The sequence below is a fragment of the Salmo salar genome, chromosome 12 (assembly GCF_965601325.2).
Source record: "Salmo salar chromosome 12, fSalSal1, whole genome shotgun sequence".
Taxonomy (NCBI): Eukaryota; Metazoa; Chordata; class Actinopteri; order Salmoniformes; family Salmonidae; genus Salmo; species Salmo salar.
The window spans coordinates 80,149,687-80,438,044 of record NC_138302.1 but is presented as its reverse complement, the minus strand read 5'-3'; the positions used below and the strand labels follow the sequence as shown (position 1 = coordinate 80,438,044).

Below are 288,358 nucleotides of genomic sequence, written 5' to 3'. Positions count from 1 at the left end.
GTGGTAGTGTGGGACACATCTACACCACATCCCCTCTGAGTGGTAGTGTGGGACACATCTACACCACATCCCCCCTCTGAGTGGTAGTGTGGGACACATCTACACCACATCCCCCCTCTGAGTGGTAGTGTGGGAGACATCTACACCACATCCCCTCTGAGTGGTAGTGTGGGACACATCTACATCACATCCCCCCTCTGAGTGGTAGTGTGGGACACATCTACACCACATCCCCTCTGAGTGGTAGTGTGGGACACATCTACACCACATCCCCCCTCTGAGTGGTAGTGTGGGACACATCTACAAAACATCCCCTCTGAGTGGTAGTGTGGGACACATCTACACCACATCCCCCCTCTGAGTGGTAGTGTGGGACACATCTACACCACATCCCCTCTGAGTGGTAGTGTAGGAGACATCTACACCACATCCCCCCCTCTGAGTGGTAGTGTGGGAGACATCTACACCACATCCCCCCTCTGAGTGGTAGTGTAGGACACATCTACACCACATCCCCCCTCTGAGTGGTAGTGTGGGACACATCTACACCACATCCCCCCTATCAGTGGTAGTGTTGGAGACATCTACACCACATCCCCTCTGAGTGGTAGTGTAGCAGACATCTACACCACATCCCCCCTCTGAGTGGTAGTGTAGGAGACATCTGCACCACATCCCCCTCTGTGTGGTAGTGTGGGACACATCTAAACCACATCCCCCCTCTGAGTGGTAGTGTGGGACACATCTACACCACATCCCCCCTCTGAGTGGTAGTGTGGGAGACATCTACACCACATCCCCTCTGAGTGGTAGTGTGGGACACATCTACACCACATCCCCCCTCTCAGTGGTAGTGTGGGAGACATCTACACCACATCCCCTCTGAGTGGTAGTGTGGGACACATCTACACCACATCCCCCCTCTGAGTGGTAGTGTAGAAGACATCTACACCACATCCCCCCTCTGAGTGGTAGAGTGGGAGACATCTACACCACATCCCCTCTGAGTGGTAGTGTGGGAGACATCTACACCACATCCCCCCTCTGAGTGGTAGTGTACGAGACATCTACACCACATCCCCCCTCTGAGTGGTAGTGAAGGAGACATCTTCACCACATCCCCTCTGAGTGGTAGTGTAGGAGACATCTACACCACATCCCCTCTGAGTGTGTAGTGTAGGAGACATCTACACCACATCCCCCCTCTGAGTGGTAGTGTGGGAGACATCTACACCACATCCCCTCTGAGTTGTAGTGTGGGAGACATCTACACCACATCCCCTCTGAGTGGCAGTGTGGGAGACATCTACACCACATCCCCCCTCTGAGTGGTAGTGTGGGACACATCTACACCACATCCACCCTCTGAGTGGAAATGTGGGAGACATCTACACCACATCCCACTCTGAGTGGTAGTGTGGGACACATCTACACCACATCCCCTCTGAGTGGTAGTGTGGGACACATCTACACCACATCCCCCCTCTGAGTGGTAGTGTGGGACACATTTACACCACATCCCCCCTCTGAGTGGTAGTGTGGGACACATCTACACCACATCCCCTCTGAGTGGTAGTGTGGGACACATCTACACCACATCCCCCCTCTGAGTGGTAGTGTGGGACACATCTACACCACATCCCCTCTGAGTGGTAGTGTGGGACACATCTACACCACATCCCCTCTGAGTGGTAGTGTGGGACACATCTACACCACATCCCCCCTCTGAGTGGTAGTGTGGGACACATTTACACCACATCCCCCCTCTGAGTGGTAGTGTGGGACACATCTACACCACATCCCCTCTGAGTGGTAGTGTGGGACACATCTACACCACATCCCCCCTCTGATTGGTAGTGTGGGACACATCTACACCACATCCCCCCTCTGAGTGGTAGTGTGGGAGACATCTACACCACATCCCCTCTGAGTGGTAGTGTGGGACACATCTACACCACATCCCCCCTCTGAGTGGTAGTGTGGGACACATCTACACCACATCCCCTCTGAGTGGTAGTGTGGGACACATATACACCACATCCCCCCTCTGAGTGGTAGTGTGGGACACATCTACACCACATCCCCTCTGAGTGGTAGTGTAGGAGACATCTACACCACATCCCCTCTGAGTGGCAGTGTGGGAGACATCTACACCACATCCCCCCTCTGAGTGGTAGTGTGGGACACATCTACACCACATCCACCCTCTGAGTGGAAATGTGGGAGACATCTACACCACATCCCCCTCTGAGTGGTAGTGTGGGACACATCTACACCACATCCCCTCTGAGTGGTAGTGTGGGACACATCTACACCACATCCCCCCTCTGAGTGGTAGTGTGGGACACATTTACACCACATCCCCCCTCTGAGTGGTAGTGTGGGACACATCTACACCACATCCCCTCTGAGTGGTAGTGTGGGACACATCTACACCACATCCCCCCTCTGAGTGGTAGTGTGGGACACATCTACACCACATCCCCCCTCTGAGTGGTAGTGTGGGAGACATCTACACCACAACCCATCTGAGTGGTAGTGTGGGACACATCTACACCACATCCCCCCTCTGAGTGGTAGTGTGGGACACATCTACACCACATCCCCTCTGAGTGGTAGTGTGGGACACATATACACCACATCCCCCCTCTGAGTGGTAGTGTGGGACACATCTACACCACATCCCCTCTGAGTGGTAGTGTGGGACACATCTACACCACATCCCCCCTCTGAGTGGTAGTGTGGGAGACATCTACACCACATCCCCTCTGAGTGGCAGTGTGGGAGACATCTACACCACATCCCCTCTGAGTGGTAGTGTGGGAGACATCTACACCACATCCACCATCTGAGTGGTAGTTCGGGAGACATCTACACCACATCCCCCTCTGAGTGGTAGTGTGGGACACATCTACACCACATCCCCTCTGAGTGGTAGTGTGGGACACATCTACACCACATCCCCCCTCTGAGTGGTAGTGTGGGACACATCTACACCACATCCCCCCTCTGAGTGGTAGTGTGGGACACATCTACACCACATCCCCTCTGAGTGGTAGTGTGGGACACATCTACACCACATCCCCCCTCTGAGTGGTAGTGTGGGACACATCTACACCACATCCCCCCTCTGAGTGGTAGTGTGGGAGACATCTACACCACATCCCCTCTGAGTGGTAGTGTGGGACACATCTACACCACATCCCCCCTCTGAGTGGTAGTGTGGGACACATCTACACCACATCCCCCACTGAGTGGTAGTGTGGGAGACATCAACACCACATCCCCCTCTGAGTGGTAGTGTGGGACACATCTACACCACATCCCCTCTGAGTGGTAGTGTGGGACACATCTACACCACATCCCCCCTCTGAGTGGTAGTGTGGGACACATCTACACCACATCCCCCCTCTGAGTGGTAGTGTGGGAGACATCTACACCACATCCCCTCTGAGTGGTAGTGTGGGACACATCTACACCACATCCCCTCTGAGTGGTAGTGTGGGACACATCTACACCACATCCCCCCTCTGAGTGGTAGTGTGGGACACATCTACACCACATCCCCTCTGAGTGGTAGTGTGGGAGACATCAACACCACATCCCCCTCTGAGTGGTAGTGTGGGACACATCTACACCACATCCCCTCTGAGTGGTAGTGTGGGACACATCTACACCACATCCCCCCTCTGAGTGGTAGTGTGGGACACATCTACACCACATCCCCCCTCTGAGTGGTAGTGTGGGAGACATCTACACCACATCCCCTCTGAGTGGTAGTGTGGGACACATCTACACCACATCCCCTCTGAGTGGTAGTGTGGGACACATCTACACCACATCCCCCCTCTGAGTGGTAGTGTGGGACACATCTACAACACATCCCCTCTGAGTGGTAGTGTGGGACACATCTACACCACATCCCCCCTCTGAGTGGTAGTGTGGGACACATCTACACCACATCCCCTCTGAGTGGTAGTGTAGGAGACATCTACACCACATCCCCCCCTCTGAGTGGTAGTGTGGGAGACATCTACACCACATCCCCCCTCTGAGTGGTAGTGTAGGACACATCTACACCACATCCCCCCTCTGAGTGGTAGTGTGGGACACATCTACACCACATCCCCCCTCTGAGTGGTAGTGTGGGACACATCTACACCACATCCCCCCTCTGAGTGGTAGTGTGGGACACATCTACAACACATCCCCTCTGAGTGGTAGTGTGGGACACATCTACACCACATCCCCCCTCTGAGTGGTAGTGTGGGACACATCTACACCACATCCCCCCTCTGAGTGGTAGTGTGGGACACATCTACACCACATCCCCCCTCTGAGTGGTAGTGTGGGACACATCTACACCACATCCCCCCTCTGAGTGGTAGTGTGGGAGACATCTACACCACAACCCATCTGAGTGGTAGTGTGGGACACATCTACACCACATCCCCCCTCTGAGTGGTAGTGTGGGACACATCTACACCACATCCCCTCTGAGTGGTAGTGTGGGACACATATACACCACATCCCCCCTCTGAGTGGTAGTGTGGGACATATCTACACCACATCCCCTCTGAGTGGTAGTGTGGGACACATCTACACCACATCCCCCCTCTGAGTGGTAGTGTGGGAGACATCTACACCACATCCCCTCTGAGTGGCAGTGTGGGAGACATCTACACCACATCCCCTCTGAGTGGTAGTGTGGGAGACATCTACACCACATCCACCATCTGAGTGGTAGTTCGGGAGACATCTACACCACATCCCCCTCTGAGTGGTAGTGTGGGACACATCTACACCACATCCCCTCTGAGTGGTAGTGTGGGACACATCTACACCACATCCCCCCTCTGAGTGGTAGTGTGGGACACATCTACACCACATCCCCCCTCTGAGTGGTAGTGTGGGACACATCTACACCACATCCCCTCTGAGTGGTAGTGTGGGACACATCTACACCACATCCCCCCTCTGAGTGGTAGTGTGGGACACATCTACACCACATCCCCCCTCTGAGTGGTAGTGTGGGAGACATCTACACCACATCCCCTCTGAGTGGTAGTGTGGGACACATCTACACCACATCCCCCCTCTGAGTGGTAGTGTGGGACACATCTACACCACATCCCCCACTGAGTGGTAGTGTGGGAGACATCAACACCACATCCCCCTCTGAGTGGTAGTGTGGGACACATCTACACCACATCCCCTCTGAGTGGTAGTGTGGGACACATCTACACCACATCCCCCCTCTGAGTGGTAGTGTGGGACACATCTACACCACATCCCCCCTCTGAGTGGTAGTGTGGGAGACATCTACACCACATCCCCTCTGAGTGGTAGTGTGGGACACATCTACATCACATCCCCCCTCTGAGTGGTAGTGTGGGACACATCTACACCACATCCCCTCTGAGTGGTAGTGTGGGACACATCTACACCACATCCCCCCTCTGAGTGGTAGTGTGGGACACATCTACAAAACATCCCCTCTGAGTGGTAGTGTGGGACACATCTACACCACATCCCCCCTCTGAGTGGTAGTGTGGGACACATCTACACCACATCCCCTCTGAGTGGTAGTGTAGGAGACATCTACACCACATCCCCCCCTCTGAGTGGTAGTGTGGGAGACATCTACACCACATCCCCCCTCTGAGTGGTAGTGTAGGACACATCTACACCACATCCCCCCTCTGAGTGGTAGTGTGGGACACATCTACACCACATCCCCCCTATCAGTGGTAGTGTTGGAGACATCTACACCACATCCCCTCTGAGTGGTAGTGTAGCAGACATCTACACCACATCCCCCCTCTGAGTGGTAGTGTAGGAGACATCTGCACCACATCCCCCTCTGTGTGGTAGTGTGGGACACATCTAAACCACATCCCCCCTCTGAGTGGTAGTGTGGGACACATCTACACCACATCCCCCCTCTGAGTGGTAGTGTGGGAGACATCTACACCACATCCCCTCTGAGTGGTAGTGTGGGACACATCTACACCACATCCCCCCTCTCAGTGGTAGTGTGGGAGACATCTACACCACATCCCCTCTGAGTGGTAGTGTGGGACACATCTACACCACATCCCCCCTCTGAGTGGTAGTGTAGGAGACATCTACACCACATCCCCCCTCTGAGTGGTAGAGTGGGAGACATCTACACCACATCCCCTCTGAGTGGTAGTGTGGGAGACATCTACACCACATCCCCCCTCTGAGTGGTAGTGTACGAGACATCTACACCACATCCCCCCTCTGAGTGGTAGTGAAGGAGACATCTTCACCACATCCCCTCTGAGTGGTAGTGTAGGAGACATCTACACCACATCCCCTCTGAGTGTGTAGTGTAGGAGACATCTACACCACATCCCCCCTCTGAGTGGTAGTGTGGGAGACATCTACACCACATCCCCTCTGAGTTGTAGTGTGGGAGACATCTACACCACATCCCCTCTGAGTGGCAGTGTGGGAGACATCTACACCACATCCCCCCTCTGAGTGGTAGTGTGGGACACATCTACACCACATCCACCCTCTGAGTGGAAATGTGGGAGACATCTACACCACATCCCACTCTGAGTGGTAGTGTGGGACACATCTACACCACATCCCCTCTGAGTGGTAGTGTGGGACACATCTACACCACATCCCCCCTCTGAGTGGTAGTGTGGGACACATTTACACCACATCCCCCCTCTGAGTGGTAGTGTGGGACACATCTACACCACATCCCCTCTGAGTGGTAGTGTGGGACACATCTACACCACATCCCCCCTCTGAGTGGTAGTGTGGGACACATCTACACCACATCCCCTCTGAGTGGTAGTGTGGGACACATCTACACCACATCCCCTCTGAGTGGTAGTGTGGGACACATCTACACCACATCCCCCCTCTGAGTGGTAGTGTGGGACACATTTACACCACATCCCCCCTCTGAGTGGTAGTGTGGGACACATCTACACCACATCCCCTCTGAGTGGTAGTGTGGGACACATCTACACCACATCCCCCCTCTGATTGGTAGTGTGGGACACATCTACACCACATCCCCCCTCTGAGTGGTAGTGTGGGAGACATCTACACCACATCCCCTCTGAGTGGTAGTGTGGGACACATCTACACCACATCCCCCCTCTGAGTGGTAGTGTGGGACACATCTACACCACATCCCCTCTGAGTGGTAGTGTGGGACACATATACACCACATCCCCCCTCTGAGTGGTAGTGTGGGACACATCTACACCACATCCCCTCTGAGTGGTAGTGTAGGAGACATCTACACCACATCCCCTCTGAGTGGCAGTGTGGGAGACATCTACACCACATCCCCCCTCTGAGTGGTAGTGTGGGACACATCTACACCACATCCACCCTCTGAGTGGAAATGTGGGAGACATCTACACCACATCCCCCTCTGAGTGGTAGTGTGGGACACATCTACACCACATCCCCTCTGAGTGGTAGTGTGGGACACATCTACACCACATCCCCCCTCTGAGTGGTAGTGTGGGACACATTTACACCACATCCCCCCTCTGAGTGGTAGTGTGGGACACATCTACACCACATCCCCTCTGAGTGGTAGTGTGGGACACATCTACACCACATCCCCCCTCTGAGTGGTAGTGTGGGACACATCTACACCACATCCCCCCTCTGAGTGGTAGTGTGGGAGACATCTACACCACAACCCATCTGAGTGGTAGTGTGGGACACATCTACACCACATCCCCCCTCTGAGTGGTAGTGTGGGACACATCTACACCACATCCCCTCTGAGTGGTAGTGTGGGACACATATACACCACATCCCCCCTCTGAGTGGTAGTGTGGGACACATCTACACCACATCCCCTCTGAGTGGTAGTGTGGGACACATCTACACCACATCCCCCCTCTGAGTGGTAGTGTGGGAGACATCTACACCACATCCCCTCTGAGTGGCAGTGTGGGAGACATCTACACCACATCCCCTCTGAGTGGTAGTGTGGGAGACATCTACACCACATCCACCATCTGAGTGGTAGTTCGGGAGACATCTACACCACATCCCCCTCTGAGTGGTAGTGTGGGACACATCTACACCACATCCCCTCTGAGTGGTAGTGTGGGACACATCTACACCACATCCCCCCTCTGAGTGGTAGTGTGGGACACATCTACACCACATCCCCCCTCTGAGTGGTAGTGTGGGACACATCTACACCACATCCCCTCTGAGTGGTAGTGTGGGACACATCTACACCACATCCCCCCTCTGAGTGGTAGTGTGGGACACATCTACACCACATCCCCCCTCTGAGTGGTAGTGTGGGAGACATCTACACCACATCCCCTCTGAGTGGTAGTGTGGGACACATCTACACCACATCCCCCCTCTGAGTGGTAGTGTGGGACACATCTACACCACATCCCCCACTGAGTGGTAGTGTGGGAGACATCAACACCACATCCCCCTCTGAGTGGTAGTGTGGGACACATCTACACCACATCCCCTCTGAGTGGTAGTGTGGGACACATCTACACCACATCCCCCCTCTGAGTGGTAGTGTGGGACACATCTACACCACATCCCCCCTCTGAGTGGTAGTGTGGGAGACATCTACACCACATCCCCTCTGAGTGGTTTTGTGGGACACATCTACACCACATCCCCTCTGAGTGGTAGTGTGGGACACATCTACACCACATCCCCCCTCTGAGTGGTAGTGTGGGACACATCTACAACACATCCCCTCTGAGTGGTAGTGTGGGACACATCTACACCACATCCCCCCTCTGAGTGGTAGTGTGGGACACATCTACACCACATCCCCTCTGAGTGGTAGTGTAGGAGACATCTACACCACATCCCCCCCTCTGAGTGGTAGTGTGGGAGACATCTACACCACATCCCCCCTCTGAGTGGTAGTGTAGGACACATCTACACCACATCCCCCCTCTGAGTGGTAGTGTGGGACACATCTACACCACATCCCCCCTATCAGTGGTAGTGTTGGAGACATCTACACCACATCCCCTCTGAGTGGTAGTGTAGCAGACATCTACACCACATCCCCCCTCTGAGTGGTAGTGTAGGAGACATCTGCACCACATCCCCCTCTGTGTGGTAGTGTGGGACACATCTAAACCACATCCCCCCTCTGAGTGGTAGTGTGGGACACATCTACACCACATCCCCCCTCTGAGTGGTAGTGTGGGAGACATCTACACCACATCCCCTCTGAGTGGTAGTGTGGGACACATCTACACCACATCCCCCCTCTCAGTGGTAGTGTGGGAGACATCTACACCACATCCCCTCTGAGTGGTAGTGTGGGACACATCTACACCACATCCCCCCTCTGAGTGGTAGTGTAGGAGACATCTACACCACATCCCCCCTCTGAGTGGTAGAGTGGGAGACATCTACACCACATCCCCTCTGAGTTGTAGTGTGGGACACATCTACACCACATCCCCTCTGAGTGGCAGTGTGGGAGACATCTACACCACATCCCCTCTGAGTGGTAGTGTGGGAGACATCTACACCACATCCCCCCTCTGAGTGGTAGTGTACGAGACATCTACACCACATCCCCCCTCTGAGTGGTAGTGAAGGAGACATCTTCACCACATCCCCTCTGAGTGGTAGTGTAGGAGACATCTACACCACATCCCCTCTGAGTGTGTAGTGTAGGAGACATCTACACCACATCCCCCCTCTGAGTGGTAGTGTGGGAGACATCTACACCACATCCCCTCTGAGTTGTAGTGTGGGAGACATCTACACCACATCCCCTCTGAGTGGCAGTGTGGGAGACATCTACACCACATCCCCCCTCTGAGTGGTAGTGTGGGACACATCTACACCACATCCACCCTCTGAGTGGAAATGTGGGAGACATCTACACCACATCCCACTCTGAGTGGTAGTGTGGGACACATCTACACCACATCCCCTCTGAGTGGTAGTGTGGGACACATCTACACCACATCCCCCCTCTGAGTGGTAGTGTGGGACACATTTACACCACATCCCCCCTCTGAGTGGTAGTGTGGGACACATCTACACCACATCCCCTCTGAGTGGTAGTGTGGGACACATCTACACCACATCCTCCCTCTGAGTGGTAGTGTGGGACACATCTACACCACATCCCCTCTGAGTGGTAGTGTGGGACACATCTACACCACATCCCCTCTGAGTGGTAGTGTGGGACACATCTACACCACATCCCCCCTCTGAGTGGTAGTGTGGGACACATTTACACCACATCCCCCCTCTGAGTGGTAGTGTGGGACACATCTACACCACATCCCCTCTGAGTGGTAGTGTGGGACACATCTACACCACATCCCCCCTCTGAGTGGTAGTGTGGGACACATCTACACCACATCCCCCCTCTGAGTGGTAGTGTGGGAGACATCTACACCACATCCCCTCTGAGTGGTAGTGTGGGACACATCTACACCACATCCCCCCTCTGAGTGGTAGTGTGGGACACATCTACACCACATCCCCTCTGAGTGGTAGTGTGGGACACATATACACCACATCCCCCCTCTGAGTGGTAGTGTGGGACACATCTACACCACATCCCCTCTGAGTGGTAGTGTAGGAGACATCTACACCACATCCCCTCTGAGTGGCAGTGTGGGAGACATCTACACCACATCCCCCCTCTGAGTGGTAGTGTGGGACACATCTACACCACATCCACCCTCTGAGTGGAAATGTGGGAGACATCTACACCACATCCCCCTCTGAGTGGTAGTGTGGGACACATCTACACCACATCCCCTCTGAGTGGTAGTGTGGGACACATCTACACCACATCCCCCCTCTGAGTGGTAGTGTGGGACACATTTACACCACATCCCCCCTCTGAGTGGTAGTGTGGGACACATCTACACCACATCCCCTCTGAGTGGTAGTGTGGGACACATCTACACCACATCCCCCCTCTGAGTGGTAGTGTGGGACACATCTACACCACATCCCCCCTCTGAGTGGTAGTGTGGGAGACATCTACACCACAACCCATCTGAGTGGTAGTGTGGGACACATCTACACCACATCCCCCCTCTGAGTGGTAGTGTGGGACACATCTACACCACATCCCCTCTGAGTGGTAGTGTGGGACACATATACACCACATCCCCCCTCTGAGTGGTAGTGTGGGACACATCTACACCACATCCCCTCTGAGTGGTAGTGTGGGACACATCTACACCACATCCCCCCTCTGAGTGGTAGTGTGGGAGACATCTACACCACATCCCCTCTGAGTGGCAGTGTGGGAGACATCTACACCACATCCCCTCTGAGTGGTAGTGTGGGAGACAGCTACACCACATCCACCATCTGAGTGGTAGTTCGGGAGACATCTACACCACATCCCCCTCTGAGTGGTAGTGTGGGACACATCTACACCACATCCCCTCTGAGTGGTAGTGTGGGACACATCTACACCACATCCCCCCTCTGAGTGGTAGTGTGGGACACATCTACACCACATCCCCTCTGAGTGGTAGTGTGGGACACATATACACCACATCCCCCCTCTGAGTGGTAGTGTGGGACACATCTACACCACATCCCCTCTGAGTGGTAGTGTGGGACACATCTACACCACATCCCCCCTCTGAGTGGTAGTGTGGGACACATCTACACCACATCCCCTCTGAGTGGTAGTGTGGGACACATATACACCACATCCCCCCTCTGAGTGGTAGTGTGGGACACATCTACACCACATCCCCTCTGAGTGGTAGTGTGGGACACATCTACACCACATCCCCCCTCTGAGTGGTAGTGTGGGAGACATCTACACCACATCCCCTCTGAGTGGCAGTGTGGGAGACATCTACACCACATCCCCTCTGAGTGGTAGTGTGGGAGACATCTACACCACATCCACCATCTGAGTGGTAGTTCGGGAGACATCTACACCACATCCCCCTCTGAGTGGTAGTGTGGGACACATCTACACCACATCCCCTCTGAGTGGTAGTGTGGGACACATCTACACCACATCCCCCCTCTGAGTGGTAGTGTGGGACACATCTACACCACATCCCCCCTCTGAGTGGTAGTGTGGGACACATCTACACCACATCCCCTCTGAGTGGTAGTGTGGGACACATCTACACCACATCCCCCCTCTGAGTGGTAGTGTGGGACACATCTACACCACATCCCCCCTCTGAGTGGTAGTGTGGGAGACATCTACACCACATCCCCTCTGAGTGGTAGTGTGGGACACATCTACACCACATCCCCCCTCTGAGTGGTAGTGTGGGACACATCTACACCACATCCCCCACTGAGTGGTAGTGTGGGAGACATCAACACCACATCCCCCTCTGAGTGGTAGTGTGGGACACATCTACACCACATCCCCTCTGAGTGGTAGTGTGGGACACATCTACACCACATCCCCCCTCTGAGTGGTAGTGTGGGACACATCTACACCACATCCCCCCTCTGAGTGGTAGTGTGGGAGACATCTACACCACATCCCCTCTGAGTGGTAGTGTGGGACACATCTACATCACATCCCCCCTCTGAGTGGTAGTGTGGGACACATCTACACCACATCCCCTCTGAGTGGTAGTGTGGGACACATCTACACCACATCCCCCCTCTGAGTGGTAGTGTGGGACACATCTACAACACATCCCCTCTGAGTGGTAGTGTGGGACACATCTACACCACATCCCCCCTCTGAGTGGTAGTGTGGGACACATCTACACCACATCCCCCCTCTGAGTGGTAGTGTGGGACACATCTACACCACATCCCCCCTCTGAGTGGTAGTGTGGGACACATCTACACCACATCCCCCCTCTGAGTGGTAGTGTGGGAGACATCTACACCACAACCCATCTGAGTGGTAGTGTGGGACACATCTACACCACATCCCCCCTCTGAGTGGTAGTGTGGGACACATCTACACCACATCCCCTCTGAGTGGTAGTGTGGGACACATATACACCACATCCCCCCTCTGAGTGGTAGTGTGGGACACATCTACACCACATCCCCTCTGAGTGGTAGTGTGGGACACATCTACACCACATCCCCCCTCTGAGTGGTAGTGTGGGAGACATCTACACCACATCCCCTCTGAGTGGCAGTGTGGGAGACATCTACACCACATCCCCTCTGAGTGGTAGTGTGGGAGACATCTACACCACATCCACCATCTGAGTGGTAGTTCGGGAGACATCTACACCACATCCCCCTCTGAGTGGTAGTGTGGGACACATCTACACCACATCCCCTCTGAGTGGTAGTGTGGGACACATCTACACCACATCCCCCCTCTGAGTGGTAGTGTGGGACACATCTACACCACATCCCCCCTCTGAGTGGTAGTGTGGGACACATCTACACCACATCCCCTCTGAGTGGTAGTGTGGGACACATCTACACCACATCCCCCCTCTGAGTGGTAGTGTGGGACACATCTACACCACATCCCCCCTCTGAGTGGTAGTGTGGGAGACATCTACACCACATCCCCTCTGAGTGGTAGTGTGGGACACATCTACACCACATCCCCCCTCTGAGTGGTAGTGTGGGACACATCTACACCACATCCCCCACTGAGTGGTAGTGTGGGAGACATCAACACCACATCCCCCTCTGAGTGGTAGTGTGGGACACATCTACACCACATCCCCTCTGAGTGGTAGTGTGGGACACATCTACACCACATCCCCCCTCTGAGTGGTAGTGTGGGACACATCTACACCACATCCCCCCTCTGAGTGGTAGTGTGGGAGACATCTACACCACATCCCCTCTGAGTGGTAGTGTGGGACACATCTACATCACATCCCCCCTCTGAGTGGTAGTGTGGGACACATCTACACCACATCCCCTCTGAGTGGTAGTGTGGGACACATCTACACCACATCCCCCCTCTGAGTGGTAGTGTGGGACACATCTACAACACATCCCCTCTGAGTGGTAGTGTGGGACACATCTACACCACATCCCCCCTCTGAGTGGTAGTGTGGGACACATCTACACCACATCCCCTCTGAGTGGTAGTGTAGGAGACATCTACACCACATCCCCCCCTCTGAGTGGTAGTGTGGGAGACATCTACACCACATCCCCCCTCTGAGTGGTAGTGTAGGACACATCTACACCACATCCCCCCTCTGAGTGGTAGTGTGGGACACATCTACACCACATCCCCCCTATCAGTGGTAGTGTTGGAGACATCTACACCACATCCCCTCTGAGTTTTAGTGTAGCAGACATCTACACCACATCCCCCCTCTGAGTGGTAGTGTAGGAGACATCTGCACCACATCCCCCTCTGTGTGGTAGTGTGGGACACATCTAAACCACATCCCCCCTCTGAGTGGTAGTGTGGGACACATCTACACCACATCCCCCCTCTGAGTGGTAGTGTGGGAGACATCTACACCACATCCCCTCTGAGTGGTAGTGTGGGACACATCTACACCACATCCCCCCTCTCAGTGGTAGTGTGGGAGACATCTACACCACATCCCCTCTGAGTGGTAGTGTGGGACACATCTAGACCACATCCCCCCTCTGAGTGGTAGTGTAGGAGACATCTACACCACATCCCCCCTCTGAGTGGTAGAGTGGGAGACATCTACACCACATCCCCTCTGAGTTGTAGTGTGGGACACATCTACACCACATCCCCTCTGAGTGGCAGTGTGGGAGACATCTACACCACATCCCCTCTGAGTGGTAGTGTGGGAGACATCTACACCACATCCCCCCTCTGAGTGGTAGTGTACGAGACATCTACACCACATCCCCCCTCTGAGTGGTAGTGAAGGAGACATCTTCACCACATCCCCTCTGAGTGGTAGTGTAGGAGACATCTACACCACATCCCCTCTGAGTGTGTAGTGTAGGAGACATCTACACCACATCCCCCCTCTGAGTGGTAGTGTGGGAGACATCTACACCACATCCCCTCTGAGTTGTAGTGTGGGAGACATCTACACCACATCCCCTCTGAGTGGCAGTGTGGGAGACATCTACACCACATCCCCCCTCTGAGTGGTAGTGTGGGACACATCTACACCACATCCACCCTCTGAGTGGAAATGTGGGAGACATCTACACCACATCCCACTCTGAGTGGTAGTGTGGGACACATCTACACCACATCCCCTCTGAGTGGTAGTGTGGGACACATCTACACCACATCCCCCCTCTGAGTGGTAGTGTGGGACACATTTACACCACATCCCCCCTCTGAGTGGTAGTGTGGGACACATCTACACCACATCCCCTCTGAGTGGTAGTGTGGGACACATCTACACCACATCCCCCCTCTGAGTGGTAGTGTGGGACACATCTACACCACATCCCCTCTGAGTGGTAGTGTGGGACACATCTACACCACATCCCCTCTGAGTGGTAGTGTGGGACACATCTACACCACATCCCCCCTCTGAGTGGTAGTGTGGGACACATTTACACCACATCCCCCCTCTGAGTGGTAGTGTGGGACACATCTACACCACATCCCCTCTGAGTGGTAGTGTGGGACACATCTACACCACATCCCCCCTCTGAGTGGTAGTGTGGGACACATCTACACCACATCCCCCCTCTGAGTGGTAGTGTGGGAGACATCTACACCACATCCCCTCTGAGTGGTAGTGTGGGACACATCTACACCACATCCCCCCTCTGAGTGGTAGTGTGGGACACATCTACACCACATCCCCTCTGAGTGGTAGTGTGGGACACATATACACCACATCCCCCCTGTGAGTGGTAGTGTGGGACACATCTACACCACATCCCCTCTGAGTGGTAGTGTAGGAGACATCTACACCACATCCCCTCTGAGTGGCAGTGTGGGAGACATCTACACCACATCCCCCCTCTGAGTGGTAGTGTGGGACACATCTACACCACATCCACCCTCTGAGTGGAAATGTGGGAGACATCTACACCACATCCCCCTCTGAGTGGTAGTGTGGGACACATCTACACCACATCCCCTCTGAGTGGTAGTGTGGGACACATCTACACCACATCCCCCCTCTGAGTGGTAGTGTGGGACACATTTACACCACATCCCCCCTCTGAGTGGTAGTGTGGGACACATCTACACCACATCCCCTCTGAGTGGTAGTGTGGGACACATCTACACCACATCCCCCCTCTGAGTGGTAGTGTGGGACACATCTACACCACATCCCCCCTCTGAGTGGTAGTGTGGGAGACATCTACACCACAACCCATCTGAGTGGTAGTGTGGGACACATCTACACCACATCCCCCCTCTGAGTGGTAGTGTGGGACACATCTACACCACATCCCCTCTGAGTGGTAGTGTGGGACACATATACACCACATCCCCCCTCTGAGTGGTAGTGTGGGAAACATCTACACCACATCCCCTCTGAGTGGTAGTGTGGGACACATCTACACCACATCCCACCTCTGAGTGGTAGTGTGGGAGACATCTACACCACATCCCCTCTGAGTGGCAGTGTGGGAGACATCTACACCACATCCCCTCTGAGTGGTAGTGTGGGAGACATCTACACCACATCCACCATCTGAGTGGTAGTTCGGGAGACATCTACACCACATCCCCCTCTGAGTGGTAGTGTGGGACACATCTACACCACATCCCCTCTGAGTGGTAGTGTGGGACACATCTACACCACATCCCCCCTCTGAGTGGTAGTGTGGGACACATCTACACCACATCCCCCCTCTGAGTGGTAGTGTGGGACACATCTACACCACATCCCCTCTGAGTGGTAGTGTGGGACACATCTACACCACATCCCCCCTCTGAGTGGTAGTGTGGGACACATCTACACCACATCCCCCCTCTGAGTGGTAGTGTGGGAGACATCTACACCACATCCCCTCTGAGTGGTAGTGTGGGACACATCTACACCACATCCCCCCTCTGAGTGGTAGTGTGGGACACATCTACACCACATCCCCCACTGAGTGGTAGTGTGGGAGACATCAACACCACATCCCCCTCTGAGTGGTAGTGTGGGACACATCTACACCACATCCCCTCTGAGTGGTAGTGTGGGACACATCTACACCACATCCCCCCTCTGAGTGGTAGTGTGGGACACATCTACACCACATCCCCCCTCTGAGTGGTAGTGTGGGAGACATCTACACCACATCCCCTCTGAGTGGTAGTGTGGGACACATCTACATCACATCCCCCCTCTGAGTGGTAGTGTGGGACACATCTACACCACATCCCCTCTGAGTGGTAGTGTGGGACACATCTACACCACATCCCCCCTCTGAGTGGTAGTGTGGGACACATCTACAACACATCCCCTCTGAGTGGTAGTGTGGGACACATCTACACCACATCCCCCCTCTGAGTGGTAGTGTGGGAGACATCTACACCACATCCCCTCTGAGTGGTAGTGTAGGAGACATCTACACCACATCCCCCCCTCTGAGTGGTAGTGTGGGAGACATCTACACCACATCCCCCCTCTGAGTGGTAGTGTAGGACACATCTACACCACATCCCCCCTCTGAGTGGTAGTGTGGGACACATCTACACCACATCCCCCCTATCAGTGGTAGTGTTGGAGACATCTACACCACATCCCCTCTGAGTGGTAGTGTAGCAGACATCTACACCACATCCCCCCTCTGAGTGGTAGTGTAGGAGACATCTGCACCACATCCCCCTCTGTGTGGTAGTGTGGGACACATCTAAACCACATCCCCCCTCTGAGTGGTAGTGTGGGACACATCTACACCACATCCCCCCTCTGAGTGGTAGTGTGGGAGACATATACACCACATCCCCTCTGAGTGGTAGTGTGGGACACATCTACACCACATCCCCCCTCTCAGTGGTAGTGTGGGAGACATCTACACCACATCCCCTCTGAGTGGTAGTGTGGGACACATCTACACCACATCCCCCCTCTGAGTGGTAGTGTAGGAGACATCTACACCACATCCCCCCTCTGAGTGGTAGAGTGGGAGACATCTACACCACATCCCCTCTGAGTTGTAGTGTGGGACACATCTACACCACATCCCCTCTGAGTGGCAGTGTGGGAGACATCTACACCACATCCCCTCTGAGTGGTAGTGTGGGAGACATCTACACCACATCCCCTCTGAGTGGCAGTGTGGGAGACATCTACACCACATCCCCTCTGAGTTTCAGTGTGGGAGAAATCTACACCACATCCCCTCTGAGTGGTAGTGTGGGAGACATCTACACCACATCCCCTCTGAGTGGCAGTGTGGGAGACATCTACACCACATCCCCTCTGAGTGGTAGTGTGGGAGACATCTACACCACATCCACCATCTGAGTGGTAGTTTGGGAGACATCTACACCACATCCCCCTCTGAGTGGTAGTGTGGGACACATCTACACCACATCACCCCTATCAGTGGTAGTGTTGGAGACATCTACACCACATCCCCTCTGAGTGGTAGTGTAGGAGACATCTACACCACATCCCCCCTCTGAGTGGTAGTGTAGGAGACATCTGCACCACATCCCCCTCTGTGTGGTAGTGTGGGACACATCTACACCACATCCCCCCTCTGAGTTGTAGTGTAGGAGACATCTACACCACATCCCCTCTGAGTGGTAGTGTAGGAGACATCTACACCACATCCCCCTCTGAGTGGTAGTGTAGGAGACATCTACACCACATCCCCCTCTGAGTGGTAGTGTAGGAGACATCTACACCACATCCCCCCTCTGAGTGGTAGTGTGGGACACATCTACACCACATCCCCTCTGAGTGATAGTGTGGGACACATCTACACCACATCCCCCCTCTGAGTGGTAGTGTGGGAGACATCTACACCACATCCCCCTCTGAGTGGTAGTGTGGGACACATCTACACCCCATCCCCTCTGAGTGGTAGTGTGGGACACATCTACACCACATCCCCTCTGAGTGGTAGTGTAGGAGACATCTACACCACATCCCGTCTGAGTGGTAGTGTAGGAGACATCTACACCACATCCCCTCTGAGTGGTAGTGTGGGACACATCTACACCACATCCCCTCTGAGTGGTAGTGTGGGAGACATCTACACCACATCCCCCCTCTGAGTGGTAGTGTACGAGACATCCACACCACATCCCCCCTCTGAGTGGTAGTGTAGGAGACATCTACACCACATCCCCTCTGAGTGGTAGTGTAGGAGACATCTACACCACATCCCCTCTGAGTGGTAGTGTAGGAGATATCTACACCACATCCCCCCTCTGAGTGGTAGTGTAGGAGACATCTACACCACATCCCCTCTGAGTTGTAGTGTGGGAGACATCTACACCACATCCCCTCTGAGTGGTAGTGTGGGAGACATCTACACCACATCCCCTCTGAGTGGCAGTGTGGGAGACATCTACACCACATCCCCTCTGAGTGGTAGTGTGGGAGACATCTACACCACATCCCCCCTCTGAGTGGTAGTGTGGGAGACATCTACACCACATCCCCCACTGAGTGGTAGTGTGGGAGACATCTAAACCACATCCCCCCTCTGAGTGGTAGTGTGGGACACATCTACACCACATCCCCCCTCTGAGTGGTAGTGTGGGACACATCTACACCACATCCCCCCTCTGAGTGGTAGTGTGGGACACATCTACACCACATCCCCTCTGAGTGGTAGTGTGGGACACATCTACACCACATCCCCCCTGTGAGTGGTAGTGTGGGACACATCTACACCACATCCCCCCTCTGAGTGGTAGTGTGGGAGACATCTACACCACATCCCCTCTGAGTGGTAGTGTGGGACACATCTACACCACATCACCCCTATGAGTGGTAGTGTGGGACACATCTACACCACATCCCCTCTGACTGGTAGTGTGGGACACATCAACACCACATCCCCCCTCTGAGTGGTAGTGTGGGAGACATCTACACCACATCCCCTCTGAGTGGTAGTGTGGGACACATCTACACCACATCCCCTCTCTGAGTGGTAGTGTGGGAGACATCTACACAACATCCCCCCTCTGAGTGGTAGTGTGGGACACATCTACACCACATCCCTCCTCTGAGTGGTAGTGTGGGACACATCTACACCACATCCCCTCTGAGTGGTAGTGTGGGACAAATCTACACCACATCCCCCCTCTGAGTGGTAGTGTGGGACACATCTACACCACATCCCCCCTCTGAGTGGTAGTGTGGGAGACATCTACACCACATCCCCTCTGAGTGGTAGTGTGGGACACATCTACACCACATCTCCTCTGAGTGGTAGTGTGGGAGACATCTACACCACATCCCCCCTCTGTGTGGTAGTGTGGGACACATCTACACCACATCCCCTCTGAGTGGTAGTGTGGGAGACATCTACACCACATCCCCCCTCTGAGTGGTAGTGTGGGAGACATCTACACCACATCCCCCCTCTGAGTGGTAGTGTAGGAGACATCTACACCACATCCCCTCTGAGTGGTTGTGTGGGACACATCTACACCACATCCCCCCTCTGAGTGGTAGTGTGGGACACATCTACACCACATCCCCCCTCTGAGTGGTAGTGTGGGACACATCTACACCACATCCCCCCTCTGAGTGGTAGTGTGGGACACATCTACACCACATCCCTCCTCTGACTGGTAGTGCGGGACACATCTACACCACATCCCCCCTCTGAGTGGTACTGAGGGAGACATCTATACCACATCGCCCCTCTGAGTGGTAGTGTGGGAGACATCTACACCACATCCCCCCTCTGAGTGGTAGTGTGGGACACATCTACACCACATCCCCTCTGAGTGGTAGTGTGGGAGACATCTACACCACATCCCCCCTCTGAGTGGTAGTGTACGAGACATCCACACCACATCCCCCCTCTGAGTGGTAGTGTAGGAGACATCTACACCACATCCCCTCTGAGTGGTAGTGTAGGAGACATCTACACCACATCACCTCTTAGTGGTAGGGTAGGAGATATCTACACCACATCCCCCCTCTGAGTGGTAGTGTGGGAGACATCTACACCACATCCCCTCTGAGTTGTAGTGTGGGAGATATCTACACCACATCCCCTCTGAGTGGTAGTGTGGGACACATCTACACAACATCCCCCCTCTGAGTGGTAGTGTGGGACACATCTATACCACATCCCCTCTGAGTGGTAGTGTAGGAGACATCTACACCACATCCCCCCCTCTGAATGGCAGTGTGGGAGACATCTACACCACATCCCCCCTCTGAGTGATAGTGTGGGACACATCTACACCACATCCCCCCTCTGAGTGGTAGTGTGGGACACATCTACACCACTTCCCCCCTATCAGTGGTAGTGTGGGAGACATCTACACCACATCCCCTCTGAGTGGTAGTGTAGGAGACATCTACACCACATCCCCCCTCTGAGTGGTAGTGTAGGAGACATCTACACCACATCCCCCTCTGTGTGGTAGTGTGGGACACATCTACACCACATCCCCCCTCTGAGTGGTAGTGTAGGAGACATCTACACCACATCCCCTCTGAGTGGTAGTATAGGAGACATCTACACCACATCCCCCTCTGAGTGGTAGTGTAGGAGACATCTACACCACATCCCCCTCTGATTGGTAGTGTGGGAGATATCTACACCACATCCCCTCTGAGTGGTAGTGTGGGACACATCTACACAACATCCCCCCTCTGAGTGGTAGTGTGGGACACATCTACACCACATCCCCTCTGAGTGGTAGTGTAGGAGACATCTACACCACATCCCCCCCTCTGAATGGCAGTGTGGGAGACATCTACACCACATCCCCCCTCTGAGTGATAGTGTGGGACACATCTACACCACATCCCCCCTCTGAGTGGTAGTGTGGGACACATCTACACCACTTCCCCCCTATCAGTGGTAGTGTGGGAGACATCTACACCACATCCCCTCTGAGTGGTAGTGTAGGAGACATCTACACCACATCCCCCCTCTGAGTGGTAGTGTAGGAGACATCTACACCACATCCCCCTCTGTGTGGTAGTGTGGGACACATCTACACCACATCCCCCCTCTGAGTGGTAGTGTAGGAGACATCTACACCACATCCCCTCTGAGTGGTAGTATAGGAGACATCTACACCACATCCCCCTCTGATTGGTAGTGTAGGAGACATCTACACCACATCCCCCTCTGATTGGTAGTGTAGGAGACATCTACACCACATCCCCCCTCTGAGTGGTAGTGTAGGACACATCTACACCACATCCCCTCTGAGTGGTAGTTTGGGACACATCTACACCACATCCCCCCTCTGAGGTGTAGTGTGGGAGACATCTACACCACATCCCCCCACTGAGTGGTAGTGTGGGACACATCTACACCACATCCCCTCTGAATGGTAGTGTGGGACACATCTACACCACATCCCCTCTGAGTGGTAGTGTGGGACAAATCTACACCACATCCCCCCTCTGAGTGGTAGTGTGGGACACATCTACACCACATCCCCCCTCTGAGTGGTAGTGTGGGAGACATCTACACCACATCCCCTCTGAGTGGTAGTGTGGGACACATCTACACCACATCTCCTCTGAGTGGTAGTGTGGGAGACATCTACACCACATCCCCCCTCTGTGTGGTAGTGTGGGACACATCTACACCACATCCCCTCTGAGTGGTAGTGTGGGAGACATCTACACCACATCCCCCCTCTGAGTGGTAGTGTGGGAGACATCTACACCACATCCCCCCTCTGAGTGGTAGTGTAGGAGACATCTACACCACATCCCCTCTGAGTGGTTGTGTGGGACACATCTACACCACATCCCCCCTCTGAGTGGTAGTGTGGGACACATCTACACCACATCCCCCCTCTGAGTGGTAGTGTGGGACACATCTACACCACATCCCCCCTCTGAGTGGTAGTGTGGGACACATCTACACCACATCCCTCCTCTGACTGGTAGTGCGGGACACATCTACACCACATCCCCCCTCTGAGTGGTACTGAGGGAGACATCTATACCACATCGCCCCTCTGAGTGGTAGTGTGGGAGACATCTACACCACATCCCCCCTCTGAGTGGTAGTGTGGGACACATCTACACCACATCCCCTCTGAGTGGTAGTGTGGGAGACATCTACACCACATCCCCCCTCTGAGTGGTAGTGTACGAGACATCCACACCACATCCCCCCTCTGAGTGGTAGTGTAGGAGACATCTACACCACATCCCCTCTGAGTGGTAGTGTAGGAGACATCTACACCACATCAACTCTGAGTGGTAGGGTAGGAGATATCTACACCACATCCCCCCTCTGAGTGGTAGTGTGGGAGACATCTACACCACATCCCCTCTGAGTTGTAGTGTGGGAGATATCTACACCACATCCCCTCTGAGTGGTAGTGTGGGACACATCTACACAACATCCCCCCTCTGAGTGGTAGTGTGGGACACATCTATACCACATCCCCTCTGAGTGGTAGTGTAGGAGACATCTACACCACATCCCCCCCTCTGAATGGCAGTGTGGGAGACATCTACACCACATCCCCCCTCTGAGTGATAGTGTGGGACACATCTACACCACATCCCCCCTCTGAGTGGTAGTGTGGGACACATCTACACCACTTCCCCCCTATCAGTGGTAGTGTGGGAGACATCTACACCACATCCCCTCTGAGTGGTAGTGTAGGAGACATCTACACCACATCCCCCCTCTGAGTGGTAGTGTAGGAGACATCTACACCACATCCCCCTCTGTGTGGTAGTGTGGGACACATCTACACCACATCCCCCCTCTGAGTGGTAGTGTAGGAGACATCTACACCACATCCCCTCTGAGTGGTAGTATAGGAGACATCTACACCACATCCCCCTCTGAGTGGTAGTGTAGGAGACATCTACACCACATCCCCCTCTGATTGGTAGTGTGGGAGATATCTACACCACATCCCCTCTGAGTGGTAGTGTGGGACACATCTACACAACATCCCCCCTCTGAGTGGTAGTGTGGGACACATCTACACCACATCCCCTCTGAGTGGTAGTGTAGGAGACATCTACACCACATCCCCCCCTCTGAATGGCAGTGTGGGAGACATCTACACCACATCCCCCCTCTGAGTGATAGTGTGGGACACATCTACACCACATCCCCCCTCTGAGTGGTAGTGTAGGAGACATCTACACCACATCCCCTCTGAGTGGTAGTATAGGAGACATCTACACCACATCCCCCTCTGAGTGGTAGTGTAGGAGACATCTACACCACATCCCCCTCTGATTGGTAGTGTAGGAGACATCTACACCACATCCCCCCTCTGAGTGGTAGTGTAGGACACATCTACACCACATCCCCTCTGAGTGGTAGTTTGGGACACATCTACACCACATCCCCCCTCTGAGGTGTAGTGTGGGAGACATCTACACCACATCCCCCCACTGAGTGGTAGTGTGGGACACATCTACACCACATCCCCTCTGAATGGTAGTGTGGGACACATCTACACCACATCCCCCCTCTGAGTGGTAGTGTAGGACACATCTACACCACATCCCCTCTGAGTGGTTGTGTAGGAGACATCTACACCACATCAACCCTCTGAGTGGTAGTGTAGGAGACATCTACACCACATCCCCCTCTGAGTGGTAGTGTGGGACATATCTACACCACATCCCCTCTGAGTGGTAGTGTAGAAGACATCTACACCACATCCCCCCTCTGAGTGGTAGTGTAGGAGACATCTACACCACATCCCCCCTCTGAGTGGTAGTGTAGGAGACATCTACACCACATCCCCCCTCTGAGTGGTAGTGTAGGAGACATCTACACCACATCCCCTCTGAGTGGTAGTGTAGGAGACATCTACACCACATCCCGCCTCTGAGTGGTAGTGTGGGAGAAATCTACACCACATCCACTCTGAGTGGTATTGTGGGAGACATCTACACCACATCCCCTCTGAGTGGTAGTGTGGGAGACATCTACACCACATCCCCCCTCTGAGTGGTAGTGTAGTAGCCATCTACACCATATCCCCCCTCTGAGTGGTAGTGTGGGACACATCTACACCACATCCCTCCTCTGAGTGGTAGTGTGGGACGCATCTACACCACATCTCCCCTCTGAGTGGTAGTGTGGGACACATCTACACCACATCCCCTCTGAGTGGTAGTGTGGGAGACATCTACACCACATCCCCTCTGAGTGGAAGTGTGGGAGACATCTACACCACATCCCCTCTGAGTGGTAGTGTGGGACACATCTACACCACATCCCCTCTGAGTGGTAGTGTGGGAGACATATACACCACATCCCCCCTCTGAGTGGTAGTGTGGGACACATCTACACCACATCCCCCCTCTGAGTGGTAGTGTGGGACACATCTACACCACATCCCTTCTGAGTGGTAGTGTGGGAGACATCTACACCACATCCCCTCTGAGTGGATGTGTGGGAGACATCTACACCACATCCCCTCTGAGTGGTAGTGTGGGACACATCTACACCACATCTCCTCTGAGTGGTAGTGTGGGAGACATCTACACCATATCCCCCCTCTGAGTGGTAGTGTGGGACACATCTACACCACATCCCCTCTGAGTGGTAGTGTGGGAGACATCTACACCACATCCCCCCTCTGAGTGGTAGTGTGGGAGACATCTACACCACATCCCCCCTCTGAGTGGTAGTGTAGGAGACATCTACACCACATCCCCTCTGAGTGGTTGTGTTGGACACATCTACACCACATCCCCCCTCTGAGTGGTAGTGTGGGACACATCTACACCACATCCCCCCTCTGAGTGGTAGTGTGGGACACATCTACACCACATTCCCAGTCTGAGTGGTAGTGTGGGACACATCTACACCACATCCCTCCTCTGAGTGGTAGTGCGGGACACATCTACACCACATCCCCCCTCTGAGTGGTAGTGTGAGACACATCTACACCACATCCCCCCTCTGAGTGGTACTGAGGGAGACATCTATACCACATCGCCCCTCTGAGTGGTAGTGTGGGAGACATCTACACCACATCCCCCCTCTGAGTGGTAGTGTGGGACACATCTACACCACATCCCCTCTGAGTGGTAGTGTGGGAGACATCTACACCACATCCCCCCTCTGAGTGGTAGTGTACGAGACATCCACACCACATCCCCCCTCTGAGTGGTAGTGTAGGAGACATCTACACCACATCCCCTCTGAGTGGTAGTGTAGGAGACATCTACACCACATCCCCTCTGAGTGGTAGGGTAGGAGATATCTACACCACATCCCCCCTCTGAGTGGTAGTGTGGGAGACATCTACACCACATCCCCTCTGAGTTGTAGTGTGGGAGACATCTACACCACATCCCCTCTGAGTGGTAGTGTGGGAGACATCTACACCACATCCTCTCTGAGTGGCAGTGTGGGAGACATCTACACCACATCCCCTCTGAGTGGTAGTGTGGGAGACATCTACACCACATCCCCCCTCTGAGTGGTAGTGTGGGAGACATCTACACCACATCCCCCCTCTGAGTGGTAGTGTGGGACACATCTACACCACATCCCTTCTGAGTGGTAGTGTGGGAGACATCTACACCACATCCCCTCTGAGTGGATGTGTGGGAGACATCTACACCACATCCCCTCTGAGTGGTAGTGTGGGACACATCTACACCACATCTCCTCTGAGTGGTAGTGTGGGTGACATCTACACCATATCCCCCCTCTGAGTGGTAGTGTGGGACACATCTACACCACATCCCCTCTGAGTGGTAGTGTGGGAGACATCTACACCACATCCCCCCTCTGAGTGGTAGTGTGGGAGACATCTACACCACATCCCCCCTCTGAGTGGTAGTGTAGGAGACATCTACACCACATCCCCTCTGAGTGGTTGTGTGGGACACATCTACACCACATCCCCCCTCTGAGTGGTAGTGTGGGACACATCTACACCACATCCCCCCTCTGAGTGGTAGTGTGGGACACATCTACACCACATTCCCCCTCTGAGTGGTAGTGTGGGACACATCTACACCACATCCCTCCTCTGAGTGGTAGTGCGGGACACATCTACACCACATCCCCCCTCTGAGTGGTAGTGTGAGACACATCTACACCACATCCCCCCTCTGAGTGGTACTGAGGGAGACATCTATACCACATCGCCCCTCTGAGTGGTAGTGTGGGAGACATCTACACCACATCCCCCCTCTGAGTGGTAGTGTGGGACACATCTACACCACATCCCCTCTGAGTGGTAGTGTGGGAGACATCTACACCACATCCCCCCTCTGAGTGGTAGTGTACGAGACATCCACACCACATCCCCCCTCTGAGTGGTAGTGTAGGAGACATCTACACCACATCCCCTCTGAGTGGTAGTGTAGGAGACATCTACACCACATCCCCTCTGAGTGGTAGGGTAGGAGATATCTACACCACATCCCCCCTCTGAGTGGTAGTGTGGGAGACATCTACACCACATCCCCTCTGAGTTGTAGTGTGGGAGACATCTACACCACATCCCCTCTGAGTGGTAGTGTGGGAGACATCTACACCACATCCTCTCTGAGTGGCAGTGTGGGAGACATCTACACCACATCCCCTCTGAGTGGTAGTGTGGGAGACATCTACACCACATCCCCCCTCTGAGTGGTAGTGTGGGAGACATCTACACCACATCCCCCACTGAGTGGTAGTGTGGGAGACATCTAAACCACATCCCCTCTGAGTGGTAGTGTGGGACACATCTACACCACATCCCCCCTCTGAGTGGTAGTGTGGGACACATCTACACCACATCCCCCCTCTGAGTGGTAGTGTGGGACACATCTACACCACATCCCCTCTGAGTGGTAGTGTGGGAGACATCTACTCCACATCCCCTCTGAGTGGAAGTGTGGGAGACATCTACACCACATCCCCTCTGAGTGGTAGTGTGGGACACATCTACACCACATCCCCTCTGAGTGGTAGTGTGGGAGACATATACACCACATCCCCCCTCTGAGTGGTAGTGTGGGACACATCTACACCACATCCCCCCTCTGAGTGGTAGTGTGGGACACATCTACACCACATCCCTTCTGAGTGGTAGTGTGGGAGACATCTACACCACATCCCCTCTGAGTGGAAGTGTGGGAGACATCTACACCACATCCCCTCTGAGTGGTAGTGTGGGAGACATCTACACCACATCCTCTCTGAGTGGCAGTGTGGGAGACATCTACACCACATCCCCTCTGAGTGGTAGTGTGGGAGACATCTACACCACATCCCCCCTCTGAGTGGTAGTGTGGGAGACATCTACACCACATCCCCCACTGAGTGGTAGTGTGGGAGACATCTAAACCACATCCCCTCTGAGTGGTAGTGTGGGACACATCTACACCACATCCCCCCTCTGAGTGGTAGTGTGGGACACATCTACACCACATCCCCCCTCTGAGTGGTAGTGTGGGACACATCTACACCACATCCCCTCTGAGTGGTAGTGTGGGACACATCTACACCACATCCCCCCTGTGAGTGGTAGTGTGGGACACATCTACACCACATCCCCCCTCTGAGTGGTAGTGTGGGAGACATCTACACCACATCCCCTCTGAGTGGTAGTGTGGGACACATCTACACCACATCGCCCCTCTGAGTGGTAGTGTGGGACACATCTACACCACATCCCCTCTGAGTGGTAGTGTGGGACACATCTACACCACATCCCCCCTCTGAGTGGTAGTGTGGGAGACATCTACACCACATCCCCTCTGACTGGTAGTGTGGGACACATCTACACCACATCCCCCCTCTGAGTGGTAGTGTGGGAGACATCTACACCACATCCCCTCTGAGTGGAAGTGTGGGACACATCTACACCACATCCCCTCTCTGAGTGGTAGTGTGGGAGACATCTACACAACATCACCCCTCTGAGTGGTATTGCAGGACACATCTACACCACATCCCCTCTGAGTGGTAGTGTGGGAGAAATCTACACCACATCCCCTCTGAGTGGAAGTGTGGGAGACATCTACACCACATCTCCTCTGAGTGGTTGTGTGGGACACATCTACACCACATCCCCTCTGAGTGGTAGTGTGGGAGACATCTACACCACATCCCCCCTCTGAGTGGTAGTGTGGGACACATCTACACCACATCCCCTCTGAGTGGTAGTGTGGGAGACATCTACACCACATCCCCCCTCTGAGTGGTAGTGTGGGAGACATCTACACCACATCGCCCCTCTGAGTGGTAGTGTAGGAGACATCTACACCACATCCCCTCTGAGTGGTAGTGTGGGACACATCTACACCACATCCCCCCTCTGAGTGGTAGTGTGGGACACATCTACACCACATCCCCCCTCTGAGTGGTAGTGTGGGACACATCTACACCACATCCCCTCTGAGTGGTAGTGTAGGAGACATCTACACCACATCCCCCCTCTGAGTGGTAGTGTAGGAGACATCTACACCACATCCCCTCTGAGTGGTAGTGTAGGAGACATCTACACCACATCCCCCTTCTGAGTGGAAGTTTAGGAGACATCTACACCACATCCCCTCTGAGTGGTAGTGTGGGACACATCTACACCACATCCCCCCTTAGTGGTAGTGTAGGAGACATCTACACCACATCCCCTCTGAGTGGTAGTCTGGGAGACATCTACACCACATCCCCTCTGAATGGTAGTGTGGGAGACATCTACACCACATCCCCTCTGAGTGGTAGTGTGGGACACATCTACACCACATCCCCTCTGAGTGGTAGTGTGGGACACATCTACACCACATCCCCTCTGAGTGGTAGTGTAGGAGACATCTACACCACATCCCCTCTGAGTGGTACTGTGGGATTCATCTACACCACATCCCCTCTGAGTGGTAGTGTGGGACACATCTACACCACATCCCCCCTCTGAGTGGTAGTGTGGGAGACATCTACACCACATCCCCTCTGAGTGGTAGTGTCGGACACATCTACACCACATCCCCCCTCTGAGTGGTAGTGTGGGAGACATCTACACCACATCCCCTCTGAGTGGTAGTGTGGGAGACATCTACACCACATCCCCCCTCTGAGTGGTAGTGTAGGAGACATCTACACCACATCCCCCCTCTGAGTGGTAGTGTAGGAGACATCTACACCACATCCCCTCTGAGTGGTAGTGTAGCAGACATCTACACCACATCCCGCCTCTGAATGGTAGTGTGGGAGACATCTACACCACATCCACTCTGAGTGGTAGTGTGGGAGACATCTACACCACATCCCCTCTGAGTGGTAGTGTGGGAGACATCTACACCACATCCCCCTCTGAGTGGTAGTGTAGGAGACATCTACACCATATCCCCCCTCTGAGTGGTAGTGTGGGACACATCTACACCACATCCCCTCTGAGTGGTAGTGTGGGACACATCTACACCACATCCCCCTCTGAGTGGTAGTGTGGGACACATTTACACCACATCCCCCTCTGAGTGGTAGTGTGGGACACATCTACACCACATCCCCTCTGAGTGGTAGTGTGGGACACATCTACACCACATCCCCCCTCTGAGTGGTAGTGTGGGACACATCTACACCACATCCCCTCTGAGTGGTAGTGTGGGACACATCTACACCACATCCCCTCTGAGTGGTAGTGTGGGACACATCTACACCACATCCCCCCTCTGAGTGGTAGTGTGGGACCACATTTACACCACATCCCCCCTCTGAGTGGTAGTGTGGGACACATCTACACCACATCCCCCTCTGAGTGGTAGTGTGGGACACATCTACACCCACATCCCCCCTCTGAGTGGTAGTGTGGGACACATCATCTACACCACATCCCCCTCCTCTGAGTGGTAGTGTGGGAGACATCTACACCACATCCCCTCTGAGTGGTAGTGTGGGACACATCTACACCACATCCCCCCTCTGCGTGAGGTAGTGTGGGACACATCTACACCACATCCCCCTCTGAGTGGTAGTGTGGGACACATATACACCACATCCCCCCTGTGAGTGGTAGTGTGGGACACATCTACACCACATCCCCTCGTGAGTGGTAGTGTAGGAGACATCTACACCACATCCCCTCTGAGTGTGCAGTAGTGGGAGACATCTACACCACATCCCCCCTCTGAGGTGGTAGTGTGGGACACATCTACACCACATCCACCCTCTGAGTGGAAATGTGGGAGACATCTACACCACATCCCCCTCTGAGTGGTAGTGTGGGACACATCTACACCACATACCCCTCTGAGTGGTAGTGTGGGACACATCTACACCACATCCCCCCTCTGAGTGGTAGTGTGGGACACATTTACACCACATCCCCCCTCTGAGTGGTAAGTGTGTGGGACACATCTACACCACATCCCCTCTGAGTGGTAGTGTGGGACACATCTACACCACATCCCCCCTCTGAGTGGTAGTGTGGGACACATCTACACCACATCCCCCCTCTGAGTAGGTAGTGTGGGAGACATCTACACCACAACCCATCTGAGTGAGGTAGTGTGGGGACACATCTAACACCACATCCCCCCTCTGAGTGGTAAGTGTGGGACACATCTACACCACATCCCCTCTGAGTGGTAAGTGTGGGGACACATATACACCACATCCCCCCTCTGAGTGGTAGTGTGGGACACATCTACACCACATCCCCTCTGAGTGGTAGTGTGGGACACATCTACCACCACATCCCACCTCTGAGTGGTAGTGTGGGAGACATCTACACCCACATCCCCTCTGAGTGGCAGTGTGGGAGACATCTACACCACATCCCCTCTGAGTGGTAGTGTGGGAGACACTCTACACCACATCCCACCATCTGAGTGGTAGTTCGGGAGACATCTACACCCACATCCCCCTCTGAGTGGTAGTGTGGGACACATCTACACCACATCCCCTCTGAGTGGTAGTGTGGGGACACATCTACACCACATCCCCCCTCTGAGTGGTAGTGTGGGACACATCTACACCACGATCCCCCCTCTGAGTGGTAGTGTGGGACACATCTACACCACATCCCCTCTGAGTGGTAGTGTGGGACACATCTACACCACATCCCCCCTCTGAGTGGTAGTGTGGGACACATCTACACCACATCCCCCCTCTGAGTGGTAGTGTGGGAGACATCTACAACCACATCCCCTCTGAGTGGTAGTGTGGGACACATCTACACCACATCCCCCCTCTGAGTGGTAGTGTGGGACACATCTACACCACAATCCCCCACTGAGTGGTAGTGTGGGAGACATCAACACCACATCCCCCCTCTGAGTGGTAGTGTGGGACACATCTAACACCACATCCCCTCTGAGTGGTAGTGTGGGACACATCTCATACACCACATCCCCCCTCTGAGTGGTAGTGTGGGACACATCTACACCACATCCCCCCTCTGAGTGGTAGTGTGGGAGACATCTACACCACATCCCCCTCTGAGTGGTAGTGTGGGACACATCTACATCACATCCCCCCTCTGAGTGGTAGTGTGGGACACATCTACACCACATCCTCCTCTGAGTGGTAGTGTGGGACACATCTACACCACATCCCCCCTCTGAGTGGTAGTGTGGGACACATCTACAACACATCCCCTCTGAGTGGTAGTGTGGGACACATCTACACCACATCCCCCCTCTGAGTGGTAGTGTGGGAGACATCTACACCACATCCCCTCTGAGTGGTAGTGTAGGAGACAATCTACACCCACATCCCCCCCTCTGAGTGGTAGTGTGGGAGACATCTACACCACATCCCCCCTCTGAGTGGTAGTGTAGGACACATCTACACACACATCCCCCCTCTGAGTGGTAGTGTGGGGACACATCTACACCACATCCCCCCTATCAGTGGTAGTGTTGGAGACATCTACACCACATCCCCTCTGAGTGGTAGTGTAGCAGACATCTACACCACATCCCCCCTCTGAGTGGTAGTGTAGGAGACATCTGCACCACATCCCCCTCTGTGTGGTAGTGTGGGACACATCTAAACCACATCCCCCCTCTGAGTGGTAGTGTGGGACACATCTACACCACATCCCCCCCTCTGAGTGGTAGTGTGGGAGACATATACACCCACATCCCCTCTGAGTGGTAGTGGTGGGACACATCTACACCACATCCCCCCTCTCAGTGGTAGTGTGGGAGACATCTACAACCACATCCCCTCTGAGTGGTAGTGTGGGACACATCTACACCACATCCCCCCTCTGAGTGGTAGTGTAGGAGACATCTACACCACATCCCCCCTCTGAGTGGTAGAGTGGGAGACATCTACAACCACATCCCCTCTGAGTTGTAGTGTGGGACACATCTACACCACATCCCCCTCTGAGTGGCAGTGTGGGAGACAATCTACACCACATCCCCTCTGAGTGGTAGTGTGGGAGACATCTACACCACATCCCCTCTGAGTGGCAGTGTGGGAGACATCTACACCCACATCCCCTCTGAGTTTCAGTGTGGGAGAAATCTACAACCACATCCCCTCTGAGTGGTAGTGTGGTAGAGACATCTACAACCACATCCCCTCTGAGTGGCAGTGTGGGAGACATCTACACCACATCCCCTCTGAGTGGTAGTGTGGGAGACATCTACACCACATCCACCATCTGAGTGGTAGTTTGGGAGACATCTACACCACATCCCCCTCTGAGTGGTAGTGCTGGGACACATCTACACCACATCACCCCTATCAGTGGTAGTGTTGGAGACATCTACACCACATCCCCTCTGAGTGGTAGTGTAGGAGACATCTACACCACATCCCCCCTCTGAGTGGTAGTGTAGGAGACATCTGCACCACATCCCCCTCTGTGTGGTAGTGTGGGACACATCTACACCACATCCCCCCCTCTGAGTTGTAGTGTAGGAGACATCTACACCACATCCCCTCTGAGTGGTAGTGTAGGAGACATCTACAACCACATCCCCCTCTGAGTGGTAGTGTAGGAGACATCTACACCACATCCCCCTCTGAGTGGTAGTGTAGGAGACATCTACACCACATCCCCCCTCTGAGTGGTAGTGTGGGACACATCTACACCACATCCCCTCTGAGTGATAGTGTGGGACACATCTACACCACATCCCCCCTCTGAGTGGTAGTGTGGGAGACATCTACACCACATCCCCCTCTGAGTGGTAGTGTGGGACACATCTACACCCCATCCCCTCTGAGTGGTAGTGTGGGACACATCTACACCACATCCCCTCTGAGTGGTAGTGTAGGAGACCATCTACACCACATCCCGTCTGAGTGGTAGTGTAGGAGACATCTACACCACATCCCCCTCTGAGTGGTAGTGTGGGACACATCTACACCACATCCCCTCTGAGTGGTAGTGTGGGAGACATCTACACCACATCCCCCCTCTGAGTGGTAGTGTACGAGACATCCACACCACATCCCCCCTCTGAGTGGTAGTGTAGGAGACATCTACACCACATCCCCTCTGAGTGGTAGTGTAGGAGACATCTACACCCACATCCCCTCTGAGTGGTAGTGTAGGAGATATCTACACCACATCCCCCCTCTGAGTGGTAGTGTAGGAGACATCTACACCACACATCCCCTCTGAGTTGTAGTGTGGGAGACATCTACACCACATCCCCTCTGAGTGGTAGTGTGGGAGACATCTACACCACATCCCCTCTGAGTGGCAGTGTGGGAGACATCTACACCACATCCCCTCTGAGTGGTAGTGTGGGAGACATCTACACCACATCCCCCCTCTGAGTGGTAGTGTGGGAGACATCTACACCCACATCCCCCACTGAGTGGTAGTCGTGGGAGACATCTAAACCCACATCCCCCCCTCTGAGTGGTAGTGTGGGACACATCTACACCCACATCCCCCCCTCTGAGTGGTAGTGTGGGGACACATCTACACCACATCCCCCCTCTGAGTGGTAGTGTGGGACACATCTACACCACATCCCCTCTGAGTGGTAGTGTGGGACACATCTACACCACATCCCCCCTGTGAGTGGTAGTGTGGGACACATCTACACCACATCCCCCCTCTGAGTGGTAGTGTGGGAGACATCTACACCACATCCCCTCTGAGTGGTAGTGTGGGACACATCTACACCACATCACCCCTATGAGTGGTAGTGTGGGACACATCTACACCACATCCCCTCTGACTGGTAGTGTGGGACACATCAACACCACATCCCCCCCTCTGAGTGGTAGTGTGGGAGACATCTACACCACATCCCCTCTGAGTGGTAGTGTGGGACACATCTACACCACATCCCCTCTCTGAGTGGTAGTGTGGGAGACATCTACACAACATCCCCCCTCTGAGTGGTAGTGTGGGACACATCTACACCACATCCCTCCTCTGAGTGGTAGTGTGGGACACATCTACACCACATCCCCTCTGAGTGGTAGTGTGGGACAAATCTACACCACATCCCCCCTCTGAGTGGTAGTGTGGGACACATCTACACCACATCCCCCCTCTGAGTGGTAGTGTGGGAGACATCTACACCACATCCCCTCTGAGTGGTAGTGTGGGACACATCTACACCACATCTCCTCTGAGTGGTAGTGTGGGAGACATCTACACCACATCCCCCCTCTGTGTGGTAGTGTGGGACACATCTACACCACATCCCCTCTGAGTGGTAGTGTGGGAGACATCTACACCACATCCCCCCTCTGAGTGGTAGTGTGGGAGACATCTACACCACATCCCCCCTCTGAGTGGTAGTGTAGGAGACATCTACACCACATCCCCTCTGAGTGGTTGTGTGGGACACATCTACACCACATCCCCCCTCTGAGTGGTAGTGTGGGACACATCTACACCACATCCCCCCTCTGAGTGGTAGTGTGGGACACATCTACACCACATCCCCCCTCTGAGTGGTAGTGTGGGACACATCTACACCACATCCCTCCTCTGACTGGTAGTGCGGGACACATCTACACCACATCCCCCCTCTGAGTGGTACTGAGGGAGACATCTATACCACATCGCCCCTCTGAGTGGTAGTGTGGGAGACATCTACACCACATCCCCCCTCTGAGTGGTAGTGTGGGACACATCTACACCACATCCCCTCTGAGTGGTAGTGTGGGAGACATCTACACCACATCCCCCCTCTGAGTGGTAGTGTACGAGACATCCACACCACATCCCCCCTCTGAGTGGTAGTGTAGGAGACATCTACACCACATCCCCTCTGAGTGGTAGTGTAGGAGACATCTACACCACATCACCTCTTAGTGGTAGGGTAGGAGATATCTACACCACATCCCCCCTCTGAGTGGTAGTGTGGGAGACATCTACACCACATCCCCTCTGAGTTGTAGTGTGGGAGATATCTACACCACATCCCCTCTGAGTGGTAGTGTGGGACACATCTACACAACATCCCCCCTCTGAGTGGTAGTGTGGGACACATCTATACCACATCCCCTCTGAGTGGTAGTGTAGGAGACATCTACACCACATCCCCCCCTCTGAATGGCAGTGTGGGAGACATCTACACCACATCCCCCCTCTGAGTGATAGTGTGGGACACATCTACACCACATCCCCCCTCTGAGTGGTAGTGTGGGACACATCTACACCACTTCCCCCCTATCAGTGGTAGTGTGGGAGACATCTACACCACATCCCCTCTGAGTGGTAGTGTAGGAGACATCTACACCACATCCCCCCTCTGAGTGGTAGTGTAGGAGACATCTACACCACATCCCCCTCTGTGTGGTAGTGTGGGACACATCTACACCACATCCCCCCTCTGAGTGGTAGTGTAGGAGACATCTACACCACATCCCCTCTGAGTGGTAGTATAGGAGACATCTACACCACATCCCCCTCTGAGTGGTAGTGTAGGAGACATCTACACCACATCCCCCTCTGATTGGTAGTGTGGGAGATATCTACACCACATCCCCTCTGAGTGGTAGTGTGGGACACATCTACACAACATCCCCCCTCTGAGTGGTAGTGTGGGACACATCTACACCACATCCCCTCTGAGTGGTAGTGTAGGAGACATCTACACCACATCCCCCCCTCTGAATGGCAGTGTGGGAGACATCTACACCACATCCCCCCTCTGAGTGATAGTGTGGGACACATCTACACCACATCCCCCCTCTGAGTGGTAGTGTGGGACACATCTACACCACTTCCCCCCTATCAGTGGTAGTGTGGGAGACATCTACACCACATCCCCTCTGAGTGGTAGTGTAGGAGACATCTACACCACATCCCCCCTCTGAGTGGTAGTGTAGGAGACATCTACACCACATCCCCCTCTGTGTGGTAGTGTGGGACACATCTACACCACATCCCCCCTCTGAGTGGTAGTGTAGGAGACATCTACACCACATCCCCTCTGAGTGGTAGTATAGGAGACATCTACACCACATCCCCCTCTGATTGGTAGTGTAGGAGACATCTACACCACATCCCCCTCTGATTGGTAGTGTAGGAGACATCTACACCACATCCCCCCTCTGAGTGGTAGTGTAGGACACATCTACACCACATCCCCTCTGAGTGGTAGTTTGGGACACATCTACACCACATCCCCCCTCTGAGGTGTAGTGTGGGAGACATCTACACCACATCCCCCCACTGAGTGGTAGTGTGGGACACATCTACACCACATCCCCTCTGAATGGTAGTGTGGGACACATCTACACCACATCCCCTCTGAGTGGTAGTGTGGGACAAATCTACACCACATCCCCCCTCTGAGTGGTAGTGTGGGACACATCTACACCACATCCCCCCTCTGAGTGGTAGTGTGGGAGACATCTACACCACATCCCCTCTGAGTGGTAGTGTGGGACACATCTACACCACATCTCCTCTGAGTGGTAGTGTGGGAGACATCTACACCACATCCCCCCTCTGTGTGGTAGTGTGGGACACATCTACACCACATCCCCTCTGAGTGGTAGTGTGGGAGACATCTACACCACATCCCCCCTCTGAGTGGTAGTGTGGGAGACATCTACACCACATCCCCCCTCTGAGTGGTAGTGTAGGAGACATCTACACCACATCCCCTCTGAGTGGTTGTGTGGGACACATCTACACCACATCCCCCCTCTGAGTGGTAGTGTGGGACACATCTACACCACATCCCCCCTCTGAGTGGTAGTGTGGGACACATCTACACCACATCCCCCCTCTGAGTGGTAGTGTGGGACACATCTACACCACATCCCTCCTCTGACTGGTAGTGCGGGACACATCTACACCACATCCCCCCTCTGAGTGGTACTGAGGGAGACATCTATACCACATCGCCCCTCTGAGTGGTAGTGTGGGAGACATCTACACCACATCCCCCCTCTGAGTGGTAGTGTGGGACACATCTACACCACATCCCCTCTGAGTGGTAGTGTGGGAGACATCTACACCACATCCCCCCTCTGAGTGGTAGTGTACGAGACATCCACACCACATCCCCCCTCTGAGTGGTAGTGTAGGAGACATCTACACCACATCCCCTCTGAGTGGTAGTGTAGGAGACATCTACACCACATCAACTCTGAGTGGTAGGGTAGGAGATATCTACACCACATCCCCCCTCTGAGTGGTAGTGTGGGAGACATCTACACCACATCCCCTCTGAGTTGTAGTGTGGGAGATATCTACACCACATCCCCTCTGAGTGGTAGTGTGGGACACATCTACACAACATCCCCCCTCTGAGTGGTAGTGTGGGACACATCTATACCACATCCCCTCTGAGTGGTAGTGTAGGAGACATCTACACCACATCCCCCCCTCTGAATGGCAGTGTGGGAGACATCTACACCACATCCCCCCTCTGAGTGATAGTGTGGGACACATCTACACCACATCCCCCCTCTGAGTGGTAGTGTGGGACACATCTACACCACTTCCCCCCTATCAGTGGTAGTGTGGGAGACATCTACACCACATCCCCTCTGAGTGGTAGTGTAGGAGACATCTACACCACATCCCCCCTCTGAGTGGTAGTGTAGGAGACATCTACACCACATCCCCCTCTGTGTGGTAGTGTGGGACACATCTACACCACATCCCCCCTCTGAGTGGTAGTGTAGGAGACATCTACACCACATCCCCTCTGAGTGGTAGTATAGGAGACATCTACACCACATCCCCCTCTGAGTGGTAGTGTAGGAGACATCTACACCACATCCCCCTCTGATTGGTAGTGTGGGAGATATCTACACCACATCCCCTCTGAGTGGTAGTGTGGGACACATCTACACAACATCCCCCCTCTGAGTGGTAGTGTGGGACACATCTACACCACATCCCCTCTGAGTGGTAGTGTAGGAGACATCTACACCACATCCCCCCCTCTGAATGGCAGTGTGGGAGACATCTACACCACATCCCCCCTCTGAGTGATAGTGTGGGACACATCTACACCACATCCCCCCTCTGAGTGGTAGTGTAGGAGACATCTACACCACATCCCCTCTGAGTGGTAGTATAGGAGACATCTACACCACATCCCCCTCTGAGTGGTAGTGTAGGAGACATCTACACCACATCCCCCTCTGATTGGTAGTGTAGGAGACATCTACACCACATCCCCCCTCTGAGTGGTAGTGTAGGACACATCTACACCACATCCCCTCTGAGTGGTAGTTTGGGACACATCTACACCACATCCCCCCTCTGAGGTGTAGTGTGGGAGACATCTACACCACATCCCCCCACTGAGTGGTAGTGTGGGACACATCTACACCACATCCCCTCTGAATGGTAGTGTGGGACACATCTACACCACATCCCCCCTCTGAGTGGTAGTGTAGGACACATCTACACCACATCCCCTCTGAGTGGTTGTGTAGGAGACATCTACACCACATCAACCCTCTGAGTGGTAGTGTAGGAGACATCTACACCACATCCCCCTCTGAGTGGTAGTGTGGGACATATCTACACCACATCCCCTCTGAGTGGTAGTGTAGAAGACATCTACACCACATCCCCCCTCTGAGTGGTAGTGTAGGAGACATCTACACCACATCCCCCCTCTGAGTGGTAGTGTAGGAGACATCTACACCACATCCCCCCTCTGAGTGGTAGTGTAGGAGACATCTACACCACATCCCCTCTGAGTGGTAGTGTAGGAGACATCTACACCACATCCCGCCTCTGAGTGGTAGTGTGGGAGAAATCTACACCACATCCACTCTGAGTGGTATTGTGGGAGACATCTACACCACATCCCCTCTGAGTGGTAGTGTGGGAGACATCTACACCACATCCCCCCTCTGAGTGGTAGTGTAGTAGCCATCTACACCATATCCCCCCTCTGAGTGGTAGTGTGGGACACATCTACACCACATCCCTCCTCTGAGTGGTAGTGTGGGACGCATCTACACCACATCTCCCCTCTGAGTGGTAGTGTGGGACACATCTACACCACATCCCCTCTGAGTGGTAGTGTGGGAGACATCTACACCACATCCCCTCTGAGTGGAAGTGTGGGAGACATCTACACCACATCCCCTCTGAGTGGTAGTGTGGGACACATCTACACCACATCCCCTCTGAGTGGTAGTGTGGGAGACATATACACCACATCCCCCCTCTGAGTGGTAGTGTGGGACACATCTACACCACATCCCCCCTCTGAGTGGTAGTGTGGGACACATCTACACCACATCCCTTCTGAGTGGTAGTGTGGGAGACATCTACACCACATCCCCTCTGAGTGGATGTGTGGGAGACATCTACACCACATCCCCTCTGAGTGGTAGTGTGGGACACATCTACACCACATCTCCTCTGAGTGGTAGTGTGGGAGACATCTACACCATATCCCCCCTCTGAGTGGTAGTGTGGGACACATCTACACCACATCCCCTCTGAGTGGTAGTGTGGGAGACATCTACACCACATCCCCCCTCTGAGTGGTAGTGTGGGAGACATCTACACCACATCCCCCCTCTGAGTGGTAGTGTAGGAGACATCTACACCACATCCCCTCTGAGTGGTTGTGTTGGACACATCTACACCACATCCCCCCTCTGAGTGGTAGTGTGGGACACATCTACACCACATCCCCCCTCTGAGTGGTAGTGTGGGACACATCTACACCACATTCCCAGTCTGAGTGGTAGTGTGGGACACATCTACACCACATCCCTCCTCTGAGTGGTAGTGCGGGACACATCTACACCACATCCCCCCTCTGAGTGGTAGTGTGAGACACATCTACACCACATCCCCCCTCTGAGTGGTACTGAGGGAGACATCTATACCACATCGCCCCTCTGAGTGGTAGTGTGGGAGACATCTACACCACATCCCCCCTCTGAGTGGTAGTGTGGGACACATCTACACCACATCCCCTCTGAGTGGTAGTGTGGGAGACATCTACACCACATCCCCCCTCTGAGTGGTAGTGTACGAGACATCCACACCACATCCCCCCTCTGAGTGGTAGTGTAGGAGACATCTACACCACATCCCCTCTGAGTGGTAGTGTAGGAGACATCTACACCACATCCCCTCTGAGTGGTAGGGTAGGAGATATCTACACCACATCCCCCCTCTGAGTGGTAGTGTGGGAGACATCTACACCACATCCCCTCTGAGTTGTAGTGTGGGAGACATCTACACCACATCCCCTCTGAGTGGTAGTGTGGGAGACATCTACACCACATCCTCTCTGAGTGGCAGTGTGGGAGACATCTACACCACATCCCCTCTGAGTGGTAGTGTGGGAGACATCTACACCACATCCCCCCTCTGAGTGGTAGTGTGGGAGACATCTACACCACATCCCCCCTCTGAGTGGTAGTGTGGGACACATCTACACCACATCCCTTCTGAGTGGTAGTGTGGGAGACATCTACACCACATCCCCTCTGAGTGGATGTGTGGGAGACATCTACACCACATCCCCTCTGAGTGGTAGTGTGGGACACATCTACACCACATCTCCTCTGAGTGGTAGTGTGGGTGACATCTACACCATATCCCCCCTCTGAGTGGTAGTGTGGGACACATCTACACCACATCCCCTCTGAGTGGTAGTGTGGGAGACATCTACACCACATCCCCCCTCTGAGTGGTAGTGTGGGAGACATCTACACCACATCCCCCCTCTGAGTGGTAGTGTAGGAGACATCTACACCACATCCCCTCTGAGTGGTTGTGTGGGACACATCTACACCACATCCCCCCTCTGAGTGGTAGTGTGGGACACATCTACACCACATCCCCCCTCTGAGTGGTAGTGTGGGACACATCTACACCACATTCCCCCTCTGAGTGGTAGTGTGGGACACATCTACACCACATCCCTCCTCTGAGTGGTAGTGCGGGACACATCTACACCACATCCCCCCTCTGAGTGGTAGTGTGAGACACATCTACACCACATCCCCCCTCTGAGTGGTACTGAGGGAGACATCTATACCACATCGCCCCTCTGAGTGGTAGTGTGGGAGACATCTACACCACATCCCCCCTCTGAGTGGTAGTGTGGGACACATCTACACCACATCCCCTCTGAGTGGTAGTGTGGGAGACATCTACACCACATCCCCCCTCTGAGTGGTAGTGTACGAGACATCCACACCACATCCCCCCTCTGAGTGGTAGTGTAGGAGACATCTACACCACATCCCCTCTGAGTGGTAGTGTAGGAGACATCTACACCACATCCCCTCTGAGTGGTAGGGTAGGAGATATCTACACCACATCCCCCCTCTGAGTGGTAGTGTGGGAGACATCTACACCACATCCCCTCTGAGTTGTAGTGTGGGAGACATCTACACCACATCCCCTCTGAGTGGTAGTGTGGGAGACATCTACACCACATCCTCTCTGAGTGGCAGTGTGGGAGACATCTACACCACATCCCCTCTGAGTGGTAGTGTGGGAGACATCTACACCACATCCCCCCTCTGAGTGGTAGTGTGGGAGACATCTACACCACATCCCCCACTGAGTGGTAGTGTGGGAGACATCTAAACCACATCCCCTCTGAGTGGTAGTGTGGGACACATCTACACCACATCCCCCCTCTGAGTGGTAGTGTGGGACACATCTACACCACATCCCCCCTCTGAGTGGTAGTGTGGGACACATCTACACCACATCCCCTCTGAGTGGTAGTGTGGGAGACATCTACTCCACATCCCCTCTGAGTGGAAGTGTGGGAGACATCTACACCACATCCCCTCTGAGTGGTAGTGTGGGACACATCTACACCACATCCCCTCTGAGTGGTAGTGTGGGAGACATATACACCACATCCCCCCTCTGAGTGGTAGTGTGGGACACATCTACACCACATCCCCCCTCTGAGTGGTAGTGTGGGACACATCTACACCACATCCCTTCTGAGTGGTAGTGTGGGAGACATCTACACCACATCCCCTCTGAGTGGAAGTGTGGGAGACATCTACACCACATCCCCTCTGAGTGGTAGTGTGGGAGACATCTACACCACATCCTCTCTGAGTGGCAGTGTGGGAGACATCTACACCACATCCCCTCTGAGTGGTAGTGTGGGAGACATCTACACCACATCCCCCCTCTGAGTGGTAGTGTGGGAGACATCTACACCACATCCCCCACTGAGTGGTAGTGTGGGAGACATCTAAACCACATCCCCTCTGAGTGGTAGTGTGGGACACATCTACACCACATCCCCCCTCTGAGTGGTAGTGTGGGACACATCTACACCACATCCCCCCTCTGAGTGGTAGTGTGGGACACATCTACACCACATCCCCTCTGAGTGGTAGTGTGGGACACATCTACACCACATCCCCCCTGTGAGTGGTAGTGTGGGACACATCTACACCACATCCCCCCTCTGAGTGGTAGTGTGGGAGACATCTACACCACATCCCCTCTGAGTGGTAGTGTGGGACACATCTACACCACATCGCCCCGCTGAGTGGTAGTGTGGGACACATCTACACCACATCCCCTCTGAGTGGTAGTGTGGGACACATCTACACCACATCCCCCCTCTGAGTGGTAGTGTGGGAGACATCTACACCACATCCCCTCTGACTGGTAGTGTGGGACACATCTACACCACATCCCCCCTCTGAGTGGTAGTGTGGGAGACATCTACACCACATCCCCTCTGAGTGGAAGTGTGGGACACATCTACACCACATCCCCTCTCTGAGTGGTAGTGTGGGAGACATCTACACAACATCACCCCTCTGAGTGGTATTGCAGGACACATCTACACCACATCCCCTCTGAGTGGTAGTGTGGGAGAAATCTACACCACATCCCCTCTGAGTGGAAGTGTGGGAGACATCTACACCACATCTCCTCTGAGTGGTTGTGTGGGACACATCTACACCACATCCCCTCTGAGTGGTAGTGTGGGAGACATCTACACCACATCCCCCCTCTGAGTGGTAGTGTGGGACACATCTACACCACATCCCCTCTGAGTGGTAGTGTGGGAGACATCTACACCACATCCCCCCTCTGAGTGGTAGTGTGGGAGACATCTACACCACATCGCCCCTCTGAGTGGTAGTGTAGGAGACATCTACACCACATCCCCTCTGAGTGGTAGTGTGGGACACATCTACACCACATCCCCCCTCTGAGTGGTAGTGTGGGACACATCTACACCACATCCCCCCTCTGAGTGGTAGTGTGGGACACATCTACACCACATCCCCTCTGAGTGGTAGTGTAGGAGACATCTACACCACATCCCCCCTCTGAGTGGTAGTGTAGGAGACATCTACACCACATCCCCTCTGAGTGGTAGTGTAGGAGACATCTACACCACATCCCCCTTCTGAGTGGAAGTTTAGGAGACATCTACACCACATCCCCTCTGAGTGGTAGTGTGGGACACATCTACACCACATCCCCCCTTAGTGGTAGTGTAGGAGACATCTACACCACATCCCCTCTGAGTGGTAGTCTGGGAGACATCTACACCACATCCCCTCTGAATGGTAGTGTGGGAGACATCTACACCACATCCCCTCTGAGTGGTAGTGTGGGACACATCTACACCACATCCCCTCTGAGTGGTAGTGTGGGACACATCTACACCACATCACCCTCTGAGTGGTAGTGTAGGAGACATCTACACCACATCCCCTCTGAGTGGTACTGTGGGATTCATCTACACCACATCCCCTCTGAGTGGTAGTGTGGGACACATCTACACCACATCCCCCCTCTGAGTGGTAGTGTGGGAGACATCTACACCACATCCCCTCTGAGTGGTAGTGTCGGACACATCTACACCACATCCCCCCTCTGAGTGGTAGTGTGGGAGACATCTACACCACATCCCCTCTGAGTGGTAGTGTGGGAGACATCTACACCACATCCCCCCTCTGAGTGGTAGTGTAGGAGACATCTACACCACATCCCCCCTCTGAGTGGTAGTGTAGGAGACATCTACACCACATCCCCTCTGAGTGGTAGTGTAGCAGACATCTACACCACATCCCGCCTCTGAATGGTAGTGTGGGAGACATCTACACCACATCCACTCTGAGTGGTAGTGTGGGAGACATCTACACCACATCCCCTCTGAGTGGTAGTGTGGGAGACATCTACACCACATCCCCCCTCTGAGTGGTAGTGTAGGAGACATCTACACCATATCCCCCCTCTGAGTGGTAGTGTGGGACACATCTACACCACATCCCTCCTCTGAGTGGTAGTGTGGGACACATCTACACCACATCCCGCCTCTGAATGGTAGTGTGGGAGACATCTACACCACATCCCCTCTGAGTGGTAGTGTGGGAGACATCTACACCACATCCCCTCTGAGTGGCAGTGTGGGAGACATCTACACCACATCCCCTCTGAGTGGTAGTGTGGGAGACAGCTACACCACATCCACCATCTGAGTGGTAGTTCGGGAGACATCTACACCACATCCCCCTCTGAGTGGTAGTGTGGGACACATCTACACCACATCCCCTCTGAGTGGTAGTGTGGGACACATCTACACCACATCCCCCCTCTGAGTGGTAGTGTGGGACACATCTACACCACATCCCCTCTGAGTGGTAGTGTGGGACACATATACACCACATCCCCCCTCTGAGTGGTAGTGTGGGACACATCTACACCACATCCCCTCTGAGTGGTAGTGTGGGACACATCTACACCACATCCCCCCTCTGAGTGGTAGTGTGGGACACATCTACACCACATCCCCTCTGAGTGGTAGTGTGGGACACATATACACCACATCCCCCCTCTGAGTGGTAGTGTGGGACACATCTACACCACATCCCCTCTGAGTGGTAGTGTGGGACACATCTACACCACATCCCCCCTCTGAGTGGTAGTGTGGGAGACATCTACACCACATCCCCTCTGAGTGGCAGTGTGGGAGACATCTACACCACATCCCCTCTGAGTGGTAGTGTGGGAGACATCTACACCACATCCACCATCTGAGTGGTAGTTCGGGAGACATCTACACCACATCCCCCTCTGAGTGGTAGTGTGGGACACATCTACACCACATCCCCTCTGAGTGGTAGTGTGGGACACATCTACACCACATCCCCCCTCTGAGTGGTAGTGTGGGACACATCTACACCACATCCCCCCTCTGAGTGGTAGTGTGGGACACATCTACACCACATCCCCTCTGAGTGGTAGTGTGGGACACATCTACACCACATCCCCCCTCTGAGTGGTAGTGTGGGACACATCTACACCACATCCCCCCTCTGAGTGGTAGTGTGGGAGACATCTACACCACATCCCCTCTGAGTGGTAGTGTGGGACACATCTACACCACATCCCCCCTCTGAGTGGTAGTGTGGGACACATCTACACCACATCCCCCACTGAGTGGTAGTGTGGGAGACATCAACACCACATCCCCCTCTGAGTGGTAGTGTGGGACACATCTACACCACATCCCCTCTGAGTGGTAGTGTGGGACACATCTACACCACATCCCCCCTCTGAGTGGTAGTGTGGGACACATCTACACCACATCCCCCCTCTGAGTGGTAGTGTGGGAGACATCTACACCACATCCCCTCTGAGTGGTAGTGTGGGACACATCTACATCACATCCCCCCTCTGAGTGGTAGTGTGGGACACATCTACACCACATCCCCTCTGAGTGGTAGTGTGGGACACATCTACACCACATCCCCCCTCTGAGTGGTAGTGTGGGACACATCTACAACACATCCCCTCTGAGTGGTAGTGTGGGACACATCTACACCACATCCCCCCTCTGAGTGGTAGTGTGGGACACATCTACACCACATCCCCCCTCTGAGTGGTAGTGTGGGACACATCTACACCACATCCCCCCTCTGAGTGGTAGTGTGGGACACATCTACACCACATCCCCCCTCTGAGTGGTAGTGTGGGAGACATCTACACCACAACCCATCTGAGTGGTAGTGTGGGACACATCTACACCACATCCCCCCTCTGAGTGGTAGTGTGGGACACATCTACACCACATCCCCTCTGAGTGGTAGTGTGGGACACATATACACCACATCCCCCCTCTGAGTGGTAGTGTGGGACACATCTACACCACATCCCCTCTGAGTGGTAGTGTGGGACACATCTACACCACATCCCCCCTCTGAGTGGTAGTGTGGGAGACATCTACACCACATCCCCTCTGAGTGGCAGTGTGGGAGACATCTACACCACATCCCCTCTGAGTGGTAGTGTGGGAGACATCTACACCACATCCACCATCTGAGTGGTAGTTCGGGAGACATCTACACCACATCCCCCTCTGAGTGGTAGTGTGGGACACATCTACACCACATCCCCTCTGAGTGGTAGTGTGGGACACATCTACACCACATCCCCCCTCTGAGTGGTAGTGTGGGACACATCTACACCACATCCCCCCTCTGAGTGGTAGTGTGGGACACATCTACACCACATCCCCTCTGAGTGGTAGTGTGGGACACATCTACACCACATCCCCCCTCTGAGTGGTAGTGTGGGACACATCTACACCACATCCCCCCTCTGAGTGGTAGTGTGGGAGACATCTACACCACATCCCCTCTGAGTGGTAGTGTGGGACACATCTACACCACATCCCCCCTCTGAGTGGTAGTGTGGGACACATCTACACCACATCCCCCACTGAGTGGTAGTGTGGGAGACATCAACACCACATCCCCCTCTGAGTGGTAGTGTGGGACACATCTACACCACATCCCCTCTGAGTGGTAGTGTGGGACACATCTACACCACATCCCCCCTCTGAGTGGTAGTGTGGGACACATCTACACCACATCCCCCCTCTGAGTGGTAGTGTGGGAGACATCTACACCACATCCCCTCTGAGTGGTAGTGTGGGACACATCTACATCACATCCCCCCTCTGAGTGGTAGTGTGGGACACATCTACACCACATCCCCTCTGAGTGGTAGTGTGGGACACATCTACACCACATCCCCCCTCTGAGTGGTAGTGTGGGACACATCTACAACACATCCCCTCTGAGTGGTAGTGTGGGACACATCTACACCACATCCCCCCTCTGAGTGGTAGTGTGGGACACATCTACACCACATCCCCTCTGAGTGGTAGTGTAGGAGACATCTACACCACATCCCCCCCTCTGAGTGGTAGTGTGGGAGACATCTACACCACATCCCCCCTCTGAGTGGTAGTGTAGGACACATCTACACCACATCCCCCCTCTGAGTGGTAGTGTGGGACACATCTACACCACATCCCCCCTATCAGTGGTAGTGTTGGAGACATCTACACCACATCCCCTCTGAGTTTTAGTGTAGCAGACATCTACACCACATCCCCCCTCTGAGTGGTAGTGTAGGAGACATCTGCACCACATCCCCCTCTGTGTGGTAGTGTGGGACACATCTAAACCACATCCCCCCTCTGAGTGGTAGTGTGGGACACATCTACACCACATCCCCCCTCTGAGTGGTAGTGTGGGAGACATCTACACCACATCCCCTCTGAGTGGTAGTGTGGGACACATCTACACCACATCCCCCCTCTCAGTGGTAGTGTGGGAGACATCTACACCACATCCCCTCTGAGTGGTAGTGTGGGACACATCTAGACCACATCCCCCCTCTGAGTGGTAGTGTAGGAGACATCTACACCACATCCCCCCTCTGAGTGGTAGAGTGGGAGACATCTACACCACATCCCCTCTGAGTTGTAGTGTGGGACACATCTACACCACATCCCCTCTGAGTGGCAGTGTGGGAGACATCTACACCACATCCCCTCTGAGTGGTAGTGTGGGAGACATCTACACCACATCCCCCCTCTGAGTGGTAGTGTACGAGACATCTACACCACATCCCCCCTCTGAGTGGTAGTGAAGGAGACATCTTCACCACATCCCCTCTGAGTGGTAGTGTAGGAGACATCTACACCACATCCCCTCTGAGTGTGTAGTGTAGGAGACATCTACACCACATCCCCCCTCTGAGTGGTAGTGTGGGAGACATCTACACCACATCCCCTCTGAGTTGTAGTGTGGGAGACATCTACACCACATCCCCTCTGAGTGGCAGTGTGGGAGACATCTACACCACATCCCCCCTCTGAGTGGTAGTGTGGGACACATCTACACCACATCCACCCTCTGAGTGGAAATGTGGGAGACATCTACACCACATCCCACTCTGAGTGGTAGTGTGGGACACATCTACACCACATCCCCTCTGAGTGGTAGTGTGGGACACATCTACACCACATCCCCCCTCTGAGTGGTAGTGTGGGACACATTTACACCACATCCCCCCTCTGAGTGGTAGTGTGGGACACATCTACACCACATCCCCTCTGAGTGGTAGTGTGGGACACATCTACACCACATCCCCCCTCTGAGTGGTAGTGTGGGACACATCTACACCACATCCCCTCTGAGTGGTAGTGTGGGACACATCTACACCACATCCCCTCTGAGTGGTAGTGTGGGACACATCTACACCACATCCCCCCTCTGAGTGGTAGTGTGGGACACATTTACACCACATCCCCCCTCTGAGTGGTAGTGTGGGACACATCTACACCACATCCCCTCTGAGTGGTAGTGTGGGACACATCTACACCACATCCCCCCTCTGAGTGGTAGTGTGGGACACATCTACACCACATCCCCCCTCTGAGTGGTAGTGTGGGAGACATCTACACCACATCCCCTCTGAGTGGTAGTGTGGGACACATCTACACCACATCCCCCCTCTGAGTGGTAGTGTGGGACACATCTACACCACATCCCCTCTGAGTGGTAGTGTGGGACACATATACACCACATCCCCCCTGTGAGTGGTAGTGTGGGACACATCTACACCACATCCCCTCTGAGTGGTAGTGTAGGAGACATCTACACCACATCCCCTCTGAGTGGCAGTGTGGGAGACATCTACACCACATCCCCCCTCTGAGTGGTAGTGTGGGACACATCTACACCACATCCACCCTCTGAGTGGAAATGTGGGAGACATCTACACCACATCCCCCTCTGAGTGGTAGTGTGGGACACATCTACACCACATCCCCTCTGAGTGGTAGTGTGGGACACATCTACACCACATCCCCCCTCTGAGTGGTAGTGTGGGACACATTTACACCACATCCCCCCTCTGAGTGGTAGTGTGGGACACATCTACACCACATCCCCTCTGAGTGGTAGTGTGGGACACATCTACACCACATCCCCCCTCTGAGTGGTAGTGTGGGACACATCTACACCACATCCCCCCTCTGAGTGGTAGTGTGGGAGACATCTACACCACAACCCATCTGAGTGGTAGTGTGGGACACATCTACACCACATCCCCCCTCTGAGTGGTAGTGTGGGACACATCTACACCACATCCCCTCTGAGTGGTAGTGTGGGACACATATACACCACATCCCCCCTCTGAGTGGTAGTGTGGGACACATCTACACCACATCCCCTCTGAGTGGTAGTGTGGGACACATCTACACCACATCCCACCTCTGAGTGGTAGTGTGGGAGACATCTACACCACATCCCCTCTGAGTGGCAGTGTGGGAGACATCTACACCACATCCCCTCTGAGTGGTAGTGTGGGAGACATCTACACCACATCCACCATCTGAGTGGTAGTTCGGGAGACATCTACACCACATCCCCCTCTGAGTGGTAGTGTGGGACACATCTACACCACATCCCCTCTGAGTGGTAGTGTGGGACACATCTACACCACATCCCCCCTCTGAGTGGTAGTGTGGGACACATCTACACCACATCCCCCCTCTGAGTGGTAGTGTGGGACACATCTACACCACATCCCCTCTGAGTGGTAGTGTGGGACACATCTACACCACATCCCCCCTCTGAGTGGTAGTGTGGGACACATCTACACCACATCCCCCCTCTGAGTGGTAGTGTGGGAGACATCTACACCACATCCCCTCTGAGTGGTAGTGTGGGACACATCTACACCACATCCCCCCTCTGAGTGGTAGTGTGGGACACATCTACACCACATCCCCCACTGAGTGGTAGTGTGGGAGACATCAACACCACATCCCCCTCTGAGTGGTAGTGTGGGACACATCTACACCACATCCCCTCTGAGTGGTAGTGTGGGACACATCTACACCACATCCCCCCTCTGAGTGGTAGTGTGGGACACATCTACACCACATCCCCCCTCTGAGTGGTAGTGTGGGAGACATCTACACCACATCCCCTCTGAGTGGTAGTGTGGGACACATCTACATCACATCCCCCCTCTGAGTGGTAGTGTGGGACACATCTACACCACATCCCCTCTGAGTGGTAGTGTGGGACACATCTACACCACATCCCCCCTCTGAGTGGTAGTGTGGGACACATCTACAACACATCCCCTCTGAGTGGTAGTGTGGGACACATCTACACCACATCCCCCCTCTGAGTGGTAGTGTGGGAGACATCTACACCACATCCCCTCTGAGTGGTAGTGTAGGAGACATCTACACCACATCCCCCCCTCTGAGTGGTAGTGTGGGAGACATCTACACCACATCCCCCCTCTGAGTGGTAGTGTAGGACACATCTACACCACATCCCCCCTCTGAGTGGTAGTGTGGGACACATCTACACCACATCCCCCCTATCAGTGGTAGTGTTGGAGACATCTACACCACATCCCCTCTGAGTGGTAGTGTAGCAGACATCTACACCACATCCCCCCTCTGAGTGGTAGTGTAGGAGACATCTGCACCACATCCCCCTCTGTGTGGTAGTGTGGGACACATCTAAACCACATCCCCCCTCTGAGTGGTAGTGTGGGACACATCTACACCACATCCCCCCTCTGAGTGGTAGTGTGGGAGACATATACACCACATCCCCTCTGAGTGGTAGTGTGGGACACATCTACACCACATCCCCCCTCTCAGTGGTAGTGTGGGAGACATCTACACCACATCCCCTCTGAGTGGTAGTGTGGGACACATCTACACCACATCCCCCCTCTGAGTGGTAGTGTAGGAGACATCTACACCACATCCCCCCTCTGAGTGGTAGAGTGGGAGACATCTACACCACATCCCCTCTGAGTTGTAGTGTGGGACACATCTACACCACATCCCCTCTGAGTGGCAGTGTGGGAGACATCTACACCACATCCCCTCTGAGTGGTAGTGTGGGAGACATCTACACCACATCCCCTCTGAGTGGCAGTGTGGGAGACATCTACACCACATCCCCTCTGAGTTTCAGTGTGGGAGAAATCTACACCACATCCCCTCTGAGTGGTAGTGTGGGAGACATCTACACCACATCCCCTCTGAGTGGCAGTGTGGGAGACATCTACACCACATCCCCTCTGAGTGGTAGTGTGGGAGACATCTACACCACATCCACCATCTGAGTGGTAGTTTGGGAGACATCTACACCACATCCCCCTCTGAGTGGTAGTGTGGGACACATCTACACCACATCACCCCTATCAGTGGTAGTGTTGGAGACATCTACACCACATCCCCTCTGAGTGGTAGTGTAGGAGACATCTACACCACATCCCCCCTCTGAGTGGTAGTGTAGGAGACATCTGCACCACATCCCCCTCTGTGTGGTAGTGTGGGACACATCTACACCACATCCCCCCTCTGAGTTGTAGTGTAGGAGACATCTACACCACATCCCCTCTGAGTGGTAGTGTAGGAGACATCTACACCACATCCCCCTCTGAGTGGTAGTGTAGGAGACATCTACACCACATCCCCCTCTGAGTGGTAGTGTAGGAGACATCTACACCACATCCCCCCTCTGAGTGGTAGTGTGGGACACATCTACACCACATCCCCTCTGAGTGATAGTGTGGGACACATCTACACCACATCCCCCCTCTGAGTGGTAGTGTGGGAGACATCTACACCACATCCCCCTCTGAGTGGTAGTGTGGGACACATCTACACCCCATCCCCTCTGAGTGGTAGTGTGGGACACATCTACACCACATCCCCTCTGAGTGGTAGTGTAGGAGACATCTACACCACATCCCGTCTGAGTGGTAGTGTAGGAGACATCTACACCACATCCCCTCTGAGTGGTAGTGTGGGACACATCTACACCACATCCCCTCTGAGTGGTAGTGTGGGAGACATCTACACCACATCCCCCCTCTGAGTGGTAGTGTACGAGACATCCACACCACATCCCCCCTCTGAGTGGTAGTGTAGGAGACATCTACACCACATCCCCTCTGAGTGGTAGTGTAGGAGACATCTACACCACATCCCCTCTGAGTGGTAGTGTAGGAGATATCTACACCACATCCCCCCTCTGAGTGGTAGTGTAGGAGACATCTACACCACATCCCCTCTGAGTTGTAGTGTGGGAGACATCTACACCACATCCCCTCTGAGTGGTAGTGTGGGAGACATCTACACCACATCCCCTCTGAGTGGCAGTGTGGGAGACATCTACACCACATCCCCTCTGAGTGGTAGTGTGGGAGACATCTACACCCCATCCCCCCTCTGAGTGGTAGTGTGGGAGACATCTACACCACATCCCCCACTGAGTGGTAGTGTGGGAGACATCTAAACCACATCCCCCCTCTGAGTGGTAGTGTGGGACACATCTACACCACATCCCCCCTCTGAGTGGTAGTGTGGGACACATCTACACCACATCCCCCCTCTGAGTGGTAGTGTGGGACACATCTACACCACATCCCCTCTGAGTGGTAGTGTGGGACACATCTACACCACATCCCCCCTGTGAGTGGTAGTGTGGGACACATCTACACCACATCCCCCCTCTGAGTGGTAGTGTGGGAGACATCTACACCACATCCCCTCTGAGTGGTAGTGTGGGACACATCTACACCACATCACCCCTATGAGTGGTAGTGTGGGACACATCTACACCACATCCCCTCTGACTGGTAGTGTGGGACACATCAACACCACATCCCCCCTCTGAGTGGTAGTGTGGGAGACATCTACACCACATCCCCTCTGAGTGGTAGTGTGGGACACATCTACACCACATCCCCTCTCTGAGTGGTAGTGTGGGAGACATCTACACAACATCCCCCCTCTGAGTGGTAGTGTGGGACACATCTACACCACATCCCCTCTGAGTGGTAGTGTGGGACAAATCTACACCACATCCCCCCTCTGAGTGGTAGTGTGGGACACATCTACACCACATCCCCCCTCTGAGTGGTAGTGTGGGAGACATCTACACCACATCCCCTCTGAGTGGTAGTGTGGGACACATCTACACCACATCTCCTCTGAGTGGTAGTGTGGGAGACATCTACACCACATCCCCCCTCTGTGTGGTAGTGTGGGACACATCTACACCACATCCCCTCTGAGTGGTAGTGTGGGAGACATCTACACCACATCCCCCCTCTGAGTGGTAGTGTGGGAGACATCTACACCACATCCCCCCTCTGAGTGGTAGTGTAGGAGACATCTACACCACATCCCCTCTGAGTGGTTGTGTGGGACACATCTACACCACATCCCCCCTCTGAGTGGTAGTGTGGGACACATCTACACCACATCCCCCCTCTGAGTGGTAGTGTGGGACACATCTACACCACATCCCCCCTCTGAGTGGTAGTGTGGGACACATCTACACCACATCCCTCCTCTGACTGGTAGTGCGGGACACATCTACACCACATCCCCCCTCTGAGTGGTACTGAGGGAGACATCTATACCACATCGCCCCTCTGAGTGGTAGTGTGGGAGACATCTACACCACATCCCCCCTCTGAGTGGTAGTGTGGGACACATCTACACCACATCCCCTCTGAGTGGTAGTGTGGGAGACATCTACACCACATCCCCCCTCTGAGTGGTAGTGTACGAGACATCCACACCACATCCCCCCTCTGAGTGGTAGTGTAGGAGACATCTACACCACATCCCCTCTGAGTGGTAGTGTAGGAGACATCTACACCACATCACCTCTTAGTGGTAGGGTAGGAGATATCTACACCACATCCCCCCTCTGAGTGGTAGTGTGGGAGACATCTACACCACATCCCCTCTGAGTTGTAGTGTGGGAGATATCTACACCACATCCCCTCTGAGTGGTAGTGTGGGACACATCTACACAACATCCCCCCTCTGAGTGGTAGTGTGGGACACATCTATACCACATCCCCTCTGAGTGGTAGTGTAGGAGACATCTACACCACATCCCCCCCTCTGAATGGCAGTGTGGGAGACATCTACACCACATCCCCCCTCTGAGTGATAGTGTGGGACACATCTACACCACATCCCCCCTCTGAGTGGTAGTGTGGGACACATCTACACCACTTCCCCCCTATCAGTGGTAGTGTGGGAGACATCTACACCACATCCCCTCTGAGTGGTAGTGTAGGAGACATCTACACCACATCCCCCCTCTGAGTGGTAGTGTAGGAGACATCTACACCACATCCCCCTCTGTGTGGTAGTGTGGGACACATCTACACCACATCCCCCCTCTGAGTGGTAGTGTAGGAGACATCTACACCACATCCCCTCTGAGTGGTAGTATAGGAGACATCTACACCACATCCCCCTCTGAGTGGTAGTGTAGGAGACATCTACACCACATCCCCCTCTGATTGGTAGTGTGGGAGATATCTACACCACATCCCCTCTGAGTGGTAGTGTGGGACACATCTACACAACATCCCCCCTCTGAGTGGTAGTGTGGGACACATCTACACCACATCCCCTCTGAGTGGTAGTGTAGGAGACATCTACACCACATCCCCCCCTCTGAATGGCAGTGTGGGAGACATCTACACCACATCCCCCCTCTGAGTGATAGTGTGGGACACATCTACACCACATCCCCCCTCTGAGTGGTAGTGTGGGACACATCTACACCACTTCCCCCCTATCAGTGGTAGTGTGGGAGACATCTACACCACATCCCCTCTGAGTGGTAGTGTAGGAGACATCTACACCACATCCCCCCTCTGAGTGGTAGTGTAGGAGACATCTACACCACATCCCCCTCTGTGTGGTAGTGTGGGACACATCTACACCACATCCCCCCTCTGAGTGGTAGTGTAGGAGACATCTACACCACATCCCCTCTGAGTGGTAGTATAGGAGACATCTACACCACATCCCCCTCTGATTGGTAGTGTAGGAGACATCTACACCACATCCCCCTCTGATTGGTAGTGTAGGAGACATCTACACCACATCCCCCCTCTGAGTGGTAGTGTAGGACACATCTACACCACATCCCCTCTGAGTGGTAGTTTGGGACACATCTACACCACATCCCCCCTCTGAGGTGTAGTGTGGGAGACATCTACACCACATCCCCCCACTGAGTGGTAGTGTGGGACACATCTACACCACATCCCCTCTGAATGGTAGTGTGGGACACATCTACACCACATCCCCTCTGAGTGGTAGTGTGGGACAAATCTACACCACATCCCCCCTCTGAGTGGTAGTGTGGGACACATCTACACCACATCCCCCCTCTGAGTGGTAGTGTGGGAGACATCTACACCACATCCCCTCTGAGTGGTAGTGTGGGACACATCTACACCACATCTCCTCTGAGTGGTAGTGTGGGAGACATCTACACCACATCCCCCCTCTGTGTGGTAGTGTGGGACACATCTACACCACATCCCCTCTGAGTGGTAGTGTGGGAGACATCTACACCACATCCCCCCTCTGAGTGGTAATGTGGGAGACATCTACACCACATCCCCCCTCTGAGTGGTAGTGTAGGAGACATCTACACCACATCCCCTCTGAGTGGTTGTGTGGGACACATCTACACCACATCCCCCCTCTGAGTGGTAGTGTGGGACACATCTACACCACATCCCCCCTCTGAGTGGTAGTGTGGGACACATCTACACCACATCCCCCCTCTGAGTGGTAGTGTGGGACACATCTACACCACATCCCTCCTCTGACTGGTAGTGCGGGACACATCTACACCACATCCCCCCTCTGAGTGGTACTGAGGGAGACATCTATACCACATCGCCCCTCTGAGTGGTAGTGTGGGAGACATCTACACCACATCCCCCCTCTGAGTGGTAGTGTGGGACACATCTACACCACATCCCCTCTGAGTGGTAGTGTGGGAGACATCTACACCACATCCCCCCTCTGAGTGGTAGTGTACGAGACATCCACACCACATCCCCCCTCTGAGTGGTAGTGTAGGAGACATCTACACCACATCCCCTCTGAGTGGTAGTGTAGGAGACATCTACACCACATCAACTCTGAGTGGTAGGGTAGGAGATATCTACACCACATCCCCCCTCTGAGTGGTAGTGTGGGAGACATCTACACCACATCCCCTCTGAGTTGTAGTGTGGGAGATATCTACACCACATCCCCTCTGAGTGGTAGTGTGGGACACATCTACACAACATCCCCCCTCTGAGTGGTAGTGTGGGACACATCTATACCACATCCCCTCTGAGTGGTAGTGTAGGAGACATCTACACCACATCCCCCCCTCTGAATGGCAGTGTGGGAGACATCTACACCACATCCCCCCTCTGAGTGATAGTGTGGGACACATCTACACCACATCCCCCCTCTGAGTGGTAGTGTGGGACACATCTACACCACTTCCCCCCTATCAGTGGTAGTGTGGGAGACATCTACACCACATCCCCTCTGAGTGGTAGTGTAGGAGACATCTACACCACATCCCCCCTCTGAGTGGTAGTGTAGGAGACATCTACACCACATCCCCCTCTGTGTGGTAGTGTGGGACACATCTACACCACATCCCCCCTCTGAGTGGTAGTGTAGGAGACATCTACACCACATCCCCTCTGAGTGGTAGTATAGGAGACATCTACACCACATCCCCCTCTGAGTGGTAGTGTAGGAGACATCTACACCACATCCCCCTCTGATTGGTAGTGTGGGAGATATCTACACCACATCCCCTCTGAGTGGTAGTGTGGGACACATCTACACAACATCCCCCCTCTGAGTGGTAGTGTGGGACACATCTACACCACATCCCCTCTGAGTGGTAGTGTAGGAGACATCTACACCACATCCCCCCCTCTGAATGGCAGTGTGGGAGACATCTACACCACATCCCCCCTCTGAGTGATAGTGTGGGACACATCTACACCACATCCCCCCTCTGAGTGGTAGTGTAGGAGACATCTACACCACATCCCCTCTGAGTGGTAGTATAGGAGACATCTACACCACATCCCCCTCTGAGTGGTAGTGTAGGAGACATCTACACCACATCCCCCTCTGATTGGTAGTGTAGGAGACATCTACACCACATCCCCCCTCTGAGTGGTAGTGTAGGACACATCTACACCACATCCCCTCTGAGTGGTAGTTTGGGACACATCTACACCACATCCCCCCTCTGAGGTGTAGTGTGGGAGACATCTACACCACATCCCCCCACTGAGTGGTAGTGTGGGACACATCTACACCACATCCCCTCTGAATGGTAGTGTGGGACACATCTACACCACATCCCCCCTCTGAGTGGTAGTGTAGGACACATCTACACCACATCCCCTCTGAGTGGTTGTGTAGGAGACATCTACACCACATCAACCCTCTGAGTGGTAGTGTAGGAGACATCTACACCACATCCCCCTCTGAGTGGTAGTGTGGGACATATCTACACCACATCCCCTCTGAGTGGTAGTGTAGAAGACATCTACACCACATCCCCCCTCTGAGTGGTAGTGTAGGAGACATCTACACCACATCCCCCCTCTGAGTGGTAGTGTAGGAGACATCTACACCACATCCCCCCTCTGAGTGGTAGTGTAGGAGACATCTACACCACATCCCCTCTGAGTGGTAGTGTAGGAGACATCTACACCACATCCCGCCTCTGAGTGGTAGTGTGGGAGAAATCTACACCACATCCACTCTGAGTGGTATTGTGGGAGACATCTACACCACATCCCCTCTGAGTGGTAGTGTGGGAGACATCTACACCACATCCCCCCTCTGAGTGGTAGTGTAGTAGCCATCTACACCATATCCCCCCTCTGAGTGGTAGTGTGGGACACATCTACACCACATCCCTCCTCTGAGTGGTAGTGTGGGACGCATCTACACCACATCTCCCCTCTGAGTGGTAGTGTGGGACACATCTACACCACATCCCCTCTGAGTGGTAGTGTGGGAGACATCTACACCACATCCCCTCTGAGTGGAAGTGTGGGAGACATCTACACCACATCCCCTCTGAGTGGTAGTGTGGGACACATCTACACCACATCCCCTCTGAGTGGTAGTGTGGGAGACATATACACCACATCCCCCCTCTGAGTGGTAGTGTGGGACACATCTACACCACATCCCCCCTCTGAGTGGTAGTGTGGGACACATCTACACCACATCCCTTCTGAGTGGTAGTGTGGGAGACATCTACACCACATCCCCTCTGAGTGGATGTGTGGGAGACATCTACACCACATCCCCTCTGAGTGGTAGTGTGGGACACATCTACACCACATCTCCTCTGAGTGGTAGTGTGGGAGACATCTACACCATATCCCCCCTCTGAGTGGTAGTGTGGGACACATCTACACCACATCCCCTCTGAGTGGTAGTGTGGGAGACATCTACACCACATCCCCCCTCTGAGTGGTAGTGTGGGAGACATCTACACCACATCCCCCCTCTGAGTGGTAGTGTAGGAGACATCTACACCACATCCCCTCTGAGTGGTTGTGTTGGACACATCTACACCACATCCCCCCTCTGAGTGGTAGTGTGGGACACATCTACACCACATCCCCCCTCTGAGTGGTAGTGTGGGACACATCTACACCACATTCCCCCTCTGAGTGGTAGTGTGGGACACATCTACACCACATCCCTCCTCTGAGTGGTAGTGCGGGACACATCTACACCACATCCCCCCTCTGAGTGGTAGTGTGAGACACATCTACACCACATCCCCCCTCTGAGTGGTACTGAGGGAGACATCTATACCACATCGCCCCTCTGAGTGGTAGTGTGGGAGACATCTACACCACATCCCCCCTCTGAGTGGTAGTGTGGGACACATCTACACCACATCCCCTCTGAGTGGTAGTGTGGGAGACATCTACACCACATCCCCCCTCTGAGTGGTAGTGTACGAGACATCCACACCACATCCCCCCTCTGAGTGGTAGTGTAGGAGACATCTACACCACATCCCCTCTGAGTGGTAGTGTAGGAGACATCTACACCACATCCCCTCTGAGTGGTAGGGTAGGAGATATCTACACCACATCCCCCCTCTGAGTGGTAGTGTGGGAGACATCTACACCACATCCCCTCTGAGTTGTAGTGTGGGAGACATCTACACCACATCCCCTCTGAGTGGTAGTGTGGGAGACATCTACACCACATCCTCTCTGAGTGGCAGTGTGGGAGACATCTACACCACATCCCCTCTGAGTGGTAGTGTGGGAGACATCTACACCACATCCCCCCTCTGAGTGGTAGTGTGGGAGACATCTACACCACATCCCCCCTCTGAGTGGTAGTGTGGGACACATCTACACCACATCCCTTCTGAGTGGTAGTGTGGGAGACATCTACACCACATCCCCTCTGAGTGGATGTGTGGGAGACATCTACACCACATCCCCTCTGAGTGGTAGTGTGGGACACATCTACACCACATCTCCTCTGAGTGGTAGTGTGGGTGACATCTACACCATATCCCCCCTCTGAGTGGTAGTGTGGGACACATCTACACCACATCCCCTCTGAGTGGTAGTGTGGGAGACATCTACACCACATCCCCCCTCTGAGTGGTAGTGTGGGAGACATCTACACCACATCCCCCCTCTGAGTGGTAGTGTAGGAGACATCTACACCACATCCCCTCTGAGTGGTTGTGTGGGACACATCTACACCACATCCCCCCTCTGAGTGGTAGTGTGGGACACATCTACACCACATCCCCCCTCTGAGTGGTAGTGTGGGACACATCTACACCACATTCCCCCTCTGAGTGGTAGTGTGGGACACATCTACACCACATCCCTCCTCTGAGTGGTAGTGCGGGACACATCTACACCACATCCCCCCTCTGAGTGGTAGTGTGAGACACATCTACACCACATCCCCCCTCTGAGTGGTACTGAGGGAGACATCTATACCACATCGCCCCTCTGAGTGGTAGTGTGGGAGACATCTACACCACATCCCCCCTCTGAGTGGTAGTGTGGGACACATCTACACCACATCCCCTCTGAGTGGTAGTGTGGGAGACATCTACACCACATCCCCCCTCTGAGTGGTAGTGTACGAGACATCCACACCACATCCCCCCTCTGAGTGGTAGTGTAGGAGACATCTACACCACATCCCCTCTGAGTGGTAGTGTAGGAGACATCTACACCACATCCCCTCTGAGTGGTAGGGTAGGAGATATCTACACCACATCCCCCCTCTGAGTGGTAGTGTGGGAGACATCTACACCACATCCCCTCTGAGTTGTAGTGTGGGAGACATCTACACCACATCCCCTCTGAGTGGTAGTGTGGGAGACATCTACACCACATCCTCTCTGAGTGGCAGTGTGGGAGACATCTACACCACATCCCCTCTGAGTGGTAGTGTGGGAGACATCTACACCACATCCCCCCTCTGAGTGGTAGTGTGGGAGACATCTACACCACATCCCCCACTGAGTGGTAGTGTGGGAGACATCTAAACCACATCCCCTCTGAGTGGTAGTGTGGGACACATCTACACCACATCCCCCCTCTGAGTGGTAGTGTGGGACACATCTACACCACATCCCCCCTCTGAGTGGTAGTGTGGGACACATCTACACCACATCCCCTCTGAGTGGTAGTGTGGGAGACATCTACTCCACATCCCCTCTGAGTGGAAGTGTGGGAGACATCTACACCACATCCCCTCTGAGTGGTAGTGTGGGACACATCTACACCACATCCCCTCTGAGTGGTAGTGTGGGAGACATATACACCACATCCCCCCTCTGAGTGGTAGTGTGGGACACATCTACACCACATCCCCCCTCTGAGTGGTAGTGTGGGACACATCTACACCACATCCCTTCTGAGTGGTAGTGTGGGAGACATCTACACCACATCCCCTCTGAGTGGAAGTGTGGGAGACATCTACACCACATCCCCTCTGAGTGGTAGTGTGGGAGACATCTACACCACATCCTCTCTGAGTGGCAGTGTGGGAGACATCTACACCACATCCCCTCTGAGTGGTAGTGTGGGAGACATCTACACCACATCCCCCCTCTGAGTGGTAGTGTGGGAGACATCTACACCACATCCCCCACTGAGTGGTAGTGTGGGAGACATCTAAACCACATCCCCTCTGAGTGGTAGTGTGGGACACATCTACACCACATCCCCCCTCTGAGTGGTAGTGTGGGACACATCTACACCACATCCCCCCTCTGAGTGGTAGTGTGGGACACATCTACACCACATCCCCTCTGAGTGGTAGTGTGGGACACATCTACACCACATCCCCCCTGTGAGTGGTAGTGTGGGACACATCTACACCACATCCCCCCTCTGAGTGGTAGTGTGGGAGACATCTACACCACATCCCCTCTGAGTGGTAGTGTGGGACACATCTACACCACATCGCCCCTCTGAGTGGTAGTGTGGGACACATCTACACCACATCCCCTCTGAGTGGTAGTGTGGGACACATCTACACCACATCCCCCCTCTGAGTGGTAGTGTGGGAGACATCTACACCACATCCCCTCTGACTGGTAGTGTGGGACACATCTACACCACATCCCCCCTCTGAGTGGTAGTGTGGGAGACATCTACACCACATCCCCTCTGAGTGGAAGTGTGGGACACATCTACACCACATCCCCTCTCTGAGTGGTAGTGTGGGAGACATCTACACAACATCACCCCTCTGAGTGGTATTGCAGGACACATCTACACCACATCCCCTCTGAGTGGTAGTGTGGGAGAAATCTACACCACATCCCCTCTGAGTGGAAGTGTGGGAGACATCTACACCACATCTCCTCTGAGTGGTTGTGTGGGACACATCTACACCACATCCCCTCTGAGTGGTAGTGTGGGAGACATCTACACCACATCCCCCCTCTGAGTGGTAGTGTGGGACACATCTACACCACATCCCCTCTGAGTGGTAGTGTGGGAGACATCTACACCACATCCCCCCTCTGAGTGGTAGTGTGGGAGACATCTACACCACATCGCCCCTCTGAGTGGTAGTGTAGGAGACATCTACACCACATCCCCTCTGAGTGGTAGTGTGGGACACATCTACACCACATCCCCCCTCTGAGTGGTAGTGTGGGACACATCTACACCACATCCCCCCTCTGAGTGGTAGTGTGGGACACATCTACACCACATCCCCTCTGAGTGGTAGTGTAGGAGACATCTACACCACATCCCCCCTCTGAGTGGTAGTGTAGGAGACATCTACACCACATCCCCTCTGAGTGGTAGTGTAGGAGACATCTACACCACATCCCCCTTCTGAGTGGAAGTTTAGGAGACATCTACACCACATCCCCTCTGAGTGGTAGTGTGGGACACATCTACACCACATCCCCCCTTAGTGGTAGTGTAGGAGACATCTACACCACATCCCCTCTGAGTGGTAGTCTGGGAGACATCTACACCACATCCCCTCTGAATGGTAGTGTGGGAGACATCTACACCACATCCCCTCTGAGTGGTAGTGTGGGACACATCTACACCACATCCCCTCTGAGTGGTAGTGTGGGACACATCTACACCACATCCCCTCTGAGTGGTAGTGTAGGAGACATCTACACCACATCCCCTCTGAGTGGTACTGTGGGATTCATCTACACCACATCCCCTCTGAGTGGTAGTGTGGGACACATCTACACCACATCCCCCCTCTGAGTGGTAGTGTGGGAGACATCTACACCACATCCCCTCTGAGTGGTAGTGTCGGACACATCTACACCACATCCCCCCTCTGAGTGGTAGTGTGGGAGACATCTACACCACATCCCCTCTGAGTGGTAGTGTGGGAGACATCTACACCACATCCCCCCTCTGAGTGGTAGTGTAGGAGACATCTACACCACATCCCCCCTCTGAGTGGTAGTGTAGGAGACATCTACACCACATCCCCTCTGAGTGGTAGTGTAGCAGACATCTACACCACATCCCGCCTCTGAATGGTAGTGTGGGAGACATCTACACCACATCCACTCTGAGTGGTAGTGTGGGAGACATCTACACCACATCCCCTCTGAGTGGTAGTGTGGGAGACATCTACACCACATCCCCCCTCTGAGTGGTAGTGTAGGAGACATCTACACCATATCCCCCCTCTGAGTGGTAGTGTGGGACACATCTACACCACATCCCTCCTCTGAGTGGTAGTGTGGGACACATCTACACCACATCCCGCCTCTGAATGGTAGTGTGGGAGACATCTACACCACATCCCCTCTGAGTGGTAGTGTGGGAGACATCTACACCACATCCCCCCTCTGAGTGGTAGTGTGGGACACATCTACACCACATCCCCTCTCTGAGTGGTAGTGTGAGAGACATCTACACCACATCCCCTCTGAATGGTAGTGTGGGACACATCTACACCACATCCCCTCTGAGTGGTAGTGTGGGAGACATCTACACCACATCCCCCCTCTGAGTGGTAGTGTGGGACACATCTACACCACATCCCCTCTGAGTGGTAGTGTGGGAGACATCTACACCACATCCCCGCTCTGAGTGGTAGTGTGGGAGACATCTACACCACATCCCCCATCTGAGTGGTAGTGTAGGAGACATCTACACCACATCCCCTCTGAGTGGTAGTGTGGGACACATCTACACCACATCCCCCCTCTGAGTGGTAGTGTGGGACACATCTACACCACATTCCACCTCTGAGTGGTAGTGTGGGAGACATCTACACCACATCCCCTCTGAGTGGTAGTGTGGGACACATCTACACCACATCCCCCCTCTGAGTGGTAGTGTGGGAGACATCTACACCACATCCCCTCTGAGTGGTAGTGTGGGAGACATCTACACCACATCCCCCCTCTGAGTGGTAGTGTAGGAGACATCTACACCACATCCCCCCTCTGAGTGGTAGTGTGGGACACATCTACACCACATCCCCCCTCTGAGTGGTAGTGTGGGAGACATCTACACCACATCCCCTCTGAGTGGTAGTGTGGGAGACATCTACACCACATCCCACCTCTGAGTGGTAGTGTAGGAGACATCTACACCACATCCCCCCTCTGAGTGGTAGTGTAGGAGACAACTACACCATATCCCCCCTCTGAGTGGTAGTGTGGGACACATCTACACCACATCCCTCCTCTGAGTGGTAGTGTGGGACACATCTACACCACATCCCCCCTCTGAGTGGTAGTGTGGGACACATCTACACCACATCCCCCCTCTGAGTGGTAGTGTGGGAGACATCTACACCACATCCCCCCTCTGAGTGGTAGTGTGGGACACATCTACACCACATCCCCTCTGAGTGGTAGTGTGGGAGACATCTACACCACATCCCTTCTGAGTGGAAGTGTGGGAGACATCTACACCACATCCCCTCTGAGTGGTAGTGTGGGACACATCTACACCACATCCCCTCTGAGTGGTAGTGTGGGAGACATCTACACCACATCCCCCTTCTGAGTGGTAGTGTGGGACACATCTACACCACATCCCCTCTCTAAGTGGTAGTGTGGGAGACATCTACACCACATCCCCCCTCTGAGTGGTAGTGTGGGACACATCTACACCACATCCCCTCTGAGTGGTAGTGTGGGAGACATCTACACCACATCCCCTCTGAGTGGAAGTGTGGGAGACATCTACACCACATCCCCTCTGAGTGGTAGTGTGGGACACATTTACACCACATCCCCTCTGAGTGGTAGTGTGGGAGACATCTACACCACATCCCCCCCTCTGAGTGGTAGTGTGGGACACATCTACACCACATCCCCTCTGAGTGGTAGTGTGGGAGACATCTACACCACATCCCCCCTCTGAGTGGTAGTGTGGGAGACATCTACACCACATCCCCCCTCTGAGTGGTAGTGTAGGAGACATCTACACCACATCCCCTCTGAGTGGTAGTGTGGGACACATCTACACCACATCCCCCCTCTGAGTGGTAGTGTGGGACACATCTACACCACATCCCACCTCTGAGTGGTAGTGTGGGACACATCTACACCACATCCCCTCTGAGTGGTAGTGTAGGAGACATCTACACCACATCCCCCCTCTGAGTGGTAGTGTAGGAGACATCTACACCACATCCCCTCTGAGTTGTAGTGTGGGAGACATCTACACCACATCCCCTCTGAGTGGTAGTGTGGGAGACATCTACACCACATCCTCTCTGAGTGGCAGTGTGGGAGACATCTACACCACATCCCCTCTGAGTGGTAGTGTGGGAGACATCTACACCACATCCCCCCTCTGAGTGGTAGTGTGGGAGACATCTACACCACATCCCCCACTGAGTGGTAGTGTGGGAGACATCTAAACCACATCCCCTCTGAGTGGTAGTGTGGGACACATCTACACCACATCCCCCCTGTGAGTGGTAGTGTGGGACACATCTACACCACATCCCCCCTCTGAGTGGTAGTGTGGGAGACATCTACACCACATCCCCCCTCTGAGTGGTAGTGTGGGAGACATCTACACCACATCCCCTCTGAGTGGTAGTGTGGGACACATCTACACCACATCGCCCCTCTGAGTGGTAGTGTGGGACACATCTACACCACATCCCCTCTGAGTGGTAGTGTGGGACACATCTACACCACATCCCCCCTCTGAGTGGTAGTGTGGGAGACATCTACACCACATCCCCTCTGACTGGTAGTGTGGGACACATCTACACCACATCCCCCCTCTGAGTGGTAGTGTGGGAGACATCTACACCACATCCCCTCTGAGTGGTAGTGTGGGACACATCTACACCACATCCCCTCTCTGAGTGGTAGTGTGGGAGATATCTACACAACATCACCCCTCTGAGTGGTATTGTGGGACACATCTACACCACATCCCCTCTGAGTGGTAGTGTGGGAGAAATCTACACCACATCCCCTCTGAGTGGAAGTGTGGGAGACATCTACACCACATCTCCTCTGAGTGGTTGTGTGGGACACATCTACACCACATCCCCTCTCTAAGTGGTAGTGTGGGAGACATCTACACCACATCCCCCCTCTGAGTGGTAGTGTGGGACACATCTACACCACATCCCCTCTGAGTGGTAGTGTGGGAGACATCTACACCACATCCCCTCTGAGTGGAAGTGTGGGAGACATCTACACCACATCCCCTCTGAGTGGTAGTGTGGGACACATCTACACCACATCCCCTCTGAGTGGTAGTGTGGGAGACATCTACACCACATCCCCCCTCTGAGTGGTAGTGTGGGACACATCTACACCACATCCCCTCTGAGTGGTAGTGTGGGAGACATCTACACCACATCCCCCCTCTGAGTGGTAGTGTGGGAGACATCTACACCACATCCCCCCTCTGAGTGGTAGTGTAGGAGACATCTACACCACATCCCCTCTGAGTGGTAGTGTGGGACACATCTACACCACATCCCCCCTCTGAGTGGTAGTGTGGGACACATCTACACCACATCCCACCTCCGAGTGGTAGTGTGGGACACATCTACACCACATCCCCTCTGAGTGGTAGTGTAGGAGACATCTACACCACATCCCCCCTCTGAGTGGTAGTGTAGGAGACATCTACACCACATCCCCTCTGAGTTGTAGTGTGGGAGACATCTACACCACATCCCCTCTGAGTGGTAGTGTGGGAGACATCTACACCACATCCTCTCTGAGTGGCAGTGTGGGAGACATCTACACCACATCCCCTCTGAGTGGTAGTGTGGGAGACATCTACACCACATCCCCCCTCTGAGTGGTAGTGTGGGAGACATCTACACCACATCCCCCACTGAGTGGTAGTGTGGGAGACATCTAAACCACATCCCCTCTGAGTGGTAGTGTGGGACACATCTACACCACATCCCCCCTGTGAGTGGTAGTGTGGGACACATCTACACCACATCCCCCCTCTGAGTGGTAGTGTGGGAGACATCTACACCACATCCCCCCTCTGAGTGGTAGTGTGGGAGACATCTACACCACATCCCCTCTGAGTGGTAGTGTGGGACACATCTACACCACATCGCCCCTCTGAGTGGTAGTGTGGGACACATCTACACCACATCCCCTCTGAGTGGTAGTGTGGGACACATCTACACCACATCCCCCCTCTGAGTGGTAGTGTGGGAGACATCTACACCACATCCCCTCTGACTGGTAGTGTGGGACACATCTACACCACATCCCCCCTCTGAGTGGTAGTGTGGGAAACATCTACACCACATCCCCTCTGAGTGGTAGTGTGGGACACATCTACACCACATCCCCTCTCTGAGTGGTAGTGTGGGAGACATCTACACAACATCACCCCTCTGAGTGGTATTGTGGGACACATCTACACCACATCCCCTCTGAGTGGTAGTGTGGGAGAAATCTACACCACATCCCCTCTGAGTGGAAGTGTGGGAGACATCTACACCACATCTCCTCTGAGTGGTTGTGTGGGACACATCTACACCACATCCCCTCTGAGTGGTAGTGTGGGAGACATCTACACCACATCCCCCCTCTGAGTGGTAGTGTGGGACACATCTACACCACATCCCCTCTGAGTGGTAGTGTGGGAGACATCTACACCACATCCCCCCTCTGAGTGGTAGTGTGGGAGACATCTACACCACATCGCCCCTCTGAGTGGTAGTGTAGGAGACATCTACACCACATCCCCTCTGAGTGGTAGTGTGGGACACATCTACACCACATCCCCCCTCTGAGTGGTAGTGTGGGACACATCTACACCACATCCCCCCTCTGAGTGGTAGTGTGGGACACATCTACACCACATCCCCTCTGAGTGGTAGTGTAGGAGACATCTACACCACATCCCCCCTCTGAGTGGTAGTGTAGGAGACATCTACACCACATCCCCTCTGAGTGGTAGTGTAGGAGACATCTACACCACATCCCCCTTCTGAGTGGAAGTTTAGGAGACATCTACACCACATCCCCTCTGAGTGGTAGTGTGGGACACATCTACACCACATCCCCCCTTAGTGGTAGTGTAGGAGACATATACACCACATCCCCTCTGAGTGGTAGTGTAGGAGACATCTACACCACATCCCCTCTAAGTGGTAGTGTGGGACACATCTACACCACATCCCCCCTCTGAGTGGTAGTGTAGGAGACATCTACACCACATCCCCCCACTGAGTGGTAGTGTAGGAGACATCTACACCACATCCCCCCTCTGAGTGGTAGTGTAGGAGACATCTACACCACATCCCCTCTGAGTGGTAGTCTGGGAGACATCTACACCACATCCCCTCTGAATGGTAGTGTGGGAGACATCTACACCACATCCCCTCTGAGTGGTAGTGTGGGACACATCTACACCACATCCCCTCTGAGTGGTAGTGTGGGACACATCTACACCACATCCCCTCTGAGTGGTAGTGTAGGAGACATCTACACCACATCCCCTCTGAGTGGTACTGTGGGATTCATCTACACCACATCCCCTCTGAGTGGTAGTGTGGGACACATCTACACCACATCCCCCCTCTGAGTGGTAGTGTGGGAGACATCTACACCACATCCCCTCTGAGTGGTAGTGTCGGACACATCTACACCACATCCCCCCTCTGAGTGGTAGTGTGGGAGACATCTACACCACATCCCCTCTGAGTGGTAGTGTGGGAGACATCTACACCACATCCCCCCTCTGAGTGGTAGTGTAGGAGACATCTACACCACATCCCCCCTCTGAGTGGTAGTGTAGGAGACATCTACACCACATCCCCTCTGAGTGGTAGTGTAGGAGACATCTACACCACATCCCGCCTCTGAATGGTAGTGTGGGAGACATCTACACCACATCCAATCTGAGTGGTAGTGTGGGAGACATCTACACCACATCCCCTCTGAGTGGTAGTGTGGGAGACATCTACACCACATCCCCCCTCTGAGTGGTAGTGTAGGAGACATCTACACCATATCCCCCCTCTGAGTGGTAGTGTGGGACACATCTACACCACATCCCTCCTCTGAGTGGTAGTGTGGGACACATCTACACCACATCCCCCCTCTGAGTGGTAGTGTGGGAGACATCTACACCACATCCCCTCTGAGTGGTAGTGTGGGAGACATCTACACCACATCCCCTCTGAGTGGTAGTGTGGGAGACATCTACACCACATCCCCCCTCTGAGTGGTAATGTGGGACACATCTACACCACATCCCCTCTGAGTGGTAGTGTGGGAGACATCTACACCACATCCCCTCTGAGTGGAAGTGTGGGAGACATCTACACCACATCCCCTCTGAGTGGTAGTGTGGGACACATCTACACCACATCCCCTCTGAGTGGTAGTGTGGGACACATCTACACCACATCCCCTCTGAGTGGTAGTGTAGGAGACATCTACACCACATCCCCTCTGAGTGGTAGTGTAGGAGACATCTACACCACATCCCCTCTAAGTGGTAGTGTGGGACACATCTACACCACATCCCCCCTCTGAGTGGTAGTGTAGGAGACATCTACACCACATCCCCCCACTGAGTGGTAGTGTAGGAGACATCTACACCACATCCCCCCTCTGAGTGGTAGTGTAGGAGACATCTACACCACATCCCCTCTGAGTGGTAGTCTGGGAGACATCTACACCACATCCCCTCTGAATGGTAGTGTGGGAGACATCTACACCACATCCCCTCTGAGTGGTAGTGTGGGAGACATCTACACCACATCCCCTCTGAGTGGTAGTGTGGGACACATCTACACCACATCCCCTCTGAGTGGTAGTGTAGGAGACATCTACACCACATCCCCTCTGAGTGGTAGTGTGGGATTCATCTACACCACATCCCCTCTGAGTGGTAGTGTGGGACACATCTACACCACATCCCCCCTCTGAGTGGTAGTGTGGGAGACATCTACACCACATCCCCCCTCTGAGTGGTAGTGTAGGAGACATCTACACCACATCCCCCCTCTGAGTGGTAGTGTAGGAGACATCTACACCACATCCCCTCTGAGTGGTAGTGTTGGAGACATCTACACCACATCCCGCCTCTGAGTGGTAGTGTGGGAGACATCTACACCACATCCACTCTGAGTGGTAGTGTGGGAGACATCTACACCACATCCCTCCTCTGAGTGGTAGTGTGGGACACATCTACACCACATCCCCCCTCTGAGTGGTAGTGTAGGAGACATCTACACCATATCCCCCCTCTGAGTGGTAGTGTGGGACACATCTACACCACATCCCTCCTCTGAGTGGTAGTGTGGGACACATCTACACCACATCCCCCCTCTGAGTGGTAGTGTGGGACACATCTACACCACATCCCCCCTCTGAGTGGTAGTGTGGGAGACATCTACACCACATCCCCCCTCTGAGTGGTAGTGTGGGACACATCTACACCACATCCCCTCTGAGTGGTAGTGTGGGAGACATCTACACCACATCCCCCCTCTGAGTGGTAGTGTACGAGACATCTACAACACATCCCCCCTCTGAGTGGTAGTGTAGGAGACATCTACACCACATCCCCTCTGAGTGGTAGTGTAGGAGACATCTACACCACATCCCCTCTGAGTGGTAGTGTAGGAGACATCTACACCACATCCCCTCTAAGTGGTAGTGTGGGACACATCTACACCACATCCCCCCTCTGAGTGGTAGTGTAGGAGACATCTACACCACATCCCCCCACTGAGTGGTAGTGTAGGAGACATCTACACCACATCCCCCCTCTGAGTGGTAGTGTAGGAGACATCTACACCACATCCCCTCTGAGTGGTAGTCTGGGAGACATCTACACCACATCCCCTCTGAATGGTAGTGTGGGAGACATCTACACCACATCCCCTCTGAGTGGTAGTGTGGGACACATCTACACCACATCCCCTCTGAGTGGTAGTGTGGGACACATCTACACCACATCCCCTCTGAGTGGTAGTGTAGGAGACATCTACACCACATCCCCTCTGAGTGGTACTGTGGGATTCATCTACACCACATCCCCTCTGAGTGGTAGTGTGGGACACATCTACACCACATCCCCCCTCTGAGTGGTAGTGTGGGAGACATCTACACCACATCCCCTCTGAGTGGTAGTGTCGGACACATCTACACCACATCCCCCCTCTGAGTGGTAGTGTGGGAGACATCTACACCACATCCCCTCTGAGTGGTAGTGTGGGAGACATCTACACCACATCCCCCCTCTGAGTGGTAGTGTAGGAGACATCTACACCACATCCCCCCTCTGAGTGGTAGTGTAGGAGACATCTACACCACATCCCCTCTGAGTGGTAGTGTAGGAGACATCTACACCACATCCCGCCTCTGAATGGTAGTGTGGGAGACATCTACACCACATCCAATCTGAGTGGTAGTGTGGGAGACATCTACACCACATCCCCTCTGAGTGGTAGTGTGGGAGACATCTACACCACATCCCCCCTCTGAGTGGTAGTGTAGGAGACATCTACACCATATCCCCCCTCTGAGTGGTAGTGTGGGACACATCTACACCACATCCCTCCTCTGAGTGGTAGTGTGGGACACATCTACACCACATCCCCCCTCTGAGTGGTAGTGTGGGAGACATCTACACCACATCCCCTCTGAGTGGTAGTGTGGGACACATCTACACCACATCCCCCCTCTGAGTGGTAGTGTGGGAGACATCTACACCACATCCCCTCTGAGTGGTAGTGTGGGAGACATCTACACCACATCCCCCCTCTGAGTGGTAGTGTAGGAGACATCTACACCACATCCCCCCTCTGAGTGGTAGTGTAGGAGACATCTACACCACATCCCCTCTGAGTGGTAGTGTAGGAGACATCTACACCACATCCCGCCTCTGAATGGTAGTGTGGGAGACATCTACACCACATCCCCTCTGAGTGGTAGTGTGGGAGACATCTACACCACATCCCCCCTCTGAGTGGTAGTGTGGGACACATCTACACCACATCCCCTCTCTGAGTGGTAGTGTGAGAGACATCTACACCACATCCCCCCTCTGAGTGGTAATGTGGGACACATCTACACCACATCCCCTCTGAGTGGTAGTGTGGGAGACATCTACACCACATCCCCTCTGAGTGGAAGTGTGGGAGACATCTACACCACATCCCCTCTGAGTGGTAGTGTGGGACACATCTACACCACATCCCCTCTGAGTGGTAGTGTGGGACACATCTACACCACATCCCCTCTGAGTGGTAGTGTAGGAGACATCTACACCACATCCCCTCTGAGTGGTAGTGTAGGAGACATCTACACCACATCCCCTCTAAGTGGTAGTGTGGGACACATCTACACCACATCCCCCCTCTGAGTGGTAGTGTAGGAGACATCTACACCACATCCCCCCACTGAGTGGTAGTGTAGGAGACATCTACACCACATCCCCCCTCTGAGTGGTAGTGTAGGAGACATCTACACCACATCCCCTCTGAGTGGTAGTCTGGGAGACATCTACACCACATCCCCTCTGAATGGTAGTGTGGGAGACATCTACACCACATCCCCTCTGAGTGGTAGTGTGGGAGACATCTACACCACATCCCCTCTGAGTGGTAGTGTGGGACACAACTACACCACATCCCCTCTGAGTGGTAGTGTAGGAGACATCTACACCACATCCCCTCTGAGTGGTAGTGTGGGATTCATCTACACCACATCCCCTCTGAGTGGTAGTGTGGGACACATCTACACCACATCCCCCCTCTGAGTGGTAGTGTGGGAGACATCTACACCACATCCCCCCTCTGAGTGGTAGTGTAGGAGACATCTACACCACATCCCCCCTCTGAGTGGTAGTGTAGGAGACATCTACACCACATCTGCTCTGAGTGGTAGTGTTGGAGACATCTACACCACATCCCGCCTCTGAGTGGTAGTGTGGGAGACATCTACACCACATCCACTCTCTGAGTGGTAGTGTGGGAGACATCTACACCACATCCCTCCTCTGAGTGGTAGTGTGGGACACATCTACACCACATCCCCCCTCTGAGTGGTAGTGTAGGAGACATCTACACCATATCCCCCCTCTGAGTGGTAGTGTGGGACACATCTACACCACATCCCTCCTCTGAGTGGTAGTGTGGGACACATCTACACCACATCCCCCCTCTGAGTGGTAGTGTGGGACACATCTACACCACATCCCCCCTCTGAGTGGTAGTGTGGGAGACATCTACACCACATCCCCCCTCTGAGTGGTAGTGTGGGACACATCTACACCACATCCCCTCTGAGTGGTAGTGTGGGAGACATCTACACCACATCCCCCCTCTGAGTGGTAGTGTACGAGACATCTACAACACATCCCCCCTCTGAGTGGTAGTGTAGGAGACATCTACACCACATCCCCTCTGAGTGGTAGTGTAGGAGACATCTACACCACATCCCCTCTGAGTGGTAGTGTAGGAGACATCTACACCACATCCCCTCTCTGAGTGGTAGTGTGGGAGACATCTACACCACATCCCCTCTGAGTTGTAGTGTGGGAGACATCTACACCACATCCCCTCTGAGTGGCAGTGTGGGAGACATCTACACCACATCCCCTCTGAGTGGTAGTATGGGAGACATCTACATCACATCCCCCCTCTGAGTGGTAGTGTGGGAGACATCTACACCACATCCCCCTCTGAGTGGAAATGTGGGAGACATCTACACCACATAACCTCTGAGTGGTAGTGTGGGACACATCTACACCACATCCCCCCTCTGAGTGGTAGTGTGGGACACATCTACACCACATCCTCCCTCTGAGTGGTAGTGTGGGACACATCTACACCTTATCCCCTCTGAGTGGTAGTGTGGGACACATCTACACCACATCCCCAATCTGAGTGGTAGTGTGGGACACATCTACACCACATCCCCCCTCTGAGTGGTAGTGTGGGAGACATCTACACCACATCCCCTCTGAGTGGTAGTGTGGGACACATCTACACCACATCCCCCCTCTGAGTGGTAGTGTGGGACACATCTACACCACATCCCCCCTCTGAGTGGTAGTGTGGGACACATCTACACCACATCCCCTCTGAGTGGTAGTGTGGGACACATCTACACCACATCCCCCCTCTGAGTGGTAGTGTGGGACACATCTACACTGAATCCCATCTGAGTGGTAGTGTAGGAGACATCTACACCACATCCCCCCTCTGAGTGGTAGTGTGGGAGACATCTACACCACATCCCCCCTCTGAGTGGTAGTGTGGGAGACATCTACACCACATCCCCTCTGAGTGGTAGTGTGGGACACATCTACACCACATCCCCTCTGAGTGGTAGTGTGGGAGACATCTACACTACATCCCCCCTCTGAGTGGTAGTGTACGAGACATCTACACCACATCCCCCCTCTGAGTGGTAGTGTAGGAGACATCTACACCACATCCCCTCTGAGTGGTAGTGTAGGAGACATCTACACCACATCCCCTCTGAGTGGTAGTGTAGGAGACATCTACACCACATCCCCTCTCTGAGTGGTAGTGTGGGAGACATCTACACCACATCCCTTCTGAGTTGTAGTGTGGGAGACATCTACACCACATACCCTCTGAGTGGTAGTGTGGGAGACATCTACACCACATCCCCTCTGAGTGGCAGTGTGGGAGACATCTACACCATATCCCCTCTGAGTGGTAGTATGGGAGACATCTACACCACATCCCCCCTCTGAGTGGTAGTGTGGGAGACATCTACACCACATCCCCCTCTGAGTGGAAATGTGGGAGACATCTACACCACATCCCCTCTGAGTGGTAGTGTGGGACACATCTACACCACATCCCCCCTCTGAGTGGTAGTGTGGGACACATCTACACCACATCCCCCCTCTGAGTGGTAGTGTGGGACACATCTACACCTTATCCCCTCTGAGTGGTAGTGCGGGACACATCTACACCACATCCCCCCTCTGGGTGGTAGTGTGGGACACATCTACACCACATCCCCCCTCTGAGTGGTAGTGTGGGAGACATCTACACCACATCCCCTCTGAGTGGTAGTGTGGGACACATCTACACCACATCCCCCTCTGAGTGGTAGTGTGGGACACATCTACACCACATCCCCTCTGAGTGGTAGTGTGGGACACATCTACACCACATCCCCCCTCTGAGTGGTAGTGTGGGACACATATACACCACATCCCCTCTGAGTGGTAGTGTGGGACACATCTACACCACATCCCCTCTGAGTGGTAGTGTGGGAGACATCTACACCACATCCCCCCTCTGAGTGGTAGTGTGGGACACATCTACACCACATCCCCTCTGAGTGGTAGTGTGGGAGACATCTACACCATATCCCCCCTCTGAGTGGTAGTGTACGAGACATCTACAACACATCCCCCCCCTGAGTGGTAGTGTAGGAGACATCTACACCACATCCCCTCTGAGTGGTAGTGTAGGAGACATCTACACCACATCCCCTCTGAGTGGTAGTGTAGGAGACATCTACACCACATCCCCTCTCTGAGTGGTAGTGTGGGAGACATCTACACCACATCCCCTCTGAGTTGTAGTGTGGGAGACATCTACACCACATCCCCTCTGAGTGGCAGTGTGGGAGACATCTACACCACATCCCCTCTGAGTGGTAGTATGGGAGACATCTACACCACATCCCCCCTCTGAGTGGTAGTGTGGGAGACATCTACACCACATCCCCCTCTGAGTGGAAATGTGGGAGACATCTACACCACATCCCCTCTGAGTGGTAGTGTGGGACACATCTACACCACATCCTCCCTCTGAGTGGTAGTGTGGGACACATCTACACCTTATCCCCTCTGAGTGGTAGTGTGGTACACATCTACACCATATCCCCAATCTGAGTGGTAGTGTGGGACACATCTACACCACATCCCCCCTCTGAGTGGTAGTGTGGGAGACATCTACACCACATCCCCTCTGAGTGGTAGTGTGGGACACATCTACACCACATCCCCCCTCTGAGTGGTAGTGTGGGACACATCTACACCACATCCCCTCTGAGTGGTAGTGTGGGACACATCTACACCACATCCCCTCTGAGTGGTAGTGTGGGACACATCTACACCACATCCCCCCTCTGAGTGGTAGTGTGGGACACATCTACACTGAATCCCATCTGAGTGGTAGTGTAGGAGACATCTACACCACATCCCCCCTCTGAGTGGTAGTGTGGGAGACATCTACACCACATCCCCCCTCTGAGTGGTAGTGTGGGAGACATCTACACCACATCCCCTCTGAGTGGTAGTGTGGGACACATCTACACCACATCCCCTCTGAGTGGTAGTGTGGGAGACATCTACACCACATCCCCCCTCTGAGTGGTAGTGTACGAGACATCTACACCACATCCCCCCTCTGAGTGGTAGTGTAGGAGACATCTACACCACATCCCCTCTGAGTGGTAGTGTAGGAGACATCTACACCACATCCCCTCTGAGTGGTAGTGTAGGAGACATCTACACCACATCCCCTCTCTGAGTGGTAGTGTGGGAGACATCTACACCACATCCCTTTTGAGTTGTAGTGTGGGAGACATCTACACCACATCCCCTCTGAGTGGTAGTGTGGGAGACATCTACACCACATCCCCTCTGAGTGGCAGTGTGGGAGACATCTACACCACATCCCCTCTGAGTGGTAGTATGGGAGACATCTACACCACATCCCCCCTCTGAGTGGTAGTGTGGGAGACATCTACACCACATCCCCCTCTGAGTGGAAATGTGGGAGACATCTACACCACATCCCCTCTGAGTGGTAGTGTGGGACACATCTACACCACATCCCCCCTCTGAGTGGTAGTGTGGGACACATCTACACCACATCCCCCCTCTGAGTGGTAGTGTGGGACACATCTACACCTTATCCCCTCTGAGTGGTAGTGCGGGACACATCTACACCACATCCCCAATCTGAGTGGTAGTGTGGGACACATCTACACCACATCCCCCCTCTGAGTGGTAGTGTGGGAGACATCTACACCACATCCCCTCTGAGTGGTAGTGTGGGACACATCTACACCACATCCCGCTCTGAGTGGTAGTGTGGGACACATCTACACCACATCCCCTCTGAGTGGTAGTGTGGGACACATCTACACCACATCCCCCCTCTGAGTGGTAGTGTGGGACACATATACACCACATCCCCTCTGAGTGGTAGTGTGTGACACATCTACACCACATCCCACCTCTGAGTGGTAGTGTGGGACACATCTACACTGAATCCCCTCTGAGTGGTAGTGTAGGAGACATCTACACCACATCCCCCCTCTGAGTGGTAGTGTGGGAGACATCTACACCACATCCCCCCTCTGAGTGGTAGTGTGGGACACATCTACACCACATCGCCCCTCTGAGTGGTAGTGTGGGACACATCTACACCACATCCCCCCTCTGAGTGGTAGTGTGGGAGACATTTACACCACATCCCCTCTGAGAGGTAGTGTGGGAGACATCTACATCACATCCCCTCTGAGTGGTAGTGTGGGAGACATCTACAACACATGCCCTCTGAGTGGTAGTGTAGGACACATCTACACCACATCCCCTCTGAGTGGTAATGTAGGACACATCTACACCACATCCCCTCTGAGTGGTAGTGTAGGAGACATCTACACCACATCCCCTCTGAGTGGTAGTGTGGGACACATCTACACCACATCCCCCCTCTGAGTGGTAGTGTGGGAGACATCTACACCACATCCCCCCTCTGAGTGGTAGTGTAGGAGACATCTACACCACATCCCCTCTGAGTGGTAGTGTGGGACACATCTACACCACATCCCCCCCTCTGGGTGGTAGTGTAGGAGACATCTACACCACATCCCCTCTGAGTGGTAGTGTAGGACACATCTACACCATATCCCCTCTGAGTGGTAGTGTAGGAGACATCTACACCACATCCCCTCTGAGTGGTAGTGTGGGACACATCTACACCACATCCCCACCTCTGAGTGGTAGTGTGGGAGACATCTACACCACATCCCCTCTGAGTGGTAGTGTAGGAGACATCTACACCACATCCCCTCTGAGTGGTAGTGTGGGACACATCTACACCACATCCCCCCTCTGAGTGGTAGTGTAGGAGACATCTACACCACATCCCCTCTGAGTGGTAGTCTGAGAGACATCTACACCACATCCCCCCTCTGAGTGGTAGTGTGGGAGACATCTACACCACATCCCCTCTGAGTGGTAGTGTGGGAGACATCTACACCACATCCCCTCTCAGTGGTAGTGTAGGAGACATCTACACCACATCCCCTCTGAGTCGTAGTGTGGGACACATCTACACCACATCCCCTCTGAGTGGTAGTGTGGGACACATCTACACCACATCCCCCCTCTGAGTGGTAGTGTGGGAGACATCTACACCACATCCCCTCTGAGTGGTAGTGTGGGAGACATCTACACCACATCCCCCCTCTGAGTGGTAGTGTGGGACACATCTACACCACATCCCCTCTGAGTGGTAGTGTGGGAGACATCTACATCACATCCCTTCTGAGTGGTAGTGTGGGAGACATCTACACCACATCCCCCCTCTGAGTGGTAGTGTGGGAGACATCTACACCACATCCCCCCTCTGAGGTGTAGTGTGGGACACATCTACACCACATCCCCTCTGAGTGGTAGTGTGGGAGACATCTACACCACATCCCCCCTCTGAGTGGTAGTGTGGGATTCATCTACACCACATCCCCTCTGAGTGGTAGTGTGGGACACATCTACACCACATCCCCCCTCTGAGTGGTAGTGTGGGAGACATCTACACCACATCCCCTCTGAGTGGTAGTGTAGGACACATCTACACCACATCCCCCCTCTGAGTGGTAGTGTGGGAGACATCTACACCACATCCCCCCTCTGAGTGGTAGTGTGGGAGACATCTACACCACATCCCCCCTCTGAGTGGTAGTGTAGGAGACATCTACACCACATCCCCCCTCTGAGTGGTAGTGTAGGAGACATCTACACCACATCCCCTCTGAGTGGTAGTGTAGGAGACATCTACACCACATCCCGCCTCTGAGTGGTAGTGTGGGAGACATCTACACCACATCCACTCTGAGTGGTAGTGTGGGAGACATCTACACCACATCCCCTCTGAGTGGTAGTGTGGGAGACATCTACACCACATCCCCCCTCTGAGTGGTAGTGTAGGAGACATCTACACCATATCCCCCCTCTGAGTGGTAGTGTGGGACACATCTACACCACATCCCTCCTCTGAGTGGTAGTGTGGGACACATCTACACCACATCCCCCCCTCTGAGTGGTAGTGTGGGACACATCTACACCACATCCCCCCTCTGAGTGGTAGTGTGGGAGACATCTACACCACATCCCCCCTCTGAGTGGTAGTGTGGGACACATCTACACCACATCCCCTCTGAGTGGTAGTGTGGGAGACATCTACATCACATCCCTTCTGAGTGGTAGTGTGGGAGACATCTACACCACATCCCCCCTCTGAGTGGTAGTGTGGGAGACATCTACACCACATCCCCCCTCTGAGTGGTAGTGTGGGACACATCTACACCACATCCCCTCTCTGAGTGGTAGTGTGGGAGACATCTACACAACATCCCCCCTCTGAGTGGTAGTGTGGGACACATCTACACCACATCCCCTCTGAGTGGTAGTGTGGGAGACATCTACACCACATCCCCTCTGAGTGGAAGTGTGGGAGACATCTACACCACATCCCCTCTGAGTGGTAGTGTGGGACACATCTACACCACATCCCCTCTGAGTGGTAGTGTGGGAGACATCTACACCACATCCCCCCTCTGAGTGGTAGTGTGGGACACATCTACACCACATCCCCTCTGAGTGGTAGTGTAGGAGACATCTACACCACATCCCCTCTGAGTGGTTGTGTGTCACACATCTACACCACATCCCCTCTGAGTGGTAGTGTGGGACACATCTACACCACATCCCCTCTGAGTGGTAGTGTAGGAGACATCTACACCACATCCCTGCAACAATGACCTTAAATACCAGAATACCAGCAGACAGCATTTCTGCTCTCTTAGCCAAATTGAAAATGAAAGGCTTAAAAAATAGCCACACATTTGTGAATCATTGCATTAATCAAGTGTGTGCAACACCATGTGCAATATTGTTTGGAGGAGCTCCTGTATAGTTTGAATTTATATCATTGTTGTATTTGTCTATATACTATAGTATTTACATGAAGCAGGAAAGTGGCTTTGGCCACATCACATCCAAGGCGAGTCTAAACAGAAAAGTTGCATATCTGATGTTGAAGAGAGATAGATCTCACTACACATATTTTACTAATGTATATCCACCTTAACTTTGGGGACAGCTCATTGGACCAGATGACCATGCATCACATGCCCTTCAAGTTGCAAAAGAAAAAAAAGAAAGCTGCATCTCCCCACTGTGAGGTTGAGTCATTTGTTCCAGTTGTCCGGCTGATGGATTCGGTTTTGATAAAATCAGCCTTTTTTTGCCCTTCTCTAATTACTGAAGAAAAGAAATACACATTTCGTCCACTTTGACTTAGCTTCCAGCTCAGTTTTTTTTTCTCCTGTAGGCACGGTTGAGCTCTCTTGGTGTGGGGGGGAGCGGGCCAGGAGACACCCAGCTGGGAGGCCTGGTTCTCTCAGAGGACTCCCCCGATGTGTTGCAGCTCACCCGTGTGTGAAAGCTCTGCCTGTCATCAATATTGAGGCGCTGGCGCAGGGAGATACATCAGCAAATCCGATTGCATACTGAGAATTCTGAGGTCCTGGCTGGAATGGGCTTTTTTCCCCTTTTACATTATTCCAGACCCCGGGAGAGTATTCTCCATCATGTCAATGTAATGTAGCGCACAGAGGCAATCATGCAGCTTCCCAGCCCCAGGCTGGCTGCTCTGAGGAGAAAATGCAACTTAAGCACTTAATCATCTCACCCATGCAGACCACACCAGTCTATCTGATCGTTCTCCCAACAATATGTTACCACATTCCTCATCGGGTGCACTGTTGTATTCCCCAGCTTGTCTTAGGGCTTCTGCCCCTCCATTTGCCCTCTCATTTGAAGCACCAGAAACCAATGCACCAGCTGAAACCTTGCCTTATAAGTGAAGTTATGCCATGCGGAAAAATAGCTCAGTAGGGTGTGATGTTATACAGGACCTGCTGAAGAATTTACACTCACGAACCCAATTGACTGCTGAGCATTTTCAGTTCAAAACTTTTGCATTATGGATACCACAGAAACTGAGCCACTACACCATACCAGTGAAAAATACTATTTGTTTGCCCAAAACATTTGGCTCTGGTAATCTCTAGAGGAGCAGTGCATAACAATGAACTGCTGGTCTGAAAATATTTGATTAGTTGATATATGTGATAAGACCTCACAGAGGGCCGAAGATAATTACAGACGCTAGTGATCATCTGAAGTACCCAAAAAGGCCAATAAAACCTTGAAAGTCACCAATATTTTGGTAGTTTAATGGTAACCTTCAAAAGTTTCCAGTAATATACCGTCATTTTGCAACCCTGGATAAGTAGATGGCATACATGTCATGGATGGATAGATGTATCGTTGCATCCTCAACGGTGTGGCCTGGGAGTGCCATGTTACCAACTAAGTGAACAACACCTTCTGGCCTGCTACATTATGGTAGCAAAGAGAGGGACCGGCCGAGTAGGGGCAGTGGTGTGTGACTGTGTGTGTGTACCTGTGTGTGTATGGTGAGGTCATGAATAGTGAGGTGTGTATTATCATGTGATTGATTCACTGCATGCATGGCCCCAGGCGAAGACATAGTGGGAGGTCAAGCAAGACTGTTCCAAATAGACCTGTCTGAATCAGCCTTAGGGGGGCCTAACCGGTTAGACAAGGGCAATACCTTTTACTGACTGAGAGTGACCTTGGTTTACTGGTTGGGCCGGACAACCGCATGTTTTATTCACTTGCCTTAGAAGTGACAAATGGTGGAACCTACTATTCAAGGCTACCAGTATGCGTGACCCTTTTCTTAGTCTTTCTAATCTCATGACCAGGGACCAGTCAGTAAAATGAATTAGTTAACAAGGTATTCACACTAAGATACTCCTATATAATTGTGTGGCAAGGCCATGATTGTTTAACAAGTTCTTATAAATCAATGTCCGACTTAACTCATTATTAGCCAGTATAAGCAGACAACCTTGTCCTAGTGAACTTACAATTCTACTGAAAGTCCATCCTATTATGCATGTGAAAATAACAATAGATGTTTTGGAAATTGGACCCATGTGGCCTCTTGTATATTACCTTGTGCATAACCCCAACCAATACAACCACATACTGTACGTACTTGGCCTCTTTATTTTAACAATATAGATAAAGTGCGCACATGGAATATGACATGTGGGAGGGAAAAGTACTAAAAGACATGGACAGGTTTAGTCCTCTTCTTATTGTCTCTGATTTAAAGGTTGGACATTTAAATTATGTTGTAATTTTCATAGTGAATTTGTCTAATGACTATTCCACAAAATGTTCCTGAAAATGACATCCTAATACTGCCCTTAAGTGCCTAAATGTATGTAGCTCATGTCCTTGAGCAGTAATTTGTTTTAATTTAGCATTTACTCACTGTATACACATTCTCTGCCACTGTTCCATTTCAGCAACAACAAAAAAGCCAAACCCCACAGAGGTATTTGCATATCTGAAAACATGGTTTATGAGAATGTTCTAAAGTGATTACTTAATGTTCCTTCAATATGGAGATTTTCTTGTGCACCAAAATGTACCATTTAGCCATTTTTGCCTGTTTCCTGTTTTGATAGAGGGAGCATTAATTCAATTAGCTGAATATTATTCAGTTGACATCATGAGAGCTCTGTGACAGTGTGTCAGTAAATGTGTGTGTGTGTGTGTGTGTGTGCAAATGTGTGTGTCATCAATGCCTCCAAATATCATGAAAGTGGCTGATACTCCTGTTTCCGGTAGTTTTACCTAAGACAACATCTGACACTTTTACTAAGGCGTCTGAGAGTATCTCACTTTCTCCTCATCCCTTGATGTTAATCTCTGGAATAATATGGCACATGGAAAGTGAGTCCTACAATGACACAAGCGAATGTTTTTCACCCAGAAACTGGGTGTCTGCTGTGGAGCTTCTAGGAATACTAATGAGGGTGCTTAGTGAATCAAAGTCACTGACCTGAGGTGGCGAGGTAGAGCAGAGACACAGGAGCAGCAGGGGCTGGGGACGGGGCCACCATCTGCCTGCCTGCCATGTAGAGAGAGGAAATGTCACTGAGTATCTCCTCCATCACTCCTCTCCCTCATCAACTTAGCCTAATCACAAAGCACACCCACACCACATTGCATCCTAACGCTATGTGTTATAGTGTGTGTGGAGGCAAAGTGATGGAGAAATATACACTCCAGTGCACTCCAATACACACTGTGATAAGTTGCATCTGAAATGACACTTTAGAAAAGTGACATGAAAACACATTTTGATCTTGAATAAATCTTTATATCAGAATTGAGAGATGGAACACGTGTCTGCTTGACATATCCTAGCCATGCAGTTGGTGTGTGTGTGTGTGTGTGTGTGTGTGCGTGTGTGCGTGCGTGCGTGTGTGCGTGCGTGCGTGCGTGTGCGTGCGTGTGTGTGTGCATGTGTGCGTGAATGTGTGTGTTAATGTGTGTGTTAATTAAGCTTTCAGCTTCAGAAGCAGCCACCACACAGGGGAGCAGCCACCACACAGGGGAGCAGCACTGGAGCCTCCTAGGTGGCACTCGGTGGAAAAAGGAGATTTAAACAGCATCTGGAGCTCTGTACTAGGGATTCATATTTTTCAGAGAATCTACCAAATGTCAATACCGGGAATAATTCCTATTTATCCCGAGGGTCCCGGGAAATACCACAAAAATTGGTGGTGTCCATTTAAAGCGTTTAAAACCAAGATATGATCATTATGGAAGGGTTCTCCCCACATAAGAGGGGCGTTGCACCACCTTATCGGCTTGGCTGCGCCACTATGTAAACATTTCAGAGCAAATTACATTGAGATTTAGTAATGATAGAGTAACTATATTTGATCGGCAATGATGACGTTGTTGTGAAGTTCCAAACAGTCCGTTCATGAATTCCGAGCGTTATCATGTTCCTCAATTAATTCAGCGCATTTAAACAGTAGGCTATCTCGGCACAGAGCGCGCCGATGACACAGTGAGCGCAGCCCGAATACAGCGTTGTCGAATCATACAAACGTTGCAACGGCAGTCAAATGACTAAAGTCAAATGACCAAAGTTGTTAAACTTGTTAGATAACCCCCATTCAGCAAATGACAGAATATCTACAGATAGCAGATCAGATCAATAACTGGGAGATGAAGAGTGCAAATAGTTTAAATAGCAAGGTACCTTAACTGGTACCAACTCTTTAAAAAAATATATGAATATCTACTCTCACACCGTTGGTTGATTACACGTTCTCTACCGAGGCTCTCATATGGGCAGCAAGAAGCCTACGAGACAGCGTAGAGACGCGGGGGAAATGTTATAGTGGTATTTTAGAATGCATACACGAGAGGCGTGCTTTGATAATGCAACCTGTACAGAATACAGTTAGAATTTTCATGTAAAACAGGAGTTAGGATTTGGGGTTTCAGTGGGATTGGGACTGGATAGGAAAATAGCATAGGCTCTAGGACGGGAGAAGATAGCATTTTCCCTCATGCCTCTCTAAATTGTTAAAAGAGACGCATATGTAGTGAATTGTGCGTACACCTATCACATTTGTGACTGTTTGAAGAGTCCCAATGACAGCTCAAAGAGGCACACGTTCTTTTATAGGCTAAACTGTAGGGGTTTGCTGTAGGGTTTATTAACTGCATTCGGGTATGTGTGCAGTGTCAATTATGTTTGTGCTTTGAATGTATTATGCCAACTTTGTGTGAAGTAAATACACTAGGCTAAAGACTTCCATGACTTTGGAAGACTTTGGATAGTGTGCTATGACATTTTTTGCTAATCTGACGCTGCTCATGTTGTGTATTTTGTGGAATTTCATTAGTGCAGATTTTGGGGGTAATGTTGTTATTTCCCGGGTCTTGCCATTTAATTTTTTCAGGGAAATGAGAAGTGTCCCAGGGACAGTCCCGGGTTACCCATGTTAATCCCTACTCTGTACTAAGATCATAGTTTCTCTCTGTCTGACTGTGTTTCTCCCTCCCTCTATCTCCCCTCCTCTCTTTTAGCTCTTTCTTCCTACCCCTCTCAGCCTATCTTCAACTTTCCTGATTTGTATTTAACTTAAGCTCTCTTACTTTATCTCTCTCACTTTCAATTTCTCTGCCCCTCTGTTCATTTTTCTTTCTTGCGCTCTCTTTTCTTACATTCTCACTGTGGGTAAGGTGGAGTACACACAAATAAAAGACCGTGAATCATTGCCTCCCCTCCTCTCTCTCTCTGTGGTCCCCCACCCTCATTCCTCTCTATGGGCCTGGTCAGCGCTGGGCTGTCAGCCGATTAATGCAGCAGTCTATGGGCACCAAGGCTTAGTCATAAACAAAGCCTATTCACTGCCACAGAGACGAGACCAGACCTTCATTTGCAGCAGGGAAAGAATAAATTACCCAGTGGAATGAATCTATCTCTTCCCCATTGATTCATTTTATATTTGAGATGATAAGGCAATCTGTTTAAGAGATGCCCATTTTCTTTTCTTTTTTTCTTCTCACATACAGATTTTCCTTTATGGATTATAGTCAGAATATTTGTGCTCCCGTGTAAAAAAACAGCAAGAAATAGAACCCTTGTAATGAAACGGAAATTTAACCATTTTAAATGATTGGACAGGAATTTAGCCTGTAAAAATGATTGAGAATTTTACAAACATGTAGACATGGTATGCATGTACACTAAAAAGTTACCAATACACAAAACAATTCAAGCGGTATTATCACATATTGCCTGGATTGCCCCTGTGAGCAATGTAAATTCTTCCACTTCCCCCAAATCATCCGTAGTCTGGCCTTTTTATTATCACTGAATCTATAAATCTCTCAGCATTATGAATTGTGCAATAATTCACATCGAACTAGTCAAAGAGAGAATTTAATGTTTCACTGGATAGGATGGAAGGACATGTCTGAGTAGGGTTAAAAATGATGTTGTACATGATCAGAGCTGTGGTGAAGAATATATATATTTATCTTTTATGATTATGTATGCCTACTATTGAGCCATCAAACTCAATGTTGCTCTCAAAATGTATGTATTTTTTATGTTTTGCTATAAAGACATAGTTGAAAAAAGTTACCTGTGGATTTAGTTGTAACATTTAGTGTAGTAACGTCTAATGTCTAACGTTTAATGATGCTGTATTGTACCTAAATGAATTGTCTTCTCACAAGAACAGTAATTTACTGCACAGGGACAGAGAGGGAATACATAGTCACATTTATTAGCTGCCAACTTGACTGGATGGGATTCTTTGGAAGAGCAACATTGCCATCTATCATCTAGAAAGGGAATAACATGCTTCATCTGCCTTAAAAACAGGAAAGTATTTGAGGATTGGCTATACACTTCACTTCACCCCTGATCTAGCTGAATCAGGTTAGTTACAACTGGGGATGGAGCAAAAACCTACAGGAGGGTAACTTTCCAGGAACAGGGTTGGAGATGGCTGCCCCGATAATCAAGCAACTATGAACAGAGAGAGATCTGAACTATGCAGGTTCTGACACCAAAGTCTCTCTGTGCTACCACAGGTAAAATACAAGAGTAGTTCATTTCAGAGTTTGTATAGTCAATCAAAAAATGTCAGGGTTATTCAGACAGACAGGGGACTAAATATTATGACCCTAAACAGGAGATACTGTAGCTAGAATGCTCCCTATTTGTCTCTCTGTGCCATCTGCCCTGACGTGCTGTGACACTTATCAAGCAGATAATAGTACAACCCCCATGGCCTTGGCTACATGTAGCAGTTCAGAGATTTATTCCTATGGCCTGCATTGAGCTGACAAATCTGCTGGTGCTTCCGTAAAGTTAAATAATAATAATCCCTTTTCTACAGGCCATGGTGTCCAACTGGTGCCCGCCATGAATCCTATTTCATTTCTTCAGGCGAATATGGTGCCAGTGTAGCACACAGACAGAGTGGCCAGACTCAGTGAGATATTATGGAGATAATGTATAACACCTCTGGTGCAAGTAAGTAAACATGTGTCTGACATGGCTGTGTGTTTGTTCAGCTACCACATGCCTCAACAGCCCACCTGGCGCTGTCTCTCTCTCTCTCTCTCTCTCTCTCTCTCTCTCTCTCTCTCTCTCTCTCTCTCTCTCTCTCTCTCTCTCTCACACACACATATACACTCACACACATATACACACATACACACACACACACACACACACACACACACACACACACACACACACACACACACACACACACACACACACACACACACACACACACACACACACACACACACACACACACACACACACACACACACACACACTCTGAATGACATAAGACTCTATCACTGATTGGTAGGGATGGTTTCTTTTAAAAACGTAATTTAATGCATAATGTCACAGATCTGGATGCTTCCTGGCCACGCTGTTCTCTGATGAATCCTAATTTCACATTCAGATTGGTTTATTTCAGAAGCGCAGCAGCAAATCATGTCCCTAATTAATCGGAATGATGCATCAATTCAAACTTCCTTCCTCCTTTCCTCTCCAATCTTCTGTGGCTCATGAGAAGTACATGGGGAAATAACAACAATGCCATTTGAGGTGAGGGGCCAGTAAACCCAAATAAGGCATTTTATTAAACATAAAATAGCAGCTCAGTATCATAATAGCTGTTCAGTATCGTTATTGCTATCAAACGTGTGTAGGATAATGTTTGAGTGTCAGTGTATCTGTTTGTGTGTGTATCTGTGTGAGTGTAGGTGCATGTCCAAAACACCATCTAATATTCACATTAAGCTGGGGTAGGATTTTAAGGAGCAATTGGCTAACTATACAGGAATAATCAGGTAATCTGCTCTCACTTTCACAGTGCCAAACTGTATTGCTCAAACCAAGCATAACCATTTGCTAAATGCAAACACATCCCGATCAAAAAAGAAACACTCAACAAATGACAAGCTTTTTAGCTTCTCTTCAATGAATCTCTCTCTCTCTCTCTCTCTCTCTCTCTCCACCCTAACATACTCTGACAGCTGGATATAAAATATACATTTCTATATCAAACACCTACACAAAGGAGAGCTGACCTTTGATCAGATGAGCGTTTGATGTTGTGACATGAAATTTGCATCAGAGGGGCTGGGGACGAACGCCCCCGCGTGGGGCTAAAGCTTCACCCTGTCAGGGAGCCTCAGAGGTCAGGGGCCTTTTAGGAAATAAAAACACTCTAATCCATGCACAGGGAGCAGCACTACCACTTAACGGACAGAGAAAAAACATGTTGGGCTGCATTCAATCAAACATGGGTTCTGAGATAATCTGATTTGCCACCTTATGCTGTTGCGCTTCTGGCCACCTTTTGCAGCCCAATACAAAATACATGGGCTACAGATATTAAGAAAGAGGGATGCTGTTTGCCTAGCTCGGATGCTTTCTCTGGTGAAATCATAGAGAATGATAGAGGCCTCTAGTGGCAAAAAGGCCGTATTAGCATGGGCAGCGCCATTGATGGTTTCCACCATTTTAATGTAGTCAACTGGGTGGGACTTCCAACTTCATTGGCTTATCCCTCCTGGTGACTATGTTGGAGTCATGTTCAACCAGGTCATCAGGAGGGATCAGCCAATCATGAAAAAGAAAATGTATTACTTGAAAATGGAGATTGCCTCAATGGTGCTGCCTATGCTGTCACAGGTGCTATAATGGCACAGATTCAAAGATGAGTCCTCTATCTATCTCTATGGGTGAAATAAATTCAGCCTCTTGCGAAATGAAAGAAAATTATGAAACAGAGATAGACACAAATGAGAAATCATTTTATAGGTTTGGGACATAGGAGGTCCCATTAAAATAATAGAGATCTTCGATGACATGTTTTCTTTTTATTTTTTTTATTTTTACTCCCTATTTCGTGATTACGATCTTCTCTCATCGCTGAAACTCCACAACGGGCTCAGGAGAGGCAAAGGACGAGTCATGCATCCTACAAAACATGACCTGCAAAACCGCACTTCTTAACACCGGAAGCCAGCTGCACCAATGTGTCGGAGGAAACACTGTTCAACTGATGACCAAAGTCAGCCTGCAGGTGCCGGCCTGCCTCAAGGAGTCGCTAGAGCGCGATGAGCCAAGTAAAGCCCCTACTCGGCCAAAACCTCCCCTAACCAGGACGACACTGGGCCAACGCTGGGCCAACACTGGACCAACGCTGGGATCGAACCCCAGGCTGTAGTGACGCCACAACACTGTAGTGCTGCGCCACTCGGGAGGCCCTCTGGATGGCACTTTTAAGTGAATTGACTGTTTTATGCTAATGCCCTTATATAAAATCTTGACTTTGAATGCAAACACTGTAACTTTTGGAATTGATTTAGGATTTATTTAAACAGGGAAATGTACCAAACCTAAACTGAAGCATTTAATGCGTTGAACCATCATAATTATATTTTTTAAAATCCACCTTGCTTCGATTAAGGTTCAAAATGTTATGGCCACCCTAAACTGGGTCTGTGCCCCACCTTGGCCACCCCATTCAAAATATTCTGGACATGCCACTGCCTTTTAGTTATTGGTTGTTTGGACATTAGAAAGGTTAACTAAGATTAATTGAACCAGCATAGTTGTGATGTCGAGTTTTAGAGGACATATGGCACAATCCATCTGAATGGTGTCTATTGATCTGTGGATGGATCAGTAGAGCTGAGAGCTGCTAAATTATTCAGCCTGGCATGTCCTTTTCATGCCTGCTCGTGTATGAGCCCCAAAATAAACCTGTCACCATGACTGACCATCTTTCATCTCACCATCAGCACATAGCCTCATTAACCACAACCAGATGAGGAGAGGAGAGCATGCTGTGTGTCAGCCAATCATTTGATCTCATTTCAGGCAATATCATCATCTTACGCATCTTTTTTTGTGTGAAATCAATATTTCAGTGATGATTTCAAAGTGGTGCCTGATGTGGCATTACCATTAGAAAGTGTGCCGTAATGTGTTGAAACAGGCTGTTGTATTGATGTCCTTATTTCATGATATTGAATTGATATATTGAGTGTGATATGTTAGAAGTATGTAAGGACAGGATAAGTGTTGAGAAGTTCCTCCTTGAGATCATACTAAGGTCTCAGTGAGTATGTTGGAGTATTATTTATTCTATTCTGCTAGTAGTTTTGGTTCATTGATCGTGTCCAGTTTGTGACTTCATTTCATCAGTCAACCAGGAAACACTGGCCGTTTGTTATGCAGAACCAATAGAGTATTATTTATTCTATTCTGCTAGTAGTTTTGGTTCATTGATCGTGTCTTTCTTTCAAAAGTTCACAGTCACTTCACACATGAAACTTTACCAACAGCTTTACTGTAAACTTTGACTCAGCCAGTTCTAAAACAAGAACGACATATAATATGATTGCTGGATGGCTTATGGCACTTTAATTTAACAGTCTAATAAAGTCACTTGCTCAGCACAGCAGTACAGCAATCATTCTCCCCAGTTCAGATACTTTATCATAAATCAAAAGAAGCGAGAGTTCAACTAAGAACCTGTCTCTTCTTTGATTGAGTGTTCTTTATCCATCCCAATAATCCTTCACTGCAATAAAATGGTCAGAGGTGTCGCATGACCTCATGCCATATTTCCTGAAACATGGATGAGGTAACTGCTGAGTGCGCCACTCCATTTTTGTAAAACTCGGGAGTTCATGGCCCTGATCAATATTTCTGTTCCCTATAATTATCTCACCATTACACTCATTAATTACACTTTCAAGGCTCATTTCCGTTGTTTGCAGCTGCACAATCTGAAAGGGACTCAGAGGGGCTGCTGAGGAGGGGTGGATGAGGAGGAGGGATAGCCTGATTAATAAGTTGTCTCTCTATCTGAGGAAGGCTGTCACCAGCTGGGGGAAAAGGCAGCATCCCGTCATCTGAAAAGCCTGTGAGAGGGAGACAAATGAGGCCTCAGCTCAGTGGCTAGATCGATAAGTTCCTCCACCCAGGGCCGGCCCTAGGCATAACCGACATAAGTGGCCGCTTAGGGCCCCCGGTCGATAGCTATCTAAACTTGTAGTAATCATGGCAGAATTACCGGCGGGGCATGAAGGACACGTGCGAAGGGGCCCTGACCTCCAGGGAGCCCCATTAATTGTGTTAGTCACTCTCACTCAGATATCATGTTAACATGGCATAAGTCATGGCAAAATGTGTAGAATTTCAGGAAATTAGCTGTTAAACTTACATTTTTTTCTCTCTGCCCATGGCAAAATTGGTAGAGTTGCAAGAAATTCAGTTGCTCAGAAGCATACAGAGATGGTTCAGAAAGCAAGCTCAGTCCTGCACACTGTAGATATAACCATATTGAAATTCTGATGTTAAACTGTTCAATAGATAATATCACCCAGACGCTACGTAGACGGTAGACCCACATTACATTGTTTTACTTATATAAAAATGTATACAATTATGTAGTAAACTGTAGTATACTGTAGAATACTATGCTACACACTGTAGTATCCCACGATCGTCTAGTGCTTACTATAGAATTTTGTAGCATACTGTAAGAATACTACTGTATTACCCTGAGAATAACTCTGTATTTAAATACTACAGTAATGTCTGCAAAAACACTACTGTGTCTGCAAAAACACTACAGGTTTTTAACAATAGCAATACTACAGTATTTCATTTGCATTTACCCCACCCATTCCCATCCCCAATATCACAGTTTGTGCCACCCAGGAGTGAGAAACCTATATGTCAAGTATAGACCATATATTGTGTTCTCTACAGGTTATTGAAAAAAGTAGAAGTAACTATCCGTTCAGACGCAGTCCTACCTACAGATTAAGAAAACTTTGCTCTTTTAGTATTTGTCCAGTAGGTTTTCTCAAGGAGAAAGCCCCCACTTCTATGTCAAAGATAATAAAATAAAAACATTACCGCAGTAAATACTACAGAAATGTCTGCAAAAACAGTACAGTAATTACTATAGTATATACTATAGTTTTTTAACAATAGTAATACTGCAGTATACTACAGTAAAGTCTGCAAAAACACTACGGTAATTAGTATAGTATATACTATAGTTTTTTAACAATAGTAATACAACAGTATTTATACTTAGTAAATACTACAGTATACTACAGATAAGTCTGCAAAAACACTACAGTGAATACTATAGTATACAAATATAGTGATACTACAGTATTTATACAATAGTATATGGTATTTTTTCATGTGGGGAGCCTCACTAATTATGAAGTTATTTGACAGGATGCTAAATTTCATTACCATGCCAACCTCCCCATCTGGACTAGAGGACGAGTTGCCAGATTGGCTGAACAACTTCGATCTGCCTATACAGCTGTCTCCCTCCTGCCGTCAACGAGGCACATTCCCACGGTGACAACACCTGGCTCGGGCACAAGAGTGAACTTACTACACTGTACAGTACCAGGAGCAGAGATGACATCACACACAAGCCTGGATGAGAAAGCATGTTTGATGGCTGCCATACGAATGAGAGATTAAGTAAAATGGTCTGACTTGTCTAGTTAAATAAAGGTTAAATAAATAAAAACATTAAAAAAAAGTAAAATGGTCATAAATGATGGGGGAAATGCCTGTTGTCTGTCATGGAGTTAGCTGGGATGAATCATTTGAGGTAAATTCTCTAGTGGGCAGAAACATGGCATTACTAGTATTAGTTTTGGTGGAGAGCCAATATATCCATGCCAACTGAATAAAAATATGACAGTTTTCTAAGATGTGTTTTACAGTGATAGCTGGCTCATTTGCAAGATTTGAATATCTTCTCAACATCCGACACCTTTATTGTCCTCTTCACAATACCACACAAACCCCACATTGACTGGTCCAATGCTTCCAAAGAAATACACTGAGCGTACAAAACATTAGGAACACCTGCTCTTTCCAAAACAGACTGACCAGGTGAATCCAGGTGAAAACTATGATCCATTATCGACGTCATTTGTTAAATCCACTTCAAGCAGTGTAGATGAAGGGGAGGAGATGGGTTAAAGAAGGATTTTTAAGCCTTGAGACAGGTGAGACATGGAATACCTCGTTAGGATGAATTATAAACCTTTAAAACAAACTTGAAAGTCAAACACACTTTTCAAATTAACATTCCTAAGCAACTTGAAAAATGTGACATTCTGGGAGAAGTGGTTTGTGAATTTTTGTTGTTTACATACTATCAAATGTGATAATTTAACATCTAGCATTACACAAGATCTGGACAATTCTCCTTTGTTATTTCAGTTAGTAGCATTTGGCACAAGCAAAAAGGCACAAAATTCCTACCAATTAGAAGTTATTTGGTAGATTAAGGAAAGATTATGCCTCAGACATTGGTAGGCTGTACAGTGTGTTACAATTACTAAGAAACAGTAGAAGAAAATGCATTAGATCCAAGTTAATCTAGAAGTGGTCATCTAAGATCTACACTGAGAATAAAAAACATGAAGAATTCTGTTCTTTCCATGACATAGACTGACCAGGTGAATCCAGGTGAAAGCTATGATCCCTTATTGATGTCACTTGTTAAATCCACTTCAATCCGTATAAACGAAGGGGAGGAGACAGCTAAAGAAAGATTTTTAAGCCTTGAGACAATTGAGACATGGGTTTTGTATGTGTGCCATTCGGAGGGTGAATGGCCAAGACAAAAGATTTAAGTGCCTTTGAACAGGGTATGGTAGCAGGTGCCAGGCACACCTGTTTCTGTGTCAAGAACTCCAACGCTGCTGGGCTCAACAGTTTCCAGTGTGTATTACAGTTTTTTTATGATTGCTTACACACTAAAATTGAACTTTTCCCACAATTAGCAAAACCTTACACTCAAGGAGCAAAACACAAGGCTAGATTTGCACAACTGTAAGCACATTGTCAGCTTCACACTATTTGCAAAACATTACACACAGTGATTTGCAAAACACTAAACACACTTGTATACATCAGACACAGAAGTATATCATGATGTCACTTCCTTGCAATTCCAAAGCACTGACTGTCAAATTACCACACCTATGAGCCAATCTGTTAAACACAGCCATCAGGTGCACAAACACATGATTGCTAAATTGTAGACACGCCAATCAGGTTTAAGCACTATAAAAATGCAGCAGATAGGTTCACCTGCCTTCAACCAAAATGGAAGGAGTCAGAAGAAGAGTGAGGGTGAGAGGAGGAGTACACAGAGGAGGAGAAGGAGGAAGAGGCAGAGGCCGAGCCAGAGGTCGAGGAAGACCTGAAGCAGGAAGAGAACGTGCACAAAGAAGAAGAGGACCAAACTTATCAAATGACATTTGTGCAACACTAGTGGACCATGCTGTGAACCACGGATTGACGCTGAGGGAGGCTGGACTGAGAGGACAGCCAAATCTTAGCAGATATACAGTGGCATCTGTCATAAGGACTTTTCGACAGGAAAACAGGTAAAAGAAGATCTGTCTCCAGTTACAGTAATCAGCCGCTTATTGTATGCACCATATCAGCACTTGTGATACCCCTTCCTGTGACATTGTACAGTAAGTTACATGTATTATTCTCTACATAGGATTGAGGGTCGGGAACGACAAGGAGGAAGGGGGCCCATATTCACGCAAGAACAAGAGAGAGATAATAAACATGGTTTTGGCCAATAATGCTATCAGGCTCAGAGAACTACAAGCCAACATTATCGGTGACCATGCCATTTTCAATAATGTCCATCAGGTCTCTCAGTCAACACTGGCACGCATCCTGAAAAGACATCAGGTTCAAATGAAACAACTTTATCGAGTGCCTTTTGAGCAGAATTCAGAGAGGGTCAAACGGCTGCGGCATGAATATGTGGAGGTTTGTATTGTTCACTTTAGCACTGTGATGTTGCATACTGTACACATTACTTTTTTACATTGACTGTATACTAGACCTATCCTGAACTACACAATCTTGTCTTTCACTGTATTTCAGGGAGATTTGCAGATGGATGCTGAGGAAATCCTGCATGAATTTATATATATTGATGAGGCAGGGTTCAACCTCACAAAAGCAAGAAGGAGAGGCAGTAATATCATTGGCCACAGGGCTATAATCAATGTCCCAGGGCAACGTGGGGGTAACATCACCCTTTGCGCTGCCATTTCACAGCATGGGGTTCTCCTCCGTCATGCCAAAATGGGCCCTTACAACACACCTCACATTCTCGCATTTTTGGACCGATTGCACCACATCGTCACAGCAGGTAATGAAATGCACCAGATGCAATACACTGTCATCTGGGACAATGTGTCATTCCACCGCTCTGCTTTGGTCCAGAACTGGTTTCAACACCATCCACAGTTGACAGTACTATACCTTCCACCATACTCGCCGTTTCTAAACCTTATCGAAGAGTTTTTCTCTGCATGGCGGTGGAAGGTTTACGATCTCCAGCCCCAGGCTCAGGTACCCCTCATTCAGGCCATGGAGGACGCCTGTGACCAAGTCGACGCCGCAGCTGTGCAAGGATGGATTCGACATTCAAGACGGTTCTTCCCGCGTTGTCTTGCTAATGAGGATATTGCTTGTGATGTTGATGAAATTCTCTGGCCAGATCCAGCTATACGAAGAGATAATGTATAGTATGTTTACTGTAGTATTTTCTGTACAATATTGTCCGTTTTTTTCAGATTATGTTTTATGTTTGTTGTTATTTACTGTAATTGTAACCAGTACTGGATACAGTATTTTAGGTTTGTCTGTTTGCTGAGCTAACAGTGTTATGCACACTACTGTAGCAGCATGAAAACTGGGACATGTTTTGGTGTGATTCTCCATGTTGACATGTTGACTGATTTGGGTATATGGAGAGAAATAAATCATATCTTCCTCAGTCTGCAGCATTGGTGTAGTGTTTGTATAGTTGCACTTTCTGTGTACTTCATTTACAGTACTCTAATCACTGACAATTAGACTTGCTAAAAGTGTTTTAGGTTAGCAACAGCAGTGTGTAACTGGTTCAAAAAGATTGAAGTCATATGAAATGTGTGTTCGTATGGTAACAAAATATTGTTTTTATGAAGTCGTGTAGAGTTTTGACAAAAGTGTTCCATTTTGCAAATGATCTGAAGTGTTGTGCTACTTTGGTGTAGGGTTGTGCTAATTGTGTGTAGTGTTTTGACAAACCGGGCCCTGTTTTCAAAATTGTGCTTAAACAATTGCAAAAAACTGTAAGAATGGTCCACCACCCAAAGTACATCCAGCCAACTTGACGAAACTGTGGTAAGCATTGGATTCCATCCCCGTGGAATGCTTTCAACACCTTGTAGAGTCCATGCCCCTACAAATTGAGGCAAAAAGGGTTGCAACTCAATATTAGGAAGGTGTTCCTTCATTACAGTGAAGTTATGGCACACTGATGCCACCTACTGGTTTTGGTTTTGTATGATTCTGTCATTATTGTCAACCTCCACTGTGCTATTATAGGATCTACTCAACAATGACTAACATGTGTCCCTCAGTGCAGTCATGTTTAACATATGACATGGAGTAATTCTTTTTAGCATTGGTGTACATGTGGATGCACTCTTGTCTCTGTAATGGTTTTAGAGAGGGAGTGACAAAGAGAGAGAGAGAACCCTGCTCAGGGGTAAGTGCTTTTGCATGTTACAAACCAAGCAGGAGGGAGAAGGAGTATGGGTTGCACCCAATGATTTCTATATACACTACATGACTAGTAGGGGGTGTTGTGTTGAAGCCAACATGCCTCCATCTTGGTACTCCCACACCATTGTAGAAAATATTTTCAAAGCTATAGAAATGAATTCATTGTCTATATTCATTTTTGCCACATTTATTCTATTAGGCCAACAGACACCTTAATGCATACTTTAAATTGTATTATGTGAGCTAAACATACAAATTAAAAGTCAGAAAAATATATGAAAACATTTTTATTACTAATGCTACGGTGCCCACTACAACAACAAAAATTACTTAAATACATGTTATTTTGTCCTTGAAACATTTAATTGAAATACTGTACAATTCAATTCATCCCTATGGAGGACTGCTCCAACTGGGCACTGCCAATATGCCCGACTGGTAGCTTCAAAACCTCTTAATGGCCAATACATTTAGTATCAGCAATCCAGCGTTTATATACAGTGGCTGCACCTTGAGTTATTGTGCAGCTGCGGGTATGGCCCTAAACACAGAGCAGTTTCACGCCTCAGCTGCAGAGAACTCAACTGGGAAACAGGGGGCTAATAAAACTTACTAAGAGCCTTCCCAACACAACCTGCCATAAGGGCATGCACACAGCATTATACAAGACCATATGTTAAAGGTAACAGCCAAACAGCCTGACCATGACAACACAAAACACATGGGTTAATATTAGTTTGCACAGGAAAATATGTACAATACCTCTGAATAAGACCCTTACAAAAGTTACATATAGCCTACAATGTAACCTGTTGCGAGTTCAATGATCTGCAAATATCGCCGACTGTCAACTACAAACAGTAGTAGACCTAATGGAGGAATATAAATCCAGGAGAAAACTAATTGTGATGCCGCGTGGCGCTGAAAATGAGCTTTTTTACCGTGATTGGCCTGTGAGGACAACTATTGGCTATATTAGCCTACGATTGGCTCTCGTTTGTGAGGTTGTATTGGTTGTATTGCTACTCTATCCATGTAGAGTAGCAATCAAAGGGCCAGGGTTCTGTTCTGTAAGCACCTTTTTGACTGCTCCTACAGTATTGCTTCCGTACTGAAGTTTAACTTACGCCTGGCCCAGAAAGACAGTTCCTAGAGACTGCCCCATAGAGAAGTCACATTTGAACATTTCATCACCTTGGTGCACAAGATATCCATTGAATTATTCAAATAATTGTCGCTGAAGCCGATTTTCTTTCCATCACTCATAGAAAAAGATATTAACATTTTATATACATGCTCTGAGGTCGAGGCCAGCTGGGCAGGGGAGGTGCCGGTTGGTTTGTTTAGCTATTCAAAACGTATTCTCGTCCTTGCAACTGATGTTATTTGCATTATGAGCTGGTTAGAAGCAATACTAAGCTATTTTAGGAGTTTCTAAGCAGTGTTTCCTCAAAAACATGAAGAAATCGAATGTAGGTCTACAACAACGTTGTTACTTTATTAAAACACTGCTTTTTATCCATTTTCATGAAAGAAAGATTGTTTTAGCCTAGAAGTTGCAACTTTGATTGGACTGTAGTATCTGATTCATAACAGACCATGATCCTATATACTGTGAGGCAAGCTGTGTGAATTTGTATAAAGATGTGCGGCCTTCTGTTTGTCTGCGCAAGGTCAACAAAACAAATTTCACAGCTCCCACAAGGGGGCAAACTGTCTCCATTCACATTTCTAGTGATTATATACTTTCTTTAGAACCTACCAGATGCTCACACATAAATGAATTAAATTGTACATTGACCAACTGTAGGCTTGAAGTCGATAAATTGCCACGGAGGTTGGGGGGACATGTCCCTCCCTGAAATATGATTGGCCCTTGGCACTCTGACCCTTGGTGCCCCCCCATTCTCATTGGGTCAGAGCACTGTCAATCTGGCTCAGATTGAAGAAGAAAAGACTGGTTTTCCCTTTGGCTGGAAAAACATTTTCATCTGCTGACAGAATACGGTCGGGAGAAAGACTCAGGAGTCGGGATCAACATTCAACCATAGTATGTATGTTCACACACCAAAAAATTGGACTGGGCATAAGGTAGGAAAACTGTAACTAAAATAAAACTCAGTCTTCATCTTTTGTGTCTTCTTAATACACTGCTCAAAAAAATAAAGGGAACACTAAAATAACACATACTAGATCTGAATGAATGAAATAATCTTATTAAATACTTTTTTCTTTACATAGTTGAATGTGCTGAGAACAAAATCACACAAAATAATCAATGGAAATCCAATTTATCAACCCATGGAGGTCTGGATTTGGAGTCACACTCAAAATTAAAGTGGAAAACCACACTACAGGCTGATCCAACTTTGATGTAATGTCCTTAAAACAAGTCAAAATGATGCTCAGTAGTGTGTGTGGCCTCCACGTGCCTGTATGACCTCCCTTCAACGCCTGGGCATGCTCCTGATGAGGTGGCGGATGGTCTCCTGAGGGATCTCCTTCCAGACCTGGACTAAAGCATCCACCAACTCCTGGACAGTCTGTGGTGCAACGTGGCGTTGGTGGATGGAGCGAGACATGATGTCCCAGATGTGCTCAATTGGATTCAGGTCTGGGGAACGGGTGGGCCAGTCCATAGCATCAATGCCTTCCTCTTGCAGGAACTGCTGACACACTCCAGCCACATGAGGTCTAGCATTGTCTTGCATTAGGAGGAACCCAGGGCCAACCGCACCAGCATATGGTCTCACAAGGGGTCTGAGGATCTCATCTCGGTACCTAATGGCAGTCAGGCTACCTCTGGCAAGCACATGGAGGGCTGTGCGGCCCCCCAAAGAAATGCCACCCCACACCATGACTGACCCACCGCCAAACCGGTCATGCTGGAGGATGTTGCAGGCAGCAGAACGTTCTCCATGGCGTCTCCAGACTCTGTCACGTCTGTCACATGTGCTCAGTGTGAACCTGCTTTCATCTGTGAAGAGCACAGGGCGCCAGTGGCGAATTTGCCAATCTTGGTGTTCTCTGGCAAATGCCAAACGCCCTGCACGGTGTTGGGCTGTAAGCACAATACCCACCTGTGGACGTCGGGCCCTCATACCACCCTCATGGAGTCTGTTTCTGACCGTTTGAGCAGACACATGCACATTTGTGGCCTGCTGGAGGTCATTTTGCAGGGCTCTGGCAGTGCTCCTCCTGCTCCTCCTTGCACAAAGGCGGAGGTAGCAGTCCTGCTCCTGGGTTATTGCCCTCCTACGGCCTCCTCCACGTCTCCTGATGTACTGGCCTGTCTCCTGGTAGCGCCTCCATGCTCTGGACACTACGCTGACAGACACAGCAAACCTTCTTGCCACAGCTCGCATTGATGTGCCATCCTGGATGAGCTGCACTACCTGAGCCACTTGTGTGGGTTGCAGACTCCGTCTCATGCTACCACTAGAGTGAAAGCACCGCCAGCATTCAAAAGTGACCAAAACATCAGCCAGGAAGCATAGGAACTGAGAAGTGGTCTGTGGTCACCACCTGCAGAACCACTCCTTTAATGGGGGTATCTTGCTAATTGCCTATAATTTCCACCTGTTGTCTATTCCATTTGCACAACAGCATGTGAAATGTATTGTCAATCAGTGTTGCTTCCTAAGTGGACAGTTTCATTTCACAGAAGTGTGATTGACTTGGAGTTACATTGTGTTGTTTAAGTGTTCCCTTTATTTTTTTGAGCAGTGTAGTTGCCTTGAAATACCTTCATTAATGATGGTGAGGACTTATTCTTCAATTTATATTATGTTTTCAAAATACTCCTCCATTTACCCTTCAAAAGAGGAATAATAAGTCATGTCAAACTGTGTAGAATTGCAGGAAATGTGGTGTAGGAGCATTGCAGAGCCATACTGTGCTGCTCAAAAACTAAGACGGGAAAATACTGTTTCACCCAAAGCCAGGAAAGCTGTTTCCTATCATGTCATGACACATACATACATACACTATTCATCTACTATTCGTCCCCCCCAATGCCTACAACACAATTTCACCCTGGCTGCAGAGACTCAACTTGACTTTGGAGATGAAACGGGAAACAGGTGTTACCCACTTCAGTGTTCAAACATTCAACCGGCCTCCCAGTTTGGCCTGCCCTGCCTGCACCTCCCCATGCACCCATCACTACTGCTACTGCCTTGAGGAATATCATTAACAAGGTAACCACCCTCATGTTTGTCATCACAGATGATTTCCATCAAAGTTAATGAGCGTTACGCGGGGATTGGGATGCTGTGTGTTAAATCAACGCTACATTACCCCATTCTGCTACAATCCTTCAGTGTTCACCGCAGAGTCACCTCAGCCCTGAAAGATGACCCCTGAGACAAAGATTAGAACACAGGCAATAATTTATAAATCCGGATGGTGGGATTATGTGAATTTGGAGACAATTGGGAAGTTTGCAGCACGGTCTGTTGGAGAGGCCCGGAGCATCTGTCAGCGTCCGCTCATATCAGTTGCTGCCCTACGCCGCTGTTTTTCTCGTAACATATTAATTCTGCAGATTATCGTGGTTCAATAAAGTACTTACTGTTAACCAGTAATTGGGAAAAGTTGATGCCTTGTCCTGACATGGGTCAAACTGAGACAGAGGACACGATCTGAACTTGCTCTATATAAGTAGGCTAGATATGGCAGGATTATTTCCATAAATAGCTAATTGTAAAACAGTGTGTAGAATAACAAAAAAGTAAATGACCTACTCAATATAGCTTTTCCTTTTAGACAGAACTTTAGGCTATATACCATCCTTGGCACTGCATAACATGATCATGGAACCCTTACTGTATATATGAATATTTTTGTAGGACAGGATATGGGCATCATCTCCTGGTTGTGTGGCTGTGATGTGGTTATGACTATTCACACTGAGGCAAGAGACAGATGTGGATTTACTAACTTTGTCACTTGTGTGCCCCTATCACTTCAGAAATCAGCAATGTGGCTATGACAGGTCTGCCTCTCTCTCTCACACACACGGATGCATCAACTAACCTAACAGACGCACTGCACAGGTGTGTATGCTTGCGTGCATATGTGTGTGTCCGTTGTGTTAGACAGTGAAATGTTGCCAGACCATGTGCTGACACAGCGCTGAGAGATACAGGTTGCACCTGGTGTGTGAGAAGAGTTTACCAGCTGCTGATGCTCCGATGTCAGCAACAGAACACACAACACACACACACACACACACACACACACACATACACGTGCACATAAACCCTTGCGCTCACTCTCACATGTGCTCTCCAGAGCCTGTATCCCTAATAGTCTGCACAAACACATGATCCTGAACACACAACTACAACAAAGCACAAGATGCAATGTTAAGATATGATATGGAATAGTTTCTCATTCGGAACACATTGTTCTGCAGCTGAATGTCTATGCATTTGAAATACTATAAGTGAGAAATGCATTTAGCATGTATTTCCCTTCTGGCAGAGCATATAACCTGTAGATTACAAAAACATATTGAGTTGCTTTGGCGAACAATGAATACGTGGAGAAGAACCCTGCAGTGGCAGATAGGCAAACTTCTATCATGCCTTTCAAAGTCAATTATCCTCATTGCCTCAGTGCTGCCTAACTTGGTCATGGTGCTGGGGTTGTTTATTTTGACTCAGGCCAGAAGTGTCGAGGTTTGGACCAGTAGACACTCCCAGCCTGGACCAGTAGACACTCCCAGCCTGGACCAGTAGACACTCCCAGCCTGGACCAGTAGACACTCCCAGCCTGGACCAGTAGACACTCCCAGCCTGGACCAGTAGACACTCCCAGCCTGGACCAGTAGACACTCCCAGCCTGGACCAGTAAGCCTGGACCAGTAGACACTCCCAGCCTGGACCAGTAGACACTCCCAGCCTGGACCAGTAGACACTCCCAGCCTGGACCAGTAGACACTCCCAGCCTGGACCAGTAGACACTCCCACCCTGGACGAGTAGACACCCCCAGCCTGGACCAGTAGACACTGCCAGCCTGGACGAGTAGACACTCCCACCCTGGACCAGTAGACACTCCCAGCCTGGACCAGTAGACACTCCCAGCCTGGACGAGTAGACACTCCCACCCTGGACCAGAGACACTCCCAGCCTGGACGAGTAGACACTCCCAGCCTGGACCAGTAGACACTCCCAGCCTGGACGAGTAGACACTCCCACCCTGGACCAGTAGACACTCCCAGCCTGGACGAGTAGACAGTAGACACTCCCAGCCTGGACCAGTAGACACTCCCAGCCTGGACCAGTAGACACTCCCAGCCTGGACCAGTAGACACTCCCAGCCTGGACCAGTAGACACTCCCAGCCTGGACCAGTAGACACTCCCACCCTGGACGAGTAGACACCCCCAGCCTGGACCAGTAGACACTGCCAGCCTGGACGAGTAGACACTCCCACCCTGGACCAGTAGACACTCCCAGCCTGGACCAGTAGACACTCCCACCCTGGACCAGTAGATACTCCCAGCCTGGACCAGTAGACACTCCCAGCCTGGACCAGTAGACACTCCCAGCCTGGACCAGTAGGCACTCCCAGCCTGGACCAGTAGACACTCCCAGCCTGGACCAGTAGACACTCCCACCCTGGACCAGTAGACACTCCCAGCCTGGACCAGTAGTCACTCCCAGCCTGGATCAGTAGACACTCCCAGCCTGGACTAGTAGACACTCCCAGCCTGGACCAGTAGACACTCCCAGTCTGGACCAGTAGACACTCCCAGCCTGGACCAGTAGACACTCCCAGTCTGGACCAGTAGACACTCCCAGCCTGGACTAGTAGACACTCCCAGCCTGGACCAGTAGACACTCCCAGTCTGGACCAGTAGACACTCCCAGCCTGGACTAGTAGACACTCCCAGCCTGGACCAGTAGACACTCCCAGTCTGGACCAGTAGACACTCCCAGCTTCTGGTATCACAGCATGGGAAGTCACGCCATACCAGTTAAAACAAGATGGGTGATCTGAAATAAATCACAACCTTATACATCCTGCAAACTACAAAGTGTGAAATAAAAGCAGAGTAGCCTGACATTTTGTCAAGATAAAATACATGTGTAATGAAGGAGGGGAAAAAACACTAAAAGTAGATTGTTGAAATGTGAGATAAGGAATCAAAGTTGTGAGCTGGCACAGCTTCTGTCACTCCTGTGACTGCGCCTGATGAAAGGTGACTCTTACAGGGCATTATCGCCGCCTCCCAATAGAGGCTTTCTAATCAGTTTCACAGAGTTCACACAGAGTGAAGGTAAAGTTTTCAAGACAAATGGAAAACAGAAATGAAAATGTGATATTTATGTATAACACCGTTTTAACCCTTAGGTCTTCATCAGGCATCCATAAACCAGGTGGGGGTGGAAGGTCCTGTACAGTGCCTTGCAAAAGTTTTCATCCCCCTTGGCATTTTTCCTATTTTGTTGCATTACAACCTGTAATTTAAATGTATTTTTATTTGGATTTCATGTAATGGACATACACAAAATAGTCCAAATTGGTGAAGTGAAATGAAGAAAAAAAAGAACAAAAAAAAGAAAAGAAAAGTGGTGTATTCACTCCCGTTGCTATGAAGCCCCTAAATAAGATCTGGTGCAACCAATTACCTTCAGAAGTCACATAATTAGTTAAATAAAGTCCACCTGTGTGCAATCTAAGTGCCACATGATCTGTCACATGATCTCAGCATATATACACCTGTTCTGAAAGGCCCCAGAGTCTGCAACACCACTAAGCAAAGGGCACAACCAAGCAAGCGGCACCATGAAGACCAAGGAGCTCTCCAAACAGGTCAGGACAAAGTTGTGGAGAAGTACAGATCAGTGTTGGGTTATGAAAAAATATCATAAACTTTGAACATCCCACAGAGCACCATTAAATCCATCATTAAAAAATTGAAAGAATATGGCACCACAACAAACCTGCCAAGAGAGGGCAGCCCACCAAAACTCACGGATCAGGCAAGGAGGGCATTAATCAGTGAGGCAACAAAGACACCAAAGATAACCCTGAAGGAGCTACAAAGCTCCACAGAGGAGATAGGATTATCTGTCTATAGGACCACTTTAAGCCGTACACTCTACAGAGCTGGGCATTACGGAAGAGTGGCCAGAAAAAAGCTATTGCTTAAAGAAAAAAATAAGCAAACACGTTTGGTGTTCGCAAAAAAAAGCATGTGGGAGACTCCCCAAACATATGGAAGAAGGTACTCTGGTCAGATGAGACAAAAATTTAGTTTTTTTGGCCATCAAGGAAAATGCTATGTCTGGCGCAAACCCAACACCTTTCATCACCCTGAGAACACCATCCCCACAGTGAAGCATGGTGGTGGCAGCATCATGCTGTGGGAATGTTTTTCAGCAGGGACTGGGAAACTGGTCAGAATTTAAGGAATGATGGATGGAGCTAAATACAGGGAAATTCTTGAGGGAAACCTGTTTCAGTCTTCCAGAGATTTGAGATTGGGACAGAGGTTCACCTTCCAGCAGGACAATGACCCTACGCATACTGCTAGAGCAACACTTGAGTGGTTTAAGGGGAAACATCTAAATGTCTTGGAATGGCCTAGTCAAAGCTCAGAACTCAATCCAATTGAGAATCTGTGGTATGACTTAAAGATTGCTGTACACCAGCGGAACCCATCCAACTTGAAGTAGCTGGAGCAGTTTTGCCTTGGAGAATGGGCAAAAATCCCAGTGGATAGATATGCCAAGCTTATAGAGACATGCCCCAAGAGACTTGCAGCTGTAATTGCTGCAAAAGGTGGCTCTACAAAGTATTGAATTTGGGGGGGTGAATAGTTATGCATGCTCAAGTTTTCATTTTTTTTTTATAATTTGTTGCTTTTTTCACAATAAAAAAATATTTTGCATCTTCTAAGTGGTAGGCATGTTGTGTAAATCAAATGCTACAAACCCCCCAAAAAATATTTTTTTAATTCCAGGTTGTAAGGCAACAAAATAGGAAAAATGCCAAGGGGGTGAATACTTTCGCAAGCCACTGTATATAGAGGCAGTACTCAGAGACAAAAAAAATGTATAACGTAGGTTCACAATATTAACATTCAATGTATCAAAATATATGATCATACACAAGGAATGTGATCAATATTTACAGTAATATACATACACATAATATTCAATTAGGTAAAAAAATATATATATTTGGACATTTTGAAACTATATAAAATGTTTCAAGTCAAACTCCTTGTTAAGGCCAAGAGGCGACAATGTGTTGAGCCTGTGGATCCAGAAAGATTCCCTTTGAAGAAGTTTCCTCTCAATGTCCCCTCCCCTGCATGACATCTTGACCATTTCTATTCCAATGTATCTCAGAGAACTAATGGGATGTCCAGCTTGTACAAAATGAACAGCAACCAGATTTTTTGTCTCACCTGCCCGTATATTGCTGCGGTGCTCACTGATCCGGGTCTTAAGGCTTTTACGGGTTTTCAAGATGCCAGAAGCTCAACACGGAGATGACTCTGTTCAATGTTTAGTTTTTTTGTGTCAAGGACTATTTGAAGACAACTGTTTAACCTGAAGTAGTACCGCAAATGTCAATATACTTATTTTCTCCAGTCTTACTAGATCTGAAATTATGTCATTTGAAATTGAAAAGTATGGATATATTTTTTTATTTTGCTTAAGAGTAACGTTAACCACCAACTTCATCCTAGTTAACACATACTTGTTTGTGGTACTGGTGGTGGGGCGCAGTAGGAGAAGCAAGGAAGCCCTCACACCCCTCTGAGATGGACAAGCCCCTATTATCCCTCTCCAAAACAGCCCTCCTCCCTCCTCAGAGTGTGGGCTCATAATTGGACCTTTGTGCTGTGTGTGAATTCTTTGTCTGAAAACCCTTTCCCAGACTGTGTCCGGCTATCAAACAGATGGGGTTTGTGTGTGTGGTACATAGTCACACACACAGAGTCACACACACACACACACACACACACACACACACACACACACACACACACACACACACAGTCCACGGGATATGTCACACACCCACGCCAGACCCCACAAAAACTGCACAATGACAAGAAAAGTGTCGGGGGTTGAGGACACCTCGGCCTCTGAGAGGAGGGCCTGTGTCTCTGTATCTGTGGAACTGTAATGCAGGGGAACGTACAATAATGTTTTTGTAGCTGGTCCGTTTGAAGGGACTGAGGAAGAATGCATCATTTTATGGAAAAGAAGGAGAAGAAAGTAAACGTCCAATGGCCTATTGTTGATCTGTAGTTCACTCTGCTGAAGTTATTTGGCTATGTGGTAAATGGCATTGCGCTGTCGGAAATGACATTGCCACGGCAACCGAAATCTGTAATTGTCCATACGTTTTGTGGGAGTTGCAGCTGTACAGCCTATTCCCTCAAAGAGCTGTCTTGTGGAAGTTGGACTATAATGGCCAAAGAGGTGAAATCTCTCCCAATTTCTTTCCTTTAAAAGTACCAAGGACCAACCCTCCTTAGCCCTCGCCCTCCTTTTCTTTCTCTCATTCACTGTCACTCACTTATTCATTCATCCATTCACTCATCAGTTATTCAGAAATTAATTATTTCAGTAACCCTTGCTCCCTCCCTCCCTCCCTCCCTCCCTCCCTCCCTCACTCACGTGTTCGTAGTCACTCTCTCTCCGTCCCTCTCTCTCTGTCAGATATCTCTGGATGTGAGGAGATAACCGAGTGTTGTAAGGCCGATTTGCTCCATAAGTCACCCACTTGTTAGGCTGTCAAGCCGTGCTTCATCTTGACACTCCTGTTCCTCAGCAAATATGCTCTGTGATCCATATCTTCAGACTGCCACATATCATGTTACACCACCAAGGGAACAGAGAAAGCAATCTGTTCAGATGTAATACTGTACGTTTGTATCGAGTCACATGGAGGAAAAGATGCACCGTGAATTCATTTCTTTGTATGAACATGCCTATATCCTTTCACTGGACATAAATAAAAACAATTTGACATTGAATTACAAGTGTGTTTGCATGTGTGTGTGTGTGTGTGTATGTGTCATGACATGATAGGAAACTGCTTTCCTGGCTTTGGGTGAGACAGTATTTTCCTGCCTTAGTTTCCGAGCAGCACAGTATTGCATTGCAATGCTCCCTAACCACAGCTCAAAGCAAATGCTGTGTTGGATCCTGACAGGGATTTCCTTCAAATCAATAGTCATACTGCTGGTATGTGGCTGGAACATCTGTTGCCGACGGTTCTACCAACAGGTGCTGTGGAATGGCACAACGTTGTGAGAATATGGATGCCGCCAGGACTGGGTTGGCCTAGCGTGCTCTACAGCCGTGTCCAGCTGCATAGAGAATCTGTGTGTTGAACCAGGCAGAACTGTAAACCCGACCCAGGGCAGGGTCAGTCAGGAGCACGGGCTAGAGTGGATCTGCCCCTGAGGCCTCTTCATGAGCAGAGAGATAGAGAGCTAGGCCATGGAAAACCTCCGAAACATGCTCCACAGGGTTTTGACAGATATATCAGTGACGTATGAATGATATCGTACAGTATTTTTTGCAGAATCCTCATGGAAAAAAGGGTTTCATTTCAGCATAAGACAGAAAGAGAGGGAGATACAAAAGCAGCTTTTTGTTTTATTCTCTCTTGCAAAGCTGAAGAGTATAGGACTTCAAACGTACAGTTGTAGAAGAAAAATGTAATTGTCTCTTTTTAGTTTACAATGTCTGCAGTGTGCATGTCTGTGTATGTGTATGTGTGTGTGTGTGTGTGTGTGTGTGTGTGTGTGTGTGTGTGTGTGTGTGTGTGTGTGTGTGTGTGTGTGTGTGTGTGTGTGTGTGTGTGTGTGTGTGTGTGTGTGTGTGTGTGGGGGTGTGTGCTTGGAGGGGAAATAACTTCATTCAGAAATGTTTGTTTTTCCCATTCCTTAGTACCGGCCTGTCCTGTCCTTTCACAAACACATCCAGGTGCATGTTGGGAGCACAACAGCCAACCAACCGTATTTTTGCAAGTCTTCACCAAGGCAACAGGCCGACGGGAAACAATAATTTTCAACACTTCACCCCGGGGGACTGTGGGAGGGAGCGCTATGGGGAGGAAAGTGTGTCTTTACAGGTGGGTAACGTTTCTCACATGGAGAGAAGAAGAATTACATTTAGAAGGACATTTAAAAAACAAAAGCCCCCTTTTACAAACTGGACTTTTCAGTCTGATTAAACAACCAAGCATGATGTGGCCCAGCTGTGGTGGTTTTCACAGAACACCGCAAATCGGTTGTTTCCCCAAACTTGGAAGGTTGATACACTGAGCAAATCCTCTTTGTTGATTGTGATTTTTGGTGGCAGAAATATGGTGTGATATTTCATGGAGAGGGGCGAAGTTTAAAGCACAGCTGTTGTTCTCTGCTTTAAAGGTCCAGCTGTTGGTGCTCGGTGCTATTTATCCTCAGCCCTGTATCACTTTAGATCCATTTACTGTAAGTTAATAAGCCTGATGTTGAAGTCGTATTATCAACATCACTATTTATAGTGTCTTTGTAATGACATGCAGGTTGTACAATTCCAGGATGTGATGGTAACACTTAAGTTTCCTCTTATACCGCAGTAATTAAACAGTAGTTACTGTAGTAACAACACTGTAATAAAGACATTTCAGTTGAATGCATTCAGTTGTACAACTGACTAGGTATCCCCCTTTCCTTTCCTTAATAACATTGTTTTATGGAAATTGATTTACATCATTTGGATATGGCACACCACGGACTAAGAAGAAGTCTTGTCTCATCCCAGACTCCTTTGGAGGTCTATGGTCCCCTGGCATTGTCCAATGTGACACGTGGGTGGCAGGTGAGAGAGGGGTGGAGATAAGGGGGGGTGAGGGGTGGAGGAATGGGGGGTGAGAGGGTGGGTGGCTGGTGAGAGAGGTTTGGAGATAAGGGGGGTGAGTGGGTGTGTTGTATAGTGTGATGATCCCTGCTCGACCTCCCTGAGCTGAAAGAGAGCTCAGCGAGTCCCAGCCGCCTCTCCTTATCAGATCAGGCATCCACTTCAATTTGCAATTCTAATGAAAATCAGACACCTGCACTGCCAACGATCACCTCTCTGTGGATCTCTGCCACCACAATTGAAAAATAAGGAGGAAAGGAAGAAAGAAAGAAAGAAAGAAAGAAAGGGTGATAGAGAGAGAGGAAAGGAGCGAGGGAAGAGAGAAGCAGAGAGTCCTATCAGCTAGGGGGAGGAGGAGTGTCTGTTTAGAGTTGTCCCAGGGATGGAGGAGAAGAAAGACTCTCTTTCATTCGGGTTCTGTGACAGAGGTCTTCTCACATGGTGAAAGAATCGGGAGATGATGTTGGCTGTGAGGGAGGGTGGCCAGGGGCCCTGGGAGGTCTGACACTGGGGTGATCCTACCTCTCCTACCTCTTCACCTGCATGGGAGCATGGGACCCATGGGAGTCAGCTCTCTGCTCTGCTCTGTCTGATGGCTGCATGGTCTAGACGACAAATTGAATCATCCCCACTGATGTGAATCCCAAGGGTTAGTTTCAGAATTGATACACCGTTTATGTACCCAATACATCCCTCCTCTCAGCTCCTTATCAGAGGAGAGAGATCTGGCCATCTCTGGCTATGCCTGTCTGAGGCAAAGGTTAAGAGTATCATACACACAACGAGGTTGTTAACAGCCAAGATAGACTACTAATAAGAGGAAGAAGAGGAGGCGGTGGAGGTCAGAGTGATCCTATCAGTCCATTACAGGGACCATTGTGGACAAAAGCTAGTGCTCTCTCTTTCACTGTGGCCTAGTTGTGGCCATGGTTAGCGTGCTCACAGGGACACTGGTTCTCTGCACTGCACATATGGGCAGCAGGACAAAGAGGCCTTGATGAAGGTGTGTGGAGATGCCACCACTCCTCAAAGAACTCAGAGCTGAATTCACCTCGGCCACCGGACCACAGCATTCAGGCCAGCAACAACACACAGGAGGCCCACTTCCCACATCTTTACCTCCACTAGTGAAATGAGGGGTCCTCTCCAACAGACCAACTGACATTATAACACTGTTTGTGCGTTCATCATTGATGTTGTGTGTCATGACGTTGGCCTCTTTGAGTACAGGGAGGACAGTTGACCCCCTCCCCCCTTGCACCATCCCCCAACCTACCTTCCCCCACCCAGGCCCTGTGTGAAAGGGTTGTAAAAACTCTAAGAGGAGAATCTCTTGCCACATGGCCCATAGAGAGACACAGGAAATTCTTCCAACTCACAGAATTGGGGAGCCAAGCGACATTTGTGTTCTGGAGAAGGTATGAAAGATTGGTGAAGAATCCAGCTACGAACTGGTCCGCTTGGTACAATTTTGTGATACTCAGAAGAGACAATATAGCCATATTACCATAAAACGGTTTATATAATAGCCTCAGCCTTGAGACTTGCATCCACATGGTTGTATAGAATGTATTAATAAGGATAAAGCTATTTGTAATACATTGAGATGCTATGTACTGATGTTAATGTGATAGAATTATATTTCTGTACCAAGCTTAACTCAGTCATCGGCACGCCCCCAGGGACACAGACAGGACCAGGCGTCATGTGACATGTTCACTATAAAACTATACCCTGATTTACATTTCTCCAGACCCGGCCTCCACTCCATTGCGAGTTGGCCAATAGGTTTGACCATCCAAGTACTCTACTGAAAGTGAACTATACCACGTGGTTAACTTTTAGACTATCGATACCGACAGAATAAGAACAAGTCTTTGATATTAATTATTAGTCTGCAGCTAAATAAATTATATCATTGAACGCGAAGACCAACGAAACATCCATTCTATGACGACATTAATGAATGTCGCTTTGAAATATCCATTCTAACCGAGAGGAGAGAGAGAGAGAGAGAGAGAGAGAGAACTCTCCAACCGAACAACGCTTCAACAAGGATCCCGACGACACACTGAGCGTAAATATATATTGATTGCAATTGTTCTCGAATGAGTGAGCGTTCATGTGCAATTGATTAGCATGTCAATTGTTAATATTAATGAACTCTGTAGGGTCTTCTCAGCTGCCCTTTATGACCCATTGTTCTACAAGACACCAGCCATGCCTGTTAGCCACCAGCCATGCCTGTTAGGCACATTACTCTACCAATTCTTTGTGATGATAATTACTGTTTGTATACTTTATGTGAATTACTTAGTTTAGTAAATAAATGATTTTAAGACAATTGATGTATGAATGATTTTAGTAAAGACTGGGTTCGTGCAGATACAACAATTTACGACGTTTGGAATGAGACTGAACTCGAGGTAAAATACACCATTTAAACCAGAAGATAATCGGCCTATACTATAACAGAATATAATATATCATGTTATAATATAGGAAAGTTATATTAGGAAAATTATAGCTTTGTAATCTGAATATTTTCCTTGGTGCCCCGATCTCCTAGTTAATTACAATTAAACGATTAATCAGTTTAATCGCGTGATAATAATTACAGGGAGTTAATTGATAAACATGTCTTCAGTTTAATGGTACCCCAAAGACACGACATGTGTCATGATGGATTGTAAACCCCAATTAAATAGTGTACTCATGTATTTGTTGCAGCTATTGAAACTAAGGTCCAAAATCCTAGTTTGGATGTAGTGTGCTGAAGGCTCTCTAGTCTTCACCAGGGGTCTTCTTTATCAACCGTGGGTACTTTTCTCACCAAATTCTGGCGCACATGGAGATTGTAGGATTTGCATACGCAACAAGTTATTGAGATTTAACACGTGAGCGAGCGTTACAACTCCCGCCTCCATTCAACTTGTGTGGTGGCAAAAATGCCCTAATTTGCTGTATGATTTGCAAATGATGGAACTGGTCCATGACAGTTTCTGAAAGAAAGAGCAACGGTACCTTTGATCACATTTCTGTAGCAGTGTATGCAGAATGCTTTCATCTTTTACAGTAAATATTTTTTACTAAACACGCATGCTGTCTATAGCGACTGCTATCCACTGGCTGCTAATTCTGCAAGATTGATTGCCTATTCAAGCGATTTAAAAGTAAACTCAACAGACCAAAAGACAAACGATTGTTCAATATTTAGTTTATCGATAGATTGTTGTTTCTATACCCTGTTTTTTTAATATGCGCTTATATTATATAGGCTATGATGTTGCGCTCCTATCGCACAACAATACCAATACTCTGAGCTAGGGTTTCGCCACAGGGGTGACGAAAAACATTTGAGGAGTAGCTGGTATCATAAATGCATTAATGTTTGAATGGTTGTCAATCATCATTAAAGAGATTCTTTGCTACTTTTGTATAGTTTTTTGCCAGTAGTTCTGAAAGTAGCACTCACGAGCCAAAATTGGTCCCCGAAAATAGCATACTACGTCACATATGTGCACCACGTCATGTCTCTCTCTCTCTCTCTCTTTCTCTACTGTGTCCACTGAGCCGTTGAGCCAGCACTGCAACCTCATTCGATAACGCTGGGCAGGACTTGCTAGCTGTCACTCAAATGCGAGGGGCTGAAGCTCATTGTCTTGAACTAACATTGCTAGGGGGCCGGCCTACATGGGGGGAAATGGAGGCAAAATGACATGGCACAGCTTCCAAAAAACACTCTCTATCAAACTATGGATTACATGGCTATTTAAGGTGAAATAGTACATCTGCTCATAGATTATGCATGTATGAACCACATGTAGACACATCCAGCCCAAAGCGAGAGGTGTAAAAAATACTTTCTTAGTCACCAAAGTACCAGAGCATGTATTTAATTAGGCTATACCTGTACCTGGATAGCTAGTGCACAGATTGTTAAAATGAGCAGACAAGCAGACACCGCCCCATCATTATAATCAGGTGGACAGCAATCTACAACATAACCAGCATATACATCCACATCAATTGGATATTGCTTTCTGTAGTCAGAAAAACACCACAATGAACTAAATCCCATGTGCCTATTAGGCTATAGTTCAACCTAATAATCTAATATAGTATAGAATACTTTTGCTCTCAATTGCCATTTAAAAACAAGTTACAGGGAAGAGCACTATAGTAAGACTACTCACCAAACAGATGTGTCCTGTCGTGGGGATTCATCCTGCACAATCATTATATATATTATCGAAAATAAGAGGTTCTACAGTTTATACTGTAACCTGGAAAAAATGGTCTTTCAACAAATTCAGCGCATGAGACCCTTCTCAAATTGTCACTGTTACTAACCATTTTAGACAAGAAATGCATATTATGGCACTTTTTTCATTTGGAAAAATATTATTCTCTACTTTGTGTTGTATCTTCCATTATTTTTGTTTTATTAAATAGGTGTGTCTTGACTGTGTTAAGGGCACGGGAATATAAGTGTATTTTATGTTAAATTAACAAATAAGGCTATTCCATTGCAATTGCATATGTCACACCCTGATCTGTTTCACCTGTCTTGTGCTTGTCTCCACCCCCTCTCCAGGTGTCGCCCATCTTCCCCATTATCCCCAGTGTACTTATACCCGTGTTCTCTGTATGTCTGTTGCCAGTTCGTTTTGTTTTCTCGAGCCTACCAGCTGTTTCCCCGTGCGCCTGTCTTTGACTAGTTCCTGGTTTCAAGCTTTCCCGGTTTTGACCATTCTGTCTGCCCTGAGCCTGCCTGCCGCTCTGTACCTTGTCACACTACCCTGGATTACTGACCTCTGCCTGCACTGACCCTAAGCCTGACTGCCGTTCTGTACCTTTCGGACTCTGCTCTGGACTACTGACCTCTGCCTTCCCTTGACCTGTTGTTTGCCTGCCCCACGTTTCTGTAATAAACTTTTGTTACTTCGAAACTGTCTGCATATGTGTCTTCTCCTGAGCCTTGATAATATATCCATAATGAAAAGCCTTCAACACTGTGGATCACTCACACACACTGCACATTTTGGAGCTGCCTTACTCAAGAAAGCAAAAAAGAGACCATGTTTGGATGTAGCTTAATTAACTCAATCATTTTTTATACATTGTTTACAAACTGATATGCGACACATTAATGCCAAAATAACATGCAAAACAAGCCGCAAACAGGTGGGGCTCTGTCCTGAATGATGGGTCGCCACTGGTATAGTGTAATTGTTTACTGATATGTTCATGCAGAGCTCAACTGCAAAAGAGACCGTGGTCTCAGCATGACTCCCTGCTTAAATTAAGGTTAAATAAAATAATCCCCAGCAGCCAAACAGCAGCACGGTGAAGGCAAGGCCAGTCCCAGGCCAGGGGGCCCCTCAAGGGGGTATAGCAATAGACACAGCTGTACATTGCTTCCAGGATTTTATGAAATCATATAATATACAGTATATCATCTAATATACATTTGCCATGGTTTATAATGTTAGAGAATGTTTTCTCTTTTTGGTTATTTTTGGTACATCATCGTTTAAAAATGTTTTTCTTTTAACTGGCCCCGTAGGTGCATGAGCCCTAGGGCAGTCTCACCCACGGTCCTCGTGCTACCTCCGCTTCTGCCAATACTATAGCTTACCTATTCTCATTTTAAACAGGCTACCTTTACATTTACTTTCCAGAGGGATGGATGAATGGAAATATTTGTTTCAGGCCTAAGCTATTGTAGAGGAAATAAACCAATCATGTCAGAATAGTAGAGAAATGACCTGCAATATGATTATGATTAATGTAATGAAATAAACATATTAGACCTACACTCCTAGTTGTACGATCTCCTTACCAACGGCAAATGCATATTTTTTATAATAATGTTTTCATATTTTTATTACCATTGTTATGAATTAATTCTGTGCATATTAACAAACACTTTCATTTAACCAAAATAACAATATTTACTTGCAATACAATTTTCAACCACTAGAAGTTGTGCGTGGAGATATGCACATTTCCCCACTGTGTTCAAATTTGATAATTACCAACCTTTGCAGGAAAACTGGCGCATGCAAGGTATAGAGTATTTTTGGTGCTTAAGCATCTTTGATAAATGAGGTCCCAGGACAAACTGGAAAATAATACAGTCAGAGTTGGACAACATTTCAAACCATCTGAAGACCCAGTATCACCTGTTCACCCTTCTTCCCATTCCCCCTCCACACCCTCACACTGCACCTCAACATGACACCTCTCTTCTAGTTCTGTGGACAGAGAAAAATGTGCTCCCCACGTGTGGGCCATGTATAAAAAAAACATCATACACCTCTTTCTCTCCCATACCCCCCTCTTCTTCCCAGCAGCCCAGGGACAGGGAGCAGAGTGTTAGCTCCTAATCCTGACGGGCGAAGACAGCAGTATTATCACCCGTTTAGGGGGTGGTGGGGACACGTGGCTCGCCCTTTAGCACACTGGTAGAGGCATGGGCAGAGAAGGAGGTGCAGGCTGCGGCCCGCTGTGGCAGGTGGCGTGATGGATGTGCTCCCCACTGCCAAAGCAAACAAAGAGAGGCGAGGTGGGGCTCGGTGGGGCAGCCAGTGAAGGGTAGAGCGGGCATTGAGAGATTAGTGGGCCACAGCCCTGCCCTTTACAGAGAAGAGAGAGGAGTTTCCACAGCACAGGGTCACTCCACTGGCTGCTGAATCATGCCTTTCTGTGGACCAGGCGAAGTGCTGAATGAACTCTGCTGCAGAATAAACCTGAAATGCAGAAAACAGGGAGAAACTGTGCCAAACGGTGGGTATCATTTGTTTCCGTTCATAATCACAACAGGATTCCTAAAAGTATAGAAACCAACAGATGAAAGCATGAATCAAGTTCTAACAGGTCCTCTAATGGCCCAGCCAATCACTCAGAGTCAGACATGAACACTACCCAGAACATGTGCACAGGAAGTCAGAGGTACTCTGGTTACAAAAAAGAAACTGGATATGGCTTGTTCTCTAACCCTGGGTCCCAGTCAGGACCTTAGCCCCGAACCATTATGATGGTGACGATAGAAGAGAACAGAGAATGTGTTAGCCTCAACCTATTCTAGAGGTCAGTCTGTTATTGGATGGGTCCACAGGCGTAATAATAATCCAAACGTTGTTTGGGGATGCAAGCAGAGTTGCAGGGAGGGTGCAGAACTACACTACATGACCAAAAGTATGTGGACACCTGCTTGTCGAACATCTCATTCCAAAATCATGGGCATTAATATGTTGTTGGTCCCTCCTTTGCTGCTATAACAGCCTCCACTCTCTGGGAAGGTTTTCTGCTAGATGTTGCTGTGGGGACTTGCTTCCATTCAGCCACAAAACCATTAATGAGGTTGGGCACTGATGTTGGGCAATTAGGCCTGACTCGGAGTCGGCGTTCCAATTCATCCAAAAGGTGTTTGATGGAGTTGAGGTTAGTGCTCTGTGCAGGCCAGTCAAGTTCTTCCACACCGATCTCGACAAACCATTTCTGTATGGACCTTGCTTTGTGCAAGGGGGCATTGTCATGCTGGAACAGGAAAGGGCCTTTCCCAAACTGTTGCCACAAAGTTGGAATCACAAAATCGTCTAGAATGTCATTGCATGCTGTGACAGTATTATTTCTCTTCACTGGAACTAAGGAGCCTAGCCTGAACCATGAAAAACAGCCCCAGGACATTATTCCTCCTCCACTAAACTTTAAAGTTGGCACTAAGCATTCGGGCAGGTACTGTTCTCCTGGCATCCGCCAAACCCAGATTCGTCCGTTGGTCTGCCAGATGGTGAATCGTGATTCATCACTCCAGAGAAAGCATTTCCACTGCTCCAGAGTCCAATGGCGGTGAGCTTCACACCACTTCAGCCGACGCTTGGCATTATGCATGGTGATCTTAGGCTTGTGTGCACCTGCTCGGCCACGGAAACCCATTTCAAGAGGCTCCCAACAAACAGTTCTTGTGTTGACGTTGCTTCCAGAGGCAGTTTGGAACTCGGTGTTGCAACCGAGGACAGATGATTTTTATGCGCTACTCGCTTCAGCACTCGGCTGTCCCGTTCTGTAAGCTTGCGCGGCCTACCACTTCGCGGCTGAGCCGTTGTTGCTCCTAGACGTTTCCACTACACAATAACAGCACTTACAGTTGACGAGGGCAGCTCTAGCAGGGCAGAAATTTAAAGAACTGACTTGTTGGAAAGTTGGCATCCTATGACGGTGCCACGTTGAAAGTCACTGAACTCGTCAGTATGGCCATTCTACTGCCAGTGTTTGTCTATGGAGATTGCATGGCTGTGTGCTTGATTTTATACACCTGACAGTAATGGGTGTGGCTGAAATAGCCAAAATCACTCGTTTGGGGCGGCAGGGTAGCCTAGTGGTTAGAGCATTGGGTTAGTAACTGAAAGGTTGCAAGTTCAAATCCCCCAGCTGACAAGGTACAAATCTGTTGTTCTGTCACTGAACAAGGCAGTTAACCCATCATTGAAAATAAGAATTTGTTCTTAACTGACTTGCCTAGTTAAATAAAGGTAAAATATTTTTTTTTGAAGGGGTGTCCACAAACTTTTGTATATATGGTGTATATTCATGAATCCCAGACACATCTGGAAAAACCTTTAAGGTTGTCCTAGCAACGGCACGCAGGGGGAATGGGGGTGGGGTTAGGGGTGGAAGGAGATTGCTTGGCCAGGAGGGATATATGTTAGAGGTCAGTTGTTAGTCTGTGGTTTTGATTAAGCAGGTCCAGGGGCCCAAACCGCTGTCTGTTTGTCTGGGCTCAGTCAGTCAGTGACCAGGGTCAGAGATGGAGCAGACAAGAGCTTTAGGAGCTCCATGCAGGGAATGTTGTACTGTAGCTAGCACTGCTGTACTGCTGCTCTAGCACTGCTGCAAGGCTGTTGTCGTCTGGGGAAGCGGGAATGAGAATCGCAGGTGCCTCAATAACTTCCCCACTGGGCACACACTTATTGAATCAACATTGTTTCCACGTCATTTCAATGAAATTATGTTGAACCAACGTGGAAAAGATGTTGAATTGACGTCTGTGCCCAGCGTGTCCTGTTCCCCAGATCTGGCCTCATGTGAGCTCTGGACCTGTGGGAGTTCCCAGTGGACCTCAGCCTTCAGCCCAGCCAAAGCTATAAAGACCTTTTTTATTTTTCTCTTTCTATTTGTGTCTGGCTCTCCCTCTCTATTTCTCTTTCTCCTTGATTTTCTTTTTCTCTCTGTGGCTCCACTTCTCTCTTTACTTCGTGTCTTTCTGTCTTCCCGTGTCCCTCTCTTCTTCACTTAAAATGTTTCTCTCTCTGTCTGTCTGTCTCTCCCTTTCCCTCTCTCACCCCTCTCTCCATCCCTCCCTCCCTCTGTCCTGTGTACACTCTTAGAAAAAAGTGTTCCAAAAGGGTTCTTCGGCAGTCCCCATAGGAGAACCCTTTTTGGTTCCAGGTAGAACCCCTTTAGGTTTCATGTAGAACCCTCTGTAGAAAGGGTTCTTCCTGCAACCATAAAGGGTTCTTCAAAGGGTTCTCCTATGGGGACAGCCGAAGAACCTTTTAAGGTTCAAGATAGGACCTTTTTTTTTTCTAAGAGTGGATTTATCTAAACATCGTTTTTTTAAAAGCTAGCCCAGTGAGTGAGCCAGCAGTACTTCAACAGTAAACATGATCAATTGATCCTTCACTGATTCTCCTGTTCGGAATGTCTGATAGAAGGTCGGAGGTCAGTCGGAAGTATGCCTTGGCAGGGACAGAGGAACATAGCCACCTGGTCATCTGTGTTAATTATAAATGAGGCGGCCGTGAGGGGAAGATGAGCCGGACAGCTGTCTCTCCGGGCCCCTCCAACTTCCTACGCCCCAACCCCACCACCACCCAAGTCCTGATCACAGCTCATAAGCACGGGCCGCTCCGATGAGCGCCGGATCCCAGGGGGCCGTCTTGGCTGAAAAGACCTCCGCTGCAGCCAGGTGAAACTGGGGAAAAGTTCACCAGGCACCGCAGCCAAACTCACTCTCTTTCCCTCCCTCCCTCACTCACTCAGGAAGCGTCCCACTAAAATAAATGATTGAATATGCTCCTTGTATTCTTGTAATGTTCTGGCATTCTCCTAATAATTCTGACAGGAAATGGAAAGTGCTTAATGATTGCAAAAGTCACAAGAATACAATGATTCATCAGTACTCAGAAAGATGTTCAATGTATAATAAAATGGATATGGCAAGCAACACACTTGAGATAAAACTCTTCAACAAGCTCTCATCAAAAAGGAGAAATGTATTTCAAGTCACCACTTTCTGTAAAACAAAATTAGATTGAATAGCCACTGAAAAGAAAGCTGTATTTTCAGCGCAAGAATACAGTGATTGGTAAACAATCCCTTCAAGGCATTCATAAAAGAGTTATACCTCCGTACAAATAGCAATTTGTCACCACCTCTTCTGAGGTGTCCCCAAGGGGCCCTGAGCTAATAGGAGTCACTCAGTTTAATTGTGAAATAAGTGTTTTTCCCTGCGCTCACAGGAATCTGAAACCCCATAGGTGGGGCAGCCAGCAGACAGGCAGGCAGGCTGAAGAGCCGCTCTCTGAGGTGGATCTTGGCAGCAGGAGGGAGATGCAAATGTAGTCAGCTCTTTTCTACAGGCACTCAGACAGACACATCAGCAAAACTCAGAGAGAGAAAACTGACAGGTAGGAATGAGGGCAGAAGGTGATGAAATGGTGATGAAATGACACAATTATTCATGGAAAATGTGCTGTAGTTTATTACTTCACACATATATTTTCATCTTATATTTCATTCTGAAATATTAACGAAGGGAGCTGATGCATTGCTTTGCCTTGCTTAGCACACGCCTTGCTTTTCCATGGTCATGGTCAAATAAAGTCACATACGAGTCCTTGAATCTGAAAATGGTTCTTGGGAAGCTGATATCAGTCTGGTTCGAGACTCTAAACAATTGCCCTATTTTCTGGCAAATGTTAAGGCTAATGTAAAGAGAAACAGTCCGAGTTTGGCCTGTTCTCTAGTATTGCTGACAGGAGAGGAACAGCACAACGTGAAAGGATAGTACTGTATATGAATGGGGTGTCCCTGGAAAAGCCATCCCTACAAACTGGGGGAGTATCCCAAGCAGATGATGAGGCTGTCTTTTCACTTAGGAAATACATAACAATCCAAGCCTCAAACAGAACGTGTCCCTTGGCGCCCATAGCTGAGATAGCAGAGAAAGCAGAAGGGCCATGTTTGAAATAAACAAAGAAAATGTCCACAGGGCACAATAATATTAATCCCGAGCCAGTCCCTCTCCGAGCATCATGAAAGTGTGTGTGTGCGTGTGTGTGTGTGTGTGTGTGTGTGTGTGTGTGTGTGTGTGTGTGTGTGTGTGTGTGTGTGTGTGTGTGTGTGTGTGTGTGTGTGTGTGTGTGTGTGTGTGTGTGTGTGTGTGTCAGTCGTGCATATGAGAGAGAGGGTCTCTTTGAAGGTCAATGGCATGTTGATTTTAGTCCTTTCCATGTAAAGCTAAAATAAAAGTCAATCTTTTCATCACATAGTGACACGATCACATCTTGACTTATTCAGTTGTACTCATTCTAATTCAGTTTGTCACGAGTTTAAAGGGAATATTGACGTGCATATCTTTAAATGAGAAGTTTTGTTTTTTACAACCAAATCTCTATTTTGTATGTCAATCGCATGTTATAGAAGGGTCCAGACAACTTTCTGGTGATTTCACATGTTTTTGAAAAACTTACCCCAAACAGCAAATCACTTCCTCATCCTCGTTGTGTAGTATGTGGGCCCCCGAAAAAACATGAACAAAGATTCCAAAAACACCCAAATACATCATTAGAAATGACAAAGCTCTCAGTATAATGATGCAGGTTTTTAGATGTTGTACACATGAAATGTTGTCATTCCGAACTTTATCCGCAACGTTATATTCCATATTGTTGTGACTCGAGCTACACCTCTCCATCCATTCTACAGGTAACTGCCAAAATAATGGAAATACTTGAATAAATGTGGGATACTAAGTACAGTGGGGTAAAAAGGTATTTGATCCCCTGCAGATTTTGTACGTTTGCCCACTGATAAAGAAAGGATCAGTCTATAATTTTAATGGTAGGTTTATTTGAACAGTGAGAGACAGAATAACAACAAAAATATCCAGAAAAACGCATGTGAAAAATTTTATAAATAGATTTGCATTTTAATGAGGGAAATAAGTATTCGACCCCCTCTCAATCAGAAAGATTTCTGGCTCCCAGGTGTCTTTTATACAGGTAACGAGCTGAGATTAGGAGCACACTCTTAAAGGGAGTGCTCCTAACCGCAGCTTGTTACCTGTAAAAAAGACACCTGTCCACAGAAGCAATCAATCAATCAGATTCCAAACTCTCCACCATGGCCAAGACCAAAGAGCTCTCCAAGGATGTCAGGGACAAGATTGTAGACCTACACAAGGCTGGAATGAGCTACAAGACCATCGCCAAGCAGCTTGGTGAGAAGGTGACAACAGTTGGTGCGATTATTCGCAAATGGAAGAAACACAAAAGAACTGTCAATATCTCTCGGCCTGGGGCTGCATGCAAGATCTCACCTCGTGGGGTTGCAATGATCATGAGAACGGTGAGGAATCAGCCCAGAACTACACGGGAGGATCTTGTCAATGATCTCAAGGCAGCCGGGACCATTGTCACCAAGAAAACAATTGGTAACACATTACGCCGTGAAGGACCGAAATCCTGCAGCGCCCGCAAGGTCCCCCTGCTCAAGAATACATATACATGCCCGTCTGAAGTTTGCCAATGAACATCTGAATGATTCAGAGGACAACTGGTGAAAGTGTTGTGGTTAGATGAGACCAAAATGGAGCTCTTTGGCATCAACTCAACTCGCCGTGTTTGGAGGAGGAGGAATGCTGCCTATGACCCCAAGAACACCATCTCCACCGTCAAACATGGAGGTGGAAACATTATGCTTTGGGGGTGTTTTTCTGCAAAGGGGACAGGACAACTTCACCGCATCATTTGACGGGGCCATGTACTGTCAAATCTTGGGTGAGAACCTCCTTCCCTCAGCCAGGGCATTGAAAATGGGTCGTGGTTGTGTATTCCAGCATGACAATGACCCAAAACACACGGCCAAAGCAACAAAGGAGTGGCTCAAGAAGAAGCACATTAAGGTCCTGGAGTGGCCTAGCCAGTCTCCAGACATGAATCCCATAGAAAATCTGTGGAGGGAGCTGAAGGTTCGAGTTGCCAAACGTCAGCCTTGAAACCTTAATGACTTGGAGAAGATCTGCAAAGAGGAGTGGGACAAAATCCCTCCTGAGATGTGTGCAAACCTGGTGGCCAACTACAAGAAACGCCTGACCTCTGTGATTGCCAACAAGGGTTTTGCCACCAAGTACTAAGTCATGTTTTGCAGAGGGGTCAAATACTTATTTTCCTCATTAAAATGGAAATCATTTCATAACATTTTTGACATGCATTTTTGAGGATTTTTTTGTTGTTATTCTGTCTCTCACTGTTCAAATAAACCTACCATTAAAATTATAGACTGATCATTTCTTTGTAAGTGGGCAAACGTACAAAATCAGCAGGGGATCAAATACTTTTCCCCCCCCACTGTATATTGAAAGCATGGTGTGCTTCCACACAGGAAGTGCCAGAAGCTTGTAGAATCTATGCCATGGTGCATTGAAGCTGTTCTGGCGGCTTGTGGTGGCCCAACACCCTATTAAGACACTTTGTTGTTTTTTCCTTTATTTTGGCAATTACCTGTAGCAGCAGGCTACATGGATAATGGAACAGCTGGATAGGGGATGCGGCTCAAGTCGCGCAAAACAGAAATATAGCATTGCAGATAAAGTTCGGAATGACACAATTTCATGTGTACAATACCTAAAGACCTGCATCCTTATACTGAGAGGTTTGTCATTTCGAATGATGTATTTGGGTGATTTTGGAACCTTTGTTTATGTTTTTTCGGGGCCCCCATACTACACAACGAGGATGAGGAAGTGATTTGCTGTTTGGGGTACATTTCTCAAAAACATGTGAAATCACAAAAAAGGTGTCTGGACCCTTCTATAACGTGCAATTTACATAACAAATGTAGATTTGGTTGTAAAAAAGAAAACTTCTCCTTTAAGACGTGAACCACATAGTGAGAGAGCAATCTGGGGAGCATCAACAACACTGACCCCTCTCCTCACATGCTTTTGACTTTGACAAACACCAATGTCACCTGTCACTCAAGAGGGTACTTAACCAAAGCTGCCCCCTTGGAAATCTGATTAGGTCAGCTTGAGAGCATTTATCTAAATCACTAAATGAAATGTCCTACTGTTGCTCATGTCCTCTGCTTGTCATGGTTGAAACCCCTGTCAACGGCACTCTGAGTTTGGCCAGACACCCTCCCTTCAAAAAAGATATAATTCACTGCCTGCATTCACCAATATGCTCTCAAATATTGACAGTCATGGGAATTGGCCTATATGGACAGGGTTAAGGAATGGTTTGAAATTAACATAATAGGGACCTGAGGGAGGAGGGGGAGGGTCATTATTTTGAATGCTTTTTAAATTTCAGTCAGGGGGAGTGTTTACAATGTTTTCTATCTAGTCCACGGGATGGTCATGTAATTTGTAATTGTTGAAATTTCGACATTTCTCAGTGTTTTAGAATTAGTTGCTTATTAGGCTATACACTTATTGCACCAAACATTAGGAACACCTTCTTAATATTGAATTCCTCCAAACGCCATGCGCTCTTTAAATAACCTACCTCCATGTTAGTGAAAGGCTGTTAAATTAAAACCAAGACTGGAATTGAGGGGTATGAGAAGGTATGCCATAGGCCTACCTTTAATGAAAGAAAATTGTAAAAATAGGCTCTACTCCTTGTTAGCGTAAGATTTTGAAGAAAATAAAAATGATCCAAATATATAAAGTGATGTATAACAGCGCTTTGGTCCATGATGCGTTATGCTATAAACAAGCTGTGAAAAAGACGGGAAGACATGACTACGATGGATATGGGGATATCACTGTTTTGTTTCTTTCACATTCAGAGGCTGAGACAACCTTCTATAGCCGAGGAGACAAAAAAAAAAAAAACGTGACTTTGCTTAGTAAGTAATCTAATTCTGTCACTGTCAATTGTTCACTTTCTTTACAATAGAAGATGTTTAAACCCAGCCACTTGTGATCTCTCATTGGGTTAAGCCACGGAAGAAGAGTAGCCAACAGCTAAACGTATTTGTTTCTGCATTGGTAGGCCTACTTTGTCTGTGGTGGAAAGGTAGGCACAGCTTTTGAAAGTATTATGCTCAGATTCATAATGATGTCTCAGATTGAAATATTTGCAAATAGGGACAATTTCGTTGCAAACAAGACACACTAATTTAGCATTGGAGAAATATGACAAGATGAACGCATAGACTTATCGCCCTGTCCATTCTTAGCCTGTCATTTTGGACATTTGTGTGGTATTAAAAAAGATTCTCCTAAGGTCTCCAGTCATGTAAAATGACGTAGAATTGCATGACATTTTTATAAAATTCAAATTTTTCTTTGACCCGCAAATAAGATGATAAATTCATGCAATGTTTTTACTATAAAGAAGATCTTTCCACCCCTACTCTTGTCCACGGTGGTCTGTGAACCCACAATCTTCTGGCTCGCAGCACTGTGCCCTATAACAATTCCTGCTTTGCCATGTAATGCTTACAGGACAGAGAACCATTTCTAAAACTGCATATCCAAGGCATGTTTTCTGCTATCCACTTTATATATGAAAAAAAATATTCGGGGTATAAGGGAGGGTCACTTTTTTTCAAGCGCTCAGACAGGTTTTAAAAAATATATTTTGCTGAATGGAGGGCCATCCATTTCCATTTCAGAGAGGTCGGATTTTCTCCAGGTAACCCTTACTATAAATAACATTCACTCCTTAAATATGAATGTTCCTTACAGAAGAAATATGAAATGCATATGCATAACCATGGTAGCAATTAAAAGGGAATAGTTTGAGATTATGAGACAATTATTAGACTAAAGGTTTGGACAAAACATTTAATCTGACACAAGACTGTTGATAACACAATCTAAAAATACTCTGGATACATTCAGTAACATGATAAGAATAGTTATGGAAAATGTGGGGTAGGTGCAACAAAAGACAAAAAAATGACAAGGGTTTGAGTGAGAGGTCTAACTGGTATCTTCAAGTGGCCATACATCTCTCCAAAGTGTTCACAGTTCTTACATAATTGCAATGCACTTTTATGACTCAAAGTAGAGTCTTCAACTATACGGTTCTATTTTGAGCTCTCATAGGTGTGCGGTTGAGGAACTAGAGCAAGCACACTTGAAGTTGTTTTGTTTGAAACACAGCCCTTCGTCCCTGCCATCACACAATTACTGTTGTTGTTTAGGAATTTCAAAAGCAGTCCATTTTAAATGGCAATCTGCGTCGGGTGGGCATCATTTGAAAACATGACTAGCTAAGTGACAAAATACAATCTTAGTGCTAGGCTTTCACAAGGTAATTCAGAGAAGCAGATTGTAATTTTGGTGCACATAGAATAGAGATGCGTGTTCCTCACCAAATTTGTTCACAATACGACAAACATTCTGTTCAGAACAACCCGGTGTATGACGCCATATACATCAAGCATAGTGAACACAAACGTTGACGCTGTATATGACATGAGTTTTATGATATGGAAATGTGCACATAAGGACTCAAGGGTGTTTGGCTTGCATGTATGACATCACAGTAGTATTTACTTTAATCCTCATTGGCTCCTCTTTGAAAGTACATAGAGTCATTTTAATGTACAGCATTTCCTTCACTCTGACAACAACAACATTTGCAAAAGTTGCCCAATTAGTGGGAGGGACGAGGGCAACTTCCGCTCTCAGTCAAAACCAATATTCCGCTCTGAAGCGGAAACCGTGAGCGCTGACATCATGTATAGCATGTTACTGTACAGCCACTGCATTCCAATTAGTATATTGTAAGGAGTTACAATATATAACGTTTTCTCCACATTGCAAAAACAAGACAGAATTACAAAAAAGTATACCAAGTTATAACGTAGTAACCATATATGTAGTGTAAGTGCAGATGATTATGTGGTATTTAGCTGTTTATAATCTGGTGAAAAGCAATGTAAAATAATATGTAACTAGGACTTTCACTGAGTCATTGACCTCACTGTGTGACCTTTGTTCAACATTCACCCAAAGTTAAACAAAAATGCCCATCAGCTGGAAGTTGAGCTGTCTTTGCTTTGAGGGACAGAGGAGGATGGAGAGGGATCAAGGCAAACAACTAGAGCAGGGAGAGGAGGAGGGAGGGATCAGGTGAGGAGTTGGATCAGGGATCGCATGGTGTTTGGCTTAGGCTTGAGGAAGTATCATATGCGACACCTTCATGCGAGAAGGTTACTCCGGCCTGCATCAGTCACTGGTTCCAGGCCCCAGGAAATGCTGACGGGCACACACGCACACACGTAAACACACACACACACACACACACACACACACACACACACACACACACACACACACACACACACACACACACACACACACACACACACACACACACACACACACACACACACACACACACACACACACACACACTGATAACTCCTTATAGGCTAATATAAACAGCAGCTTTGAACAGCTGAGCGCTACATTGGAGGGGTCCACCCAAACAAAGCAGTTCAATAGTCGTCTCTCAGGGGCATGGGAATAAAGTAACTCTAAACCACACACACCTAATGGCCAAGTCCCAGACCTGCATTCATTCATGACCTGTTTTTACAGTACAGTAATTCAACCTAATTTACTGTTATGGTTTATTGAAGGGGAGGGATGGATACATTGACATTGAAAGGTAAACAGTCTGATGCAATGTACTTTGGATTCCATCCCATATTAATTTGCAGCGCAACTCAAATCAGAGATGCAACACCCTGAGACATCTTATTGTTTTATATATCCCACTGGCATACTGTATGCTTGTAGGGCAGTAGTTATAATCATTGAAAAGGTTATGTTTTCAGTGATTGCAGAAATCTCAGTAAGAGTGTTCAAATCAACACGTGTTGTTGATTGACGCCCCAGTGAGATGTCATCTCAGATATCCCTCCATAGCACCATGATGCGTCTCATCTCTACTCCATCTGGAACCAACAGGATGATTGACAACACTTGGCTGAATTATTCATCTGTTTCTGGGTGTCTGAAGGTCACAAGATGATCTGCTTGGCCCTCCCACGGCGCAACGGAGAGGTGGCACTGTCATCAAATATTTATTTACTCTGTGTACTCCGAATACACTCTCAAAATACCCCCACTAAACACATCACACAGCTCCTCCCTCAACCATTCAATGGACTAGAAGTGGCTGAGTTCCCTTGGGGCTGATTTATGTTGCCGTGTGAGTGGGTGGGTGTGTGTGTGTGAGTGAGTGGGTGGGTGTGTGTGTGTGTGAGTGGGTGGGTGTGTGTGTGTGTGAGCGTGCCTGCGTTCCTGCTCTTCTGTCTGTTTGGTTGTCTCTCTGTTTATTTGTTTTCAAGTTCAGATGTTTTTTATTATTGTCAAAGGTGCTATAAACTACTCACAACCATATTACCAGATGGTCAACTGCAGGGATGCAGTCCATGACTGAGACCTGTTATAGTGTGATATAACACATAAAACACTGCTGCAGAGGGTGTGAGCCAAAACCCAGAACACCATCTGTTATCAGCTAATACTGGGAGACAAAGACACAAACAACCAAACAAAAAGTGGACCACATCCATCACTGTAGTGCTATGAGACAATGGAAAGTGTTGTTGTGTTGGGCTGGGAGGTCCATACTCCATATTTTAAAATGCATCCACAGCAGAAAACAGGTCTCATGACCAAATCCCATCCTGCTTCATCAAGCTCCTCCTGGCTCAGCAAAAAAAAATGTGTATGTTTATTTCACCTTTATTTAACCAGGTAGGCTAGTTGAGAACAAGTTCTCATTTACAACTGCGACCTGGCCAAGATAAAGCAAAGCAGTGCGACACAAACAACAACACAGAGTTACACATGGAATAAACAAGCGTACAGTCAATAACACAATAGAAAAAAAGAAAGTCTATATACAGTGTGTGCAAATGGTGCGAGGAGGTAAGGAAATAAATAGGCATAGTAGAGAAGTAATTACAGTTTAGCAAGTTAACACTGGACTGATAGATGAGCAGATGATGATGTGCAAGTAGAAATGGTGTGCAAAAGAGCAGAAAAGTAAATAAAAACAATATGGGGATGAGGTAGGTAGATGGGTGGGCTATTTACAGATGGGCTATGTACAGCTGCAGCGATCGGTTAGCTGCTCAGATAGCTGATGTTTAAAGTTAGCGAGGGAAATATACTAACACAACACACACACAGACACACACATACGGACACAGTTCCAGGTTTTCATTTGGGATATGTTTACAGTGCACATGTATCTGTGCGTGCATGTGTGATTGCGTGTGTGCATGTGCTCCTGCACTGTTCCAGAGAATGAGTAAAACACTGTCCGGTTTGATGTGTCTCCTGTGCTTATTTACTTAGCTTATAAATCTGCATATTGCATTTTAATGACCAGCTGAGAGAGGGGATGGAGGGAAAATGTTGAGTCAGAGGACATAGTGTGTAAGCATGTGTAATCCTGTCTGCAAATGTTTCAGTGTCTGAACCTAAAGCACCAAGTTCAGTTTGTGTCAATGTGTTTGTGTTTATGTGTGTAGTGCAGGCTTGTGGATACCTGCATTAGTGTGTACGTGCTAGTGAACACTTGTGTGTTCAGAGGTTCTTTCCCCCTTCCTTTCTGAGCTGGAGGACTGATGAGCGGCACATGTTTGATCGTACCATTCACCTTGGGCGGATGTGTTTATAATTGCACAGTTCGTTGGCAGCCAGGGCACGGAAGTGGGCTGTGGGTCGCAGAGGAGAGTCAGGCCTGCTCCAGATGGCTCCCATTCCTCAACACTGAACCTACATGCAACTCAAAATGCTTCACTTCATGCCTCTTTTGTACTTCTTCTTTTTCTCATCACAGAATGTTTGGATTGAGCTTTGGCACTATCTTGCACCAAACCATGGTTCAGTTAATGAAAGGTTCTGAATATTATATCGGATCACACAGTAGATTTTACACAGCCAATACTTACCTCCCTCTAGTCAATTCGGCAGTGGTGGAAAAAGTACCTCAATTGTCATACTTGAGTAAAAGTAGAGAAACCTTAATAGAAAATGACTCAAGTGAAAGTTAGCCACCCAGTATATACTACTTGAGTAAAAGTCTGAAAGTATTTGGTTTGAAATATACTTAAGTAGCAAAAGTAAATGTAATTTATAAAATATACTTAAGTATCAAAAGTAAAAGTATAAATAATTTAAAATTCTTTATATTAACAAACCAGACAGCACAATTTTGTATTTATTTTATCATTTACAGCTAACCAGGGGCACACTCCAACACTCAGACATCATTTACACAGCAAGCATTTGTGTTTAGTGAGTCTGCCAGATCAGTGGCAGTAGGGATGACCAGGGATGTTCTCTTGATAAGTGCGTGAATTGGACCATTTTCCTGCATTCAAAATGGGTGTCAATGTATGGAGTAAAAAGTACATTATTTTCTATAGGAATGTAGTGAAGTAAAAGTAAAAGTTGTCAAAAATATAAATAGTAAAGTACAGATACCCAAAAAAAACGACTTAAGTAGTACTTTATAGCATTTTTACTTAAGTACTTTACAGCACTGCAAATTTGGCTTCAATAAACTTGTATAGTCAATCTTTCAACCGTAGTCTTGTTATGTCAATTATTGAAATTGACTCTGCCTTTGAATATTCTTTAGTCTGGCTAAACAGATCGAACTGGCTTGTGGTTCCATTTACTTTGGCTGACTATGGGGTAGAGTTAATGTCCACACACGTGCACGGAGGCGTAAGCTTAGTTAAGAGAGAGAACCAATAAATAGCTAAAAATCATGAACTACTATGTCTGAAGAATATATTTGCATGTATTAAAAACGCTATCAGTCAGTGCTTTGTATCAGCAGTATTATTATTATTATTATTATTATTATTATTATTATTATTATTATTATATGTAAGGAGACCATCTCTAACTAAATTCTCTACATGACCAAAAGTATGTGGACACCTGCTCATCAAACATCTCATTCCAAAATCATGGGCATTAATATGGAGTTGGTCCCCCCTTTGCTGCTATTACAGCCTCCACTCTTCTGGGAAGGCTTCCACTAGATGTTGGAACATTGCTCGCAGTCGGCGTTCCAATTCATCCCAAAGGTGTTTGATGGAGTTGAGGTTAGTGCTCTGTGCAGGCCAGTCAAGTTCTTCCACACCGATCTCAACAAATCATTTCTGTATGGACCTCGCTTTGTGCACGGGGGCATTGTCATGCCGAAACAGGAAAGGGCCTTCCCCAAACTGTTGCCACAGAATTGGAAGTACAGAATCGTCTAGAATGTCATTTATGCTGTAGGGTTAAGATTTCCCTTCACTGGAACGAAGGAGCCTAGACCGAACCATGAAAAAAGTCCCAGGACATTATTCCTCCTACAGCAAACTTTAGTCGGCACTATGCATTTGGGCAGGTAGCGTTCTCCTGGCAACCGCCAAACACAGATTTGTCCGTCGGACTGCCAGATGGTGAAGCATGATTCATCACTCCAGAGAATGCGTTTCCACTGATCCAGAGTCCAATGGCGGTGAGCTTTACACCACTCCAGCCGACGCTTGGCATTGCGCATGGTGATCTTAGGCTTGTGTGCGGCTGCTCGGCCATGGAAACCCATTTCATGAAGCTCCCAACGAACAGTTATTGTGCTGACGTTGCTTCCAGAGGCAGTTTGGAACTCGGTAGTGAGTGTTGCAACCAAGGACAGACGATTTTTTGCGCAACGCGCTTCAGCACTCGGCTGTCCCGTGCTGTGAGCTTGTTAGACCTACCACTTCGCGGCTGAAACAGTGTTGCTTCTAGACGTTTCCCCTTCACAATAACAGCACTTACAGTTGACCGGAGCAGCTCTAGCAGGGCAGAAATTGGATGAACTGACTTGTTGGAAAGGTGAAATCCCATGACGGTGCCACGTTGAAAGTCACTGAGCCATTCTACTGCCAATGTTTTTCTATGGAGAGTGCACGGCTGTGTGCTCGATTTTATACACCTGTCAACAACGGGTGTGGCTGAAATAGCCTAATCCACTTATTTGAAGGGGTGTCCACATACTTGTGTAGATATAGTGTATATGTTGCAGAGATGGCGTTACAGGTGTTAAACAACTAAGCGCTTAAGCTCATTGAGGAAATATGTTATTGAATCGGAGACTTGACAAACTCCCTGGCTCCGTAGGGCAACTGAAGACAGGGTCATAGGTCACCCACAGCCGCGGTGGAAGCCATTTGTTTTGTTGTCAGACCTCAACAGGTGAGCCAGAGGCAGGGAGAGACTTCTCAAAACATACAACCCAGAAAAAACATTGTGCAGGGCTCAATGTCAGCAATTTCAGACACATACCAGCACTCACTCACCACACACGTCACAACAACCCATGTTTACCCTTTACCTCAACACACAGGGAATTCTATTTGCTTTGTAGCTTTGTGGACAGAAACTACCCCAAAAGCTGAAACTGGTAAAACAAAAAAACTAAAGAACAACCTTGGTCACCAATATATAGACCATTATTTGTTTATGTATAAGTGTCATGGGGTCGCTGGGGGGGAAAGAGATGCCAGAGCTGCACCTGTGCTCTGGGAGCCTGGGGCTAGCTGAGCTGCTGTTGGTAGGAACAACCTCCTGGGCAGGCCTATAGTTGCTCAGTAGAAATAACATGTCCCTGCACACATTCCTTCCTCCATGCGTCTATTATGTACACGTTTTGGTCAATGCAGCCCTTTTCTATAGACCATTACAGCTCATTTGTGTGGGATTTGTATGCACAACTTCACTTGACAATCCCTATTGATTGCTTAGAACGTCCATCTCCTTTGTGGTTAATTAGATATTATTCAAGGCAGCTATGGTTCATTAGTGTTACACAGCCAAATAGGTAAACGGTGAAGTAAAGAGGTGAGAATGATGTTATATTCCTGTTATTCTGCTAACTGAAATATTTTTATTTATTTTATTTATTTCACCTTTATTTAACCAGGTAGGCAAGTTGAGAACAAGTTTTCATTTACAATTGCGACCTGGCCAAGATAAAGCAAAGCAGTTCGACACATACAACAACACAGAGTTACACATGGAGTAAAACAAACATACAGTCAATAATACAGTAGAAAAATAAGTCTATATACAATGTGAGCAAATGAGGTGAGATAAGGGAGGTAAAGGCAAAAAAGGCCATGGTGGCAAAGTAAATACAATATAGCATGTAAAACACTGGAATGGTAGATTTGTAGTGGAAGAAAGTGAAAAGTAGAAATAGAAATAATGGGGTACAAAGTAGCAAAATAAATAAAAAAAATAAATACAGTAGGGGAAGAGGTAGTTGTTTGGGCTAAATTATAGATGGGCTATGTACAGGTGCAGTGATCTGTGAGCTGCTCTGGCAGTTGGTGCTTAAAGCTAGTGAGGGAGATAAGTGTTTCCAGTTTCAGAGGTTTTTGTAGTTCGTTCCAGTCATTGGCAGCAGAGAACTGGAAGGAGAGACAGCCAAAGGAGGAATTGGCTTTGGGGGTGACCAGAGAGATATACCTGCTGGAGCGCGTGCTACAGGTGGGTGCTGCTACGGTGACCAGTGAGCTGAGATAAGGGGGGACTTTACCTAGCAGGGTCTTGTAGATGACCTGGAGCCAGTGGGTTTGGCGATGAGTATGAAGCAAGGGCCAGCCAACGAGAGCGTACAGGTCGCAGTGGTGGGTAGTATATGGGGCTTTGGTGACAAAACGAATGGCACTGTGATAGACTGCATCCAGTTTATTGAGTACGGTATTGGAGGCTATTTTGTAAATGACATTGCCGAAGTCGTGGATCGGTAGGATGGTCAGTTTTACGAGGATATGTTTAGCAGCATGAGTGAAGGATGCTTTGTTGCGAAATAGGAAGCCAATTCTAGATTTAACTTTGGATTGGAGATGTTTGATGTGAGTCTGGAAGGAGAGCTTACAGTCTAACCAGACACCTAGGTATTTGTAGTTGTCCACATATTCTAAGTAAGAACCCTCCAGAGTAGTGATGTGGGACGGGCGGGCAGGTGCGGGCAGCGATCGGTTGAAGAGCATGCATTTAGTTTTACATGTATTTAAGAGCAGTTGGAGGCCACGGAAGGAGAGTTGTGTGGCATTGAAACTCATCTGGAGGGTTGTTAACATAGTGTCCAAAGAAGGGCCAGAAGTATACAGAATGGTGTCGTCTGCATAGAGGTGGATCAGAGAATCACCAGCAGCAAGAGCGACATCATTGATGTATACAGAGAAAAGAGTTGACCCAAGAATTGAACCCTGTGGCACCCCCATTGAGACTACCAGAGGCCCGGACAACAGGCCATCCGATTTGACACACTGAACTCTATCAGAGAAGTAGTTGGTGAACCAGGCAAGGCAATCATTTGAGAAACCAAGGCTATTGAGTCTGCCGATGAGGATGTGGTGATTTACAGAGTCGAAAGCCTTGGCCAGGTCAATGAATACGGCAGCACAGTATTGTTTCTTATGGCGGTTACGATATCGTTTAGGACCTTGAGCGTGGCTGAGGTGCACCCATGACCAGCTCTGAAACCAGATTGCATAGCGGAGAAGGTGCAGTGGGATTCGAAATGGTCGGTAATTTGTTTGTTGACTTGGCTTTCGAAGACCTTAGAAAGGCAGGGTAGGATAGATATAGCTCTGTAGCAGTTTGGGTCAAGAGTGTCCCCTCCTTTGAAGAGGGGATGACAGCAGCTGCTTTTCAATCTTTTGGAATCTCAGACGACAGGCTAGTAATAGGGGTTGCAACAATTTCGGCAGATCATTTTAGAAAGAAAGGATCCAGATTGTCTAGCCCGGCTGATTTGTAGGGGTCCAGATTTTGCAGCTCTTTCAGAACATCAGCTGACTGGATTTGGGAGAAGGAGAAATGAGGAAGGCTTGGGCGAGTAGCTGTGGGGGGTGCAGTGCTGTTGACCGCAGTAGGGGTAGCCAGGTGGAAAGCATGGCCAGCTGTAGAAAAACGCTTATTGAAATTCTCAATTATAGTGGATTTCTCGGAGGTGACAGTGTTTCCTATCCTCAGTGCAGTGGGCAGGTGGGAGGAGGTGTTCTTATTCTCCATGGACTTTACAGTGTCCCAGAACTTTTTTGAGTTTGTGTTGCAGGAAGCAAATTTCTGCTTGAAAAAGCTAGCCTTGGCTTTTCTAACTGCCTGTCTATATTGGTTTCTAACTTCCCTGAAAAGTTGCATTTCATGGGGGCTGTTCGATGCTAATGCAGAACGCCACAGGATGTTTTTGTGTTGGTTAAGGGCAGTCAGGTCTGGAGAGAACCAAGGGCTATATCTTTTCCTGGTTCTAAATTTCTTGAATGGGGCATGCTTATTTAAGATGGTGAGGAAGGCATTTTTTTTTAAATAACCAGGCATCCTCTACTGACGGGATAAGGTCAATATCCTTCCAGGATACCCGGGCCCGGTCAATTAGAAAGGCTTGCTCATTGAAATGTTTCAGGGAGCATTGGAGAGTGATGAGTGGAGGTCGTTTGACCGCTGACCCATTACGGATGCAGGCAATGAGGCAGTGATCGCTGAGATCTTGGTTGAAAACAGCAGAGGTGTATTTAAAGGGCAAGTTGGTTAGGATGATATCTATGAGGGTGCCCGTGTTTACGGCTTTGGGGTGGTAGCTGGTAGGTTCATTGATAATTTGTGTGAGATCGAGGGCATCCAGCTTAGATTGTAGGATGGTTGGGGTGTTAAGCATGTCCCAGTTTAGGTCACCTAGCAGCACGAGCTCTGAAGATAGATGGGGGGCAATCAGTTCACATATGGTGTCCAGAGCACAGCTGGGGGCAGAGGGTGGTCTATAGCAGGCGGCAACGGTGAGAGACTTGTTTTTAGAGAGATGGATTTTTAAAAGTAGAAGTTCAAATTGTTTGGGTACAGACCTGGATAGTAGGACAAAACTCTGCAGGGTATCTCTGCAGTAGATTGCAACACCGCCCCCTTTGGCCGGTCTATCTTGTCTGAAAATGTTGTAGTTAGGGATGAAGAGTTCAGAGTTTTTGGTGGACTTCCTAAGCCAGGATTCAGACACGGCTAGTTCATCCGGGTTGGCAGAGTGTGCTAAAGCAGTGAATAAAACAAACTTAGGGAGAAGGCTTCTAATGTTAACATGCATGAAACCAAGGCTATTTCGGTTACAGAAGTCATCAAAGAGAGCGGCTGGGGAATAGAAGTGGAGCTAGGCACTGCAGGGCCTGGATTCACCTCTACATCACCAGAGGAACAGAGGAGGAGTAGAATAAGGGTACGGCTAAAAGCTATGAGAATTGGTCGTCTATGACGTCCAGAATAGAGAGTAAAGGGAGCAGGTTTCTGGGGGCGATAAAATAGCTTCAAGGTATAATGTACAGACAAAGGTATGGTAGGATGTGAATACAGTGGAGGTAAACCTAGGCATTGAGTGATGATGAGAGAGATATTGTCTCTAGAAACATAATTGAAACCAGGTGATGTCATAGCATGTGTGGGTGGTGGAACTGAAAGGTTGGATAAGGTATAATGAGCAGGGCTAGAGGCTCTACAGTGAAATAAGCTAATAAACACTAACCAGAACAGCAATGGACAAGGCATATTGACATTAAGGAGAGGCATGCTTAGCCGAGTGATCATAAGGGTCCGGTGAGATTCAGACAGCTAGCCGGGCCATAGGTAGCAAGCTGGCAGAAGATGGAGGGAGGTCTGTTTTTAGCCACCTCGTGTGTTTCCGTCTGTAGATTAGTGGGGTTCCGTGTGGTAGAGGGGACCAATCCAATTGGCAAAATAGTTATAGTGGCCCAAGAAAACTGTCCGATAGACCTATTCAGACAGCAGCCGATAAGACAGCTAACGATTAGCGGGCCGCAGATGGGCGTTCAGGTTACGTCGCGACGGAGGGGCCAGTTGGATAACTCCCTCGGGCAGATAGTCCAGTCGTGAAGGCCCGATGGGGCTCTGCATCGGCAGTAAAACGGGTCCGGATAGGTGATTGTAGCCCAGGAGTGGCTGATGGACCTCTTCAGCTGGCTAGCTCCGGAATAATTGATGTTAGGTGTAAATGTCCAGAGACTGCGGTAGAAATCCGGGGATATGGAGAGAAAATAGGTCCGGTATGCTCTGGTCTGAGTCGCGCTGTACAAAACTAGTGATAGCTTTTCGAGTTAAGGGATAGCTGATGACCGCCAACCGTGGCTAGCTGAACTCCAACATTAGCCAGTGAACTGGCCAACCTCTGGCTAACCTCTGGCTAGCATTTACATTTACATTTACGTCATCTAGCAGACGCTCTTATCCAGAGCGACTTACAAATTGGTGCATTCACCTTACGATATCCAGTGGAACAACCACTTTACAATAGTACATCTATATCTTTTTTTTTTGGGGGGGGGGGGGGGGGGGTAGAAGGATTACTTTATCCTTTAAGGTGGTGATTGACTCCGCTGTCCTGCCGTCGTGAGGGAGCTTGTTCCACCATTGGGGTGCCAGAGCAGCGAACAGTTTTGACTGGGCTGAGCGGGAACTGTGCTTCCGCAGAGGTAGCTTCTGTTGAGGATTTCAGATTCCAGATTTGAGGTAAATAATACTTTTTTTTTAAACTGCAGGAGAGTGTTTTGAGGTTGAGTTTTTAGAAAAAAATATATATAAAAAGATATGCGAAGAAAATATGTAAATATATATATATATACACATGGGACACGACAAGATGAAGGACAAAGACGTCTGACTGCTACGCCATCTTGGATTGGAGATAACATACAGAGTCCTCTGTAAAGTAACACCATTCCAACCAACAGGTTACAATGTTTAAGATAACAAGTGAATCTAGTCAACATTAGATTATGGTATAAACACAACTGCACAACATAAAGCTCTGTGACAATCTAAGCTGTGAAAATATGGGTAATTTTTACAGCATCTGTCTGTGTACGAGCGTTGTAGTGTGTGAAATGCTGTGTTTTTAGATGAAAAGGCAAAGGATCTCTGATGGGATCTCTGTTCGTCCCCCCCCCCCCCCCACTCCACGGTCCATGCAGATGTCCTAGGTAGTCTTGTCTCGATTTGCTCACCAATAGAGATAATTTAGTTTAAATGCAGCAGTTTAACGATAAGTGAGTAATAGTAAGTAATGGTGGCTTATTTCCCATCTGTCTGCATAGCGCGTTGCAGCTGAGGCTAGTGAATGGGCCACAGTGTTTTAATCAATCACCAATGGTTCAGAGGCAGTATTTATCGAAACATTATGAGAACGCACTATCAAGAATTAAGGGGTTATCCAACTGTGTTATGGTCATTATTCATTTGTAAGTAGTGAACATCAGTGGTGGTTTTTCAGAAGTTAGTAAACATGACCAACTGTACGTTCTCAAGTCACAATCAGGAGTTAATGCTCTGCAGGTTGATTGAAACCAGGCAGTTGACATGCAGTAGAACTGCTGTTCAGTGATTGAAATACCAACTGGTGAAGGGAAGGTCCTGGACCAACTACAGCCATGAATAACATCCTGTACTCAAACTGCCGCTTCCTGAAGGAGGGAGATCTTCATGAGATGTTTGCTCTCTGCTTATTCTGGTCAGACCAGTCTATGAAAGGGACTTCATTGTTTTTGGCGGATAAACTCATCCAACTTTTGGAAAAGGTTTAACTATATAGAACTGGCAAAGAGTCTGAATGTGCTCAACATGCATTAGGAGCAGTAGTTCTGGGTAAAAAATATTTTTCCATCATGGCTGTTACAAGGAGTGTGAGTAAAGATGAAAGTGTGTTTGCCAAGGTATCCTACGTACCTCCACACTCAGTCACTATAGGCAGGGTGGAAACAGAACAGTGGAATGGGGCTGACATGTAGACATTTATACCCTAGGGCAAACTCCTATTTCACATTGACTTTTATGTGAAATCACATATGTGTCACAACCATGAGCAGTGTCTTCATATAACTGCCAGATTCAAAGCAGTTTGGACAACCACATACATAACCAAATGCTAACTTATTATTGCCATTGTCATTACAGGGCTTTCATTTTGTAAAATTACTGAAAAAGAATATAAACGTAACATGTAAAGTGTTGGTCCCATGTTTCATGAGCTGAAATACGCACAAAAAGCTTATTTCTCTCAAGTTTTGTGCACAAATTATTTTAGATCCCTGTTAGTGAGCATTTATCCTTTGCCAAGATAATCCATCAACCTGACAGGTATGGCATATCAAGAAGCTGATTAAACAGCATGGTCATTACACAGGTGCACCTTGTGCTGGGGGACAATTAAAGGCCACTCTAAAATGTGCAGTTTTGTCACACAAAACAATGCCACAGATAACTCAAGTTTTAAGGGAGCGTGCAATTGCCATGTTGACTGTAGGAATGTCCACCAGAGCTGTTGTCCAACATTGTTATAGAGAATTTGGCAGTACGTCCAACCAGCCTCACAACCGCATGGGAGTGCCCCATGGGAGCGGTGGGGTTATGGTATGGGCAAGCATACGGACTACGAACCCAATTGCATTTTATCGATGGCAATTTTAATGCACAGAGATACTGTGACGAGATCCTGAGGCCCATTGTCGTGCTACTCATCCGCCAGCATCACCTCATGTTTCAGCATGATAATGAATGGCTCCATGTCGCAAGGATCTGTTCACAATTCCTGGAAGCTGAAAATGTCCCAGTTCTTCCATGGCCTGTATATTCACCAGACATGTCACCCATTGAGCATGTTTGGGATTTTTTTTATTTTTTTTATTTCACCTTTATTTAAAACCAGGTAGGCCAGTTGAGAACAAGTTCTCATTTACAACTGCGACCTGGCCAAGATAAAGCAAAGCAGTGCGACAAAAAACAACACAGAGTTACACATAGGATAAACAAAAGAACAGTCAATAACACAATTGAAAAATCTATATACAGTGCGTGCAAATGGAGTAAAGAGGTAAGGCAATAAATAGGCCATAGTAGCGAAGTAATTACAATTTAGCAAATTAACACTGAAGTGATAGATGTGCAGATGATGATGTGCAAGTTGCTCTGGATCGACATGTACCACAGCGTGTTCCAGTTCCCGCCAATATCCAGGAACTTCACACAGCCATTGAAGAGGAGTGGGACAACATTCCACAGGACACAATCTACAGCCTGATCAACTCTATGCAAAGGAGATGTGTCGGGCTGCATGAAGCAAATGGTGGTCACACCAGATACTGACTGGTTTTCTGATCCACGCCCCTACCTTTCTTTAAGGTATTCCCAGTCATGTGAAATCCATAGATTAGAGCCTAATGAATTTATTTCAATTGATTGATATCCTTACATGAACTGTAACTCTGTGAAATCTTTGAAATTGTTGCATGTTGTGTTTATATTTTTGTTCAGTTTACGACATGAATGTAATTTTATGGTAACATATAATGGATCCTATATGGAACCATATTCAGTATATCCCACTTCCCTCTTGTTTGCCCCCTGTATTCCAGAGTGTGGTCATGACATGTAAAGAGTTAAAAAGCAACAAGTCCAGCAGGAGAGTGTTTCTCTCCTTCCTGCCTTACACAGCCTCTCTCCTTTACAGCTGGCAGAGGCTTCACTAATCTCCCAATTAGGAAGTATTTCCTGTCTGTTCTGCTTTCAGAGAGAGAGAGAGGGAGAGAGGGAGAGAGAGGAAGAGAGGGAGAGAGGGAGAGAGAGAGAGAGAGAGAGAGAGAGAGAGAGAGAGGAAGAGAGAGGGAGAGAGAGGGAGAGAGGGAGAGAGGGAGAGAGGGAGAGAGGAGGAGAGGAGAGAGAGAGAGAGAGAGAGAGAGAGAGAGAGAGAGAGAGAGAGAGAGATGCTGTACTGTATGTGCATGGCACCCACACGCGGGCACTTATTGCACAACACACATGGCCACATCCACATGACACACTTATATACACATGCAGGTATGCAAGCATGCTTACATATCTGTAGACACTCAACATACACAGCCAGAAATACACTCACATGAAACCTGCAGCGCAACATAAACACATACTGTACAAACAAGCTGCCAGTCAGACTCACATATTGGCTGTAGTCACATCCAACAAGAGTCCAACAAGGGTCAGACAATCGATATATAAACAGACGTTGTCAACAATTGATTAAAGAATATATATATATATATATGTTTTTATGTAAAAGCAGCTTCAGTCACTTTTCCACAGAGAGGTAGAAACCTGAGATATGAGTCTCTATCCAAGACAATCCAGTATGACTGCTGCCAGAATTCATCGCTCTACTTCTCACCTCCAACACATTTGATTTCCACTGCACATGTCCTGTTATGGTCATGTTTTAATTAGTCTCTTTGTTTGAGTTGGAGCATCATTGAGGTGTCAGTAGGTTAGAAGCAGCAGGTTATGTTGTCATTCAATCCTTCACACTCTCACCCAGGACACAGTTAAAATGTGGTTGGTATCTTCCTGAGATTTACACAATATGAGGGCCTAAATCTAAGTGGGAGCTAACTTGAGTTTCGAAGGACTCTGTTTTAGAAACCTAACGCAACGGTAAATCACAGCACAGTCAGTAGTGCTATAGGTTCAGGGCTGTGTCACAAATCTTTGTGCTATTTCTGCATTCACAATTATCTGCGCACTTGCTGGTGTTGGCGCGAAAGGGCTGGATTTTGATTAGTAAACAAGTTGTGGGTGTGTCGAGGCTTGGCCCCTCACTGGCCAATCAGAACGTGCTCTATTGCGAAATATGTGGTTGCTTCAAGTTGTGTATTTTATGTATTGTCTTGGAATCAACTCCAATTCCAATGTTAGTTCGTTATAGTTAAATGGCTTACAGAAACGAAATAACAAAATGTAGACATATCTTTATAAATACATTAGCTTGAACCCATTTGCAGTCCACATTGTTTTAAGTAATTGCATGGCTTCAATAGCATTAACACTGAGATAAGAGATAGGCCTACCGTCAATTGCATTATGGCTGAGCATGGACATACCAAAACATTGTCAATAAGCAATATTCAATTCATTATTGATAGGCCTAAAAAAGATAATGAATAATTAGAATCAAATAATTCTAAACAAAACGAAACAACAACTTGTTTTAAATAGGCTATGTCACACTTACAGGCACCATCATTTCTCCCCGTGGGCATGTAATATTAAACAACGCAGACTATGGAGGGTTTTACGCACATCCAAAACGGGACCTGCATGCTAAAATAATGTGGGCCTGCCTACAATGCATAGATAAAAAGGGAACGTCAGCTCACTGTTTTACTCCTCTCAAATTTGATATTTTAATAAAGCTTTGGTGATTAAGATTTATTTCCAAGCAGTGTCAGGAATCAAAACCTTTATCGACAGTCTTGACTACTTCGCGATTGCATTGGGCAGGACAAAAAAGGCTAAGCTTAGTTCTAAACCAAATAAAACGAAATGCGGAATAAACATTTATTTATTTATTTTTTATATTTCTAAATTACGAAGTATAAAGGCACCAAAAGCACATTTGGCTACTCTTGTTCCATGCACAAACGGGCAGTGTGCATCACAGCTGGATAGGCTGCGTTTCCGCTGTCAAAATTCAAGCCATAACCAACTGTTACCGCAAAAAAACCGTTTTTGGTTGCTCTTAAACCTCCCTATTAGCGCTGCTGAAATTAGCACTTTGGATCATGTTTTTAAGGACACACCTCAAATATTTCCACCCGTCCATCACAGCGTAAACGAGCTTATATGAGACAGGTAAATTGCAGAATCTGGCGTTTGGGCTGGAAAATGCCAGTGCGCCAGTTTTTACACGACGAAATTGCAAACTAACGCGCATTTGACACTAGTGCCGCCTTAACGCCAGCCGAAAATAGAGCCCTGAATCTCAAACCAAGTTGACCTGAGCTCTCTACATCCAGGCTCTGGTGTTTATGGGTTCTTCCACTGTGAGGCCCAGGGGGCAGGTGCGGGACTGGCTGTCCCAGGCCTCTATGGGTCTGGCCTAAACCTGGAGGGAGATATAACACGTCTGGTTGGAGTTAGACATGCACAATTGTGGTGCATCTGCCCTGTAACACTCCTGCCATCAAACAGGCTGCGGAGCCAACGCTAAAGAAGCACAACGACCCCAGAGAAAGAGGAGGCTTTGTGAACGTTTGTGCGTGTGTGTTAGCAAGAGGAAGCTGTGTGAATGGGAACCCCACGCAAGTTTGACACGTAGTACATTGTGTTAGTGCAAATACTACAAATATAGATCTTAGATGACCACTTGTGTTCTGATTATCTTGGATCTAATGCATTTTCTTCTACTGTTTCATAGTAATTGTAACACACTGTACAGCCTACCAATGTCTGAGGCATAATCTTTCCTTAATCTACCAAATAACTTCTAATTGGTAGGTATTTTGTGCCTTTTTGCTGATGCCAAATGCTACTAACTGAAATAACAAAGGAGAATTGTACAGTATAAAGCATTGAAATCAGCGCATATGGAAGCCATTGTCCAGATCTTGTGTAATGCTAGATGTTAAATTGTCACATTTGATAGTATGGCTAAAATGATTTCACAAACCATTTCGCACAGAATGTCACATTTGTCAAGTTGCTTTGGAATGTTAATTTAAACAGTGTGCTTGACTTTCAAGTTTGTTTTGAAAGGTTCATCATTCATCCTAATGAGGTATTCCTGACCTTGAACTCTGTTCCAAGGTGTACAAACTGTAATGTCGGTTGGAGTGAGTAAAGGGAGTGAGGCCTCAAAATGTGCCTATGCAAACCATGCAGAATGAAGTGAGGATGTGTGTGTGTGTGTGTGTGTGTGTATTTATAGAATTTTGCACAATTGAGCATGTCAGATCAGAACACTGTGTTGTGATTTCTTGATCTCCAGCATTCCTTCAGGTCCAGCTCTAAAGAAGGAGGCTGAGGAGCATGTTAAAATATTATGAGCATCCATCCAGAACATATCTTACCGGATCCAACAAACTGACAGAAACTCTGGCTCTGTTTTTTCTCCAGTTTAACTCCATGGTTTGCTCTTTTATGGTGGAGTTGAAAAAATCATATTAGCTAGGGGAGGTCTATATATCTTCCCTCCCTGGTTCTTTTTCATGGTGAGTGTGAGTGTGAGTGTGTGTGAGTGTGAGTGTGAGTGTGTGTGTGTGTGTGTGAGTGAGTGAGTGAGTGAGTGAGTGAGTGAGTGAGTGAGTGGTGAGTGAGTGAGTGAGTGAGTGAGTGAGTGAGTGAGTGAGTGAGTGAGTGAGTGAGTGAGTGAGTGAGTGAGTGAGTGAGTGAGTGAGTGAGTGAGTGAGTGAGAAGGAGAAAGAGACAGATAGACAGACACAAAATCAGTTTGGAGGCTTCAGAGATAAGATGGTCTGTAATGTGATTCAACACACATCATAAGGAGCAAAACATCTGCTGTGCAGTTTATACTTTTAAATCTGGCTGAAAGATAAACCTGAAATGTACTTTTGTTATTACAATAGTATTACTAATTGAAGAATATTATGCGTGCTCAGTCCCCTACTGTACTCCATGTTCACCCACGACTGCATGGCCAGGCACAACTCCAACACCATCATTAAGTTTGCAGACGACACAACAGTGGTAGGCCTGATCACCGACAATGACGAGACAGCCTATAAGGAGGAAGTCAGAGACCTGGCCGGGTGGTGCCAGAATAACAACCTATCCCTCAACGTAACCAAGACTAAGGAGATGATTGTGGACTACAGGAAAAGGAGGACCGAGCACGCCCCGATTCTCATCGACGGGGCTGTAGTGGAGCAGGTTGAGAGCTTCAAGTTCCTTGGTGTCCACATGAACAACAAACTAGAATGGTCCAAACACACCAAGACAGTCGTGAAGAGGGCACAACAAAACCTATTCCCCCTCAGGAGACTGAAAAGATTTGGCAAGGGTCCTGAGATCCTCAAAAGGTTCTACAGTTGCAACATCGAGAGCATCCTGACTGGTTGCATCACTGCCTGGTACGGCAATTGCTCGGCCTCTGACCAAGGCACTACAGAGGGTAGTGCGTACGGCCCAGTACATCACTGGGGCTAAGCTGCCTGCCATCCAGGACCTCTACACCAGGCGGTGTCAGAGGAAGGCCCTAAAAATTGTCAAAGACCCCAGCCACCCCAGTCATAGACTGTTCTCTCTACTACCGCATGGCAAGCGGTACCGGAGTGCCAAGTCTAGGACAAAAAGGCTTCTCAACAGTTTTTACCCCCAAGCCATAAGACTCCTGAACAGGTAATCAAATGGCTACCCGGACTATTTGCATTTTGTGCCCCCCCCCAACCCCTCTTTTTACGCTACTGCTACTCTCTGTTTATCATATATGCATAGTCACTTTAACCATATCTACATGTACATACTACCTCAATCAGCCTGACTAACCGGTGTCTGTATGTAGCCTCGCTACTGTTATAGCCTCGCTACTGTATATAGCCTGTCTTTTTACTGTTGTTTTATTTCTTTACCTACCTATTGTTCACCTAATATATTTTTTGCACTATTGGTTAGAGCCTGTAAGTAAGCATTTCACTGTAAGGTCTACACCTGTTGTATTCAGCATTTCACGTGACAAATAAAGTTTGGTTTGATATCCAGCAGAACAAAATGACTATTCACTTTCCTTATGCTTAAAACATCCACTTCCTCTGAAATACTCATTCAGACAGTGTGTAAGCCTTTATATTAAACAGAGAAACACCCTAATTAAGTGGTGAGTGTATAGGCTCAGGAGTTGAGGAATGAGGCAGTCATTGAGCTCAGAGAATGGTGGAGCTGTCATCTGTCTGCCGTGTTGTGTTGAACAAAATGGACGTCTCTGGGAGAGCCTCAGCCCTGCATTCACCACAGCACCAAATACCAAATGGCCCTGGCCGGTCTCAAGGGGTCCCAGATGAGCCCTTGGTTAATCCCACATACCCTCTATAACAGTGTGTGGGACCGCTGTCACACGCTCCTTCTGTGTAAGAGGTTGAAGTGGTCGGTTGGGCTACTTGAGGGTTCGGTCACAATTATTACCACTTTCTCTCACTGAGTTGTGCAATTTGATGGGAAGTATCATTTATGAACTTTTTAAATGGTTTATTATGCTATGGCGAAGTATCTGCTTCAAAAAGATAGTAAAGTTATGGTAAATGTTTCACTCTTTAGAAACTTGTCGGATTAAACATCATGAAACTTTCCTCAATGGCTTCTCCTTATACTTTCCAAAGCACCAGTCCATCCCCCTCAGTGGTTTCTGTTGAGGACAGGATTCAGTAGAGTAGAGCCCTCCTGTATTTCCCACAGTCCAGTGCACACCCAGGTACACAGCACACAGCCCACAGAGCTGCACTGTGGGTCCTAAGTGTGCATAACGTGGCAGCCATGATCCTATTAGCTGCAGCAAAGGCCTGGGGGCAGCCAGGCAGCCATACGCTCAGCAGCTGCAGCCAACGTACTGTGGGTCGACTGGAGAAATCTCTGCCATTACACTACGAGGGGGGTTACACAGAGGACGACGATCATCAGGTTAGCTTGGGCTGACGCTGAGCCTCGGTTGGGATGATGACAGAGAGGATCAGAGAGGTGGTGGTAGGTCATCAATGGTTAACTGTTTTTACTAGACACCCCAGGAGAAAACTAGAGAATGTTGCCGAATATGCTAATGAAAACTTACAAACTATGGTGAAAAACTGTAATACAGAAAATCTAGGTCTGTTTTTTCAACAGTAAATCTACTTTTGAACACACTTTTTCACTTTGGCTTTCGTAGCGTTAAATTAATAGAGGCAAAGGCCCTCTGCCAATTAAGATTTGGCTGGAGGCAGCAGATTCTGCACTCCAAAGTAACTTTCCCCTTTGATCTGCTTAAATAATGGCTTTTCCAGCAGGTTCATTACACCATGCTAATTTCTATTATGATCGATTAAACCAAGCCCCCCTCCTCGTTGTCATAACCGGCCCAGTGAGCACTGCCCTCTATGGGGGTAATGATGGATTTGGGCAGCCCTCTACCCTCCTCCCTCCCTCCTGCAATCCTTCACTCTCTCCTTATTCAACTTCCCTGTCCTTCGCTCCATTCAGAGTGGCTCTATTCAGCCCAGGGAAAAAGCCTCTGTAGCAGCAGCTGGCTGTTCTTTGCTTCAGGTATAGAGGGGCATTGAGGGGCTGGGAGCTCTCTGCATGATCGAGCAACAGTCCTCCAGTCCCATTGAACAGTGCCAGAACCTCATATTCACCAGTCCCACTTTGTCAGAGTAGAATGGAGGGATAACCATCGTTTTTTAATGGAGGGATAACCATAGTTTCTTAATTTCCAATCGTTATACAAGTCCTCAACAAAGTCTTCCTAATGAGTCTTATTCACGTTAATTCATTTCACTGATAGCATGTTATTGGGGCCTTTTTTGGCATAAACTCAGTCATATGTAAACTTATTACAGCAAATTACTGACATTGGTTCAGCAAAGAGGAGTGAGAATCTCAATTTGTATGTCTGTGCAAGTTGTCTATCCTGTCAGACTGGGATGGAACACATACACAGCACAGGCAAAGCTGACCAGCCCTACTGCTAGAGCTAACACAAGCGCTAATTGCCATTTCTCCACAGTTAATGATACACTTAAGATAATGTAATGATGTCATATGAATTGCTCGTAAACATATACAACACACACAGAGGGAGAGGCCATATGTTCCTTTGTGGAGGTAAATGGGGATCATGTTACTTCAAATAAATTGAATTTTCCACCTCTGGCCTGTACTTTTATTGAGCATGTTTGAAGGCATAATTTAATTTATACCCAGGGGTCATTCTGATTTAGCTTGCTTATTAAACTACTTAGTGGATTTGTAAACACTCTACCAATGTGCAGTCAATGGTGACGCAAAATTAGAATATATACTTATTCTTAAGTGTTTATAGTATAAATGTATTACTTTCTCTACCCATAGTAGGCTAGGCAGAGAACTGCACTATATTGAACCTAGCTTTAACATAAAACACCTGTAGACATAATTTTCCTGTGTTTTATATATATTTCCACAATATGACTTTGGAATAATACTGTGAAATTGTGAAAATTATGATAATGCCCTTTTAGTGTAAGAGCTGTTTGAAAAGACCGCCTGAAATTTCAGCCTGTTTTGGTGGGAGGGAATTTTGGCCTTCCATGGTGACATCACCATGTGATAAATTAGTTAATAGACCTTTAAGAAAGAGAGTTCCAAACCTCTCTGCCAATAACTGCTTATTTTCAGTTTTCCCCTCCCCACTCAAACCACTCCCAGACAGTCATAGCAATATTCTTGCTTGAGAAATTGTTCTTTGCTAAAAAGCTATTTTTGTTTCTTTTCGACCATTTTAAAGGAAAAATCCACGCAAAACCACTCATTCATATAATTTACAGTGTTAAATAACACTAATATATCAGAACAATATTTTTGTGATCAATTGTTTCATTTTGTCGTTATAATAACGTTGGTAGCAATGTAAATATCATTGTGGAAATCTGTTGCAGCTCAAGTCGACTACAAAACCCACAATGCAGTGCTCTCTCTATGGGCTGGCTTGGTAGCTAGCTAGGTAGCAATAATACTAAAGTCAATATCAGCATGTGAAGTAGCTAGTTAGCTGTACAATCACCTAAACAAACTGCACTATCAGTCACACCATGTTCAACCTGCAGATCGATGTGCCTCAGAGAATGGAGTCTGACATTCGCAATAGAAATGCAGCGGCACCATGCAATGCACCCTGGACTGAATAGGCAGACAAATATTGTAGGAGACATGTGTTACACCCTGTATTAAATGACATTTCTCCAGCTATGAATATTGCAAAAATATGATCAATGGCTCATTCAAGAGAAGAACCTCACGTGTTATGACATCGGCCAGTACTGAAATATGACAAGTATGATAGACGTTTTCGTGATCTAAAATGTGTATTCTTATTAACTTACAGTGTAGTGAGAGCGGCTTTATCGCAATGCTACGTCATACCAGCTGAATTTCTGCCTGCTTGAACGGCAATAGCTCAGATACACATGAAAACATTAAATGACCCAGGGAATAGATAGAACATCTCTCAGAGATGGACAAAAACAATATAACATTCAAAATGGGTGAATCATTCCTTTAATTGAAAATAATCACAGTAAGGCACTTCATTGTTAACCAGAAATGATTTCATATCAAATCAAATTTTATTTGTGACATACACATGTTTAGCAGATATTAATGCAAGTGTAGCGAAATGTTTGTGCTTCTAGCTCCGACAGTGCAGTAATATCTAACAAGTAATCGAACAATTTCCCAACAACTACCTAATACAAACAAATCTAAAGGGGTGAATGAGAATATGTACACGCAAGTATATGGATGAGCGATGGTCGAGCGGCATAGGCAAGGTGCAATAGATGGTATAAAATACAGTATATACATGTGATATGAGTAATGTAAGATATGTAAACATTATTGAATTGGCATTATTTAGGATGCATTGTATAAAGCGACTAGTGATCCATTTATTAAAGTGGCAGTGACTGGGTCTCAATGTAGGCAGCAGCCTCTCTGAGTTAGTGATTGCTGTTTACAGTCTGATGGCTTTGAGATAGAAGCTGTTTTTCAGTCTCTCGGTCCCAGATTTGATGCACCTGTACTGACCTCGCCTTCTGGATGGTAACGGTGTGAACAGGCAGTGGCTCGGGTGGTAGATGTCCTTGATGATCTTTTTGGCCTTCCTGTGACATCGGGTGCTATAGGTGTCATGGAGGGCAGGTAGTTTGTCCCCGGTGATGCGTTGTGCAGAACGCACCACCCTCTGGAGAGCCTTGCGGTTGAGGGTGGTGCAGTTGTCGTACAAGGCTGTGATACAGCCCGACAGGATGCTCTCGATTGTGCATCTGTAAAGGTTTGTCAGGGTTTTGGGTGACAAGCCAAATTTCTTCAGCCTCCTCAGGTTGAAGAAGCGCTGTTGCGCCTTCTTCACCACACTGTCTGTGTGGGTGGACCATTTCACTTTGTTTGTGATGTGTACGCCGAGGAACTTAAAACTTTCCACCCTCTCCACTGCTGTCCCTTCGATGTGGATAGGTGCGGTGCTCCCTCTGCTGTTTCCTGAAGTCCACGATCATCTCCTTTATTTTGTTGACGTTGAGTGAGAGGTTGTTTTCCTGACACCACACTCCGAGTGCCCTCACCTCCTCCTTGTAGGCTGTCTTGTCGTTGTTGGTAATCAAGCCCACTACTGTTGTGTCGTCTGCAAACTTGATGATTGAGTTGGAGGTGTGCGTTGCCATGCAGTCGTGGGTGAACAGGGAGTACAGGAGGGGGCTGAGTACGCATCGTTGTCGGGCCCCAGTGTTGAGGGTCAGCGAAGTGGAGATGTTGTTTCCTACCTTCACCGCCTGGGGGCTAGCCCGTGGGGGGGGGGGGGGGTCAAAATCAAAAGTAACAGTAACAGTCTGTATCTGGTGTGGCCGCCAGCGGCATTAAGTACTGCAGTGCATCTCCTCCTCATGGACTGCACCAGATTTGCCAGTTCTTGCTGTGAGATGTTACCCCACTCTTCCACCAAGGCACCTGCAAGTTCCCGGACATTTCTTGGGGGAATGACCCTATCCCTCACCCTCCGATCCAACAGGTCCCAGACGTGCTCAATGGGATTGAGATCCGGGCTCTTCGCTGGCCATGGCAGAACACTGACATTCCTGTCTTGCAGGAAATAACGCACAGATCGAGCAGTATGGCTGATGGCATTGTCATGCTGGAGGGTCATGTCAGGATGAGCCTGCAGGAAGGGTACCACATGAGGGAGGAGGATGTCTTCCCTGTAACGCACAGCGTTGAGATTGCCTGCAATGACAACAAGCACAGTCCGATGATGCTGTGACACACCGCCCCAGACCATGACGGACCCTACACCTCTAAATCAATCTCGCTCCAGAGTACAGGCCTCGGTGTAACGCTCATTCCTTCGACGATAAACGTGAATCCAACCATCACCCCTGGTGAGACAAAACCGCGACTCGTCAGTGAAGAGCACTTTTTGCCAGTCCTGTCTGGTCCAGCGATGGTGGGTTTGTGCCCATAGGCGACGCTGTTGCCGGTGATGTCTGCCTTACAACAGGCCTACAAGCCCTCAGTCCAGCCTCTCTCAGCCTATTGCGGACAGTCTGAGCACTGATGGAGGGATTGTGCGTTCCTGGTGTAACTCGGGCAGTTGTTGTTGCCATCCTGTACCTGTCCCGCAGGTGTGACGTTTGGATGTACCGATCCTGTGCAGGTGTTGTTACACGTGGTCTGCCACTGTGAGGATGATCAGCTGTCCGTCCTGTCTCCCTGTAGCGCTGTCTTAGGCATCTCACAGTAAGGACATTGCAATTTATTGCCCTGGCCACATCTGCAGTCCTCATGCCTCCTTGCAGCATGCCTAAGGCACGTTCACGCAGATGAGCAGGGACCCTGGGCATCTTTCTTTTGGTGTTTTTCAGAGTCAGTAGAAACTCGAAGCGAACATCTCTGTCGGCGCCATACTACTTGAGATGAAAACAGAGCTTTAAGTACCTTACTGTAATAGATTATTTAAAGGCCCAATGCAGACATTTCTATATCAATATTAATTAATTTACCACATGGTGATGTCACCATGGAAAGCCTTACACATGCAAACCTGCTGATTAGAAGCTCAGGTGTAGATTGTATTTTCAACCAGCAACTATCAGGAAATAACACTGATAAAATTGTTTTATACAGTACTTTTACAGTGCTAGTTTCATCAGCTGAATTCTGACTGCACTGGGCCTTTAAGTCTTTCTTGGGGCCTATGAAGCACAAACTTGAAGAGAGGGACAGAAAGAGAGAGAGAAAGTCTTGGCACTAATGCATTTGCACTAAAAGCACAGAACAAAGAAAGCTCCCAGACAAATGCTGGGCGGCCACGCTACACAGAAGTCACCTTTCAAAGAGCTATTACATTCCTATCCTGGGACAGAACAAAAACTGCTCCAGGCCATCGCTTCAAGGCCTATTAAAACAAACACAGTCAAATAAACAAATAAGTCACCCGTTCTCCTGCCAACCCAATCCTTGACTCAACCAGTGCACTGTGTTCAACTTTGTCTGATGTAAGGACATGAGGGACGTACGACAGAGGTAAAAATCTGTTGAAAAGAAATGGAAACAAAACTGTAGACACAGCCCTGTTTTCAACAATGGATGCCTTCACTGTAGTTGACATTGACTGAGGTACATGAGTAATAGACAGTGTTGGAGTGTATGCCACGCCCACCCTTCAGTGGAGCAGGTTGGGGAAAAGGAGGAGGAGGCATAGCTCATTGCCTTGGGCCGCTGAGCGGCAAGCCCTGGCCAATGACAGCAACTTGGAAGAACTGAGTGAGATTTACTCACTTCATTAAACAAACAATGGTGAGAAATGTAAATGTTAGTACACACTTTCAATAAATATAAAAAAAGAAAATCCAGCCATCTTGTTTGGACACCTGGGTGGGGAGTGGTTGGTTGTGTGGAACTCATTGCACCACACTAAAGCCTTGTCTATTCAGGACGCTCTTTGTTTTCACCCTCCTCCAGCGACAGGTGTTAAGTTCATGACCTGTGTGGAATACTTGTTTCTGGTTTTCTACAAACATGTTTTTTTGGCCCACATCTCTCAATACACTGACCCAAATTGGACAAGTTGAGAGCGTATACAAAAGATTAAAAGGGATAAGTGAAAGATATAATAGTCCCTTTAGCAGAGAGTGAGTGCTCAAAAGAGTGCAACTGAAACTTGCACTTCTTCCCAAGAGCCCTTAACTCTATTACTGAGTGTTGTCCTTTCATATTTCCACCTACATCTGTGTGCCTTTGCTTTCCCCGCTGCTCTCTCTCAGATCACGCATTACGCCACTTAGCAAACGGCCTTGTATCACAGGACATGTCCAACTGTCTATGCTACCCAATAGCAAGGCATCACGCACACCCGTTAGCCATCCAATGAGAGTTTGATGCCTCGTTTCACACCTCTCAATTTTATTGTTGATGAAAGGCTCAAGCAGATGGCTTGTTATCTTCGAAGACTCCAGTAAGACAAGCGTGACAAATCATTCTGGACCCCACAATCCCCCCTTCCAGCCTCCGTCCCTCAATAAACTCTGGAATAATCTCACAATGTGAAAAGTATTTAACACACCAACAAAATTCTCCTCAGAACCATCCTCTCCATACCAAGTCCAAACATCTTTATGCATTGCACCTTCTTTTTAATTGCCTGGCCTGCACTTCACACTTTCATCCCATTCCAGCTGCGCAAACGCATGGTATGGTTGATGTTAATAAACTATCAAAATAAAGAAAATCGCACACTCCATGTATAATCTCCCAGCAATTTAATGGGTATTTACCAACGTTTCGGCATCACTGTGCCTTCCTCAGGGTGATGTCATTAATAATTAAACCAGGTTATGTAGATACACAGTGCAATTAGTGTAACCAATGACAGTGGTGAGAGGTGTGTCATAATGATTAAGTTAATTAAAATGAATTAGTGAAACTGTTAAAAAATAGTATATGGCATATTAAATATATTATGCTATTGTTATCATATAGAAACATAATGGAATATTGTACATCATATGTACATCATTGGAATGACGTACATCATTGTTTCATTCAATTTCACATAATTTCGTATTTCATTTTTGTTACATGTAATATTGCTTCAACCTTAATATATAATGAACATTATCAACAGAGGGAACATATTAGTGTACACTAAAAAGCTGTACAATTTTTTTTTCAATATATAAGACTTGTTCATTAAGGAAAATGTGTTCATAAGAAGGGCCTGAGATCAAAGTCAATATTGGTTGGTGTTGGTGTTAAAAACATCCATGCACACAGAGAGAGAGAGAAGGAGCTTCGCTCATCTAATGCGCTCATTACCTCCTTTACAGCACACTCTCATGAGAAATTCACGTCCACTCTCCCATCAGTCAAATTTCACAGATGGGGGCCACAGGGAAAGAAGTCCAGTTGTGGTAGCCATAGCTGTTAATGCCTTCCTCACGCTGTGGATCGTCTCTCCCTCAGACCGAGCAGCCACACTCATAAATCAATCCGTCAATCCATTCAAAGTTGTTCAGGCTACATACATGTAATGCACATGTGGTGGAGGATGGTGTCATTGTCTTGTGTTGTGATGGAGTGACTTTCACATTCTTTTCTTCACAGCATGTAGTAATTCAGCACACACATTTACAGTACGTGTATTCACCAAAGGGTAAAATATCTGGTGAGCTATCTTTCTATCTTTTTAGTTTATTTGGTACATTATCTAGTGATTGTTACATTTTTTGTACAATGAATAACATTTAATTTGATGGCATGTAGACCTTCACTGGGCAAAGGTGAATTATAACTCTGTGAAATAATTCTACTAATATTTCATTTGTTATCAACAAGATTAACTTTAAGGTTTAATTTGACAGATCCTCATGCGCATTCACAGCTGGTACAGCAGAATTATGACTCCACAGGTCACACCAAATCATTGACAGAAGCCCCACGACCAGATAAACCATATTGGAAAACATGTCAACAGTATTCTCAAAATAGACCACCAAAATACCTGATCTAAATGCCATATCTGTTAAAATAACATTAAAATGCAAGGCCACATATTTCAGATGGCTGTGATTGTATCCCCTCAACCGCCCATAGTTTCAGTCAAGGAAACATCAGGGACAACATGCAACAAACACCTCACCCCACCTGTGGGCTAGCACACTGTCTATGCATAGCTCAATACTTCTGATTCAATGTGAAGCAATGTGAAACCTAGAACTATTAATTGCAAAATGAAAAAGGAACTCATCTACAGAACCATCTGCAGTGCTGCAGGTGTGAATATCCATGTCCCCAGTGTAGTGATTAATTAATTGCATGACAATTCAGGACTTCAGGATCCTAACATGTAGCAATAGCTCATACTGAGTCAATCAATAGGACCTGTAATAGCCACAAAAAAGTAAATGGAAAAAACAGTTCACAAGGCCTAAAGGCTGACAAGTTCAACAATTTATTGCAGATGTGCATTTTGAGACAACGGGCGGACATGACTTCACCATTTGGGAAGAATTATGCACTATCATGAGCCCCATTATAGGACACCTCTGAATCACGTAAAGATCATTCTGAATACACACTCACAACTCAACTCCAACTAAGATCTTTTCTGCTTTTTAAATGAGGAAAAGTTCAACATCATTGCAACAATAATGGATTTTACATTTTGTTTGTAAACTAAATGGTAACACTACTTATACCTGTATAATAACAATGTAATTACTATAGGACAGTCCCTATGTTAATAACAAACAAAGCTCAACTCCCTTACTTTGCATACAATGCATACTGAATGCAACAACCGAGGGTAGGCCTACTAAGGTATGCGGACGTCAGATTTACTAAACTTTTTTAAGGGCGAAAAAACATTATTCATAGTGAAAGGAATTTTATAATATCTGTACATTATAGGAACACCTGTAATTACAAAAGTACAATGATTAATGTTTTGCTTTAGTTTGAGATTAAGAATCAGTGGTAGAGACGTTGTAAGTGCATGAAGAGGTCAACTGTACAAAAGTCAGATGTCTGTGTGTTGAAACTATTCCAGTCTTACTTCTGCTAGCACATGATAGCAATAGAAGGAAGAAGGATTGGGAAACTAACTGCAAATAACAATAAGCTGAACTCCGCCTAGCAGAGACATCTTTGTATCATATTAATTATGAGGTTATATGGTATTAAAGTTAAGGGACATCACCCTGGTCGGGGTGATCCACAGTAAGGGATAAAAATGGAAAACACCATCTTTGTACTGAGTGTGTTACTTGCAAATGACTGTAAGTGTATACTCCGGGTTGCAATCCTTATTAAACAAACTAACCTCTGATCAAAGAAGTTTCCTGTGGTCACTTGTGTGCACATAGGGCAGAATTCCCTTACAATAGTATCAGAATGATATAGAGTATTTGCAGCATTTCCACTGCTATCTATTACGGAAGGCTATCATTGTCCGATTATACGCTTTAACCTGGTCCTTGTCACTTTAAAGTGGCACTCAGCAGTAAAAACAATAACATTGCGTAATCCCCACCCCTGGTTTGGTAAAAAACTGAGGGATGGGGCTGGATAAATTGTATCACTCTCCAATTCCTAGATATCAAAATGATCGTTTTAACCATGTTTTGAGGCTACATAGTGTGTGTTTACATTTTCTTTGTTTACAAACTTGTTTACAATCTTATATTTTGGGTTCTGATGGGGTACAACAATTGAACTAAGCTCATGAGGCCTTTATAAGTTATATTAGTCGAGAATCAATGGGTACATATCGTTAATGTATAAGTCCCAAAATGTATGCAGCAACTGCTGATTACCCCTTTAAGACGCCGTGAGCATGAAAGGAGGTGGTGCGGTTTCACACCCGGGGTGAGAAACATGGGTTGGGTCAACGACTGGTGAGTGACAGCTGGTCAATGGCAGTCGAACCGCCTGTAGAATCCTAAACAGCCAGTGAGATTAGGAGTTTACCGTTCCTCAAATTTGAACAGCCAATTGCAAGGGAAATGGGAGGTTCCCTTGTGCATCCAAAGTGGGACTACTATCGAACGAAGAATGAAAAAAGTAAACTAAATCAAGAAGAAACAACTCATAGTGGATACAGTCTGAAGTTGGGGACTGAATTTGTTAATAATCGGACAGCATCTGATAAACATTTCCTTGGCTCTTCAGATATCATAACGCGTCGAGTGTACGGCGAAGTTGGGATCAATTGGCACTACTAGCAAGGTGTTTCTTTTTTTTGTTGCGTTTTGCAAGCGTCATAAACGAGAAGTCAACGATAGTTTTCGGCACTAAACTTTGGCTGCTACATTTGCATAGCAATGGAACATTGTAACACAGTCCACGTTTTAGCCAACATTCCAAGCCCGCGATGAAGAGAAGATCCGTTTCAACGTTTATTTTGAGTGCCGAGGCAACGCGCATAGGCTAGTATTTAGATAATGTGTCCATTTATTCTAGGAAAATGTGTGTGTCACTTGTATGTTTGACATGCTGAAAGTTGTATTGAAAATGTGGAGCCGCCGTTGATGTTTGCCATATTCTTTTTGCATATTATTTCAATGTTTGCCAAAACGAATCGCTCTGCCAATAGTCCTCGTTTTCAGCCTTTTATTGACAAGTTCTACTTGCATTTATTGATGTTTACTTGACAAGTTTGTAGCCTTATTGCTAAGTAAACCGTGATTCAACTTTGATTTCAGACCACATAGGACACGAGGAGAAACTTGGACTGATAACTTGTTTTAAATGATTAATTTGGAAGAATAGACCTATTGTCTACACCACAAGTGTTTGTTTTTACTTAATTTTAGCACAACGCAATTGATGTACTATAACAGACCTCACTATCTCTAAAACGGTATCATATTTCCAATTTGAGGAGAGATCAGTGGCCGCTCGATTAAACTGGATACAAAATGGCGGCGCCCCTGGAGCGAATTGGATCGGTTTCTCACTATGGTTTTTATTTAGTATTCTCGCTGGAACTGTTAATCAATTACGGTTTGAGCTCAGATTTACCATGTGCTCAGAACTGTACCTGCAATGGAGATTCTGTGGACTGTAGACATTTGGATTTGACAGATACACCGCTGGACCTGCCGATTCGGACAGTTTCCCTGTAAGTAGATTCGAGCTGCCGTATTAATTGACCACCCTATATCAGGATAAGATTCAATGTTGCCGAAGGGAACGCAGCCCTCCATTGACTGTCGGAATCTTTGTTGCAAGGACATAAATTAATATTTCAATTCACTTTTATGGAGTTGTAACTTGCCTGATTGCATGGTTGTCTTATTACTTTGTAGCCTATGCCTCACATCATTGCAGCACACCAGAACCCAAATGGGCTTTTCATGCATGGACAGCGGAATACGGATAATGTCAAAACAGCATCTTTGTCGATTTGTCATTTCCACTGAATCTGAAACTACTTAACAAGTTGCTTTCAGTTGTTATCCCCTTCAATAATAGGCTTTATTGACGTATTAGGCTACTCCCCACCTCTGAATAGGCTACTTCAAGGGTGACCAAAAATGTATACATTTGGGAGGAAATAGCCTATATAACTAAATCGTGTCAAATAGGAAGATACATTTCCAACAATCTAAACAATATCTACTTAGGTATTTGGGCAAATAATTTTTACAAGGAAATTGACTTGTTTAAATCTCATTGGATTTAAACCTCTGTGTTGTCTTAACATCACCTCATAAATAGATTTGACACTTACAATATTAGTCCTTAATCCCCTATTTGGTTCTGTGGCCGTGGCCCACAAATTGGATTTCTAGTAAAGTAAGCTTGTATTCTCAAGACATCATTGGCCACAATGGGGACACAGTCTGCAGGTTTGTTTAGGAAATGAGCCAATTGAGAAACATTTTCTTGGAATGTGTCTTGAAATTGAGAACATTTCAGTCCTCATCCCATTGAAATGACACAGGTTGTTTATAGACAAGTTACTTTTTTTTCAATCATCATTTTGGCTCAAGCAGCAGTGGGACCACTGTTTCAATGGCAATTGTGACTCCTCAAGGACAATTCAACTGTTTAGCAGGAATGTTGAGGAGAGAGATATTTATACAAGTCTTTTTTTGGGCTGGGGGGTTAAAAAGTGAATCTTCTCAGACTCCCAGGTTCCTGCTTGAGGCAGTTTGTCTTCCCCTGGGAAGTGAGGAATGCATCGTTTAAAAAGTCCTCTAAAATGTAAATAATGATGCCTTATTGCCCTTTAGCACCACAGTGGTGTTTATGGCATAATGTAACACTGATGCATAGGTATACAGTACTATACTGTCTTCAACACCATTACTAGAGCAATGGGGACAAGTTTCTCATCTGGTCTGGCTAAATGCTAACATTGTGGTGTGATATCTGGTGGCTGGCGGATCATGTCTAGACCAAATATATAGGTTAGCCTACTTGTTATCTGTAAGTACCTTATTGGTCAAGATTAAGCTGTGACATACTCTTGTTTTCAAATTGAATGGTTTTATTGCATTGAATTAATCTGTAAATCACTTAAGCCGTGTATTTCCCCACGTTTGTAGACGCCACAAAGGAGACTTTCTTCTCTGGTTTTCAATTGAGACTGTATGTGATCCCATTAACTCTTATCCCAGTTCATTTGACTTGTTGGAAGGAGGAGATGCATTCGTAGGTGGATATTTCAGTCTGTGTGAATTGTCTGTTTACAAAACGTGTGTGTGGATGGGGGTTGGGCACAGGGGAACTGCCATTCACTCTCGCTCATTACAAAGCATGCACTTTTTTCCCCTCTCTTGGCACTTCAAAAAGCTGGGCGTTTAAAAGTTTACTGCACACATTGTGTATGGAGAGGTGGAGATTAATGGGCAGTCATTGTGGACGGCTCGCTGGTCGGCTGGAGCTACCTCTATAATTTATGATCAAACGGATATGCCTCATGGTTTGGCCTGGTCTGAAGAAAGGTCCACAGAGACTCACTCAATGCATCACGTAAGGAAGGAGAACATTAAACATGAACATTTGATCAACAAATACCTTTTATCCTCAATCTGAAAATGATAGAGTAAACATTGATAATCTCATAAATCAGGTCTACATTTATTTAAATTAATTTCAGACTGGACTATACTATGATTTTGAATCTAAACTTTAAAATAAAACCTTACTAGGATTAATTGAGATCCTAGTTTTAGACCACTATGTAAGTGTCCAGACAAGCCATGCTGGGTTTCACACCAAATGTTTGTCTCTCAACCTCTGGGGAAAATGTGCCAAGTGAATTAGTGGGGGGAATAAAGTGTCCCTGTTATGTTTAGACCTGGCCTGAGTGGATGCTAGCAGTAGTAGCGGTCGGTCAGTCAGTGTGGTGGGTAAGCGGACATTACTGTTGGGTGTCTATAAAAACCAGATTGGTCCAGCTCACAGTGAGCTGCTCTGAACTGGCGCTTCTGTAGCAGAATGCCATTGTGTTGGTTAGGACAAGATGGATGGCTTGTCATGATGGCTTACGTTTTAAAAATGTCTGAGGTCCTAGATATCATTTTTTGTAATACTCATTTAAATTCTTGAACTGTATAAAATAATTACAGTATATGAAGAAAATGAGAAATGTATGTGCTCATGAACAAATAGTGACTTGCTGTTGTGGTTATATTTGATATAGGCCTAGTGTAGTGATGACAACTCCTACAGTAGCATGGATTTATTAGGGGTAGATGGGGCAGAGACTGGGTGCTTCTCTACAGTATATCCGTCAGTAAGAGCGAGAGTTTTCTGAGGAAACTCTGGACACGGCTTGGTGAAAAATGGAGCCATAATGCCTTCCAGTTGTCAAAATAGTTTCCCTGTTCTACCCTGTTTTTACAGCTCCCCTGTGACACTGCTGCCTTGATGGAGATAGTAGGAAACAATTGGGTGTTGGCATATTCAGCCAAAGGGGAAGCAGAGGAGATTGATCTTACAGGGAGAGATGATGAGGCATTGAAATTGGCGAGAGTAACCACTGGTTATTTAGGGAGAATGTTTATGGTTAATATACTGTACTTTAAAGCAAGAGATTTAAGGGTATTCTATATTTTTGCTGTTGCCTTCTATTAAACGTATTTAGAATCTAGTGGTAATTATGCATGCCCATAAGGCTGTTAACACATCACGAAGATTGTTCCCTGGATAAGTGCTCTAGTAGTTTTCTGATGAATAGCCTAATGATTCCCATTGCAGGCTTCCTCTCACTCGGTGAGAATCTCTCTCTCTCGAGTGGTGGTTTGACTCGTTTGTGGTCACTGTAAAGTGTCTTTGCCTGCAATGCCATCCGTGTTATGGGTTTTACCGTAGTAAATAAACGCATGAACATTATTAACATTGGCTCCGATCGATGTGGTTTGATACAGAGAGAAAGCAGAGTCCCTGTGTCTGTAAGAAGTCTCTCCTGCTTTGTCCTTCATTTCTACAGCTTCGGTCTACAGTGTCACCTATATTCACTCAAACAGGAAGGCGAATTCTCTGCATTGATCCTTTTACAAACCAGCTTTTGCTGAGTGGTTTCCTATATAGGCAAGAAATGCCAAGGCCTGACAGACAACTAACTACTCACTGCCTCTTTTGACAAACAAGTGTTGCGCAGTATACCAGTACCACGGTAATATCATGATACCAAAACATCATGATACTTATGATTAGTGATGCACCGATATCCCATTTTTGGCCGATACCGATATTCAATATTTTCCTTGCCAAAAAAACCCAATACTGATATTTAAAAAAATTGCGGTCTTTTATGCATTCTAGTACAGTTAACTATTTAACACACATGGACACATCAGTCTAAGGCACTGCATCTCAGTGCAAGAGGTGTCACTCCAGTCCCTAGTTTGAATCCAGGCTGTTTCACATCCAGCCGTGATTGCGAGTCCCATAAGGCGGCGCGCAATTGGCCCAGCGTCATCCGGGGTAGGCAGTCATTGTAAATAAGAATTTGTTCTTAACTGACTTGCCTAGTTTAAATAAAGGTTACACACACCACACTGACCAAAGTTATTTAGTTGCCTTTTACCAGTAAAACATAATCAAAACCTATTTCTTTCACTTACTTGCTGTGCTGTTCATTGTTCATTTGTTCAGTCGTTTCATTCTCAACCAGGATTTCTATGGAAACACCGTTTTGGGCTTTGCATGTCAAATAACACTATTTGACTTGTCAAATAAGCTGGTTGACCAATCAGGACCTGAATATGACTGCACGTCACATAATAATTTAACGCATTCATACGTATTTGATGTAGTTATTACACATTGATTACACTATCACTCGTATTTCATATGTCACAACGATTCATCGACGCGTATGCTGGTAAAGTTGTCTCGCACACCTACAGTGCTGGTCATAATTTTTTTTTTTTAAAAGCTAGCTAGCTCATGGATGCAAACAATGTCGTTTTGCTATGTTGAGGGAAGAACATCTGTTTCAGTAGCTATCGTTAGATGACACCTAGCTATATAGTTAGCTAGCTAAAATAACCCTCATTAACAAGACAGTTCTTATTTGATTAATGGTGGTTGGAACCATCTATGTGACGCTAGCAACAATAAGGATTAGCCACTATAGTGGACTTTGCGGTTAGCCTTCAAAATAAAAGTATGTTATTGACAGTGATGCAAATGAATACAAATAGTAGAATTATGCCATAATTGACTAGATCATGCTAAACGAGGTTGGAATGTTATATAAAAATCAACAAAAGACAATTTAACATCTGTTGCAATCACACTGGATGTATTCTACTTTAGAATTGCATTGGGGCATACTTATTTCACTGTACAGCCTTACCTATGGATTTTGGATCAATGACATGGGGTATCAGTGTACTCGGTGACACCCAGAGAACACTAGCATCGTATCTCTTATTGCGGGACTCTGAAACAACTGTGAATTGAGCCACATTTATTGTCAACCTATGTGTATTGAACACCGTGGATGTTTTGTAGTCTGATAACTCTGAGGAGGACGTTGGGAAAAACTATATTGGGTATGGAGTAGACTGTTACCCCATTTCATTGATCCCCAATCTTTAGGTAAAACTGTACAGTGCAATAGGCTGACTGGGGAGGTGATTTCACATAGTCACAGTCCCGCGATAAGAGCTACAACGCTAATATTTACGTGAACTCTTCACAGTTGTGTTCTGTGGGGGTCACCGAGTAGATTGATAAACCATTTCATTGCTTCACATTCCAACCTTAACATTATCTAGTCTAAATATGGCATGATTCCACCAATTGTACCTTCTGCATCACTTTCAAAGAGGTCATTTTATTTTGAAGGCAAACCTCAAATTCCACTATTGTGGCTAGCTTCACACCACAACTCGGTCAGGTCAAGCCTCACTAGCCAGATGAAGCTAGCTGGCTGCTTTTAACGTTAGCTTTGGGCAACAGGGTTAAGTAGCTGGCTAGCTATTTATTTTCATGAACTGAAGTTCAATTTCAATAGGCGAACAACAAGTGGCTACCTAGCTAATACTTACTCACAAGGATTCCTAAATCATTGCTAAGAATAGTGAAAATGACTGCAATTTCTACTGGTCATTGTTTTCAGGCTGGTTGGTACTTGCTTTGTATTGGTACGAGCTGGGTACCAAGCTAAAGCTAGCTAGCTACCCCAGAAGTTGCGGTTGAACAAATAATGCTTTATTACCACCGCGGTATTGTAAACGCATTGTTCGTGGCCGGTGTTTGCTTGTTTGCGGACTTTTTTGTTGTTGTACAGCTTTGACAGTGCTACTGATAGTAGTGGTGGCGCTTGGCTTGCACGTGCAAATTCAGAACACACAACATTCTATAATAGAACTGTTATTTGACGTGTCAAATTAAAAGCTAATTTAACACGTCATAATGTTATTTGACATGTATCTTTTTTGACACGCAAAGACCAAACGGCGTTCCATAGTATGTCGTGAAGTTACTAGCAGTGAAGCTATTACTGTGTAACTCCGGTAAGGCAACATCTGAACAATAGCGCACTTGGTGACGTTAGTGTGTTCCGGTGCTCGACTAGTTGCAAAAGCCAACATCACCCACGACAGGGAACGGTTGATTGTCAAGGGCAATGAATTCCATTATCTTGGCGTTAATGTATTTCACCTTTGAGTTGTCTCGCTGAAATGTTCTTACTCTTTCAAATGACTGAGCGATCCACACAGCAGACATTGTGGGCTAGGTTAGGAATGCTGTGTAGCGCAACATTTTACGTGGCGTCATGTACCTACGTTTTATATAGGTATGCACGTCAGCTTTGACATCGTCGTTTTCACATCGGCATTAAACTAGACATCGGGCCGATACCGATGTTGGCATTTTTAGCTAATATCGTCTGATTCTGATATGTTCACCGATATATCTTGCATCCCTACTTATGATACCAACATTTTAGAATACCTTAGTACTGTTTTCATATGATGCTACTGAATTTTTCAGCCCTGTTTATAAACTCAGTTGAATTGAAGCAACAGCCTCTATCTAGTCTCTTGTATGGGCAGGTCCAATAATATCCAGTTCACTTTCATGCTCATATCATATGTGGCTCCTGTTATCAGCCAGCCTCATCCCCTAACAGCCCTCACTCACCTACTTCTCTCTGTCTGCTCTTCATGCACATATCACTTGTGGCAGCTGTAATCAGCCAGCCTCATCCCCTAACAGCCCTCACTCACCTGCTTCTCTCGGTCTGCTCTTCATGCACATATCACTTGTGGCAGCTGTAATCAGCCAGCCTCACCCCCTAACAGCCCTCACTCACCTACTTCTCTCGGTGCATCTTTTCCTCCGTCAGTTCTTTTAAATATCATTTGGCCGTGATGGCGAGCGGGGATGCAGATCCAGACCCTGATTAGTCTTACATTGTTAGACTTGTACATTTGTTACATTGTAGCAGCACGCAAAGCGAGCAATGTTGATACATTGTATCATTTCATCGCCTGTTATAACCAAGCGCACAGACCAGTCTGAGTAGACTTTGCAAGTTCATTGTCATGCAGCCTCTGAGTGTCAGGGGAAAATTGAGCCTGAAGGCATGCGACAGGCATGCTTGCAGCTTTACAGCAAAGAAAACAGACTCCAGCCTAAGCAGTTAAAGATTGGCGTGCATTTTATATATAATTTCACAAACTATGTCGCTGGCCGCTTTAAACTAATCCCAGGTTGCTAATTATTGGTTTGACAACAAACAACGTTGTTCAGTCACGTTACCTAGCTAGCTAGTAACCTGGTAACTTGACATTTATGTTTAGGCAAATTTGATTGGCACAGGAAGAAAGGAAAAGGGACTGCTACTCATGAGATGTGCTCCAAAGGTACGATTCATATAGGCCTAATGTATGCCTGATCTATATCAAATCAATTTCTTTCTGGTGCTCCTTAAATTCTGTTTGGAAGGGAGGGAGAGGTCTGTGTTAACTGAAGAGCAAAGAACGTTTCAGGCAGTGTTTTCCCCATACTGCCACAATGACATGCAGATCATTATGCATGTATATTCCTTCCTCCCATTCCTCTAGACAAATCACTGTTCGGTCTAGTCTCCATTCTATGCAGTATTCTATAATACAGTGTGAAGTTCTACTCTATACAACATATTGAATTTAAGTGAATTTCAGTGAAAGGTTTTTGGAGAACGTTTCGAAAAGGAGAAAAGTGTTTGGGGACGGGATGCTAGGCCACTTTCTGTAATTTTTTCACCGTGGTATCGTAATGTTTGGCCAAGTATCGATGGTATTGTGACAACACTATGACAAACTTTCTGTTACTGCATCGTACGCCCCTCTGCCTTCAAACTCTATGGTTTGGCTTTTGCCCAAAGGAAATGGGTTTGTTTTGGTGGTTTCCTGACAGGCTCTGGTCTGGTGGTTCCTCTGATCTTGGGTCCAGTTCACCTGGCCCGAGGGGGTGCACTGATGGGGTGTTGGAGATGGAGATTCTGCTGGGGGGGGGGGGGTGGGGGGGTTCTGCCTGGAAGTGTGGTCAACATCACAGTCTAGTGCATGTCTGGTTCAACTGGATGAAAGTTCTGTAGTCTGACTGAACCAACTACAATCAACATGCAAATAAACACTAAAACTTTGCAGAGGAGATTGCTGTTGCTGGTAATCAAGGGTGTTGCCATTGTGTGACTATGGTTACCATGCATCTTCAGCCAGGTGGTATGAATGAAGGAATGATTGATAGCAGATCAAACTGCCATAATGAAACAAAATCTAAAACCAAAGCGGTTTCCTCCACTTCCTTAACCCCAGATGGACAGATCCACAGTGGAACAGCTATACAACAGTGACTGTGGCTCTTGTGGCAATTCTTTCTAAGCAGTCTTGTAAACTTGTGCTATTGAGAATGATTTTTAGTACTCTTGGATTCATTTCAGGGGAGCCCAATTTGAGACCAGGGTCTCATTCGCATTGGTGTCCTGAGTACAAACATTTTCACAATAACATTTTATATTCTAAAATAACCAAGAAGTAGTAAAAAAAAAAAACCATTTTCAACAAATAAACCATTACAATCAATCGAAACAATTGCATTCCTCAATTAATTAATTTAACACCAGAGTGCTAAACTTCCCTAGCGGCACCAGGGAATCAAGATGGAAGGAATTTAGCAGGTTATTGCAACAATGGTGCCTTATGCCTATTATGTCCCTAGGCCCTAAAGCAGCAACATCCTCTTGTTTCCTGGGGTTTACCATTATATCCATAGTGCTCTGATTTTTATCATTCCTAAAAATAATCCTGTTAGTGCTAATGTTTGATATTTACAGTAGATAGATGCTCAGTGCTTGCCTCAATATAAAAGTATGGCTTTTATTTATTGCTTTATGTAAATGTAAACTTTATACTATGGTTTAAAATGAAATGTGTGGTATGTATGGATATAGATATTATCTATCTAGACAAACGCATTAGCAGCAATAAGTGAGTAGAGAAGTCCTTTTCATAACTATAGATAAAAGTTGACGTTTACATTACGTTATGAAGTGAGCTCATCGCTGTGTTCACCGTAATGACAATTGAACAGCTGTTGCCAGAAGTCATTCCATAGGAATCCAGTCAACAGAATAGATGGCCTTTTTGTTAAGACACACTGGGGTGCCAAGTTGAGTTTCTTTTTGTTTAAGCCAGTGTCTACAAAGTGGGTTTGATAAATGAATCATCTGTGAATTCTGTAGGCCTACATCTGGTAAGAGTTTAGAAATCTGATTTGAAAAAAAAAGAGAGCGACTTGGAGAGGTATTGCGAAGTGGAGAACCCCCTAAACAGGACGCCACAACCAAGAGCTGATAGCTGTGTGCTCACCAGAGCCAAGCATTCTTACCTTCCAAAAAACCTGCAGTGACCGTGTCCACTTATTTAGTAGAAAACGGAGGCTTTCAGTACCTGCACATAAATCCACACACACAGGCCTACATACAGTTGTTTATAAAGTTCAGGCCTGTATTTGGCCCCATTCTCTCTCCATGGATGATGGTGTAATTATTGCAGGCTTTTCTTTATGCAAGTATAATAAACATTAAGCAGGGGGAAATATATTCTTTAATGATCAGTCATTTTCTTCACTTTGAAGTACAGAATATAAGATCAGCGGCCAGTCAAGAGGGAACTGGAACAATACTCCCTCAGAATGGACTTATTGATGTTATTCTTTCAGATTCATTGAGGCGGTTCATTTCCTTTTGCTCGTAATCAAGGAGTCTAGCGACTGTGGAACAAATTAGGATTTGCTATCAAACTCCGTGTGTGTGTTGTGCATGAGACTGTGTTATGTGCTCCTCCCTCGTGTGGCATCTTTGGGCCTGAGTTCATGCTGAGCCCTGTTTGGCTATATATCAACTTTTAAGGTATACTGGTATGGATTTTTACAATACAGTCTACAAAGTTATTTTGATAAAGTGCTAAATTAAAAGTTCTCTAAAATGGACTACTTCACTTTCAGTTTGGTTGAGTGTAAAACCATCAGAATGGAGAAATCCCATTAAAGCCACTTATGATTCATTTGTTGCCATCCTAGGGTCCTGCACTACTCATAAAACATATTTAGAAATGTAATCATTCAGAAACATGATACTGACGTACCGATATTTCGGCCATATCACCTAGCCCTCTGGGTGTGGTGGGGCACCATTGCTAAATGAATATTGTTGAAACACTGGGCGTATTGTGCCACTTTTTAAATAAAAATACATTTGTTTTTGTTTGTGGCTGCTTTCTCAGTCTTGTCCACCCTCTCTTGCCTGTGTTTTGCGGGAGTCCAAAACAGTGCTGGTGGTACTCCTGTGTATGCTCTAACTGCCGTTGCCTGGCTGTAAATGGGCCTTTATGACAGGAAGGTGTGGGGGGGGGGGGGAGACAGCACAGTGTTGTATTGTGCTCTCTTTGCCTCTGTCTGGCTGGCCCTCTGTTTGGCCTATGGGCGCTCTCCCTCTTCTCCTAGCTCCCCGACAGACGGAAGGTTATTCTTTGACCAGTTTATGGCTGGTCAGACCACATAAAAGCTCCGCTGTTTCCCAGCTGCATCACAAAGGCCCTATTGCTGACATCATTTCACACTTCCAAAGAGCGAAGTTCACACATCTTATCAGCGATAGAGATGAGCAGATAGAAGATTCCGGTCTAGTCGAACACCTCCCCACCCCCTTCCCCTCTGCAGTCTGCCTTTAATTATGAGGGCACTGTCATAAGAAATAACATCACTCCCAAGCTCTTTGACGGAATACAAAACAAGTAAATTTTGTGTTTTTTGGGAGTTGCGATGAAGGGTTTATGACGTCAATCCAACAGTGTGTATTAGTGTAACGGTTGAAGTCTAGTGCTGTGGGGGGCTTTGAGTGTTTTGGGAGGTTTGAGGCAGGTCAGATTGCCTTGTCAGACAGGTTTTATAGCTTTATCGCTGCTCTAATGCTGTCTGAGTGGCCAAGAGAACCTGTACCCTTCTGAGATACCTCTAACTGTGTTGCTATTGACCTGAGGTCTCTACAGTAGACTGTGCTTCAGGGCAACAGGTGGACTGGGAAGTGGCAGTAGATTAAATTACCTGGCCTAGTATGTATTCCTAGACAAGTCTGTTCAGTCTAGGCCTCTCCATCCTCCACTCCCACCTTCACCTCAGTTGATCCTGGTTGCACAACTCCTTGCATGCTTTAGATCAGGGCTGAGAAACTGCCCCCCCTTGTAGACCTGCTGATTTATTTCCTTTTTCCTCCATTATTTATTTCACTATTTGGCTAAAAGCTAGGCATGAATTACCTTGCTGACGCTTTCTGGTCAAGAACATAGAGCTGTGATCTTGATCATGCTGACTAATGTTAAACAAGCCTGCTCATTTAGATAAACAGCAGAATTCTTGCTGTGCCATGCAATGGAATTCACCATTCCTGAGTTTCAGCAGAGGGAATAACTTTGTAGTGTTCGCCACATTCCATCACAGATTTCTCTTAGCTTTCAAAATAATGTGTTTTTGGACTGTTAAATTGACCACGGATATCACTGAGGTTAAGAGTTTTTGGACATCTCACACACACATTTTAGTTTTTAATGCCAGGTTTTTGGGCTTTTTCTGTCCCATAGTCTTCTACACTTGTGTTGTGCCCAGGACATTGGATTGTGCCCCTGAGGCAGTATGTAATGGTATGGCTGATTCTGGAGAAAGTTAACCCCACCCCCTCTACTTGTGACTGTAGAACAGAAGGAAGCTGTTATCACCAGCTGCTCATACAGTAGGTGTTAAAACACACTGAAACTTCTCTTATCACAAAGGCAAGAACATGAAGGTGAATGAACAAGGGAAGACACATCTGGAGTTGTATAAACACTCCCATCTCCTTGGCCTTCTTGAGATTGACAATACATACAAACAAACAAACACACCGTTTGTTTGTTATTGTGGTCTCTGGCACCAGATTTTTCTCTCAAATGTGACCTTTCTTCTCTCTACTCTAAATGGACAACAGCAAACAATGACATGCTCTACATTTCTGTAGTTATTTAATCTTATACCAATATAGCACTGTTTTTCCTTCTGGAGCCTGTTGAGGGGGCATGCCAGCAGCCCTCTGAATGCTGTTGTTTTATTGGTTGTTTGTAATGAGGAGCTCTCCAGTTAAGCTTTATTATCCTCAGTTTGCACTGATCAGGGCCTTGTTAAAGGCTGGCGCTGATTGCTGTGGAAGATTACTGCGGTCAGTGTCGCTCACTGTGCTGCGCTGAGGCGGTGTTCTCAGCTGTATTTGTACCTTCCGGCGCCGCCCAGCCTGGCAGAGGAAACCCTGTGATTTTTCACTTTGCTTCAGTATAATGAGGTAATTGTCTCCTGTAACAGGGACAGCAATTTAGCAATCTGTGGTACAATGGCGGTGGGAGGGCCCTGCCAATTATCATAACACACCGCCCTGTCAGGGCTGCCTGCGGGGCACACACACACTCTACCATTATCTCCTCACACACACGTGTACTGTAGAGACTGACTTATCTCGGCAGGTAGCCTAGTGGTTAGAGCGTTGGGCCAGTAACCGAAAGGCTGCTAGATCGAATCACCGAGCTGACAAGGTAAAAATCTGTCGTTCTGCCTCTGAACAAGGCAGTTAACCCACTGTTCCTAGGCCATCATTGTAAATAAGAATTTGTTCTTAACTGACTTGCCTAGTTAAATTAAGGTTAAATAAAAATCTCTACAGAGGGAGATGGAGGTAGAGAGCAGGATAGGTGTTGAGAGACAGAGGGTAAAGAGTGAGGCAGAAACCTGGAAAGAGAGGCAGATGTGCAGTGTGGTCTGCTGAGGCTGTGCAGGCAGCCTGCCACCAGAGGAAGGAGCAGGAATGTGGTGGGTCAGGTAAATCTGTCCCCAGACAAGAAGAAGCAGCCATCTCGCCACATGCTTGTGAAACATTCCTAGCCCATCTCTCATGTCTGGAGGCAACCAGGGCTGTGTCTCAGATCAGAGACTAAGTGTGTGTGTGTGTGTGTGTGTGTGTGTGTACGCACATTTGTTTGTGAAAGACAGATTTGTTTCTAAGTGTATTTGGCTGACAACACCAATTCTGAACAAGTCCATATTTAATGTTAGTCTCTGTGCAAGTGAAGTGGTGGCTATTAAATGCACTGTTAGTCTAAACTGCAAATTGACTTGTACACAGATGGATGGCTGTGTATCCATTGTGTTAACCAAGTCAGAATCAGTATTGATTGGGAACCCCTGGAACAGTACCCAAATGGGACTACAGGGTTGTCACAATGTTATAGGGAGGTCTCACAGTTGGGGGGTGTATTAACAATACTAATCAATCTGTTCTCTTTATTACAGACATCTTGGCCACAACAAGCTGACAGTCATTGACGTCGAAGTCTTCTCGAACCTCCCAAACCTACGAGAGCTGTAAGTTTCTCCTCCCTCTGTCTGTCTCTCTGTGTGTGTGTTCTTCTCTCACCCAGGAGTTCCCCTTGGCTTTGTGTGTGTGTGTGTGTGTGTGTGTGGGCGCACTGGGCCCAGCCTTTTAAATGGCCCTCATTCAGAACAGCACAGTATCGATTGTCAAGCAGACAGATGATCTAGGAAAGCAGTTCCTCACAAAGTGCTTCCCCTTCACGTCCTAATGGACTGCCCTGTGTGTATGTGTGCTTAGTCTAATGAAATGTTTTCTGTTAGCAGTAGGCCTAGCAGGCTTCCCAATGCTAGTATTAGAGGGGGCATCAGTTAAGTCCTTACTGGACAGTACCCTGGACAAACACTGCAGTAGATCGGCATCTCACACATGGAACACTCACACTCACCATAATTGTCAGGTCCCTGACTGCTATGTGGTATAGTAGTGTCAATGGACAGAAATTCTGTCACGCACACTCCACATTCTAGCATCCTTGTCTGTATTGTCTTGAAATTAGTCCAATTGAGAATAAAGTAGGGCTAGTGGTTTCTATATTAAGCTTTCTCCATCACTTGACACCAGTCAGGCTGAACCCTGGCTTGTAAATATTTGATACTCAACCCAGGTAGGGAGGTCACAGACACTCTGACATCTGTTAGAGCCCAAGCACACACACTAGCCAGACACAGCTTTATCCAGCTAGGTTTTACTCGCATACAATTCTGTTATTATAGGAATGAATCTTACACACTTCAGATGGATACAGTCACACTATATCTATTTCCTTACTACACTGTCAACCCCAAGAGGAAGCCTCATGTCGTTACTCCAGTTCCAAATACAACTTGATCAGTCAATTCACAGCAGTATGTTATCTCAATACAATGTTCTGTTACTTTCTCCTTTCAGTCCATTATGTCCTCTAACGTCATTGCGTCTGTGTTTCCCTCAGGCGCCTGGACCATAATGAGCTGACGTCCATCCCTGATCTAGGTCAGGCTACGTCTAAGATCGCTTTCCTCTACCTGTGAGTACACCTTTCATTTACCAGCATGGGGATGTCAAGCTGGCATCCCACTGTCCTCAAGCTGCTATCCCTCACCGACTTGTCAATGTGTGTTTGAGTGCAAGTTTAGTTATGACTAAGAATCAGGGGCATCAATTGTGTATGGCAGTCGTCATACCCTAGCTCAACACCAACAATTTAAAAAGGCTACTAAAATCATTTCAATCCCGATTTTTAAAAGGCAAATGCAGTTTGTCGGGCTGGCTTTAGGACCATGCGGATGGCTCAGAGCTGATGGGCAGGCTGTTTGATGGAGAGCACATCGACATAGCTGCAGTGAACAGCGCAACTTTTCTCTTATAACAGTGCAGATGTAGTAGATGGCAAGGTAACTGGCCTGACATGAAACTTAACTAGAGTTTTTAATCCCGATGTAGAAATGCAGTAAATGAGCTTAAATTGTATTTTTTTAAAAGAACCCCCGGAAACCCCTTAACTTTGCCATACCCTATGTTAAAAAATGATGCCCCTGCCAAGAATACTGGTGAGAGACTCATTCTATTTGAATTGCTATGCTATGACGGTAGTATGTCAGAGATGCACTATATATATGAAAGGATGTGGACACCCCTTCAAATTAGTGGATTTGGCTATTTCAGCCATACTCGTTGCTGACCGGTGTATATAATCGACCACACCGAAATCTCCGTAGACAAACATTGGCAGTAGAATGGCCTTACTGGCTTTCGACATGGCACTGTCATAGGATGTTTGGGCCTCCCTGTGGCTCAGTTGGTAGAGCATGGTGTTTGCAACGCCAGCATGGTGTGTGCAATGCCATGGTTGTGGGTTCGATTCCCACGGGGGGGCCAGTACAAAACCCCTGTGAGTGCATGAAATGTATGTATTCACTACTGTAAGTCACTCTGGATAAGAGCGTCTGCTAAATGACTAAAATGTCAAATGTAAATGTTTGCCCTGCTAGAGCTACCTCGGTCAACTGTAAGTGCTGTTATTGTGAAGTGGAAATGTCTAGAAGCGACAACGGCTCAGCCGTGAAGTGGTAGGCCAGACAAGCTCACAGATCGGGACCACTGAAGTGCATAGCACACAAAAATTGTCTGTCCTCGTTTGCAACACTCACTACCGAGTTCCAAACTGCCTCTGGAAGCAACGTCAGCACAAGAACTGTTCGTCGGGAGCTTCATGAAATGGGTTCCCATGGCTGAGCAGCCGCACACAAGCCTAAGACCACCATGCACAATGCCAAGCGTTGGCTGGAGTGGTGTAAAGCTCGCCGCCATTGGAATCTGGAGCAGTGGAAACGTGTTCTCTGGAGTGATGAATCGCTTCACCATTTGGCAGTCCAACTGACAAATCTGGGTTTGGCGGATGCCAGGAGAATGCTACCTGCCTGAATGCATAGTGCCAAATGTAAAGGTTGGTGGAGGAGGATTACTTTTCTGGCTCAGGCTAGACCCCTTGGTTCCAGTGAAGGGAAATCTTAACCCTACAGCATACAATGACATTCTAGACAATTCTGTACTTCCAACTTTGTGGCAACAGCAAGGCCCTTTCCTGTTCCAGCATGACAATGTGCACAAAGGGAGGTCCATACAGAAAAGGTTTGTCAAGATCGGTGTGGAAGAACTTGACTGGCCTGCACAGAGCCCTGACCTCAACCCCCTCAAACACATTTGGGATGAATTGGAACGCCGACTGCGAGCCAGGTCTAATCGCCCAACATCAGTGCCCGACCTCACGACTGCTCTTGTGGCTGAATGGAAGCAAGTCCCCGCAGCAATGTTCCAACACCTAGTGGAAAGCCTTCCTAGAAAAGTGGAGGCTGTTATAGCAACAAAGGGGGGACCAAGCTCACACTTACTTTTGGTCATGTAGTGTACATTGATTGCCTCTCTTTAATGGATGTGAAGCACTGACTGTGCTGAGCACTGAGACTAGTGCTCCAGAGTTTTATCCTGGTTATAGTTTGTGAAACTCTGCCTGGAGGGACTGCCTGTGCTGGCATCTCACAGGAGATTTACTGCACTATTTTGGAAGAGCCGCTGTGTGTGTGTGTCACAGCTGTGAGCCCAGTGGCTGACCCTCAACAGACACACAATTGTGACACTGTCCTGCTTGCCTGGCCTACAGAGTAAGTCAGTCTTTGTTGTTTTCCAGCCTCCATCAGTTCACCCGTCATGGTGGCTACAGAACATTCTCGCTTCTAGGGATGTAACGATTCAAATCAGTCTGATTCAAATGTTTAAGATAAGTGAGCGTCGGTCTGCCGATGCCAAACCGATTCAAATGTAGCGTGCATCAGTCAGAAAATCTATTCCTTTGTGACAACTGATGCATCCTCTCCTACAGTGTCAAACTAAGTCTGTAACGGTTTTGACAGACATTGATCTACATGTCATTTTGCATGCCGGACAACCCCAGGGAATATCAGAAGCCTAGTGAAATTGCCTACTGTGCCCAGCTTCACATGCTGACCAACACGAGGTAGTCTGCTTGATCATGTACATCTGCGTGGCACCTTCAGCATTCAAATGCTAAAAGTATTTATACCCCTTGACTTATTCCACATTTTGTTGTGATACAGCCTGAATTCAAAATGGATTAAATGTTTTTCTTCTCACCTATTTACACACAATACCCCATAATGACATCACAATACCCCATAATGACATCACAATACCCCATAATGACATCACAATACCCCATCATGGCAAAGGGAAAACGTGTTTTTAGAAATGTTTGCACATCTATTGAAAATGAAATACAGAAATATCTAATTTACCTAAATATTTTTACGAAATGTATCTATCATTTCTTATAACCGAAAAGTATTCACACCTGGAGTCAATACAAGTTAGAATCATCTTTGGCAGCAATTACAGCTGTGAGTCTTTCTGGGTAAGTCTATTCAATATTGGCACATTATTCATAAAGAAATTCTTCAAACTCTGTCACGATAGGAAGGACGCCTGTAGTGACTGGGTGTATTGATACACCATCCAAAGTGTAATTAATAACTTCACCATGTTCAAAAGGATACTCAATGTCTTATTTTGTTTAAGCTATCAATAGGTACCTGTCTTTGTGAGGCGTTGGAAAACCTCCCTGGTCTTTGTGGTTGAATGTGTACTTGAAATTCACTACTCGACTGAGGGACCTTACAGATAATTAATTGTAAGTTGTTATATGACTTGTTAAGCAAATGTTTACTCCTGAACTTATTTAGGCTTACCATAACAAAGGGTTGAATATTATTGACTCAAGACATTTTAGCTTTTCATTTTTAATTCATTTCTAATTAATTTCTAAAAACATAATTCCACTTTGACATTATTTTGTATTTTTGATTTAACCCTTATTTTACCAGGTACCTTTACTGAGAACACGTTCTCATTTATAACCATGACCTGGGGAGTAGTTACAGGAGAAGGAAAACTAGTTGCATGTCCCTGATCACTCTATTGAAGCAAAAAACACTTGACTCAATATAAAATGGCACCACTGTCAATACACAGCTGGACTCGTCTGCTCCCAATTTCTCCAGTTGTGCTATTTACAAACAAACCCTCTTCTGGGGGACTACAGCAAGCTTCATAATGTAAAATAATTATTTATCTTGTAACATATTGCACAAGTCTACTGAAGATATATATTCAAAAAAATGGCTACAAATATTCTTTAACGAATCGTACTGAATTGTTTCAAACTAAAACGTATCGTTCCTGTATCGGAGCCCATGCATGGAATCGTCTTGAAAGGGAAAGATCCCCACTAGCTTCTCACTCATCCTGAAACCAGAGAAAGCCCTCCGGCTCTGTCTCAACAGTGAATGTTAAAGACAGTTTGCAGCATGTCTGTGTGTTTGTATTACACCCACTTTCATGCTGTCACTTCTGTGGTAGTAACGGTACACAGCAGGTTCCTGTAAAATGCACCATACAATGTATCACTTACAGTCTTTGTAATAGTCATCCCTGCCTCTCCCTGTGTGTCACCCATCAGACCCTCAAATAGGCTGTGTAGTGTGCTCACTGTAACTCAGTCATCTGATTAACATCTGACTTATGACAATGTCTGAAACTCCATGTCAAACATTAGGATATGTTGGAGGTTGATTTTGAGTGTTTTCATTGCCTCGAACAGTAGTCTGCCTGATTCTAGGTCATTGTAAAGCCAAGGTTTTTAGTTAGGTGTTTGAAATGAACGCTAGTTCAGCAGGCTGTGTGTAGCTCTACTCGCTTCTTTTTTTGGCCTGATTCTAAGCCTGTTGCTACGGGAAGCTCAGTGCATGATGGGAAGATGCATATCTTTCCAAAGCTGCACAGCTGAAAGCATTTGAACCTGCAGCTGGAGCTGTCACTCACAGGGCTTACTGTAAAAAGGTGACCGGGAGGCGTGGTGGATGGGAAGAGGGCTGGCTCAGGATGACATCACCGTTACCGACACAAGGGGGAGTACTGGAGCTCAGTTTGCCCACGAGTAACCCCCCCCCCCCCCGCACACACACACACACCTTGTGCTCTGTTTGTCATTGCAGATCCTGGCTGGATGGCAGTGCAGACTGAATTCCTCTGCCGGTGCTGTGTGAGACTGTAGCTGCAGGGAGAGAGAGGGTGTTAGAACAGAGGATCGTCTGTCACCATTCCCTGGCCTGTGCTGTCTACTCCCTGGCCTCTCCTCCAACAGACTGTTGTTTCTGAGGCAGCGTATGGTGACATTGAAGCATGGTGCCAGACCAGACTTGTTTTCTCTCGCTCTCTCTCGTTCTCTCTCAATCATTCTCTATCCCACACACCCTGCGGATCTTTTGATCCTCTCACTTGTGGAGTTCATCAGGCTGATAAGCCAATCAAAGCGGCCCAAACCAGCTAGTCTGTGTGGCCGCGGGGCTTTGGCTTGGATTAATCAATGCTCTCAGATCAGTCAGTCAGATCAGCTCCCACCCTGGGGCTAGCACACTCCCATAATGCACCTGTCATCCTGCTCTCCCAGAATGTAGCAGGGCTCCCATGCTCCAATGTCACTGCAGGCCACCAAACCCCAATAGAATCACATGGGCCAGGGGAGAGTGAGACTTTTCCATTGTCAGGCATCCACCCTTCCCACATCAGAGACGTGTCAAAACAACTCCATGAAAATCACATGATGGTTAATGGGACGATAATGATTTAAAATAACTGTTCTTTAACCTTTATTCTCAACATCAAAACGAAGTTGAATTCCCAAAGATCACTGAGTAAATGGGAGAATGGGCAGCAGTGTTAACTCTTATTACCAACACCCTCAACATCAAGGTGTCAAAACTGACTGTAGGAAAATGAAATGGGATGATGAAATTTGGAATGAAGGGATCTGTTGAATGTACCCCCAGCGTCAAAGATCCTGTGTGTCTGTTGGTAGAGTATGGCGCTTGCAACGCCAGGATTGTGGGTTCGATTGCCATGGGGGACCAGTACGAAAATATACACACTCACTTCTGTAAGTTGTTCTGGATAAGAGCGTCTGCTAAAGTACTCAAAATGTAAAGAGAGGGGGGAAAGCCAGCGCTTTATAAATGAACCTATTGTCTGCATCCACCCTACCCCATCACCACCTCTCGCCTCACACCTCTGGTTGTCACACAGCTGGACTATTCTGGCCATGGGAGGATGGGGAAGAGGAGCGAGAGAATGAGGAACTGGACTAGGAAGAAGAGAGGGAGAGCTCAACTGTTGTGTTCAGCATCTGAGAGACAGCGAGAGAGAGCCTCTCCCTCCTGTTTCAGACAACTCTGCCTAGTTTTTCCCAGCAAGGGTCAGCAGCTGTTGACCCCTAGTCCCTATCCCTCCTCATCCCCTCCCTCCCTGATCAGTAGAGCATGAGTTCTCCCCCTGTCAGTCTCCCTCTCTGCTGCTGCTCCCCAGGAGCTTCCTGTAGGGTCAGGAGGGAGGGGAGAGGGGCAGGGTCTGGGCTGAGGCTCATCCTTTACTCTTTACACCACTGTTTATTCAGGTGGGCTCTGGGCTGCAGTGGGAGACACCCCCCCCCCCCCCCCATGGCACAGAGTAAACGCCCTACAGAGTCTTATTTGACCATCTGTGTGTATGTGTGCGTGTGTCTGTGGGGGTTGGGCTGGGGGGGGGGGGTGACCTTGTTTTGCTGCAGTTTGACTGGTGAAACACCTGTCTGGAGACACCAGAGGAAATAGGATTTTACCAAACACCGTTTCAGGCTGGGTCTGGGAGTCGACTCTAAATTAGGTTCCTTGTGTTGACTTTGTTTTACTCATGGACTTGATTTGAAATCAAATTTAATTTTATCTTCAATTAGTGAAGAGACTTGGGGGGGGGGGTACAATGTCCATAGGGGGAGCAGCAGGGGGAAGTGAGACGAATGAAACAGTAATAACAAATATACATATTTACAACTGTAACAAGGATAAATGTCCAATGGGGGGTGGGGGCAGGGTAAGTGTTTTGTAACACTAGCCGGAGTGTCAGGGAAGTGCTACCAGGGCTGTGGTATGGTTTTCATCCCTGCTCGGATAACACTGGCTTTCACTAGCTCCGCCTTCCTCCACACACACACACACACACATACAGACGGCCGCACTGACAGACAGACGTACACACGCTGGCAGGCAGAGGAGTTGACCATTTGGTCAACCAAAAGGAAGTCTGGGTCTGTGTCCGGTCAGTGTGGATTTGTCTGTTTGTATCTGTCTGTGCACGTGTTTGTGTATGTCTAGGCCTCTATATGTCTGTGGGTGTCGATATGCGTGTGTGTGTTGGCCCTGTGCTGGGTATAGGTAAACAGGGAAGTGACTAAGATTCCTGTGCTGCTCTGTCCATCCGTCTGTCAGGCTGCAGCCCTGAAGTGGATCGCTCCCATCTCTCCCAGCCAACACCAAAATAAATCCCAGATGTGGAGAGAGACTGTGACCCACCATTCCTGCAGAGAGCAGGCCAAAATAAAAATGTGCTTTGTAAAAACTTCTTTCTGAGGCCTCTTACTCCATGGTTAACTGGACTGTCAGGGGGTCAGAGTTAGACAATGTAAGTCCTTTCATCTAGCCAAGTCGTTCTCCATTTGATTTGGAAGTAGTCGGTTACAATTATCAGCAATAGAGTCCCACAGTGGAGGTGTCGTAGGGCTGTGTTTCATGTACCCTGGCAGGACGTTTTGGTAACCATGTAAATCTTTCTCGGACAAGGTGACTTATAAATATATTCGGCTCAATTTACTCTGATTCCAAAATGATAATTAGCATCTAAGTAGACATGTAAAATTACAAATCCCTGCAAGCTCCTGCACATCATACCTTTGCTAACAGGTATTGTGTCAATTTAAAACTTGCACAAGACAGTTCACAGAGTTGTCAATTTATTAATTCCTACATTTAGCTAACATTAGATGGTTAATCCATGGATTCTTACCTTTGCCTGGATTCGGCAGTCTCATCCAGATCATCATGCCATTTGTAGTTCTTTCATAGCCACATTAGCAGCTAATTAGCATTTCGTTTTTGGGGGGTAAATACAGTGCATTCGAAAAGTATTCAGACCCGTCGACTTTTTCCACATTTTGTTACATTACAGCCTTATTCTAAAATTGATTAAATTAATTTTGTTCCTCATCAATATACACAAAAATACCCCATAATAACAAAGCGAAAACAGGGTTTTAGAGACTGCAAATTTATTAAAAATAAAAACACTTATTTACAAAAGTATTCAGACCCTTTGCTATGAGACTTGAAATTGAGCTCAGGTGGATCCTGTTTCCATTGATCATCCTTGATGTTTCTACAACTTGATTGTAGTCCACCTGTTAAATATAATTGATTGGACATGATTTGGAAAGGCACACACCTGTCTATATAAGGTCACATAGTTGTCAGAGCAAAAACCAAGCTATTAGGTTGAAGGAACTGTCCGTAGATCTCCGAGACAGGATTGTGTCTAGGCACAGATCTGGAGACGGGTACCAAAACATTTCTGCAACATTGAAGGTCCACAAGAACACAGTGGCCTCCATCATTCTTAAATGGAAGAAGTTTGGAACCACCAAGACTCTTCCTAGAGCTGGCCTCCCAGCCAAACTGAGCAATCGGGGGAGAAGGGCCTTGGTCAGGGAGGTGACCAAGATTATCTGGTCTGATTAAATCAAGATTGAACTCTTTAGCCTGAATGCCAAGCGTCATGTCTGGAGGACATGCTCCTGAAGCAGTGATACTTGGCACTGTACTCTCTCTTTGTTCCTGAGTAGGTTTGGAAAAGAAGTGTGTGTTTGCTTTAGATGCTTGTTTTAGAAGCAGCAGTAAAGACTCTCTCCTCAGGTTTTCCTTCATCTTTGCCCCTGAAGTTTTCTAACAGTGGTTGTGGTTGTTTATTTTCAGACACAATAATAAGATCCGTGCCATCGATGGAAGGCGGATGAGAGACCTGGTCTCCGTGGAAACACTGGACCTGAGCAGTAATGACATCACAGAAATCAGAGGTCAAAGTTTCCCCGCAGGCCTCCAGATCAAAGACCTGTAAGATCATCCCTTTTCTTCTTATGTCAAACATTCTTCCTACATTTCTCATCTAATTATAAATGTTGTGCCAATGTTATCAATGTATGTCTTGGATCCATGACCGTGTGCCATGCTGTCTTCCAGGTACCTGAGCAACAACAAAGTCCATCTCCTGGAGGCCGGTGCTCTGGACCATCTCTCCTCGTCCCTGCAGGTTCTCAGACTGAGTCGGAACCGCATCTCCCAGGTCCCTGTCAAAAGCTTCCAGCTCCCCAAGCTGACCCAACTGTGAGTACTGTTTCATACCACTTCCAGACACCTCTCAGCTCACTTAGGCACATGTTTGTTAAGTCTCTCTACTCACCTCCTAGCCTATCCTCAACCATCGTTAGAGAAACAACCAAATTGACCCTTGGCCAGTTAAAGACAGTGTACAGTACCCATAGTCCATGACCCCACCGATGTTAGAGGGAAAATAACTTTGGGAAGTTAGACAAAACCTAAAGAGGCTGACTTCTTTGACACCGTCCCATTTATTGAGGAGAGTGTAGCAGCATTAGTAAACATCAGACCAATACCATGGCTGAGTTATGGCCTCTGTCCTCTCTGAGCCATGCTCTCTGTCATTGTCTCCCCCCTCCCCTGCAGCATGGGGCTAGGGCAGACCCATCCTTACCTCAACACTCCCACTCTGGGGAGTAAAGACGCATGTAATGATACTCTCCTCCATTGTAGACAGGACTCCCTTCTCTCCACAGCCCTCCCAGTTTCCCCAGGTGGGTATTGTTCAACAGGTGGCCCCGGTGACACTATCTGGGGATGCTTGTGGCAACATGGAGGACACACAAAGACGCTGTATGGATGTTTATTGTTCAGCTATGCTCCTGGGCTGTGATGTTGAACCTCACACGCCAGGGGCACAGATTCACTGGTACGAAGCTATCAGAGAACTCTTCTGATACAGAAGGCAAAGGGTTTTGGTCCTGAGATGACACTGAGCGGTTAGCTGTATACAGTATGCTCCAGACAGAAGTAGCCTTCTCGGTTTCAGAAGTGAATACAGATGCCCTGCCCTTCAAAGCATGTGTGGCTGCAATCCAGTGCTGTTTAAATGTAGTAGAAGAGATGGATCCTTTTAGTTAACCCTAGCATGATTAATGAAGGTTTGTGATCACGTGGTGCGATGCCCAGGTCAAAACTGGACCCTGTTCTGTAACCCAAACCTCACCTCAGCCATTAGGAGGTCACATCCCTGGCTTCAGGGGGAATAGATACCGCCGTGTAATGCCACTTATATTTTGGGGGCCTGAATGGTGCTGCTAAGATGTTACAGTATTACTTTACAGGTTTTTCCTGTAGGACCATACTTCTCCTTCTCTCATCTCTATCTCTCATCATCATTGCATCTCTCTCTAACTCCTTGCTGGGTTGTGTTGTCCTGTCCTCCAGTGAGCTGAACAGGAACCGTGTAAGGCAGGTGGAGGGGCTGACCTTCCAGGGCCTGGCCAGTCTGGAGGTCCTCAAGCTGCAGAGGAACAACATCAGTAAGCTCACCGACGGAGCCTTCTGGGGCCTGGCCAAGATGAAAGTGCTGTGAGTTACAGAAACATACTGCTCCCAACTCCCTGCCTGGCCTTGAGGACTGGCTGTCCTCAACAACTGTTGTTAGGATCACTTTCTCCTACTCCGCTCGTATTACTTTCCGCTCTTAACAATTGTTTCACAAGCAACTCTATGCTCTATAATTGTCCATTAACATTCAGCTAAACTATGAACCACAATTGGACTACCTGTAATGTCCAATCTCCTGTCATACCAAACTACATTACCCATGATGCCTAGCCTGAACCTGTCTGTGACCTCCTCCCCTGCAGTCACCTGGACTATAACAGCCTGAGAGAGGTGAACAGTGGCTCCATGTATGGCCTGTCTTCTCTTCTGCAGCTCTTCCTCAGCTACAACTCCATCTCCCACATCAACCCAGATGGCTGGAGGTTCTGCCAGAGGCTACGAGAACTGTGAGTAGCACATCAGAAACCTCCCAACCCCTGTAAACCGTAGCACATCAGAAACCTCCCAACCCCTGTAAACCGTAGCACATCAGAAACCTCCCAACCCCTGTAAACCGTAGCACATCAGAAACCTCCCAACCCCTGTAAACCGTAGCACATCAGAAACCTCCCAACCCCTGTAAACCGTAGCACATCAGAAACCTCCCAACCCCTGTAAACCGTAGCACATCAGAAACCTCCCAACCCCTGTAAACTGTAGCACGTCAGAAACCTCCCAACCCCTGTAAACTGTAGCACGTCAGAAACCTCCCAACCCCTGTAAACCGTAGCACGTCAGAAACCTCCCAACCCCTGTAAACCGTAGCACGTCAGAAACCTCCCAACCCCTGTAAACCGTAGCACATCAGAAACCTCCCAACCCCTGAGAAACAAACACAAATATTCATCCCCTATTCAGCCCCCAGATATGGACCCCAAAGTCTTACCCATGCCTCCAACTTCAAACCCCCTGTCTCTTCTTGTTCATCCCCAAACACAACCCTAAGAACATAACGCTGAATCTGTTCTCCGCCCCTCCCCGTACCTTCACGACAGCTACATGACTCACTTAACGCTCAATACCACACGCTCCTCTCACTATAAGCCTGTTTATCCCATAATGAGCGGTAAGATTGACAGTACTTAAGCCCACGCAAGAGTATGTATTCACATCTCTGTCAGGTTGGTAGAGAGCGTACAACCCTCTGTTGGTAGGGATACTGTGGGAATTGCAGCGGGATCTCCCTGTCTAGTGAAGGAGAGAGACTCTGTTTACACTAATGTAAAGCTCAGCTCTGCTCAGGCGTTGCTAATGACACGGCTGCCTGTCAGGCTCCTGTGTCTGGGTACTGTGTGTGAGAGAGACAGATTGCTCTGTATCTGTGTTGCAACTCGGTGTGAGTCTGGGTTTCTATGATTTTTCTTAGTGTGTCCATGTTGACTGTGATATCAGTGGGGTAGTGGCTTGGTTAGCTATCAGGTGCAGAAGAGTGGCTGTCTTTCTGACCTGCTTGTTGTTACATTCCGGATGAGACGGCAGCCTGCCTGACGGGGCATCACAGAGACTGGCCAGTGGCCACACATGACCACACTAGACCCCTTCAGAGAGGCACAGTCCAGACACTCACACAACAGACGATTTGACCATGTGTGCTGATAAACAAGACATATTTATCACCACTGACGCACAGTGTACCTACTTAAATAAGACCATAACTCTAGGAAAGACATCAGAGAAGTGTCCATTTTGTCCAACTGGAAATTTACACAATTTGTAAATGGTTTGTGTCTTGACTCCTTATCAAGCATGATAGGAAACTGCTGTGGATGAACAGATATTGAGCCAACGCTACAGGGGAAAAATACAGCATCTATCCAAAGGCAAGAAGACATTGAATAAGGCCATATAAAGTAGAGAATAATGACGTTTCAGGTAGGTTAGGTTACCTTAGTGCTGTGCCATCTTGTCCTTCTGGTCCACGCCTGACAACGCATGTATTTATTCTTCATTTCCTCCTGTAGGAGTCTGTCCTATAACAACCTGAGTCGTCTGGACGAGGGTAGTCTGGCGGTGCTGGGGGACCTCCACACCCTCCGTCTGGGGCACAACTCCATCAGCCACATCACTGAGGGGGCCTTCAGAGGCCTCAAGGCCGTGCGCCTCCTGTAAGTCCTCCTGAACGCACCTAGAGCACACACAACTATGGTTCCACTGTAGACTCATCCTTTTACTAGTTTAACTTCTTGGGGCTATGTGGGACGCTAGCGTGCCACCCGTGGTGCACCCTATCAACAGCAGGTGCATTTCAAGAGCGGCAAATTTGAAACCAAATAAATGTCAAAATTCCAATTTTTCAAACATACAACTATCTTACACCCTTTGAAAGATAAATATCTCCTTAATCTAACCACGTTGTCCCATTTCAAAAAGGTTTTACGGCGAAAGCATAAAGTTAGATTATGTTAGGAGAGTACATTGACAATAGCTGTGTGTAATGTTTTGTCAATTCAAAGACAGGATCACCAAAACCATAAAACCAGCTAAAATGATGCACTAACCTTTTACAATCTCCATCAGATGACACTCCTAGGACATTATGTTAGACAATGCATGCATTTTTAGTTCTATCAAGTTCATATTTATATCCAAAAACAGCGTTTTACTATGGCATTGATGTTGAGGAAATAGTTTCCCTCCAATAACCGGCAGTCAAGTCAGCACCACAAATTAAATAATTAAAATTAGAAAACATTGGTAAAATATTATATTGTCATTTAAAGAATTATAGATTTACATCTCTTGAACGCAATCAACTTGCCAGATTTAAAAATAACCTTACTGGGAAATCACACTTTGCAATAATCTGAGCACTGCGCCCAGAAAAATATGCTTTGCTATACAGACAAACGGCCATGTTGGAGAGATCTAAAATCGAAAATACTATGTAAATAATCCATTACCTTTGATTCTCTTCATCAGATGTCACTTCCAGGAATCCCAGGTCCATAACGAATGTAGTTTTGTTCAAAAAAGCTCATCATTTATATCCAAAAAGCTCCGTGTTGTTAGCACATGATCTAAGCCAGCCGGACTTCTCGTCATGAACGAGGGGAAAAAATATATTTACGTTCGTTCAAACATGTCAAACGTTGTATAGCATAAATCATTAGTGCCTTTTTTAACCAGAACATGAATAATATTCAAGGTGGACGAATGCATTCTCTTTTATAACGTATTGGAACGAGGGTACCCAACATGAACTCGCGCGCCAGAGTCTAATCGGCCATCACCGTTCCATGGCTCTTGTTCGGTCAGATCTCACAGTAAAAGACTCAAAACACTTTGTAAAGGCTGGTGACATCTAGTGGAAGCAATAGGAAGTGCCAAAACATGAATCAACCCCTGTGTGTTTCAATGGCATAGGCTTAAAGGTAATTCAACACATCAGGTATCCACTTCCTGTCAGAAAATGTCTCAGGGTTTTGCCTGCCAAATGAGTTCTGTTATACTCACAGACACCATTCAAACAGTTTTAGAAACTTTAGGGTGTTTTCTATCCATATATAATAAGTATATGCATATTCTAGTTACTGGGTAGGATTAGTAACCAGATTAAATCGGATACGTTTTTTTATCCAGCCGTGAAAATACTGCCCCCTAGCCCCAACAGGTTAAAGGTCCAATGCAGCCGTTTTATTTCAATATCAAACTATTTCTGGTTAACCTCTCTGGGCTGCGTCCCACCTACTCAACAGCCAGTGTAATCCCGTGGCGCGATATTCAAATACCTCAAAAATGCAAAAACAATTTTTCAAACATATGACTGTTTTACACCATTTTAAAGACAAGACTCTCGTTAATCTAACCACACTGTCCGATTTCAAAAAGGCTTTACAACGAAAGCAAAACATTAGATTATGTCAGCAGAGTACCCAGCCAGAAATAATCAGACACCCATTTTTCAAGCTAGCATATAATGTCACATAAACCCAAACCACAGCTAAATGCAGCACTAACCTTTGATGATCTTCATCAGATGACAACCCTAGGACATTATGTTATACAATACATGCATGTTTTGTTCAATCAAGTTCATATTTATATCAAAAACCAGCTTTTTTACATTAGCATGTGACTAGCATGTGACTAGCATTCCCACCGAACACTGCCGGTGAATTTACTAAATTACTCACGATAAACGTTCACAAAAAAACATAACAATTATTTTAAGAATTATAGATACAGAACTCCTCTATGCACTCGCTATGTCCGATTTTAAAATAGCTTTTCGGTGAAAGCACATTTTGCAATATTCTCAGTAGATAGCCCGGCATCACAGGGCTAGCTATTTAGACACCCAGCAAGTTTAGCACTCACCAAAGTCAGATTTACTATAAGAAAAATGTTATTACCTTTGCTGTTCTTCGTCAGAATGCACTCCCAGGACTTCTACTTCAATAACAAATGTTGGTTTGGTCCCAAATAATCCATTGTTATATCCAAATAGCGGTGTTTTGTTCGTGCGTTCAAGACACTATCCGAAAGGGTAAATAAGGGTGACGAGCACGGCGCATTTCGTGACAAAACATTTCTAAATATTCCATTACCGTACTTCGAAGCATGTCAACCGCTGTTTAAAATCAATTTTTATGCCATTTTTCTCGTAAAAAAGCGATAATATTCCGACCGGGATATCGTGTATACGTACAAAGAGAGAGAAAATAAAAACATCTCGTGCCCTCGTGCACGAGCCTGAGTCTCAGAGTACTCTGACCGGCCACTATCCAAACGCGATAATGTGTTTCAGCCTGGGGCTGCCTCGATATCATTCAGCTTTTTCCCGGGCTCTGAGAGCCTATGGGAGCCGTAGGAAGTGTCACGTTACAGCAAAGATCCTCAGTTTTCAATAAACAGAGACAAGAAGAACAAGATCTTGTCAGAGAGGGCACTTCCTGTAAGGAATCTTCTCAGGTTTTTGCCTGCCATATGAGTTCTGTTATACTCACAGACACCATTCAAACAGTTTTAGAAACTTTAGGGTGTTTTCTATCCAAAGCCAATAATTATATGCATATTCTAGTTACTGGGCAGGAGTAGTAACCAGATTAAATCGGCTACGTTTTTTATCCGGCCGTGTCAATACTGCCCCCTAGCCCTAACAGGTTAACAGTTAAGTACCTTACTGTAATAGATTGCCATTACAATTGTCAAAACATTGCCTTTAGCAAAAAATATATATCTCAAGCAAGAATTTAGCTAAGACTGTCTGAATGGGGAGGGGAATAGTGAATACTAGCTATTATTGGCAGAGAGGTTTGGAATTCTTTGTCTATTAACCAATTTACCATGCAAAGCCTAAACTCCCGCCCATGCAAACCTGCTTAGAAGTTCCTGTGTAGATTTGTATTTGAAACCAGCAACTATCAGGAAATAAAACTGATCAAATGTTTTCACACTTTTACAGTGTTAGTTTCATCAGTTGTTGTACAAAATGATATAAAACATAGGAAAACAGAATTTTGACTGCACTTGGCCTTTAAGAACAATTCAGTTTATTCATGTGGATTCAACATGGCTTTATTAAGCCCCTCTGGGGCCATTTACAACGTGGAGTTAGCTGTTTACTTTTCAGACCATTGCTTTTAAACAGATATAGTTTGTATTCCTGCATATTCACGTGTATCTGTTTGAGGTGTGCATGTGTCACTATTGTCATGTTTTCGTTCTGTAAGAACTTTTATTCTGGTGCGTTTTTTCTCGTCTTCCCTCTTTTCGGTCGTTGGTTCACGTCGATGTTGGATGCACATGTGTTCCCTGTCCTCTGCCTCCCTGTAGATTCTTTGCCTTTTTAAACGGAGCAGTGAAAAGCAGTATGGGAGAATTCTCTCCCCCCACACCCTTATGCACACACCTTGAACAGGAAGAGGGAGGCTGGGGGGTGGGTCCTTCTGCTAATGTCTTTTTGGCCCAGGATTTTCCCAGAGAGCCAGAGAAAAGAGTCAGACCTTTGCTTTGGAGACGAGGCCTTTCTCACAGGGGGGTGACAAGCCAAGGCGTATACAGGCCTTTCTCTGCTGGCACAGGGGGAGCGTCGGGCTAGGGGGAGCGTCGGGCTAGGGGGAGCGTCGGGCTAGGGGGAGCGTCGGGCTAGGGGGAGCGTCGGGCTAGGGGGAGCGTCGGGCTCAGCTGTGTGATAGGCCCTCTGTTTGGCTCCCCTCTCACCCGCTCATTCTTTCTTGGCCTTTTCTTTCTTTCTTTCTTTGCTTTGTTTTCCGCTCTCCCGTTACATCTCTTTGCTTTCTAATTTAATTTTTTACTTTTCCCTTTTATGCTCACCCCTTTCTTCCTCTCTCTCCTTCCCTCTCTTTCCTCCCTTCTCTCTCTCTCTGAGGCAGATGTAATCAGTGAAGCGCTGGGTAGGCGCAGGCCCAAGCTGTAAGGGAGCTGAGGCAGCTTTAATTGGGCAGCCACTGCCTACATTAACAAGGCAACGGCCATTCACACTCAGCCAGCCAGAAAGAATAGGGAATTGGCAGCTGAGTCCGGCCATGGAGGCAAAGTAACCAAAAGGAACCAAAGGGGGTGAGGGAAGGACTGAGGGGGGTAGGGGAATTATTATTCAAATGGTTCCTTTGCCCAGATGACTTCAGCAGTTACAGGGTTTTCTCTGCATAGAAAAGTCTTTGGTGGGCTGCCAAAGTGTTTTTTCGTGACACCTTTTCTGTGGGGGGTGGGGGGGTTCAGGATGGGTAAAGGTTTTCAGTTTAAAATTAATATAAATTATGTAGAGAATATTTTAGATGTTTGAGTCACTTCGATAGCATAAGTCATAGCAAAATGTGTAGAAGAGCAGGAAATTTGCTTTAAAACTGCACATCCAAAGACATTGTGTGCCCGCCAACCTCTCCATGCTGTTCTGAATTATACATGTGTACCCCTGTGTTGGGTTGTGCCTTCACCCCGCTCTTCCTCACAAAGGAAAGAATGTGCTTGGCTGGCAGAGCAGATCAGCAGAGAGGCTTGCTCTTTAGACCAGGTGCAGGAGGGGTAACCCGTGACTTCCAGCCCCATCTCTGCCAAGGCTACACAGTGCTCCAGCTCTGGCATCCTGTTCTGCTCTCCTCTTCCTCTATCTCTCTTATCCCTTCTCTCTCTCCACAGGGAGCTGGACCATAATGACATTTCAGGCACAATAGAGGACACCAATGGGGCCTTCTCTGGACTGGACAGCCTCAACAAGCTGTGAGTATCCCCCCTCCTTCTCTCACCCCCCCCCCCCTTTCCTCCATCCCCCTCTCCCCAGAACCGGTCCCTTCAAGCTGGCTGCCCTGCCACTGGTTGATGATTGTCTGCAGATCTTCAGTCCAGCGTGAAGGGTTTTCCATTGCAATCCAATAGTTTCCTCTGAGGAGTATTGCCTACCTATAGCCTATATCTAGTTCTCCCAGACCTGGCTTCAGACAGGACCAGCTCCATCTCTCCCAGACCTGGCTTCAGACAGGACCAGCTCCATCTCTCCCAGACCTGGCTTCAGACAGGACCAGCTCCATCTCTCCCTTACCTCTGGGCCTCACACGTCATTTGGAAGTGTAACACTGAGAGATGACTTTAAAAGCTGCTCCAAGTTTTATTAGGCTTTTTCATGAAGCATGCGGGTTCATATTTTAACGGCAACAGACTTGAAACGAGCATGAATCTGGTTTTCATTTGGTTTACCAGACTCTCAACTACAATTGTGTCCAAGTTCAGTGTCTGTTGGTGGGAATTGAACTGCCTTGACGGTTAAACGATGTCAATTTGTTGTGATCTCTCGTATAACTATTAAACCATAGCACAACGAACATAGTGGGCCCTAAACAATCCTGGGATAGAAGATGGTGTCCAACCAAGGCCGTTCCCTGTGAGTGCTAGCCTATTGAAAGGGCTTTTCTATCAGCCTGCAGGATATGAGCCTCAGCAGCTCTGTCGGTCTCTAGCCCTGCTCCTCTCTCTCTGCTCCACGGCCATGCCTTCCTGTCTGTTGTTAGGGACTGAAAGAGGGTGAAATTGGCCTAGCGCTGGCACAATTCTTCCATCCCGCCGGAAAACAACACTCCCCAGCCCTGGGAAAAACAGAGAGAGAGAGGGGCGGGACATTAAAGTGTCCTCCACACGCTTTGTGTCCCAGATTGTGATGGGAGAATGCTCTGGGTTAACTTGTGCTCTCACAAGTGGTCACAAAAAAACGTATTTTCTCATTGCTCTTTTGAGGTGGAAAAATAAATTAATATATTGAGTGTAGAAATTGTTACATCATTAAAGCATTTTTAATTTGTTTTCCTAAATGTGATTACTCCATGAAGACAATGTGATTGGAATGAAAGGCAATGCAGACTGCTAGATGTGCAATGTGATGGTGGGAATAAGATCGATTTTATAAATATTTATTTAAATATGCTAAATCCGTTGGATGGAAGTGCAGTAACTTAGTGAGTAGTGGTTGTCTGTGATGAAGCCTGCTGTGCAGCCCGTCTCCCTCTGTATTCTAGAAGCATAGACCTCTGGCTGATGTGGAACCAGGAGCTGACAGGTTGTGTCCATGACCAGTCGTCTGCCTGGGGGCCCCCTAAACACAGAGGCTTTCTTATAGAACGCCTGTGACGAATACCTCTTATCAACATGCATCTTAGTGTTAGCTAATCTCCCCCAAATGTAATAGCCAAGCAGATACACATCCAATGGTTTTTGAAACATAGTTTGTATTCACATTGCACTGTGTAGATTTTCAGTGGGTCCGTATAGAAGGGGAGAGTGGAGGAGGCGTGACAGGATTGAAAGGTTCCAATGCAGGGGTCTTAACTCTAAACCAGCCAACTGTGTCCATCCGCTCCTCCTGGGAAGGAAGGCAGAGAGAAGGGAAAGGAAGGACGGACGGAAGGGGAGAAGGAGGGAGGGTAGAGGTGTCTTTTGAAGAGCGGCTGGGATTAGACCCCCAGAGCTGCTTGTTTCTTGCTTGAACCCGCCTTGACAAGGCTACTTTTATTACTCTACAAGCTGTGTTGTCCCCCAGTGAGACAACCTGCTTTTCATGTGGCCCCCCCTGGCTCTCAGCCCCACCCTGTCATCGCTATTAAATACTAATAAAGATAAAAGTGGTCTTTGAAGAGCAGGGCCGGGAGGGGCCGGGCCCCGAGTCCCTCACCCTCCTAATCTCCACACAGTTCGGATTTCCAATACCTCAATCTTCTGGTCTTATCAGATTCAACCCCACTAATTGTGCATTTCTCCCCCCTTACCCCTTCCTCCTCTCTCTTTCACTTTCTCTCTCTTTCTCTCACGTTTATCGGCGCCCTTCATGTTTGGAAATTGCAGGACTCTGTTTGGAAACAAGATCAAGTCGGTGGCCAAGAAAGCCTTCTTAGGCCTGGAGGCCCTGGAGCACCTGTGAGTATCCCACAATGCACTGCACGCCCCCAAGTGCGGCTGCCAAAAGTAGCTGCCTAAGAGGGCTGTTAGAAATGAAATAGTGTCTTTGTTAAAGGAGAAGACGGGCAGTTTGTGGGGCAAGCTGCTTCCCTCTCGTTAGAGGCAGCTTCAACTTTGGTCTTTCTCCCTGGTGCAAGGGAGAAAAGTTATTGAGCATATGGTTAGTTTGGTTCAAGAAATTGAATTTATATAAGCTCTTTCACAGACTGACCGTTAGGGGGGAAAAAATGATTTTTGAAAAGCTGTAAAGTGACATTGGTCTTAAACGCCTGAATCTTTCCACCTTGTTTAAAGTCAGCCCTTGCTGGCCGTGACACCGCTGTGTGCGCGTGTGTGTTCCCGTGTCCCCTTTATGTCAGTGCTGATGGGTGGCCCTCTGTTTAATGTCTCAACAGGAATCTGGGAGAGAATGCCATCCGCTCTATTCAGCCAGAGGCCTTCAGCAAGATGAGGAGCCTCAGGAACCTGTGAGTCTGCAATGATGAACATATACATACATACATACACACACACACACACACACACACACACAGACACACTCCTCACACTTAGTCTCTGGAAACTGATTTTCTTCACAATGTTATGATATGGCTACACAATACTGCTGCAGTTCATTCTTTCAGATCAAAGCAAGTCTTTAAAGGAGAATGACAAACTCTTCAGTCCTAACAGTTTCCCCCCCCCCTCCCAGGCTCATCCAGAGTGACAGTTTCCTGTGTGACTGTCAGCTCCACTGGTTCCCTGAGTGGCTGTTGAGCCGGGGGCTACAGACGGGCGTAGAGGCTACCTGTGCCCATCCTGAAACCCTGAAGGGAACCAGCATCTTCCAGGCTCCGCCAGAGAGCTTTGTCTGTGGTGAGTTTTGTCTGTGGTGAGTTTTGTCTGTGGTGAGTTTTGTCTGTGGTGAGTTTTGTCTGTGGTGAGTTTTGTCTGTGGTGAGTTTTGTCTGTGGTGAGTTTTGTCTGTGGTGAGTTATGTCTGTGTGTGTGTGTGTGTGTGTGTGTGTGTGTTAGGGCTTTCTGTCAGACCGTGCAGCCAGCAGCTAAGACCAGATGGTGTTTTAAATTCCAGCTCTTGCTTGTTTACAGTGTGTGTGATTTTGTTCAAGTGTTTTGATGTAGGTTCACAGTGTCTGTTTGATCTGTGATGTGCTAATCCTTGCTTGTTTGTATGTATGTGTAGTATACATATCTTCTGTCACTGAGAAAACATTTGGTTACAAAGAATAATGCTTATGTAGGTTTATTGTTGTCTCTCCACCTCTCTCTTCCTGTAGATGACCTGCCTAAGCCCCAGATCACAGTGCAGCCAGAGACCACAGTGACGGTTCTGGGTAGTGACGTGCGCTTCACGTGCACGGCGGCCAGCAGCAGCAGCTCACCTATGACCTTCGCCTGGCGCAAAGACCAGGAGCTGCTCCGCCATGCAGAGGTGGAGAACTTCGCCCACCTGAGCGCTCACCACGGGGGGGTGATGGAGTACACCACCATTTTGCACCTGCGTCATGTGACCTTCACCCACGAGGGCCGATACCAGTGCATCATCACCAACCACTTTGGCTCCTCCTACTCTACCCAGGCCCGCCTCACTGTCAACGGTACGCAGCCAGGCCCTGAAGGAGTAACGGTCTCCCAGTAGGACTGCTTTATGTAGATAGAAAGTGTGTGTGTTTGTTTGCATGTGTGCGGTGAGATCCTTGTCTCTCTGTAATATGCTGATTCAGCAGATATTTTGCTCAGTTAAACTCAATAAGTGAGTTGTTCTAGTGGTAAGAGATTAGGGGTAATTCTTAGCTTGAACAAAGCATCTCACTGCATGTCTCTGTGTGTGAGTCTCTGGGTGGAATTTGGAACAAATTGATTTAGGCGCGTTGTGGAGCTATTACACGCCCTGTCAGTTTGGCCAACAGATGCTGAGTGATTGGCTGCCCTGCCCTCTCCCTAAAACAGAGACTCTTGTGTTAACCTCTGTACTTCTCTGTTGTGGCTAACCCAGTGTGTCATATCTTCCTTCCCCACAGTCTTGCCTACGTTAGTGAAGATGCCTGGAGACAACACTATCCGTACGGGCACCACTGCCAAGCTGGAGTGTGCTGCTGAGGGGCACCCCACCCCCCAGATTGCCTGGCAGAAGGATGGGGGCACGGACTTCCCGGCGGCGCGCGAGCGGCGGATGCATGTGATGCCGGACGATGACGTGTTCTTCATCATGGACGTCAAGCCGGAGGACATGGGCGTGTACAGCTGCACCGCCAAAAACACAGCGGGCGCCGTGTCTGCCAACGCCACCCTCACCGTGCTGGGTAAGACTGACTGCTGGTCACTAGGGCTGGGAATTGCCAGGGACCTCACAATACGACATTATCCCCATACTTAGGTGCCAATATGATGTATTGTGATTCTCACCATTCTATATGATGTTCCAAACATATTGCTCTCTGTTGCAGAGAGAGCATGAGAAAACGAGTGTTGATCAGTCAGGGAAATAAAAGTGCTGAAAACACGTTGGCTCACTATTAAAAAAGAAGATGGAAAACAGGATACAGTAGTTTTGGCACAGATACTGCCGACTAATGCTACCTAGCAAGAAAAAAAAATCATACTTGAAGTCAAAGTATCAATATAATATCGTCCAAAATAATATTGCGTTATGTAACTGTATAGATTTTTTCCCTCTACGCCTACTGGCAGCCTCGCCCCACGCCTACTGGCAGCCTCGCCCCACGCCTACTGGCAGCCTCGCCCCACGCCTACTGGCAGCCTCGCCCCACGCCCTTCTAGTAGAGGAGGCTGGTGGGAGGAGCTATAGGAGGACTCAAATGTAAATGTATGGGAGGCTGGGCTCACTGTGGAGGCTGGGCTCATTGTAGTATATAGAACAGTATCAAACATGGAAACTACATGTTCGACTCCATTACAGCCATAACAATGAGCCCAGCCTCCCATACATTTACATTTTAGTCATTTAGAAGACGCTCTTATCCAGAGTGACTTACAGTTAGTGCGTTAGTTTTAAGATGGCTAGGTGGGACTTAGTTAGTGCGTTAGTTTTAAGATGGCTAGGTGGGACTTAGTTAGTGCGTTAGTTTTAAGATGGCTAGGTGGGACTTAGTTAGTGCGTTAGTTTTAAGATGGCTAGGTGGGACTTAGTTAGTGCGTTAGTTTTAAGATGGCTAGGTGGGACTTGCAGTTATTAGTGCGTTAGTTTTAAGATGGCTAGGTGGGACTTGCAGTTAGTGCGTTAGTTTTAAGATGGCTAGGTGGGACTTGCAGTTAGTGCGTTAGTTTTAAGATGGCTAGGTGGGACTTAGTTAGTGCGTTAGTTTTAAGATGGCTAGGTGGGACTTAGTTAGTGCGTTAGTTTTAAGATGGCTAGGTGGGACTTACAGTTAGTGCATTAGTTTTAAGATGGCTAGGTGGGACTTACAGTTAGTGCGTTAGTTTTAAGATGGCTAGGTGGGACTTGCAGTTAGTGCGTTAGTTTTAAGATGGCTAGGTGGGACTTGCAGTTAGTGCGTTAGTTTTAAGATGGCTAGGTGGGACTTGCAGTTAGTGCGTTAGTTTTAAGATGGCTAGGTGGGACTTGCAGTTAGTGCATTAGTTTTAAGATGGCTAGGTGGGACTTGCAGTTAGTGCATTAGTTTTAAGATGGCTAGGTGGGACTTGCAGTTAGTGCGTTAGTTTTAAGATGGCTAGGTGGGACTTGCAGTTAGTGCGTTAGTTTTAAGATGGCTAGGTGGGACTTGCAGTTAGTGCGTTAGTTTTAAGATGGCTAGGTGGGACTTAGTTAGTGCGTTAGTTTTAAGATGGCTAGGTGGGACTTAGTTAGTGCGTTAGTTTTAAGATGGCTAGGTGGGACTTACAGTTAGTGCGTTAGTTTTAAGATGGCTAGGTGGGACTTGCAGTTAGTGCGTTAGTTTTAAGATGGCTAGGTGGGACTTGCAGTTAGTGCGTTAGTTTTAAGATGGCTAGGTGGGACTTGCAGTTAGTGCGTTAGTTTTAAGATGGCTAGGTGGGACTTGCAGTTAGTGCATTAGTTTTAAGATGGCTAGGTGGGACTTGCAGTTAGTGCATTAGTTTTAAGATGGCTAGGTGGGACTTGCAGTTAGTGCGTTAGTTTTAAGATGGCTAGGTGGGACTTGCAGTTAGTGCGTTAGTTTTAAGATGGCTAGGTGGGACTTACAGTTAGTGCATTAGTTTTAAGATGGCTAGGTGGGACTTACAGTTAGTGCATTAGTTTTAAGATGGCTAGGTGGGACTTACAGTTAGTGCATTCGTTTTAAGATGGCTAGGTGGGACTTACAGTTAGTGCATTCGTTTTAACCTGTTAGGGACAGACGTTCCGCTAGCAAAAAATGTCAAAATATTCCATTACCGTACTTCGAAGCATGTCAAACGCTGTTTAAAATACATTTTTATGCTATTTTTCTCATAAAATAGCGATAATATTCCAACCGGGCGACGTTGTATTCGTTCAAACACTGAAAGAAAAAAATGGAGTCGTGTCGTGCACGCGCGGTCCAGTGTCATTGTTCTCAGCAGGACCACTCACAAAAACTCCTGCTGTTTTTCGCCCAGAGACTGGAGAGCTCTCATTCCACTTTCTGGCGCCTTCTGAGAGCCAATGAAAGCCTTAGAAAATGTCACGTTATAGCAGAGATGCTGTATTTTTGATAGAGATGCCCTAGAAGGAGAACAAATTGTCAGACAGGGCACTTCCTGTAAAGAATCTTCTCAGGTTTTGGCCTGCCATATGAGTTCTGTTATACTCACAGACACCATTCAAACCGTTTTAGAAACTTTAGAGTTTTCTATCCAAATCTACTAATTATATGCATATTCTAGTTTCTGGGCAGGAGTAGTAACCAGATTAAATCGGGTACGTTTTTTATGCGGCTGTGAAAATACTGCCCCCTATCCCAAACGGGTTAAGATGGCTAGGTGGGACTTACAGTTAGTGCATTAGTTTTAAGATGGCTAGGTGGGACTTACAGTTAGTGCATTAGTTTTAAGATGGCTAGGTGGGACTTACAGTTAGTGCATTAGTAAGTACATTTTCCCTCAATACAGTAACTATCAGTAAAGTCAGAGCTAGTGGGGGGGGGGGGGGGGTGTCAAGTGCGAGTGTTAGTTCACAATTATTATTATTTCTAGAGCGCCTCCCACCAGTCTCCCCTGCCCTGTACATACATCACATTCATCTGGCCAGTTAGCATATCTGCATGCTTCCAACATAATGCTTCAGTGCATGCCACCTAACAAACACACAGGCCTCAATGTTTGAGGATTCATGGCTCACCTTCACATGACCATAATACCGATACTAAGTCTAAAAATGAACACTTAGTAAACTGCTCTAAAGCCAGCTGTGAACTGGTGAGCCTTGGTCCTAGAATGAAATGCTTCTGGCAGCTGTGGCCTTCCGAGGTCAGAGGTCAGGGTAGGGGTCAAATGGGGGAGGGTGGGATAGAGGGGTTTTTGTTAACCGTTCTCACCCCTCTCCTCAGGGTGGGAGGGAGACTGCAGGCCTCCATTCTCCTAGAGGGGCTTGTATTGATGTGTAAAGGCTTGGTCTACTCTACCTTATGTAGTGCTTTTAGTCCAGAACAACTCCTCCCAGGCACACGAGGTAGAAACAGCCCTCAGGAGTGGCTTTGTAATGTTTATTCATGCATGTGGAAAGAAAAGTCAGAGCTGTGGCCCAGTCTGAAAAGGTGGAGTAGACCGAGTGAGATCATGGTGTTCTATATCACTCTGTGTTGAACAAAGCATAATGGACCATCACCAGTTGTCATTGCGTAGTTTGATATGAAGGGTTGAGTAGAGTTGGGATTGACCAGTCTGCTCTGGTGGGATGACTACACTTTGACCTGTGACCCCTCCCGTCTACAGAGACGCCCCACCTGGCCCAGGAGCTGGAGGACCGTAGTGTGGTGGTGGGGGAGACTGTAGTCCTGCAGTGTAAGGCGCTAGGCAGCCCCCTACCCAAAATCACCTGGCTGAGGAACGACCAGCCCTTCCGCCCCTCCGACCGACACCACTTTACCCCCGGCAACCAGCTGCTGGTCATCGGCAGCGCCGCCGTAGAGGACGCTGGGAGGTACACGTGCGTCATGTCCAACAGGCTAGGCACGGAGCGCGCCCACAGCCAGCTGAGTGTCCGCCACACCGCCTGCGCCGCATCACCTGGCCCCAGCACCGTCACGGTGGGCATCATCGTCATCGCTGTGGTGACTAGCATCGTGGTGACCTCTCTGGTGTGGGTGTGCATCATCTACCAGACGCGCAAGAAGAGCGAGGAGTGCAGCGTCACCAACACGGGTGAGAGGGCGCTCATGTAGTTCTACTCATCACAGGGAATGGCTCTACACCATCCATGTGGTGTTGTTGACTGTAGTTTGAGCTGATGGTGATGGTTTCTCTCCCCTCCCAGATGAGACCAACGTGCCCCCGGACGTCCCCAGCTACCTGTCCTCCCAGGGGACCCTCTCGGAGCGCCAGGATGTGTGCGTCCGTGTGGAGGCTAGTGGTGGACCTCTGCCCAACACACACACAGACAACACAGGTAGTGTGTCCAGTTTGGTATCCATATGAACCTCCAATACTCAACCATGACTGATCAGTGAATGTTTTCTTTAAATCGCCTCTAAATTCATGAAATTGTGGAAAAGGGTGGGTGTGGTAATAATGACGTTCTCTCTGTCTGTGCTGGTCTAGGTTACGGTGAGGCTGTAGTGTGTACAGAGTGTATGGAGAATGGCTACTCCAAGTCAGACTCAGACTACCTCCCCCAGGGGCTGGGACCTGTATGCCTGGAGTACCAACAACACCTCCACCACATGGACTACAGCGTTCCTGTACCCTTAGGGGTGGACACAGGACCCTACACTGCCTCCCTCTGCAACGGGACCTCCAATGGAGTCAGAAGGGACACCCAGCCACCTGCGTTTCCCAGCAACCACAATGTATTGTCATCACAGAGAAACCACAAGAACAGAAAAGGTAGAGTGCTCTTTCTATTCCACACTGTTGAGGACAGGATGAGGAATGGTAGAAAATATGTTGTGGATGGAGCCCTTAGCTGTGTAGATCAGCCTGCCATGACAAATCACAGTGAAGGGAATTTGATGAAAAGCCGCATTGAGTTCCCGTTGCTGCCTGACTCACAGGGGAGCAGGTCGGGTCTTGTCCCGGGATGCTGTACCTTTTGGCAAGGAACGGTCTGGGAGGAATTAGGGGTCAGAATTCCGATCCTTGCTTCATAATGTCAAATTAGCAATATGGATGCAATCGATAGCCTTGAGCTCTGCACAGATAGGGGTCTTGATTGTGTGTTCTCTTCTCTCTCGGTGTTCCCTCCCAGATTCCTCAGTGAACAGGACGGGACAGACGACGTTAGTGTGCTCCCTTTCTCAAGAGGAGGCCTTCCACAAGCCGGTGAAACTCGGCCCCGTAACAAGCCAATACACACTGGACACAGACTGTGAGCCAGAGCTCAGACAGACTCTCCTCTCTAATGGACATGCTCCCAGAGCCTTCCAGAGCCATGCACACCCCTCAGGAGAGCCAGCGACTAGCAGGCTCTCCCCACCCTGACACTACCAGACTCACTAGCCCTGAGTTGACTTGTTCTTTGCACTGGGAACTGCTACCTCAAACAGAGAGGCCAAGATCTGATCCTGTCCCCTGTTTGGACTAACGAGGCAGGAGAAGGGAGGGGCGTCTGGAGTTTTGAAGGCGGCGCTTGTGTGGGTGGTGTCCCGTCTGAGCGGTGTCCCGCCTGAGCGTATCAGCTGTACATACTGAAACCTTCTCCTGGGAGGTGCCAACCAATCTTAGCTCCTAAACGTGACTTGCATTTGAAGCATGCAAATGTAGGTAATATTGTAGAGTAATGTGTGAAAGAGAGAGAGAGCTATACCGTTGGATAATTGACTGTACATAAGAGTTTTCATGTATATTATATAACTTTTACAAAGAGTATTTGAAATTATTCTGTGCATGACAAGGAACGGAGTGATGGTATTTTTTGTTGTCTTTAACAAGCCTTGTCAGCCTCTACCTACCTGCTTCAACTGCCGTGCCTTATTGCATGATCAAAGAAACCACTAACCGGACTCTTAGTATAGCAGAGATGTGAACGCTATCGGTACACTCTGTCATACCATGGAACACTTTATTGCACTTGAATGTTTGACAAATGCAAACGCTGCCCATCATGGCCTTAAACCATAACTCATATTTACTGGTATTTTATGAAGGAAGGGCTTTGATTTGGGTACAACATGGAACAAGGGGGGGTTCGGGATATGAAATTAGGTTTTGGATGTTTAAGCACTTTTGTACTACTCATACCCAATAGGAATGTAAGAATTCTTAGTCAGGAAACGTGTCACATTTGTGACATAGCGATGGATTGTCAAGGCTATTCCACATGTCTGTCAAGGTACTGACCACCACTGCTCTTCAGCTGGCTTTGGTTTAGGGACTACATCCTCCACGGTGCCTCAGCTCCCATTTATTTCTCTTTTGTCCAACTAAAGGCCCAGATCCTTTGAAATCACATTTGTCATGAATGTTGGTCCAACTTCTAAAATCATTAGTCCCCCCCATCCCAATATGTTCAGCCATGAACCTGCCATGCTGTAAAGGGAATGAGGAACTCGTACCAGGAGGCATTTTGAGACAGTTGTCACACTGTTGTTCACACAGGGAATGGCCAGTATTTAGCCTTTGTCATAGCACCACACATCCTCATCATAATAATCATCATCGTCATCATTATGGTACTAGTACAACCTGTTTAATCATTCAGGAACTATTGACCGGTACAAATAGAATCTCTTCATTTTGTAAAACTGCTTACTGCTGGGAAACTTGTGAAATGTACCCTTGCCAAATCTAGGAAAAATGCCCCCTGTCTATAGGCCTGGATACACTGAATGTCAGATTAAACAGAATTACATTTTCCAATGTATGCAACAAAATATTCTGTAAACACTTGCTATTTGCGGTATCAAAGGCTCAAATTGTTTGACATTTTAGCATATTCTTTAGAGAACAGGAATTCTAGATGGTCAGTCAGTTGTCATATCATCCACGGGGTGACATGCAGTCGTTTATTTCAATAAACTATCTGAATCCATTGTACCAATGTCAAAGTTTAAACATTAAAGTGTCTAATAAAATCACATTTTGTGGAGTGTTTTTCCTTGCCTTTGTGGTTCAATAATGTCTCAAATTAGTAAGTGGGCCAGGCAAAGCAAAATTATATAGACTACTTGAATTAGCAGGTTTGTCAAAAGTATTGAACTCATTCATGTTGCTTCTGCCTCTGCAGATACATTGGAGGTCCATCTCTAAAGCCAGGGTTAATTCTAGGCTTGGCGAATGACCATAAGTCCATGAGGCTGGACAGAATGTACATTCCGGATGGATGTATGTCAGTTGACTAACAGCTTCCAGGACAGGACTTAGCCCTCTGGTGTACCAAACAAATGTGTGACGGGCTGTGACAAACATTCATCACCCTGTCGCTCTCCCAGGCTTTAATGGTCTTTACCTTCCCCCTCGACCGACATCTGAAGGACACAATGGGAGTTATTTACAAAACATGGCCCCAGTGTAAATGTACCTGTTTTTGGAAAACCAATTTTATATTTTGATGCTTGCTCAATACTCGATGTTCACCAATGCATTAGAGTAAAAGGTTAATCTATTCAGGATGTCCTGTTTTTAATACTAGGAAAAACGGGTCAATTAAATTGTACATGTTTTAATACTATCCCTTCAATGGAAGTTGGCTAAAGTACATCATCTGCATTAATGTGGCGACAGTTGTGACTGTAGTAAATTAGTGTTTAATCCAGCAGAAACACAGGCCCCATCTAACACCTGAGATGACAGCCTGCAGGTGGATGAGCTCATGATGCTTCTTCTCTAATAGGCTTTCTGAGCTGAGATACAGTATGTCTGAATGGCTCCCTGGTGGCTCGTCAATGCAGGTGGTTTTGTTCACCGTATTCCCATACTGAATAACGGAGAGCAGTAACCTTGGACGGACAAACTACTGTGAGGTGATTATTCTACCATTTAACTACCCAGCTTTAGACAATGAACTGGAGAAAGCGGTGACATTGAACAAATATAATCACAAAGACTTTCATAGTATAAAGATATGGCTTTTAATACCATTTCCTCTCACATGGTCATACAGTGAAGATACTTGGCTCAGAGATATGCGATCCTTGCTGTTAAAAAAATGGAATTCACTCAGTTAAACTCAATCTGCAGCGCACTGAGAAGCGGGAACGCAGACCTCTGGGTAATGCGATCAGGAATGACTCACACCAGGTGTCCCTCCTCGGGGCCAGTTCAGGCTGGGTCAGCACAGCACAGGGCCCTCTCCCACCTGCCCTCATGACAAGGTCTTTATAGCAGGGTGCGTCGGACCTTCTCATAAGCACCCAGGAAGATAAAACCTCCCAGACTGATGGACGTGACTCGAGGTATACTGCCAGAAAACAGACTGAAAAGACAGAGACAAAATTGCATCAGGTATTATGCAAGAGTAACATGTTACTTGTTTTATTTTACTAGGTCTTGTTCCATGTTTCTCTGCTAAAATGTATGTTCTGAGAGGGATTTCATGCTATTTTAGGGAGCAGGGGCCTATTAAGAAGATCTAGAGTCAGTTTCAGAAGCTAAGGAACAGAAACGCTGTTTCTGAGTCAATTTTAGAAGCTAGGAGACTGGGTAGGAGGATTTAGAGTGAGTTTTTCGAAGACAAGGGACTAGAGAGGATGTTTTAGAGTCAATTTTAGAAGACGCGAGTGGAGAGGCTGTTTTAAAGACAGCTTTAGAAGCTAGGGGACTGAAAAGCTGTTTATAGTCAGTTATTGAAGACAGGAGACTGGAGAGGATGTTTTAGAGTCCATTTTAGAAGACAGGGGAATGGATAGGCTGTTTTAGAAGCTAGGGGAGTAGAAAGTTGTTTCAAAGAAAGTTTTAGAAGTTAGGGGACTCTCCAGACTGTTGATGTTGTGGAGGTCAGGGGATGGTGACAGGCCATGAGAGTACGCCAGTCTCCCAAGGCCCTTTTCCACACAGCTGTTTTGTGGATTACTGCTGAACCCCCTGATGGGCCTCCCTGGAGCTTGATCTGTCTGCCTGACTGATGGCCAGATGACATCCACACACGTCCCTCTGCTGTCCATCCGTGCGGCCGTCCAGCAACAGCCCCCTCAACTGGCTCAGCTCACACACCCCGGATCAGCCCAGTCATTCCTTGCTCTTTTTTTCTCCCTCTCCTCCACTCTCTTGTACACACACTATAGCATTTACTCTCTCTCCACTCTCCCCACAGACTGGAAATATAATGGCTCCTATCCATTGGACTGTTTTGTTGCTTACTGAGAACCCCCACTCTGCCACTACGCCCCTACACTCCTCGGTCGGTTCGTCGATCTGTCTGCCCCTGCTCTGGCCAGCAGCTCGAACTGCTCTGAGTGCCTTGGCTGCTCCAGGGCTGACCTACGTAACACAAAAGGCCCCAGAGGCCTGGGACACCTGTGGGGGCTGTGGTGAGGTTTTATGGCCCTCCATTTAGAAATGGGGTCACAAATGGTCTAACCGCTAATACATCAATTTTGTCAACTGCAAATCTGTACAAGGTGCCAAGCACGTCAGGGATCTCTCAACTATCCCAGCCATTTACAGAACTGCACGTTTAGGAATGCTCCTAGTCGGATCGGGTGTTTTGGAGAGGCTGCGCTCGTGTGTGTGTGTGAGCGCGTGTGGGTGTGTAAATGCTTAAGCTGGAACAAATGAGCAAGGGGACATTTCTCAAAGCATGTCATCCTGCCCTTCAGTTTGCTCTTTGCAGAGTTATCACCTTCGACTGAAATAGAAGTTAACACCCACTATATGTGAATCTCAACCTTTCCCATCACATGCATTATATATCAAAATACAGTACTTTTCGAACTGCTCATGTGGTAGGCTGCCAGTGCCTGACTGAAGCCAATGTTGTTCCTAACAACAAGCCAAGGAAAGCAATAGACAGAAAATAATGTCCCATTTTCAGTATCTGCCCATGTGAAAGATTGTTTTGGCAATGGGTCAGCACAGTTCTTAAAGCGTTCTAAGATTCTAAATTCTCCAGACCACCTCCACGTGTTCTGGCTCACAACAGTGTGTCACTTCCTGTCTGGGAGAAGCCCCACCTGTGGAACAAAATGGCTGAACTTCTCCCATAAACCCCTGGGGCTCGCTGACTCACTGACATCAGCAGCCCGCCAGCCACACAGATCAGTCATGCCCTGATCACCGGCCAATCACCTCACAGCCTCCTGACCGCACAGCCTAAAATACCCCGAGTCCTCAGCAGGAGAGAGAGAGCTGCTCATCACAGGCTTAGGTCTTAATCATGTTGAGAACCAGTGGTCTTAGATACACCACATGTCTTCATCTCCTTTTGATCAGGAGCACTTTTCTTCTCATTAATGATCTGCTCAAAGGAGATGCATCATTTCACCTTCATCTGCACTAATGGGAAAGAACTGGACAGTAGTCACTCACCATTAGAGCTTTCACCTCCTATGAAGTGACTATGGTGGAAGCCTTTAGTTGACAGGTAAACACACAATATGCTTCTGTTTGGGTTTCCTCCTATGAGTAGACCAAGGTTGGGGTCAAGTCGGAATTTAATTAAATTCAAACAATGAATTTGAATTGGCCACGCACTACAGGAAGCAGAATTTGAATTGAATTTGAATGGAAGGAAGTAGAATTGAATTCAAAGCAATTCAAGTGAGACATGAATCTCATTAATTTGACAAATATTTTGCTACTGATTAATGCAAAGAATACAATCAATACATTTGATTATAACTCAAAGATGTCAAACAGTATTTTTCTTTGTCATGAGATGTTATATTGTTCCCTTCCATACTGCAGTGTTTGATCTAATGCATTCTGGGAAACAATTTTTTTCTGATATTTAAAAGGGAATTATGAATTATTATAGACGATCCTAGAATGTTTCAACCTTATGCTACATGGTATTGGTAACCATACATGAGGTCAAAATAAAAAATGTCTATGATGATGTGTAGAATAAATAAGCCATTTGAATTTCATTGAATTCATTTCTACTTCCTTTAATTCACATTATATTCAAATTCTTCACCTGTGGGTTGTGGAAAATTCAAAATCAATTGTATTCAAGAATTGAATTGGAATTAAAATGCAATTTGCAATTCAATTCAGAATTGACCCCAACCCTGGAGCAGACAGTTGGGTTCAAAGTCTGAGCAGGTTTACATTGTTTTGTCGTGTTTCAGCTTCATTCTAATTGGTGTGGGGAGGTCCTGGCTGTCGATGTGTTTTGGTTAGTGTGGTGAGGAGGTGTGTAACGTTGGTCTAACCCAGTTGTAAGGCAGGCAGGCAGGGCTCGGCAGGGCTCTGGGGCACAGCAAACAGATGGAAGCACTTTATGGCTTCACTAGACTGCAATTGGGCCTATTACCATAATTAAAGCTTTAAAGCCCCAGCCCCGGCGTAACTGCCACGTTTTTTCCCGATGGAATCATCACACTGCTTTTCCTTCCTCTGGTTGTCCCAGAGAGACTGTGTGTATCACTATCAGGGGAAGGCATTTGGGGAACCCCATGTTGTACGGTTTATTATGTTTGCTCCTTCAGCTGTACAGAAAACCTCCCTCCAGCTAGCTTATCAGTAAACCAAGAGTTAGAGAAGAGAAGGAAAAAAATACCAGAAAAAGAGAGACAAAATATCAAAGAAGACAGGGAACATCAAAGAATACTCTTTCAATTACGGGCGGGTTGTCGAGGCAGCTGGGAGGCTTAGGGTAGAGACTTTTCTACAAGGGATCCCTCTATATGACGGCTTCATCAGCATAAGAAGAGCCATTCAATAACAAGCCCACCCCGTCCCTGGTCTTCTCTCTCCCCAGCCGAGTGCGTTGAAGCCCACCCCGTCCCTGGTCTTCTCTCTCCCCAGCCGAGTGCGTTGAAGCCCACCCCGTCCCTGGTCTTCTCTCTCCCCAGCCGAGTGCGTTGAAGCCCACCCCGTCCCTGGTCTTCTCTCTCCCCAGCCGAGTGCGTTGAAGCCCACCCCGTCCCTGGTCTTCTCTCTCCCCAGCCGAGTGCGTTGAAGCCCACCCCGTCCCTGGTCTTCTCTTTCCACAGCCGAGTGTGATTAAGGAACTACCCGGGGGTTATTAAACAGACAGTTAATGTTGAATCAGAACCTCTTCCCAACATAATTGCACTCTCTGATTAGATTCCATTACTGCAGCCTACTCAAACAATCTCTGATAGTGCCTGAGAGAGAGGGAGAGAGACTGTTTTTGGCACCACCCCAAACCAAATCTGCTATTAACATCAGGGCCTGTATATCTTAACTAAATGATGGCTGCTCATACACACCAGACTATTATTCACAGGGCTGTTTGGTTTAGGGCTGGCAGGCCATCATTCCCTCCTGACCTGGCCTTTTCATTAGGAGATGTCATAAACACATCACACATTCAGCTCCACACATAAACCTTACCGTTGGCCCTACTAATGTCTTAATCAATAGGACTATTCAGAAAAGTTATGTCTCTTGGAAAGCTCTTAATTCTCATTTTTCAGGTTTCTGCGCTGAATTTATGTCCCCCGACTAGTGTTCCTACCAGCAGGCAAACCTGATTATGTGAAGAACTGTAGGACTTTAAATCAGATAATGCAAAGTAAAAAAAAAAATGTACAGGCTAAGAGAAATGGTTTAAGATTTTAAAAAACACAGTCTTTCAACAATAGAAAGGGGAAGGGGATACCTAGTCAGAGACACTTGTTGAAATGTGTACATAGGTACAGAAGGCTCCCCGAGACTAGTCCTCAGGTTCCCCCAGAACAGCAGCGTGTGATGGGCCATACTTACCCCGTCAAGCCCCTAGTCTTCCACACATCTAACAGCACCAGTGGGATGTTTCCACTCGCTGTACTAGTCCCAGCCTAAGAGAGAGAGAGAGAAAGAGAACAAATAAGAGACGTGACGATAGATGGATAGTCTCCTCCACTTCCTGCCACTTGGACAGACAACCTGTTTAGTCTTCCTCTCCCATCCTACCTCCTCCCACTCCTCCACTCACAGACATCGGTGGCAACACAGGTGACACCCATAACCACCCACCACCCACACTCCACCTGTTGTAGTTTTATGCCAGAGGTCTTGATTGGGGGGAGTGGGATCAGGAGTGGGGAGAGCGGGAGAAGTAGTTAAGCGTGAGGGGGGAGGGACTAGCGTGGCAAGAGGAATGGGAGGGTGATTAAAGAGAGGGGAAGTGAAGGGTGGGGTGCAGGGTTAGCATAACTGTGGCCTGGACTGTAAATCACCCTGTGTGTTTGTGTGTGCCCAGCAGTATTTGTATTTATTATGGATCCCCATTAGCTGCTGCCAAAGCAGCAGCTACTCTTCCTGGGGTCCAGCAAAATTAAGGCAGTTTATACAATTTTAAAACATTACAATACATTCACAACACACTGTGTGCCCTCAGGCCCCTACTCCACCACTACCACATATCTACAGTACTAAATCCATGTGTATGTATAGTGTGTATGTTATCGTATGTGTGTGTATGCATGTGTATGTGCCAATGTTTGTGTTGCTTCACAGTCCCCGCTGTTCCATGAGGTGTTTTTTTATCTGTTTTTTTTTAAGATCGAATTTTACTACTTGTGTCAGTTACTTGATGTGGAATAGAGTTCCATGTAGTCATGGCTTTATGTAGTACTGTGTGCCTCCCATAGTCTGTTCTGGACTTGGGGACTGTGAAGAGACCTTGTGGCATGTCTTGTGGGGTATGCATGGGTGTCCGAGCTGTGTGCCAGTAGTTTATACAGACAGCTCGGTGCATTCTACCTCTCATAAATAAAAGTAGTGATGAAGTCAATCTCTCCTCCACTTTCAGCCAGGAGAGATTGACATGCATATAATTAATATTAGCTCTCTGTGTACATCCAAGGGCCAGCCGTGCTGCCCTGTTCTGAGCCAATTGCAAAGTCCTTTTTTGTGGCACCTGACCACAGGACTGAAGAGTAGTCAAGGTGTGACAAAACTAGGGCCTGTAGAACCTGCCTTGTTGATAGTGTTAAGAAGGCAGAGCATTGTTTTATAATAGACAGACTTCTCCCCATCTTAGCTACTACTGCATCAATATGTTTTGACCATGACAGTTTACAATCTAGTGTTACTCCAAGCAGTTTAATCATCTCAACTTGCTCAATTTCCACATTATTTATTGCAAGATTTAGTTGAGGTTTAGGGTTTAGTGAGTGTTTTGTTCTAAATACAATGCTTTTAGTTTCAGAAATATTTAGGGCTAACTTATTCCTTGCCACCCACTCTGAAACTACCTGCAGCTCTTTGTTGAGTGTTGCAGTCATTTCAGTCGCTGTAGTAGCTGACATGTATACATAGACACTCTGGCTTTACTCAAAGTCAGTGGCATGTCGTTAGTAAAAATGGCAAGGGGCCTAAACAGCTACCCTGGGGAATTCCTGATTCTAACTGGATTACATTTGAGAGGCTTCCATTAAAGAACACCCTCTGTGTTCTGTTACACAAGTAACTCTTTATCCACATTATAGCAGGGGGTGTAAAGCCATAAAACATACGTTTTTCCAGCAGCAGACTACGATCGATAATGTCAAAAGCTGCACTGAAGTCTAACAAGACTGCCCCCACAATCATTTTATCAATTTCTCTCAGCCAATCATCAGTCATTTGTGTAAGTGCTGTGCTTGTTGAGTGTCCTTCCCTATAAGCATGCTGAAATTCTGTTGTCAATTTGTTTACTGTGAAATAGCATTGTATCTGGTCAAACACAATTTTTTCCAGAAGTTTACTAAGGGTTTGTAACAGTCTGATTGGTCGGCTATTTGAGCCAGTAAAGGGGGCTTTACTATTCTTGGTTAGCGGAATGACTTTAGCTTCCCTCCAGGCCTGAGGGCACATGCTCTCTAGTAGGCTTAAACTGAAGATGTGGCAAATAGGAGTGGCAATATCATCTGCTAATATCCTCAGTAATTTTCCATCCAGATTGTCAGACCCCGGTGGCTTGTCATTGTTGATAGACAAAAAAAAATTCACCTCTTCCACACTGTCTTCACGGAATTCAAAAGTACAATTCTTGTCTTTCATAATTTGGGCCGATATACCTGGATGTGTAGTGTCAGCGTTTGTTACTGGTATGTCATTCCTAAGTTTGCTTATCTTGCCAATAAAAAAGTCATTAAAGTAGTTTGCAATATCAGTGGGCTTTGTGATGAATGAGCCATCTGATTCAATGAATGAAGGAGCCGAGTTGGCTTTTTTCCCCCAAATGTAATTTAAGGTACCCCAAAGCTTTTTACTATCATTCTTTATATAATTTATCTTTGTTTCACAGTGTAGTTTATTTTTATTTAGTTTAGTCACATGATTTCTTAATTTGCAGTATGTTTGCCAATCAGTTGGGCTGCCAGATGTAATTGCCATACCTTTTGCCTCGACCCTCTCAACCATAACATTTTTCAATTCCTCATCAATCCAAGGGGATTTAACAATTTATACAGTCATTTTCTTAATGGGTGCGTGTGTTACGAATCCCTTTGGCCCTGCAGTCTAGGGGGGATGGCAACGAGACCGTAACATAAATCATGCAAATTATAATAGTGATAAGAAACAGTGAGAACCAATAACCACAGACAACTACAATCTACCGTCAAACTCTAATGGTTTATTTATAAACACACGGTAATGGGGTGTGAGAAAAGGGGCTGAGCTGGACCCAAGCAAAGAAACAATAATCCAAAAACACCCCTAAGCTAGACTAGCCTACCTCAATAACAGCTAGCTAACTAACCAAAAATACAGTGGGTGGTCCGCCCAGTTCTAACTAGGGTACTTAAACAAAGTATTCCTACGGGTAATGTATGCCCATGGGCGACTTGTCTTGGTACCCCCTTTACCCACCAAACAAACAAACAGTCAAACAACAAAACTCACAGGATTACCGGACAAATGTGACATGCAGTTGCAAAAACAAAAGAGATCAATACAGAGATAGAGAGAGAGACACAGTGAGATAGAGATTGGACACGAGCGATTGAGAGAATGAACACAAAGATTGATCACAGAGTGAGAATGAGCTAGAGAGAGAGCAACTGACTGGGGTTTTTAAACCAAGGGAAAGGGGCTGTGATAGGTTGAGGGAAAAGGAACAGGTGTCTTCTGATTGGGGACTGATTGATGACTGATTGGGGAGTGATGATTGTCACCTGTGAGGGGAAAAGGAGAGAGAAGAAACACACACCGGATACATACACAGGATACTTGTATCCATAACAGCGTGCTTATTAGTAACTGGAATAAGTAGTTTCATAAATGCGTCAAGTGCAGCGTCTGGTTGCTCTACATTACACACCACAGACCAGTAAATATTCTTTACATCATCAACATATGAATCACAACAAAACGTATTGTATGACCTCTTATACACTATATTCGGCCCAGCCTTTGGAACTTTGGTTTTCCTAGAGATGGCTATTATATTGTGATCACTACATCCTATGGATTTGGATACTGCTTTAAAGCAAATATCTGCATCGTTAGTAAAGATGTGTTCAATACATGTTGATAATTGAATTCCTGTGCTGTTTGTAACTACCCTGGTAGGTTGACTGACAACCTGATCCAGGTGGTTACAGTTTTAAGTTTTTTCCTGAGTGGGCAGCTTGATGATAGCCAGTCAATATTTAAATCACCCAGAAAATATACTTCTCTGTTGATATCACATACATTATCAAGCATTTCACACATATTACCCAGATACTGACTGTTAGCACTTGGTGGTCTATAGCAGCTTCCCACCAGAGAGGTGAGGCAGATGAACCTGTAGCCATATCACTAACAGTATTTAACATTAGATCGTCTCTAAGCTTTACAGGAATGTGGTTCTGAATATAGACCGCAACACCACCTCCGTTGTCATTTCTGTCTTTTCGGTAGATGTTATAACCATGTATTGCTACCACTGTATCATCAAACGTATTATCTAAGTGAGTTTCATAGATAGTCAGAATATGAAGGTCATCAGTTACAAGCAAGTTATGGACTTCATGGACCTTATTATTGGTGAAATCACGGGAATCCTGTTGATTCCTACATCTGAATTCTCCCGTTTCTATTGGAGGGGCTGAGAAACCTCTTTCTCCTTCACTTGTCCCACACGTTTTATTTTTCCTCAGCAACAGAGAGGAGGAACGGAGAATCTCTCTGTCCAAAATACACACAGACCACAAGCAACTCAGAACAGGTCTATGCTGACATGCACACTCTCTCTATTTGGCTCTTATCCCTCTCTCCATTTTTCTGACATACATCCCCTCATTATATCTATCACTTGGTGTATCTGGGCACCTGTTGTACTGTAGCAGTGGGGTTCACTGGTGAGTATGTAATGTCTCTCTCTCTTTTCTGTTATTCCCCCTCTCCCCTCCTCCATTTCCCTAAACCCTCTAGTAGATGTAGGCAGTTTGGTCAGTAAGTTAGTCTGGGTGATGGGGGGACCTATTATAGCAGTAGCAAAGGCAGGGATGTGCCAGGCTCAGACTGGGGACCTGTTGTACAGAGTAGCAGTGGGTACAGCTTTCAGAGGACACAGTGCTGTTTGCCAGGCTGTGGGCAGTGCAGCATGGTAAGAGTCCTGTTCTGTGTTTTTCTAGGTCCTGCTGGCCACTGAGGAACAGTCTGAGCAGTCTCTCTGAGCCAGCAGACCCACCCCTGTCCCAGCCAGCAGACCCACCCCTGTCCCAGCCAGCAGGCCCACCCGTGTCCCAGCCAGCAGACCCAACCCTGTCCCAGCCAGCAGACCCACCCCTGTCCCAGCCAGCAGACCCATCCCTGTCCCAGCCAGCAGACCCACCCGTGTCCCAGCCAGCAGACCCACCCCTGTCCCAGCCAGCAGACCCACCCCTGTCCCAGCCAGCAGACCCACCCCTGTCCCAGCCAGCAGACCCACCCCTGTCCCAGCCAGCAGACCCACCCCTGTCCCAGCCTGCAGACCCACCCCTGTCCCAGCTAGCAGACCCCCCCCCTGTCCCAGCCAGCAGACCCTCTCCTGTCCCAGCAAGCAGACCCTCCCCTGTCCCAGCCAGCAGATCCTTCCCTGTCTCAGCCAGCAGACCCTTCCCTGTCCCAGCCAGCAGACCCATCCCTGTCCCAGCCAGCAGACCCACCCGTGTCCCAGCCAGCAGACCCACCCCTGTCCCAGCCAGCAGACCCACCCCTGTCCCAGCCAGCAGACCCACCCCTGTCCCAGCCAGCAGACCCACCCCTGTCCCAGCCAGCAGACCCACCCCTGTCCCAGCCTGCAGACCCACCCCTGTCCCAGCCAGCAGACCCTCCCCTGTCCCAGCCAGCAGACCCTCTCCTGTCCCAGCAAGCAGACCCTCCCCTGTCCCAGCCAGCAGATCCTTCCCTGTCTCAGCCAGCAGACCCTTCCCTGTCCCAGCCAGCAGACCCCGCCCTGTCCCAGCCAGCAGACCCACCCCTGTCCCAGCCAGCAGACCCCGCCCTGTCCCAGCCAGCAGACCCACCCCTGTCCCAGCCAGCAGACCCTCTCCTGTCCCAGCAAGCAGACCCACCCCTGTCCCAGCCAGCAGACCCCGCCCTGTCCCAGCCAGCAGACCCACCCCTGGCTCTGACTTTTCTTCTGGAACAGGAGGAAACTAATGTGACAAGCTCCAACACCGCCATATCCCATCAACACCCCTCCTCCCCTCCACCCCCACTTCTCTTCACCCCACGCCTCAGTCCTGTCTGGGCTTGTGCAACAGGCGTTCAGGGCCCCGGTGAGGGAAACAAAGGAAATTAACTACCATGGGTGATCTTATGTGGGGTTTTATAGAGTCTCAGAAAATGCTCCATTGTGTGTTTTAGCACTAAAAATGTGAATTAATGTAACAACCAGCTAATATTATGTCAATAAAATCCCAAGCGACCTCACCCCTAACTCTATAACCCCTGCTAAAACATGTTTATGGCAAATGTTTTGACACGTCATACAACATTGTTTTCACCATCTTCACACAAGCGCCACGTCTAACCAACTGAAGTGTTACAGAGTACAAAGTAGTATCTCATTTGTCATCGCGGAGAACAAAAAGCACAGAACACTTTGTCTTATCCAAGGACACAACGACTGGGTTCAATTGAACTCACAACACCCCCACTAACATAACACAGAGAGACACTGTCAGACAAACACAGGAACTAGCAGAGTAAACGCATGATAAACCCAGGACAGGCAGAGCAGAGCTCGGCTAACACAATGACACAAGCCTTCTGTTCCTGCTCTCTCTGAGAGAGATGAGAGGCCTGTCTGTCCTGTCTGTTCCATTGGAAACTACTCTGGCCTGTCCAGATGTACTACAGCTAACGTTAAACATGTCCACAGAGCACTGTCCATTCAACGCTGGGCTGTGGAGAACACAGAGTGAATGTGCGTGTCACCACTGTCCATACTCCTGTTCTCCATGGCAGTGTGTCTCTGCTGAGCTTTGTCTACATTCGAGAACGGCAGTTCACTGTGGGGCGTCACTCCGGCAGACACACAGTGTTGAACAGTCCTGTAGCTGGCCCGGCCTGGGTTAGCTTGATTGGGCCTTACCTTGGCCAACATGATCCTGGTCTTAGCCACGTCCAGGGGAGTGGTGACGAACGCTGCTATTCCACCTGGAAACACAGCGGATAACACACACACACACACACACACACACACACACACACACACACACACACACACACACACACACACACACACACACACACACACACACACACACACACACACACACACACACACACACACACACACACACACACACACACACACACACACACACACACACACACAAAATGAGTGCACTGCAAACATTTCTGTTCTGTAATGACAAAATACACTCTTATGACCTTTTTGACATCAAAATAATAGTTAGCTACATTTCATGATTCAACGGGATACATTGATAATCTCAAAGATGTTTCCCCAATAAAGCTCCATTCCTAGACCAGACCCACTATTCCTCCCACACCGTCAGTCAGGCCCACGCCTCACTAAACACTACACACAGAGAGACTATCCTCCCACACCGTCAGTCAGACCCACGCCTCACTAAACACTACACACAGAGAGACTATCCTCCCACACCGTCAGTCAGGCCCACGCCTCACTAAACACTACACACAGAGAGACTATCCTCCCACACCGTCAGTCAGGCCCACGCCTCACTAAACACTACACACAGAGAGACTATCCTCCCACACCGTCAGTCAGGCCCACGCCTCACTAAACACTACACACAGAGAGACTATCCTCCCACACCGTCAGTCAGGCCCACGCCTCACTAAACACTACACACAGAGAGACTATCCTCCCACACCGTCAGTCAGGCCCACGCCTCACTAAACACTACACACAGAGAGACTATCCTCCCACACCGTCAGTCAGGCCCACGCCTCACTAAACACTACACACAGAGAGACTATCCTCCCACACCGTCAGTCAGGCTCACTAAACACTACACACAGAGAGACTATCCTCCCACACCGTCAGTCAGACCCACGCCTCACTAAACACTACACACAGAGAGACTATCCTCCCACACCGTCAGTCAGGCCCACGCCTCACTAAACACTACACACAGAGAGACTATCCTCCCACACCGTCAGTCAGGCTCACTAAACACTACACACAGAGAGACTATCCTCCCACACTGTCAGTCAGACCCACGCCTCACTAAACACTACACACAGAGAGACTATCCTCCCACACCGTCAGTCAGGCCCACGCCTCACTAAACACTACACACAGAGAGACTATCCTCCCACACCGTCAGTCAGACCCACGCCTCACTAAACACTACACACAGAGAGACTATCCTCCCACACCGTCAGTCAGGCCCACGCCTCACTAAACACTACACACAGAGAGACTATCCTCCCACACCGTCAGTCAGGCTCACTAAACACTACACACAGAGAGACTATCCTCCCACACCGTCAGTCAGGCTCACTAAACACTACACACAGAGAGACTATCCTCCCACACTGTCAGTCAGGCCCACGCCTCACTAAACACTACACACAGAGAGACTATCCTCCCACACCGTCAGTCAGGCTCACTAAACACTACACACAGAGAGACTATCCTCCCACACTGTCAGTCAGGCCCACGCCTCACTAAACACTACACACAGAGAGACTATCCTCCCACACCGTCAGTCAGGCCCACGCCTCACTAAACACTACACACAGAGAGACTATCCTCCCACACCGTCAGTCAGGCCCACGCCTCACTAAACACTACACACAGAGAGACTATCCTCCCACACCGTCAGTCAGGCCCACGCCTCACTAAACACTACACACAGAGAGACTATCCTCCCACACCGTCAGTCAGGCCCACTAAACACTACACACAGAGAGACTATCCTCCCACACCGTCAGTCAGGCTCACTAAACACTACACACAGAGAGACTATCCTCCCACACCGTCAGTCAGACCCACGCCTCACTAAACACTACACACAGAGAGACTATCCTCCCACACCGTCAGTCAGGCCCACGCCTCACTAAACACTACACACAGAGAGACTATCCTCCCACACCGTCAGTCAGGCTCACTAAACACTACACACAGAGAGACTATCCTCCCACACCGTCAGTCAGGCTCACTAAACACTACACACAGAGAGACTATCCTCCCACACCGTCAGTCAGGCTCACTAAACACTACACACAGAGAGACTATCCTCCCACACCGTCAGTCAGACCCACGCCTCACTAAACACTACACACAGAGAGACTATCCTCCCACACCGTCAGTCAGACCCACGCCTCACTAAACACTACACACAGAGAGACTATCCTCCCACACCGTCAGTCAGGCCCACGCCTCACTAAACACTACACACAGAGAGACTATCCTCCCACACCGTCAGTCAGGCCCACGCCTCACTAAACACTACACACAGAGAGACTATCCTCCCACACCGTCAGTCAGGCTCACTAAACACTACACACAGAGAGACTATCCTCCCACACCGTCAGTCAGGCTCACTAAACACTACACACAGAGAGACTATCCTCCCACACCGTCAGTCAGGCCCACGCCTCACTAAACACTACACACAGAGAGACTATCCTCCCACACCGTCAGTCAGGCTCACTAAACACTACACACAGAGAGACTATCCTCCCACACCGTCAGTCAGGCCCACGCCTCACTAAACACTACACACAGAGAGACTATCCTCCCACACCGTCAGTCAGGCTCAATAAACACTACACACAGAGAGACTATCCTCCCACACCGTCAGTCAGACCCACGCCTCACTAAACACTACACACAGAGAGACTATCCTCCCACACCGTCAGTCAGGCTCACTAAACACTACACACAGAGAGACTATCCTCCCACACCGTCAGTCAGGCCCACGCCTCACTAAACACTACACACAGAGAGACTATCCTCCCACACCGTCAGTCAGACCCACGCCTCACTAAACACTACACACAGAGAGACTATCCTCCCACACCGTCAGTCAGGCTCACTAAACACTACACACAGAGAGACTATCCTCCCACACTGTCAGTCAGGCCCACGCCTCACTAAACACTACACACAGAGAGACTATCCTCCCACACCGTCAGTCAGGCCCACGCCTCACTAAACACTACACACAGAGAGACTATCCTCCCACACCGTCAGTCAGGCTCACTAAACACTACACACAGAGAGACTATCCTCCCACACCGTCAGTCAGGCCCACGCCTCACTAAACACTACACACAGAGAGACATCCTCCCACACCGTCAGTCAGGCTCACTAAACACTACACACAGAGAGACTATCCTCCCACACCGTCAGTCAGGCCCACGCCTCACTAAACACTACACACAGAGAGACTATCCTCCCACACCGTCAGTCAGACCCACGCCTCACTAAACACTACACACAGAGAGACTATCCTCCCACACCGTCAGTCAGGCCCACGCCTCACTAAACACTACACACAGAGAGACTATCCTCCCACACCGTCAGTCAGGCCCACGCCTCACTAAACACTACACACAGAGAGACTATCCTCCCACACCGTCAGTCAGGCCCACGCCTCACTAAACACTACACACAGAGAGACTATCCTCCCACACTGTCAGTCAGACCCACGCCTCACTAAACACTACACACAGAGAGACTATCCTCCCACACCGTCAGTCAAGCTCACTAAACACTACACACAGAGAGACTATCCTCCCACACCGTCAGTCAGACCCACGCCTCACTAAACACTACACACAGAGAGACTATCCTCCCACACCGTCAGTCAGGCCCACGCCTCACTAAACACTACACACAGAGAGACTATCCTCCCACACCGTCAGTCAGGCCCGAGCCTCACTAAACACTACACACAGAGAGACTATCCTCCCACACCGTCAGTCAGGCCCACGCCTCACTAAACACTACACACAGAGAGACTATCCTCCCACACCGTCAGTCAGGCTCACTAAACACTACACACAGAGAGACTATCCTCCCACACCGTCAGTCAGACCCACGCCTCACTAAACACTACACACAGAGAGACTATCCTCCCACACCGTCAGTCAGGCCCACGCCTCACTAAACACTACACACAGAGAGACTATCCTCCCACACCGTCAGTCAGGCCCACGCCTCACTAAACACTACACACAGAGAGACTATCCTCCCACACCGTCAGTCAGGCCCACGCCTCACTAAACACTACACACAGAGAGACTATCCTCCCACACCGTCAGTCAGACCCACGCCTCACTAAACACTACACACAGAGAGACTATCCTCCCACACCGTCAGTCAGGCTCACTAAACACTACACACAGAGAGACTATCCTCCCACACCGTCAGTCAGGCCCACGCCTCACTAAACACTACACACAGAGAGACTATCCTCCCACACCGTCAGTCAGGCTCACTAAACACTACACACAGAGAGACTATCCTCCCACACCGTCAGTCAGACCCACGCCTCACTAAACACTACACACAGAGAGACTATCCTCCCACACCGTCAGTCAGGCCCACGCCTCACTAAACACTACACACAGAGAGACTATCCTCCCACACCGTCAGTCAGGCCCACGCCTCACTAAACACTACACACAGAGAGACTATCCTCCCACACCGTCAGTCAGGCTCACTAAACACTACACACAGAGAGACTATCCTCCCACACCGTCAGTCAGGCTCACTAAACACTACACACAGAGAGACTATCCTCCCACACTGTCAGTCAGGCCCACGCCTCACTAAACACTACACACAGAGAGACTATCCTCCCACACCGTCAGTCAGGCTCACTAAACACTACACACAGAGAGACTATCCTCCCACACTGTCAGTCAGGCCCACGCCTCACTAAACACTACACACAGAGAGACTATCCTCCCACACCGTCAGTCAGGCCCACGCCTCACTAAACACTACACACAGAGAGACTATCCTCCCACACCGTCAGTCAGGCCCACGCCTCACTAAACACTACACACAGAGAGACTATCCTCCCACACCGTCAGTCAGGCCCACGCCTCACTAAACACTACACACAGAGAGACTATCCTCCCACACCGTCAGTCAGGCCCACTAAACACTACACACAGAGAGACTATCCTCCCACACCGTCAGTCAGGCTCACTAAACACTACACACAGAGAGACTATCCTCCCACACCGTCAGTCAGACCCACGCCTCACTAAACACTACACACAGAGAGACTATCCTCCCACACCGTCAGTCAGGCCCACGCCTCACTAAACACTACACACAGAGAGACTATCCTCCCACACCGTCAGTCAGGCTCACTAAACACTACACACAGAGAGACTATCCTCCCACACCGTCAGTCAGGCTCACTAAACACTACACACAGAGAGACTATCCTCCCACACCGTCAGTCAGGCTCACTAAACACTACACACAGAGAGACTATCCTCCCACACCGTCAGTCAGACCCACGCCTCACTAAACACTACACACAGAGAGACTATCCTCCCACACCGTCAGTCAGCCCACGCCTCACTAAACACTACACACAGAGAGACTATCCTCCCACACCGTCAGTCAGGCCCACGCCTCACTAAACACTACACACAGAGAGACTATCCTCCCACACCGTCAGTCAGGCCCACGCCTCACTAAACACTACACACAGAGAGACTATCCTCCCACACCGTCAGTCAGCCCACGCCTCACTAAACACTACACACAGAGAGACTATCCTCCCACACCGTCAGTCAGGCCCACGCCTCACTAAACACTACACACAGAGAGACTATCCTCCCACACCGTCAGTCAGGCCCACGCCTCACTAAACACTACACACAGAGAGACTATCCTCCCACACCGTCAGTCAGCCACGCCTCACTAAACACTACACACAGAGAGACTATCCTCCCACACCGTCAGTCAGACCCACGCCTCACTAAACACTACACACAGAGAGACTATCCTCCCACACCGTCAGTCAGGCTCACTAAACACTACACACAGAGAGACTATCCTCCCACACCGTCAGTCAGGCCCACGCCTCACTAAACACTACACACAGAGAGACTATCCTCCCACACCGTCAGTCAGGCCCACGCCTCACTAAACACTACACACAGAGAGACTATCCTCCCACACCGTCAGTCAGGCCCGAGCCTCACTAAACACTACACACAGAGAGACTATCCTCCCACACCGTCAGTCAGGCCCACGCCTCACTAAACACTACACACAGAGAGACTATCCTCCCACACCGTCAGTCAGGCTCACTAAACACTACACACAGAGAGACTATCCTCCCACACCGTCAGTCAGGCCCACGCCTCACTAAACACTACACACAGAGAGACTATCCTCCCACACCGTCAGTCAGGCCCACGCCTCACTAAACACTACACACAGAGAGACTATCCTCCCACACCGTCAGTCAGACCCACGCCTCACTAAACACTACACACAGAGAGACTATCCTCCCACACCGTCAGTCAGGCCCACGCCTCACTAAACACTACACACAGAGAGACTATCCTCCCACACCGTCAGTCAGGCCCACGCCTCACTAAACACTACACACAGAGAGACTATCCTCCCACACCGTCAGTCAGGCCCACGCCTCACTAAACACTACACACAGAGAGACTATCCTCCCACACCGTCAGTCAGACCCACGCCTCACTAAACACTACACACAGAGAGACTATCCTCCCACACCGTCAGTCAGGCTCACTAAACACTACACACAGAGAGACTATCCTCCCACACCGTCAGTCAGACCCACGCCTCACTAAACACTACACACAGAGAGACTATCCTCCCACACCGTCAGTCAGGCCCACGCCTCACTAAACACTACACACAGAGAGACTATCCTCCCACACCGTCAGTCAGGCCCGAGCCTCACTAAACACTACACACAGAGAGACTATCCTCCCACACCGTCAGTCAGGCCCACGCCTCACTAAACACTACACACAGAGAGACTATCCTCCCACACCGTCAGTCAGGCTCACTAAACACTACACACAGAGAGACTATCCTCCCACACCGTCAGTCAGACCCACGCCTCACTAAACACTACACACAGAGAGACTATCCTCCCACACCGTCAGTCAGGCCCACGCCTCACTAAACACTACACACAGAGAGACTATCCTCCCACACCGTCAGTCAGGCCCACGCCTCACTAAACACTACACACAGAGAGACTATCCTCCCACACCGTCAGTCAGGCCCCGCCTCACTAAACACTACACACAGAGAGACTATCCTCCCACACCGTCAGTCAGGCCCACGCCTCACTAAACACTACACACAGAGAGACTATCCTCCCACACCGTCAGTCAGGCTCACTAAACACTACACACAGAGAGACTATCCTCCCACACCGTCAGTCAGGCCCACGCCTCACTAAACACTACACACAGAGAGACTATCCTCCCACACCGTCAGTCAGGCTCACTAAACACTACACACAGAGAGACTATCCTCCCACACCGTCAGTCAGACCCACGCCTCACTAAACACTACACACAGAGAGACTATCCTCCCACACCGTCAGTCAGGCCCACGCCTCACTAAACACTACACACAGAGAGACTATCCTCCCACACCGTCAGTCAGGCCCACGCCTCACTAAACACTACACACAGAGAGACTATCCTCCCACACCGTCAGTCAGGCTCACTAAACACTACACACAGAGAGACTATCCTCCCACACCGTCAGTCAGGCCCACGCCTCACTAAACACTACACACAGAGAGACTATCCTCCCACACCGTCAGTCAGGCCCACGCCTCACTAAACACTACACACAGAGAGACTATCCTCCCACACCGTCAGTCAGGCTCACTAAACACTACACACAGAGAGACTATCCTCCCACACCGTCAGTCAGACCCACGCCTCACTAAACACTACACACAGAGAGACTATCCTCCCACACCGTCAGTCAGGCCCACGCCTCACTAAACACTACACACAGAGAGACTATCCTCCCACACCGTCAGTCAGGCCCACGCCTCACTAAACACTACACACAGAGAGACTATCCTCCCACACCGTCAGTCAGGCTCACTAAACACTACACACAGAGAGACTATCCTCCCACACCGTCAGTCAGGCCCACGCCTCACTAAACACTACACACAGAGAGACTATCCTCCCACACCGTCAGTCAGGCCCACGCCTCACTAAACACTACACACAGAGAGACTATCCTCCCACACCGTCAGTCAGGCTCACTAAACACTACACACAGAGAGACTATCCTCCCACACCGTCAGTCAGACCCACGCCTCACTAAACACTACACACAGAGAGACTATCCTCCCACACCGTCAGTCAGGCTCACTAATCACTACACACAGAGAGACTATCCTCCCACACCGTCAGTCAGGCCCACGCCTCACTAAACACTACACACAGAGAGACTATCCTCCCACACCGTCAGTCAGGCTCACTAAACACTACACACAGAGAGACTATCCTCCTACACTGTCAGTCAGGCCCACGCCTCACTAAACACTACACACAGAGAGACTATCCTCCCACACCGTCAGTCAGACCCACGCCTCACTAAACACTACACACAGAGAGACTATCCTCCCACACCGTCAGTCAGGCCCACGCCTCACTAAACACTACACACAGAGAGACTATCCTCCCACACCGTCAGTCAGGCCCACGCCTCACTAAACACTACACACAGAGAGACTATCCTCCCACACCGTCAGTCAGACCCACGCCTCACTAAACACTACACACAGAGAGACTATCCTCCCACACCGTCAGTCAGGCTCACTAAACACTACACACAGAGAGACTATCCTCCCACACCGTCAGTCAGGCTCACTAAACACTACACACAGAGAGACTATCCTCCCACACCGTCAGTCAGGCCCACGCCTCACTAAACACTACACACAGAGAGACTATCCTCCCACACCGTCAGTCAGGCTCACTAAACACTACACACAGAGAGACTATCCTCCCACACCGTCAGTCAGACCCACGCCTCACTAAACACTACACACAGAGAGACTATCCTCCCACACCGTCAGTCAGGCCCACGCCTCACTAAACACTACACACAGAGAGACTATCCTCCCACACCGTCAGTCAGGCCCACGCCTCACTAAACACTACACACAGAGAGACTATCCTCCCACACCGTCAGTCAGGCCCACGCCTCACTAAACACTACACACAGAGAGACTATCCTCCCACACCGTCAGTCAGGCCCACGCCTCACTAAACACTACACACAGAGAGACTATCCTCCCACACCGTCAGTCAGGCTCACTAAACACTACACACAGAGAGACTATCCTCCCACACCGTCAGTCAGGCCCACGCCTCACTAAACACTACACACAGAGAGACTATCCTCCCACACCGTCAGTCAGACCCACGCCTCACTAAACACTACACACAGAGAGACTATCCTCCCACACCGTCAGTCAGGCCCACGCCTCACTAAACACTACACACAGAGAGACTATCCTCCCACACCGTCAGTCAGGCTCACTAAACACTACACACAGAGAGACTATCCTCCCACACCGTCAGTCAGGCCCACGCCTCACTAAACACTACACACAGAGAGACTATCCTCCCACACCGTCAGTCAGGCCCACGCCTCACTAAACACTACACACAGAGAGACTATCCTCCCACACCGTCAGTCAGGCTCACTAAACACTACACACAGAGAGACTATCCTCCCACACCGTCAGTCAGGCCCACTAAACACTACACACAGAGAGACTATCCTCCCACACCGTCAGTCAGGCCCACGCCTCACTAAACACTACACACAGAGAGACTATCCTCCCACACCGTCAGTCAGACCCACGCCTCACTAAACACTACACACAGAGAGACTATCCTCCCACACCGTCAGTCAGGCCCACGCCTCACTAAACACTACACACAGAGAGACTATCCTCCCACACCGTCAGTCAGGCCCACGCCTCACTAAACACTACACACAGAGAGACTATCCTCCCACACCGTCAGTCAGGCCCACGCCTCACTAAACACTACACACAGAGAGACTATCCTCCCACACCGTCAGTCAGGCTCACTAAACACTACACACAGAGAGACTATCCTCCCACACCGTCAGTCAGGCCCACGCCTCACTAAACACTACACACAGAGAGACTATCCTCCCACACCGTCAGTCAGGCCCACGCCTCACTAAACACTACACACAGAGAGACTATCCTCCCACACCGTCAGTCAGGCCCACGCCTCACTAAACACTACACACAGAGAGACTATCCTCCCACACCGTCAGTCAGGCCCACGCCTCACTAAACACTACACACAGAGAGACTATCCTCCCACACCGTCAGTCAGGCCCACGCCTCACTAAACACTACACACAGAGAGACTATCCTCCCACACCGTCAGTCAGGCTCACTAATCACTACACACAGAGAGACTATCCTCCCACACTGTCTGTCTGTCAGTCTCACCCCCCCCCCTCCCACCCTTGCTGCTTTTCTTTATGCAGCGCTACAGGAAGGTTACCCCCCCTATCTAAACCCAGGCCAAGTTTGGAGGCCCACACTCTGAAGGTTCCAGGGGTGTCCCCACTGAGAGGAGAGGAGGGGGAGGAGAGTGCCAAAACCCCTACACCCTCTCAGTGTCTGTCTGTCTGACTATCGTCCAGTTACATAGCAACTGCTGTCAGTAAACAGGGACATCAGGGGCTACTGAAGAGCAGTGAGGGAGAGGAGCTGATGCTTGGCCATGTAACTGTTATACATTTAAATGTTATAAGAGGTTTCCAATAACCATCTCTATATGCTTTGGGACTTTTACCATTGTTTTAAGCACTGTTCTGATGTGGCTGACTTCTCTGACTTCATTTTCCCAACCCTCACCAAGTATACTGTAGACTCTGTGTTGATAAAACATACTGGATTCTACGATACTTGGGTGTCCCTCAAAGCATTTGGTATCCATGCAAATATAATAAGCTGGGTTTGGGATCTAGAACTGGTGTAAAATCACATGATGTGATCGACATTACAAGCAAGGTTAAATACAAAATCAGTCAATGAAGTAAAATCAGTCATTTAAGTAAAATCAGTCAATTAAGTAAAATCAGTCAATGAAGTAAAATCAGTCATTTAAGTAATCCAGTTTAGTGGTCTGGCAATGAAACTGTGGATTCAACAGGCGGTTCATAGAAGATAAGAGACAGTGTCATTATGTGTCTCTTAGCCTTCGACACAAGTAGAGGAATATATGAAGTGTGAGTATTTCCTATGCTGACTGGATCACACATACTTTATAAGGCATGATGTGGGGAAGTCGAGTGAAAGCTGAGCATCCCTCTTGGTCCTCTGTTGTGTGGGGAAATCAACTAAACTCAGACTCAGAGATTACACCGTCTCCCCCTGTCATCCTGGCTTTCTCTCTCCTCCCCCCACCTCCTTCTCTCTTATTCCATCTCTACTCCTCACCTCTCAATTTCTCTCCCTCTACTACACCCCCCCATCTTTCCTCTCTCTCCTCTCCCCCTCCAACTGCCCTTCCACCCCCCCTCTCCTCCCCAGTGTGTGTTTGCTCCAGGTGGGGTGGCTTGTGGCCATGTCTATGGTCCTCAGGGTGCAGTGTCCTCAGCCCCAGCCCTCAGCTCCTACAAATCTGATTTTTGTCTGGCCTGTCATACAGACTAAAGAGTTATGGCCCAACTGTCTCTCTTTCTCTCTTAGTCTCTCTCTCTCTTTGTCTCTGTATCCATCTCTCACTCTCTGTTACTCATGTACTCTCTTACACTCTCCACCTCTCTCTTCCTCACTATTTTGTTCCTCCTCCCTCTCGGTTTCTCTCTCTCTGCCTGAGACCGCTTCAGGCCTCATTGCTCAGGATGTCAGACAGCTGCATGGGCCCCAGTGCCGAGGGCGGGCCCTTCTCCCCCCTCCTGGACTCCCCTCTCTTCTCCTCCTTTCTTCCATTCCCCTGATGCTCATCTGTGCTGAGGCACAACACTGAAACCTGGCCCTCTATGTGTGCAGCACTTACTGACAGAGTGAGTCAATCGACCAATAACTTTACCTCTATCTACAGCAAAAACATTCGATCAATCAAAAGTGCTTTCTCTTTTTTTCAACGGTCTCCTGTCTTTCTAGGCCTGTGACGCAGGTAAAAGACACTGTGCCAACTGAGGCAACCGGTGTAGAATTCTTCAGGAATGTGGCTTGGTTAAACTTTCTATATTCCTGGCCCTCTACCATCCAACCTCCTCTCCATCCCTCCCTCTCTGCCTTTCCCAAAGCAGCATATAATCCTCTGCACCTGCAAAAGCTCCGCACACTGCAGCCTGCCAAGAGTAGAGAGTGTGACCTTGCCTCCATGACCACTGAGTCTGAGAGGAGAGAGAGAGAGAGAAAGAGAGATAGCGAGAAAGAGGGAGAAGAGGGGGTGGTTATTCGAGTTATCAGACGCATTAAAAACACATCCCAAACCTCATCGGAATCGGCCTGGGGCTGGGAACCAAACTGCACGGCTATTTCTGTGTTCCCCTCGCCATCTCCAGAATGATGTCATTCGCTCTTTTCCCAAGCACATTACGGGACAGAAAGAGAGGGGGAAGGGGAAAGGGAAAGACAAGAAAAAAGTGCAGTAAAGGTCCCCAAAACTCCTCTGCTCAGCAGAAGAGCCCTGGCTGATAAAGTTATGCTGTACTCATATGTGAACTAATTGACTCACTCTGTCAGTAGAGAAGAGAAGCTAAGCTCTGTTATTTGAACATGTTCATGGGGGTTAGGTCTCATCCAAGTGAAGAGGGAACAGAATGGACCCAGCTGAAGAGAGCTGTCTGCAGTCTATACTATCTTGTCAAATGTGGAAGAACCAACATTTGTTCAATATTCACCATGGAGCTTATGTAGTTATATTCACCATGGAGCTTATGGAGTTATATTCACCATGGAGCTTATGGAGTTATATTCACCATGGAGCTTATGGAGTTATATTCACCATGGAGCTTATGGAGTTATATTCACCATGGAGCTTATGGAGTTATATTCACCATGGCGCTTATGGAGTTATATTCACCATGGAGCTTATGGAGTTATATTCACCATGGAGCTTATGGAGTTATATTCACCATGGAGCTTATGGAGTTATATTCACCATGGAGCTTATGGAGTTATATTCACCATGGAGCTTATGATGTTGGATCAGTTCAGGCCTCTGTGTTCCATATTTCTGTGTTGATGTTGAAATATTGTGACAGAAGGCACTATCTGGGCTAACGTCATATAAAACAGGTTGGACTGGACCCCAACTAATTACACAATACCTCACCGCTGGCTAATTACACAACCTATACTTGTCTTGTTTAGGGTTTCCTAGCTGCTGCTATAAAACACCCATCATGCCATCCTTTCCCTCTCTCCGCAACGTTGTGAGCATGGCAGGTCTGAAGGCTGTTTGGTTGCTTTGGATTCTGGATGTAGAGTTCTGGATGTAGTTGGGCTGCAGGTTCGGCCCAAGGCTGACTGCTAATTGCTGGTGCTTCTTGAAAACACATTGTAACAGTTTGGTTGTCATAGAATAGATGAAGCAGGGATGATTTCTTTAAGGGGCAGGCAATTGAGGAACAGCATGGAATAATTACAAATAAACTCAGCAAAAAAAGAAACTCCCCTTTTTCAGGACCCTGTCTTTCAAAGATAATTTGTAAAAATCCAAATAACTTCACAGATCTTCATTGTAAAGGGTTTAAACATTGTTTCCCATGCTTAAGTAATTAATGAACATGCACCAGGGATGTAACTTAGGACACTAGAGAGGCCTTTCTACTGACTCTGAAAAACACAAAAACAAAGATGCCCAGGGTCCCTGCTCATCTGCGTGAACGTGCCTTAGGCATGCTGCAAGGAGGCATGAGGACCGCAGATATGGCCAGGGCAATAAATTGCAATGTCTGTACTGTGAGACGCCTAAGACAGCGATGCAGGGAGACAGGATGGACAGCTGATCGTCCTCGCAGTGGCAGACCACGTGTAACAACACCTGCACAGGATCGGTACATCCGAACATCACACCTGCGGGACAGGTACAGGATGGCAACAACAACTCCCGAGTTACACCAGGAACGCACAATCCCTCCATCACTGCTCAGACTGTCCGCAATAGGCTGAGAGAGACTGGACTGAGGGCTTGTAGGCCTGTTGTAAGGCAGGTCCTCACCAGACATCACCGGCAACAACGTTGCCTATGGGCACAAACCCACCATCGCTGGATCAGACAGGACTGGCAAAAGTGCTCTTCACTGACGAGTCGCGGTTAGTTGTCTCACCAGGGATGATGGTCGGATTCGCGTTTATTGTCGAAAGAATGAGCGTTACACCGAGGCCTGTAACATGAAGCAGGATCGATTTGGAGGTGGCGGGTCCATCATGGTCTGGGGCGGTGTGTCACAGCATCATCAGACTGAGCTTGTTGTCATTGCAAGCAATCTCAACGCTGTGCGTTACAGGGAAGACATCCTCCTCCCTCATGTGGTACCCTTCCTGCAGGCTCATCCTGACATGACCCTCCAGCATGACAATGCCGCCAGCCATACTGCTCGTTCTGTGCGTGATTTCCTGCAAGACAGGAATGTCAGTGTTCTGCCATGGCCAGCGAAGAGCCCGGTTCTCAATCCCATTGAGCACGTCTGGGACCTGTTGGATCGGAGGGTGAGGGCTAGGGCCATTGCCCCCAGAAATGTCCGGGAACTTGAAGGTGCCTTGGTGGAAGAATGGGGTAACATCTCACAGCAAGAACTGGCAAATCTGGTGGAGTCCATGAGGAGGAGATGCACTGCAGTACTTAATGCAGCTGGTGGCCACACCAGATACTGACTGTTACTTTTGATTTTGACCACCACGTTGTTCAGGGACACATTACTCCATTTATGTTAATCACGTGTGTGGAACTTGTTCAGTTTATGTCTCAGTTGTTGAATCTTGTTATGTTCATACAAATATGTACACATGTTAAGTTTCCTGAAAATAAACGCAGTTGACAGTGAGAGGACGTTTCTTTTTTTGCTGAGTTTATAAACCTTCCTGCTAACTTCATGTCTAGCATACATACTCTCTTTCTAACACACGCACGCACGCACACGTATACACACGCACACGCACTCAAATGTAAACACACATGTAGATTTGGGAGAGCAGGGAGAGCTGTCTCTGGTACAGTGCAGGGTGAGGATGTGTCATATTTATTCCATTAGGTTGCAGATTGAAAGGGAGACTTTGTTTCCACATCAAAGGCCTGCATGGTGGGAAGCCTCTCCACTTCTCCCTCCTGAATGACTAATAAGAGGGAAATCTGCCTGGTCAAAATAGACCTACCCCATCCTCCTTCTACTGTGTGTGTGTGTGTGTGTGTGTGTGTGTGTGTGTGTGTGTGTGTGTGTGGTGTAGACTTATGTGGTGATGGACATGTTTGTAAGAAGCTCTGTTGGTTTGGTGGCTATGGGAGGAAGACAGTGTGTGTTGGGGATGTTTTAGTGGATCTGGTGGTTAAAAGGTACGTAGTGTTGGTTTGCTGATTGCTCTGGCTCATGTGTGAATTCGATTGACATAGGGGGCTAAATCCTAACTTGTAAAGTGTGTGTGCAAGTTTAACATAAAATCATGCATTGATGTCAGTGAGATATTAGCATGGATGTTTGAGTTGCGTGTAGCTACATTTGTTAGTATAGATTGATGCCATAGCATGTTAATGGGACGAGGAAGGTCTCTGTTGGTCTGTACTGGTTGGGTGACATATGAGGAGCTCTGGGTGTCTGCTGCCAGCTGTGCTGCTGGCTCCGTATGAAACAGAAATAAAAAGGCGTAACGCAGCACATTTCTACCCCGGAGCAGATGTGGAGCTCAGGGTGATAATGCCACACACAGACGGCAGGCGCACACAGACATACACATTAACACACATTAACCAGTCTCCTGGCTCTCCAAACAGCCAAAAAATACATTTAACCATTAGCTAGCTATTAGTTTTACTTTTTTAAGTGAAGCTTGAGTTTCAATCTATTGTCCCCTCTACGCTTTATGGTTTTCAGGCCAGGGATCTCCAGGAGAGACTACAATTCATACAGACTGGTAGGCGAGAGGAGAGGTTAGAGAGGAGATAGGATAGAAGGGTAGATGGGCAGAGGGGACAAGAGAGTGGAGGGGAGAGCGGGGCTAGATTCCAGAGCTGGCCTGTCCAGTTAAACTTTTTCCTAATGGCTGTGTGCAGATAGCCTGGAGTGAAGGCCTTTGAGATTGTGACAGAGGGGCTTGTGAATGACACATCTGCAGCAGGGGGTGGGGGGGGGGGGTGCAGTTCCGTCCCCCCGCTCCCGCACAGCTGTGTGGTCCCCTCCTGGTTGGTCCACGCTGCATTGCCCGTTTGGACCTAACGTTAATGGAATGTTCTGCTGCCTGCGCCCCCGGAGACATGATGTCACTCTCACAAATGCTTTCAAAGAAAAACTGCTTTTATGTGTCCAAGACCAGACAATGGAGAAGGAGAGAGAGAGAGAGAGGAACAGAGAGAGAGAGAGGAACAGAGAGAGAGAGAGAGGAACAGAGAGAGAGAGAGAGAGAGAGAGAGAGAGAGAGAGGGGAACAGAGAGAGAGAGAGAGAGAGAGAGAGAGAGAGAGAGAGGGGAACAGAGAGAGAGTTGACCATGCTAGGAGATGATGACTAATTGCAGCTCCATTTGATGGTAGCCGTGGTGACCCATTAAACGAGGCTGTAATTTCCCAACCTCTACTGCCGAGGAGATATGGCCAACTAGGGCGACTCCACTGTAAATGTGTCAGAACATAAGCATCCTATTACAACTTTACGGCACCATCATTACAGGGACACATTACAGCACAGAGAGACAGAGGAGGATCCATACCTTTAAATACTCCCACAGTGGAAACTGGACCAGAGAGAATGGGATCTGAAAATAGAAAACTGAAATGTGATAAACATATATAGCATGTCATTATCAATCAATACATCATATTTATAACAACTAAATATGAAGAAAATAAAATGTCAAACCAAAAGCCTCTATCAAACACCTTGATAAGGACAATAAGACACGGTACTTGGTACACGACCAAATGAGTATTTCCTTTTGGAGTTGTGACTTCACCATGGCTTTACATGGTCAAAGGTCACAACGATTCTCATACCGCAATCCATTACATAACATGTTGGAAAAGTGAATGATGTCATGAGTATCCTTATTTCACAGCAGAGCCATGCTAGTGCTCTCTCTCTCCTGAGCTAAGCTGCATGACGTCATGTCGTCCACACGGACGGGATCTCTTGGATCTGGACCGTGGTGAGATGGAGGGGTGAAGAGATGCAGATATGAAGCTAGTGAGATGGATGTGGAGAAAGTGTATACTTAAAGCCAGGGCCTGGTTCTCTCTCCTTCCATTTCTCTCCCCCTCTAATTCCTTCTTCTTCTACCCCTCATATTTCTCACACACACACACACACACACACACACACACACACACACACACACACACACACACACACACACACACACACACACACACACACACACACACACACACACACACACACACACACCCTCTGAGATCAGTGGTGATGATTAATAAATGAGAGGGCTGTGGTCTGGAGCACAGGGATGGAGGGATGAAATAAGGAGAGATGGGGATCAAAATAGTCTGGCACTGAGACAGAGGGCTGCCACTGGAAACTATCTATCAGTTCACACAGGAAGTTACAGGGAGAGGAAATCAATGTCACGGACACACGCACACACAAACACAAAATGTTACCCCCGTTGATCCTACCAACAGCAGCAGCATTTATTAATGTCTCTGAAGCTCAATTGGACTGTACTACCAAGACAAACTCATCCTAATTTAATAGTGTATCAGTCTGGGTCTGGACAGACATACATCAGCCTAACCCTCCTCTAGTCCCTCCTCCAGTCCCTCCTCCAGTGCTCACACTGCTGCTGCTTCTCTGGATGTCATGTTCACTTCACTCCAACAGAGCTCTTTATAGGCTACTTCTGGATAGAGCTCTTTATAGGCTACTTCTGGATAGAGCTCTTTAAAGGCTACTTCTGGATAGAGCTCTTTATAGGCTACTTCTGGATAAAGCTCTTTATAGGCTACTTCTGGATAGAGCTCTTTATAGGCTACTTCTGGATAGAGCTCTTTAAAGGCTACTTCTGGATAGAGCTCTTTAAAGGCTACTTCTGGATAGAGCTCTTTAAAGGCTACTTCTGGATAGAGCTCTTTAAAGGCTACTTCTGGATAGAGCTCTTTATAGGCTACTTCTGGATAGAGCTCTTTAAAGGCTACTTCTGGATAGAGCTCTTTATAGGCTACTTCTGGATAGAGCTCTTTATAGGCTACTTCTGGATAGAGCTCTTTATAGGCTACTTCTGGATAGAGCTTTTCTCTCTCCATCTTTGTTTGTCTCTCAGCTTGGCAGACATATTTGTTATAAGGAACATAATGTACTTATCCAAGCTGTGCTGTGAGCTTCATGGCAAGAAGAGAGCATTGGTTTCAGTGGAGAGGATCACTATAACAGACACCTGTCTTCTATTAAGGTTGAGATGAATTCAACCTTTCCAGACTGCAGCTAGAGAGATGGCTTCTGAGAACCCCTGATCCACCACTGATTTATGCACAAGTTTTACACCTCTGGCAGTGTGTCTGTGTGTGTCAATCCATCTGGCAATGATGGAGTGCCTGAAAGCCGCATATGGTCAGATTTATATTGATAAGCCATTTATGCTGGGAGGGCTGAGGGTGAGGAAGACTGTTCACACACTCCTGACACACTCCTGGGAGAGAGGGAGTGTTTGTGTGTGTGGGTGTATCCAACTAACACTGATACAGGGGCAGACGTGGGATGATAAGGTAAATCCAATGATTGAGACGGGGTGGAGTTAAAATGATACTTCGGGATTTTGGCAAAGAGGCCCTTTATCTACTTCTACAGAGTCAGATGAACTCGCGGATACCATTTGTATGTCTCGGGGTCCAGTTTGAAGGAAGTTAGAGGTAGCTTAGCGAGCCAATGCTAACCAGCATTAGCGTAATGAGCTGTTACCCATAGACTTCCAGTCATTGCGCTAACGCTAGTTAGCAATTGCGATGCCGATAGTTAGCAACTTCCTTCAAACTACACACAGACATAAAAATAGTATCCACCAGTTCATCTGTCTCTGGGGAAGTAGATGCCAAAATCCTGAAGTATCCCTTTAACTGATGTGGGTGGCAGAGCAGGTGACTGACTCAACGGAGATAGCTCATAAGACAGTCATAACTCGTGATGCCATCGTACTTTTTATTTAACCTTTATTTAACTAGGCAAGTCAGTTAAGAACAAATTCGTATTTACATTGACAGCCTAACGACACCGGGCCAATAATGCGGCACCCTATGGGACTCCCAATCACGGCTGGTTGTGATACAGCCTGGAATCAAACCAGGGTCTGTAGTGACGCCTCTAGCACTGAGATGCAGTGCCGTAGACCGCTGCGCCACTCGGGAGACCATTGAACAGCTGTGTAGGTGAGTACTTTAACCCAAGAAAGTGAGAATGAGAGAGCGAGATTGAGAAAGAACGAGTAGTTATTTTCCTCCCTCCCTTCCTCTCAGACTGTTGCAATGAGCCCTGTCCCCTCCAGGCAGCGCAGCCATATTAATATTCCCAGAGTTCAGAGGGCCCTGCCACAAATCTGCCCGGCACATGCAGGGAGAGGCACGCCAGCACGTATAAAAGGCGGATACCTCCTGTGCTTACTCTGCCCCTCGGACCCCAGCCCCGGCCTCTTATAACGGCCCAGCAGAGAGAGAGCACGGTGTTCAGCTCTGTAAAGCCTGCCTGCCTTTGAGGCCAGGGGGCTGGGTCGGGCCAGATCGGGCCAGGGAGGACTAGAGAGGGACCAGGCTGGGTCAGAAGGCCCCAGAGCGTGTCACTACTCTGGCTCTGCATGATAACACAACACCACACGGCCAGGCCCAATAAAACCACTGAGGAACAGACTGGAGAAAGGGCAGCGTTGAGTAGGCCTGGCACACCACGCTGCCCTCACCAACACATAAAACAAGTCATTTAAACAAATAGGCTACCCAGCCATGAGCTAATTCAACACGTCAAATAGGGAGACGGGCAGAAGACGAATGGGAGTATCGACAGGAGACAGTGCGGCGAACCGAACACCTCGTAGATTTAAAAAGACGCTGTGTTTGTGGAACAGAGAGGCTGCAGGGCAGGCAGGTGTCTGTTGGATCTAGTGAAACAGATCGAAGGTTATCTTCCCCTGTTTGGTTAAGTACACAGGTGTCATAATGACATGCAACAAGAGCCATAGGAGAACAAAGCCGCTGAGTCACAGTAAGAGTAGTGTTACTAAAACAAAAAACATGAACACATTATTGTGGTTTGTGGTCTAAAAACCAGAACGACAGAAGGAGAGAGAATTGAGAGATCAGACATATTCATGTCTGTTTTAGGAAAGCGTAGCATGTCTCCATTCCCTTAATGCGAGTGACACCAGAGTGGGGGATCTCTCTCAACCACACCATCATTCCACTACATGACAGCTCAGAGTCAGGCTCTGCTCCCAGGTCCTTCAGCCTGACAGGATTACACTGGATAGAGGATGGGGTGTCACAGTCAGTCACATGGCCATGCTGGTGTGCTGGTGTGTGTTTTCAAGTCTTATGTACAGGATACACATGGTATTCACATGGTATTCACCTTCCAACAAAATGCTTACTTGCATGTTTATTCTCAACAATGCAATAATAAGAAATAATAAAAGATAAGAATACGAACATAAAGTAAATGGCTCAGTAGAATAGAATAATACATTTTAGCATAAGTATAATACAGAAACGTATGTGTTTTGGGGAAGGGGGGATTGGGGGCAAGTGTTTGAATTGAGAAGTATTAGCAATAGTAAAAATGATTTGATTTTGGTAGCAGCAGTTGTGATGTGTGTAGTATGAATATGTGTGTGTGTGTGTGTGTGTGTGTGTGTTAAGTCAGTGCTGGTGGTCAGTCCAGTTCAAGTGTTCAGGAGTCTCATGGGTTGTAGATAGAAACTGTCTCTGAGCCTGTTGCTATCAGTCTGCCCGACGGTAAGTGAGTGAACAGCTTGTGGCTGGGGTGTGTAGAGTCCTTGATGATGCTGCGGGACTTCCTCAGGCATCGTTTCAAGTAGATGTCCTGGATGGGTGGGAACACGGCCCCAGGGCATTGAGGTCGTGGATGGAGAAATTCCGTACCAGGCAGTGATGCAATTGGTCAAGACGCTCTCGATGGTGCAGTGGTACTACTTGGAGAGGACGCGGGGTGGAATGCCTCATTTCTTCAGACGTCTTAGGAAGTAGAGGAGCTGTGCGCCTTCTTGACAAGAGTGGTGGTGTTATTAGTCATGTCAAGTCATCTGTGATGTGGACAGAGGAACTCAAAACTGGTTTCCAATCCTCACAGCCTGTGGTCTGCCTGTCATCAAGTCCAGGATCTAGTTGAAGGGTAGTGTCCAAACCCAGGGCTTTGAGCTTGGAGGGAACAATAGTGTTGAACGCTGAAATGTCAATGAATTGCATTCTCACATACACTACATTACCAAAAGTATGTGGACACCTGCTAATCGAACATCTCATTCCAAAATCATGGGCATTAATATGGAGTTGGTCCCACCTTTGCTGCTATAACAGCCTCTACTCTTCTGGGAAGGATTCCACTAGATGTTGGAACATTGCTGTGTGGATTGGCTTCCATTCAACCACAAGAGCATTAGTGAGGCTGGGTACTGATGTTGGGTGGCTCGCAGTCGGCGTTTCAATTCATCCCAAAGGTGTTTGATGGAGTTGAGGTCAGGGCTCTGTGCAGGCCAGTCAAGTTCTTCCATACTGATCTCGACAAACCATTTCTGTATGGACCTCGCTTTGTGCACGAGGGCATTGTCATGCAGAAACAGGAAAGGCCCCTCCCAAACTGTTGCCACACAATTGGAAGCACAGAATCGTCTAGAATGTCATTGTATACTGAAGTGTTAGGATTTCCCTTCACTGGAACTAAGGGGCCTAGCCCGAACCATGAAAAACAGCCCTAGACCATTATTCCTGCTCCACCAAACTTTACAGTTGGCACTATGCATTGGGGTAGGTATGTTCTCCTGGCTTCCGCCAAACCCAGATTCGTCCGAAGGACTGCCAGATGGTGAATCGTTATTCATCACTCCAGAGAATGCGTTGCCACTGCTCCAGAGTCCAACAGCGACAAACTTTACACCACTCCAGCAGACGCTTGGCATTGCACATGGTGATCTTAGGCTTGTGTACAGCTGCTGGCCATGGAATCCCATTTCATGAAGCTCCCGATGAACAGTTATTGTACTGACGTTGCTTCCAGAGGCAGTTTGGAACTCCATAGTGAGTGTTGCTGCTGAGGACAGATCAAATCAAATCAAATTTATTTATATAGCCCTTCTTACATCAGCTGATGTAGCTGATCAGCTGATGATGACAGATGATTTTTAAACGCTATCCGCTTCAGCACCCGGAGGATCTGTTCTGTGAGCTTGTGTGGCCTGCCACTTCGCGCCTGAGCCGTTGTTGCTCCTAGACCTTGCCACTTCACAATAACAGCACTGACAGTTGACCGGGGCAGCTCTAGCAGGGCAGAAATTTGACGAACTGACTTGTTAGAAAGGTAGCATCCTATGACGGTGCCACATTGAAAGTCACTGATCTCTTCAGTAAGGCCATTCTACTGCCAATGTTCGTCTATGGAGATTGAATGGCTGTGTGCTTGATTTTATACACCTGTCAGTAATGGGTGTGGCTGAAATAGCTGAACCCACTAATTTGAAGGGGTGTCCACATACTTTTGTATATACAGTGCCTTCAAAATGATTCAGACCCCTTGACTTTTCCGCATTTTGTTACGTTACAGGCTTATTCTAAAATGTATTAAATAAAAATAAATATCCTCAGCAATCTACTACACACAATACCCCATAATGAGAAAATGAAAACAGAATTTTAGAAATGTATATGAAAAACCCCCAGAAATACCTTAAGTATTCAGCCTCATTGCTATGAGACTTCGAAATTGAGCTCAAATGCATCCTGTTTCCATTGATCATCCTTGAGATGTTTCTACAACTTGATTGGAGTCCACCTGTGGTAAATTCAATTGATTGGACATGATTTGGAAAGTCACACACCTGTCTATATAAGGTCCCACAGTTGACAGTGCATGTCAGAGCAAAAAACAAGCCATGAGGTCGAAGGAATTGTCTATAGAGCTCCGAGACAGGATTGTGTCGAGGCACAGATCTGGGGAAGGGTACCAAAACATTTCTGCAGAATTGAAGGTCCACAAGAACACAGTGGCCTCCATCATTCTTAAATGGAAGAAGTTTGGAACCACCAAGACTCTTCCTAGAGCTGGCCGCCTGGCCAAACTGAGCAATCGGAGGACAAGGGCCTTGGTCAGGGAGGTGACCAAGAACCTGAAGGTCACTCTGACATAGCTTTAGAGATCTACTGTGGAGATGGGAGAACCTTCCAGAAGGACAACCATCTCTGCAGCACTCCACCAATCAGGCCTTTATGGTAGAGTGGTCAGACAGAAGCCACTCCTCAGTAAAAGGCACATGACAGCCCGCTTGGAGTTTGCCAAAAGGCACCTAAAGACTCTCAGACCATGAGAAACAAGATTCTCTGGTCTGATGAAACCAAGATTCAACTCTTTGGTCTGAATGCCAAGTGTCACATCTGGAGGAAACCTGGCACCATCCCTACGTTGAAGAATGGTGGTGGCAGCATCATGCTGTGGGGATGTTTTTCAGCGGCAGGGACTGGGAGACTAGTCAAGATCGAGGCAAAGATGAACGGAGCAAAGTACAAAGAGATCCTTGATGAAAACCTGCTCCAGAGCACTCAGGACCTCAGACTGGGGCGAAGGTTCAGCTTCCAACAGAACAATGACCCTAAGCACACAGCCAAGACAAAGCAGAGTGGCTTCTGTACAAGTCTTTGAATGTCCTTGATTGGCCCAGCCAGAGCCCGGACTTGAACCCGATCAAACATCTCTGGAGAGATCTGAAGCAACGCTCCCCATCCAACCTGATAGAGCTTGAGAGGATCTGCAGAGAAGAATGGGAGAAACTCCCCAAATACAGGTGTGCCAAGCTTGTAGCATTATATCCAAGAAGACTTAAGGCTGTAATTGCTGCCAAAGGTGCTTCAACAAAGTACTGAGTAAAGGGTCTGAATACTTATGTAAATATGATATCAGTTTATTTTATCACAAAAAAAATCTAAACCTGTTTTGGCTTTGTCGTTATGGTATTGTATGTAGATTTGTTTTTTTCTCATCATTTATTCAATTTTAAAATTAAGCTGTAACGTAACAAAATGTGGAAAAAGTCAAGGGGTCTGTATACTTTCCCGAAGGCAAAGTATAGATGTTCCTCTTGTCCAGATGTGTTAGGGCCGTGTGAGTAGCGATGGAATTGGCATCTTCCGTGGATCTGTTTGAGTGGAAGGCAAATCGGAGTGGGTGCAGTGTACCATGCCTTGATGTGGGCAAAGACCAGCCTCTCGAAGCACTTCATGATGACATGGGTGAGTGCGACAGGGCGACAGTCATTTAGAGGGTGTGTGTGTACTCTTAACTGTATTAGTATTCAGAGATGCTTCAGGCCATCACAGGCCTTTAGCCACTCACTCGACGGCAGGAAAAACATGTCAAAATACATTGAGTCTGATTGGAGGGCTTGCAGTTGGCTGCAATTTGGCATATGACTTTAATAGGTCAGGCTTCAGCCCTGCATACTGATGACAAGCATGTGGATAGTGAGACAGTGAAAAGGTGGTGAATTTAAATATCCCTGTCTACACGTTATTTCCGGTCACAACTTGTAGACTTGTTTACGTGCTGCTGTACGTTTTTGTTGCTAACCTTACTTTGCTACCTGACACCTTTACGGTTTTTACTTTTTAATTACCGTTTATATTTTTCGTTTTTCCCTCACTCAACTTTTTTTTCATTCAACTTTTTCACTCCAGACGCTTTATCTGGACATGGTTCGTCAGGACCTCCCACAGCTGAAGCTAAGTAGTAACATTAACATGATGCCTTCTAATTGGTGTACTCATAATATACAGGAGAACGATCGCCGCAGCTTCAGACGCAATCGTTAGGCAAGGGTAATTTCAGTGTAGGAAAGGATGAAACAGCGTCTGTGCCACCAGTAAGTACAGATAGTAGAATAAATTCCATCGCACGGTCCCCGCAGCCGGACAACTTTCTCATGGCTTCTGGAAGGAAATGCTGTAGGAATGCTCAACCGGTGTTGCTCATTCAGCCGACAGAAACTTTCAACCAGTTCTCCCCATTAAGCAGCGGGTCGGAGTCAGCGGCCGAGCCTTCTCTGGTCTCTACTCCTCCCGTTACGGGGTCTGAGACGCCGAAGCCTCCCACCATTAGCTCTGAGAAATTGAAAACCCTAGTCATTGGTGACTCCATTACCCGCAGTATTAGACTTAAAACGAATCATCCAGCGATCATACACTGTTTATCAGGGGGCAGGGCTACCGACGTTAAGGCTAATCTGAAGATGGTGCTGGCTAAAGCTAAAACTGGCAAATGTAGAGAGTATAGGGATACTGTTATCCACATCGGCACCAACGATGTTAGGATGAAACAGTCAGAGGTCACCAAGCGCAACATAGCTTCAGCGTGTAAATCAGCTAGAAAGATGTGTCGGCATCGATTAATTGTCTCTGGCCCCCTCCCAGTTAGGGGGAGTGATGAGCTCTACAGCAGAGACTCACAACTCAATCGCTGGTTGAAAACTGTTTTCTGCCCCTCCCAAAAGATAGAATTTGTAGATAATTGGCCCAATTTCTGGGATCACCCACAAACAGGACCAAGCTTGGCTTGTTGAGGAGTGATGACTCCATCCAAGCTGGAGGGGTGCTCTCATCTTATCTACAAACATAGACAGGGCTCTAACTCCCCTAGCTCCACAATGAAATAGGGTGCAGGCCAGGCAGCAGGCTGTTAGCCAACCTGCCAGCTTAGTGGAGTCTGCCACTAGCACAGTCAGTGTAACTAGCACAGTCAGTGTAGTCAGCTCAGCTATCCCCATTGAGACCGTGTCTGTGCCTCGACCTAGGTTGGGCAAAACTAAACATGGCGGTGTTCGGCTTAGCAATCTCACTGGAATAAAGACCTTCTCCATTCCTGCCATTATTGAAAGAGATTGTGATATCTCACATCTCAAAATAGGACTACTTAATGTTAGATCCCTCACTTCCAAGGCAGTTATAGTCAATGAACTAATCACTGATCATAACCTTGATGTGATTGGCCTGACTGAAACATGGCATAAGCCTGATGAATTTACTGTGTTAAATGAGGCCTCACCTCCTAGTGAGGCCTCATTTACACTAGTGACCATATCCCCCGCGCATCCCACAAAGGCGGAGGCGTTGCTAACATTTATGATAGCAATTTTCAATTTACCAAAAGAAAAACAACGTTTTCGTCTTTTGAGCTTCTAGTCATGAAATCTATGCAGCCTACTCATTCACTTTTTATAGCTACTGTTTACAGGCCTCCTGGGCCATATACAGCATTCCCCACTGAGTTCCCTGAATTCCTATCGGACCTTGTAGTCATGGCAGATAATATTCAAATTTTTGGAGCCATCATCGACTCAGTGGGTTTTGTCCAACAAGTCTCCGGACCTACTAACTGCCACAGTCATATTCTGGAACTAGTTTTGTCCCGTGGATCTTAATGTTTTTCCTCATAATCCTGGACTATCGGACCACCATTTTATTACGTTAGCAATCGCAACAAATAATCTGCTCAGACCCCAACCAAGGATCATCAAAAGTAGTGCAATTAATTCTCGGACAACCCAAAGATTCCTAGATGCCCTTCTGGACTCCCTCTGCCTACCCAAGGACGTCACAGTACAAAAATCAGTTAGCCACCTAACTGAGGAACTCAATTTAACCTTGCACAAAACCCTAGATGCAGTCGCACCCCTGAAAACAAAAAACATTTGTCATAAGAAACTAGCTCCCTGGTATACAGAAATTACCCGAGCTCTGAAGCAAGCTTCCAGAAAATTGGAACGGAAATGCGCCCCACCAAACTGGAAGTCTTCCGACTAGCTTGGAAAGACAGTACCGTGCAGTATCGAAGAGCCCTCACTGCTGCTCGATCATCCTATTTTTCCAACTTAATTGAGGAAAATAAGAACAATCCAACATTTATTTCAGCAGTGAAAAATTCATGAACTTCTTTTGAGGAAAAGATGATAATTAGAAAGCAAATTACAGACTCCTCATTAAATCTGCGTATTCTTCCAAAGCTCAGGTGTCCTGAGTCTGCACAACTCTGCCAGGACCTAGGATCAAGGGAGACACTAAAGTGTTTTAGTACTATATCTCTTGACACAATGATGAAAATAATCATGGCCTCTAAACCTTCAAGCTGCATACTGGACCCTATTCCAACTACTGAAAGAGCTGCTTCCTGTGCTTGGCCCTCCTATGTTGAACATAATAAACGGCTCTCTATCCACCGGATGTGTACCAAACTCAATAAAAGTGGCAGTAATAAAGCCTCTCTTGAAAAAGCCAAACCTTGACCCAGAAAATATAAAAAACTAAATCGGCCTATATCAAATCTCCCATTCCTCTCAATTGTTTTTGAAAAAGCTGTTGCGCAGCAACTCACTGCCTTCCTGAAGACAAACAATATATACGAAACGCTTCAGTCTGGTTTTAGACCCCATCATAGCACTGAGACTGCACTTGTGAAGGTGGTAAATTACCTTTTAATGGCGTCAGACCAAGGCTCTGCATCTGTCCTTGTGCTCCTACCTAGACCTTAGTGCTGCTTTTGATACCATCGATCACCACATTCTTTTGGAGAGATTGGAAACTCAAATTGGTCTACACAGACAAGTTCTGGCCTGGTTTAGATCTTATCTGTCGGAAAGATATCAGTTTGTCTCTGTGGATGGTTTGTCCTCTGACAAATCAACTGTAAATTTCGGTGTTCCTCAAGGTTCCGTTTTAGGACCACTTTGTTTTCACTATATATTTTACCTCTTGGTGATGTCATTTGGAAACATAATGTTAACTTTCACTGCTATGCGGATGACACAGCTGTACATTTCGGTGAAACATGGTGAATCCCCAAATTTGCCCTCGCTGGAAGCCTGTGTTTCAGACATAAGGAAGTGGATGGCTGCAAATTTTCTATATTTAAACTCAGACAAAACAGAGATGCTTGTTCTAGGTCCCAAGAAACAAAGAAATCTTCTGTTGAATCTGACAATTAATCTTGATGGTTGTACAGTCGTCTCAAATAAAACTGTGAAGGACCTCGGAGTTACTCTGGACCCTGATCTCTCTTTTGACGAACATATCAAGACTGTTTCAAGGACAGCCTTTTTCCATCTACGTAACATTGCAAAAATCTGAAACTTTCTGTCCAAAAATGAGACAAAAATGAATCCATGCTTTTGTCACTTCTAGGTTAGACTACTGTAATGATCTACTTTCCGGCTACCTGGATACACACTAAATAAACTTCAGTTAGTGCTAAACACGGCTGCTAGAATCCTGTCTAGAACCCCAAAATGTTATCATATTACTCCAGTGCTAGTCTCTCTACACTGGCTTCCTGTTTAGGCAAGTGCTGATTTCATGGTTTTACTGCTAACCTACAAAGCATTACATGGGCTTGCTCCTACCCATCTCTCCGATTTGGTCCTGCCGTACATACCTACACGTAGGCTACGGTCACAAGACGCAGGCCTCCTTACTGTCCCTAGAATTTCTAAGCAAACAGCTGGAGGCAGGGCTTTCTCCTATAGAGCTCAATTTTTATGGAATGGTCTGCCTACCCTTGTGAGAGACGCAGACTCGGGCTCAACCTTTAAGTCTTTATTCAAGACTCTTTATTCAAGACCTCTTTACTCTTTATTCAAGAATCTCTTCAGCAGGTCCTATGATTGAGAGTGTAGTCTGGCCCAGGAGTGTGAAGGTGAACGGAAAGGCACTGGAGCAACGAACCGCCCTTGCTGTCTCTGCCTAGCCGGTTCCCCTCTCACCACTGGGATTCTCTGCCTCTAACCCTATTACAGGGGCTGAGTCACTGGCTTACTGGTGCTCTTCCATGCCGTCCCTAGGAGGGGTGCGTCACTTGAGTGGGTTGAGTCACTGACGGATTTTCCTGTCTGGGTTGGCGCCCCCCCTTGAGTTGTGCCGTGGCGGAGATCTTTGTGGGCTATACTCGGCCTTGTCTCAGGATGGTAAGTTGGTGGTTGAAGATATCGCTCTAGTGGTGTGGGGGTTGTGCTTTGGAAAAGTGGGTGGGGTTATATCCTGTCTGTTTGGTCCTGTCCGGGGGTATCGTCGGATGGGGCCACAGTGTCTCCCGACCCCTCCTGTCTCAGCCTCCAGTATTTATGCTGCAGTAGTTTGTGTCGGGGGGCTAGGGTCAGTCTGTTATATCTGGAGTATTTCTCCTGTCTTATCCGGTGCCCTGTGTGAATTTAAGTATGCTCTCTCTAATTCTCTCTTTCTCTCTCTCGGAGGATCTGAGCCCTAGGACCATGCCTCAGGACTACCTGGCCTGATGACTCCTTGCTGTCCCCAGTCCACCTGGCCGTGCTGCTGCTCCAGTTTCAACTGCTCTGCCTGACATGTTCACCGGATGTGCTACCTGTCCCAGACCTGCTGTTTTCAACTCTCTAGAGACAGCAGGAGCGGTAGAGATACTCTGAATGATCGGCTATGAAAAGCCAACTGAAATTGACTCCTGAGTTGCTGACCTGTTGCACCCTTGACAACCACTGTGATTATTATTATTTTAACCAGCTGGTCATCTATGAACATTTGAACATCTTGGCCATGTTCTGTTATAATCTCCACCCGGCAGAGCCAGAAGAGGACTGGCCACCCCTCATAGCCTGGTTACTCTCTAGGTTTTTTCCTAGGTTCTGGCCTTTCTCTGGAGTTTTTTCTAGCCACCGTGCTTCTACACCTGCATTGCTTGCTGTTTGGGGTTTTAGGCTGGGTTTCTGTACAGCACTTTGAGATATCAGCTGATGTAAGAAGGGCTTTATAAATACATTTGATCTACTACTGTACCCTAACAGCCAGCACTAACTACAGTAGCTAAGAGTAGACAAATGGGTAGGAAAACTATTTTTATTTGATTCTGTTGTCTTCACTCAACGTCTTTTCCATTCTTAAGGACTCTGGCGGTTCCAGTCTATTAGATCAGACTTTTCCAATGACGCATGAGCCTTTTCCTCTATTCCCTCAATCAGATCCAGACAGACAGAGACACACCTCTGGGCTCAGACACAGCTGGACTGGTGCTGCTGGAGCACTCTCTCTTTTACACGTTTTAAATGCTGCCCACCTGCACCACTAAGCCTTTTCCTGCACCATTCCGACCTCCAAGCCTGTCTAGTCGTCTACCTCTTTGTCTCCCTCTGTTTCTCCCTCTGTTCTGAGCAGCACTGGAGCATGGGACTACACTGCAGGCCTACGGGTCTGACAGGGGCTGGTTTAGGAGCTCTCACAATCAGAAAGAAAGGAGAAGTCAGTAACCCCAGTTCCAGGAGGCACGAAAGAGAGGGGGAGAGATCAAATCTCCAGCAGAATGGGGACAGCTGTGCTCCTCAGGATGGATAGATGAGGAAAGGACCTGGTAGACAAGTAAGGAAATCTGTGACATTTCAAGGAGGAGAGACAGGGAATCAAAGGTAGACTATAGTCTGCAAGACAGAAGGCTGTGAGGTTCTTCACTTCCTGGGAAGAGGTTAGGGCAGAACTTCAAAAAGGTACATGGAAGTGAGAGCCATTTCCTATGTAGCGGACAGAGGTGTTTTTGCTATCCAGAGAGCAGAGAGAGGAGACAGACAGTGGCCATATTGAAGGGGTTATAGAGCGGGCTGGAGCTGGGGATGGAGGGCCTGGGAGACAGATGGCGGCCATATTATGGGTGGTTGGGGGGTTTAGAGCAGGGCTGGAGCTGGGGAGGGAAAGCCTGGTAGACAGACAGCGGCCATATTGGTGGGTTTATAGAGCAGGGTTGGGGAGGGAGGCCTTGGGGCGCAACATGAAGCAGATGGGACTCAGATGGTTTAGCCATCAGCATGGTCTGAATGAGCAGGAAAAGAGAGCAGAGCACCATGGGCCATGTGACAACCCATATGAGGTCGGGACAAAGGAGGGGGAGAGAGAGAGAGAGCGGCCCAGAGCTTAAGTCCATATTTATTACCTGCTAATGCAGCCAGACTGCACACTGGATCCACTGGCCACCAGCCACACCACACACACACTCTCTCTCTCTTTCTGTTGTCAAATTTACTGAGGTTTATGTTGATCTTGTCATGCAGAGCTCCTTTGAAAAAGAAACCTTGGTCTCAAAGGGACTCCGTGCCTAAATATACAGTTGAAGACGGAAGTTTACATACACTTAGGTTGGAGTCATTAAAACTCGTTTTTCAACCATTCTACACATTTCTTGTTAACAAACTATAATTTTGGCAAGTCGGTTAGGACATCTACTGTGTGCATGACACAAGTAATTTCTCCAACAATTGTTTACAGACAGATTATTTCACTGTATCACAATTCCAGTATGTCAGAAGTTTACATACACTAAGTTGACTGTGCCTTTAAACAGCTTGGAAAATTTCAGAAAATGATGTCATGGCTTTAGAAGCTTCTGATAGGCTAATTGACATCATTTGAGTCAATTGGCGGTGTACCTGTGGATGTATGTTAAGGCCTACCTTCAAACTCAGTGCCTCTTTGCTTGACATCATGGGAAAATCAAAAGAAATCAGCCAAGATCTCAGAAAAAAATTGGAGACCTCCACAAGTCTGGTTCATCCATGGGAGCAATTTCCAAACGCCTGAAGGTACCGCGTTCATCTGTACAAACAATAGTACGCAAGTATAAACACCATGGGACCACGCAGCCGTCATACCGCTCAGGAAGGAGACGCGTTCTGTCTCCTAGAGATGAACGTACTTCGGTGCGAATCAATCCCAGAACAACAGCAAAGGACCTTGTGAAGATGCTGGAGGAAACAGGTACAAAAGTATCTATATCCACAGTAAAACAAGTCCTATATCGACATAACCTGAAAGGCCACTCGGCAAGGAAGAAGCCTCTGCTCCAAAACCGCTATAAAAAAAGCCAGACTACGGTTTGCAACTGCACATGGGGACAAAGATCGTACTTTTTGGACATATGTCCTCTGGTCTGATGAAACACAAATAGAACTGTTTGCCCATAATGACCATCGTTATGTTTGGAGGAAAAAGGGGGAGGCTTGCAAGCCGAAGAACACCATCCCAACCGTGAAGGACGGGGGTGGCAGCATCATGTTGTGGGGGTGATTTGCTGCAGGAGGGACTGGTGCACTTCACAAAATAGATGGCATCATGAGGCAGGAAAACTATGTGGATATATTGAAGCAACATCTCAAGACATCAGTCAGGAAGTTAAAACTTGGTTGCAAATGGGTTTTCTAAATGGACAATGACCCCAAGCATACTTCCAAAGTTGTGGCAAAATGGCTTAAGGACAACAAAGTCAAGCTATTGGAGTGGCCATCACAAAGCCCTGACCTCAATCCTATAGAAAATTTGTGGGCAGAACTGAAAAAGCGTGTGCGAGCAAGGAGGCCTACAAACCTGACTCAGTTACACCAGCTCTGTCAGGAGGAACCGGCCAAAATTCACCCAACTTATTGTGGGAAGCTTGTGGAATGCTTCCCGAAACGTTTGACCCAAGTTAAGCAATTAAAGGCAATGTTACCAAATACTAATTGAGTGTATGTAAACTTCTGACCCACTGGGAATGTGATGAAAGAAATAAAAGCTGAAATAAATAATTCTCTCTACTATTATTCTGACATTTCACATTCTTAAAATGAAGTGGTGATCCTAACTGACCTAAGACAGGGAATTTTTACTAGGATTAAATGTCAGGAATTGTGAAAAACCGAGTTTAAATGTATTTGGCTAAGGTGTATGCACACTTCCGATTTCAACTCTATATATGTTTTAAAAGCACACACACGTGTGTTCACTACACACTCACACACTCTCCCCTCAGCCTGGAGGAATAGTTAAACGTGGGAGTGTGTCCCACACAAAGCCACATGCATGAAAAAATTACATACAGACATAGGCTATGCATTGAATACAAGACTGTGGATACACACTGGAACGCACAGACACACACAACAACATGCTAACATGTCATAAGGACTGATAGACTGTCTACATCACCCTGCAATAAACAGCTTTTCATTTGTTAGGGTATAAAATCACTCTAGCAGTTAAACATGTTGGACATCTTTCTTTTATCGTGCAAACAGATAGACTGCAATAAAACCTAGTGAGATCCAAGTCAACTGAGCTATGCACTTTATCAGACAGACACAGTAGCTGTCTCTGTCCTTGTTAGTAGTGGAATGTAGGGGGTCAGCAGTGGAAGGTAGGGGGTCATATATGCTGCCTTCCAAACACACAATAGGGCAGCTTTCCCCAAACTATTTGAAAATGGGGTCGCCAAAGACTCGCTCTTGGTTCATAGCCTCTAGATGTGGCTGGAATAAACAGAACGGTTACTGTTTTCTTCCTACAAATGTGGCATCACATCACTGTTTACATCACATCTTTTACCTGGTAGAGTCGCGGGCCAAAACAGTCTTGAAACCCCTGCAGTAGGACAAGAAGGGATATGTTCCTGAAATTGAATGATCTTGATTAAGAATTCTAACGTTGTACATGAGGGTACGGCTATAAATTAGTGCATAAAAGTTGTACTAGAATAATTTTTTGCATATAAACAGAAATGCAGTCCAAACCACTTCAATTCACTACAAATATAAGCCTGGCCGCTGTTGATAATCTTCTACGTCACCAAACAACATCCTGTGTGGATGTAGCTGTATGGTCACACATCCATGAGTGGAACAGGCCCGGGCTGAATCGCCAAGCATTCTCCAGGCTGGCCAAACATATGAGCACATCAATTCAGGACCCGGACCAGGAGAGTTTGCTAGAGACTAGCTGTACAAGCACCCCTCTGGGACAGGACCTCTAAATAAATAAACAAACACAGAAATAAATCAATCAATCAATTAGGGCCAATCAATAGGGGGAGTCCGATCCGGAGCTCTGGGTCTGTGACTGGCCTAACAAAAAACTGGACTGGGAAGGTGTGGGGGATAGGGAGAGAGATCGGGGAAGAAGCACTCTCCCCAAGGAGTGCTCTGTGTAGAGGGTTTACTGAGGAGTGCTCTGTGTAGAGGGTTTACTGAGGAGTGCTCTGTGTCGGGGGCTAACTGAGGAGTGCTCTGTGTCGGGGGTTAACTGAGGAGTGCTCAGTATAGGGGGTTAACTGAGGAGTGCTCTGTATAGGGGGTTAACTGAGGAGTGCTCAGTATAGGGGGTTAACTGAGGAGTGCTCAGTATAGGGGGTTAACTGAGGAGTGCTCAGTATAGGGGGTTAACTGAGGAGTGCTCAGTATAGGGGGTTAACTAAGGAGTGCTCTGTATAGGGGGTTAACTAAGGAGTGCTCAGTATAGGGGGTTAACTAAGGAGTGCTCAGTATAGGGGGTTCACTAAGGAGTGCTCAGTATAGGGGGTTAACTAAGGAGTGCTCAGTGGGTTTTAAATCACCCAGTCCTCCCTTCCCCTCTGGTTCTGTACAGACGCAGCCCAGCACAAGTGTTAATCCACTTGCTAAAGAATTCCACCAGACAGATTTGAAGGCCACGGCCCAACACCGCAGAGTGTGTGTTCCAACAAGCCAAACAAGGGCTAGCGCTCCAGCACACCGTGCTCCAACCAGCCAATTACAGACCAGCTGGCCCGGCTTCCCATCAGATCAACAAGTGTTGGTGGAGTTGGAGGGCAATAATATTCCCAACCAATGAAGACTTGTTCTGAGCTCTGGCCAGGGGGAGAGAGAGGAAGCGGAGCTGGAAGCAGCAGGCTGGCAAACATTCAAGAGAGCAATTCCATCGACATGAGAGACGTGATTCCCTTTGATGTTGTGTGGCTCTTTGCCTGGTCGGTGTAATTTAGCTATTGTGCTGTTGTTCTTTAAGAGTGGTACAACACCAGAACACTAGTAACAATACTGTGCTCACTCTAAATGGAGGAGTTTTCTATGCATGTATCTACTGCCACCGCTGATGATGTCAGAGGGAGTCAATGAATTATCCTGTGGTATGACACACGATGCCCTCTGGGTCAACCAATTAGGTGCTGACAGCTAGGGAAGAGATCTACGGCCGACTGATGGCATGGGTGGAGCTACAGGGCTGGGGCTGCATGGAGGTGAGGATGAATGGTTGGGGGAGCATGGAGCCGGGGCTGGATAAGGGCAAGGTGGGGGGAGGGGGGGGATTGAAGGCCTGGAGACAAAGAGAGCAGGCAAGGTAGTAGGGTAGAGGGTTGAGGGAGAATCTGAGGTTCGGAGGTTACAAAGTGAGTGAGTGGTTATGAAGGTGAAGGTAGTTCAACCTCAAAAAGCACAAGAGGATTGACACTATCCATCTCAGATTATGCTGAAATCATGTATGTAGTTTCAAAGGATGAAGAATCAATACTCCAAACTGCAGCTACATACAGTGGGGGGAAAAGTATTTGATCCCCTGCTGATTTTGTATGTTTGCCCACTGATAAAGAAAGGATCAGTCTATAATTTTAACGGCAGGTTTATTTGAACAGTGAGAGACAGAATAACAACAAAAATATCCAGAAAAACGCATGTGAAAAATTTTATAAATTGATTTGCATTTTAATGAGGGAAATAAGTATTTGACCCCCTCTCAATCAGAAAGATTTCTGGCTCCCAGGTGTCTTTTATAGAGGTAACGAGCTGAGATTAGCATCACACTCAAAAAGGGAGTGCTCCTAACCGCAGCTTGTTACCTGTAAAAAAGACACCTGTCCACAGAAGCAATCAATCAATCAGATTCCAAACTCTCCACCATGGCCAAGACCAAAGAGCTATCCAAGAATGTCAGGGACAAGATTGTAGACCTACACAAGGCTGGAATGGGCTACAAGACCATCGTCAAGCAGCTTGGTGAAAATGTGACAACATTTGGTGCGATTATTCGCAAATGGAAGAAACACAAAAGAACTGTCAATCTCCATCGGCCTGGGGCTCCATGCAAGATCTCACCTCGTGGGGTTGCAATGATCATGAAAACGGTGAGGAATCAGCCCAGAACTACACGGGAGGATCTTGTCAATGATCTCAAGGCAGCTGGGACCATTGTCACCAAGAAAACAATTGGTAACACACTACGCCGTGAAGGACTGAAATCCTGCAGCGCCCGCAAGGTCCCCCTGCTCAAGAATACATATACATGCCCGTCTGAAGTTTGCCAATGAACGATTCAGAGGACAACTGGTGAAAGTGTTGTGGTCAGATGAGACCAAAATGGAGCTCTTTGGCATCAACTCAACTCGCCGTGTTTGGAGGAGGAGGAATGCTGCCTATGACCCCAAGAATACCATCTCCACCGTCAAACATGGAGGTGGAAACATTATGCTTTAGGGGTGTTTTTCTGCTAAAGGGACAGGACAACTTCACCGCATCATTTGACGGGGCCATGTACTGTCAAATCTTGGGTGAGAACCTCCTTCCCTCAGCCAGGGCATTGAAAATGAGTCGTGGATGAGTATTCTAGCATGACAATAACCCAAAACACATGGCCAAGGCAACAAAGGAGTAGCTCAAGAAGAAGCACATTAAGGTCCTGGAGTGGCCTAGCCAGTCTCCAGACCTTAATCCCATAGAAAATCTGTGGAGGGAGCTGAAGGGCCGAGTTGCCAAACGTCAGCCTCAAAACCTTAATGACTTGGAGAAGATCTGCAAAGAGGAGTGGGACAAAATCCCTCCTGAGATGTGTGCAAACCTGGTGGCCAACTACAAGAAACGTCTGACCTCTGATAGCCAACAAGGGTTTTGCCACCAAGTACTAAGTCATGTTTTGCAGAGGGGTCAAATACTTATTTCCCTCATTAAAATGCAAATCATTTTATAACATTTTTGACATGCGTTTTTCTGGATATTTTTGTTGTTATTCTGTCTCTCACTGTTCATATAAACCTACCATTAACATGATAGACTGATCATTTCTTTGTAAGTGGGCAAACATACAAAATCAGCAGGGGATCAAATACTTTTCCCCCCCACTGTACTACTATACAGTACGCTGTACTGTATATTGGTTGTTGGGTTGGGATTGGTGTGGGGGGTCCGTGGTTGGCTTTTAACCATTTTATTGGATTCTTCACGTCTTTTTGTGGTCCAAATCGGATGTCGGGTCCTATATTTATTGAATATTATGTGAATCCTATAAATTAAAAAAAGGGCCAATGTGGGTGCAATCAATTTACTTAATTTCTCAGAGATCAAATTCAATTTCAAAAAAATAATGTTGAAGGAATGCTAATCTTATCTGTTTCTAACCACAGAAACTACACTGCTCAAAAAAATAAAGGGAACACTAAAATAACAATCCTAGATCTGAATGAATGAAATAATCTTATTAAATACTTTTATCTTTACATAGTTGAATGTGCTGACAACAAAATCACACAAAATAATCAATGGAAATCCAATTTATCAACCCATGGAGGTCTGGATTTGGAGTCACACTCAAAATTAAAGTGGAAAACCACACTACAGGCTGATCCAACTTTGATGTAATGTCCTTAAAGCAAGTCAAAATGAGTCTCAGTAGTGTGTGTGGCCTCCACGTGCCTGTATGACCTCCCTACAACGCCTGGACATGCTCCTGATGAGGTGGCGGATGGTCTCCTGAGGGATCTCCTCCCAGACCTGGACTAAAGCATCCGCCAACTCCTGGACAGTCTGTGGTGCAACGTGGCGTTGGTGGATGGAGCGAGACATGATGTCCCAGATGTGCTCAATTGGATTCAGGTCTGGGGAACGGGCGGGCCAGTCCATAGCATCAATGTCTTCCTCTTGCAGGAATTGCTGACACACTCCAGCCACATGAGGTCTAGCATTGTCTTGCATTAGGAGGAACCCAGGGCCAACCGCACCAGCATATGGTCTCACAAGGGGTCTGAGGATCTCATCTCGGTACCTAATGGCAGTCAGGCTACCTCTGGCGAGCACATGGAGGGCTGTGCGGCCCCCCCAAAGAAATGCCACCCCACACCATGACTGACCCACCGCCAAACCGGTCATGCTGGAGGATGTTGCAGGCAGCAGAACGTTCTCCACGGCGTCTCCAGACTGTCACGTGTGCACAGTGTGAACCTGCTTTCATCTGTGAAGAGCACAGGGCGCCAGTGGCAAATTTGCCAATCTTGGTGTTCTCTGGCAAATGCCAAACGTCCTGCACGGTGTTGGGCTGTAAGCACAACCCCCACCTGTGGACGTCGGGCCCTCATACCAGCCTCATGGAGTCTGTTTCTGACCATTTGAGCAGACACATGCACATTTGTGGCCTGCTGGAGGTCATTTTGCAGGGCTCTGGCAGTGCTCCTCCTTGCACAAAGGCGGAGGTAGCGGTCCTGCTGCTGGGTTGTTGCCCTCCTACGGCCTCCTCCATGTCTCCTGATGTACTGGCCTGTCTCCTGGTAGCGCCTCCATGCTCTGGACACTACGCTGACAGACACAGCAAACCTTCTTGCCACAGTTCGCATTGATGTGCCATCCTGGATGAGCGACTTGTGTGGGTTGTAGACTCCGTCTCATGCTACCACTAGAGTGAAAGCACCGCCAGCATTCAAAAGTGACCAAAACATCAGCCAGGAAGCATAGGAACTGAGAAGTGGTCTGTGGTTACCACCTGCAGAACCACTCATTTATTGGGGGTGTCTTGCTAATTGCCTATAATTTCCACCTGTTGTCTATTCCATTTGCACAACAGCATGTGCAATTTATTGTCAATCAGTGTTGCTTCCTAAGTGGACAGTTTGATTTCACAGAAGTGTGATTGACTTGGAGTTACATTGTGTTGTTTAAGTGTTCCCTTTATTTTTTTGAGCAGTATATATGCCTCTAACCCTAGGAAGCTCTTTGCCCCCCCCCTCCTCCCTCTCTGCGGATGACTTCGTCAACCATTTTGAAATGAAGGTTGACGACATCCGATCCTCGTTTGCTAAGTCAAACGACACCGCTGGTCCTGCTCACACTGCCCTACCCTGTGCTTTGACCTCTTTCTCCCCTCTCTCTCCAGATGAAATCTCGCGTCTTGTGACGGCCGGCCGCCCAACAACCTGCCCACTTGACCCTATCCCCTCCTCTCTTCTCCAGACCATTTCCGGAGACCTTCTCCCCTACCTCACCTCGCTCATCAACTCATCCTTGACCGCTGGCTACGTCCCTTCCGTCTTCAAGAGAGCGAGAGTTGCACCCCTTCTGAAAAAACCTACACTCGATCCCTCCGATGTCAACAACTACAGACCAGTATCCCTTCTTTCTTTTCTCTCCAAAACTCTTGAACGTGCCGTCCTTGGCCAGCTCTCTTGCTATCTCTCTCAGAATGACCTTCTTGATCCTAATCAGTCAGGTTTCAAGACTGGGCATTCAACTGAGACTGCTCTTCTCTGTGTCACGGTGGCTCTCCGCACTGCTAAAGCTAACTCTCTCTCCTCTGCTCTCATCCTTCTAGACCTATCTGCTGCCTTTGATACTGTGAACCATCAGATCCTCCTCTCCACCCTCTCCGAGCTGGGCATCTCCGGCGCGGCCCACGCTTGGATTGCGTCCTACCTGACAGGTCGCCCCTACCAGGTGGCGTGGCGAAAATCAGTCTCCGCACCATGTGCTCTCACCACTGGTGTCCCCCAGGGCTCTGTTCTAGGCCCTCTCCTATTCTCGCTATACACCAAGTCACTTGGCTCTGTCATATCCTCACATGGTCTCTCATATCATTGCTATGCAGACGACACACAATTAATCTTCTCCTTTCCCCCTTCTGACAACCAGGTGGCGAATCGCATCTCTGCATGTCTGGCAGACATATCAGTGTGGATGACGGATCACCACCTCAAGCTGAACCTCGGCAAGACGGAGCTGCTCTTCCTCTCAGGGAAGGACTGCCCGTTCCATGATCTCGCCATCACGGTTGACAACTCCCTTGTGTCCTCCTCCCAGAGTGCTAAGAGCCTCGGCGTGACCCTGGACAACACCCTGTCGTTCTCCACTAACATCAAGGCGGTGACCCGATCCTGTAGGTTCATGCTCTACAACATTCACAGAGTACGACCCTGCCTCACACAGGAAGCGGCGCAGGTCCTAATCCAGGCACTTGTCATCTCCCGTCTGGATAACTGCAACTCGCTGTTGGCTGGGCTCCCTGCCTGTGCCATTAAACCCCTACAACTCATCCAGAACGCCGCAGCCCGTCTGGTGTTCAACCTTCCCAAGTTCTCTCACGTCACCCCGCTCCTCCGCTCTCTCCACTGGCTTCCTGTTGAAGCTCGCATCCGCTACAAGACCATGGTGCTTGCCTACGGAGCTGTGAGGGGAACGGCACCTCCGTACCTTCAGGCTCTGATCAGGCCCTACACCCAAACAAGGGCACTGCGTTCATCCACCTCTGGCCTGCTCGCCTCCCTACCTCTGAGGAAGCACAGTTCCCGCTAAGCCCAGTCAAAACTGTTCGCTGCTCTGGCACCCCAATGGTGGAACAAGCTCCCTCACGACGCCAGGACAGCGGAGTCAATCACCACCTTCCGGAGACACCTGAAACCCCACCTCTTTAAGGAATACCTGGGATAGGATAAAGTTATCCTTCTAACCCCCCCCCCCCCTTAAAGGATTTAGATGCACTATTGTAAAGTGGTTGTTCCACTGGATATTATAAGGTGAATGCACCAATTTGTAAGTCGCTCTGGATAAGAGCGTCTGCTAAATGACTTAAATGTAAATGTAAATTTCAGAACAATCTGGAATGACTCTGAAGGGTTGGGGGCGAGGAGAGCTGGGTGAGGAGAGGTGAGGAGCCAGGGAGCGACATCAAAGTATTACAGTAGATTAAGCTCAGTCCAATAGAACAAGTCATTTTACCTCTGTCAGCTCTACACATAAACAGAAAGCCTTCGGGCTTGGTGCACCCCCCAAAAATACATCAGCGTGCACTGTGGGAGCCAAGCCCAGAGCCACAGACTCATGGAGTCTCTCTCTCTCTAACACGCACACATTTTATCAGCTGGGATTCAGATAAACTCAGCACAGATGGGAATAGCAGAGCCTCAGAAAGAGAACTGGGGTCTGATTGGCAGTGACAGTACGAACACACCGACTGGGTCAAACACACTGCTGGAGGAGAGAAACCAACCTGATCACTCCTCAACAAGACTGTACAGAACTCCTCAGAAACAAACCGCATTTCGCAGTCACTGACTGGATAGATAAAGCAATCATTTACCTTTCCGTAATGAAGATGCTCAATTAGCCTAGCTACAACATCACAGTACATGACTGCTCCAGGGAAGCAGATGGACACACCCCTCAGCCTGTCTGTCACCTGTTCCACAGCCAGTGGGTTGGGGTGAGGTGAGAATGGCTACGTTAATTACATAGTCAATGTTTTTTCTTCTCCATTCGACATGACATCATCATCTGACCCCTGACCTCTGGGCTGGTCTAGATGTTTCCAGTGGGGGTTTAGTTGTTAGCGGAGCTGTTAGCTGAGCTAAACTAAACAGACATGTCAGCAGAGTTCTGGTCTCCCAGGCCAGGGCCAGGCTGCTGGGGTCCTACAGGGCCAGGCTGCTGGGGTCCTACAGGGCCAGGCTGCTGGGGTCCTACAGGGCCAGGCTGCTGGGGTCCTACAGGGCCAGGCTGCTGGGGTCCTACAGGGCCAGGCTGCTGGAGTCCTACAGGGCCAGGCTGCTGGGGTCCTACAGGGCCAGGCTGCTGGGGTCCTACAGGGCCAGGCTGCTGGGGTCCTACAGGGCCAGGCTGCTGGGGCCACGGGCCGGCTGCGGGCCTACAGGGCGGCGCGGAGCCCGGGCCGGCTGCTGGGCCCGGCCGGCTGCGGGGCCTACAGGGCCAGGCTGCTGGGGCCACGGGCCGGCTGCGGGGCCTACAGGGCCAGGCTGCTGGGGTCCTACAGGGCCAGGCTGCTGGGGCCACGGGCCGGCTGCGGGGCCTACAGGGCCAGGCTGCTGGAGTCCTACAGGGCCAGGCTGCTGGGGCCCGGGCCGGCTGCGGGCCTACAGGGCCAGGCGCTGGGGTCCTCAGGGCCGGCTGCGGAGCCACGGGCCGGCTGCGGGCCACGGGCCGGCTGCGGGGCCACGGGCCGGGTCTCGCCGCGCAGGGCCACCGGCCCGTCCCAGCACTATAGCCTCCAGGGAACAACTAGGCCACACATCCATGCTTCAGAAATACAGGAGCTTACTTATAGAAAATAATTTCTACAAATATTCTAGATTTGGTTATTCATTTTCAAATCCATAGAGGACATTACCATTTAAAAGTGACCAGGTTAGAACACTGTTAATTAATATGACTTTCAATTCAACACCTGAATTGGCTGACATTGAATTAGATGGCCATGTGATGAGAGGGATGAGAGCACACCAGGTGGAGAGAGAGGAAAGGGATCCAGCTAAGCAGTTTCCCCTCCTGAAATAGCGCTGTTAAACAAGTGTGAGGTTAACCTCTAATTACAGGGTGCTCCCTCCCGACATCTCTACAGTGATACAGAGACGTATCGTCCGCCTCGCTCTTCCATCCCACCATTCTCAGGTGAAACAGCACTGACATTGTGGACATGGATTATTCAGTTCTTCAGCCTCTATGTCTGTATTGCTTTCTTTCTTTCTTGACCACCCCCCTCCCCCTCTCGACCCCCCCAATCTCTCCTACCCTCTCATGACCCCCCTTCAACCCCTCCAGTCTCTCCTACACTCTCATGACCACCCCTCTCAACCCCTCCTACTATCCCCCCGCTCTCCTTCTCTTGACCCCCCTCCAGTCTCTCCCCCTCTCAACCCCTTCCAGTCTCTCCCCCCTCTATCCTTCTCTTGACCCCTCCAGTCTCTTCACCCTCTCTCCTTCCTTTGACCTACCTCCAGTCTCCTCCCTCAATCCTTCTCTTGGCCCCCCTACAGTCTCTCCTCCTTCTCCTGCCCCCCCTCCAGTCTCTCCCCCTCTCTCCTTCTTTTGACCCCCTCAGTCTCTCCCCCTCTCTCTTACTCTTGACCCCCTCCAGACTCTCCCCCTCTCTTGACCCCCCCTCCAATCTCCCCCTCTATCCTTTTCTTGACCTCCACTCCAGTCTCTCCCCCTCTCTCCTGCTCTTGACCCCCCTCCAGACTCTCCCCCCACTCTCCTTCTCTTGACCCCCCTCCAGTATCTCCTCCTCTCCTCTCTTCTTCTCTTGACCCCCTCCAGTCTCTCCCCGTCTCTCCTTTTCTCTCCCCCCTCTCTCCTTCTCTTGACCCCCTCAAGTATCTACCCCTCTCTCCTTCTTTTGACCTACCTCCAGTCTCTCCCCTCAATCCTTATCTTGACCCCCTCCAGTCTCTTCACCCTCTCTCCTTTTCTTGAACACCCCTCTAGTATCTCCCCCTCTCCACTCCCCTCTTCTCTTGACCCCCTCCAGTCTCTCCCCATCTCTCCTTCTCTTGACCCCCTCCAATCTCTCACCCCTCTCTCCTTCTCCTGAACCCCCTCCACTCTCCCCCTCTCTTTCTCTTGAACCCCCCTCCAGTCTCTCCCCCCTCTCTCCTTCTCTTGACCCCCTCAGTCTCTCCCCTTTCTTGACCCCCTCCAGTATCTCCCCCTCTCCTTCTCTTGACCCACCTCTCTCCTTCTCTTGACCCCCTCCAGTCTCTTCTCCTCTCTCCTTCTTTTGACCCCCTCCAGTCTCCTCCCCTCTTTTGACCCCCCTCCCCACTCTGTGATTCTGAATTCCTCGCCAGGCATGCAGTCCTTATTGGAAACACATGTGAGGCCCGGATCGTTTTCTGCTCAGATTGAGGCAAACATGCAGAAAATTGTGGGAAGAAAGCATAGCCCCCAGACCTGGAGACATATACGCTCATTACCGATCGCTAACGGCAGCCATGTTGGTCACAACCACACCACTGACCATGACACCAAAACTCTGCTCAGTACAGTTGACGCTAAGGGAAACCAGTAAAAACAACACAACGCTGTAAACGTAACAATCTCCTAGCCCTGGATAATAGATATACAGCTGTAATAACCCTGTCAGAGTGTTATTGGTTGTGAATCCATGCTTCCTGTGTACATGTGTGTCTGCTACAGACCTGGCCTGGCTCTGGTGCACACTGACATCAGGCTCAGGTGTCCCTGCTGCTTCTCTGATAGGTCAGAGGCCTGGGAAATAATCATAAATGGGTGAAAAGCTGTAATCACTTCATTGTCTTCTGGTCACTTTGGTTTGGGTTTAATACCCATCAGAGTGGGTAGTAAGACATACTAGCAAAGGGCGGGACTCCCGCGTGGCGTAGTGGTACAAGGCAGTGGTTTAACGCAATTGGCCCAGCGTCGTCCGGGTTACGGGAGGGTTTGGCCGGCAGGGATGTCCTTGTCCTATCGCGCACTAGCGACTCCTGTGGTGGGCCGGGCGTAGTGCAAGCTGACATGGTCGCCAGGTGTACAGTGTTTCCTCTGACACATTGGTGTGGCTGGCTCCCGGTTTATGTGGGCATTGTGTCAAGAAGCAGTGTGGCTTGGCTGGGTTGTGTTTCGGAGGACGCGCGGCTCTCGACCTTTGCCTCTCCCGAGTCCGTACGGGAGTTGCAGAGATGAGACAAGACTGTAACTACCAATTGGATACCACGAAATTGGGGAGAAAACATGGTGTAAAATAATAAATAATAATAAATAAATACTAGCATAGGGGCAATTCCACAGTAACAGAGTGATGCTGAGACTCAGATTTTTCACTTAATAATGTATGCCAAACAAATACCAATGACGGCAAAGTTAAACCACACAACTCTTTTTGTACACATTTTCTTGAAGATCATTGCAGATCATTCTGTTACCAAACTCTGCATCTGCACCATTGTTCAAGAAATGTATTTTTGCAAACAGCCAAGGATAAGACCAAGGATAAGACCAAGGATAAGACCCTGGGACCTGTACGTGGGGTGTCTGTCTGTCTCCATCCTGCCTGTGTACTCATCCAGAGTCCACCTCCTCATCCAAGTCCATTAGTCATCAGTACCTCTGCTTGTTGTTCTAGTGGAGGCCACCAGGCGTGTTCTCAGATATACACCAGGAGCTGTCGAGGAGCACCTGCCAAACTGCATCCCACTGGGAGTGTGTATGAGGGGAGTGTGTGCATACATGCGTGTGTGTGAATGAGGGGAGAGACCCTCGTTCATAGTCCTGACAAACACATCAACCAGAGAGAGCTTACTGACAAAAAGAGGGGAGAGCCAGCATAAACATATATCATAAACTTCAATCTCCAACCAAGGCAAAACAAGGCCAGTAATGTCCAATGTGAGGGTTCTGACAGAGACAGACACAGTAAGCTAGTCTCTACGTCCTGTAGACTGAACGGCGGGGCATGTGTCTGTATCATGATGTGTGTGGAGGACTTCATGTTCATGACACAGAAAACCATCAAACAGTTCAGCACAGACTTGAGTCTGTTAAATGACTTTGGGATGGCCTTGCACATAGCCTACGATGGCCTTGCACATAGCCTACGATGGCCTTGCACACAGCCTACGATGGCCTTGCACACAGCCTACGATGGCCTTGCACACAGCCTACGATGGCCTTGCACATAGCCTACGATGGCCTTGCACACAGCCTACGATGGCCTTGCACATAGCCTACGATGGCCTTGCACACAGCCTACGATGGCATTGCACACAGCCTACGATGGCCTTGCACATAGCCTACGATGGCCTTGCACACAGCCTACGATGGCCTTGCACATAGCCTACGATGGCCTTGCACACAGCCTACGATGGCCTTGCACATAGCCTACGATGGCCTTGCACACAGCCTACGATGGCCTTGCACATAGTCTACGATGGCCTTGCACACAGCCTACGATGGCATTGCACACAGCCTACGATGGCCTTGCACATAGCCTACGATGGCCTTGCACACAGCCTACGATGGCCTTGCACATAGCCTACGATGGCCTTGCACACAGCCTACGATGGCCTTGCACACAGCCTACGATGGCATTGCACACAGCCTACGATGGCATTGCACACAGCCTACGATGGCCTTGCACACAGCCTACGATGGCATTGCACACAGCCTACGATGGCATTGCACACAGCCTACGATGGCCTTGCACATAGCCTATGATGGCCTTGCACACAGCCTACGATGGCCTTGCACATAGCCTACGATGGCCTTGCACATAGCCTATGATGGCCTTGCACACAGCCTACGATGGCATTGCACACAGCCTACGATGGCCTTGCACATAGCCTACGATGGCCTTGCACATAGCCTATGATGGCCTTGCACATAGCCTATGATGGCCTTGCACATAGCCCACGACAACAAGCTAAACCAATGACATGTGTAATAATAGTTGAGTCACAAAGCTGAGTTCAGAATATGAGTAAGTCAGTGAGGGACACGGGTTTGCAAATTCCATCATTGTAATGTTTTATCCAATGATGCCTTTTAAATGATGTCTCTGATCTCATTCTATTGGCCTACTTAGTGCTATAGGGACACTGTCAGGTTTGGTTGCTCTTTCAACATGGAAAGCTTCCTGTCTACTGCCTCAACAAATACCTCAGTACACATGGTTTGTGGAGTATAAACGGGGGGTGCTAATCAAGGTGGTGCCGGTGAGTTAGATCAGGCTAACTGCTCCAGCGGGGGGTGGATTATCAGACGGAGCTGGTCCCAGCAGGATAGGGGTTCTAAGGGAAACGAGGAGGCTGTAGTGTGAAGGTTGGTTCCTGCCTGCCTGGTAGGAACAGCATGCAACAGCTGTGTCTCCTTTCCCTCAGCCTGTCTGCACAGCCGATACCAGCTCCAACTATGTGCTGACACCAGATACCTCACCCCCCACACACACCTTTTTATATTCTCCCTCCCTCTCCCTCTCCCCCACACACACACACCACACAGACCTCTACACACACGGACAGGTCAGGACAAACACACAAAGGTCAACAGGGCCCATTATATCCGCCAGGCCTCCCTGCTACTCATTGATCCCATTATGTAAACATAGCAATGGACAAGCAGAGGTGAATCAATAGGATTCCATCTTCTAAACAACACCCAGTTACATTTACCCACACTGACATGTGTACCAGTCTCATCTCCCTTTTTTTCTGGGGGGGGGGGGGGGGGGTTGTTTGAGGAGTATTTTGGACTGTAGATATTGATGTTAGTGAGGGGAAACCTGGACTAGATACACAGTCCAACCCAGTACTAAATAACAGACTGTGCCCATGTGTCCACGTTAGAGAGAGGGAGGGAGGAAGCCTACATTCCCTCACACGTGCAGAGTAAATCTTACATATTGTCTTTCCCTTTCTCCATCTGTGCCAGCGAGTCAGATGAGGGTGTTTAAGTGAGAATGTCAGAGAAGCCGGTGTTTGGAGGATATATTGGCACGGGTGTTGTTATACCCGAGAAAAACTTGTGCCAATATATCCTCCAAACACCGGCTTCGAGGGTATTATCGCTTTTACACAAAGGGTTACCAACATATTCAAATAATGATTTTGATGAATGTACTCCTACTATTTAATTATTCCACGAGATATAGTCCAGACACAAATCTAGAGTTGCTACTTGCTACACAAGCCGGCAGGTCATTCATTCTATCTGTTAGGTTGCCAGAGACGCGACACAGTCATAAAGTCTTTTTGTTCTATATCTTTGTTCTAGATCCAGGCGTTCGTTCTAAATGTTCCGTTGCCATGCTAGCTGGCAACGTTCTTATCCCTAGCTTGCTAGTTAGCCAATAACGGCTAACTTAGAGTCAAACAGTGCAGTCAGAATAACAGCAAATTGGCTGCATTTGCGTTTGCTTAAGCTGTTTTCTAGTGACATTTATTTGGATACATCCATAACAATGAGCTAATGATGCGAGATTTCGCCTGGCATAGAACATTTGCTCTCTCGCCAGGACACTGATCAGAGGAGCTAGCCAACTACACAGCTAACACAATCACTTCAAACTGAAACTGGAAAGACAGCAAACTAGGTGCATTTCGTTTCATTTTACCTGTTTTCTATTGAAATGTCTTTGTGTACACTACCGTTCAAAAGTTTGGGGTCACTTAGAAATGTCCTTGTTTTTGAAAGAAAAGCACATTTTTTGTCCATTAATATAACATCAAATTGATCAGAAATACAGTGTAGACATTGTTAATGTTGTAAATGACTATTGTAGCTGGAAATGGCAGATTTTTATGTTATATCTACATAGGCGTACAGAGGCCTATTATCAGCAACCATCACTCCTGTGTTCCAATGGCACGTTGTGTTAGCTAATCCAAGTTTGTCATTTTAAAAGGCTAATTGATCATTAGAAAACTATTTAGCAATTATATTAGCACAGCTGAAAACTATTGTTCTGATTAAAGAAGCAATAAAACTGGCTTTCTTTAGACTAGTTGAGTATCTGGAGCATCAGCATTTGTGGGTTCAATTACAGGCTCAAAATGGCCAGAAACAAATAACTTTTTTTTTAAACTCGTCAGCTGCCAGTTGAGGACTTGTGAGGCATCTGTTTCTCAAACTAGACACTCTAATGTACTTGTCCTCTTGCCCAGTTGTGCACAAGGGCCTCCCACTCCTCTTTCTTTTCTGGTTAGGGCCAGTTTGCGTTGTTCTGTGAAAGGGAGTAGTACACAGCGTTGTACGAGATCTTCAGTTTGGCTGGATGTCCTTTGAGTGATGGACCATTCTTCATACACACAGGAAACTGTTGATAATGAAAAACCCAGCAGCGTTGCAGTTCTAGAAACAAACCGCTGCGCCTGGCACCTAATACCATACCCCGTTCAAAGGCACTTAAATCTTTGTCTTGCCCATTCACCCTCTGAATGGCACACATATACAATGCCTGTCTCAATTGTCTCAAGGCTTAACAATCTTTTAACCTGTCTCCTCCCCTTCATCTACACTTCTTGAAGTGGATTTAACAAGTGACATCAATAAGGGATCATAGCTTTCACCTGGATTTACCTGCTCAGTCTGTCATGAAAAGAGCAGATGTTCATAATGTTTTATATACTCAGTGTATAACATCATTATTGCATCAGAACACACACATTTTCCACTGTGACTGAGGCAGAGAAGGAAGGTAAACGATAGAGCAATTAAAACAACTGGGGTTCGACCTGGGCCACAGGGGCCAAAGGCCCTCATGTCGACAGTGTTTGAGGGAGAAAAGGAGAGAGAGGGCTTGAGTGAGAGGGAAAGGAGAACAGAGGAGTTCATTTATATAGTCAAAGTTGCCCTTTTACCTGTGCAGTTAAAGTGTATTTACTTTGGTGACAATTTATAGTTACATATGACTGCTTTAAGAGAAATATATGCCCCAAGGGAGAGCAGCTCATTGTGGAGTCTCAGCCTAGAGAGCAGTATAGAGAGGAGTAATGCGTTTGGTAAGACTGGTCTCTCTCCCTGAGCTGGATGCCAGCTCCTGTCTGCTGAGGCAGAGAGAGAGTGAGCGAGCGAGAGAGAGAGAGACTGCAGGTTGTCTTTCATTTCAGTGCTCCAGACGGCTGTTCCAGCCCTGTGTTATTGGGAGGAGGACCGGGGACACATAAATCATCACGCTTTTATTCCTGTCAGACAGATGCACGGAAAACAGGTCGCTCACTCTTTCTCGCTCTCTGTCACTCTCTCTCTCCTACAGCAACTCCCTGGGAGACAAGAGCCCACAGTTGGGTGAGGGAGAGAAAGAGGGGGAAGAGAAAGACACAGAGAGGCAAAGACAGAGAGGGAGAAAGAGAGAGCAATAGGAGTATTGAGCTGTGCTTGAGGGTTAGAGGATAACGTAGCTCCATCATTTCACCTTGTCAGAGCAATGACTGTCTGCTTCACTTACACAGCCCTCCTCAATGCAAACTAGCAAATGACTAAATTACTAGCAAATAACATAATTGAAGCTCATTAATGAAAAAGTAATTGAAGCAGTCTAGCTCAACTCCAAGATAAATTCTTATGTTATGCTAGAGTATAATGGCACTCAAACATGTTCACTACTGTCATGCAGAAAAAAGCCTATCAATTTCATCAGGGTGATTGGTGCTCATAAATGTCATAACGCCAGTTTGGAGAGGAGAGGAAGGCAAGGGCTCTCCCACCACTAGGGTAGCCTAGTGGTGGGCCAGTAACCGAAAGGTTGCTGGATCGAATCCCTGAGCTGACAAGGTAAAAATCTGTAATTCTGCCCCTGAACAAGGCAGTTAAAAGGCACTGTTCCCTGATAGGCCGTCATTGTAAATAAGAATTTGTTCTTAACTGACTTGCCTGGTTAAATAAATATAAATAATATGATTCTGAGTGGAATAATCTTCTTCTGCCCTCTAGTGGTGAACAGGAACAGTATTCTGAACAGGTGGCGAGGCGAGAGAACGTACCATAAACCACCCAAACCAGGAACATGCCAAAGTACATTAACAAAAAACCTAAGCAAGGCCTTAATTAAATGTTAAGCATTTACATAATACTAATGGTGGTGATTTACTGGGATTTATAATGATTGAAATGGACAACAAATGCAACTAACAGCTTAGTGCATAGGAATCCAAACTAATTATTCCCCAGAACCTGTATTTGGATTTAAGTACTTTCTTTTGGCACAGACAAAGCGAAATCACTTTGCTTGCATTTATGCATTTCTCATTTAGGCATAGGGCCCTCAAATTCAACTTTGGACCTTGAAGCCAGTTCCACTGCATTTTTTCATTGTTCCCCTCTAATCAGGGACTGATTTAGACCTGGGACACAAGGTGTGTGCAATTAATTATCAGGTAGAAAAGAAAACCAACAGGCTCCGGACCTCATAGGGTAAGAGTTGAGGACCCCTGGCCTTGGGTATTTCCTACTGTCTGAAACTTAAATCCTACCTCAGCTTGACAAAGAGCAAGCATTTCATTTAGAAAAGGATAGATCTGAAGATATAAATCCATGAAGAGATTGATGTGCTACCTAACATTATCATGTCGGCTGTGAATTAGTCCTCCACCACTCCCTACTGCTCATACCCCTCGTCCTGGCCACAGCCACACTCCCTACTGCTCATACCCCTCGTCCTGGCCACAGCCACACTCCCTACTGCTCATACCCTTCGTCCTGGCCACAGCCACACTCCCTACTGCTCATACCCCTCGTCCTGGCCACAGCCACACTCCCTACTGCTCATACCTCTCGTCCTGGCCACAGCCACACTCCCTACTGCTCATACCTCTCGTCCTGGCCACAGCCACACTCCCTACTGCTCATACCTCTCGTCCTGGCCACAGCCACACTCCCTACTGCTCATACCTCTCGTCCTGGCCACAGCCACACTCCCTACTGCTCATACCCCTCATCCTGGCCACAGCCACACTCCCTACTGCTCATACCCCTCGTCCTGGCCACAGCCACACTCCCTACTGCTCATACCCCTCGTCCTGGCCACAGCCACACTCCCTACTGCTCATACCCCTCGTCCTGGCCACAGCCACACTCCCTACTGTTCATACCCCTCGTCCTGGCCACAGCCACACTCCCTACTGCTCATACCTCTCGTCCTGGCCACAGCCACACTCCCTCCGGCCTCCTGCCCTTCGTCCTGGCCACAGCCACACTCCCTACTGCTCATACCCCTCGTCCTGGCCACAGCCACACTCCCTACTGCTCATACCTCTCGTCCTGGCCACAGCCACACTCCCTACTGCTCATACCTCTCGTCCTGGCCACAGCCACACTCCCTACTGCTCATACCCCTCATCCTGGCCACAGCCACACTCCCTACTGCTCATACCCCTCATCCTGGCCACAGCCACACTCCCTCCGGCCTCCTGCCCCTCGTCCTGGCCACAGCCACACTCCCTCCGGCCTCCTGCCCCTCGTCCTGGCCACAGCCACACTCCCTCCGGCCTCCTGCCCCTCGTCCTGGCCACAGCCACACTCCCTCCGGCCTCCTGCCCCTCGTCCTGGCCACAGCCACACTCCCTCCGGCCTCCTGCCCCTCGTCCTGGCCACAGCCACACTCCCTCCGGCCTCCTGCCCCTCGTCCTGGCCACAGCCACACTCCCTCCGGCCTCCTGCCCCTCATCCTGGCCACAGCCACACTCCCTCCGGCCTCCTGCAGTCACCTGAGAGATCTCTGCCATCACAAATCACTTCTGAAGGATCCTTAATGAATATACACCACGGAGAGGACCTCAATTAGGTGACCGTACTGGGGGAGCGCTGCTCAGGATAAACAAAGTTATCTTGACAGGGTCGCCGAGCAGGATGAGATAGCGGATAGCTGGATGAGAAAATGAATTACCATCCTGCCACACGTCAAAGCCAATCACGAGGAGGATCCTGCGCACTCCTCTGCCCCTCTCCCCTCCGTTTCATCTGGCCCTTAGTATGCACACAGGCCGGGTGCCAGCCTCCAAATGTATTCATTTATTCACAGCCCCTTGGAGAAATCACAGAGCCTTGTTGTCCTTTTTTTCCTCACTGTCCAGATGGAATTTGCGTGAATAACATCGGTTTAGTGAAGCAGAAAATAAGTACAGGCTAGCACAGCGGTAGGGGACAGTACCCAAAAAAGCAAGGGGAGAACAACTGTCACCCTCACATACTATTTTTCTTCCCCACTCTTGTGGTTTCTCTCTCATTCTAATGAAAATTAGAAAGAAGAAAAAAGCCTGTGGGGTGCAGCGTTCCTGAATCCATCCCACATGACCATGATCTGCAGGTTCAATTAACCAGCAGATAATGAATCAAAGAGTGGGAGCAGAGTAGGCGCTCTACTACAAAGGTGAGCCGTCATCAAGAGGACTGGTTCAATGCTCAATCTCTTCTTTTTTACTCCCTGTTTTGTTTTGCATTTATAACATCTCTAATTACTTTAATTAATCAAGATATTCCATTAGAGGGAACCGGTCTCGGTTAAGTAATTGTGCAAAATGAAACAGAAAAAAAAGCCAATAGTTGAGTGATTCCATCCACTCCCCTCTCTGCCCAGCGGGATTTAGAAGGCTTTCAGAGGAATAATGGGAGAAAATACAACCGTCTTTCACACAGTTATCATGAATGAATCAATTCTGAATAGTCTCAGTCTACAAGTACACTACCTGACATGTTACCGTGGTACAGGCTGCCCACACACACACATACACACACATTTGAGGGACAAAAAACTACCAAGAGTCCATGAAGCTGCCAATGATGTTTGATAGAGGCTAATGCAATGAGAAAGCTTTGATGTACTTTTGGCAGAGTCAGTGTAGAAGGTAGGTGTGTGTGTGGGATACCAGGCCTACCTCTCGGAGTACCGTACTCTTGTAGCCCCTGTACAAGCCTCTGACACCCTGCACAAGACAAGATAGGTGTTAGGGAACACACACCACACACACACAGTCTGGATACACACACAAATATTGTAGTATTGATGGGTCATGGTGTCGGCCTACCTCCTCTCTGAGAGTGGCCAGCAGCACCTGGTAGGTGTTGGAGGACAGCGAGGCCTGAGTCCTCTGTTTCACCACCTCAGTAGGCACCCTGATTAGACATGCCACCTAAGGGAGGAACACAGGACATTACAACACCCAGAACAGATCACACACACCACACACACACACACACACACACACACACACACGCTGACAAGTGTGACTACAGACCCGTAGCACTCACGCCCGTAGCCATGAAGTGCTTTGAAAGGCTGGTAATGGCTCACATTAACACCATTATCCCAGAAACCCTAGACCCACTCCAATTTGCATACCGTTCAAACAGATCCACAGATGATGCAATCTCTATTGCACTCCACACTGCCCTTTCCCACCTGGACAAAAGGAACATCTACGTGAGAATGCTATTCATTGACTATAGCTATTCATTGACTATGCCCTCAAAGCTCATCACAAAGCTAAGGACCCTGGGACTAAACACCTCCCTCTTCAACTGGATCCTGGACTTCCTGACGGGCCGACCCCAGTTGGTAAGTGTAGGTAACAACACATCCGCCAAACTGATCCTCAACACGGGGGCCCCTCAGGGGTGCGTGCTCAGTCCCTTCCTGTACTACCTGTTCACCCACGACTGCATGGCCAGGCACAACTCCAACACCATCATTAAGTTTGCCGATGACACAACAGTGGTAGGCCTGATCATCGACAACGACGAGACAGCCTATAAGGAGGAAGTCAGAGACCTGGCCGGGTGGTGCCAGGACAACAACCTCTCCCTCAACGTAATCAAGACTAAGGAGATGATTGTGGACTACAGGAAAAGGAGGACCGAGCACACCCCCATTCTCATCGACGGGGCTGTTGTGGAGCAGGTTGAGAGCTTCAGGTTCCTTGGTGTCCACATCAACAACAAACTAGAATGGTCCAAACAAACCAAGCCAGTCGTGAAGAGGGCATAACAAAACCTATTTCCCCTCAGGAGACTGAAAAGATTTGGCATGGGTCCTCAGATCCTCAAAAGGTTCTACAGCTGCACCATCGAAAGCATCCTGACTGGTTGCATCACTGCCTGGTATGGCAACTGCTCGGCCTCCGACCGCAAGGCACTACAGAGGGTAGTGCGTACGGCCCAGTATATCACTGGGGCTAAGCTGCCTGCCATCCAGGACCTCCATACCAGGCGGTGTCAGAGGAAAGCCCTAAAAATTGTCAAAGACCCCAGCCACCCCAGTCATAGACTGTTCTCTCTGCTACCGCATGGCAAGCGGTACCGGAGCGCCAAACCTAGGACCAAAAGGCTTCTCAACAGCTTTTACCCCCAAGCTATAAGATTCCTGAACAGGTAATCAAATGGCTTCCCAGACTATTTGCATTGTGTGCCCTCCCAACCGCCAACCCCTCTTTTACACTGCCGCAACTCTCTGTTTATCATCTATGCATAGTCACTTTAACTATACATTCAGGTACATATTACCTCAATTAGCCCGACTAACCGGTGCCCCCGCACATTGGCTCTGTACCGGTACCACCTGTATATAGCCACGCTACTATTATTTTCACTGTTTTTAATTTCTATTTCTTTACTTATCTATTGTTTACCTAAAACCAATTTTTTTTTAACCTGCACTGTCGGCGCACGTGACAAATTAAACTTTGATTTGTGTAAAGAACATTAAAACTCAAGTGAGGCAACAGATGAAGGCAACAGATGAAAAATAGTTGCTATCTATTATCCTGTACTGTATGTAGTCTGTTTGCTTTAGATAAAGAGAAAACTGTAAGCTGCCAGACGCCACAGGTGCCAAGCAGGAAATGACCTAGCAATTATACTGCGAGTAGACTACCTGGTCTTTGTGTTAGTGTAGGCCTAGTGCTTCTGTAAGCTAATTTATGCCCCAGCACTGGCCTGTGTGACTGAAAATTCAAACCTTAATCACATTGACACCTGAGCAGCAGGTAAAAAGGTCACCGTCACCGCCTCATTGCCCCTCTGTGTCCTACTCTGCAAAACACACATAGCCCTCCGCCCCACCATCCTTCCTACCTCACACATACAAACTCCTAAAGAGCACCCATGTCAACAGAAATATGGAGTGCAAACAATTCCTCAAGATAATTCATATTTATGACTGCTGCCTCCTGCTCCCTTAAAGCTAGGCTGCTCCGCTTGATTTCCATTCATGCTGCAGCGGAGCGGAAATACCAGGGAGCACCAGTAACGGGAGGCAATCTCCCAGACCGAGGGAGGTGAGGAGCCCCCGCACCGCACCAGACTCCCTCCGGCACGAGATGGCTATCGTTACTGTTGCAGCGGCAATCTCACTCTGCAAAGGGGAGAATGACACCAAGGTGACAGTGGCACCATGGTAATTACTGGTATGCTGGTTTGGCCATCCTCAGCTCTCAGCCCGGTCAGCCCCCTCTGGTCTAGGGCAGGGTCTAGCCAGGATTCAGCCCAGCTGCTAGGACATCTCTCTATATTTCCCTCTTTCACCCCCACTGTACCCCTCTGCCAGAGCAGGTCATTACATGTAATGTATGTATTAACTGCACATGGGGGATGGAGAGTAGAGAGAGGGTGACCACTGGTGATTGAGAGATGGAGAATTCAGTTTGTCTGGGAACAGCCAGTAATTTTACAGTTCAAGTGGAATGAATAGAGAGTGACCAGTAGCTGACAACTTGTCTCAGATGATTTTCAAGGTCACCCAAGTACAGGAGACCAGCATGTGTTGAAGGTGGGTATCATATCACTCCAACAGGTCCTGCAGTACTGACTGTTTCCACTTCATCTGAGGATAGAATGACATGGCTTCTGACTTCGAAATGTTCTGTCAAACAAGAAACAAACCAACAAACCCTTGCTCCAGAACCCACATGGCAAAGGTGTCTAATTGTGAGCGTAACCTTTCTCTACAGTATTCAAAGGACCGTTTTCTCCCTCCAAAGCATGGTGCCAGAGTGCCCCCCAGTGGTGAGACAGAGCACTAGCTGCCGTCTGTCTGCTATACAACCTGACAGGATCCATTTCTAAGATCTAATTTACTCTTCCTTTGGCTGAGTTAACATTTATCATACATTGTATATCATGTTTCCCCACCTAATTCGCCAAAGGATCAGAATGATGCTGCTAAGTGGAAAGAAAAGTGGCTATGACAAGTAATTGCTGACAATTGTATCATGTAGTGGTGGAGGGCGCTCTTTCACATCAGCTCACGGCAGGCTGCGGAATGAGACAGAGATTATACCAAATAAATTAGGGACATTGTTTATTTGGAAGTAATTGAGGACTGCTATGGGGAGAGTGAGTGTACATCCTCTGAACAGATCATTTCAGAGGAGGGTTTTAGGAGCATGTGTATGAAAGCACTATCTGAGATCAGACCCATGAGTGATGGGCAGGGTGGAGGCAGATTTAGGTGTACCCCACTGGGTTGTCTGGGACTGGGTTGTTATCTCACGTTTAGAAGGAGGGGTGTGGGCGTGACAGACGTGCCCCCCCCCCCCCCCCCCCCCCCCCCCCCCATCCCACAGACTGGCCTGGTAGGCTAAATGTATGATAAATCCACTGCCAGCGTCTTTTACATTCCCTACGCAATTCATCTTTATTTACAAGCAATTTGGAGTGTGTGGCGTTAATTAGAGGTAGCGTGTGATCTGAGCCTGTGTTTCCTCCGGCTTGCCTCCCTGCCTGGCTGCTGCTGTAAATCCTAATGACGACGGCTTTCAAATTCCACGACGCCACCAAACAACAACCGACGAGCCCACACTCAATCACTGGGGAAACGCTGTGGAAGGAACAGGGGAAATTAACGAAGGCTCACCGCAACAATCAGCATGCAGGCAAATCAATCCAGGGCTTGAGTCGTTTCCTTCCTTCATCCCTCCCTCCCTCATTCCCTCCAACCGGCTCATGGCTAGTTAATCCCCTGCCTACAATCCTGCTCCTGTGGCCAGTCTGGATGACAGACAAAGAGAGCCACAGGTAGAAGAACAAAGGGCTTAGAGACAATAGGCAAGGCTCCAGACAGAAGATAAGACAACTGATTCATTTGTCATTCAAAGTTTTTGGCAATGGCACTTTTAAAAGAACCCTCTGTCTCACTAACATAGAAAGAACTGGCATTAAAGCAACAGGGTGGAATCCACACATATGGAGCAGCCTCAGGCGTGAGCAGAGAGAGACAGGCTCAATGTGATGTAGGATGAAATAACTCAAACAGATGGAAGAACTCAACATTTTGCAGCCCTGGGGATCTTGCAGTAAACACAGACCAACACAGTGACCCATTTGACCAGTGAAAGACGTAGTTCAGCAGTTCATAGAGGGCAGCTAATCTTTTTCCACAATCTCACTTTAGCCAAACACACATTTCAGTCTAACTTTCATAAGACAATCAATGGCAATCCACACACACTGTCTGTCTCCACTGAAGTTATTTCAGAATCAGGAAGAAAACCAAAAGAACGTTCCGGGCCATCCCTGATCACCTCAGCCGCCCAGCAGTATTTCCCACAGGAAGTCAGCATTGTATCAGAACATCCATTCAGACATCTCCTCCGGGTAGTAATAACTGCATAAACATCAGCTATGTCTCTTCCTCTGAAATCCTGCTAATCTGTTTTTTTTAACCTATGAGGAAGCTCCTGGGAGCAGTCCTGCAGAAACACCTCAATGACAGACGGCACTGGGCAATTTCTACACATGACGACCAACAGACACAGGCTGGATAGTCATATTAGATATGGCTGAGCCAATCTCCCACTGACACCGTGCATTTTCATCAAACATCCAATTTGGAGCACAACTCAATTTGAGGCGGGGTGAGGAGGGAGAGATGAGGATGATGCACACCCAATAAATCACATACTGCCGTCTCTTCAGGGAGCCCATGCATGGATTATTCCAGGCTGTGCCAAGTTAAGTAGCTGCCAGTCGCCACCCCGTCCCGCCCCCCTTGTCATGTCACACACTCCGTTTCCCAGTACATCCTCCAAGAGACAAGCTTTATAAATGCAAGAAAGCTGCTCCCTCCGCTTGACAAATGAGCTTTCAGGGACTGTGTCGGGCGAATGGGAATGAAGATAAATGTGATATAATAGTTGGATAACCACCTGCTAGCCCCTGACAGACACCATCAGTTCCACCATTCTTTATGGGAGGGACAGTCACTAAAACAATGGAGCTGAGGCTTATCTCCTATTCTCTCTTTCCTTCCTCCTCCTCCTCTCTGTCTTTGGTTGTTTCTTTATTTGTTTCCTCTTCTCTTTCTGTTAGAAAGGTTGCAAAAAGTAGACAATAGAGAGTTGTCGTCTGCAACAAACCTTGGAGAACGAGGTCACCCACGATTCCCCTATGATGATGAAATACGTGAACTAAAGAAAAATCTTCTGTGGTAAATCGTGATTGTCCCTGACAAAACTTGAATCCTGATTGTGTGCCTCTAGTCCAGAATGTTCCAACCTGCACACAGGTGGCATAACACAACTAAATGGAGTCCCCTGAGTTTTGACTAGGACCAAATCACACCTCATTCTGGCGTTTGTGAGGCCATACCTGCAGCCAGCTGCTGACAGAGAATCATCAAGAGAGGGAGGGAGAGAAAGAGAGAGAGAGAGCAAAAGAGCAAAGCAGAGACAGTGAAAGAGAGAGAGAGAATGGAAGAATCTAACTGGCATATGTGCTCTGCGCCAGCCTGACAACAGACAGAAGTAAAGGAAGGTTAAGGTAATGTGGAGAAGGGGGGGAACATAATGGGATTCTGATGTTTTCATTTGGTGGTGACAAGGTGGGCCTGATCTGTATTCACACAAAGCAAGTTAAGAGAAGTGCAGGAGATGAGCAAAGATGGGGCCTGATGACCTGTGTGTGTGTGTGTGTGTGTGTGTGTGTGTGTGTGTGTGTGTGTGTGTGTGTGTGTGTGTGTGTGTGTGTGTGTGTGTGTGAGACAGAGCCTCTGGCAAACCTCTCCTGAAGCTCAACTTCTCATCATGTTGGGTACAAGAACAGAAGTTAAAGACGAAAATAGGAATTTGAGGCAGCCATAGATCTAAAAGACATGATAAATACAAAGATTCATATATACCCTCTGTCATAGGGCACAGGGTGACCTGTCAGATTGGATGATTGCAGTAGAGAGTTGCCCTGCTAGAGGCGTCCACATCCCTGAGGACTTGTCATGGACCAACACCACCACTCTTGTTAAGAGGGCGCAACAGCGTCTCTACTTCCTAAGGCAGCTGAAGAAATTAGGCAGGCCAACCCTTTTCGAAATACTATTGCTGCACCATCGAGAGCGTCCTGACTGGTTGCATCAAGGCCTGGTACGGGTATTGCTCCGACCACGGCCGCAAGGGACCATGCTCCCACCCATCCAGGATATCTACTCAAAGCTGTTCTCTCCCTTAGTGTTGGGCAGACGGTATCAGAGCATGAGGTCTGATAGAAACGGTCTCTGAGCCTGTTGGTATCTACAAGCCATCAGACTGCTGAACACTTGAACTGGACTGACCACCTGCTCTGATTCTCCGCACCCTAACACACATGCACACATGCCCACATATACATTCATGCTACACACACATCACAACTGCTGCTACCAGACTTTAAACTTTAAACTGAAACTTGGAGGTGGAGACAGGACTCTAAGACAGAGGCTGAGGGCTTTAACTCAGGGATATACAGTGTATTTAATTATCTCCTTAATGATGACTGCACAGGTCACAAAGATTACCAACTCAGTTCTAACTCAACCTCTATCTAGGGCAGAGACAAGGGCACTTTGAAAAAGTTACTTTAAGTCTAAGGCAAATTCAATTTTTTTGTTTAGAATTTTGTAATTGATACAATGATTATCTAGGGATCTGAGATACACTACAAGACCAAAAGTATGTGGTCTTGTAGTGTAATATGGAGTTGGTCCCCCCTTTGCTGTTATAACAGCCTCCACTTTTCTAGGAAGGCTTTCCACTAGATGTTGGAACATTGCTGCAGGGACTTGCTTCCATTCAGCCACAAGAGCATTAGTGAGGTCGGGCGCTGATGTTGGGCAATTAGGTTGGCTCACAGTTGGCGTTCCAATTCATCCCAAAGGTGTTAGATTGGGTTGAGGTTGGGGCTCTGTGCAGGCCATTCAAGTTCTTCCACATTGACCTCGACAAACCATTTCTGTATGGACCTTGCTTTGTGGTGGGGGCATTGTAATACTGAAACAGGAAAGGGCCTTCCTCAAACAGTTGCCACAAACTTGGAAGCACAGTTATTGTATACTGTAGCGTTAAGATTTACTCTCATGGAACTAAGGGGCCTAGCCCGAACCATGAAAAACAGCCCCAGACATTATTCCACCTCCACCAAACTTTACAGTTGGCACTATGCATTCGAGCAGGTAGTGTTCTCCTGGCATCCGCCAAACTCAGATTCGTCCGTTGGACTGCCAGATGGTGAAGTGTGATTCATCACTCCAGAGAATGCGTTTCCACTGCTCCAGAGTCCAATGGCGGCGAGCTTTACACCACTCCAGCCAAAGCTTGGCATTACGCATGGTGATCTTAGGCTTGTGTGCAGCTGCTCGGCCACGGAAACACATTTCATAAAGCTCATGACGAACAGTTATTGTGCTGACATTGCTTCCAGAGGCAGTTTGGAACCCGGTAGTGAGTGTTGCAACCGAAGACAGACATTTTTTGCAGCACTTGGCCTTCACGTTCTGTGAGCTTGTGTAGCCTACCACTTCGCGGCTGAGCCATTGTTGCTCCTAGACATTTTCACTTCACAATAACAACACTTACAGTTTCCGGGGCAGTTCTAGCAGGGCAAACATTTGTCGAACTGACTTGTTGTAAAGGTGGCATCCTATGACGGTGCCACGATGAAAGTTACTGATCTCTTCAGTAAGGCCATTCTACTGCCAATGTTTGTCTATGGAGATTTTTTTTTATTTAACCTTTATTTAACTAGGCAAGTCAGTTAAGAACAAATTCTTATTTACAATGATGCCTACCCTGGATGACGCTGGGCCAATTGTGCGCCGCCCTATGGGACTCCCAATCACATCCGGATGTGATACAGCCTGGATTTGAACCAGAGACTGTAATGATGCCTCTTGCACTGAGATACAGTGCCTTAAACCGCTACGCCACTAGGGAGCCCATAAATTAGATTAGAATGCAGGGCTGTGTGCTCCATGTTATACACCTGTCAGCAACGGGTGTGGCTGAAATAGCCCAATCCACTCATTTGAAGTATATATAGTGTAATTCAAATAAAAAACATGTCATTTCCATGTGTATTCAACTCCAAATATGCATCATAGGTAGAAGACAGAATGACATTTGGAAACAGTTGCGTAATCTGGAAGATGTTTTTTGCTTGTCGGTGTCTCTCTGGGCTGCCCTGGGTTAGGTCTTTATGAGTAAGCCGGGAGATTACTCCCTTTGAATCACGTAACACGTACTCAGAATGCAGCGGGGCACCACCCCTGCTCTGCTCCACGGCTTCCCCTTTTGAAGTGCTCAAATCCCCAGTAGCGGGTTACGGGTTAAAAGCAGCACTGACCTCACCGCTGACTGAACAAAAATACAACAGAAAATGTTTACAATGTTTCACAATACAATTGGAAGAGGCATTTCATAAACATGTAAAACTTTAAATGACATCTATCCAAAAGCCATGAATACTAAGAACCAGTACTAGTGGAGGTGGTGGAGATGGAGATGGTGGCAGGAGAAGACAGGAGAAACCCCTCCTCCCATGCCAACGTGAACAGCCAGCCCCAAAGGGACGGATTCCTTGGCAGTGAGCGATTAGGACTGGATCAACAGAGGAAATTGTGCCGCTCCTCACCGCTTTAAAGCCCAAATCCCCAGACAAAATTGAGGGAGTCTGGGGCCTCGCGTGGAAAACAGCTAAGTCAATAGCCAATAATGAGCTCTTATTTACCCAGCTGGTGGCGAAATGCTAAGACGCCCAAGGACCCCAAGGACCCAGCTGGGCCCGAGGCCGACAGCCAAAACCACATTCTAACCCAGCGCATATTTGTCTGTGAAATTTTCAGGCAATTATGTAAACAAGCATGCTGCATTTGGACTGTGATGCATGCAAGAGAAAGAAAGAAAGTGGATGGCAGACATACTACTTCTCCCAGGGATGCACCAAGCATGTGAGTGACAGGTGCCATGTGTGGGGCTGAGAGGGCTCCGTGGGCTCCGAGCATGGACTTGGTGCTTTCATAAGTGACGAAGAACGCAGCAGCTGAAACCAAGCAGAACCGTCACAGTTTAGGGACCATTAGTCAACCTGCATACAGCAATTAATAACACTGGGTAGAGTGAGAAAATGTGAGGGGTTGGAAGGAGGGTAGAGATAGAGGGTTGGAGGGAGTGGAGAAGAAGGGTGAGTAGGGGTGAGAGAGAGAGAGGGTGGGTAGAGTGAGAGAGAGGGTGGGTAGAGAGAGAGAAAGAGTGACACACCGTTACAACTCTGTATATAGACATAATATGACATTTGAAATGACTTTATTATTTTGGAACTTCTGTGAGTGAAATGTTTACTGTTCATTTTTATTGTTTATTTCACTTTTGTTTATTATCTACTTACAATGCCAACATGTTTCCCATGCCAATAAAGCCCTTGAATTGAATTGGGAGAGTGAGTGTGAGTGTCAGCGTGAGCGAGAGAGAGAAAGAGAAAGAGTGGGGAGACTATACAGACACGCCTGGTGCCCAAATTGATGACGTACAGCACCAGCGTGAAAGTGAGCGTGCGCATGAGAGAGAGGGGGGAAGGCGAGAGAGAAAGAGTGGGGAGACAGAGAGAGAGAGGCTATACAGACACGTCTGGTGCTCAAATTGATGAAGTACAGTATCAGTCAAAAGTTTGGACAAACCTACTTTTTATTTTATTATTTCACCATTATTTAACCAGGTAGGCAAGTTGAGAACAAGTTCTCATTTACAACTGCGACCTGGCCAAGATAAAGCAAAGCAGTTCAACACATACAACAACACAGAGTTACACATGGAGTAAAACAAACATAGTCAATAATACAGTAGAAAAATAAGTCTATATACAAAGTGAGCAAATGAGGTGAGATAAGGGAGGAGAACTGGAAGGAGAGGCGGCCGAAGGAGGAATTGGCTTCGGGGGTGACCAGTGAGATATACCTGCTGGAGCGCGTGCTACGGGTGGGTGCTGCTATGGTGACCAGTGAGCTGAGATAAGGGGGGACTTTACCTAGCAGGGTCTTGTAGATGACCTGGAGCAAGTGGGTTTGGCGACAAGTATGAAGCGAGGGCCAGCCAACGAGAGTGTACAGGTCGCAGTGGTGGGTAGTATATGTGGCTTTGATGACAAAACAGATGGCACTGTGATAGACTGCATCCAATTTATTGAGCAGGGTATTGGAGGCTATTTTGTAAATGACATCGCCGAAGTCGAGGATTGGTAGGATGGTCAGTTTTATGAGGCTATGTTTGGCAGCATGAGTGAAGGATGCTTTGTTGCGAAATAGGAAGCCAATTCTAGATTTAACTTTGGATTGGAGATGTTTGATGTGAGTCTGGAAGGAGAGTTTACAGTCTAACCAGACACCTAGGTATTTGTAGTTGTCCACATATTCTAAGTCAGAACCGTCCAGAGTAGTGATACTGGATGGGCGGGCAGGTGCGGGCAGCGATCGGTTGAAGTGCATGCATTTAGTTTTACTTGTATTTAAGAGCAGTTGGAGGCCACGGAAGGAGAGTTGTATGGCATTGAAACTCGTCTGGAGGGCTGTTAACACAGTGTCCAAAGAAGGGTCAGAAGTATACAGAATGGTGTCGTCTGCATAGAGGTGGATCAGAGAATCACCAGCAGCAAGAGCGACATCATTGATGTATTCAGAGAAAAGAGTCGGCGCAAGAATTGAACCCTGTGGCACCCCCATAGAGATTGCCAGAGGCCCGGACAACAGGCCCTCCGATTTGACACACTGAACTCTATCAGAGAAGTAGTTGGTGAACCAGGCGAGGCAATCATTTGAGAAACCAAGGCTGTTGAGTCTGCCGATGAGGATGTGGTGATTGACGGAGTAGAAAGCCTTGGCCAGGTCAATGGATACGGCTGCACAGTATTGTTTCTTTTCGATGGCGGTTAAGATATCGTTTAGGACCTTGAGCATGGCTGAGATGCACCCATGACAAGCTCTGAAACCAGATTGCATAGTGGAGAAGGTACGGTGGGATTCGAAATGGTCGGTAATCTGTTAACTTGGCTTTCGAAGACCTTAGAAAGGCAGGGTAGGATAGATATAGGTCTGTAGCAGTTTGCGTCAAGAGTGTCCCCCCCTTTAAAGAGGGGGATGACCGCAGCTGCTTTCCAATCTTTGGGAACCTCAGACGACACGAAAGAGAGGTTGAACAGGCTAGTAATAGGGGTTGCAACAATGTCGGCAGATAATTTTAGAAAGAAAGGGTCCAGATTGTCTAGCCCGGCTGATTTGTAGGGGTCCTGATTTTGCAGCTCTTTCAGAACATCAGCTGACTGGATATGGGAGAAGGAGAAATGGGGAAGGCTTGGGCGAGTTACTGTAGGGGGTGCAGTGCTGTTGACCGGGGTTGGGGTAGCCAGGTGGAAAGCATGGCCAGCCGTAGAAAAATGCAATGCTTACTCATTAAAGTGTACTTTTTATTTTTTAAATATTTTCTAGATTGTAGAATAATAGTGAAGACATCAAAACTATGAAATATCACACATGGAATCATGTAGTAACCAAAAAAGTGTTAAACAAATCAAACTTTTTTTTTTAATTTGAGCTTCTTCAAAGTAGCCACCCTTTGCCTTGATGACAGCTTGGCACACTCTTGGCATTCTCTCAACTAGCTTCATGAGGTAGTACCTGGAATGCATTTCAATTAACAGGTGTGCCTTGATAAAAGTTAATTTGTGGAAATTCTTTCCTTCTTAATGCGTTTGAGCCAATTAGTTGTGTTGTGACAAGGTAGGGGTGGTACACAGAAGATAGCCCTATTTGGTAAAAGACCAAGTCCATATTATGGTAATAATAGCTCAAATAGGCAAAGAGAAATGACAGTCCATCATTACTTTAAGATATGAAGGTCAATCAATACGGAACATTTCAAAAACATTCTAAGTTTCAAGTGCAGTCGCAAAAACCATCAAGCGCTATGAAGAAACTGGCTCTCATGAGAACCGCCACAGGAATGGAAGACCCAGAGTTACCTTGGCTGCAGTGGATACGTTCATTAGAGTTACCAGCCTCAGAAATTGCAGCCCAAATAAATGCTTCACAGAGTTCAAGTACAGACACATCTCAACATCAACTGTTCAGAGGAGACTGTGTGAATCAGGCCTTCATGGTCAAATTGTTGAAAAGAAACCACTACTAAAGGACATCAATAAGAAGAAGAGACTTACTTGGGCCAAACACCAGCAATGGACATTAGACCGGTGGAAATCTGTCCTTTGGTCTGGAGTCCAAATTGGAAATGTTTGGTTCCAACCGCCGTGTCTTTGTGAGACGCAGAGTAGGTGAACGGATGATCTCTGCATGTGTGGTTCCCACGGTGAAGCATGGAGGAGGTGTGATGGTGCTTTGCTGGTGACACTGTCTGTGATTTATTTAGAATTCAAGGCACACTTAACCAGCATGGCTACCACAGCATTCAGCAGCGATACACCATCCAATCTGGTTTGCGCTTAGTGGGACTATCATTTGTTTTTCAACAGAACAATGACCCAACACACTTCCAGGCTGTGTAAGGGCTATTTGACCAAGAAGGAGAGTGATAGAGTGCTGCATCAGATGACCTGGCCTCCACAATCACCCGACCTCAACCCAATTGAGATGGTTCGGGATAAGTAGGACTCCAGAGTGAAGGAAAAGCAGCCAACAAATGCTCAGCATATGTGGGAACTCCTTCAATACTGTTGGAAAAGTATTCCTCATGAAGTTGGTTGAGAGAATGCCAAGAGTGTGCAAAGTTGTCATCAAGGCAAAGGGTGGCTAAATGTTGACTTGTGTAACGTTTTTGGTTACTACATGATTCCATACGTGTTATTTCATAGTTTTCATATCTTCACTATTGTTCTACTATGTAGAATGTAGAAAAACCCTTGAATGAGTAGGTGTGTCCAAACTTTTGACTGGTACTGTACGTCATCAATTTTGGCACCAGAGGTGTCCGTGTAGCCTTTCCCATCTCATTAATAAGCTTGTGAGCTGCTCTCATTTTATTATTCAAATTATTTAATCAATCAACAGTTGTGGGCAAACATAGGCTGGTCGTACAAGGAAAAGGCTAACAATAATAAAATGTTTGTTTCATGTATTTACTTAATTATTGAAGCGGTTCTTTGAATAAACATGAATAAACTAGCCAATCAGATGCTCTCCATGTGTAAGCTTTATTATGGTGTGTCAACAGGTAGTCTTTCTGTGGGGTCTTAGTGGTGACAGAGACTAATAATAAGTGACTCACCATTGGGGAAAGAGCCGATGGCAGCAGATGGAACCCCTGCATAGATGCCCCGGAAACCCCCAGCCTTGGTGAAGCCCTGCTGGCTCTGCAGTCTGGTCTTAATGGTGTCCAGGGGGAAGAGGGTAAGGTCCACGCACATCCCAGCACAGCCCCCCGCCTAGCATGTAGCGAACAAACACAGTCATCTTCAGGCAACTCATAAACACTGCATAGTCCCCTGCCTAGCAGAGAGAGATGACACACAGAGACAAACACTCATCCGGGAAACTCAACTCACATTCATACAAAAATCAAAATACACGCACACACACCTACACCTACCTACCTCTGAGTGACTTAAGAGATATTCTGACAGCATAGTGATAAGGTATTCAACAAAGAGCCATTGTTTTTGCTCCCACACTGAGCCATCACCATAACAAACATGTCCTTGAACAGTTGGATACGTTACTGTCTTTCCCTACTTTTATCCCATTTGGAAATAATTAGGAATGAGACCATTCTGAATGTTTTCCATGATGCTGGTACTAACTCAAATAATTATGGATGAGCAATAGGCTCACCATGACATTATATTTGGGTACTGCCCAACCCCTTTGGCCCAGTGCAACATTTACACCTGTAAAGGAAGTGATTTTGTGGACCACAGTCGCGTGATGAGTTCCATTCCTGACCTGGAAATTTGCATTAGTTTCCCAGGCAAATACCAAGACTTTAGCTCAGCGGGCTTGCATAGTCCTGCAGTCTGCAGACGACCCAGAGTCTAACCCAGATGGTCATACAATGCACACATTTAGGAATAAGATCATAAGGCACTTTATATTAAGTTGCTCTTATAACTGTGTATTAGCATGGTAATTACTCAGTATACGGCATTGTGTCAATATTTACATTTACGTCATTTAGCAGACGCTCTTATCCAGAGCGACTTACAAATTGGTGCACATTCACCTTATGATATCCAGTGGAACAACCACTTTACAATAGTACATCTATATATATTTATTTTTTCGGGGGGGGGGGGGGGGGATGGTAGAAGGATTACTTAATCCTTTCCCAGGTATTCCTTAAAGAGGTGGGGTTTCAGGTGTCTCCGGAAGCTGGTGATTGACTTCGCTGTCCTGGCGTCGTGAGGGAGCTTGTTCCACCATTGGGGTGCCAGAGCAGCGAACAGTTTTGACTGGGCTGAGCGGGAACTGTGCTTCCTCAGAGGTAGGGAGGCCAGCAGGCCAGAGGTGGATGAACGCAGTGCCCTTGTTTGGGTGTAGGGATTGATCAGAGCCTGAAGGTACGGAGAAGTGACTCAACCAATATGTTGTTACATAGCCTAGTATTTGCTTTGTAATACCATAGTAGTTAATGGAGTGAAGTGGCTGTTGAATGTCTTCGTCATTTTCCCTTCTGAAATAGGTGCACACATTTGAACCTTTATTTAACTAGGCAAGTCAGTTTAGAACATATTCTTATTTACAATGATGGCCTACCCCAGCCAACCCCTAACGATGCTGGGCCAATTGTGCACCGCCCTATGGGACTCCCAATCACGGCCGGTGGTGATACAGCCTGATATGAACCATGGTCTGTAGGGATGCCTCTAGCACTGAGATGCAGTGCCTTAGGCCGTGGCGCCACTCGGGAGCCCTTAAACTTTGGTGCAAAGGAAATAAGGCTCTAAAAGTTTTGCAATGTTGACTATGAGAATGGGTGAGACAGATCATAAGGTCTCTATCAAACTGTGCTGAGTTTACCCTTCTGCTTTCCTTCAAACTCACCCATGATAACCACTGACAATCTTTACCATAATATAGCAAGCACAGTAAGCACACTTGCAGAATGACACACAACACTGCATAAAATAACACACTTGAAAAGGTCAAGTGGTGTTGTAGCTGAGAATTTTCAGCTAACTAATGGTGGTGCCAATGCTTCCTAATCCATTCCTGACCTTCCAAATGAGGGTGACAGTTCATTGTGAGCCAAACCTTTGATATCAGCGGTGCTGAAGACTAGTGACAGGTAGCAAGCAACATTATCGTGGGCACTTGTTTAGGCAATAATGCAAAATCGTTTTGGCTAGTAAATTAGTCGAAATACAGACAAATTGCTTGCTTGCAAGTTAGCTTAATTATTATTGCAAGCAAAATAAGACGAGCAGTGTGGTATTACATGATGGAGGAAATGAAGACATTACCACTAGCGAAGCAGTGAATTCTCTTTTTTGCATGTTAGCTGTTCAAAGTCTTCTTTCTATTGTCAGCTTTCACGTCGCCGTTCTGAGTATGAATTACCACTATGGGGTATGTTTGACACTTCACTGCGGTCAACATTTGCTTATCAAGGACGCTGCCATCTTTGTTTAATGTATTTCCGCGTGACGTCCATGAGTAACGTGCGGATCACCAGAAATCTCTTCTTCGGTGGGTTTATTGGCGGCTGGCATCCAACGTCATGGTGCATTACCGCCACCTACTGTACTGGAGTGTGGCCCAGAGACACGGAGAAACTACTGTAAATCCTATATGCCAGCCCCATTTCTCTTAAAAAATATAACAAAATATATGACTGTATCTAATGATGTTCTACTCAGTATGCTCTTTAAATTCAATACATGTATCCCCTTCTCCCTCATACTGGATCCAGTGGAGGCTGCTGATGGGAGAATGACTCATAATAATGAGGGCCTGTTTACATGCTAAATCTATTGCAGTGATTTGTAATTTTGTATGAGCTGATTTGCCAAATTCGGAGACAACCCAGTGGGCACAACGTCTAGTTTTTATTTACGTTTGTTTGAGTTGTCAACTAATGCGAATCCAATGTGAAATCAACAAAACATTTCAACCTGTCATTGGATTTAATTTAAAAGTTGGGTGAAAAAAATACAAAATTCACTTACATTGATTACTTTTTGCAAATTCAATCAGTTTCCCACGTTAAATCAATGTGATCACATATAATCTTTTGGTTGAAATTACAACTTTGCTTCAACAAGTTTTTAACCAGTGGGAAGGCTGACCATTCAAAATATTGAGTCTCTGATAACCTTACTTTGAGACATGAAAGGCATGTTTAATGAGATTAGGGGTAAGCTTCAGAATGAAGAATAAAATGATTTTGTGAATATAGTTTAATTGTGTTGTCTGTGGCCTAATCCTTTTTTCTCTCTCTCTCTCTCGCTCTCTCTCTCTCTCGCTCTCTCGCTCTCTCTCTCGCTCTCTCTCTCTCTCTCTCGCTCTCTCTCTCTCTCTCTCTCTCTCTCTCTCTCTCTCTCTCTCTCTCGCTCTCTCTCTCTCTCTCTCGCTCTCTCTCTCTCTCTCTCTCTCTCAATTCAATTCAAAGGGCTTTATTGGCATGGGAAACAAATGTTTACATTGCCAAAGCAAATGAAATAGCAAATCAATAAAAGTGAATTAAACAATCAAGAATGAACAGGAAACATTACACCCACAAGTGTCAAAGAAATAGACACATTTCAAATGTCATATTATGGCTACGTACAGTGTTATTAAAAAAAATGTATTTAACCTTTATTTAACTAGGCAAGTCAGTTAACAAATTCTTATTTACAATGACAGCTAAACAATACCCCGGCTAAACCATAACCTGGACGACGCCCTACGGGACCCAATCACAGCCGGTTGTGAGATGTAGTGCCTTAGACCGCTGCGCCACTCAGGAGTTATAACGATGTGCAAATAGTTCAAGTACAAAAGGGAATATAAATAAACATAAATATGGGTTGTATTTACAATGGTGTTTGTTCTTCATTCTCTCGCACACACACACACACACACACACACACACACACACACACACACACACACACACACACACACACACACACACACACACACACACACACACACACACACACACACACACACACACACACACACACACTCCCTTGTCCTGTGACATTACAAAGATGTAGGGCATTTATTGCGGTCTTGTGCCCTGTTCTCTCCTGCCATGGCATTCTGCTGTGCTGTGTCCATGTCGGTGTTCAGGTGAGTGTGTTCCTTTGGCACGCTAGCTTGGTTATTTATGGGCTCCTGTCACCCAGGCAGCACCTCGTATTAGGTGGGGGCAGGAGAAGGGCTACAACCCTTTACTCATTTTGGCCCCAATGATGTCTGGGCCCAACACGCTCGGTTTGAAGCTCCATGCCTAACATCCATCTTGTTGAAGTGTCGCTCAGACTGATCCCATTGGGTGAGAGCTCTAGCTGTGGCAGGAATAGACTTCTACCTCTACTGCTCGGATCTGTAATAGGACGGAGGACAGAAGCCATTTTGCCTTCAGAACAGCCTCAATTTGTCATGGCATGGACGCCACAAGGTGTAAAATGTGTTCCACAGGGATGCTGGCCCATGTTGACTCCAATGCTTCCCACAGTTGTGTCAAGTTGTCTGGATGGCACTTAAATATATTGTCTTGCCCATTCACCTTCTGAATGGCACACATACGCAATTCATGTCTCAATTGTCTTAAGGCTTAAAAATAATTATTTAACCTGTCTCCTCCCCTTCATCTACACTGGTTGAAGTGGATTTAACAAGTGACATCAATAAGGCATCATAGCTTTCACCAGGATTCACCTGGTCAGTCTATGCCATGGAAAGAGCAGGTGTTCTTAATGTTTGGCACACTCAGTGTAGATTCAACAGATAGTTTACTGCCCTTTTAGGCCTACTAAAAATCAGTCAGCAACATCACTCGCCAGTCTCTGAAATGCAACCCCCAGGACCCAAATAAACAGAGGGGGTGACCCAGAAATATTTGGAGAGACGTCCAGGCAGAAATGACTGAGAGCGGCCGGCCTCAACTGGTGTGACCTGGGAAAACTTCCCACGAAATGAGTGAGGAGGAGGACATCATTTCCTTTTCAGACGCCTTAAAACTCTCTTATTTAAATATTTAATATTGATAAATAATAGTTTCAGTTGTTTTGGGAGGAAAGTTATTATTCATATGTATATGTGTCACGTCCTGGCCAGTATAAGGTTAATTGGTATTGTAGTTTGGTCAGGACGTGGCAGAGGGTATTCGTTTCATGTGGTTCGGGGTGGTGTGTTTGTTGAAGGGGCATTTGATTTAAGTATTCCGGGGTTTTTGGGCACTGTTTGGTTTTCATGTATTCTATGGTTAGTCTAGTATGTCTGTTTCTATGTTTGGTTAATTGGGGTTGGGACTCTCAGTTGAAGGCAGGTGTTGTCTATTTGCCTTTGATTGAGAGTCCCATATATTAGGGTGTGTTTGTTATTGGTGGGAGATTGTTCTTGATTTAATTAAATGTTCAAAATGAACAACCGCATGCCTGCTGCGTTTTGGTCTACCTTTTCAGATGACGATTTCGCAATATCGTCAGAAGACAAAGAAGTGCGTGACAATATGCTGTATTCTAGTCAAGGCCATCCTATTCAACTATTGCTGTATATTTACTATTCTATCCTACGTATTCTACATATACACTAAATATTCTATCAACATACTGTCCATAATGTCTATACATCCCATCCCATATATATTTATACTGTATATTGCTCGTCCTAATATTAGTGTCACGCCCTGACCTTAGAGATCCTTTTATGTCTCTATTTTGGTTGGTCAGGGCGTGAGTTGGGGTGGGCATTCTATGTCCTTTTTTCTATGTTTGGTATTTCTTTGTTTCAGCCGGGTATGGCTCTCAATCAGGGACAGCTGTATATCGTTGTTGCTGATTGGGAGCCATACTTAGGCAGCCTGTTTTCCTTTGGGTTTTGTGGGTGGTTATTTTCTGTTTAGTCATTTGTTACCTGACAGAAATGTTTGGCTGTTGTCGTTTGTTTATTTTGTAAAGTGTTCTCTTTTCCATTAAATTTCAAAGATGAGCACTAACCACACTGCACCTTGGTCTACTCCATTCAACAGCCGTTACAATTAGATATTTCTTAATTCCATTATTTTACTTTTAGATGTGTGTGTATTATTGTGTATTGTTAGATATTACTGCACTGTTGGAGCTAGGAACACAAGCATTTCACTACACCTGCAATAACATTGCTAAAATGTGTATGCGACCAATAAAATGAGCTTTGATTTAATGTTATAATGCAGCCATGAAACAGTTTAATATGAGACTTAATTCCTCCCTCAGGACTAGGGTTTTGTTTCTGACCATCAGAACTAGGGTTTTGTTTCTGACCCTCAGGACTAGGGTTTTGTTTCTGACCCTCAGGACTAGGGTTTTGTTTCTGACCCTCAGGACTAGGGTTTTGTTTCTGACCCTCAGGACTAGGGTTTTGTTTTGAGCTTAGTCAATATGGGGTGCATTAATTCTAAGCCATGGACTGTATTGATTTCTGTTGTTGTGCAGTTCAGAGATGTTTGCAGTATCCTGTCTGATTCCTCATA

At 47.6% G+C, this 288,358-nt stretch overlaps 2 protein-coding genes and 1 non-coding gene across 4 annotated transcripts; 2 read left to right on the top strand and 1 right to left on the bottom strand.

The window, feature by feature from the left end:
* The first annotated feature begins 93,640 nt into the window (after positions 1-93,640).
* On the top strand, positions 93,641-93,695 carry LOC123725763 (U7 small nuclear RNA). Its single transcript, XR_006758277.1, has one exon. It is a non-coding gene; the product is annotated as a U7 small nuclear RNA (small nuclear RNA).
* A 64,521-nt stretch (positions 93,696-158,216) lies between these two features.
* LOC106565931 (leucine-rich repeats and immunoglobulin-like domains protein 1) lies at positions 158,217-202,317 on the top strand. The gene is made up of 18 exons (XM_045691774.2): positions 158,217-159,318; positions 172,524-172,595; positions 173,537-173,611; positions 181,992-182,129; positions 182,256-182,399; positions 183,561-183,704; positions 183,986-184,129; positions 185,684-185,827; positions 190,824-190,904; positions 193,014-193,085; positions 193,523-193,594; positions 193,819-193,982; positions 194,404-194,724; positions 195,148-195,429; positions 199,019-199,447; positions 199,560-199,691; positions 199,844-200,128; positions 200,490-202,317. The coding sequence occupies exons 1-18, from the start codon at positions 159,116-159,118 to the stop codon at positions 200,720-200,722; spliced, it is 3,135 nt and encodes a 1,044-aa protein (XP_045547730.2). The 5' UTR covers positions 158,217-159,115; the 3' UTR covers positions 200,723-202,317.
* A 969-nt stretch (positions 202,318-203,286) lies between these two features.
* On the bottom strand, positions 203,287-284,374 carry slc25a26 (solute carrier family 25 member 26). Of its 2 annotated transcripts, XM_014133413.3 has the most exons (10): positions 284,157-284,374; positions 281,966-282,122; positions 277,621-277,739; positions 268,487-268,591; positions 268,337-268,384; positions 231,681-231,725; positions 227,081-227,150; positions 214,845-214,909; positions 208,073-208,146; positions 203,287-203,654 (listed from the first exon to the last, which is right to left on the bottom strand). In XM_014133413.3, exons 1-10 carry the CDS (start codon positions 284,187-284,189, stop codon positions 203,558-203,560), a joined length of 813 nt encoding a protein of 270 aa, XP_013988888.1. In that variant the 5' UTR covers positions 284,190-284,374; the 3' UTR covers positions 203,287-203,557. The 2 variants fall into 2 exon arrangements, with proteins under 2 accessions (XP_013988888.1, XP_013988889.1); XM_014133414.3 differs by lacking the exons at positions 214,845-214,909; positions 227,081-227,150.
* Positions 284,375-288,358: the final 3,984 nt, after the last annotated feature.

Excerpts from the sequence above, each read along its gene's own strand:
- LOC106565931 (XM_045691774.2), top strand. The coding sequence starts at position 159,116 with ATGGCGGCGCCCCTGGAGCGAATTGGATCGGTTTCTCACTATGGTTTT. Across the intron at positions 173,612-181,991 it reads AAGATCGCTTTCCTCTACCT|ACACAATAATAAGATCCGTG; the intron begins GTGAGTACACCT and ends GTTTATTTTCAG. Across the intron at positions 185,828-190,823 it reads CTCAAGGCCGTGCGCCTCCT|GGAGCTGGACCATAATGACA; the intron begins GTAAGTCCTCCT and ends CTCTCTCCACAG.
- slc25a26 (XM_014133413.3), bottom strand. The coding sequence starts at position 284,189 with ATGCAAAAAAGAGAATTCACTGCTTCGCTAGTG. Across the intron at positions 231,726-268,336 it reads AGAGTACGGTACTCCGAGAG|ATCCCATTCTCTCTGGTCCA; the intron begins GTAGGCCTGGTA and ends TTCTATTTTCAG. Across the intron at positions 203,655-208,072 it reads AAGACTAGGGGCTTGACGGG|TCTGTTTTCTGGCAGTATAC; the intron begins GTAAGTATGGCC and ends CTGTCTTTTCAG.